The 288,358-nt window shown below is 39.0% G+C and overlaps 1 protein-coding gene across 2 annotated transcripts; it reads right to left on the reverse strand.

Moving 5' to 3' along the window:
* Positions 1 to 1,692: 1,692 nt before the first annotated feature.
* Positions 1,693 to 217,378, reverse strand: PLCL2 (phospholipase C like 2). 2 transcript variants are annotated; one of them, XM_010377148.2, is made up of 6 exons: positions 216,973 to 217,378; positions 100,662 to 103,148; positions 97,935 to 98,138; positions 63,172 to 63,247; positions 24,078 to 24,187; positions 1,693 to 2,566 (listed from the first exon to the last, which is right to left on the reverse strand). In XM_010377148.2, exons 1-6 carry the CDS (start codon positions 217,297 to 217,299, stop codon positions 2,387 to 2,389), a joined length of 3,384 nt encoding a protein of 1,127 aa, XP_010375450.1. In that variant the 5' UTR covers positions 217,300 to 217,378; the 3' UTR covers positions 1,693 to 2,386. The 2 variants fall into 2 exon arrangements, with proteins under 2 accessions (XP_010375450.1, XP_030789304.1); XM_030933444.1 differs by lacking the exon at positions 1,693 to 2,566 and adding an exon at positions 7,010 to 10,989 and having other exon boundaries at positions 216,973 to 217,349.
* Between the last annotated feature and the right edge of the window lie 70,980 nt (positions 217,379 to 288,358).

Here is a 288,358-nt window from a genome sequence, read left to right on the forward strand (position 1 = left end):
GCCTCCTCAGGTTCAATCCAGAGTGGACCAGTCCTTTGTAAGAAAAAGCTGTTTATAGAGGTCCAGAAATCATTACCTTGGCCCTTGCCAGTTTAATGAATGTTTTCTGTTTCCATATGAATGGGAAAAAAAGAACAGAATAGCTCAACTGGCCATGAATTTGTGCTCTGCTGATAGGAGTCATCATCCTCAGGAAGGATGGTGCAGTTACCAGATAAACAGGAGGAGCGCTGCAGCTTTGGGAACAACTCCCAGCAGACATGCCTGCCATTCCCATCACCTGCCTTATTTCTCTGATGAAATGGGTCAAAAGACGGTTGACATTTTATCATGGAAAGGTGGAGTAAACCCTGGGCTGGGTTCAGCACCAACACTACCCCTAACAGACTTTTTGACATCAGGCAATGCATTTTATTTTTATCTGCAACTTTGGCATCTGAAAAAGAAAGTGTAAGACTGAATGTTCTCTCACACTCCTTCAATTTTAAAATCGATTCTAAGCCTGTATAAACTACAATATATTACATGTATTTTGCTATCAAAGTTATTCAAGTCACATATTAGATAATGCTTGTCATTACTAGACATGTAAAATTTTTTTTTCAATTTCATTATTCTTTAAAAGACATTTTTCATGATTTCTGGATTTTTCACTTTAAATTGAATATTGCTATTTACCTACCAGCTAAGTTTAAGTATTTGTAACAATAATCTAGGTTACACATTATTTCATTTCTCATTCTATAAGTTTACTTTTAATTCTCTGTTATTTTCTATTCCTTTTTACCCCGTGTAGAGTTCATTTCTGGGCTAAGAGCCTAAGCTACTGGCTGGTGGTTAGCTGGGTGTGCAGGGAACAGCACCATTATCCAAGTAACAGGCTTATTTTCTAACAAATTATATCCAGAGAAGGGCAGTGGAGATGGGCACCTTAACTTAAGCACGTTATTAGAATGCAAATGACAAGAACCGAGCAAAGCATTATTTAAGAGGATACTAAGGAGCCTGGGCAGAAACAAATGAGCAGCATCAGCGCCTGAGCATCTCTTGAACTGTGAGGAAATCACTAATAAGATACTCAGCTGAAGATCACATACACTTATCTGGCTCACATACCTGAGTCGCTGAACAGAAAAGAAGGGATTGTTGAAGATTTAGAGTAAACATTGACCCTTCCAAAATTTGAAAGCAATTTTGGTTTGGGAGAAGCAGTAATCAGGCGGCAGTGTTCAGTATCTTGAAAGCACGAAGTTTCACTGATTTGGAAAATAAAAGCTTGGATTAAAAACTCGGCTGGCTCAAAATTACCTTTCAAAAGGGAAGGAAAAATAGATACTTTCTTAGACAGACATAAATTGAAGGAATCTGTTGCCAGTAGAACTGGAGGAAAGCTATACCTGCTCCTGCCCTGTAACTGCTTTTGACTTACTATTTGCCAGATTCTGAGGCGCACATCACTACAGACCTGATTCAGAAGCATCAGGAGGGCAGCTGTGGGTATCTCGGTTCACTTTACAGTCAGCTGCTATTGCTTAAAGCTGTTGAAACCTTACCAAAAGCAAAATAAGGTCAGCCCAGACAAGCAACTTATTTTTGACAAAGCTGTTCAACAAGTAAGTGGCCACGCTTCAGAGTAGAATATTTTGAACCAGAAATCTTAAAAGTTAAGGCTTCATTAAACACATGTACTGCTATTGGAGAAATATCATAAAACATCTTTTTAATGTGAACACTACTTCATACAATGAAAAACTATTTACAATGTATTGTTTCCAGATTTGTTGCTTTTACATCATCTCTACCCATGTGCTGACTCGGCATGTATCTTCAGCCAGGGAGCTTCAGTCCAATTGCACATTCTCCTCGATGGCTCTCCAAGGACCCCGAGGATTCAGGGAACCTGTCCACTTACATTCTCCTTAATAATTATGGCTCAGCAAGCATGCCACCAAAATCATCTAGAACCCAGATACTCTGGCAACCCCACATAAGTAAAAATGCGTAGATCAGGTTTTTTCTCCAATAAATAATAATTTGACAATCCAATCCATTTCCATCTTAAGAAATTGTTTTCACTTAGGAAAATGTTTCTCAATGGAGCTAGAGTGAATAATCTGTTCTTCATACTGGAGCTGAGTTAGAATGTCTTTGTATACAAATATAGCATATTTTGGCCAGCAATATAATTGCTTGCTATAGAGTTTATTTGCCTTCACACGCAGGATTGCTACATACATTCACAGTTTTAATAGACTGTAATTAGCTATTCCAGTTGTGCTTTAAAATCCCGAATATTATTCTCATTAGCGAGTGCAAAGCAAATGTCCCATCTGACTACAATTGGTCCTAGAGTTATAAACTCCATAATGATTTATTGTAAATTTCCTCATTCTCCAGTTTCATCATTTGCTTTTTCAGGTATGACTTCCAAGCTCCGGCGTGGCTTCTGGACATCAGCATTTTCAGTGCCTGGTTTATTCAGTCCACATGAAACAGCAGCAAAATGGATTTGTTTCAGGTTCTCCAAAGTCTCATTCTTAGCATATTTCAAAAGATCTGCTTGTCCCTATAACAAAACATGCAATTAAACAGTATTAGATATGACATAACTTAGTGTTAGACTTCAATAATACATACCTTTCACTGAAATATAAGTATTTTGATTCCACAAGAGGGCATAATTATTTCTTATTGGCACTGCATCTGAATAGGTCAATTTTAATAAAAAGTGAGTTTGTTTTCCCAATTTCAATACCACACTCCAAGAGTATGCTGCTTTTCTGGCCCTTTCTATTTATAGATCTGCATGGGGTTCTGTGTGCATGGACTATTCCTGTCTATCCTGGTTACAATTACATCTTTCATTAGTTGTTTGGCCAATCTTGTCTTTTCCCTTTTAAGGTTTGAATTAAAAAAAAAACTTTTTATTTTGAAATAAGTTTAAATTCACAGAAGGATACAAGTGTAGTACAGAGAGGTCTTGTGTGCCCTTTCCCAAATTTCCCGCAGTGGTTATGTCTCACATAACTATAGCACAATATCGAAACCAAGATGCTGACAGGGGTACAAAGTGTGCCTATGCTTCTGTGTGACTTCATCACGTGTGGGTTCACGTAACCACCATGGCAACCAAGGCACAGTACTGCGCCATCACCACTGGGAAGTCACACCCACCCCCTCCTCTCCACCATCCCTAAACCCTGGCAACCACTGATCTGTTCTCCATCTCTGAAGCCCACACAGCCTTTGGTAAGTGCTGACAGCCGTGGGCACACAGCAGGTCCTCACTGAGCAGTTGCTGAAAGAAAGAGTGAAGCAAAGGATTCTCTACTCAGGATATATTTATCAGCCAAATTTTAATTTCTTTGCTGAGGTCTGACCATCGACTTGATCTGTATGCAGTACAACACGATATAGGTCAGAAAACAGTGGGTGAATTGAAGCACAGTCACCTGGAGTTTGGAACTGGTGCTGACAATGGGCCAATGCAGTTTGTCACCCTCTCTGTTCTTGACATTTTGGACCAGAGAATTCCTTGGAGGTGGGGAGCTGTCTTGTGTATTTTCAGATATCGAGCAGCACCCTTAGCACACCCTAATGTTTGCAGACATTGATAACTGTCTCTTGAGTGGGAGGGTGAGATACCCCCAGTTGAGAACCACCGGGCTAATGCATCAGCCAACAATTCCAAAATTATTGAGCAGAAGAGATGATGTGGTGCTCTACTGTTGTAAATTCCAACACTCCTACTTTGTTTTTTTGTTCATTTTTTCTTCCAAGTTTAACCTGCCTTCCACTAACAGTTTTTTCTACTTACACTATTACCTTTTCTTCTTTTTCTCCTTGCTTGCTATTTTTTTCCATCCCCTTGGGTTCTCAATTTATTCTATTCTTTTCTTTTTTTTTTTTTTTTGAGGCGGAGTCTTGCTCTGTCGCCCGGCCTGGAGTGCAGTGGCCAGATCTCAGCTCACTGCAAGCTCCGCCTCCCGGGTTTACGCCATTCTCCGGCCTCAGCCTCCCGAGTAGCTGGGACTACAGGCGCCTGCCACCTCGCCCGGCTAGTTTTTTGTATTTTTTTAGTAGAGATGGGGTTTCACCGTGTTAGCCAGGATGGTCTCAATCTCCTGACCTCGTGATCCGCCCGTCTCGGCCTCGCAAAGTGCTGGGATTACAGGCGTGAGCCACCGCGCCCGGCCTATTCTATTATTTTCTTTATGATTCCTCTGTAGTTTGACTTTTCTTTGTCCTACTTACACCTCCTCCCCATTTCCCTCTTTCTGAACTGCCTCCCAGTGTGTGTCCCCTTTAAGGCATTCCTGTCCAGCAAGAGCTTGGGGCCAGCTGCAGACAGCAATGGGTAGGGACTTACCTTGGCTGGCAAATGGACTGTAGTCAAATGTCAGCCACTTGTGAGATCAAATTGCAAGGCAATTTTAAACCATCATGAGGCCCAAATCCACAGAAGTTTGCTGCTTACCACTTACCATACATGGTTTTCCTGCTTTACAGAGTCCTTTAATTAGTAACTATAAATAGATGTTCCCTTGCTTAGATTAACTAAAGGAGCTTCATTTTTATTCATTCTTATTAGTCACTGGACTCACATGTTGAAAATTTACTAGTTATGAGGTCCCTGTATATATAGCATTATTGTGTCAGGAGTATAATTTCATGTTAAATACTGTATTTCCCTTCACAAGCAGAATTGCTACATACATTCACAGTCTTAATAGACTGTAACTAGTCTTTGATTTGTGTTTTAAAACTCCAAATATTATTTTTTTTTAAATTAACAAACTTTAATTTTTAGGACAGTTTTAGGTTCACAGCAAAACAGAGCAGAAACTACAGAGAGTTCCCTTACGCTCCCTCCCTATGCAAACCTTCTCCAGTAGCCACAACCTGCACCACGGTGGTATACTTGTTACAATCAATGAACCTATGTTGCCACATCCCCTCAAGTCTATTACTTAAATTAGGGTTCACCCTTGGTTTTGTATATTCCATGGGTTTTGAAAAATGTATAACAACATCTATCTACCCTTATAGGATCATGCAGAATAGTTCCACCACCCTAAAATTCCTCTGTGCTTTGCTAGTCATCCCTCCCCACTCCCAACCCCTGGCAACCACTGACCTTTTTATTGTCTCCAAAGTTCTGCCTTTTCGACAATGTCATATAGTTGGAATCACAGTGTGTAGCCTTTTTGGATTGGCTTCTTTTGCTCAGTAATATGCATTTAAATTTCCTCTATGTCATCTTATGGCTTGATAGCTCGTATCTTTTTAGTGCTGAATAATATTCCATTGTCTGGATGCACTGCAGTTTATTTATCCATTCATTTACTGCAGGACATCTTTGCTGCTTCCAAATTTTGGCAATTAAAAATAACTCTGCTATAAGCATCTGTATGCAGATTTTTGTGTGGACATAAGTTTTCAATTCATTTAGGTACATTCCAAGGGGTATGATCACTGGATCATATGATAAGAGTATGTTTAGTTCTCTGTAAGAACTACAGACAGTTTGACAGTTTCTGACAAATTGTCTGCACCTTTTTGCATTCCCACCAGCATAAATGAAAATTCCTGTTGTTCCACATCCTCACCAGCATTTGGTGATGTTAGTTTTGTGTTTTGGCTACTGTAATAGATGTGTATTGGTATCTCATTGTTGTTTTAATATACAATTCCCTAGTGACATGTGGTGCTAATATATTTTCCATTTGTATATCCTCTTTGGTGAGGTGACTGTTCAGACTTTTGCCCAGGTTTTAATCAGGTTGTTTCCTTACTGTTGAGTTTTAAAAGTTCATTGCATATTTTGGAAAACAGTACTTTATCAGCTTGTCCTTTGCAAATATTTTCTCACAGACTGTAGCTTCTCTTCTCATTCTCTTGACATTGTCTTTTACAGAGCAGAAGTTTTAAATTTTAAGGAAGTCCAACTTACCCATTCTTTAATGGATTGTCTATGGTGGTGTATCTGAAAAATTACTGCCATATCCAAGGTCACCTAGATTTTATCCTGTGTTATCTTCTAGGAATTCTATAGTTTTGTGTTTTGTATTTATGTCTATGATCTATTTTGAGTTAATTCTTGTGAAGGGTGTAAGATTTGTGCCTAGACTGAATTTTTCATGTGGATGTCCAGTTTTTCCAGCACGATTTATTGAAAAGATGAAGTCTCTATTCCACTGTATTGCCTTTGCCCCTTTGCCAAAGATCGATTAACTATTTTATGTGGGTCTATTTCTGGGCTCTTCTATCCTGTTCTGCTGATCTATTTGTCTATTCTTTTCACACTGTTTTATTTCCTGTAGCTCTGCAGTAAGTCTTAAAGTCAGATAAAGTCAGTCCTCTGACTTTATTCTCTCCTTTAATATTGTGTTGGCTATTCTGGGTCTTTTGCTTCTCTCTTTAAACTTTAGAATCCGTTTGTCAATATCCACAAAATAACTTGGTGGATTTATTTAATTTTATGCTTGCTGGAATTTTGATTGAGATTATGTTGAATCTATATATCAAGTTGGGAAGAACTGATACCTTGACAATATTAAGTCTTCCTATCCATGAATATGGAGTATCTCTCCATTAACTTAATTCTTTGATATCTTTCACAAGAGTTTTATAGTTTTCCTCATATAAGTCATATATATGTTGTTAGATTAATACCTAAGTATTTTATTTCTGGGGTTCTAATGTAAATGGTCATGTGTTTTTAATTTCGATTCCACCTGTTCTTTGCTGGTATATAAGAAATCAATTAGCTGGGTGTGGTGGCTCATGCCTGTAATCCCAGCACTTTGGGAGGCTAAGACTTGAGCCTCAGGAGTTCAAGACTAGCCTGGGCGACATGGCAAAACCCCATCTCTATATAAAAATACAAAAATTAGCTGGGTATGTTAGTGTGCACCTGAAGTATCAGCTACTTGAGAGGCTGAGGTGTGAGGATCACTTGAGCCCAGGGAGGTCAAAGCTGCAGTGAGCCATGATCATGCCAGTACACTCCAGCCTGGGTGACAGAGTGAGACCCTGTCTCAAAATTTTTTTTCTTAAAAAAAAATTCAATTGATTTTTGTATATTAACCTTGTATCCTGCAACCCTGCCATAATTGCTTATTATATTGTTCCAGGAGATTTTTTTGTCAATTCTTTTGGATTTTCTACATAGATGATTATATCATCTGTGAACAAAGACAGTTTTATTTCTTCCTTCTCAAGACATATACCTTTTATTTTATTTTCTTGTCTTACTGCATTAGTTAGGACTGGACTTCCAGGTCAATGTTGAAAGCACTGGTGTCAGAGAACATCCTTGCTTTGTCCCTAATCTTATCAGGATTGCTTTGAGTTTCTTACCTTTAAATATGATATAAGCAGTATGATTTTTGTAGATGTTCCTTATCAAGTTGAGTAAGGTCCTCTCTATTCCTAGTTCACTGAGAATTTTTATCATGAATGGGTGTTGAATTTTGTTAAATGTTTTTTCTGCATCTACTGATATAACCATGAACTTTTTCTTTTTTAGCCTGTTGATATGATGAATGACATTAGTTGATTTTTCAAAAGTTAAATCAGCCTTGTATACCCAGTATAAATTCCTTTTGATCATGGTGAATAATTCTTTTTATTCATTTTTGGATTTTAATTGTTAATAGTGTGTTAAGGATTTTTGCTTCTGTGTTGATGAGAGATACTGGTCTATTGTTTTCTTTTCTTCTAATGTCTTTGGTTTGGTATTAGGATAAAACTGGCCTGCTAGAATGAGTTAGGAAGTATTCACTCTGCTTCTATTTTCTGGAAGAGACTGTAGAGTATTGGTATCATTTCTTCTTTAAATGTTTAGTAGAAGCCAGTAAACCTATCTGGGTTGGTGCTTTCTGTTTTGGAGGCTTATTAATTATTGATTTGATTTCTTTAATAGATATAGAATTATTCAGATTGCCTATTTCTTCTTATGTGAGTTTTGGCAGATTTTACCTTTCAAGGAATTGGCCTATGTCATCTAGGTTTTCAAGTTTGTGGGTATAGAATTGTTCATCATATTCCTTCATTGTCCTTTTAGTGTCCATAAAATCTGTGGTGATGTCCTTTATTTCATTTCTGACATTAGTAATTTGTATCATCTTTTTTCTTAGCTTGACTAAAGACTTATTGATTTTAATAAGGTTTTCAAAGGAGTGGCTTTTGGTTTTATTGATTTTTCTCTATGCACTTTCTGTTTTTAATTTCATTGATGTATGCTCTTATTATTTTTATTAATAAAAATTAGTACCTACCAAAATGCCTATCTAGGCATCATTCTTTGGACATCACACGTCCAGTTGAGTTTCTGATATCCTGCTACTACTCCTACTACCAGCTACTCTTCAGTCAAAGCAACCCCATTCTTGACCTGGACCAAGGACCCTGGTGTCATTATTTACTCTTCCCTTTTTCTTCCATCTATCATCCCACCTGTCAGTAGGTCCTACTGTCACAATCTTCAAAACATATATATAAAGTTTCTCACCATTTCTTACCATCTTCACTGCCACCATTGTGGTTTAAGCCACCATAATCTTTCTTGAAGTTTATTCTGACTGGTCTTCCCTCTCGATTTTCAACATGACAGCCAGAGAGCTCAAATTAAAACACAGGACATCCCAGTCCTCTCTGTTTAAAACTCTTCAGCAGCTCCCCTAAATAACTCAGAGTGAGAGTCAAAGTCCTTGCCCACAGCCTCATCTGACTTCTTTCACCCACCCACCCAACCTGTAGTGTTCACCCAGCCTCTGATATGGTACGCTCCTAAATGTTCCTCAAACCCATCAGGTCCTCTTTAGTCCAGCCTCAATGTCTATGCACTCATTGTTCCCTCTACAGGGAATGCCCTTGCCACAGAAATGCACCTGGCTAGCTCCCTCCCCTCCCCTTGATGCCATCTTGACTCTGATGTCCTCTTCACAGCAGCGCCCTCTCTGACAGCCCCATCTTGTCTAATTAGAACTCTCACTTCCTGTCCGTAATTCTCCTTACTGCTTCCCGGCCTTGCTTTTTCCATAATACTTATTGCCTTACTCTACTGCTTGGTTTATTGTCTGTCTCTTCCACTAAATGTAAACTTCATGAGGGCAGGAATTTTTGTCTTCTGATCAATGCTGAATCCTCAGAGCCTAGAACAGTGCCAGGTACAGAGTCAGGGCTCCATAACCATCTGTTGAATGCATTTAAAGTAACGTAATTAAAGTAAAATGTGAAAGTCTCCCCTTTAATCTCACAGCTGCCCCCTAAACAATGAGTTTTGTCTTTTTCTCGGCATTATATGTATATTACAAACAGTTATCTTATTTTACTTTTAATGTAAATACAATCAAGCAATCTATATTGTTCTTTGGTTTCCCTTTTTCTTTAAGAAAAGTTATGTCTTAGCGATCTTTCCATGTCAGCATATATAGATCTACTACATGATGACAGGGTATTTAACAACAAAAATCCCCAGATGGCATATGGTAATTAATGTGGTAATAGCAGAATCCTTCATCTCGTTGAATCTTACATTTCTCAACTTCAGAGAAGTCATCATGGTATCTTGAACAGAATAGGCCTTTGGACGTTACCAAGGCAAGACACAATGGACTCCCAAAGGCAATAAATCTGGGCTTCAGAAGCTGCTGAACTTTGTCCACATCACTTTTAGTTTGTTCTATGTGTCTAAAAATACATGTTTAAGACATCTTGGAGGTAAGGCATGCAGCGTGAGTGAAGAACAATTCTGGCCAGGCATGGTGGCTCATGTCTGTAATCCCAGCACTTTGGAAGGCCAAGGCAGACAGATCACCTCAGGTCAGGAGTACATGGTGAAACCTCGTCTCTACTACAAATACAAAAAAATTGGCTGGGCATGGTGGTGGGCACCTGTAAACCCAGCTACTTGGGAGGCTGAGGCATAAGAATTGCTTGAACCCGGGAGGCGGAAGTTGCAGTGAGCCAAGACTGTGGCATTACACTGCAGCCTGGGCAACAAGAACAAAACTGTCTCAAAAAAAAAAATAAAAAAATCTGAAAGAGGTGGGGGTGTTTGTTGTAGCAGTGTTCATATTTCATAGATTCAAAAGACTTGAAAAGAGCAAAGGTTACTTAAAACACTGCCACCCACTGACACAGGGTGTCTGGTTTTGAAGACTCCTTCCACAAAGCTGGCTTTGCAATGTTTTCAGCTGAACAACTCAAATGTCATTTGATTTCACACATTCTGGTTTGAATTTTTTTTAACTTATTCTATTTGGTTTTCATCTTGAAAGAGTTTTTAACAACCTTAGGTCAAAATATTTAAGGTTCTTACTTAGTAATCTTTAAAAGATGTAACTGAGGGCAGTGGCTGGATCCCAGCAGCTCTTGCTGCGAGTCTGGCATGACCGTGCTTTTTCTGGCTGGGCCTGTGGCTTACCTGGGATTGGATCAGAGGCCGCAGCAGCCAGGAAAAGAATGATGGCAGCTCCAAATGCCAGAACCGCACCCCAGCTGTGCTCAACCCTTGGGCTAATCACCATACTTTCCGTATGACCACAAAAGATGTTCTAGTTTTTAATATATTAAAAATATTTCAAGACACATCTGTTAGTGCTACATTTTAGGAGCCAAAATTAACAAGTACAAGTCATTGCTTTTATTTAGACGTAGGGACAAAACAACAGGGATTCTACAACTGGCTAATGTTTTCAAAGTCCTTTTGTCCAACTATCTATTAGAGAAAAACAGTTGTCTTACTTCTGAGGTGAGGGATCCAGTGTGGCAGCTAAGACTTCCCCTGCCCTCTGCCATCTGTGTAATGGCCACATGCTTGGGTGTTGAAGAGAGCAAAGATTAGCACTTGCCATTTCCTGGGGGCCAGCAGGCACTTTTCTTCCAAATCACATGCAGTGTGAGGGAGGAGAAGAAGGAGGGTACTCATACCATTATGGGAGTCTGAGGCACGAAAATACTCTTCCTTCCTGGCTTTCTTACCTATTTGGGAACACAGACAGGAACCCAGCAGAATTTAGGTACCTTCACTGATACCACCTGCTCCACAAAGACAGGATGCAGGGGAAGAGCTATTACCATTCCTCTTTCATAAAAAGGACACTGAGTCAGGTAGAGTCTGAACAGCAAATCACACTGAAACACACACACCTTTCTCTCTGGTGTGTTTGTTTTATTTTCCTGTTGGATAAACTAAACTGTGAGGCCAAAACTATAGAGAGTTGAACCCCACAGACCACATACAATATTTTAAAGCAAGCAAGTTGAAATGTCCACTACATTTTTCATGTACCCAGCACATCAAAAACTGTGTAGACAATTCACTCTTCCTGTAATTAAAAGCAGAAACAGAAATATGGATTTCCAATGTGTGTTTGTTGAATGAGGAATGAGTGAACAAAAGAATGAAACAGGTGTGGTGGCTCACACCTGTAATCCCAGCACTTTCGGAGGCTGAAGTGGGTAGATCACCTGAAGTCAGGAGTTCGAGACCAGCCTGGCCAACATGACAAAACCCGTCTCTACTAAAAATACAAAAATTAGCCGGGCACGGTGGCGGGCGACTGTAATCCCAGCTACTCGGGCGGCTGAGACAGGAGAATCACTTGAACCCGGGAGGTGAAGGTTGCAGTGAGCCAAGATCACACACTGCACTCCAGCCTGGGGGACAGAGCAAAACTCTGGGGGGCGGGGGGGAGAAAAAAAGAATGAATGGATTGTAGGAGTCTTGGCTACGGATTCTAAATCGCCTCTTATGATTATACGTTGACAGTTCTCCTTTCAAGAGCTCTTTTGAGGCTGGCTGAGATTGTGGCACATTCATTGGAATTAAGGAAGGCCTCCTAGCTTGGTCAGGCTCACTTCCCACTGAAGTCTCAACAAACCTTATGGTTGAAAAAAGACTCCCTGATCATCAGAGTCACCTAAACCTAGAGCAACAGGACACAGGCTGTTGTACCGGATGTTAGGCTCATTCCAAGAGTGAGTGATGTTTTTTGTCCTTTTGGCTTCCTGTATGTGCACTCACATGTTTGATGGGCACGGAACATGAACTGCAAATCAGTTTGTCTCCCCACAGCGGGAAGACCGCTTTCCCTCCACCCTGACTTCCACCCCAAAGGGTGCAAAGAAGCTGCCAGAGGGGGATGAGGGGTTCTGTGCAGGAGCAGAAAGGAGAGCCCTCTAAGCACAGCTCCTGCCCTTGGTTTTTCCTGGATCCAAAGAGATGTTTCTGTGGTTCGAGGCAGTGTCTTGATGATGCAAGGACAGTGGGCTGCACAGATCTGACTATCCGTGCGGCTTCCTTTGCCTGCCACACCTTTTGTCTATATTTGGGCTGTCATCACATTTACAGTTAGTCTCCAATTTTCCCAAGGTTGTGCTCAGAGGTTTGTACAAAAGTTAATAATTTTACATATAATATTCAATTTATTAAATTCAGAATGAATGCCTTCCTCCTTATAAACAATTTTACATTTCCTTCACCAAAGACAGAGGGTTGGGGGCTCCTCAGCAGCACCATGGAGGAGACAGTGTCTGAGTTGGGGAAACTCAGGGCAGGAAAGGATGGTGGCAGGCCCAGGGGCTGATGCTGCCTGCCACAGAGGAGTGACCATGACTCCAACACATGGCACCTCTGGAGCCCAACCATTTAGCAGAATGATTTCTATGCTACAAAGCGTTCTAGGTTCTGACTTTGACTGCATGTCCCTCTGCTACAGACCTGGCCATGGGAAGGGCTAAAGTCCACCATGCAGTACGACAGTGGCCTCATCTGGCACAGAGCTGGCAACTCTGGTGGCAGAGGCAGGGTGAGCGTTCAGGAGCAGCCTTTGGAGTCTCCAGACAGTGGAGGTGAGCCATGACCTAAGCACAGAAGGTTGGGTGTCAACAGAGGGTTCCAGGCAGGGACCAGGCCCAGAGGGCAGGGGAGGGTGGCCCAGCTGTGTAGAGAGAGGACGCAGAGAGCGAGGGGACACTGAGAGGCAAGTGGGGCTGGCCCATGGGCGTAAGAGCCCTTGGAAACACCAGGGAAAATAGCGCGCACGTAAGCACCTCCTTCGCACTATTAATCTTCCAAGTACACCATTTACACAGTCAAACATTAGCTGAGTAATCACAAACTCCACATGAGTGGGGTCCCAATATTGGAGGTTTTACTGTGTTTCAAATGGACCAGAAAGAACAGCCTGCCTAATGACAAATGCTCCTGTAGTTTGATTTTCTGAGCCATTCTGAGGCATTTTCACACACTAAATAGAGAAATGGCTTTCAGTCAATTATAGCTTTTCAGGAAAAGAGACAACATAATATTCTACCTATAATAAATAAAAACAACTAAAAGATATGAGCCTCAATAAAAGGAGTCATACATCAACTATCATGGCAACTTCAAAAAGGAAACAAATGCCAGTCTTTTAAGTCTTCAAGACAAGCACTGTACCTCAGGTGAAAATGAAGAAAATCAAGACAAACGTCTTACCAGGTACAAAAACCATCTGTTTCATTGATTTATTTTTTGGCAGAAGTCTTAGGTTCCTAAAGAGAATGAATCTCGAATTACTTTCAGGGTTTATTGATAGTCTTGTTTCTGATGGTAGAGGGACACAGGTCAGGAGAGCTAGCCTGGCAGCCATTCATCTGGAAAACATCTTGGGCTGTAACAAGCTTAATTTAAGTCCAAGATATGATATAGATGCTATAAAAAAAAGTCCAGCCATTCCAGCCACCCCAGATGAGATCCAGCCATGTGAGTGCCTTCTTGGATGTTCCAGGCCAAGCTGAGTTCCCAGCAGAAGAAAATCTCTTAAGTGATCCCAGCTAACACTGTATGGAGCAGGAAAACCATCTGGCTGAGCCCAGCTAACCCACAGAATCACAAGAAATAAGAAATCATTGTTTTAAGCCACTAGTTTTGTAGTGGTTTGTTATACAGCAATAGACAACTGAAACAGTCACCAAAGGGAGCCATATGTTGTGCTATCTGACAATACCTTCCTGGACAAAGTGGATTAAAGCAGAGAGAGAACCTGATCAAAGGACACTTAATACAAGAGGAGGTTTATCAGGACCACTGGTCTGGAGCTAAAAGCCTAGGCTGAGGTAGGAAATACAAATAGATTGAGTACTTGAAATAAATGCTGAGAAGGTATGGTAAAGAACAGACCAAGGCCAGAAAAAGTTATAAAGCAGTAGAAACTCTGAGTGAATAGAATGAGCCAGCCAGCAGAAGCAGCAGAATGGAGAAGAGGCGGAAAGATAAGCAGAAAGACCCCTGTTCCACAGAAAAGGTCAGCTACCTCGGGGGCCACCAGGTTTTTGGACAGCTTGCTATTGTCATGAGGCTGGACTGCAGTTTCTAGTCTCCAAGTTCCCTGAGGTCCCTGTCCCTCTCATGATCCCTTGTGTGAGCCAGCATCTGTGGCCACTCCTCTGTGAGCTGGCCAGAGAGAGTTTCTACTCTTGGTAACCAAAACAGACCAATGAAAACAGGACTCTTCTAGTATGAGATTCTACCATTTTAGGAGTGGCAATCAATCGACACAGTGAAAATTACCACCAGTACAGTGAATATTTTGGCAACTGGAAAATAAAGGTAGAGGAAGTCTTGATTAAGCTGGTGGATTGAAAATGCATTACAGAATTTCCATTCCACATTCCTGATGAAATGAGCAAAAATAAAGCCAAGCAAAAAGCCACAAACAGCAACCAAACTAAAAAAAGGGTATAACATCATTCTATAAACTAAAACTCATAGAAGTCATGTTGGCAAGTCATAAAAGTTCTGAAAGTTCTATCTCAAACACAACCAAACCAGAGAGATGAAAACTGAGCGAACATCCTCTCTGTTTCATGGAATAACAGATGGGGCAGAGGGTGGGAAGAAAGAAATGACCCAGGAAAAGTTGGAAATGTGGCTGGCATACAATTAGAAAACCAGATAGAATGCAGAAAACAATGACTTTCATATAGTACAACACAGTGATCCTGAGAGAAGAAATACAAATAATCGTGTCCAGCTTACTGCTTGCAGTTTCCAGGTGCAGTGCAGGAAAGGGGAACTCAAACAGAGCCCAGCAGTCCCACTGGGGTGAGAAGACAGAGCGTGGAGTTCAGGGAGCCGACAGTGGCTAGAATATGAGGGGCCGAGAAGCAGAGAGGAAGGAGTTGGAAAACAGCTATTGTGAATATATGACATGTCTTCAAGAAGGTAGAGGATATGACTACCATGAACAGAAACATGAGAAATTTGAAATTAATAATAAAACTGAATAGGATTAATGGCAGATTAGATATTACAGAAGACAGAAGTATTGCTTGAAAATATAGCAATATTGCTTGAAGACATAGAAATAAAAATATCAAGAATTAAAAAGGAAAACAAAAAGGAAACGGCTGAGTAAGTTAATTCCAACACGTTGGGAGGCTGAGGTGGGAGGATTGTTTGAGGCCAGGAGTTTGAAACCAACCTGGGGAACATGGCAAAACTAGTCTCAACAAAAAATGTACAAGTTATACAGGCACGGTAGCATGTGCCTGTGGTCCCAGCTACTCAGGAGGCTGAGATGAGAGGATCATTTCAGCTCAGAAGGTTGAGGCTGCAATGAGTACTGTTCATGCTACTGCACTCCAGCCTGGGCAAGAGTGAGATCCTCTCTCAAAAAAAAAAATTTTTTTTAAACCACAGAAAATATTTAAAAACTAATGAATAAGCATCTGTGATTGTGGGATAATAATATCAAGCAGTATATTTATACATATAATTGGAGTTACAGAAAGATGGTAGAAAGGGTAAGAGAGAAAAACATTTCAGGAAAGAATCACCAAAAAGTTTCCAAATTTGTTAAAAACTATAAATTCACATATCTAAAAATCTCAACAAACCCCAAGCAGAACATAAAGAAAACCACATCAGAGCCTGTCATATATTTTTTAAAACTCATATATACACAAAGATGCTCAACCCCCATCCACTTACTAGAATGACAAAACTGACAATTCCAAGTGTTGACAAGGATGTGGTGCAACTGAAACCCTTGTAACACTGCTGAGGAAATGCAAAATGGAACATCAGTTTTATTTTAAAGCACTGTGGCAGTTTCTTATCAAGTCTCACATACATTTACCATGTGACCCAGCAATCGCACTCATATTTACCCAAGAAGAATAAAAACATGTCCATACAAAGATTGATATGTCAATGTTCATTGAAGGTTTATTTATAATAGCTAAAAATTGGAAACAACACAAATGTCCATAAATCGGTGCATGTATAAACAAAATGTGTTATATCCATAAAACAGAATAATATTTAGCAATAAAAAGGACTGGAGTACTGAAACCTACATTAACTTGTATGACTCAAAGCACTATGCTACATGAAAGAAGCCAGGCAGAAAAGACTGGATGCCATGGAATTCCATTTATATGACATTCTGGAACAGGTGAAACTATAGAGACAGAAATAAGATTAAGTGGTTGCCAACATAAAGGATTTTACTACAAAGGGGCACAATGCAATTTGGGGGAGCAGGGTGACACCTATCATCATTGTGCTGGGGGTTGCATGACTCCAGATATAGTTTATTTTATCACACTTCACAAATACTGCATTTTTTTTTTTTAACAAACTGAAGGTTTGTGGCAACCTTGCGTCAAGCAAGTTTACAGTGTCATTTTTCCAACAGCATGTGTTCACTTTGTGTCTCTGTGTCACATTTTGGTAATTCTTGCAATATTTCAAACTTTTTCATTATTATTATATCAGTTATGGTGATTTGTGATTGATGGTCTTTGATGCTACTATTGTAATTGTTTTGGGGCACTATAAGGTGTGCCCTTCCTTATAAGACAGCAAACTTAATTGGTAAATGTTGTGTGTGTTCTGACTGTTCCACTGGCCACTCTCCATCTCTCTCTGTCTCTTTAGGCCTCCCTAACGACATGAAAAGTCCCTGAGACATAACGATATGAAAATTAGGCCAAAAAATAACCCTACAAAGGCCTCCAAGTGTTCAAGTGAAAAGAAGAGTTGCACTTGAAATAAAAAACTAGAAATAATGAAGCTTACTGAGAGTTCAAGTCAAAAGCCAAGATGAGCAAAAAGCTAGGCCTCTTGCACCAAACATTTATCCAAGTTGTTAATGCAAAGGAAAAGCTTGTGAAGGAAAGTTAAAGTGCTGTTCTACTGAACTCACGAATGATGAGAAAGCAAAGCTGCCTTATTGCTGATATGTAGAAAGTCTGAGTGGTCTCAATAGGAGATCAAACCAGCCACAACATTCTCTTAAGCCAAAGCCTATTCCAGAGCAAGGCCCTAACTCTCTTCAATTCTATGAAGGCTAAGAGAGGTAAGAAAGTTGCAGAAGAAAAGCTAGAGGCTAGCAGTGGTTGGGTCATAGGTTTAAGGAAATAAGCCATCTCCATCACATCAAAGTGCAATGCAAAGCAGCAAGTGCTGATGTAGAAGGTGCAGTGAGTTACCCAGAAGACTTAGCCAAGATCACTGATGAAGGTGGCTATACTAAACAACAGATTTTCAGTATAGATGAAACAGCCTTCTATTGAAAGAAGATGCCATCTAGGGCTTTCATGGCTCAAAAGGAGAAGTCAATGCTTGGCTTCAAGGGTTCAAAGGACAGTTTGATAAACTTGTTAGGGAATAATGCAGTTGGTGGCTGTAAGTAGCAGCCGATGCTCATTGGCCATTCTGAAAATCCTAGGATCCTTAAGAATTATGCTAAATTTACTCTGCCTGTGCTCTATAAATGGATCAATAAAGCCTAGATGACAACATACGTGTTTACAGCATGGTTTCCTGAATATTTTAAGCCCACAGTTGGGACTCAGTAAAAAAGGTCCCTTTCACAATATTACTGCCTATCAACAATGTACCTGGTCACACAAGTGCTCTGATAGGGATGCACAAGGAGATTAACATTGTTTTCATGCCTGCTAATACAATATCCATTCTGCAGTCCATGGATCAAAGAATAATTTTGACTTTCAAGAAATACATTTAATAAGGCTATAGCTGCCATAGATAGTGATTCCTCTGATGAATCTGGGTAAAGTAAATTGAAGACCTTCTGGAAAGGATTCACCATTCTAAGATGCCATTAATAACATTCATGATTCATGGGAGAAGTCAGAATGTCAACATTAACAGGAGTTTGGAAGAAGCTGATTTTGGAGGAAGTTGATCCCAGCCCTCATGGTTGACTTGGAGGGGTTCGCGATGACAGTGGGGAAAGTACATGCAGATGGGATGAAAATAGCTAGATAACTAGAATTAGAAATAGAGCCTGAAGAGGTGACTAAACTGCTGCAATCTCATCATAAAACTGTAATGCATGAGGAGTTGCTTCTTATGAATGAGCAGAGAAAGCGGTTTCTTGAGATGGAATCTACTCCGGTGAAGATGCTGTGAACACTGCTGTAATTACAGCAAAGGAGTTGGAATATTACATACACTTAATTGATAAAGGAATGGCAGGGTTGGAGAAGACTAATTTTCAAAGTTCTACTGTGGGTAAAATGCTACTGAACAGCATTGCATGTTACAGAGAAATCTGTGGTGAAAGAAAGAGTCCATCGGTGCAGCAAGCTCCATTGTTGTCTTATTTTAAGAAATTGCCACGAGCCACCCTAGCCTTCAGCAACCACCACCCTCATCAGTCATCACCCATTAACATGGAGACAAAATCCTTCTCCAGCAAAAGGATTACAACTAGCTGAGGGCTTAGATGATTATTAGCATTTTTTAGCAATAAAGTATTTTTAAATTAAGCTATGTACATTTTTTTAGACATAAATGCTACTGTACACTTAATAGACCATATTATAGTGTAAATATAACTTTTATATATACTGGGAAACCAAAAAAATCATGTGACTCACTTTATTGTGATGTTTGCTTTATTGCCATGGTCTGGAACTGAAAAAGCAGTCTCCAAGGTATGCCTTTATATACATTTGTCAAAACTCATAGGATTTTGTGCTCAAAATTGGTGAATTTTATTTTACAAACATTATGTCTCAAAGTTGACACACAAAAAAGAATGATGCAGACTATCTAATGGAGGGAGGTTTGAAAGTTGGTTTCTAAATCAAAGAAGCAACTGGAGGCCTGTGGGAATGGATTACACCCTCTCCTCAGTTTGCAGCAGAAACCCTAGAACAGGACATTTTACAAACTCTGAGAAGAGAAAGCTGGGTCCAAGTATCATAAGAAGCCTGGCAATGACACCGGCTGGCTTTCTTTCTTTTCCCTGCTATTCATGTAGGCTGCAGGAAAGCATGGGTGCCTTCTCAGATTGATGGTGACATATCATCTTTCTTTTTTTGGAGACAGAGTCTCACTCTGTCGCCCAGGCTGGAGTGCAGTGGCACGATCTTGGCTCACTACAACCTCTGCCTCCTGGGTTCAAGTGATTCTCCTGCCTCAGCCTCCCAAGTAGCTGGGATTACAGGCACCCGCCACCATGCCCAACTAATTTTTGTATTTTCAGTTGAGACGGGGTTTCATCATGTTGGCCAGGCTGGTCTTGAACTCCTGACCTCAGATGATCCACCCGGCTTGGCCTTCCAAAGTGCTGGGATTACAGGCATGAGCTACCATGCCCGGCCCATATTGTCATCTTTCATAGCAGGTCAATCAATAATACGTATAACTAAAACATGTAGCTTTAAAAATACCCGACAAAATGACTTCTATTAACATTTTTCATAATCCCTTTTCTTAACCTCAAAGGGATCTTTTGGGAAATGGAAATAAATCTTTGTTATGGTAGAAATTGCTCACCAATTCATTTAGCATCTTTATGGTTAAGTAAAATGAAATTTAGTACTTAAAAAATATTAAAGAACAATTATATTAGAATTCTATCAGTCAGGCGCGATGGTTCATGACTGTAATCCCAGCACTTTGGGAGGCTGAAGTGGGCAGATTACCTGAGGTCAGGAATTCGAAACTAGCCTGGCCAAGATGGTGAAACCTTGTCTCTACTAAACATACAAAAATTAGCTGGGCATGGTGGCACATGCATATGGTTCCAGCTATTTGGAAGGCTGAGGCAGGAGAATCACTTGAACCCAGGAGACAGAGGTTGCAGTGAGCTGAGATTGTGCCACTGCACTCCAGCCTGGGTGACAGAGTGAGACTCCAACTCAAAAAAGAAAAAGAAAAAGAAAAAAAAGAATTTTATCTACTGACATAACTTATTTCATAATATCTGAGACATTAGTGCTTGTGAGATGTGCCAGTATTTTATGTAGCACTAACAAAGAAAAATCATTGCCAATTTAAACAGGATATAATGCAAAGATGCCATGGACTATAAGATGTACGCTAATTTCAAAGATACCGAAAGTGTGAAAAAATAGTATGACTTAGAATCAATAAAATATGTACTGATCCATCCAGACATATTCATACAGAAAGGTTCCTGGAATAAGGTCACCTACATCTAATAATGGTTATTTCTCAGAGGGATAACCTTGGGTCATTTAAAAACATTTTTCTTTTTTTAAAAAAAGATAGATTTACAATAACAAATGAATGCTTTTTTTTTCAAGAAAAAAAAAGACTGGAAGTAAGTATGCCAAGATGTTAATAGTAGATAATTTTGGGCGTGGCAGTTATAGATGACTTTATTTCTTCTTTGTTCATTTCTGAATTTTAAAAGAACCTTCAAAATTAAAAAACTAAACACAGCAAGTAAAGATTCATAAAAACTGGGACAGACATCCTTTAATGAAAGGATATTTTTAGTGGCAAGAACTCCTCTCAGGGTGATCAATGGTCCCAGTTTGCCCAGATTGTCCTGGTTTTAGCACTGAATGTCTTGTTCCTGGGATGGCTGGTCACCCTACCTCCTTATGGTTCAAATGACAATGGTGATGCATCAGGAAAGCTTTGGTTCTAGGACAATAATAATAAGGTTTGTTTTTAGTGTGCCTCAGAATCCCCCAAGAAACTTGTTAAATAAGCAGATTCCTTGGTTCCAAGCCTGGAGATTCTGGTCTGGGAAGGCTGCTGGGGTTAGGCTTAGGGGACGGCATTTTTAAGCATCCCAGGTAATTCTCAAGCCTTGGACTATTTCAGAGCTCCTTCAGCAGTCTTCCTGGCTTCCTCCTTCACTTCCTCTTCTCGGCATTTCTGGGGTCATCTGAAACCCTCCCTAAGCATTTGTGCCACTGGGAGCCTCCTGCTGTGTGTTTACTGCTGGCCATCTGCCTGGAGCACTGCCACCTCTCCAAGTTCACTGCAAAGAAAAAGTGATGGGAGGAACTCAACAGATCCCATGCCCTCCTGCCAGGAAAATACTGGTAGCTCAACTCAGACCTAAATTCACGTTCAAGATTCCCTGTCAGCACTCATTCTTCTAAAGAAAGTTTAAATCAGTGACATACAGGAATGAAAAAAGCCCCCCATTCTACAGAAATGACACACAGATCTTTCCAATTCTTCCTCATCCCTCACTTACGTTCTACCATCCTCAAACACCATCTGTAGCAAATATTATCCTGGAAATTAAAAAAAGACCTATTACCCCATCCTATACATTTTCTTCCATATGAACATAAGTCTGAGGTGTTAATTCTCTCTCCTGGACACAATTCAAAAGAAAGTAGGTTTCTTCAGTGTATCTATTTGGTCCAATTACTTCTAAAATATGGCACACTGCTTTGTGTCAGCTGTTTTTCATTAATATGTGCATCAGGCTCCCATTTTTGGTGGCTCTCGGCCCAGTGCTTCTCAAACTTTAATGTGCCTAAGAATCACCTGGGGATCTTGTAAAAATGCAGGCTCTGAATCAGCAGGACCGGGGTGGGGCTTGAGATTCTGAATTTCTAACAAGTTCCCCCCTGAGGCCTAGGCTGCTGGTTCCCGGACCACACAGGAGTAGCAAGGGTACTTGACAGGCCAAAGTTTGGTTCCTACGTCTTTATTTGCCTCTAATAAAATTAAAACAAAGTGAGCATTTGTTCCTACCACAGGGCTTAATCTGCTGTGCTATATTTTCTGAGTTTACAGGAAATTTGTAGTGTGCCCCCCACCTCTGACCAGGAGTGAATCAGCAAATTGTAAAGCCAAATCCTTTTTCGTTGTAAATTCTTATGTCTGCTGTTTACTGATCTGCAAACAATCACGGTTACATTCTAAGCAAAATAGGTATATAAGAAAAGTACATATGTAAAGAGGGAAATGTCTGAAGAAGTCAAGAAAATGATCTTAATTAGAAAAATAAGTAGAAGTTTAACGTGAGAAAAATGCAAATGGTGACTAGCTTTGGAAGAGACCTTTTATTACATCAAATCTGAAAATTATTGTCAGCTCCAGGGATGGAGCTTTTAACTTGAGGGAGAATGAGGAAATTTAAAATGGCAGCTGTGATAATGTCTTTACGGTCTTGAATCTGTTGGGGCTCAGAAAACAATACCCCAAAAGATGACACTGACATGCTGACCTAAAGAAGCAGGCTCAAGGTTTCTCTGACCCCCCACCACGTATCTCTCAGTCCCCTCTCCCCCAGAGATGAGGCCACCACGTATCTCTCAGTCCCCTCTCCCCCAGAGATGAGGCCACCACGTATCTCTCAGTCCCCTCTCCCCCAGAGATGAGGCCACCACGTATCTCTCAGTCCCCTCTCCCCCAGAGATGAGGCTGTTCAAATTCCCTTATCTAACTAGAAACTGAACCCACCAAGGAGGAGCACAAATGCTTCTGATCTCCTCTCTGACATTTCATTAACCAGAGAAGATTAAAATTTGTATTACAGAAGAAGAGACTGAAAATTTAACACCACAACTACAGCACAAAGAACTTCCTCCCAAACTATTTTTCCTTCTCAGACCATTCGATTCCCAAAGAGAATCATTTACTATCCCATTTCTGAGCACTGGGCCCATTCATTTCCCCTAAAATTCATTTACTACCCCTCAAAAACGGCCACATTTCCCCCATGTCCCTCCACTATGAAGAAGGGTTTGTAAGCATCAAGATCACACTGGGTTGTTAGGTAATCATCCTCCTGTCATTCCCCATGCTTCTGCACCTTAAATAAATATAATATGTAGGTCTTTTCATGCCTGCTAATCTGTCACTTGTCGGTTCATTTTCAAGGCAGCTTCAGAGGGTGAAAGGGAAGCCTTCCTTTCTTCCCTACAAATTCAGCTAAGCAGAAAGTTTGGAAGGCAAACACCAGAGAGTAATTTTACATTTATTAATTGTCCAAGATCTGGAATGAAATAACCTCTGTGTTATTATTATTTATGCTCTGTGAATAACACTGAGAAGAACTATTGAGGTAAAACTCAAAAGTTTCGAGGTACATACACCGTATTATTTTTAAAATTATGTCATATTACATATAAAGTAGAAAATCAGCCTGAGAGAATGCACAGCAAAAGGCCAACAGTAATTGTCTCTGGATGATGGGATTGTGTTTACCTTTGATTATTGCTCTTTTGACATTTTTGACAATGAAAATATATTATTTTATAATAAAAATAAAAAAGTTAATTTTTAAAAACTGTTATGCCAAAATAGATATGCATAGAGATGGCATTTCCCTTCAAGAAATATTTCTTTCAATAACAATTCTTTTATGTGTTTCCTTTGATTATGCTCCATACAATTCTTTTCTATTTATTTCTGGGATTATATGAACATTATAGCTATAATTATAAAGTGTTATATGAAATTTGAGTAACTAGAATCTTTAAATTCCCAATCATTCCTCTGTAATCAATATTTTCTATTTTACATATAGCAACTGGCATTTATAAACTTTAAAATGTCTTAAGGATAAAATGACAAAGTCCTTTATCTATCAGAACCTACAATGTGCCAGTCATAGAAGTTCCCCTGTTCTTCATCTGATCTACAATGCCAAACTGTTGTGCCTACAGACTCTAGGAGGGCAGAGTTCTTCATGTGCTTTCTGTATCCATTCTACAATCTCAGTGGCTGACCATGTACCATGCAGGAAATGTTATACTAAGAAAGGGAAGCATGCTGTAAAAGACTGCAAAATCACCAGCATCAGAAACAACTCTGTAGATACCTTTAAGATGGTAATATTCCAGGTAAAGCTCTCCACTGCTTTTTGTAGCTTTCTTTCCTTCAAACCTTCCTTGGTGCCTATGCTGTGCAAGTGTTCATGGAATTCCATGGCTGAAAGAAATAAAAAAGACAAAGTATATTACCTCCCATCCAATCTGTGGTAATGAACTGGAAATATTTCTTTTTCTAGGTAAAGTTAAAATGATTCCAACCTCCAGTGGAATTTCATAAATGTGTCCATTCAAGAATGTAATAATGGGGACAAAACACTGAAAAATTATGGCAACAACAAGGCAGAAGGCATCTTCGAAGTCAGCAATTGTTCCTCATTGTTTAGAAGGGAAACAGGGCACCTGTGATCACTGTTATTCTTATTTTAGAGAAGGGAAGCTCAGCAAGCTTCAGAGATGGGAGACTGCAAGGGAGCAGAAAGAAGGGCTGGGACCAGCATCTGGACCTGGACTCTCAGAAGGCGGATTTCAGCTCCACTGAGAACACAGTGGAGACCAGGGATAGAAAGAATGCAAAGTGATGTATTTTCTGTCACAGAAAGGGTCAATCTGAGGTCAAAGACCAAGCCCACAGTACAAGGAGGGGAGTGGAGAAAGACCCTGAACTCTAACTCTGCATTTATGCTACAACTCTACACCAGAATTTATATAATAAATAAATATTCCCTACTGCTGTTCAAAATAATTTCTGCAAGATCTATAGATCCTCTAATTCAAATTTAGTTTACAGGGTTTCCACATAAATTTAAAAATTTTATGCTTTTTTTCCATTAGATGGAAAAATCTTAATTCCTAATCACACCAATATAACTGCTAATAGTAAGACTACTGAATCCAATTTAAACATTCTTAGCATTTTTTTTGTCCTTAGAGTATAAGTAATTGAGAATGTTCAGTGAAAAATATGATGTTCTAGGGTCAGCTGGAATAATTCTTTTCTCTCTGTGGTTATGTTACTGACAATGTACAATTAGGTCATGTGTTTCTTTTTTCTCATTTTACATATATGTGGTGGGGGGAGTACTTTTTTTGATGTAATTTGTTTTATGAATTATGTCAAAACATTACATAATTCCAAAGTTAAACTACATATTGAGGTGAATTCAGGTAAGTCTTGCCTCATTTATGGTCTTCTCTACCTTGATCCTTCTTCCCTTTATATGTTCTTATTAGTTTTTTATTGTATTGTTTCTCTTTGTAAATGTAATCAAATGTGCATATATTATTCATAATCTTCCTTTCTTACAGGAAAGTAGCATGCTATGTACAGTGTCCTGCATGTTGGTTATTTTCTTTCTTTTTCTCACACAATTGCATAGTGGAGTTCACTCCATGTCAATGTAGAGCTCTTCCTCACTCTTTTCTGTAACAGCTACAGACTCCATTGTGTAGATGAACCAGTATTTATTTAACCAGTTCCCTACTGAAGGACGTTGCATGGTTTAAAAACTTTTGCTATTACAAATAATTTAGCACTGTTGTAAATTTTACAAGACCTTTTGTACATTCTTTTGCGCACTTTTACTCTTCAGTTGGGCATTTCGATTTCTAATTCCCTTTCTATGCAACACCATTTCAAAGCAACTCTTCATATGGTGATTGACAACTTTATTCCTTAGTGTGTTTAAATATCAAGCAAAAGCTGACACACATATCATAAATACAATAAATGGCCAATTTAGTCTTTTTACTTCTGTGTTTCTTTCTCTCACCTAACCAGGAGCTGTGGTCCTACTTCCTGTTATGCTAATAAGATATGGTAGCCTCACTGGTTTTGGGAAAGAACAGTAACTAGTAAGATTCATTCCACTCTCCAGGGAACTAACCCATGGACCATTCCCCTTTTCTCCAACTTCTCTTTTGCTGATGATGGTACTTGAGAACATTCCAACTTGGTTAACTGAATAAGCCCCCTCCACCCCAATGCCACACACACACTTTCCCCACTCTTCACCTCTAGGAGACTCCCTGGAGTGTGCTGCATGACTCAGATCCACCCATTGGGGCCCTAATGATAAGACTGATGTGCTTGGCTTTTCTAAGTTTTAATATTGGACTCCAAGAGTTCTGGATTTCCAAACAGGAATAATTAATACTCATTATGTTTCTGGCAGTCAGAAGCTGCCATATTCTCATAAGTATCACTGAGGCTTGCAGAATGGAATCCATGACTGGAATTACAGGAAAGGAGACACAAGAGTGGGAGGGAGGGGGTAGCTCTCTACAAACAAGAAATCTGACTCCATGGACTGTAAGATGAATGGGAAAAGAAACTAGGAGGAAAAATGGAAGTGATACTAACTAAAGCAGGACCACATATTACAATTGCTTGACCGGATGTGGGCTCTTCACAATGGTTTTTTATGGCATTTCAAAACTGGCACGAGGTGTAACAATAATAGTGAGGGATTTTTCTAACACCAAGGTATCTGCATGGAAGCCTCATTCTGCTAGGGGCAGACTGTTTATGGTGCCTTGCTGAGCATTTGATCACCTGTAAGGTAATGAGGCAATGACAGGAACTGGTATGCTGGGCTTAATTCCAGCTCACATAATGTAAATATGGAACAGCAGAAGAAGGGAATGCTGAGCTTAGACAAACAGCTACTCTTAGGAAAACAGCTTTCAGGCCAGGCGCGGTGGCTCACGCCTGTAATCCCAGCACTTTGGGAGGCCGAGGTGGGAGGATCACGAGGTCAGGAGATTGAGACCATCCTGGCTAACAAGGTGAAACTCCGTCTCTACTAAAATACAAAAATTAGCCAGGCGTAGTGGCAGGCGCCTGTAATCCCAGCTACACGGGAGGCTGAGGCAGGAGAATGGTGTGAACCTGGGAGGCGGAGCTTCCAATGAGCTGAGATAGTGCCATGGCACTCCAGCATGGGCAACAGAGCGAGACTCCTGTCTCAAAAAAAAAAAAAAAAAAAAAAAATACCTTTCAGAAACTTCAGAAAGTATGAACCTAGGGAACAGTCTGCCTTGAGAAGGACTGGGGACTTGAAGATGAAACAGAGTTGAAAGGATAAAAAATGATATAGATAAGGAAGAAATGGGGAAACATTTAAAGAAACAAGTGTAGCTGCATACATGGCTGCTATCGAAAAAGCTCATATTTTACAAGTCGATTTAAAAAATGAGACGAGACCATTCTCCCTTATCTTACTCCTCTTAAAATACCTCTAGCCCAATAAAAGTTCACAGGGACATGCAAAATGTTTTATTAGTGAAGCTCTTTTAAAAAACAGGCAAAAAGGTAATAAATTGAACACTGGAAATACTAAGTTAAAAATAAAAAACTCAGACTATTAATCCCATTGTCATTTATTTAATTATTTGAGTTGCTGCATAATACATCTGTTTCTTTTAAACACGTCTTTTTTTATTTTTATTTTTTATTTTGAAACAAAGTCTCACTCTGTTGCCCAGGTAAGGGTGCAGTGGTGTGATCTCGGCTCACTGCCACCTCTGCCTCCTGGGTTCAAGCAATTCTCCTGCCTCAGCCTCCCAAGTAACTGGGATTACAGGTGCCTGCCACCACACGAGGCTAATTTTTGTATTTTTAGTAGAAATGGGGTTTTACCATGTTCGTCAGGCTGGTCTTTTAAACATTTCTGTGTTATTAACTTAGAAATGACTGATCTTTGCTAATCCACCAGAGTGGATTTTGCTAATCAACTAATTTGAAGCATACATTGATTTTATTTTTTTAAGAAAAGGGTTCTCACCTTGACCTTTCACTGTCTCCCTGTGACATGCGAGGACCAGGGCAAGGACTAAGGATACACAACCAAGGGAATTACAAGGCAACTTGCCAGGCACTTCACATATGCTATAAAAGAAATGCAGACAGAGGCTACAGCACTTTCCTAAGGAAGTGGCAAAGAAAGATTTTAATCTTGGTTTGTCTGATATAGTCATATGTGTAAAATAATTATTCTGTGGGCAGAACACTGTAAGGGCTATTGCATAGCTACCAGTTAGAAGGGAAGAGAGAGAGAGAGAGAGAGAGAGAGAATGAGATTATACATTTGAACTGGATCAGTCTATATATATAAAACAAAAGAAATCCATTAAGATATCTAAGATGCAAATTGCATTATTCTCTCAGTACTAAATTACTAGGAAATCCATTCCTAGCATGTCACAGGAGGTCTTCAGAGTTCTTTACAACAACAGTGCTGTATAAAGAACTTCTCTGGGTTAGAAGTTAAGTAACCACTTCATTTTTCAAATTATTTTCAGCAAAGAAACATTAGCCCAACGAAAAAGTCCTTCTCTTACTAAAAAGCTGAAGAGTAGTATCTCTTCTCCTTCTGTAAGTCATACTATTCTGTCTAAAGACTAGATAGAGTGAGTTTTAAAGTAGCTGGTGAAAATCAGGTGAGAAATAAAAAGCTTAAGACTAAGTCACACTCCCTCTCCCCCCCACAAGAAGTCAAGTTCGTTTTATTTTAAAACTCCTTGCACTTTAATTACAGGAAGAGAAAAGATGAGGGACTCCCACTGTGGGGATGCGAATGGAGCATGATCCAGTGTTGGTAAAAGCTGTGGTGAGCAAGGAGCTGTGTGAACCTGTGACTGCAGTTGAACAGGCAAAAGTGGATTACAGTAATCCAGAGAATTTAAAGAGCATGTGAGGAGGGTCTGGGGGAACTTGTCAGAGAATAGTGGGCACAGGCAGCGCACAGAAGTCACATGGAGACTAGAGAATGTATCTCAAACCTCAACGAGTAACAGAATCGCTAGAGGTGTGTTTAAAGTGCAGGTTCCTGCGTCTCCCTGGAGGTTCTGATTCAGGAGGTTTGCGGTGGGCCCAGCCAGACATTTTCAGATTTCCATGCAAGAGGACTAGGGATCATTTTGAAGAAAACCCGATTAGGTAGATGGGTAGATGGGACTGAGAGGTGCAAAGTCCATGTCCAGTAGGTATCAGAGGGTCATTATTAGAGGGGTATTTCAGAAAATCTAAGAACTGTAAGACTGTCTATCCTAAAAGACAAGAAGGAAGGAGGGAAGGAAGAAGGAAGGAAGGAAGGAAGGAAGGAAGGAAGGAAGGAAGGAAGGAAGGAAGGAAGGAAGGAAGGAAACGAGGAAGGGAGGGAGGGAAGGAAGGAATGAAGGAAGGGAGAGAAAGAGACACAAGTGTTTTTCATTGATGAATTATAGGTAAGAAAAACCTACATACTTAATAAAAATAATTTGAATTTTATTGATCCTGAGAAAATTTCTTTTGTGATGATCATCTGCATATTTAGAAGGTCATATTTAGAAGTTTTTAAATTGTTGATTTAAGCCAAAAGAGTCCTAATATTCTTACAGAGTGTGGCTGTGAGCTTATGTGGCCAGAGCATTGCCTGCTGGATGTATGAAAAGCCACCAGGCAGACACTGGGGAGAATACACAGAAAGGCAGATTCGGGACGGTGTCAAGGTTGCTGCTGCTGCCTCTGCTTAGTGACGGTAACAAGAATTCCCACTGTGAAAACAATCTTCAGGTTCACAAATAGAAACCAGGCCAATAATAATGAGGGGATAAAAAGTAGGATTTTTTTTTCAAACACAAGTTCCATTTACCTGCAGTGTTTCCAATATCTTCCAAATACTATAGCAACACATTTGCATCCTAAATTTGTATACTTTAGAGTCTTGTATAGCTGTTCATATTACCTTGAAGTTAACTGTTTAACAAAATAATTGTGTTTTTTCTATTAGCCAATGTCCCATATACTAGTCTAATTTAAACTAAATGGCACTATAAAAGTCTCAAATAGTATGGCCTTGTCCATGTTTCCTTTAAAGGTGAAACATAACATTTTGGGGCAGCTATTAAAGAGGGAGGGAAAGGAACTAGGATTCCTTGATTCTACAACCAGTTGCCACCCAAGTGAGAAGAGGTAACAGTTAATTCTAGCCAAAGAAATGGAAAAAACTTCATTTGAAAACCAACTCTAACTAGGTAAACAGTCCTTTGGAAGTGTGACACAATTGCTATATGTTATATATTTAACAGTCAGAATATACAGTGTGTTTAAAGACATCAAAGTTTGAAGGCTGTGAGTATATTACATGAATCCAATAAAACATGCAGGAATACAGATTAATGCTTAGGGGTAAATTATGTTCAGAGATTAACAAATGATCAGTGTCTCATACACAGACCTGGCTGGCCTGGTGTGGCTGCTCTTTCAACAAAATGATTGTCTTTGAGCCTCAGTTGCTCTGTGCCAAAGACCCAACCATTAGGTTCCTTTGACTCCATGACCCTAAGTTTCTGTTCCTAGGGAAAAGCAGTGGGTTATTTTTCTTCTGAAATGTTAACCATTAGGAAACCTGCTGCAATTTCTTTGTGATAATGAACTTGGGAACTAAGGGTATAAATAGTAGGTCATCAAGCAGCAGAGAAAGGACACATGGAAAATCCTTAGGTGAGAGTTTAATTCAGTTTTTGTCAAAAGGGAATGGAGATATAAGATGATTTACGGCGGAGCAAGATGGCCGAATAGGAACAGCTCCAGTCTTCAGCTCCCAGCGTGAGCGACACAGAAGACAGGTGATTTCTGAATTTTCTTTTTTTTTTTTTTTTTTTTTGAGGCGGAGTCTTGCTCTGTCGCCCAGGCTGGAGTGCAGTGGCCGGATCTCGGCTCACTGCAAACTCCATCTCCTGGGTTCACGCCATTCTCCTGCCTCAGCCTCCCGAGTAGCTGGGACTACAGGAGCCCGCCACCTCATCTGGCTAGTTTTTTGTATTTTTTAGTAGAGACGGGGTTTCACTGTGTTAGCCAGGATGGTTTCGATCTCCTGACCTCGTGATCCGCCCGTCTCGGCCTCCCAAAGTGCTGGGATTACAGGCTTGAGCCACCGCGCCCGGCCAATTTCTGCATTTTCAACTGAGGAACGCAGCTCATCGCCAGCAACAGATCAAAGCTGGACGGAGAATGACTTTGATGAGATGAGAGAAGGCTTCAGTCCATTAAACTTCTCAGAGCTAAAGGAGGAATTACATACTCGGTGCAAAAAAACTAAAAATCTTGAAAAAAGAGTGGAAGAATTGATAACTAGAATAATTAATGCAGAGAAGGCCATAAACGAACTGAGAGAGATGAAAACCATGACACGAGAAATACGTGACAAATGTACAAGCTTCAGTAACCGACTCGATCAACTGGAAGAAAGAGTATCAGCGATTGAGGATCAAATAAATGAAATGAAGTGAGAAGAGAAATCTAAAGAAAAAAGAAGAAAAAGAAATGAACAAAGCCTGCAAGAAGTATGGGATTATGTAAAAAGACCAAATCTACATCTGATTGGGGTGCCTGAAAGTGAGGGGGAAAATGAACCAAGTTGGAAAACACTCTTCAGGATATCATCCAGGAGAACTTCCCCAACCTAGTAGGGCAGGCCAACATTCAAATTCAGGAAATACAGAGAACGCCACAAAGATACTCCTCCAGAAGAGCAACTCCAAGACACATAATTGCCAGATTCACCAAAGTTGAAATGAAGGAAAAAATCTTAAGGGCAGCCAGAGAGAAAGGTCGGGTTACCCACAAAGGGAAGCCCATCAGACTAACAGCAGATCTCTCGGCAGAAACTCTCCAAGCCAGAAGAGAGTGGGGGCCAATATTCAACATTCTTTTTTTTTTGAGATGGAGTCTCGCTCTGTCGCCCAGGCTGGAGTGCAGTGGCTGGATCTCAGCTCACTGCAAGCTCTGCCTCCCGGGTTTACACCATTTTCCTGCCTCAGCCTCCCGAGTAGCTGGGACTACAGGCACCTGCCACCTCGCCCGGCTAGTTTTTTGTATTTTTTAGTAGAGACGGGGTTTCACCGTATTAGCCAGGATGGTCTCAATCTCCTGACCTCGTGATCCGCCCGTCTCGGCCTCCCAAAGTGCTGGGATTACAGGCTTGAGCCACCGCGCCCTGGCCCCAACATTCTTAAAGAAAAGAATTTTCAACCCAGAATTTCATATCCAGCCAAACTAAGTTTCCTAAGTGAAGGAGAATTAAAATCCTTTACAGATAAGCAAATGCTTAGAGATTTTGTCACCACCAGGCCTGCCTTACAAGAGACACTGAAGGAAGCCCTAAACATGGAAAGGAACAACCGGTATCAGCCATTGCAAAAGCATGCCAAAATGTAAAGACCATCGAGGCTAGGAAGAAACTGCATCAACTATCGAGCAAAATAACCAGTTAATATCATAATGGCAGGATCAAGTTCACACATAACAATATTAACCTTAAATGTAAATGGACTAAATGGTCCCCAATTAAAAGACACAGACTGGCAAACTGGATAAAGAGTCAAGACCCATCAGTTTGCTGTATTCAGGAGACCCATCTCACATGCAGAGACTTACATAGGCTCAAAATAAAGGGATGGAGGAAGATCTACCAAGCAAATGGAGAACAAAAAAAAGCAGGGGTTGCTATACTAGTCTCTGATAAAACAGACTTTAAACCATCAAAGATCAAAAGAGACAAAGAAGGCCATTATATAATGGTAAAGGGATCAATTCAACAGGAAGAGCTAACTATCCTAAATATATATGCATCCAATACAGGAGCACCCAGATTCATAAAGCAAGTCCTTAGAGACTTACAAAGAGACTTAGACTCCCATACAATAATAATGGGAGACTTCAACACCCCACTGTCAACATTAGACAGATCAACGAGACAGAAAGTTAACAAGGATATCCAGGAATTGAACTCATCTCTGCAGCAAGCAGACCTAATAGACATCTACAGAACTCTCCACCCCAAATGAACAGAATATACATTCTTCTCAGCACCACATCACACTTATTCCAAAATTGACCACATAATTGGAAGTAAAGCACTCCTCACCAAATGTAAAAGAATAGAAATTATAACAAATTGTCTCTCAGACCACAGTGCAATCAAACTAGAACTCAGGACTGAGAAACTCAATCAAAACCGCTCAACTACATGGAAACTGAATAACCTGCTCCTGAATGACTACTGGGTGCGTAACCAAATGAAGGCAGAAATAAAGATGTTCTTTGAAACCAATGAGAACAAAGATACAACATACCAGAATCTCTGGGACACATTTAAAGCAGTGTGTAGAGGGAAATTTATAGCACTAAATGCCCATAAGAGAAAGCTGGAAAGATATAAATTGACACCCTAACATCACAATTTAAAGAACTAGAGAAGCAAGAGCAAACACATTCAAAAGCTAGCAGAAGGCAAGAAATAACTTAAGATCAGAGCAGAACTGAAGGAGATAGAGACACAAAAAACCCTCCAAAAAATCAATGAATCCAGGAGTTGGTTTTTTGAAAAGATCAACAAAATTGAGAGACCACTAGCAAGACTAATAAAGAAGAAAAGAGAGAAGAATCAAATAGATGCAATAAAAAATGATAAAGGGGATATCACCACCGACCCCACAGAAATACAAACTACCATCAGAGAATACTATAAACACCTCTATGCAAATAAACTAGAAAATCTAGAAGAAATGTATAATTTCCTGGACACACTCTCCCAAGACTAAACCAGGAAGAAGCTGAATCCCTGAATAGACCAATAGCAGGCTCTGAAATTGAGAGAATAATTAATAGCCTACCAACCAAAAAAAGTCCAGGACCAGATGGATTCAGAGCCGAATTCTACCAAAGGTACAAGGGGAGCTGGTACCATTCCTTCTGAAATTATTCCAATCAATAGAAAAAGAGGGAATCCTCTCTAACTCATTTTATGAGGCCAACATCATCCTCATACCAAAGCCTGGCAGAGACACAACAACAAAAAAAGAGAATTTTAGACCAATATCCCTGATGAACATCGATCCAAAAATTCTCAATAAAATACTGGCAAACCGGATCCAGCAGCACATCAAAAAGCTTATCCACCATGATCAAATGGGCTTCATCCCTGGGATACAAGGCTGGTTCAACATACGCAAATCAATAACGTAATCCAGCATATAAACAGAACCAAAGACAAAAGCCACATGATTATCTCAATAGATGCAGAAAAGGCCTTTGACAAAATTCAACAGCCCTTCATGCTAAAAACGCTCAAGAAATTCGGTATTGATGGAACGTATCTCAAAATAATAAGAGCTATTTATGACAAACCCACAGCCAATATCATACTGAATGGGCAAAAACTGGAAAAATTCCCTTTGAAAACTGGCACAAGACAGGGATGCCCTCTCTCACCACTCCTATTCAACATAGTGTTGGAAGTTCTGGCTAGGGCAATCAGGCAAGAGAAAGAAATCCAGGGTATTCAGTTAGGAAAAGAAGAAGTCAAATTGTCCCTGTTTGCAGATGACATGATTGTATATTTAGAAAACCCCGAAGATGGCCAAATAGGAACAACTCCAGTCTCCAACTCCCAGCGCGAGCGACACAGAAGACCGGTGATTTCTGCATTTTCAACTGAGGTACTGGGGTCATCTCACTAGGGAGTGCCGGACAATCGGTGCTGGTCAGCTGCTGCAGCCTGACCAGCGAGAGCTGAAGCAGGGCGAGGCATCGCCTCACCTGGAAGCGCAAGGGGGAAGGGGATCCGTTTTCCTAGCCAGGGGAACTGAGACACACAACACCTGGAAAATCGGGTAACTCCCACCCCAATACTGCGCTGTAAGCATACAGGCATTCCAGGAGAATATATCCCACACCTGGCCGGGAGGGTCCCACGCCCACGAAGCCTCCCTCACTGCTAACACAGCAGTCTGCTGCGATCTATCCGCAAGGCAGCAGCGAGGCTGGGGGAGGGGCGCCCGCCATTGCTGAGGCTTAAGTAGGTAAACAAAGCCGCTGGGAAGCTCGAACTGGGTGGAGCTCACAGCAGCTCAAGGAAGCCTGCCTGTCTCTGTAGTCTCCACCTCTGGGGACAGCGCACAGCTGAAGACCAACAGGGGAAGTAGCGGGAGCCGGTGCAGACGCGAACGACTCTGTCTGACAGCTTTGGGGAGAGCCGCGGATCTCCCAACGCGGAGGTTGAGATCTGAGAACGGACAGACTGCCTGCTCAGGTGTGTCCCTGACCCCTGAGTAGCCTAGCTGGGAGAAATCCCCCACTAGGGGCAGTCTGACACCCCACACCTCACAGGGTGGAGTACACCCCTGAGAGGACACTTCCAAAGGAAGAATCAGACAGGTACACTCGCTGTTCAGCAATATTCTATCTTCGGCAACCTCTGCTGCTGATACCCAGGCAAACAGGGTCTGGAGTGGACCTCAAGCAATCTCCAACAGACCAACAGAGAGTCCTTCTGACTGTCAGAAGGAAAACTATCAAACAGGAAGGACACCTATACCAAAACCCCATCAGTTCGTCACCACCATCAAAGACCAGAGACAGATAAAACCACAAAGATGGGGAAGAAGCAGGGCAGAAAAGCTGGAAATTCAAAAAATAAGAGCGCATCTCCCCCTGCAAAGGAGCGCAGCCCATCACCAGCAACGGATCAAAGCTGGTCAGAGAATGACTTTGACGAGAGGAGAGAAGAAGGCTTCAGTCCATCAAACTTATCAGAGCTAAAGGAGGAATTACGTACCCAGCGCAAAGAAACTAAAAATCTTGAAAAAAGAGTGGAAGAATTGACAGCTAGACTCATTAATGCAGAGAAGATCATAAACGAAATGACAGAGATGAAAACCATGACACGAGAAATACGTGACAAATGCACAAGCTTCAGTAACCGACTCGATCAACTGGAAGAAAGAGTATCAGCGATTGAAGATCAAATGAATGAAATGAAGCGAGAAGAGAAACCAAAAGAAAAAAGAAGAAAAAGAAATGAGCAAAGCCTGCAAGAAGTATGGGATTACGTAAAAAGACCAAATCTACGTCTGATTGGGGTGCCTGAAAGTGAGGGGGAAAATGGAACCAAGTTGGAAAACACTCTTCAGGATATCATCCAGGAGAACTTCCCCAACCTAGTAGGGCAGGCCAACATTCAAATTCAGGAAATACAGAGAACGCCACAAAGATACTCCTCCAGAAGAGCAACTCCAAGACACATAATTGCCAGATTCACCAAAGTTGAAATGAAGGAAAAAATCTTAAGGGCAGCCAGAGAGAAAGGTCGGGTCACCCACAAAGGGAAGCCCATCAGACTAACAGCAGATCTCTCGGCAGAAACTCTACAAGCCAGAAGAGAGTGGGGGCCAATATTCAACGTTCTTAAAGAAAAGAATTTTAAACCCAGAATTTCATATCCAGCCAAACTAAGTTTCATAAGTGAAGGAGAAATAAAATCCTTTACAGATAAGCAAATGCTTAGAGATTTTGTCACCACCAGGCCTGCCTTACAAGAGACCCTGAAGGAAGCCCTAAACATGGAAAGGAACAACCGGTACCAGCCATCGCAAAAACTTGGCAAAATGTAAAGACCATCGAGGCTAGGAAGAAACTGCATCAACTAACGAGCAAAATAACCAGTTAATATCATAATGGCAGGATCAAGTTCACACATAACAATATTAACCTTAAATGTTAATGGACTAAATGCTCCAATTAAAAGACACAGACTGGCAAACTGGATAAAGAGTCAAGACCCATCAGTCTGCTGTATTCAGGAGACCCATCTCACAGGCAGAGACATACATAGGCTCAAAATAAAGGGATGGAGGAAGATCTACCAAGCAAATGGAGAACAAAAAAAAGCAGGGGTTGCAATCCTAGTCTCTGATAAAACAGACTTTAAACCATCAAAGATCAAAAGAGACAAAGAAGGCCATTACATAATGGTAAAGGGATCAATTCAACAGGAAGAGCTAACTCTCCTAAATATATATGCACCCAATACAGGAGCACCCAGATTCATAAAGCAAGTCCTTAGAGACTTACAAAGAGACTTAGACTCCCATACAATAATAATGGGGGACTTCAACACTCCGCTGTCAACATTAGACAGATCAACGAGACAGAAAGTTAACAAGGATATCCAGGAATTGAACTCATCTCTGCACCAAGCGGACCTAATAGACATCTATAGAACTCTCCACCCCAAATCAACAGAATATACATTCTTCTCAGCACCACATCGCACTTATTCCAAAATTGACCACATAATTGGAAGTAAAGTACTCCTCAGCAAATGTAAAAGAACAGAAATTATAACAAACTGTCTCTCAGACCACAGTGCAATCAAACTAGAACTCAGGACTAAGAAACTCAATCAAAACCGCTCAACTACATGGAAACTGAACAACCTGCTCCTGAATGACTACTGGGTACATAACGAAATGAAAGCGGAAATAAAGATGTTCTTTGAAACCAATGAGAACAAAGATACAACATACCAGAATCTCTGGGACACATTTAAAGCAGTGTGTAGAGGGAAATTTATAGCACTAAATGCCCACAAGAGAAAGCAGGAAAGATCTAAAATTGACACTCTAACATCACAATTAAAAGAACTAGAGAGGCAAGAGCAAACACATTCAAAAGCTAGCAGAAGGCAAGAAATAACTAAGATCAGAGCAGAACTGAAGGAGATAGAGACACAAAAAACCCTCCAAAAAATCAATGAATCCAGGAGTTGGTTTTTTGAAAAGATCAACAAAATTGACAGACCGCTAGCAAGGCTAATAAAGAAAAAAAGAGAGAGGAATCAAATAGATGCAATAAAAAATGATAAAGGGGATATCACCACTGACCCCACAGAAATACAAACTACCATCAGAGAATACTATAAACGCCTCTACGCAAATCAACTAGAAAATCTAGAAGAAATGGATAATTTCCTGGACACTTACACTCTCCCAAGGCTAAACCAGGAAGAAGTTGAATCCCTGAATAGACCAATAGCAGGCTCTGAAATTGAGGCAACAATTAATAGCCTACCCACCAAAAAAAGTCCAGGACCAGATGGATTCACAGCTGAATTCTACCAGAGGTACAAGGAGGAGCTGGTACCATTCCTTCTGAAACTATTCCAATCAATAGAAAAAGAGGGAATCCTCCCTAACTCATTTTATGAGGCCAACATCATCCTGATACCAAAGCCTGGCAGAGACACAACAAAAAAAGAGAATTTTAGACCAATATCCCTGATGAACATTGATGCAAAAATCCTCAATAAAATACTGGCAAACCGGATTCAGCAGCACATCAAAAAGCTTATCCACCATGATCAAGTGGGCTTCATCCCTGGGATGCAAGGCTGGTTCAACATTCGCAAATCAATAAACGTAATCCAGCATATAAACAGAACCAAAGACAAGAACCACATGATTGTCTCAATAGATGCAGAAAAGGCTTTTGACAAAATTCAACAGCCCTTCATGCTAAAAACGCTCAATAAATTCGGTATTGATGGAACGTACCTCAAAATAATAAGAGCTATTTATGACAAACCCACAGCTAATATCATACTGAATGGGCAAAAACTGGAAAAATTCCCTTTGAAAACTGGCACAAGACAGGGATGCCCTCTCTCACCACTCCTATTCAACATAGTGTTGGAAGTTCTGGCTAGGGCAATCAGGCAAGAGAAAGAAATCAAGGTTATCCAGTTAGGAAAAGAAGAAGTCAAATTGTCCCTGTTTGCAGATGACATGATTGTATATTTAGAAAACCCCATCGTCTCAGCCCAAAATCTCCTTAAGCTGATAAGCAACTTCAGCAAAGTCTCAGGATACAAAATTAATGTGCAAAAATCACAAGCATTCTTATACACCAGCAACAGACAAGCAGAGAGCCAAATCAGGAATGAACTTCCATTCACAATTGCTTCAAAGAGAATCAAATACCTAGGAATCCAGCTTACAAGGGATGTAAAGGACCTCTTCAAGGAGAACTACAAACCACTGCTCAGTGAAATCAAAGAGGACACAAACAAATGGAAGAACATACCATGCTCATGGATAGGAAGAATCAATATCGTGAAAATGGCCATACTCCCCAAGGTTATTTATAGATTCAATGCCATCCCCATCAAGCTACCAATGACTTTCTTCACAGAATTGGAAAAAACTGCTTTAAAGTTCATATGGAACCAAAAAAGAGCCCGCATTGCCAAGACAATCCTAAGTCAAAAGGACAAAGCTGGAGGCATCACGCTACCTGACTTCAAACTATACTACAAGGCTACAGTAACCAAAACAGCATGGTACTGGTACCAAAACAGAGATATAGACCAATGGAACAGAACAGAGTCCTCAGAAATAATACCGCACATCTACAGCCATCTGATCTTTGACAAACCTGAGAGAAACAAGAAATGGGGAAAGGATTCCCTATTTAATAAATGGTGCTGGGAAAATTGGCTAGCCATAAGTAGAAAGCTGAAACTGGATCCTTTCCTTACCCCTTATACGAAGATTAATTCAAGATGGATTAGAGACTTAAATGTTAGACCTAATACCATAAAAACCCTAGAAGAAAATCTAGGTAGTACCATTCAGGACATAGGCATGGGCAAGGACTTCATGTCTAAAACACCAAAAGCAACGGCAGCAAAAGCCATAATTGACAAATGGGATCTCATTAAACTAAAGAGCTTTTGCACAGCAAAAGAAACTACCATCAGAGTGAACAGGCAACCTACAGAATGGGAGAAAATTTTTGCAACCTACTCATCTGACAAAGGGCTAATATCCAGAATCTACAAAGAACTCAAACAAATATACGAGAAAAAAACAAACAACCCCATCAAAAAGTGGGGAAAGGATATGAACAGACATTTCTCAAAAGAAGATATTCATACAGCCAACAGACACATGAAAAAATGCTCATCATCACTGGCCATCAGAGAAATGCAAATCAAAACCACAATGAGATACCATCTCACACCAGTTAGAATGGCAATCATTAAGAAGTCAGGAAACAACAGGTGCTGGAGAGGATGTGGAGAAATAGGAACACTTTTACACTGTTGGTGGGATTGTAAACTAGTTCAACCATTATGGAAAACAGTATGGCAATTCCTCAAGGATCTAGAACTAGATGTACCATATGACCCAGCCATCCCACTACTGGGTATATACCCAAAGGATTATAAATTAGTCTACTACAAAGACACATGTACACGTATGTTTATTGCGGCACTATTCACAATAGCAAAGACTTGGAATCAACCCAAATGTCCATCTGTGACAGACTGGATTAAGAAAATGTGGCACATATACACCATGGAATACTATGCAGCCATAAAAAAGGATGAGTTTGCGTCCTTTGTAGGGACATGGATGCAGCTGGAAACCATCATTCTTAGCAAACTATCACAAGAAGAGAAAACCAAACACCGCATGTTCTCACTCATAGGTGGGAACTGAACAATGAGATCACTTGGACTCGGGAAGGGGAACATCACACACTGGGGTCTATCATGGGGAGGGGGGAGGGGGGAGGAGGGAGGGATTGCATTGGGGAGTTATACATGATATAAATGATGAATTGATGGGTGCTGACGAGTTGATGGGTGCAGCACACCAACATGGCATAAGTATACATATGTAACAAACCTGCACGTTATGCACATGTACCCTAGAACTTAAAGTATAATAAAAAAAAAAAAATAAAAAATAAAAAATAAAAACAAAAAAAAAAAAAAAAAAAAAAAGAAAACCCCATTGTCTCAGCCCAAAATCTCCTTAAGCTGATAAGCAACTTCAGCAAAGTCTCCAGATACAAAATCAATGTGCAAAAATCACAAGCATTCTTATACACCAGTAACAGACAGAGAGCCAAATCATGAATGAACTTCCATTCACAATTGCTTCAGAGAGAATAAAATATCTAGGAATCCAACTTATAAGGGATGTAAAGGACCTCTTCAAGGAGAACTACAAACCACTGCTCAGTGAAATAAAAGAGAACACAAACAAATGGAAGAACATACCATGCTCATGGATAGGAAGAATCCATATCGTGAAAATGGCCATACTGCCTAAGGTAATTTATAGATTCAATGCCATCCCCATCAAGCTACCAATGAGTTTCTTCACAGAATTGGAAAAAACTGCTTTAAAGTTCATATGGAACCAAAAAAGACCCCACATTGCCAAGACAATCCTAAGCCAAAAGAACAAACCTGGAGGCATCACGCTACCTGACTTCAAACTATACTACAAGGCTACAGTAACCAAAACAGCATGGTACTGGTACCAAAACAGAGATATAGACCAATGGAACAGAACAGAGTCCTCAGAAATAATACCACACAACTACAGCCATCCGATCTTTGACAAACCTGACAAAAACAAGAAATGGGGAAAGGATTCCCTATTTAATAAATGGTGCTGGGAAAATTGGCTAGCCACAAGTAGAAAGCTGAAACTGGATCCTTTCCTTACTCCTTATACAAAAATTAATTCAAGATGGATTAGAGACTTAAATGTTAGACCTAATACCATAAAAACCCTAGAAGAAAACCTAAGTAATACCATTCAGGACATAGGCATGGGCAAGGACTTCACATCTAAAACACCAAAAGCAACGGCAACAAAAGCCAAATTTGACAAATGGGATCAAATTAAACTAAAGAGCTTCTGCATAGCAAAAGAAACTACCATCAGAGTGAACAGACAACCTACAGAATGGGAGAACATTTTTGCAATCTATTCATCTGACAAAGGGCTAATATCCAGAACCTACAAAGAACTCAAACAAATTTACAAGAAAAAAAACAAACAATCCCATCAAAAAGTGGGCAAAGGATATGAACAGACAGTTCTCAAAAGAAGACATGCATACAGCCAATAGACACATGAAAAAATGCTCATCATCACTGGCCATCAGAGAAATGCAAATCAAAACCACAATGAGATACCATCTCACACCAGTTAGAATGGCAATCATTAAAAAGTCAGGAAACAACAGGTGCTGGAGAGGACGTGGAGAAATAGGAACACTTTTACACTGTTGGTGGGATTGTAAACTAGTTCAACCATTATGGAAAACAGTATGGTGATTCCTCAAGGATCTAGAACTAGAAGTACCATACGACCCAGCCATCCCATTACTGGGTATATACCCAAAGGATTATAAATCATGCTGCTCTAAAGATACATGCATATGTATGTTTATTGCAGCACTATTCACAATAGCAAAGACTTGGAATCAACCCAAATGTCCATCAGTGACAGACTGGATTAAGAAAATGTGGCACATATTCACCATGGAATACTATACAGCCACAAAAAAGGATGAGTTTGCGTCCTTTGTAGGGACATGGATGCAGCTGGAAACCATCATTCTCAGCAAACTATCGCAAGAACAGAAAACCAAACACCGCATGTTCTCACTCATAGGTGGGAACTGAACAATGAGATCACTTGGACTCGGGAAGGGGAACATCACACACTGGGGCCTATCATGGGGAGGCGGGAGAGGGGAGGGATTGCATTGGGAGTTATACCTGATGTAAATGATGAGTTGACGGGTGCTGATGAGTTGATGGGTGCAGCACACCAACATGGCACAAGTATACATATGTAACAAACTTGCAAGTTATGCACATGTACCCTAGAACTTAAAGTATAATAATAATAATTAAAAAAAAAAAAGATGATTTACAGGGCTTAGCGGAGGAAGAATCCAGTGGTTTCACATATTTGTATCTGGTTATATTTTGGTTGCATGACTTGGCACATCATAAATACTTAATCTTTTAAAAAATTTATTACCTTTTTCCCCCTCCTTGCTTCTTACCTTTTTTTCTTTCCTTTCTAGATAATTCCCTGGTATATTCTTTCCATCCAGGATCTGAAGGTCTACCCCGAGACAAAGTCCCCTGCCTGGCTCTTTTTTTATTCTGATAGCTCTTCTAGCTGCTGCCTGCTTGCCTGCCTTCCTGCCTACTTCTGCAACTAATTGCTGTTCCTTCCTTTGCTGCCTCTTTTTGCTATGACAATGTAGTAAGAAGCCTTCTTGAGGCAAGTTTCAGGTGGGCATTACAAAACCATCTTGTTAACTTCCATCTCCGCCCCCCACTTTGTCCTGCTCAGCAGCTGAGTTTCTTCCTAGCTGGAGCTATGGCCCAGAAGGAACTCAATGTAAGCCTACCCGGCCCTGAGTCTGTCCCACAATGGGCCTTATATTTCACAATTCCTTCTGGTCTTGCCCTACCCTACCCTCAGCCATTCTGTACTCCAAATTCTTTTTTATCTGCCACTCTGTAGGCCTGCCCTGCCTCATAGCCTGTAGCCACACATGAGTACTGAGTACTAGAAATGTAATGAGTTCAAATGGAGATGTGCTGTCAGTTCAAAAGATGTACTGGATTTCGAAGATTTACAACAAATAAAATAATGTAAAATGCCTCATTAAAAAAAAAAAAAAGGAATGGAAGATACAGGCTGTGTGAACAAAGAACAGAATGAAGCCATCATTTCATGGTGAGGACTGCACAAATCATGTAACCTTTGCTTTATAGCTATAATGTTAAATTTTAACAATTGGTATGGGCACACAAAATTATATTGTTGCATTTTTATATAAAGAAACGTTTTAGAAATTTATTGCTTCTTTCAGCGTTATCTCTAAAATCTAAACAGCTCAGATTTTTTATATGTGTAGGTGTTGATTACACATAATTTTCCAATTATTATTTCAAAATATTTTATAATTTAAATAGTTTAAAGAGTTTTTTCCTGAAGGGCTTAAAAGCTTAATGACAAAAAATGAATTATAATGCTGATAAAATGTCAGGTTTTGTAAAAATTAATAAATGGGTGCAAAAATTTCAAGATGGCATAGTTAACTCAGAACATTTAGTACAACTGCATACAACTATACTGGGAAATAGTGAAGAGAAATTTCCACTTCTATCAAGTTTTCTGCTTCCCATCACAGATAACAAACTTAGATGAAAACCAAACAGCCCTAAAAATAGAAATATGATATATACAATAAAAATATATCAAAAAGAGGTTTTTGCTTTGAAAGGAAGTGAGGGCCAAGTCAGAAACATGGCATCATCTCCTTTTTCGATGAAATGAATGCCATTTATTCTTGCCAAACGTAAAGCAGACGACCTTTCAAACATTCTGGTTGGGATTTTCTCTACCAATCTAAATGATATGAAAATAAAATACAGCATGTAGCACATGGCTAAAATTTTAGAAGCAAATATAATTTTAAAAATTCTTCATGAGGAGACATATTGATCTTAAATGGATACACTTGAAGATTAGGTTTTCAACTGAAAATTTAGTTTGCTGTCCCAAAAAGCTCTTTTATCACAAACACAACCAGTACAAAAATTTTTGTGTGTAGATTAAAAAACAGAAATTAAGAGCAAAAGCTAAAATCTTTTAAATGGTGACAAAATATATATTTATATTTTTAATTTATTTCAAATTCCCCAAATTAGGTGTAGTGGATTATTTCCTGAAAGATCGAATACCATATGACACAGGTGTGTTTGGGACCTCATTCAAGAGGTGGATGTCAACAATATTAAACATACCTTAACGTAACATGGTTTGTACGTGACTTACGGTATGATATCACACTACTTAGAGAACAAAATATGGATATCTGATAATTTTATGAGAATACGTATAATTTATATACACTACCTGTTTAAATGTACAGCCTTTGTAAACTATACGCTCTGCCTCAAAACTCCAGAGGTCTGAAGTTTGGGTGTGTGGCCGACCTGTGGGTGTTTACATCCTAATCCTTGTGGAGATGTGGAAATGCCTAATTGCTTTTCAGATAGTTTCAGTTGGTAGCCTCCTTTTCTTGGCCTTCTTCCCAAACAATCTGGGCATTAACAAAAGCCAAATTATTTTAAGATGGATTTTGAACTGTTAAATCCCGTTCCACATGAGATGGAAAAGATAAACCAGGTCTCTTAAATATATTCCTGAAACCCAGATGGATGACAAGATCCTTGCAATGCCAAATCCACAGCAGTACAATTTGTGAATGAATTATATGAAGGAGGTTTTCTTCTTCTGCCAGCACTTTCCATCTGGGTAGAGCTAGGTGAGATGAAGTTGCATAACTTTCAGCCCTTTGTGGAATCTAATTACCACGCCACCATTCTAAACACACGACCACGTGACTCACCCGAGTGGGATAATAAGAAGAATAATGTGCTTAGCAAGACCCTCCTCACTTTATTTCACTGAGAAATAAAGAGGCCTTCACTACAATTATGCACAGAGGAGTTCTGTTAGACCTACAACATTTTTGTTTGGATCGCCACACAAGTTCTGTTAGACCTAGAACATTTTTGTTTGGATCGCCACTTTCACATCAATGCTTTCCTGCGCTCCCACAGTTTGGCATGATTACCATAACATACAAGGTCCTCGTGACTGCAGCCTGTCCATGTTTCTCCTTCCTTTTGACACCTCTTTCAATTTTAATTTTCAACAGATAATGTAGTCATACGGTTCAACAATTTTAAAGGTATAAACTGATATACAGGCAACTGTCTTTCCTTTCCTGATCTCCCAGCCTCCTTGTTTCCCTCCCCATCTCAGGCAACCGCTGTTATTCCTTCTTAGGTACCCTTCCTGAGAGATGCACACACAGCACACATGGCATATTCTCCCTGCCTCTTTAAAGCAAATGTTAGCAAATAACACACACGGTTTCTCTTGCTTTTACAACTATCTGTATCTCTATATATGTATATAAGATCTTTCTTATATATGTACGCATATGTCTGGAGGCAAGTATATATATGTATATATGTGTATATATACATACAAATATATATACACACATACAGAAATGCATATACACATATATACACAAGTGTATATATATACACACACACACATACACACACATATACTTCTTTATTATTATTTTTTTTGTTTTGAGACAGATTCTCGCTCTGTCGCCTAGGCTGGAGTGCAGTGGTGCAATCTCAGCTCACTGCAACCTCTGCCTCCCAGGTTCCAGCGATTCTTGTGCCTCAGTCTCCCTAGTAGCTGGGACTAAAGGCATGTGCTGCCATAGCTGGCTAATGTTTGAATTCTTTATTCTTTATACAGGGGCATAATGTTCCATTATAAGAATGTATCATAATGTATGTCCCAGGGCCCTCCTAGTAAGCATTTAAGTTGTCCTCAATATTACAACAAAGACCTTTGCATATATGACTTTCCCTAAGTATTTGATCATATTTATAGAATAATCTCTGAAACAATGGAATTATTGGTTGAAAGTATATAGACTTTGAAATTCTGAAATTTACTCCCATATGGGCTTCCCTAGATATGGACATGCACACAATTTACATGCCCTTCCTCCCCCAAATCTGAGTTATCAGTTTCCCCAATATCCTTACCAATCCATCGTGATTTATATGTGATGGAATTCTGGGGTCTCTAATACAAACATCTGAAAAATGGTATCTTCTTGAAATACTTCATTCAGTAGACTTCCAGAAGATCAGTGTTCTCCTCCCCGCTCTCTAGCTGTCACACCTTAACCTGAAACCCAGATGGATGCCCAAATGTTTTGAACACCTTAACCTCCTGTTTGTTCTTCTGCATCTTGCTGACATATAAACATTGGGGGCCAGGGATCTCTCTTCTATGTCTATGGTCATCTCTTAGATGAGCTCAGTCTCCCGGCTTCAAAGATTACCTTTGCAATGATAGCTCCCAAGTTTATTAATTCCAGTCTTGACTTCTCTAAACTTTAGACTTGGAGGTCAACTAGGCATATCAAACTTAACTTGTCCAAAACCATACCCCTGATCTTCCCTTTCAAGACCAGGCCTGCCCCAGTCTTCAGCATCCTGGTAAAAAGCAGCTCCATCCTTCCAAGATGAAGCCAAAAATCATCTCTTTCTCTCCTCCTATGCCACATTCAATCCATCAATAAGTACTGTTAGCACAATCTTCAGAATGTTGGTTTTTGCCATACAAAATTCTTTTACATGCAGTCTAACACTAAGTTTGTTTGCTTAATATTATGTTAAAACTTCCGGGATTGTATTAGTTCCTGGCCTCCATCTCCAGCCTCATTTGCTGCTCCTGTCTTTCCCATGTGATATTCCATGTTACTCACTGCTGCTGCTGGCATGGGCTGTATTGCCCTGCATACGTTCTTCTGTCTGTCTGGAATGTCTGTGCCCACTTGCTTTGGCTCTTAGACAAACAACCTTCTTAACTCATGCCCTAAAGTCTGGTTCAACTATCCCCACAGACAGACCTCCCCACTCCTCCTCTGTGTGATCAGGGCTCTAGGGCAGTGTGCACTCACTCCTGCACTTACACCCTAGGCTGCACTTACACTTATGAGTGGCTTAGATGCCTGTCTCCAATACTTGACCTGGAGCCCTCTTAGAGGAGGGTCCGTATCCTGTTTTTCTGTGGAATCTCCAGCTTCTGGTCAGATGGAGAGAAAGAACTTGTTCGTTGAACAAATAAATACACAGCATTCTGTATTCAATTCAGCTCAACAGATATTTATTGAGTGCTGGCTTTGTGCCAGACACTGTTCTTGGCGTTTGGGAAACATTATGAACAAACAAAGGTCCCTTCCCCTCAAGGAGTTTCCACTCCAGTAGGAGGAACACAGACAACAAGTGATGGGCGTAACAGATAACTCATTCACTCAAGTGGCCCTTCTATTTGGATGACAGCCAATTCTATCTGTAGGCCTGATCTCCATCCGAAACTTCACTCTAATTGTTTTGACAACTTACTAGCTATTTCTACTTGACCATCCTACTGTGATCTCATATGTGTCACACTTGAAACAGACCTTCACAACCAACTTCTTTCTAAACAAATACTTCAGGCATCCACATTCTGTTGCTGGGAGTAGTATATGAACATGAAGGGCACAGGAGACAGAATCAATCACTGAGTTCCTGAGTGAGTCCTAAACTATCTAGTGACCTCACTGCTTGTAACAGTTTCCCGAAGTATTTAAGACATTGACAGATAGAACTTGAGACAAGGGCTTTATCACCAAATAAGTTTGAGAAATGCTGAGTTAAACTGGAGGACATTTAGCATGATAATGTGTACTGAGAATCTCCAAAGGGGATAAGGTGCATTATAAAAATGTGATGATGAAGTCCTTTGCCCAAGGAACATGACTAGTGTTGCATGAATTAGGCTTTAGTAAATGTTGGCTTAAAAAAAATCAATCCCAAATGTTTTAGACTTGAATTAAAAGGCTTCCTTCGTTGAGTCCAGCCTGTATTTCCAACCCTAATTTTTACTGTTTCCTGAAGCAAATATTTCCCTTCATCCAGGACAATATATTTCATGTGCACTGAAAGTACACCTTGATGATAAAGTCTGCTAAGCTTTGGCCCATCTAAAATGCCCTGTTCCTTCTGCTTAACTTATACAAATCCTGCATTCCCTCAAGCCCCTAGTCCAAGCTTGGCCTCCTTTCCTAACAACAAAAGACTCTGAGACTGCTCCTTTCTTCAAATTTCATTTATACCTGTTATCTATACCACTCACTTGGCTGTGTTTTATTATAACTTTCCATGATGGTAGAAACATTATCATCCTTTTTTTTGCATCTCCAATAAGTAATTAGTATAATAACTTGTCATGAAACAAATTCCACAAATGCATGACTGTGTTTTTTCGTTAATATGTTAACATGTTATGGACATGGCACTGGCCTATAATAAGAATACAGTGACGTATAATAAAAGAACACAGGTTAATTAAAGTTGCTTTATATTCCTTATTCTTATAAGAAAGTTTACCTCTAAATACTGTTAAAACATTCTTAGAATGCATTTGTTCACTTTTATTCAATTATTTATATATTCCCTTTTACAATCCCTTATATATTTATAATATACTATAGGATTTGTAGACCACAGAATTTGAGAGCTGGAAAAGCCTTAGAGATAATTTGGGCCAAATTACTTTATATTAAACGTAAGGATACCTAATATACACACATACGTGTGTATATACATCACCTTCTGGTATTTGTATGAGAAAGGTGATTCACTTTGTGGACTTTACTTGAATTGTAGTTCTTCTCAGCTTTAATAAGCAATTATAATGGGAATTCTCATAACCAAGTGGTTTATTTATGCGAGTGCCAGAGTTAAAAACAGCCTGAGAGTTACTCCTGACCCCTCTTCAGCAGAACACCTGCTGAGATGACCCTGAGAGTTGCTATTGAAATACAAGGGGATGCTTTCAGAGACTCTACGGGTTTACAAAGGAAGGAGGGAGGAAGATGTGACAAGAGAGCACAGTGTTGGGATTTAATCACAGAACAGGTACCCCAGGAAGGGTAAGTATCCCCCCAAACTTCCCTCCCCTTCATTTGTGGCACAGGGGAAATGTCACTGGTGAAAGCCATGTTCTATGCTGCTCTAGAAAGATAATTTGGCTGTCCCTCAATCACACAGCTGGTGCATGTCTGAGTCAGAGCAGTCACTCACACTGTCCCTGTGCGAGACAGAGGAGAGATGCTTAGGGAAAGAGCATGAACTCAGAAGAGGGCCTGCTCTGCTCCACCCTCAAAAGAGAAGTTCTCAAAACCTGAATGTGCTCACCACAATGCAAATTCCCGAGTCCCACTCCCAAATGGCCAATATTTTGGGAATGATATAAAGAGACTGCACTTTCAACAAGCATTCCCAGGAGATTCTGACCACACGTATGAAAAATACCATTAGTGTGAAAGTTGATGTGGGAATCTTTCTTTTCTTTGCATGACTGTGAATATATGATGTGGGAATCTTACAGCAGAATTAGGGTGAAGGTTACAGGGACCGTTGGGGTGTGGTGAGACAGGGGTTTCTAGAGACCAGTTGCTTATTGTGAAGTTTTTGCTCTGAATGAGTTGGCCTAGTTGTTGTCTTTGTGGTCATTTCCTCTGCCATCCCTTATCAGTGATGAAGGTCCCTTGTGAGGGAATTAAAATGAGAAAGAGGCCACTGAGGACGCTGTTACTTCTTTTCTTCCCCTGACTTCACTAATTATTAGTTAATTAATTAGTAAATGTCTAGAAGAAGATGTGGTGGTTCAATACCCAGTCTTGAAGAGAAAAGATGCTGCGGATTTCAAATGGGGTATGGGAGACTGATGCAGGTGTCCTGTGTCTCATCTTCAGAAAGGTTGGCTTTTCACCTTCAGAGTTAAGTGTTAACTTTACTCCTTGAAACTAATGATGATGGGCTACAATTTATGTGTCCTGTAACATTGCATGGGATGACTTGTTTAATCTTTTTCAGTAACTGTAATCCAGCCATTCTCAAATTGCTGCTTATGTAACTGATCTTAGTTCACTGCAATTTAGAAGGCATAGGGCCATCAGGGAATCACATAATCCACTGCTACTTAGAAGAAGGAAAATGGGGTAGAGAGGCGTCAAGTGACTAAACTAAAGTCACACAGCAAGACATGGTACAGAGGGCACCAGAACATGGGTCTCTGAATTCCCAGGAAAGAACCTTTCACTTTTGTAAAACAGAGCTGAGAAACATTCTGACATAAATGAGAACTGATAGGATTTGGATCTGTGTCCCCATCCAAATCTCATGTTGAAATATAATCCCCAATGCTGGAGGTGGGTCCTGGTGGGAGGTAATTGGATCATGGGGGTAGCATTCTCATAAATGGTTTAGCACCATCCCACCTTGGTAGTATACAGTGAGTAAGTTCTCACGAGATCTGGTTGTTTAAAAATGTGTGGCACCTCTCCACTCTCTTTCTCCTGCTCGGGCCATGTGAAGATGCCTGCTCCCGCTTTGCTTTTCACCATGATTGTAAGTTTCCTGAACCCTCATAAAACAGAAACTGATACTGAGAAGCAGGGCATTGCTGGAAAGACACTTGAAGATGTGGAAGCAGCTTTGGAACTGGTAATGGGCAAACGTTGGAACAGTTTGGAGAGTTCAGAAAAAGAAAGGAAGATGAGGGAAAGTTTGGAACTTCCTAGAGTCTTGTTAAATTGTTATGACCAAAATACTGATAGTGATGTGGACAATGAAGTCCAGGCTTAGGAGGTCTCAGATGGAGATGAGGAACTTATTGGGAACTGGAGTAGAGGTCACTTTTGCTATGCTTTAGCAGAGTCTGGCTGCATTGTGTCCCTGCTCTAGGGATCCGTGGAACCCTGAACTTGAGAGTGATGATTTAGGATATCTGGAAGAAGAAATTTCTAAGCAGCAAAGTGTTCAAGATGTAGCCTGGCTGCTTCTAACAACCTATGCTCACGTGCACAAGCAGAGCAATGACCTGAAACTGGAACTGGGAAACAGAGCATAAAAGTTGGAAAAATGTGCAGCCTGGCCATGTGGCAGAAAAGAAAAGCCCATTTCAGAAGAGGAATTCAAGCCAGCTGCAGAAATTTGATAACTAAAAGGCAAATGCTAATAGCCAGGACAATGGGGAAAAGGCCTGAAAGGTACTTCAGAGACCTTCCTGGCAGCCTCTCCTATCACAGACCCGAGGCCTAGGCAAGAAGAATGGTTTCATGGACCAAGTCCAGGGCCCAGCTGCTCTGTACAGCCCCTGGACACTGTTCCCTGTAGCCCCTTTCTTTTGGCTGATTTCTCCCTTTTGAAACGGGATTATTTACTCAATCCCTATATCCCCATTGTAACTTGGAAGTAAGTAACTTGTTTTGATTTTACAGGTTTATAGGTGGAAGGGACTTGCCTTGTTCAGATGAAACTTTGGACTTTTGAATTAATGCTGGAATGAGTTAAGACTTTGGGGGATTATTGGGAAGGGATGATTGTAGTCTGAAATGTGAGAAGGACATGGGATCTGGGAGGGGCCAGAGTAGAAGAAATGGTTTTAATCTGTGTCCCCACCCAAATCTAATGTTGAAACATAATCCCCAGTGCTAGAGGTGGAGCCTGGTGGGAGGTGACTGAATCATGGGGGCAGAGTTCTCATGAATGGTTCAACACCATCCCCTCTTTTGAGTTCTCATGAGATCTGGTTGTTTAAAAGAGTGCATCACCTCCTCAACCCTCCTGATCCAGCCATGTAAGATGGGCCTGCCTCTCCTTCACCTTCCGCTATGACTGTTAAGTTTCCTGAGACCTACACAGAAGCTGAGAAGACGCCAGCATCATGCTTCCTGTACAGCCTGTGGAACCATAAGCCAATTAACCATGAGCCCATTTCTTTCTAAATTACCCAGTCTCAGCTATTTCTTTACAGCAGTACGAGAACATACTAATACAAAACAAAAAGTTACAAGGCTCTCGAGTTTCCTTTTGCAAATATAATTGACCTTTCAACAACAGGGGTGTTAGGGGCATTGACCCTGCATGCAGTCAAAAATCTGCATGTAACTTTTGACTCCCCAAAAAGTTTACTAATAATAGCCTACTGTGGACCTGATGGATGCTTTACTGGTAACATAAACAGTTGATTAACACATGTTTTGTATATGTATTATATACTATATTCTTACAATAAAGTAAGTTAAAGAAAAGAAAACATTAAGAAAATCATGAGGAAGAGAAAACATATTTACTATTTATCAAGTGGAAGTGGATCATCATAAAGGTCTTCATCCTCATCATCTTCTAGCTGAATATACTGAGGATAACAAAGGAGAGAAGGGGTTGGTCTTCCTGTCTCAGAGGTGGCAGAGGCAGAAGAGGTGGAGGAGGCAGAAGGAAAGGCAGGAGAGGCAGGCACACTCAGTGTAACTTTACAGGAATGCACTGCAATTTCTGTCTTTTTTGCTTTTTCACTTCTCTAAAAATGCTTCCATAGGCCGGGCGTGGTGGCTCAAGCCTGTAATCCCAGCACTTTGGGAGGCCAAGACGGGCGGATCACGAGGTCAGGAGATCGAGACCATCCTGGCTAACACGGTGAAACCCCGTCTCTACTAAAAATACAAAAAAACTAGCCGGGCGAGGTGGCGGGTGCCTGTAGTCCCAGCTACTCGGGAGGCTGAGGCAGGAGAATGGCATAAACCCGGGAGGCGGAGTTTGCAGTGAGCTGAGATCTGGCCACTGCACTCCAGTCCGGGCGACAGAGCGAGACTCTGCCTCAAAAAAAAAAAAAAAAAAAAAAAAAAAAAAGCTTCCATACAGTACCAGTCCTTCTTCTACTTTTTGCTTTAGTTTCAGTGCCAGTATCATAGGAGGATCTTTGTCATAAAAGAAGTCAAAAGCACTCTTGAATAATAGGAATGCTTCTGCCAGATTGTCTGATGTCAATTTATTTGCTGGCACTGCTTCTTCTACATCTTCCTCATTGTCTGGCACTGGTTTGGAAACACTCATCTCTGTCAAGTTATCTTCTGCTAATTCCTCTGGTGTGGTGTTCATGAGCTCTTCATTTTCTCCAAAACCCATAACCTGAAACCCTTCACCCCCCAACATTTTTTTTTTTTTTTTTTTTTTTTTTTTTTTTTTTTTTGCCATATCCACAATCTCTTTCATGATTTCTTTCAGCAGTTCTGTTATTAAATCCTGTGAACATCTGGACAGTTTTCTCCAGTAGGAATTTACTGTTTTGGACTTGACGACTTTCATGGATTTTTCTGTAACAATAATGGTATCTTCAACAGTATTTCAAATCCTTCTTGGCATGTATGATGTCCTCTCTATCAGGGGTTCTCTTCCACAGCATTAACAATCCTTTCCATACAGCATCCTCTGTAATGAGCTTTAAAGGTACTTATGACCCTTTAACCTATAAGCTGACTTGGAGACATTGTGCTTGGGGGAAAATAGACCATATTTCATCGCCTTCAGTGTTGAACTCATGGGGTTCTGGGTGGCCAAGGGCATTGTCCAATATCAAAAGAACATTAAAAGGCATTCTCTTACTGGCAAGGTACTTCCTGACTTTACGAACAAAGCATCAATGAAACTAATACAGAAGAAGCTCTTGTTGTTCAGGCCTCCGTGTTGTACAACCAAAAGACTGGCAGCTGGTGTTTATCTTTCCCCTTTAAGGCTTGGGCATTAGCAGCTTTATAGATGGGGGTAGTCCTGATCATAAACCTGACCGTATCTGCACAAAACAGTAGTTAGCCTATCCTTTTCTGCCCTAAATCCTGGTGCTTGCTTCTCTTCCTTACTAACAAATGTCCTCTGTGACTTTTTTTTCCCCCAGAATAGGGTATAGCTGCATTAAACACCTGTTCAGGCAGATATCCTTTCTCCTCAATGGTTTTTTAAATTTTATTTTTATTTTAAATTTTTACAGGAGCATAGTAGGTATATATACTTATGGGGTACATGACATGTTTTGATACAGGCATGTAAAGCATAATAATGGAAAATGGGATATCTATCCACTTAATAAGCATTTATCATTTGTGTTACAAACAATTCCATAATACTCTTTTCATTGCTTTAAAATGTACAATAAAATTAGTATTGACTACAGCACCCCTGTTGTGCTATCAAATACTAGGTCTTACTCATTCTTTTTAACTTCTTTTTTTTTTTTTTTGGTATGCATTAACCATCCCCACCTCCCCAACCCTGACCTCCCATTGCCTTTCCCAGCCTCGGGTAACCATCTTTCCATTCTCTATCCCCATAAATTCAATTGTTTTGATTTTTAGATCCCACAAGTAATTGGGAACATGTGATGTTTGTCTTTCTGTGCTTGGCTATTTCACTTAACATAATAACTTTCCAGTTCCATCCATGTTGCAAATGATAGGATCTCATTCTTTTTTATGGCTGAATAGCACTCCATTGTGTATAAGTATCACATTTTCTTTATCCACTCAACTGTTGGTAGATGCTTAGGTTGCTTCCACATCTTGGCTAGTGTGAACAGTGCTGCAATAAACATGGGAGTGCAGGTATCTATTTGATATACTGATTTCCTTTCTTTTGGGTATACACGCAGCAGTGGGATTGCTTCATCGTATGGTAGCTCTATTTTTAGCTTTTTGAGGAACCTTCAAACTGTTCTCCATAATGGTTGTACTAATTTACATTCTCACCAACAATGTATGCGGGTTCCCTTTTCTTCACAGCCTCGCCAGAATTTGTTATTGACTGACTTTTGGATAAAAGCCATTTTAACTGCAGTGAGATGGTATCTCATTTAGTTTTGATTTGCATTTCTCTGAGGATCAGCGAAATTGAGCACCTTTTCATATGCCTGTTTGTCATTTGTATGTCGTCTTTTGAGAAATTCCTATTAAACTTTTTGCCCATTTTAAAATTGGATTATTAGACATTTTTTTCCTACAGAGTTGTTTGAGCTCCTTACATAATCTGGTTTTTAATTCCTTGTCCCATTCATTCAGTGGGTTGTCTCTCCATTTTGTTGTTTCCTTTACTGTGTGGAAGCCTTTTAACTTGATGTGATCCCATTTGTTCATTTTTGCTTTGGTTACCTGTGCATGTGGGGTATTACTCAAGAAATCATTGCCTAATCCAATGCTTGGAAAGCTTCCCCAATGTTTTCTTGTAGTAGTTTCACAGTTTGATGTCACAGATTTAAATTTTGATTTGATTTTTGTATAAGGAGAGAGATAGGAGTCTAGTTTCATTCTCCTGCATATGGATATCCAGTTTTCCCTGCACCATTTACCGAAGACACCCTGTTTTCCTCACTGTATAATCTTGACACCCTTGTGGAAAATAAGTTCATTGTAGATGTGTGGATTTGTTTCTGGGTTCTCTATTCTGTTCCATTGGTCTATGTGTCTGCTTTTATACCAGTACCATGCAATTTTGATTACTATAGCTCTGCAGTATTATTTGAAGGCAGGTAATATGATTCCTCCAGTATTGTTCTTTTTGCTCCAGATAGCTTTGAATATTCTGGGTCTTCAGGGGTTCCATATAAACGTTAGGATTTGTTTTTCAATTTCCACGAAGAATGCCACTGGTATTTTGATAGCGACTGTATTGAATCTGTATAGCTTTCCGTAGTATGGACATTTTAACAATATTGATTCTTCCAATCCATGAACATGGAATATCTTTCCAGTTTTTTATGTGTACCCTCTTTAATTTCTTTCATTAGTGTTTTATAGTTTTCATTGTAGAGATGTTTCACTTCTTTAAGTTAATTCCTAGGTATTTAATTTTATTTGGGGCTAATTTAAGTGGGATTACTTTTTAAATTTCCTTTTCAAATTGTTCACTGTTGGCATATAGAAATGCTACTGATTTTTGCATGCTGATTTTGTATCCTACAGCTTTACTGCATTTGTTTATCAGTTCTAACAGATTTATGGTGGAGTCTTTAGGCTTTTCCAAACGTAAGATCATACCATCTGCTAACAAGGATAATTTGACTCAATGACTTTCTTAATGGCATCTGGGAACTTGCCTGCTGCCTGTTGGTTGACAGAAGCTGCTTCACCTCTTACCTTGACATTTTTTAAGCCAAACCTCTTTCTAAAATTATCAAACTATCCTTTGCTGGCATTAAATTCTCCAGCTTTGGATCCTTTACTTTCAATTGTCATATAATGACTTCACTGTTTCTTGAATCATATTAGTCTATAGGTGTGTCTTTTGTATAGCAATCCTGTACCCATCTAAAAGCTGTATTTTCAATGTGAGATAAAAAAATTTTGCAAAAGAAGTGCAAGGTTTTCATACCTGCTGGTATGGCTGCAACAATAGCTTCATGAATTTTCTTTTCTAAGAACAGTCCTTATGCTGGATTCACTTATCCTGAAATGGCAGTCAACTGCACACCTCAATCTATGGTATATACTAAGCAATTCAACTTTTTCTTGAAATATCATGACTTTTCTCTGCTTGTTGGGAGCACTTACAGTATCACCAGTGGCACTTCATATAGGTCCATGGTGTTACTCGAAGTTTATGGTATTACACTAAACATGATGAATAATATGCCATAACTGTGAGAGATCACTTTTTACTGGGAATGCAATTTACTGGAATGATAAACTGCTCAGTCAGAAATGATTAGCATCACACAGCGTTTTAAGCAGATACTCCCAACACTTGAGCTCACCACAACAGCAACAGGAGGTGGCTATGAAATTATTACAGTAGCAAATTATGTTTTGCAGTTAATTTTAGCAGTTATGAGTTAACAGTGTATCTTATAATTGTTTACATTTTTCTTAACTGTGAACGATGTCATGTATGGGCTTTAAGTGTGTGCATAAGTTTTGATAAATTTTAACTTTTTATAACAGATTTGTGCATTATCTTATGGCAGTAAATGATAAAATAGACTAGTACCTACATATATTTTATGAATTTTTGGCCTATCTTCTTCTTAAATTTTTTGATATTTCCATGCTACATGGTTCATCTGTCTTTTTTCAAATTGTTGTCAACCTCCAAAAAACGTCTCAGTATATTTATTGAAAAAACTCACATATATGTGGACCCAGTGCTGTTCAAACTTGTGTTGTCCAAGGGTCAACCGTATTTTCAAACAGAACACCTGTGAAGTGCTTTCAGAATGAATCTCACAGATGATTTTCTTTACTATGTTGGGCAAGATGATGTGCATGAACCAAGTGACAGATGGTGATGGCTTACTTATCTGATAACCTCAGCTCTTAGGAGCACACTGAGATCTGAGGAGTTTGGAAAAAAAAAAAAAAGTCTCTGAGCAATTAAATCCAGGTAATGTAGGTCTGGCCTGACATTCTGCCGGTTTTCCCCATGCAGGAGTGTGTTGGGGCCTCATCCTCTTTTATGTAAGATAAATTGCTTGGTCACAGGGGAGACATCAACAGCTCAGCAGACTGGAAGCAGCAAATATAAGAGCAAAAAAAAAAGAGCGGTATACAAACAGACAGTTAGAAATACAGTACAAAGTAGTAGGAAGTGAGAGTTTAATGAAAGGAGATGGAATTAAACTATTAACACGACGTCCAGATCTGAACAGTCACAGCAGGCAGGCTGCTGTGTGTGCAGGTGAAGGGGCCTCCAAACTTAAAGCCTTCAAGAAATCACTGCATTAAACTGCAGCATCTCAAGATGACCCTGGGTCTTCAAAACAAATGTTCAAATTATTTTTGGCAAATCAAATTTAAGAAAGCAGGGATGTATAAGATCCACTGAAAATTTCTCATTAAATTGATTAAAATGAAGGGTAATTAAAGCTTTTATTATTAGGAAAGTTATCTTCTTCGATCCCACTTTACTCAGTGATGATGCAACCCTGGCCATGCATGAAAATACGTTGGAGCTTTTAGCAAAGAAGCTTCCATTTAAAGAGGTCTGGGGAGGGCTGGGTCATCTTTCATTTAGTTTGATCCTCCCTCCTAACAGTCATTCTGAAAGTGCACAGAACAGATTCTCCTGTCAAAAGAGGAACCAGGCTCTCATCCTCCCAGGCATGCAGGCATCACCTCTGCCTGGGGCATGCCCATGAACACAGGGAAGCCAGCAGGGGTCCTTTGCAGGCTCTCTGCCCCTCTGCAACCTAACACTGTCCCAGGTCTTGTGGGTGTGGGATCACATTTTTGGGAACATCCTCAGTTCCTGCGGCAGCTTTTGTCCCTTGATTCCTTCCTTTTTTTTCCCTTCAAATTTAGTTTTTATTTTTACTAGAATTATGCATGTATATAAAGAACCAAATAATTGTCCACAATTCTCCCTCCCTAGAAGCAGTCACATTCAACATCTTCAGCTGATTATTTCCCTTCTTTAGTATTTATGTTCATATTTCTAAGTAACATGCTTATATTGTTTACTTAGAATTGTTTTTCAAGCATCATCTATTAAATTCCCCTATATGAAGGATGAGAATTTTGCTATTTTTAACCTCCCTACTGTCAGGACACAGAGATCTAAGCGTTAATTAATCCAACTTCCAGACAGTTTCTCTCTTTTATCACTAGCTTTATCCCAGTTCCCAGAGGTACCCAGTCACCAGGTTAGATCTGAGCTGGTGGCTGGCCTGTGAGTCACATCAGGCCCCTCAAAACCAGCTTTAGATTCAGGATCCTGCGTGGGCAGCTAAGCCAATTATCACTTGTTCAGCTGTTACTCAGTTTCTAGAATTTTGTTGCTCCCATTTTCTTTGTCCTTATGGATTTGTGGTTTAAAAAAAAAAACAAAAAACAAAAAAAAAAAAACCCTTTACTATCATTTTAATGAGGTTTTAGAGTAGAGATTAAAAGCATTTGTTAATTCATCATCTTTAACAGGATGTCATTGATTTCTTTTTTTCCTCCTCCAGAGAACAATTTATTTTCCATTTAAAATCACCTGACAGAAACACCTAGCTCATTGAGGGAAAGCAGTTTGGGTTTCCTTCTTGATCATCTTCCTATCCTTTATTAAGCATACCAATTCAGTGACTAGAAAGGAAATTATAATCCAAAAATGGGCTACAGTTTTGGCACTGAAAGAGACAAAGACATAGGTATTAGAAAGTGGAAAAGACTTTTGCTCTGAAAGAATTTGACACATCTTTTCCCAACTTTTATACATTTCTAACAAATGAACTTTCATGATGTTTCTCCCTCTGCAGATTCCTGTTCAGCTCTCCTGCTGGTGTTCCTTACCAATCCCCTACTTGAGAACATGTATGCATGTGTTTGAATTATAGAGACCCACTCTTGTACGGCCACATCACTTCTCACTCCCATGGCGGCCCAGACTCACGCATCCCATCACCCCAGCAGGATCTGATATTTAATCAGTCCCTTTGGCTGGCACTGCTGATCTCTGACTCTGAGCAAAGTCCCCATACTCTTGCCCCTGTCTTGAATCCCCGCTTTCACTTCCTTACCCCCAAAGTTGGTGTTCTCCTATGACACTACTTCCTTGTTTACCTCATCAATGGAAAACACTCCTCTCTTTTTCAGAATTTTTCTAAATGTCACGGCTTTCTGTATTACCTCAGACGAGGAGCCTTTCTCCCTTTCTAAGGTCAAGTGTTTCATGACTGTACTTCATTCCTGACCTCACATCTTTCATCCTGAATCTCTGTCTCATCTATTAATGTCTTCCTCTTCACTGGGTCATTTATAATCTTAGCAACATGGTTTTATTACTAAAATTTCTCTTTTACCCCAACTCTCTGTGCTACCGCATTCTCTTCTTAACAGAGAGGACTATGCAGGCAGGCTGCCTCCAACTGCGCATCTCTGAGTTGTTCCACTGCTCTTCCCGCAGTCCCTTTAGGTCCTCCACTACTGGGATGCATAGGTTCCTAGCCTACCTTGGTTGGAGGTCTTCACTTCTCAGCACTCCTCTCCTGCCACGCTTCCTCTTCCCAGTACTAACATCAGCATACGCATGTCCCTATGTAAAAAATAGATTACACACTTTGGGAGGCCGAGATGGGTGGATCACGAGGTCAGGAGATTGAGACCATCCTGGCTAACACGGTGAAACCCCATCTCTACTAAAAAATACAAAAAACTAGCCAGGCGAGGTGGTGGGCGCCTGTAGTCCCAGCTACGCGGGAGGCTGAGGCAGGAGAATGGCGTGAACCTGGGGAGGTGGAGCTTGCAGTGAGCTGAGATCCGGCCACTGCACTCCAGCCTGGGCGACAGAGCGAGACTCCGTCTCAAAAAAAAAAAAAAAATAGATTACACAGCCAGAAGCCTGAACCCTTCTGAACTGGGGACACTTTTTAACATGTGTTTGGTGGTGGAGGTCTGACTCTTTATTTCCATTCAATTATTTAAATGAGGTTTTAACTAATAAAAATATATGTTTGTGCTTTAACATTTGAAATACATCGAAAATAATCCTCTCTTGCAGCACTTTGGTGACCTATATCTGTTGGCAAGCAGAGTAACAATTACTTATCAAAAGTAAGATCTTACGCAAATGTCTTTTGAGCCCAATATAAATTAGCAATTCTTCATATGACTAATGACTATATGTCCTTACCATAATTGTAAACATGAGAAACAAAAGATCAAGGGACTCTAAAATAAGTACTTGGTATAACAGAAGTGCTGTGTAGGCGTTCAGCAGTAACTGTGAAACCAAAAGATAATCTTTACATGCTTCTAAAGATCTTTAAACCCAGAGCAACTTGAACCATTACACAGTGGTTATTCTTCCCCCATCCTAATCAAAATCCCTAATAGATAAGATTCTTCAGCTTTTTAAGTACAAACACATGTATCCCTTACTGAAATCAAACATAAACAGAAAGCCACATTATACTCAAAATTATCAAATTTCATAAACCAGTGAATTGACAATAACTCAAATTGTTGAATGATTTTTTTTTCTGATAAACAGTTCTTTTTTCAAATTCCACAAAGGTCACAATTTTCATAGCAATACATGCATTGAATGGAATCAAATAATTAAAATCAAATCATATTTAGTCAGTTAATATTTGGGCAACTACTCTGCGCAGAATGTTAGAACAGATGTCATGTGTAAGATACAGAGAGCAACTTGATATACAATCTTAGTGCTTTAGGAGGTTATTATCCTGTTTACAAGATGGAATGCATTAATAAAATACACAATAACTGAAGAAGCCCTACCAACTGAAGCAAATTAAAGGTTTAAAGGGCTCAATAGAATGCTTTAGGTAACATAAATCCTGGAATCTTGAAAGGTCTCCTAGAAGACTGTTGAGATAATTGAAAAAGAAGAAAGTACAGATTGGCAGAGAGGACAGAGAAAGAAGTCTCAGCAGATGAGTGGTATGCGAAAATCTGATTAAGTAAAAACACAGGGAATGGGGACAGGCAGCCCGAAGCAGAGGGTGGATGGTTCACCATCCCTTCCCTTCCTTCCTCACTCTCCAGAAGCACCTTCCTTATCTATTGTCAACTGCCTCCCATCAAGTCTGCCCACGGACATGCTCTGCACACAGCTATTATGGTCAGTACCTGAAAGCTCAGGCCCTCTCCTGTTCTACACAAACACCAATGTCTCCCCAGTGCCTCACACACCAACTTGAGAATCCTGAGTAACACACAGTAAGTATTCAATATATTTACTGTGTTTACTTCCATATCTCCTGTTCAATTTGAAGGCTCCAGAAGGTAACCAATCATTGTTTTTTCATGTTTTGGTATGCAAGGGCTACCATGTACCTTTCACATACAGAAGTTCAAAACACACCTATTAAATGAATGAACAGATGATTTAATAAACTGTATATAATATTGGCAAAATGGTGGGCTTGTTGGTAGATGACCTCACTCCTCCTGGTGAGGTTAGGAGTTTAGATTTGTTATCAGAGACCCTGCTAAGCAACTGGATGGTTTTGTACAGGACAGTGACATGATAAAAATTGTGTTTGAAGAACTTGTTTTAAATGTAGATTGTAGGGAGAGTTAGCCTGGAAAGGACTAGAAATTGGAAGATCATTCTGCTAACAACATTTGCTGATAAGATTAGTAAAACAAGATGGGGATTGTGGAGTTTGTTGATTAGTCACTAATATGAATACTCTTTCAATAGATACTGGGAAAAAATATCACACATATCCTTATCTTCGATCTATTTTAAACAAGTTCATTTCTGAGATACGGGATTTTTTTTTTCAGAGTAGGCGATTTAGTTTTTTAGTTTTAAAGAATAGCAACTAAAAAGCCTTAGAAAGTCAGGACAGTTTTTTTTTTTTTTTTAAATGACTTGAAAATATTCTCTATATTAGAATCTCCCAAATCAACACTCAAAACATTAGAAAATTAAAAGAACTCCATTTTGTGTATTTTTATTACAATGCAGAATACTGAATTTTTTGGTTTTACCACAGCTAAAATTAACTGGATGATTGTTTACATAAGAAGAATTTTATAATCTGGTATAACATTTGGATGTTAAATTAATGAATTTATCAGCACTTGAAAATGCCAGTGTCTTAAAAAGTGTCAGGAGGTTGTAACTGGTACCCATCTCCTTTACAAGAAGCCATTCTCCCTCTGCTCAAGCCTTACCTATCCTACTGTGTACTAGAGTCACAGGTGACCAGCAGGAGCTTTGGCAACACAGTTAACACTGAAGAAGAGATTAGTGCAGAGTTTCTCAATCTTGGCTGTACATTAGAAACACCTGGGAATTTAAAATAGTTATTAATTCCCAGCTCCACACCTCAGACCAATGTTGATGTATTCTGAATGGTCCCCTCAGGTGAGTTTGTTACCTAATGCTGAGAACCACTGAATTGGTATTTTCTTTAGCTGTAGAAAAACAATTTTCTTATTTGATTTTCTTGATATAGCATCCAAAAAATGAGATAGTTTTGGGGCAAAGTATATGATGCTATTAATTTTATTTTAAAGAGAGGAAACAAACTTTCACTTACCTGCCTTCTGACAATGTACAATCTTTTCATATACAGCATCTGCATTTTCAATCAACGCCTTGAGGGACTGAATCATCTGCAAAGGGAACATTCAGACATGAGATTACACCTGACAACTAGACACCCTCCTGCATTCATGCACAAGACTCTTCTCCTAAAACAGGCTGATACGATGATATCAAACGCTTTTTTATCTGACTTTCCACTACTCAACTTCAAATGTGCATGTGAAAAATGATAAAATCACGCATCCCCACATAGTGATTAAAACAAGATGTGAATAGTATTACTTTCCAAGTACAGTGAGGCTATTACAACACTGAACTTGAACCCTGAGCTAATAGTGAACTGAGTTCATTTCAGCGTGAAAAGCTACAAATATGCATGCAAATCTGATCTGAGTTTTAAACTGTATTTTTGGTTATCCATTTTAACAAAATTTTCAACTTCATCTTATAGAAAACTTCAACACCTACACACTTCACTCATTTTAGCCAAAATGTCTTCATTTGAAATTCAGTTTAAAACATAGAATGAGAATTAAAAAATAGCATTTGTTTGATACCATCCATCACTAATAGTACCTCTAAAACTAGTAGTTTTATGTTCCTATTAGTGGTTTTTAAAATGTTCAAATTTGAATTCTTATTCCAAATTGCATGTGCTTGTTTTAAGAGCTCAAGCTTGAAGAAGAGAAAGAATGAGTGAACAGCTGATCCATTATTTTACTCACCAAAAAGCTAGGAAAAGATCCCTCTGAAGTAATCTTGTTGGCTCTAAAATGATTATGAAAAGGAAATGGGATAGCCAGAAACAACCCTCATGGCTCAAATGGGTACAATTATGATAACTGCCTTAGTATAAATTCTACATATTTTTATTTAAATGTCCAAATATTTTGCATTATAATATTACTCATCTATTTGACATGACCATCATATTTTAAGTAATAAACACCCATCCATTCCTTTCATTTCTGTCTCATTTCTTATTTATTTATTTTTTAAAGAGACACGGTCTGTTCTGTCAGCCAGGCTGGAGTGCAGTGGTGCATTCATACCTCAGTGCACTCTCCAACTCCTAGGCACAAGTAATCCTCCAGCCTCCATCTCCCAGGCAGCTGGGACTACAGGTGTGTGCCACCATGCCTGGCTAATTTTTAACATTTTCTATAGAGATGGGATCTTGCTATGTTGCCCAGGCTGGTCTTATACTCCTAGGCTCAAGTGATCTTCCCACCTCGGCCTCCCAAGTACTGGGATTACAGGCATAAGCCACCGCACCTGGCCTGCCTTATTTTTCTTTATAGCATTTATCACTAACTGCCCTAGCAATTATTTTATAGTAACTAAATATATGTATGTTGGATTATTTGTATAACTCAAAAACCACCATATTTTGGTAAGTTATACTTATTTAAAATATAACCAACATGTCTCTTAAAAAGTGTACTGGCTTCTTAAGGTTAGTCAAACAGTATTTATCAACTTGTACAGTTCTAAAAAAATGGTAAACATCAAAAGTTTAAAGGCCAAGGTAGGCATTTATTTACACCTTCATAATGTATCTTTAATCATCACTGGGGTCTACTGCAGGCAGCCCCTGTGTGGAAACCAGGGATACCTGACCTACAGGATACAACCCCTGTCCTCAAGAAGTCCACATCCTAGGGCAGAGTTTGCACTTTGGAATTCAGTATTTTCAAATTCATTCTTCAAGATCTGAGTCATTCCTGTAAATTAAAATATTCTATTTTACAGCTTGACATATTGAACAGGCAGCGATACAAATGAACCGTTAAGAACTTTATTATACTGATATAAAGTCGTTTGTGCCATTACATAATTTGCATACTGAAAAGGTTCATACCGTCATCAGTAACCTTTTTCAGCTTTGATGTCAAGCCAAATGAGAGATATAAAGAAGCAAGGACTTCTTCAACCAAGGATGGTGATTGTCACAGCTTAGTATCAAAGAACTGGCCAACTGTGTCCCCATCATTCAAACAGGAAAAGGAAAAAAAATATGATCAATGAAATGAACCTAGTTATGAAACAAATGAGAACAGGAGCAAAAGCATAAGGAGTGGAGAAGAACAAAACAGCAGCATTAAGCAGAGGCTCACACAAGCAGACAAGAAACTCATCTGGGGAACGGTGTGGCAACAGAAAGAGCACAGATTTACATGGGTTCCAATCCTGGTTCTATTACTCATTAGCTTTGTCATCTAGGACAAGATATTTAACCTCACAAGCCTAATTTCCTACCCATAAAATGAGCTTACTAAAGACATTACACCTCATAATGTGAGGATTAAATGAAAGGATGCGTGAGGAGCGACTGGCGCAATGAAGACACTTTCAAGTGGCAGCTGTCACGGTTGACTCCCCATTTATCCAGGAGGCCTGGCAGAGCATTTTCTGGTAGCCCCAAATTAGCTGAATGCCTTCCTTTCATATGTTCACTGGCAATGTTTCCAATACTCATTACTAATTTTAGTTCCACTTGAAAAGCTGGGTGTGATGAAGCTCAGAGAAACAAGTTGCATTATTATTCTTAGAATCATCTTCCAGTTTAAGTATCACCAAAGGATAAATAATTATGTACCTTCCAGCTATAAAATATATGCAAGGCTGAATAAATGCACATTCATCTCAAGGGTCCAGATACAGAAGCTCATCTGCCTCCTAAATTCTATAACACTTGGAGAATTATTTGTTTATTCTTGGGACAATTGTTTACTGAGGCCCTCTATGTGTGGGACCCTGAGCTAAGGGCTGAGTATGAAGCACATGTACCCTAGAACTTAAAGTATACACATAAAAAAGAACAATTGCTGCACTAGGACTATGGTACAGAAATAAAACAGATGCATAAACAATAACTAAAAAGGTGGGATTGCTATTGTAGCCTGTGAGCTATGGGATGTGATAAAATTAAATACTCTGAAGCTACAGCCCTTTGGTGGGATATTTAATGGTGAAGTACTTGCGGTGTAATGGTATCCATGTTGACACCCACAGAATGATCCACTTGTGGCTTAGATTTCAATACAGGAAGTTCCTCTGCTGATAATGAGAGTGAATATCACCGCTGCCCCCCATTCATGAGTAGTATATAAAATATGAAGATGACTAATACATCAGGGTGGAGAACACTAATAGTGAGAAGCCATTCCTCCTAGGTTTGAAAGTAAACAGCAGGAGGCATTTGCAGACTGTATTAGAGGGAATTCCAGAGGGAACCAGCCTAGGAGAAGGCAGGCCCATAGTAAACAATCAGCAAAGCGTAGACAAGGCAGCAGAAAACACATGCAGACCTCAGCAGAGATGATTCATATTGTCACACCTGTTATGAAATATTTGTACTACTTGCTTCAGAAGGAAGAACTGCCAGTTAGGATCTTTTTATAGTTTTGGGGTACATATTTATTATTAAATTAATGTATGGTTAACAGTTTATAGTTCTTGTTCTTAACAGGCATATATTAATCTTCAACTTTAGCAGTATTGCATAAATTCTCCTTGAGTCTAAGAGCTCCTCTAGGTGCTCTTAAGGAAGCTCTCAGGACTGTAGGCTCCATAGGAACACAGGTGCAGAGTCCAGCAGGCTTAGAGGACAGGTGAGGCGATGGGCCTTCAGGCCCCTGCTCAGCGGACTGATGCTTCCCTTTCATTCTGTCATCAATTATTATTGAACGTAGTGCAATAATACTGAGGATGCAGCAGAGACGACATGGGGCCGCCAGCTGATCTAGCAGGGGCCACTTTCTGTCTGGGTCTACTGCTTTATAACAAGCTGTGATTATAAATAGTACAAGTGTTGGTTGAATGAATCAAGATGAAAGTAATTCAACATCTCTGCATCAAGTATGTACTTGGTGCTTTCTATTGTATTTACTGATCACATTATCCATGTGAGGTGAGTAATTATGAGGTTAGTTTTACAGATGTGAACACTGAAGACCTACCTGAAACGTAAGCAACCTTTCAAGGTCATCTGGTACTATAGGTAAAATAACTCTAATTAGTAAGTCATGAAACTGGTATTCTGTATGGTCTTGAAGCCTCTGCTTTTTCCACAAAACCACGATAGCGGAGGAAATTTTGTAACTCCTAAAAGGTGCTACACACAATATAGTAATCTCATCTCAGCTACTAACATTGACCCAAAGTTTTTTTTCAGAATATTTCTATAAAGCAGTTTGAGAAAACATTTTAAAATGACAGCAATAAATTACTTGTCTCTATTTTACAATTCATTATTATAAATAATAAATAATTTATATTTAATGTGAAACTACTAGGATAGGCATCTGAGTAGACAAAAGCAGATGTGTGGGTAGTAATACCAATGCATGAGCCAAAGGAAAAAACTACTTTATCTTGTTTTCTCTGTGTATATTACATTGATATGTCACTAATGAATGCAAAGCCAAGTAGAGTGGTTAATTATATAAGCATTATCTGCATTAATGCAAATGCATGAATTTCATCTAGCCCCTATAAACACACAGGTGTAAGTCTTGGCACAGCAATCAGACACCCTGCTGCCAGCCTGAGTAACTCGCCACATGGATGCTTATATTGTTTTTTCCAGGGCAAGATGCTTTTATATAGTTGTTGCTAATGGATTTTCTATTAGTGGCCTGTTACCAGTACCTCCTACATTTCTGGAACTAAAGTGTTTGGAAAATCTATGGATTTAACATAGCCTAGAAATCTATTTCATAAATTTGATCACCTCTAATATAAGATTTTAAAACAGAATTTGAGCAGATGAAAAGCAGGAAATTTCAACTAAAGGCAAAGTAAAAATTAAAATTTATATTTTATTAAGCTGGAAAGAAACCAGAAATGCCTTCCATCAGAGTGCTACGTTTTGAAAGTAACTCCCACGTCAGTGTAAAGTAAACTTCTCTGCTTATAGACACAGCTATGAGAAGGGTTATTATAATAGAAGTAGATTATATATTACTAGATTTCCATAGACTGCTCTTCATATTCTGTTTTGAAACTTGCTTATCAACTAGGAAAATTCCGTTTTCAGAATAAGCAAGTCTGTGATTTTATATAAGGATCTTATATCTGATTTCAGACAATTCACTGAATTGCTCTTCATCTTAAGAATACAGATTTTGTTAATAATTATAAAAGAAGTTTGTCAATAATTTTAAATACTTGGGTGAAAGAAGTTTTAGTAATAACATCTTCTGAATTATAGATTATTTCCCCTTTATCTTGTTTCGAATCTCAGTTTCAGACAGAAAATCCCAACCTCAAAACTCCTTTCTTTGCCTGTCCTACTCAACACAGATGTGACTACTGCATCTTCTCTTGTAGCTGTTTCTAACGAAGTTACAAAGTCTTAGATGTCCTAAAGTTGCTATAAAAGAAAAATGCTAGAGAGTAAAAAACTTTGTTCTTTCACACGGATTCTATGATTACTTGACACATAACAGGGAAGTATCTTTCCAAACTCAAAAAATGTAAAGATTACCATTCTCAAACATGCCAATGGACTTACAACAGTGATGGACTATACACCTGCCCCTAACCACTGAATGCCCCCAAACTGCCATGACCACCTTGGAGATCCATGATAGGCCTCAGTGGACCAGTAACACCCAGGTAGCAAGATGTGGCTTCAGGCACCACCAGGCTCAGGATGACCTTGGGAGGATTGGACCAAAGCAGGACTTGCTTCTCTGGACTCCAGGGGTGAATACAAAACAGCAAATGTGATCGTGGATAAGGTTTTCAGAAAATAGGAACTAATTCAATCCAAAGTAATTTTTTCCCATCTAGTCAGAATTTTCTGAATGGCAGCCTCTGTTATGGTTTAAATGTGTCCCCTTCAAAATTCAAGTGTTGCCAATGTGATTGTATTAACAGGCAGGGCCTTTAAAAGGTGATGAAGCCATGAGGGCTCCTCCCTAGTCAATGGGATTAAGGTCCTTATAAAAGAGGTTTCACACAGCGTTCAGCTAGTGTGCCCTTTTGTCTCGCGCCACATGAGGAGCCAGTCAGAAGACCCTCACCAGATACCGAGCCTTGATTTTGGACTTCCCAGCCTCCAGAATTATGAGAAAATAAATTTCAGTTTTTATAAATTGCCCAGGCTGTGATATTCTGTTTTAAAAGCACAAAATAGACTAAAACAGCCTCTTAAAGCTCAGCGTCCCTGGTAGATGGTCAGCCTTGTACTGTGTGGCCCTGCAAAGCCAGTCAGTTCACTAATGCCATGAATAGGACAGAAAGTAAGATCAAGATGCCCTCAGGAATTTGTAAGCTTTGGTGCTTTTTTCTGAACTCTTGAAAGAAACAGCTCCTGAGTTAGCAATATAATCTGTCTTTTTAACACTTTAAAATAATTATTACTGTGTGGGTGAAGAATTTTGTTTGATTCTAAAACATCAGGATTTAAAACTTCTCAACTGAAATCCAGAGGTAAGTTTTTCCTTTACTAAAGCTGCCAAGTACAGAAAAATCTTACAAAGTTGAACTAATGGAAGAGGCACCATTTATAAAGTTATTGTTGGAAAATACAGCGTACTTTTAAATACTTGAACATAATATAAAAGTCACATATTTAAATTGAAATACTAAAAGATTATTGCTGTAGAGGTCTTTTGCCACCTATGCACTACAATTAAACCCAGCTCCCCTTTTCATCTCACATGGCAGGAGCATTGTGGCTGCAGTCCACCGTGGGAAGGACAGAGAGCTGGTGCCTATCCAGGGGCCGAGGTCTGCCATATCATTAAGAGCTGTGGTCATCCTCTCTTCCAGCAAGGTCACTATGAAAACACTTTCTAAATAACAAACCGTTTCCAGAGTAACTTGTCCTGGGTTTCTTATGAAACTTCATTTCCACTACCACATCTTTCACTACACAATTTATACGGGGGAAAAAACCTATATAAAAGAAAGTTACAGAGAGAACCTGAGATGTGCTTGATAAAAAGTACTACTCAATTGTTAACAAATATATAGAGGAGCATATTTTTGGGTGCTGCCACACACAGAACCCCGCTGCAGGCATGATGCGGAAGGGCAGGACTTGAAATTATGTAAAATATTGTTAAGCTTTCTAGGCATCTCAACTTGTGTTAAAGAATGTAAGGAAACATGGATAGAAAAGGAGTAAGGGCCAGATTGGATTAGATATGAACTTCTACACTGTAGAGTTTGAATTTAATCACAAACCCTTGACAATTTTAAGCAGAGGTGTTGTGATCAAAGTAAAATTTCAGAACTATGAACAAGCATCAGTGTGAAGGAAGAAATGGCAGATGGGGGCACAAAAGTGGGAACATGAAGCAGGTGGGGGCCACCGCTATATGACAGACATGAGAGGCAGCAGAAGGGCTGGAAAGAAAGGATGACATGAAGAGATTACGTGGGGGAGGACTCCAAGGCTGATTTGCTGTGGGCACAGAAGGAAGAGCCAAGATAAGAGAGGAAAACTAGTCAGGATAAGAAAAATTGTAACACACCTTACAGTTATAGAGTGCTTTACAGTTTACAACTAGACATGTTACACACCCCACAGTTACAGAGTGCTTTACAGTTTACAACTAAACATGTTACACACCCCACAGTTGTACAGTGCTTTACAGTTCCTTTAAGTATGTTAACGCTTTTGGGATGTGAACTTCCACCCTAGCTGAATTGAGCTGGTGGTTACAGTAGGGAAGTCTAAGAATCTTGAGTAGCAACCAGAAATTATGTGACAGCTTGGTTCTGGCATTGGATAATCGAAAATTTTCTGCACAGAGGTAGTAGCTGAGATGAAAGAATGTCTACATCTCTGAGGAAGGAATTTTAAAGATGAATGAACATTGCATGATGCTCCAAAATCACTGGAATAAGCAGAGAGAATAATAACTAGTATGACAGGTGCAAGAGTGGTCAGAGGGCAGGAAAAGAACAAGAATGCTAAACATTTACAGATGTGTACAGAGAGAGGGTCTGGAAGGAGGGTGAGTCCACAGTATTGGAAGCTGTGGACCTGGTCATTTGGTGATCTTGAGTAACTGTGAAGAAATATACAGCAAGTCTTCTCTTAACATGAATAGGTTCTTGGAAACTGTGACTTTAAGTGAACAAGGTACAACAAAACCAATTTTACCATAGGCTGACTGATACAAACAAGGGTTAAGTTTCCACAGCGTATTTCTGGTCACAAAAATGTCATCAAACTTCTCGATAAAGATCAAATCACTTCTAATTTTAAATGCTGAAATAAATGCAAACTATACATACATTTAAGAAAGATTAATGAAAACAAGTAAGATCATTATTTACTCAATTTGTGGTGAATTCGTGACAGGAGTCATAGTGGTGGTGTATTAAATCAACAAATGTTTGCAAAATGAAAATTTTCAGAGGAACCTCCTACTACCACACAGCTCAAAAACAGTTAACAAATATTGCTGTGCATTTGGATGATTGCCAAATACCTGATAAATTTTTATTTCCCAATAACTTATATGCATTCATTCATTCATTTATTCATTTTCCAACCCACTTATTCCAGATCAAAGGTGGCCAGAGCCTATCCCAGCAGCTCAGGGTACAAGGCGGAACCCACCCTGGACAGGATGCCATCCCATCTCAGGGCACATCCACACTCACTCACACTGAGACCCTGAAGATTGTCCAGTTCATCTGAAGTTCACATCTTTGGTATGTGGGAGGAAACTGGAGTACCTAGAGAAAACCTACACAGACTTGGGGAGAACATGCAAACTCCATACAAGTGGCCCCAGCTGGGAATCAATTATTTTTTCCCCTTCGATGTTATCACGAAATGATGCTGAACAAAACGACATTATTCAAGGACCTGCTGTAACTGCAGTACGACAGTTCTGCAATCCTAAAACTCACCTCACTATACAAAATTGTGCAATAAAAACCACAGGGCTTATAAGGAAATTGGGTTAGGGGCACAACACTAAAAAATTTGCAGTGACACATAAAAAAAAAAAAAGACATCGAATAAAAACAGTATGACAGTTCTGCATATGTTAAATGGTTAAAGAATGAAAAAATACTACAATCAACGTGGCACTTAACCTTGAAAAAGACCTGAAGGTTGCTGGTGGAAGTGGGTGTTGGAAGAGTTGCAGCTTGTGAGTCACTGTGAAGTGGTGGAAGGAGGGTTATCTGAAATCTAACAGAAAATTGTAACACAAGATGTAGAGGGTGTAGCTCATAACACATTTTGCGAATTGAAGAGTATGGTGGACGTCTGAGGGGTATGTGTGTCATTTCAGTTCACCCAGGTGCAGTTCTGTGCACACAAAATTGTGCATACGCAAATGCAAAATTTTTGGTATGCTCAAATCGTTACTTAACATATAAACTGCATTCAAGCAAGTTTGAATGTTCAAAACAAGTATTTGTAGTATAACTTACTATAGAAGGGAGAATACTTCAAAATATTTCCAAAAAATTTGTTTACAAAATTCTTCTATGCAATTTTATTTGAAGTCTAAGTTAAACTCTCAGTTTCTGCCACATTCAAAGCATGGTTTTGGCATCATACAAGTCTGCCTAAACACTGTATTCAACTATTTTAACGATCATTTCTTGCCAGAGAACAGATGCCAAATGCTATATAAATCTGGAACGAATTATGAATTAAGAGTGACCCAGGGTCCACATGTGGGAAGCTAACTATTCTCTAACTTTTTCCAATATACTCTAACTTTTCATAAAGCTCACTTCAGAGCTAGGGTAGTACCTAAGGGATCAATGTGTCTTTCCTGTTACATAACTTTTACCTAACCCTGATACAGTCTGAACCTCTCATGTACTACATTTCAGATAAAATCCTATATAATAACATCCCGTCTTGTCTGTAGGTATCTAGTTGAATTTTCATATTATAAAAAGCCTCCTCTAACACAATCAATGTCTCTATCACTTCTCACCCTAAATTAATATATAATCATATTCACACACTTAGAAAGGAGCCACATTTCACAGGTTAAACTTTAAGTGCAGTTTCTGAATGTAATCACCATACAAACATAAGATACAGGCATATGCTTACCATATACAAGTGTAACATAGGTGTCTCCTGCATTCACTCAATAACCATTTGGATTCAGCATAACACTCATGAAATAAATAGTATCACGTAGTCAAAAGAACCAGTTTATTGCCTTTGGTTCCTACTTTCTACAGGTGCTGTGTGTCCAATGCGCACTGCACCATTTACAGTTGTGGGTATTTTGAGAGGCACTTCCCACATTAGCCACTAGAAGTCCTTAGTAATACACATTTGTTAGGCTGGGAGGAGAGGAAAAAGGAGCAAAGATAAGGAAAAACAGCACAAAGAGGATAGTGGGCAAAAAACAAAAAAGCACATTTAGAGGATTAAAAGAAAAACAATCGACAAAATCATAGAGGCAGAGCTTAGAGGGATCAAAACAATGAACGCACTAGGGTGATTTATGTCACCAAAAACTGTGCTTTTAAATTAGGTAAGAAATTTTTATTTTTATGCAGACAACTGAATGAGCCATAACGTCACAACCAAACTTAGATTTAAAAGGTATTCACCACTATTTCTAGATTAATTGAGATTTAGCATTACCAGAAGTCTCCATGTATTCCCCAACATATTTAAATAGACCGGAGGCAATAGCTTGGGGAAAATTGAAAAGGGTGCTGGAGGGGTTCCAGTTGTACCAAAAGATTGGTTATGAAGTCAATGAATATACTTTAAATACTTATCCTACTCTACATTTTTGGAAAGTATTTAAAATTTTTAAATTTCAAATTTTAGCTTTTAACCAAAACTTAGTTAAGAAATGTAAGTTATTTAATCTTATTTCAGGAAATAAACAGAATTTCAAAAAACGGAAGGAGTTTTGAATTTGATTTTGTAGTTTCTTGTCCTGAACAATATAATATTCATAGGAAAAGCAAAAAAAAAAAAAAAAAAAAGTTGAAAATTGAGCAACAAAACAGAAGCTAAACTACCCTGCAAAGGAACTCTGCTGCAATTATGAAACTATCCAGAAAAGCTATGTAATAATTTCTACCAGTTTATGTGGTAATTTATTATACTATGCTTTTTTATATGAAGAGACCATGCGCATTTAAATGATAATAATCCTCTTACTTCTCTATTTTATTATCAACCTTACATGACCAGAAGTCTTGTTAGGGGAGAACTTGGTATGCTATATATCATTTTGTACATGATTACTGTGGGAAGCCTTATACAATAGTCTCACATTAAACAATCTACTTTATAGCACGTGATAAATTGCTTTGCACCATACCATGATCACCTCAAGGATGTACACACACAAACCCCATCCTTTCCCAGGTCTTTGGTCATGTCAGCCTCTTAACACTGTAAAACACTTCTCAGCTTTTCTAAGCTACAATAATGATGTGCTTACACGACATCCTCATCCCATCCTAGACAGCACGAAATTTATGTGTGCCTTGTGCTCAAGTATTCTCTACAGTCATGAAAGGAGGAAGGGATGTGGGTAGGTGAAGGGATTTAGCAACTGAGAAGGAACTTTCGATAGGCGCTGTGAGCAGCCAGGTGCAGTCCAGTGAGGATGGAGTCCACAGCCACCTTGCTGGCTTACTCTCCAGTAAGTGCCTGGAAAGAGGGCCCAGGGTCTCAGTGTCCCTCCCTTGGTCTTGGAAATGTTAAAGATAGTGAGTTCAGAGGCTATATCTTGAATAGAGGGTAGTGTCTCCAAAAAAACTGATGAGAATGGTTCAAAACCTGCTCTGAATCATTCCCGTGGGAGGAAAAGGGAACTTGAGCTGGTTAAACCCAATTATTCAGTGAGCAAGCTACTTCTGAAGAGTACATTAGGAACTTCTGGATGCTACATTAACTCTTTCAAGTCACTAAGGACCCTTTAGTTCTGACATGCTCATTTAAAACTATTACTACTAAATTAATTAAATTTCAAAAGATACAATTTGAATTAAACATAGTACCACTTTTATTACTGCCTATTTATATCAAGTCTTTTCTCCAAGGAGATAAAGGTGATTTAGAAACTCCTAATTAACAGAAGGTAATTTAATCATAGTCTTACTGTAAGGTATCATTAGTTTCTCTCAAGTCTGTGATAACTAAGTACAGATGTTAGTTAAAAGAGGAAAGCAACTGAAGACTTCTCTGTAATGAAAAGCAATACTTTTTTTTCAAACACAGCAGAGTGTCCACAGTTCTCCAGGAATAGCGGAGCTGGAAGAATGCATCTGAGCAGCTACTAGAGTATTTACTGTATAAACCCAGCCGTGGTGTTCTTCCTGATGTTGACCACATAACTCACATGTTCTAGTATCTTCCCTTTTCAGAGCAGAGAGACAACTTGCCTAGCAACATGATGGGAAAACTTACCTTTTGCTTTTCATTTTGAACTTTAAACCTGACTTTATGAAATGGTATAACCATGCTCTGTATAAATAACAAAGTGGGTCATCACAAATGTGGCTCTGGAATTTGTAGTGATGTTAAAATAAACTCACACATAGGTCTTCAAGCTTCAGAAGCTATATGCATCCAGCCTTTGAAAACTAATAATGACAATCATAATGACTACGATTTATTCAATATTTATTATGTTCTAGTCTATTTACAGGTATGTAGTCTTATTTATAATCCTTTGAGGTTGTGATCTAATGTCTATTGTAGAGTTTTAAAAATGGGCTTGGGCTGGGCACAGTGACTCACACCTGTAATCCCAGCATTTTAGGAGGTTGAGGCTGGAGGATCGCTTGAGGCCAGGAGTTCAAGACCAGCCTGGGTAACACAGTGAGACCCTATTTCTTAAAAACAAGAAACAGCCTTGTCCCCGGTCACACAAGTAAGCACTAGTGCAGGAGCTAGCTCATTAGCAGGGGCTCATCTATTTCCTAGGGTGCAGTCTTGTGCGTATGTGTTCACACCCCACGCACACCTACCTGGGTGGTCTGTGAATACATCACTGTTCTTATTAAGATGTGCCCTTTGCAAAACATGCCAGGGAATATCTTCTGTTGCCCTGGGAGCCAGTTCATGGTGGCAGGTGAGATAAAGAGGAAGACAAGGATTTCCCAAGGCGGAGCTGGAGCTGGTGGATGCTGTGTGTGGTTGAGGGAAAGGGGAGCCAAGGCTTTCTTCCCTGGGAGATGTGGTTTGGCTCACTCACCAGGGTCAGTAGGTGTTGGGGAGTGGGGGCCTGTAGCAGCTGGGGGAAAGTGGCTATCTGGCTTTCAAGAATTTCTCTGCTCAGCTCAAATGGAGCCTATCCCCACCTAAGGCTTCCCTTTTCTCGTGTGACCCCAGTCCATGTGCTAACATCATTGCACACCACAGCCTCTGACTATCAGCTCACGCAACAACTGATTTATGAGCATGCTTGGGAAAAATCATAAAACACTGTACACATATGAGGGATGTTCCCACCTCAGGTGGCTTAACTGCACCAGGTTGCTCTCCTGTCATAGCCAGGTGAATAACTAGGGGCTCTCACATTTTCCTCCTCCTCTCTTCTGCACTAAGCTCTTCTATACAGTTTTTTGTGTTTTTTTTTTTTTGTTTGTTTGTTTGTTTGTTTTTTTTTAAGGACATATGAATCTTTAAGGAGGGAATTTCAGATAGGATAAAGGATCCTCTGGTAAAAGGTGGGGAGACATCTAGGGTCTGAAAAAGAGGTAAAAGATCCAGGAGCTGGAATGCTCAGATCTTCCTTCTCAGGACTGGTGTCTCCAGCCTCTGGTCCCTCTCTCCCTACAAGCATCTGGAGCTGCCCAGCACCTCAGGCATCCTCCTCTTCTTGGACTAGCAAAGCCAGCCCTCACTGTCTTAGAATGTGAGTGCTTCCATACAGACCTAAGACTACAAGAGCGGCCACTCCACCCTCTGCTCCCCCTGCTCCCAGGCTTTTTGTGTGCATGGAAATAAAAATCAAGTTCGGGGAATACAGGGACATATGGGAAAGACATGTATGGTAAGAAGGGCACCTGATATCTGTGTCCTGGAGATCAAGGTTATTTTCATTCATTCACCAAAAATGGATTTTGAGTACCTGCTGTGTGCCAGGCTCTGCTGTCGGTGCTGAGAACGCATTGTTGAATAGGATACATGGGCCCTGTTACCCTGGAGCTCAGATTTCAGGGAGAGGAAGAGAGGTACTTTTAAAAAAGGAATCCCCAGCACTTTGGGAGGCCAAGGCAAGAAGACTGTTTGAGCTCAGAATTTCAAGGCCAGCCTGAGCAACATGGCAAAACCCCATCTCTGCAAAAAAACAAAACAAAAAAATGAGCCGGGCATGCTGGTGCATGTCTGTAGTCCCAGCCAATCAGGAGGCTGAGGCAGGAGAATTGTTTGAGCCCAGGAAGCAGAGGCTGCAGTGAGTCAAGAGCTCATCACTGCAATCCAGCCTGGGTAACAGGAGTGAAACCCTGTCTTAAAAAGAAAAAAAAAAGGATCAAGCTAATGAATGTATAATTATAAGTTGTGAAAAGTGTAAGAAGGAGGTGAAGAGCATAAACAACAGTAAGGTGTGGGAATCCACACAGGCTTCAGAGCATCTTTCCCATTCCTCAGGTGGGAGAGGGTTTCATGGGAGGGTTTCATAGTCTCCACCTCCAGCACTTTTATAATCCCTTCCTTTAAATTGACTGTGGTTAGCACAGCCTGGATTTTACAGTTTGAGAGAAAGTCCTCCTCCTTGCCTTAGGAAAGGGTGAGAGGAAACGAGAGGTTTTCAGAGACAATGCAGAACTGCTCACTAACTCTACCCTCCCTTCTCTCCACCCAGTCCTTCAGCTCCTTAGCAAGAAAAGGTTGATTTTCGCTGAGAGAAGGGTACTATTTAAACTCAATTCTTGGACTGGCTCATTTTTAATGCCTCATTACCAAGCAGCACAACCATGGTTATACATAAACACTAAATATGTGTGAAGTTAAATTAGTCACAAATGTTATTGAGTCGTACCACACAGCTCAGGTGGATTGTCACCACTTCCCACTGACATAGCATGCTTGCCTCACAGGCACTATAAAAATCAAAGCAAACATTAATTTCCACTGGCTTTTTCCTCTTTTAGTTTCCACCTCTTGTTTCTTCAGGTTTCTGACCGTAACAGTTAGTAGGACCACATTCGGGCTCATTGCTTTTTCCAGCAGAGGAGTGCTCAGGGAATGATAACTGTCTCCTCCTTCCTACCAGGTTAACAATTTGAATCCCATTCTTATGGATCAAAATTCAAAATGCAGTGAGTACATTTTAAAGGAAAGGAAGGAAGAAAGGAAAGAAAGGAAAAAGAAAAAGAAAAAAGAGAGAAAGAGAAAGTCATAATTTAGGTTGGCAAAGGTGACTTTGAAAATCACTGTATCGGCCGGGTGCGGTGGCTCAAGCCTGTAATCCCAGCACTTTGGGAGGCCGAGACGGGCGGATCACAAGGTCAGGAGATCGAGACCCTCCTGGCTAATACAGTGAAACCCCGTCTCTACTAAAAAATACAAAAAAACTAGCCGGGCGAGGTGGCGGGCGCCTGTAGTCCCAGCTACTCGGAGGCTGAGGCAGGAGAATGGCATAAACCTGGGAGGCGGAGCTTGCAGTAAGCTGAGATCCGGCCACTGCACTCCAGCCCCGGCGACAGAGCAAGACTCCGTCTCAAAAAAAAAAAAAAAAAAAAAAAAAAAAAAAGGAAAGAAAATCACTGTATTAAAAGACCCTAAGGACTTTTATCCAATCCACTTTTGGAAGTGTTGGCAAATTTGTTCTGTATAGAGCCAGACAGTAAACACTGTAGGCTGCTAGGCTTAGGCTTAGTTTCTGTCGCAACTACTCTACTCAACTCTGCCACTGTAGTGAGAAGGCAGTCATTGACAGTATTTAATGGAGGTGGTTGAGCTCCAAAAACACTTCATTTATGGAGAGCAAAATTTGAAGTTCATATGACTTTCATATCACAAGATATTATTTTTTATTTTTCTAATCAATTAAAAACGTAAGAAACATTCTCAGCTTTCAGACTATACAAAAACAGGTGTTTCCCAGCTCCTGTTCTAAAATGTTACATGATGCCATCACTTGGTAAAACTGGACTGAAAGTACTTGAGATAATATAGTTTGATATGCTACATGCACTTTTTAGGAAAGAACATGAAAAATCAAGTGTAGTTGGTATTTTAAAAGAATAAACATATATCATGATATATTTGGCCAAAAAATTTTGGCTATGGAGAATTCTAACATTTAACAATAAAGACAGGGCTTAGTTTTAGGAAAACAGCTTAAAATTCATACCATCCCAGTTATATTTAGCTAAATAATGAAATAGCTATTTCTATTTACAAAGAATTTATTTTGTTTTTTCTAATACAAGATAAATTATCGATTTATTTATTTATTTATTTATTTATTGAGACAGGGTCTCAGTCTGTCACCCAGGCTGGAGTGTAGTGGTGTGATCTCAGCTCACTGCAACCTCTGTCTCCTGGGTTTAAGCGATCCTCCCACCTCAGCCTCCTGAGTAGCTGGGACTACAGGCATACACCATCATGCCTGGCTAATTTGTGTAATTTTAGTAGAGATGGAGTTTCACCATGTTGGCCAGGCTGGTCTCAAACTCCTGGAGTAAGTCTGCCTCGGCCTCCCAAAGTGTTGGGATTACAGCATGAGTAATCTGTCCCAGATAAGTGATTTAAAAGCTAACGTTATTTCATGCCACAGAAGTACATAAATGATGGTATGCTTCCATCTGATGTCTCTCCAGTGTCAGAATATAATTACAAAGAAAACTAGAATGATCAACATTGATTTCAAAGAAAATATCTGAATTAAATATTTCTGTAGGTAGGTGAATAATCTCATATAAAATCTCCATATAAAAATCCCTAACATTTAGCCCTAAAGATCTGACTAACACTAATGTGGTAGGGACACAAATGTTTTAAACTACTTAACATGTTAGTTTTAAGCTAATTGGTAATTAAATTTGTTGAGTTAAACTTAACTCTGAGCACATCATATTGTCCACCCACTGTGTGAGAGTAATTTTCTTATGGCTCAGAATTTTAAATGCCCTAATTAAGTTAGAAAAGGCTTAAAAACATTATTAAATGCTATTTTTTATTCCTGATAAATTCATCTGGTAGTAAAATCAGCTTATTGGTATTAAAAGAGGTTATTTTGGTGGGGTGCGTGGCATTAATTATCTCACAGCAATCTGGGGGAACAGAAGTGAAGATAATGAAAAACAGGAGCTGTTAAATAAACTAACAAGTGACAATTCCCATAGTCCCCACTGACAGAGCAGTTACTGTGCAGGAGGGACTCACCCTCTAGACAAGTGTGCTGCTCTGAGAGGTTTGGTGAGGGCGATGGTGAGTCTTCCCACTCATGTGAAAATGAGAGGCAGTGCTGAATTGTATCTCCTATGAACATGAGGTCAAATGTAACATAACAACAAAATATGAGCTTCAAAGCTTATGAAGTATCAAATGTTATTTATAGAAATATCAGCTGTGGAGAAAAATCACTACCTCATTATTCAAAAGGTTGTGAAGAAACACCTTAGAATTTTTTTCCAGGTCATGACTATGGACATGACAGACAGGAAAAAGGGTCAGAAATGAGCATACCTTACTGCCAGAAGGTGGCCCAAGTAGTTGTCAACAATCACATTTACAAAACAATTCTGAAATATCTGATTTCTCATATAAACTGGTTATTTCAATAGCTTCATTTTATAAAGTATATTCCATCCAAATAATTCATTTTTAGAGAGTTTTCTTATAAAATGTGATTGCACATTCCAAAAGCTCATGTCCACAAATACAGAGCAGCTCATCATGGCACTTACAAACAAACCCACGTCTCATCACTAACAATTTGGTATAAGTCTCTGATATAACTTCAATCTTCCCAACTCAACTCCACTGGACATGTGACCCTGACAAATTTCTAAATAAAAAAGCATATACCTCTCTAAACTACGTAAGAATGGGTGGCAATAGATTGAGTAAATCCCTGATGAATGGATCTTGCATTTATAGAGCCAAGGAATGATATCAAGAACATCAAGATTCTAAACAATAAAATTGTATTATCACTGCAACTTACACACTTGACTCTACCCTGAATATGTTCCACCTTCATTCTCAGGTGCAATGAAGAACCACGATAGTCTTCACATCATCCTACCTGGTCAGAAGTTGCCACCATTAGGACAACTAATTAAATTCAACAGTAAAGGTGTGTGTCCCATGCCCTCCAATAGGGTGTGGCTCAGGGAGTAGTTGGGGTTTCAAATGGAGCCCACACTCAGGAAGCTCCCCAGGTTTCTATCACTAGTCTCCGTAACTTATATTGATGAAGATGAACACATCTGTTCTGTTTTTCTTTCAAAGTAGCCAGCACAAGCTGGCACAGACACCTCTGTGCCCACAGAACAGGTTGAAGGACCAAGGAGCAACATGGCTCTCCTCTGGGTCCCAAGTAATAGGGAGCAGGAGGCTCCCAACTCAAAGGGAGAAGCAGGCTGAATGCATTAATGAGCTATGAGTCACATGTTTTAGGTCAGCTAGTCTTCATTTTCGTCAATCTGAAAAGATTTGGCACTCACAAACTGCATAAAGACATACAAATTACCACACATGGAAAGCCAATTAAGTTCTTTGTTTCTTTGATCATTGCTTTTCTGTTTGAATTTCCACAAAGAGGACAATCATAATCCACAAAACTGAATGTAGAGACAATACTATTCTGTGAATACTACAAAAATAATTACACAGTTTAAGATATCGCACAGATTCTAGATGCTATAAAAACGTTTTTTAAAAAAGGTTTTATACTATTGCCAGTAGTGTTTGATGCATATTTCAACAGTAAATAAAAAATCTGGATGCTGGAAAGATTCAATTGCTAGAAGAAAACAGGCATGAGGTGTATATTCTTAAAGTTATTCCTCTCACAGTCCACTCTCCTTTTTTTCTCTCTTGGCAATTATTAGGCTAAACTCAAATTCTTCATCAATCTCAACACACCAAACAGATGCCACTTTTCCAGGATGCTCTAAGAAAAAATGTTGTTCACCTAACAAAAATAGTCAAGGTAACAGAGCAATTTGGCTCCATTGTTCTTGATGACCATAATATAATCCTTCTAGCTGGCTTAGTTCTTAAAGTTGTCACACCATACTTCTAACTCTACCTCTTGGACCCTCCCAGAAATACCCAGGCCCTTCTCTGGGTGATATTTCAGGAAGAATGTCTTTAAGGCAAACCAGAGGATGAACGGCAGCAGAGAGGGAAAGGCTGCAGGCTGGGTGGCTTCAGCAGTCTCGGAAGTGTGATGAGGATAGTGTCAATAAGTTACTTCTTTTCACAGATGCTGCCATAGTTTATGAATCATCTTTTCCCTGGGGCTTTCCACCTATTCAAAGGACAAGTTTCAGAGCTCGGATGAAGAGCAACTATCTTATGAACACAGAGACATTTCTCAGTTTTAAAGGTCAAATTAGATTTTTGCTTGGGTTCTCACCAAAATGATAGACTTGAAAATCAGGATTTATCAAGGGGAAACTATTTTCTAAATTATTTTGACATATTGAGTGTATTAGTTTGTTTTCACGCTGCTGATAAAGACATACCCGAGACTCGGAAGAAAAGGGAGATTAATTTGACTTACAGTTCCATATGGCTGGGGAGGTGCCACAACCATGGCAGAGCATGAAAGGCATTTCTTACATGGTGGTGGCAAGAGAGAATAAGAAAGAAGCAAAGTGGAAATCCCTGATAAACCCGTCAGATCTCGTGAGACTTATTCGCTATCACAAGAATAGCACAGGAAAGACTGGCCCCATGATTCAACTACCTTCCACAACACGTAGGAATTCTGCGAGATATAATTCAAGTTGAGATTTGGGTGGGGACACAGCCAAACCATATCATGGAGAAACAACCTGTAGATCACAGCGTGTTATCCCTAAGGTAGAGGAGACTTCCTTCCAACTACAAAGGCTGAGCCAAGGGAATTGCAGCTCTGAGGCAGGAGGAAAGGAGCTGGAAGCCCACCTCTTGCAGTACTGAGTGACTCATGTTGGAGCTGGGAAATCCCCGCACTATGTACCCATCTCAAGGCGAACAGAAAGTGGAGGAGAGGATGGTGGCTTTAGATGTTTGGACATTCTTTGCCAAGAACACAAAAAGAAGGCTTTGCAACCACAGGCTTTGCAACCACACCCTCTCCAGGCAACTAGTGGCCACTTTGTGAAGGAAGACGGGGAAGGAGAGACTGAGCATTTTTACCTAAAGAGCTGAGCATTTACAGTCCAAAATGAATAATGTAATGAATGCAATAGATGAAGTTTACCAACAGAATTAAAATCCAGGGACATCTACCTCCCTCATAAGAGAGGTAAGACAGTTACATTTTCTTTTTCATCTGGACTAAGCATGAAGTTTGAACTCAAACTCTGTCGCATAGCCTAAGGTGATGAAAGGCTCAACTAGAATTAGGGCCACAGAAATGGAAAGTCAGCCAGCATGGCCTCCTCCACTCAATTAAAGTTTATTTGTCTAGTAAAGACAAAAAGTTTACTGAATAAATGGGGTAAGGAAGCTAAGTACTTCCTCACAGCTTTGGAAACTGCCAGTTGACCAAAAGAACTGTGTATATTATCTCCAGAGCACCAACAGAATTTTAAAGATGTATAAAATCCTTTTCTTTCTTTTTTTTTTAAATTTCCTGTAAGGGTCCTTGACAGAGAGAAGAACTTAGCAAAGAACTTAGGAGGCACCTTCAGCCACTGCAGAAACACAGAGAAACTATCAAAGAAGAAAAAGTATCAAAAAATAAGCCTTGAAGAAATTATATAGGAGCAAAATCCAATATTCAATGTGGAATTTGATGGGAACATAGGAAGTAACTCCTCTACTCTACTTTTGCACAGGAAGAAAAAAGGCTACAGTACTTTGAACATCTTAGTTTTATAAAAAATGTAGTAGTATTGTTTTCCATAAAGCATAGGTTTAGAAAGAAGTTCCCTAACTTTTCTTGAGCTTTGGGTTTCAGATAAATTCATATTTTCTACCAGATTCGGGGAAATAAAGTGTTTGAAAAATAAGCAATCTGTATTTGCCCCTTTAAAAAGCAATAAAAATGCTCTAAACAGAAAAGTAAAACCATGGAGACCCTATCAAATACATGGCCCTAAACCACTGTCCCCTAACAGTTCTCCAGGTGGCACTGGCTCAAGTGAAATCTACCCAGGAACTGAAGTGATGCTAACAGCCGGGTCCCATTTCTCATTTACCAATAGGGCTGGACGGCACTGCAGCTCTTGTTTCCTAGCTTACTTGGCAATTTTAAATCAGACTGTTAGTATGTCAGATGACATAGTGGCTTGCTTAATACCATTTATCATTTCTTGTCTGAGGACACCAGCTGACAACATGTTGAACTCTATTAAAGTCGTCCTCCCAGAGAATTTAGACCTGGATATCAAACTTAATTGATAAAAGCTGCTCTGTGGTGCTATGTGATGACGCCTCTTTCAAGGGGACTGTCATCCCCTGAAGTGCTACTCTTTCCTCACCTGTTCCTTGCTTAGTATCTGGTGTGTGTGTGTGTGTGTGTGTGTGTGTGTGTGTAAAAATATTTTAAAATATGTGTTCCTCTGTGTTTTCTGTGAAGACATGTTAAGCTAGAAAACTGGATTGGAAGGAAAATCTTACAATTACCACTACTTACATACTTGAAGCACAATCTCCCAAAGGTTTCCCAATCTTCCAGCTTCTGATTACTCTGTGGTGGCCTGGTACTTCTCATCTGATGATACATGTGACGCTACCAGCACACTGTGTCTTTTAAACATTTATTTTCACTTCCATTGGTTTGGTAACTTGAACCATTACAAAATGGCTCGTCAATGGTTTTGATGATTTCAGAGAAACTGATTTTGGAAACATCGGCTGGACCTCTCCAGTCATCAAATTAAACAATAGCCTTTGGGTTTCAAATTATCAGGTCTGTAGGATGCATCTACCTTTCCCAAATCTCCCACCGCCCCCTTCCTTCTTTCATTCATTTTTAGTTTATTCTTATCCTGAAGCACAATATTCCATCTGGTCTTTTTTCTACAGTTATAAAAGTTGGTAAAGTTAACACCTTTAATTAAAAGGTTTTAATGTCAAGTTCTGAGGCAGGAGAGTGATAAAAGAAGCCACAAAGGCGATGGGGATCAATAGTAACCTTATTACAGATCATCTCTGGCTTGGTCCAAACCAGCATACTCCATTAATTATGAAGTATGATTTATCTCTTCACTGAATAAAGAAGTAACAAGAAAAAGTATATGAAACCATACCAACAACTTGACACAGAATGTTCATGATGCTGCATGTCAACTGCCAACATTTCTGTGTGAGGAAAAAAATCTTCATTTCACATATTTTATTTAAAGAACCTTGTTTTATTTAAGAAATATTTAAAGTCATGTGTTAGAAGAGACTACTCAGCAACTTATATACAAACACTCACAGAGAGCAAATAATATCCTCCCAGACAAAGCATCTTGTTCTGCCCTTTAAAAAATACTATTCTCTGCTGGGTAAATGGATTCCTCAAGAGTATGCTTTCTTAATTAAATCAAGGCAATTAAAATCAAGACTTTTGTGAAGTTGCAAAAAAAATGACTGAAAAAATTTAATTTCAAATGGAAAGTACAGAGAATGGAACTACAATGACAAGAATGAATTCATGTATAATCTCTGAACAGGTGGAGACTGTCCATTTGCTGCGTATAAGACCACTGTACTGCCTGTAAGAGAGGGGTGGGCTTCATTTTCTTTATTTTTTTCCTCTTCTCTCCTTTTTCCTCTCTACGACTTCAATTTAATTACAATGACTAAAGCATAGCCCATGACAGAAAAACTGCAGCAAAATTAACAAAAAAACTTTAGAAAACAACTTTCTTTTTATGTAATACATCACAAAATATTTAAATTTTCAATGTTTTCTCTCTATAGAGGAAGAATGTTGACTCCTTGATCTCTATAGGTTAGTATAGATCTCATAACAATTTTAAAAATTCAAGTTTAAAACAGTTGGTAGGGGCGGAGCAAAATGGCCGAATAGGAACAGCTTCAGTCTCCAACTCCCAGCGTGAGCGACACAGAAGACCGGTGATTTCTGCATTTTCAACTGAGGTACTGGGGTCATCTCACTAGGGAGTGCCGGACAATCGGTGCTGGTCAGCTGCTGCAGCCTGACCAGCGAGAGCTGAAGCAGGGCGAGGCATCGCCTCACCTGGAAGCCAAGGGGGAAGGGAATCCGTTTTCCTAGCCAGGGGAACTGAGACACACAACACCTGGAAAATCGGGTAACTCCCACCCCAATACTGCGCTTTAAGCAGACAGGCACACCAGGAGAATATATCCCACACCTGGCCGGGAGGGTCCCACGGCCACTGGAGCCTGCCTCACTGCTAACACAGCAGTCTGCCGCGATCTATCCGCAAGGCAGCAGCGAGGCTGGGGGAGGGGCGCCCGGCATTGCTGAGGCTTAAGTAGGTAAACAAAGCCGCTGGGAAGCTCGAACTGGGTGGAGCTCACAGCAGCTCAAGGAAGCCTGCCTGTCTCTGTAGTCTCCACCTCTGGGGACAGCGCACAGCTGAAGACCAACAGGGGAAGCAGCGGGGGCCGGTGCAGACGCGAACGACTCTGTCTGACAGCTTTGGGGAGAGCCGTGGATCTCCCAACGCGGAGGCTGAGATCTGAGAACGGACAGACTGCCTGCTCAGGTGGGTCCCTGACCCCTGAGTAGCCTAGCTGGGAGAAATCCCCCACTAGGGGCAGTCTGACACCCCACACCTCACAGGGTGGAGGACACCCCTGAGAGGAAACTTCCAAAGGAAGAATCAGACAGGTACACTCGCTGTTCAGCAATATTCTATCTTCGGCAACCTCTGCTGCTGATACCCAGGCAAACAGGGTCTGGAGTGGAGCTCAAGCAATCTCCAACAGACCAACAGACAGTCCTGCTGACTGTCAGAAGGAAAACTATCAAACAGGAAGGACACCTATACCAAAACCCCATCAGTACGTCACCATCATCAAAGATCAGAGACAGATAAAACCACAAAGATGGGGAAGAAGCAGGGCAGAAAAGCTGGAAATTCAAAAAATAAGAGCGCATCTCCCCCTGCAAAGGAGCGCAGCCCATCGCCAGCAACGGATCAAAGCTGGTCAGAGAATGACTTTGACGAGATGAGAGAAGAAGGCTTCAGTCCATCAAACTTCTCAGAGCTAAAGGAGGAATTACGTACCCAGCGCAAAGAAACTAAAAATCTTGAAAAAGAGTGGAAGAATTGACAGCTAGACTAATTAATGCAGAGAAGATCATAAACGAAATGACAGAGATGAAAACCATGACACGAGAAATACGTGACAAATGCACAAGCTTCAGTAACCGACTCGATCAACTGGAAGAAAGAGTATCAGCGATTGAGGATCAAATGAATGAAATGAAGCGAGAAGAGAAACCAAAAGAAAAAAGAAGAAAAAGAAATGAACAAAGCCTGCAAGAAGTATGGGATTATGTAAAAAGACCAAATCTACGTCTGACTGGGGTGCCTGAAAGTGAGGGGGAAAATGGAACCAAGTTGGAAAACACTCTTCAGGATATCATCCAGGAGAACTTCCCCAACCTAGTAGGGCAGGCCAACATTCAAATTCAGGAAATACAGAGAACGCCACAAAGATACTCCTCCAGAAGAGCAACTCCAAGACACATAATTGCCAGATTCACCAAAGTTGAAATGAAGGAAAAAATCTTAAGGGCAGCCAGAGAGAAAGGTCGGGTTACCCACAAAGGGAAGCCCATCAGACTAACAGCAGATCTCTCGGCAGAAACTCTACAAGCCAGAAGAGAGTGGGGGCCAATATTCAACGTTCTTAAAGAAAAGAATTTTCAACCCAGAATTTCATATCCAGCCAAACTAAGTTTCATAAGTGAAGGAGAAATAAAATCCTTTACAGATAAGCAAATGCTTAGAGATTTTGTCACCACCAGGCCTGCCTTACAAGAGACCCTGAAGGAAGCCCTAAACATGGAAAGGAACAACCGGTACCAGCCATTGCAAAAACATGCCAAAATGTAAAGACCATCGAGGCTAGGAAGAAACTGCATCAACTAACGAGCAAAATAACCAGTTAATATCATAATGACAGGATCAAGTTCACACATAACAATATTAACCTTAAATGTAAATGGACTGAATGCTCCAATTAAAAGACACAGACTAGCAAACTGGATAAAGAGTCAAGACCCATCAGTCTGCTGTATTCAGGAGACCCATCTCACATGCAGAAACATACATAGGCTCAAAATAAAGGGATGGAGGAAGATCTACCAAGCAAATGGAGAACAAAAAAAAGCAGGGGTTGCAATCCTAGTCTCTGATAAAACAGACTTTAAACCATCAAAGATCAAAAGAGACAAAGAAGGCCATTACATAATGGTAAAGGGATCAATTCAACAGGAAGAGCTAACCCTCCTAAATATATATGCACCCAATACAGGAGCACCCAGATTCATAAAGCAAGTCCTTAGAGACTTACAAAGAGACTTAGACTCCCATACAATAATAATGGGAGACTTCAACACTCCACTGTCAACATTAGACAGATCAACGAGACAGAAAGTTAACAAGGATATCCAGGAATTGAACTCATCTCTGCACCAAGCGGACCTAATAGACATCTATAGAACTCTCCACCCCAAATCAACAGAATATACATTCTTCTCAGCACCACATCGCACTTATTCCAAAATTGACCACATAATTGGAAGTAAAGCACTCCTCAGCAAATGTACAAGAACAGAAATTATAACAAACTGTCTCTCAGACCACAGTGCAATCAAACTAGAACTCAGGACTAAGAAAATCAATCAAAACCGCTCAACTACATGGAAACTGAACAACCTGCTCCTGAATGACTACTGGGTACATAACGAAATGAAAGCAGAAATAAAGATGTTCTTTGAAACCAATGAGAACAAAGATACAACATATCAGAATCTCTGGGACACATTTAAAGCAGTGTGTAGAGGGAAATTTATAGCACTAAATGCCCACAAGAGAAAGCAGGAAAGATCTAAAACTGACACTCTAACATCACAATTAAAAGAACTAGAGAGGCAAGAGCAAACACATTCAAAAGCTAGCAGAAGGCAAGAAATAACTAAGATCAGAGCAGAACTGAAGGAGATAGAGACACAAAAAACCCTCCAAAAAATCAATGAATCCAGGAGTTGGTTTTTTGAAAAGATCAACAAAATTGACAGACCGCTAGCAAGACTAATAAAGAAGAAAAGAGAGAGGAATCAAATAGACGCAATAAAAAATGATAAAGCGTATATCACCACCGACCCCACAGAAATACAAACAACCATCAGAGAATACTATAAACGCCTTTACGCAAATCAACTAGAAAATCTAGAAGAAATGGATAATTTCCTGGACACTTACACTCTCCCAAGACTAAACCAGGAAGAAGTTGAATCCCTGAATAGACCAATAGCAGGCTATGAAATTGAGGCAACAATTAATAGCCTACCCACCAAAAAAAGTCCAGGACCAGATGGATTCACAGCTGAATTCTACCAGAAGTACAAGGAGGAACTGGTACCATTCCTTCTGAAACTATTCCAATCAATAGAAAAAGAGGGAATCCTCCCTAACTCATTTTATGAGGCCAACATCATCCTGATACCAAAGCCTGGCAGAGACACAACAAAAAAAGAGAATTTTAGACCAATATCCCTGATGAACATCGATGCAAAAATTCTCAATAAAATACTGGCAAACCGGATTCAGCAGCACATCAAAAAGCTTATCCACCATGATCAAGTGGGCTTCATCCCTGGGATGCAAGGCTGGTTCAACATTTGCAAATCAATAAACGTAATCCAGCATATAAACAGAACCAAAGACAAGAACCACATGATTATCTCAATAGATGCAGAAAAGGCTTTTGACAAAATTCAACAGCCCTTCATGCTAAAAACGCTCAATAAATTCGGTATTGATGGAACGTACCTCAAAATAATAAGAGCTATTTATGACAAACCCACAGCTAATATCATTCTGAATGGGCAAAAACTGGAAAAATTCCCTTTGAAAACTGGCACAAGACAGGGATGCCCTCTCTCACCACTCCTATTCAACATAGTGCTTGGAAGTTCTGGCTAGGGCAATCAGGCAAGAGAAAGAAATCAAGGGTATCCAGTTAGGAAAAGAAGAAGTCAAATTGTCCCTGTTTGCAGATGACATGATTGTATATTTAGAAAACCCCATTGTCTCAGCCCAAAATCTCCTTAAGCTGATAAGCAACTTCAGCAAAGTCTCAGGATACAAAATTAATGTGCAAAAATCACAAGCATTCTTATACACCAGTAACAGACAAGCAGAGAGCCAAATCAGGAATGAACTTCCATTCACAATTGCTTCAAAGAGAATAAAATACCTAGGAATCCAGCTTACAAGGGATGTAAAGGACCTCTTCAAGGAGAACTACAAACCACTGCTCAGTGAAATCAAAGAGGACACAAACAAATGGAAGAACATACCATGCTCATGGATAGGAAAAATCAATATCGTGAAAATGGCCATACTGCCCAAGGTTATTTATAGATTCAATGCCATCCCCATCAAGCTACCAATGACTTTCTTCACAGAATTGGAAAAAACTGCTTTAAAGTTCATATGGAACCAAAAAAGAGCCTGCATTGCCAAGACAATCCTAAGTCAAAAGGACAAAGCTGGAGGCGTCACGCTACCTGACTTCAAACTATACTACAAGGCTACAGTAACCAAAACAGCATGGTACTGGTACCAAAACAGAGATATAGACCAATGGAACAGAACAGAGTCCTCAGAAATAATACCACACATCTACAACCATCTGATCTTTGACAAACCTGAGAGAAACAAGAAATGGGGAAAGGATTCCCTATTTAATAAATGGTGCCGGGAAAATTGGCTAGCCATAAGTAGAAAGCTGAAACTGGATCCTTTCCTTACCCCTCATACGAAGATTAATTCAAGATGGATTAGAGACTTAAATGTTAGACCTAATACCATAAAAACCCTAGAAGAAAATCTAGGTAGTACCATTCAGGACATAGGCATGGGCAAGGACTTCATGTCTAAAACACCAAAAGCAACGGCAGCAAAAGCCAAAATTGACAAATGGGATCTAATTAAACTAAAGAGCTTTTGCACAGCAAAAGAAACTACCATCAGAGTGAACAGGCAACCTACAGAATGGGAGAAAATTTTTGCAACCTACTCATCTGACAAAGGGCTAATATCCAGAATCTACAAAGAACTCAAACAAATATACAAGAAAAAAACAAACAACCCCATCAAAAAGTGGGCAAAGGATATGAACAGACATTTCTCAAAAGAAGACATTCATACAGCCAATAGACACATGAAAAAATGCTCATCATCACTGGCCATCAGAGAAATGCAAATCAAAACCACAATGAGATACCATCTCACACCAGTTAGAATGGCAATCATTAAGAAGTCAGGAAACAACAGTTGTTGGAGAGGATGTGGAGAAATAGGAACACTTTTACACTGTTGGTGGGATTGTAAACTAGTTCAACCATTATGGAAAACAGTATGGCAATTCCTCAAGGATCTAGAACTAGATGTACCATATGACCCAGCCATCCCACTACTGGGTATATACCCAAAGGATTATAAATTAGTCTACTACAAAGACACATGCACACGTATGTTTATTGCGGCACTATTCACAATAGCAAAGACTTGGAATCAACCCAAATGTCCATCTGTGACAGACTGGATTAAGAAAATGTGGCACATATACACCATGGAATACTATGCAGCCATAAAAAAGGATGAGTTTGCGTCCTTTGTAGGGACATGGATGCAGCTGGAAACCATCATTCTTAGCAAACTATCACAAGAACAGAAAACCAAACACCGCATGTTCTCACTCATAGGTGGGAACTGAACAATGAGATCACTTGGACTCGGGAAGGGGAACATCACACACTGGGGCCTATCATGGGGAGGGGGGAGGGTGGAGGGATTGCAGTGGGGAGTTATACATGATATAAATGATGAATTGATGGGTGCTGACAAGTTGATGGGGGTAGCACACCAACATGGCACAAATATACATATGTAACAAACCTGCATGTTATGCACATGTACCCTAGAACTTAAAGTATAATTAAAAAAAAAAAAAAAAACAGTTGGTAAACCTGCATCTAATAAAGATAGGCAGAGAATGCAATTATCACTCTCAACATTAAAAGGATAGTAAAAGTCACTTCAGTTTTAAAAGATTATGAATTAAATCACTTATATGATGGGGGAGGGTAGATACACCGAAATGCCAGTGCAGATCCATTCTTAAGAACACTGTGTTCTATGAAGAGTATCCAGATAGTCACTGGACTCTCTTAAACTCAGGTTACATATTCCTTATTTTCTCTTACCAGCCCCTAATTACATGAGCGAACAAGCTCAATCTTGATCTTGATTGTCAATAGTGGGTGTATTCAAGTTCATTTAAAGATATTTTAAGTAAAATATTTACATTTTTGTTTTCTGAAATTATAAACAATATGTTCAGACATTTTTTTTTTCTTTTTTTTTTGAGATGGAGTCTCGCTCTATCGCCCAGGCTGGAGTGCAGTGGCCGGATCTCAGCTCACTGTAAGCTCCGCCTCCCGGGTTTACGCCATTCTCCTGCCTCAGCCTCCCCAGTAGCTGGGACTACAGGCGCCCGGCACCTCGCCGGGCTAGTTTTTTGTATTTTTTTTTTTTAGTAGAGACGGGGTTTCACGGTGTTAGCCAGGATGGTCTCGATCTCCTGACCTCGTGATCCACCTGTCTCGGCCTCCCAAAGTGCTGGGATTACAGGCTTGAGCCACCGCGCCCGGCCCGTTCAGACATTTATCATCAAATTTCTTTGAGTGGAATTTGATCTATTGATTACAGTTTTCTTTAAGTGCATTAAATCTGCCTTTTAATATATGTTAAGTAATGCAAAATGAAGAATTTTCTACATTTTTCAGGCACAAGAACAAAAAATAAGGTGCCTGTAACTTCAAGAGTCCCACATGAATAACTGCAGATTATTATTATTAAAGTTACTTGGGTTTTATTGCTATATTGATCATTCATCTGCACATTCTACACGGTTAATTTTTCTGATCCGGATTGCAGAAAAAAATTGGACAGAGATACCACTTGGGCACCAACCCCGGGTCTGTCGTTAATTTGACATGCTACAGGGTTTCCATTTTCTCATGTGCAAAATAAAGGTGCTCAACAGGTGGTCTCTGAGTTCTGTTTCACTCCAAGTCTCCCAAATTCCATAATGCCTAATTCTGAGCATAGTCCTTTGCTCAAAAATCTACTATTTGTTACAGTCCAAACCTGGATTTCCCAGAATATGTGCTTGAGCATATTTCACCTATGAGCATGTTTCACCCGGTGAACTCATCTTGCAATAGCCTCCTCTTTACCAGTTGAATTCCAACTCATTCTTACAGCTCTAGTTCAAGGCCAGTGTTTCACTGAAGTCTTCCTAATCCCTGAACCTGAAACTAACCATTCTCTCCTTTGAAGATTCAAATAATTCATTTATATATTTTAAAATATCTATTTACTATCTGTTGTCTATCACCTTACCAGTTATCTATAAACATACTGCAGCATCTCTTCAACTAAATTATAAGCTCCTCAAGGGAAAAAAAAAAGTCTTTTTCATCTTTATATTACTTCATGTTGCCTAGAATAGTCACTGGTACACAGTAGGCACTCAATAAATACTTGTTGTTGATGAATGAGCAGTGCACATGGTAAGAGCTTATAAATGGGCATTGAATTCATCACCAAAAATGCAGTAACTTATTCTGTATCTGTTTTATTGAAATAAACCAATTAAATTTCTATTATACGCCACTTCAAAACAACCAAACACGACATCTTTAAAGCAAATCAATCATTTGGTACAAAAGTTCGACCCTCTGACTTTATGGTCATGATGTATGATATAATAAAATATACTGTTCAATGCAATAAATATGGAGTTGTGGGCAAAAGCCCAACCACATGCCTTAATAATGGAGCCCAGCCCCCATCTGTTGAAAAAAAGTAGATAGGTATGAAAAAAGGGACTCAAGGGTCACTTCCATTGAGAGAGGTAGAGAGAACAAGTTGACCAGAGGAAGACGAGCCCTCACAAGTTGAGTCCCTAAATCATGGGATGAAGTACTTAAGGACACTGAGCTTAAGTGGACAAAGATGCCTCATTTAAAGGCCCAGCAAGCCTCCATTTGCATGAGGCCCCTTCCAGCCCTGCTACAATTTCCCTACCTAGGGTTGCTATGTGCAGCTTTCTTGCTCTAGGTTCTAGCGGGAGAGGACTCTAGGGCCCTTGTTCACCACTGGGAGGAAGAAGGGTCATCTATGTGCCCCAGGCCTCCAGGCACAAGTTCAGCAGGTGCCTTCTATCCCACACTCATGTCTCTGACTCCAGCACTGCTAACAGGGTCATTCCCACTTTCCATCCCAGTCCTGTTCCTACTAAAACTCCCTTAATCTGCCTAGTCTAAGGATGTGTGTGAAAGTCTCCTCTTCTCCACTCCTGAATGGCTCTGATACCTGCCTTCTTGAGGTAAGTCCCAGGCTCACCCCACCACAGGAGCCACAAGAGCACCACAAGTCCTGTAAAAGCACAATTTCAGCAGTGTTCAAGGCCTGTTTGTTGGTGGTAATCACAGGAGCCATTAGGACAATGATCTGCATTCTCTGTTTTCACAAAGAAACTGGCACACTTCTGAAATACTATTTTACTAATAGAGTCTAGAAATTGAAAAGTAATCACAATCTTGATAGCATAAATACACATCTGTACATTTTAGGAGGTACCATGGCACTGTCCTCACAGGAGGACACACTTTAGGCATGCAGACTGGCCACAGCACAGGAGTTCTGGAGGAGTTTCTCAACTTGACTTTACTTCTCATTCGCCTCCACACATGATATATGGGAAGTCAACAGAATGAAATAAGATCTTATTTCTAAGGTTAATTTTGGGTCAAGCTCAACATAACATTACAAAAATAAAGAGCTATATTTAGAGTTATGGGCTGTCCGAGACCTTTAGTACATTTCCAATCAATATTTAATCTATTCTGGCTAGCTTTAATAAATTGTCACAAGGTAAGAAACCATTAAGTCACTAAAAGAACTGTAAAATATTACAAGAGTTATAATATTGCTGCAGCTATAATTTGAATTTAATTTTAAATTTTATCAGCTTATTTTATCAGATGGAATTAACAGAACATATCGATAATAAGGCAGTATAAGGCTGCACAGCTATTTCAATTATACATTATAAAAGAGTAATTTTATAATTTAAAAATTTTAAGCAAGCTAGCATATTCTGTCTTGTCAATTCTACAACAATATAATGATACAGTTAGATGCAGATAAGAGTTACATATTCAGTGCTAGCAACTACCAGTCCAAGAGGAAGGAGCAGGGAACCAAGGAGCAATGAGCCATTCCTGAGCTGAATATTGCTGTGAGTCCCGTAAAGGTTGCTGGTGGCCATAAGGATTTTTAACACAGACCATGAGAATCCAGCTATGATCACACTCCTGATGGAGCAGAAATCAGCCCCTGAACTTGGCCTGCCCTGTTATGCTGTTATCACCTACACGGGGGACTACCACCCTACTCTCAGGAAGTCCCTGTTAAAAAGCTTGCCATGAAGAAACGTCACTGTATGACTATCACAGAAATCAAAGAAATGTCTTAGGGGGTAAATCATATTAGATTTTGGTCAATGAAACAGGTCTGTGATTTTATTAGTGGCTTATGCTTAAAAAAGTCTATAAATATCAGTTACTTTTTTTGGCTTTGCCTCATAAAATTTAAGAAGTCAAGAACTATCTAGGCAGTCTGGGTCACAGCATGTAAAAGTTCTTCAAACTTTTCCATTTTTACCCCTTTTTCCATTTCCCCACCAAAGGAATCTCAGCATAAGTTTGCTGTGTTGATGTTGGTCCCCAGCCTCGCTTTCTCTCCTGGTGGACTCCATGGCTCCCCGAGGATGGGGCTGTTCATATGAGTTTTTGTGGCCCCCTTTGGCACTTAGCACAGTGGCACTCAGCACCCAAGCATAATCAGACACCTGACCCTGGCCTCCCTCTTCTCTGCAGGAGGGTGCCACTCTATGTAATTTGCTTGCAGTGTCCAGTATTCAGTTCCTGGTGTCTCTTAAGGTTACTATGAATGCTAAGAAGGAAACAGCCCCCACTACAATGTGTGACTACTTCATAGGAATCTATGAAATGTGCAAATATCACTTTTTTAAAGGTAATAAACTCACAAGCTGTTTAAAACATTGCATTCTTCTGACTTGTACTTCTAGACTTATTCAACCAAAGACTACAGAAGTATTTTCCAAAATATATTATTCAGAACCTTTGTTTTTAGAAATAGAATTCCAATGGTCAAGTCAATTTGTGAAACTGGAAACTGATTACTTTTGCTTCAAACTAGTATTTCCCAAAATTATTTAATCAAGGAAAATAATAAAAAATTATTTTCCCCCCATGTGATATTTACTAATAATCCTATGAAACCCTTCCCGTACGTGGTATTTACTAACATCCTAAGAAACCTATGAAGTAGTCACAATTTGAGAAGTGCTGGCCTAACATCTTTTTTCTTTCCCTTGAATTGCATAAATCCCTCTAAATTACAGCTTTCAGACAACTTACAAAACCGTCAAAAATATTTCTGATTAGGTTTATGATGCTGATCCTGTTTTGTCCTTGATCATGGCAAGCTACATCAGAAGAAACCCAGAGTTTAGTGGTCTTAGCTTGTGCTTTTGGAGTGGAGGAGGTAGCAGATGAGGTACTAACCCCCAGGCACTCTAAATAGTACTAGAAGACAACCTGGCCCATCTGGGAGGGGAGTGTCCAACATCACCCTTAACCCTGATAGGCTGAAGAGTCACTGACAGCTTCAACTACATCATACACTTTAAATGGGTGTCCTTCACCCACTAAAATCTCTCTTAGAGTTACAGTAAATAAAAAATTACAATAAGAGCAGGATGTGATTAAGAAAATTCAAGGTAAATCTTAAGTACAAATATGTAATATTCTAGGTATCCTGAGGATACCCCATTAGTGTTAAGCTGATTACAAGTACAGGTGTCACAGAGCAGCTGCCGTAAGAAGGGAAACCACTGCCTGGTGCAGAGTCATGTGATACAGGCACCTGCCCCTCATGGCATTACATTTTTAGGTTAAATTGCTTGCCTTTACCAGTTGAAAAAATGAAAATAAAATGAAAACAAATAAATCAATGACTGGTTGCAGGAGAAGATTTTTAAAAACTCTTTCCTACAGCTGTGTGGAAAATAGTGCATCCTTTAGAAATCAATTCAGATATAGTTGAGAAGCTAAGTAATATTTAATCCAACTGAGCTGTCTCTGAATTCTGCTTTCGAAAACAGCAACACGCTAATCTCTTTCAAATACAGCAAGGTCAGGGGAATTATTTCTCCAGCATAGGTGAATGAAGCATGAAATAGGAAAGTGCACTTCAGCAAAAGCTCCAAAGCATGTCTGATGTGTTGTCTTAGGACATCTCTCTCACCCAGGCTATGTAAAAGGACAAAGGACAACTCACCATGTCATAAGTTGTTACGATCTTCTTCAGAACCTCCGGCACAATTCCCTGCAGCTCCATTGTGGGGTACTGCTCGCTGAGATTCAGGACCACTAGGGGTGTGTTGTCAGGCCCCAGAAAGCGGGGGGACACCGCCAACATGCACTGCATGAGATTGGCCACAGAGGACAGACCACACAGCTCCTTGAATGACACCACCGCATTCTGTTAAATGGAATGAAAGGAGCATTTGTAACTAACTGGGGGTTTCAATTTCTCATGGATATTATATTTGATATATCTGTTTACGTTTGAACCACCTGGTACAACAGTTATTACCAGTGTTATAACAGAATTGGCTAATGATTATTTTATCCTGGGAAAAATGGCTACTATCCAAAGTAAATGCTGTCATGGGCATTCGTAACACCAATTTATCAAAAGTACTGAAAATGCAAATAAGTCAAATTTCTTCTGAAGGGCAAGGCCTCTTTTCAGCCCAAAGTTCATAGTAGTGCTGATGCGGATAAGCAACTACGAGCAAATAGAGAGAATGGCTTCTGCATTCAAAGAGGGTAAAGATTTAGGGGGAAAAAATCCAATCTGGTTTAAAATAAGTATCAAATATACCAGCCATACAAAAGGGAAAGAAATATTTGCAAGGTGGAAACCTGAATCTCTAAATTCAAAATCTAAAGAACCTTTGAGGATGCTACTGTTCTCTGGTGAGTCTGCCCAGCAGGGACCTTGGTTACCTGTGACCTTCCCCTATTAGAGTCACTGCTGATCTCAATGCCTCTCTCTTTTTTCTAATCACCAGAGGTATGCCATTTAAATATCCACGAAAGAAAAACCTTCAACACTGTAAAATGCCATGAGCTGGCCTTCTTTGAACACTTATTAAGTGCTAAGCCATACTAGGCATATTTATTACACATTACTTCCATTTAATCCACACAGCAAACCATGTTATGGATAAGAAGACTGAGCCTTGGCTATAATCCCTCTCTGTTTGTCTAGAGTCACACAGTTAGTAAGTGAAGGAGTCAAGATTTTACCTGAAGGCTGTTGATATTAAGGCCCAGGCTTTGAGTCACCGTGAGTAATAACAGGCCAATTATAATCATAATAAGAGTCAGGTGGGCTATTTCAGGCACACTTGGGTCCTGGACTGGACTGGGCATGCGGGCAGAGGGGGTGGATCTAGGCCCTGCAGGCCTGTCCTTCTGCTCTCAAATAGCCCAGGTTCTTGGGAATGAACAACACTTTATTTTTAAATTTAAACATTTCATTTTTATTAATATTGCTTTAAATACGGACATCAAACTATATATCATTGGCTCAAATCACTTTGATATATTCAGTTACAGAAATCAATCATGACTGTGATATTTAAAGTGTGGTTCCCCAGTCACTCTTATCACACCACTTACTCATATCTGCAGTTGTTCTATTTGTTTATCTGCCTGCCTCCTGTCTGTTTCCCCTTCCCACTGCCTGCCCCCAACTAGCATGCAAGCCCCTTGATGGCAGGCAGTCAATCTGTTTGTTCACCACTGCATCTTCATGGCCTAGATTGCTTGTGCATGGCAGCTGCTCATTCAGTATCACTACCAACTGCTTTGTTAGGTTCAGTGCAGACAAGGCTTTGGAAAAGACAATGCTTGAGCTCTGACAAATCCTCAAAGGAATTCTGTGTCACACACACCCCAGCAGCCACTGGGCAGTGGACAATGCACTTCCTCAGAGCTGAGGGTTTACCAAACCACTTTCACCCTCAGGAATAGGGAAAAGCCCTTCATATGTCTGTTACGCTTTTACTTTAACAGAAAAGAAACAAATTTCCTTATTGTGGGAAGGTCTTTTTATTCATGAAGTATACATAGAATTAGTAGATAGGGAAAATACGTTGAATTTTCTCAGTCAGATTTTATTTGTTGGCATCATTCTCATTGGTCATTTTAAAATATAATTTTTTAAAATACAAAATAAACAGACATGGAGCACTTATCACACACACACCACTTCTCACACACTATGACAGGTTAAGGCTGCTGTCTCCATGAGGCAGGCCCTTGCTGTCTAGCTCTGTGTCACTCAGGGGTCCTGGTGTATGGCTAGATGTGTGGGTGATCCTTAATTAAAAATGTAATTCCTAACTGATTGCTTTTAGCCATTATATATTTCAGGTGTAATTATTATCTTAAACTTCTAATAAATACAGACACCTCTTTTACTCACAGAATTAGCTATCCTCTCAAATCAGGAGGAGGCTCACTATGCATACACATAGATTTACAGTTCATTTAAAGGCTTCCCATCTCCTCAGCATTACAGCTTCATAAGAAAGGACTGGATCACATCCATTTTACTTTGACTTATATCCTTTTTATTTTGATAGATCATCAATTTGTGTTCCAGGTAAGGAATATTCAGAAATCCCAGAGATTCCCATGTATACGATTAGAAAAAACAAGGAACTGTTCAACAGTCATTAACGGAGACTGGGACGAAGGTGTGTAACACAGCAACGACACTCACTTATCCTAATATGTAATCAATATTTTCAACACCAACTGTACATTTAGGAATTTAAATGATAAAAAAGAGACTAGTGGTAAACATTCTAATAACTAATTGGAATTTAAAAACTATATAAATACACTATTATAAAAAATATATTTATAAACTATGGAGATGTACTAAGTAGGAAAACCATTTAGTAAATAATTAAACACAAGCACGCACCTGCATGTTTTCCCTCAGATCTGTGGCATCCCGTATAGGGGGCTGGGCATTCTTGAATACCTCATCCACAGTTTTAATCCACAACGTTCTCAAAGATGCATATTCCCTGGATTTCTTCCCTTTTCTCACAGAAAGGCCCCTTTTATGAGGCTTCCCTCCTCCTCTTCGGTTAGTAATAGCCACGTGGACAAATAAAGAAGCATGTGCAAGGACCTCTCCAGTTAAGGACTGCAGGGGGACATGGCGGTAGCCCGTCTGTAAACATTCAAAGGGAATTGTATACTGGCCGATGAATTCATCCCCGATGTAGTCATCATCCAGCACTACAAAGCGCACCATGGCCAGTTCAGGCAGGTTGATTTGAAATTCAAAGCTTTCATCAAAAATGGGAGCATCTCCATTCTGGTGCACAGTTTTTGTCCTTTGTTCTGCACAATCAGCAGGGATTCCATGGATTTCAACATAGACATAAGGATCCACCACATCACCTTTGGCACCTGATCCTTTGGGCTTGGGAAAGTTCTGCCCACTGATGATTTTAATGTGAAGAAGTTGAGGTGAGACCCCTGGGACAGAGTCTTTTGTATTGGCACTGAAGAAGGAGACCTCCTCCCTCATGATGGCTGGCCGGAGGACATAGCCACAGTTTCCGTTCTGCCTAAACCAGCCAATATTCAGGTCCATCATCAGTCCTGGTGTCTGAAAGTTCATGGCTACAATTTGGCAACCACATTTCCAAAAATCTTGAGGGTTCATGTTACTGGAGTCAATTCTCATTGGACTGGGAAAAACCCTAGCAAGAAAACGCTTGTTGTAATTTACAAAGTCCCCTGGATTTTCATTGGCGTACTTGCTGGCAAGCACTTCATTAAACGAACAGACTTCCCAATACTTCTGAACCTGAAATGACACCTGAAATTCTTTGAACTGAACTGATTTGCAGATGCTGACCAGTTCAGATAGTTCTTTACAAAGCTGAAATCGCTTCACAGGCACATTGTTGGGTTGCTCCACGTTTTCTTTTCCCATCCTCTGAGACATTTCCGCTCCTTCATCTTCATCAGTAACATCTCCTTCTACCCCAGAGCAATTTAAGGACAGCTTCTTTGCTTTAATTAGTATTTTCCCTTTCAGGACATCTGGGGATGGTAGATAAGATTCCTCAACATTGGGTGATGTTGTATAGAGCTTGTCTCCTAAAAGTTTCTTCATGTGCTGAACCATTACCTTCTGTTGTTTAATGGAACAGTGGTTTTCTAAACACAAGATAAGAGGATACTCTGAAGCAAAGAATGCATACTTGTTAATAATATCGATGACACTGCGGAAAACTATCTGAGAGGTCATGGTGTGGCCTGTGTAAATTACAGGTTCATTGTCTGGCCCATCCCATACATCTAATTCAACACTCCGGCAACCCATTTTAAGAGCTCGAATATATCCTGTGATGTCGGAGGGACCTCGGAACTGATCCTCTATTAAGTATGTATTATGAGATGAATTTATAAAGTAATGAGACAGAGGTTGCTTCATATCCTGACAGACCTTCTTATGTTCTGGATCAAATATATAACAGTCAGGTGACATAAGGTAATTAGTGAACCCATCTATGGACAGCCAGCCCTTTTCCTGACCCTCTTTGGATGGCTCATATTTGTGAATAATTTCAAGGCTTATTTCCTCATTTATATGTGCCACACCCTGTTCTGCCTCAAGAAACATCATAAGGTCCTTGGTATCAAGGAATTCTTTATTGCTTGAAAACTGAACTAAAAGGAAATAAATTTCAGGTCTAGTACAAAGCTCATGAAAAACCTCAATAAATTCTTCCTTTGTGACCTCTGTACCAGCTTTGTCCTTTGATTTATGCAATTCTTTGAACTTAAGCTCAATTTTGCTTGTTTTTAAACCGGGATTGAGGTTTCTGATACATTGCACAGCATTACACAGAGTTATATGTCCAAGGTTATCTACATCGATTTCACTAAACATTTGTGAAACCCAAGAAGTCCTCATGTTATCTTGGCTACTTTCTAACATATCAAGTGTATGTTTTCCATAAGAAATTAGGTACCGCAGTCCTGTAACCCAGATGTTTGCAACATCTGCAGAGTTGGCAACCAAATCCAGTGACTCATAATTCTCTCCATATATGACAGAAAATGCACAATCTTCAGATATCTGGTCAGAAATGCCATTGCTGCGGAATATGTCTGTGTTTTTTCCTGTTCTTACTTCCTTGATGGATTTAATGTCAATCTTGGCTTTCTCAGAATCCTTCTTAGATGGCTCCCACCTTAGGCTCTGCATGTCGGCATCCAGTAAAAAGTACCTATGATAAATTCTAGAGTTGGAGCGAACCTTTTTGAGTTCTGAACCCTCAACCATTGAATTAATACAATCACTTGCACTGCTAATCTTCTTCTCTGTTGGCATGCTGCTGAATGAGACTGTCTTTTTCCGTTCCCTCTTCTGTTTTGTACCATCCTGAGAGAAAAAAAGACAGTATATTAGAATAACATAAATATAGGTTTCCATGTTCAAGATTATGAATAGAAATTTAATTTCCTTGAAAAAAAATCATACTATTAAGATTTCCTATTCTAGGTCCTGTGATGAATGATACTCATTCATCTCCAAAGCTCAGAATTGGCCTTGGAGTTGACAGCCTAATACCAACAGGTATGCAATCATTATTGGATAATTGCAATTCATATTTATCAAGAAGAACAATTTCAGGCCAGCCACAGAGGTTCACACCTATAAACTCAGCACTTTGGGAGGCTAAGGCAGGAGGATTGCTTGAGGCAAGGAGTTTGAGACCAACCTGGGTAACACAGTGAGATCCCATCTCTACAAAAAAAAAAAATTTTGGTGGGGCGTGGCGGCTCATGCCTGTAAACCCAGCACTTTGGGAGGCCAAGGCGGGCAGATCACCTGAGTTCAGGAGTTTGAGACCAGCCTGGCCAACATGGTGAATCCTTGTCTCTACTAAAAATACAAAAATTAGCCGGGCATGGTGGCAGGTGCCTATAATCCCACCTACTCGGGAGGCTGAGGCAGGAGAATCGCTTGAATCTGGGAGGCAAAGGTTGCAGTGAGCCGAGATTGCGTCGCTGCACTCTAGCCTGGGCAACAGAGTGAGAATCCATCTCAAAAAAAAAAAAAATTAATTAGCCAGATATGGTGGCTCATGCCTGTAGTCCTAGCTATTCAGGGGACTGAGATGGGAAGATTGCTTGAGCCCAGGAGATTGAGGCTCCAATGAGCTATGATCTTGCCACAGCACTCCAATCTGGACATCAGTACAAGATTCTGTCTCAAAAAATAGAAAGAAAGAAACAATTTTCAGAGCCCAGAGAAAAGTGAAAATGCAGGATTCCTTGATTAAAAATTATTAAGAATTTCAAGGTGACAGAAGAGCTAAGTGAAGCCCAGGGCTCTTCTGAGTCAGTGTGAAACCTGTGTAACTGTACAGGTCATATACCATGAAACAGGCCCTGTTTCTATGTACAACTCCTACACCAATGCTTCTCAAAGGCTTGTCACCAGACCACCCACCTCAGAATCATCTGGGTTACACCTGGTTACAATGCAGATTCCTAGGCCCATGGAACCAGCTCCCTGGGGCTGGTGCCCAGGAATTTACATTCAAGGTAGCATTCCACGTGATGGGGGATGTACACTAAAGTGTAAAAACCATTTCCTGACTACTTGGGCTAAGACATCTAGACTATTTCTGGAAACTATTTGCACCAAATGATAAGAAACAGCTAAGTACCAACCAATTAAGTATCTGTTAAATGGGAATTCCAGCAGAAATTCCTCTCTCCAAAGTCTCATATGAGATCAGTCATCAATATACATCAGATAGATGTGTAAGTCTGAGATGAAGGGCTAGATTACAGTTGTTGGAGCTTCTAAAATTGTAGAGTTGGATTTATTAAAACCTATTACTATATACCGATGCTTAGAACAGTGTCACTTTGTATCTTAACAGATTATTAAAAGGACTAAGTTTAAAACTTCAGGCAGCACTTATTTCTAAAGAAGTTAGCATCACCAATAAGGCACTGTTCAACTTTCCTGCTTAAGGTAACATGTTCTCATCTTAAGGGGCTGACATCCATATCTGTGTGTGTATTTAAGTCCTTCCTTGTATAGAGATCTTTACTATTTGAAAAAAAAAATGCTCAAATTACCTCAAAAGATCTTTCACAATTTTAAACCCAAAAGATGATACTGCCTTTCAGTATGTGCATAAAATCTATGACAGATTTTCAGTATTCATTGTATTCATAAATAAGAAATAGGGATGTGAGTTGGAATTATATCACTTTCATGACAAAGAAAAGAACATTGTTAAATATTATCCAAAGGCAATTCCAATTTTCCTGCTCTGGATAGAAAATCTCTATATTTTAAAAAGCTATTATGCTATACTCTATCTCTGAAATTTAAAACCACTTTTACTTTCTAACTACCTATACTTCCAAAAGCAATTTGCCGAAGGTAATTAAACTTAAACTTTAAATCATATGGGTATCATTTTCCTCAAAGTTTCAAAATGAACCATAGAAGCTTTTGTGATCTGAGTGCCAAGACAAAACATAAAAGCCACAAGGTAGAATATTTCTTTACAACTATACCCTCAGAACAATAAAGTACAAAATACATAAAAACTGTGGTAATTGTGTCTGTAAGATACATTATATTATAGCCATTCCAAATCCCTAAAGCATAGATTGTACTATATCAGTTCGAGTGAGTTAGCATGAAATTAGTTTTGTAATCAGCCATGTATAAGGACATGAAACAAATGTATAAATTTTCTATTTTTCAGAATGACGTCTTTAGTTTTTTTTTTTTTTTTTTTTTTTTTTTAGTAGAGACAGGGTTTCACCATGTTAGCCAGATGGTCTCAATCTCATGACCTTGTGATTCACATGCCTCAGCCTCCCAAAGTGCTGGGATTACAGGCATGAGCCACCACGCCCAACCGATGTCTTTAGTTTTTAAAAGACACATTTACCTTTGATAAAGGCAATATACTGACTCAGTAAGGTAATTTTATAATCTTTATATATTGTGTCTCAAAGACGACACTAGTAGAACAATTACAAAAATATATGGAGGTATTTATCCACTGATCCATTAAGAAATACATAGTATTTTCTCAACATTGCAATCTTTTATTCTTTCATTTTTATAGGCTGATTAATATTTGGTTATACTTTCTAATTTGTTATAAATAATACATTTCAGATAAACAGGTTTCTTTTTTATTAAGAGGGAAAAGGCCTAATAGCAAAGTAAGTTAATAACACACACATGCTCACATACCCATGTATGGGTGCATACCATAAATATGTTTGGTATATGTTTAAGCTTAAACACCATACTGTGGCTTTAAAAACATTGCCATGCTTTTCACAAAGCAGCCCAGGCTTTGAATGGAGACTTCTGGTCATCAATTGCAGACACATGAACATGGTGACCACCCAAGCACGGGCAGATATAATGACATCAAGGACACCCCTTAGCAGAGACTTCCCATCTCTTCCTCTCCCTCCATCTGCTGTCGCCTAGAACCGTCTGTCCTCTCCATAGCACACTAAGGCCTGAATCTGCTTCTCCTTCCTCACTAGCAGATAAAGTGATCAGAAAACACCGACAGAGGAGTATGCTTGTTTAGAGGCCAAAAAGGAAGAGAACAGATGTGAGCTTGCACTCATCAATGGGTGGACCAGAATCTCTGGCTGGGAGCAACAAGTGGATGTGACTAAAGGAGAAGCTGGTGAACTGGTCTTACACAGCCAGGAGAAAAGGAAGGGGAGGACAGAAGCACTTGTGTGGGAGGGAAGGAGAACTGGAGTTTGATGGCAGGAGATTGAGCCCCAAATTGCCTAATTCCTAGAATCCTTATCCCACTTTTACTCATTTCAACTTGGTTTTCATTGCTCAGCCTGGCAGTGATCAAATACTTGCATAAGCTGAGTAGCTGGTCAGAAGCAGAGAGCTGGGATCTATTGTCTCTGCTGCCTTGTAATGCAAGTTAGTTTAAACTAAATAATGGAAATTATTCAAACTACATGTGCTATACATATAGCTTTCTAACTGGAAGAACATTAAATGCATAATACTCACATGCATTAACCATCTAAAACCAGAGGAAAAAATGCAGGTTTCTGCTGAGACAATTGTGCCTCAAAATACTTTTTAAAAATAGTATAAATGATTTCTCAGAGTTGGCTGTTATATTGTGAACGAGTACTCATCACCCAAAGCTTCTGAATGGTGAATACAACAAAAGTTGGAAACTTGGTGCAATTCTCCTACTCTATTAGCACTTAGTAACCTCAAGAGAAAGAACACACAAAAAATGTCCGGACTGGAAGAAAACTGCTTCCGAAGAACCTACCTCCATATCAACCCTGAAATTTTGTATTTGTTGACAATCATAAAATTTAGAACTAGAAAGAAACAAAGGTTCATTTGTACATTAGCCAACATTTATTTACAGGATAACAATTTCATACCAGGAATGATTTTAGGTAAAGCAATGAACTAGGAAGAGGCTAGGGAAACATTCTACACCACAGCAAATTCAGGGAAAATAAAAATGTTTATAGAACTCATACTTAGCATTAAAAATACAAAATAGCCATATTGAGTCCTATGGAAAAACATACATCTTTCTAACATAACTGCCTACTTTATTTAATAGAAGGCTGTCACTAAAAATAGGAGGCCACTAAAATTACCATCTGGGATACTTAAGTAGTGGCAATTTCATAAATGGGCATGGGTAATTTCATAAATTCTCATCCTGAAATGGGATAAGGAATAGGTGAACCTCATTTCTTCTGCTGGCAACAAAGTGTCTGGCACTGATTCAATTGATTTAGCTTGCTCTGGAGAAGAGGAATGAGAAATCGAGTTGTGGAGTTGCAGTCTTGTCTAAGGGCACACAGATAGTTAACGCCCTGCTGGAAGAAAATTACCTCGTTTCCTATTCCATTTGAAAGACCTGAAAGACTTCCACTTGAAAGCCTCCTGTCTTTCAAGACTCATCTGTTCCCATTTTCTGTTTGATTATTCCTCAAAAAAATCATGAGCAAATGATGTTTCAATATCCAGATTCAACACCCTGGCCAAACAGTGACCAAGTCTAAGCAGTCATTCTGGTGTGGGGCTGGGGTGTGAGCACAGGGTGGCTTAGAATGGGGAGAGGGTGTAGTATGAAAACAAAGCAGCCGTTTATCTCTCTGGTTTGCTTGAATCAAGTTATTTAATTTGAAATAAGAAAGGTAGGGGATCTTCATGTTTATCAAGGGGATCCAGAATTAAGACGGTTGAGAAACTGGGGGTTAAAAAAATTTCTCTTTTACAAAACAATACAAAACAAAACAAAAACCCCAAGAAAGAACTTGAGGTCCATTAAACGAGCACAGCAAGTCCTGACCTTTCTTCAGCTCAATAACAATAACTCTGAATTGAAAGAGTAAGTCATGCCAGGCACATAAGGCAAGGTTTTTCACACATCTTTAAAACTTTGATGTGCTCTCCAAGATGAGAAAAAGTAAGAAAAGGGGGAATTTGGAGTAAGACAGTCAATCTGAAGGTCATTTTATAAAATAAAATGAAATGAAAAAGAATAAAATAACATAAAGGAAAGCTAGGTACAGTTAAATGCTGCTTCTTGCTCATGTGGAAGGGCCCTTTATTTCAAGTAACATAAACTCCTTGGCCTGTGGATGCCTCTCCTCCGTGGGCCCTCCTCTTCTGTCATGCCCTCTACTGTATTCTGTTTTCCAAAAGCTCACCCCTGCCCCAGTTTGGCAGAGTCTATGAGGGCTCAGATCTGCTAATGGCATAAGAGCCTATGGGTGACTTAAAAAGTCATGAAGCGGGGGCAAGGAAGGTTCAAATGGTGGTTTACAATACAGAAAGCCAAAACAGAGTATCACTTCTACTCTAACAAGAAAAAGCCCAATAATCTATAAAATCATAACTGTTCTTGTATCTATCAGAGAGCCATGGTCACACAGGAACCAAGGGAACTGAATTTCAACAAGTGACACGCCCCTCCAAGGAGAAATAGGACACAAGAAACTGTTTTGGGTTTGGTGGAGCATGGAAAGAAGATGTGGCCACCATGGAGGCAGGTAAGAGGAAATCAGATAAAATTTTAAGGAATTCCTAAAAGCCAAATGTGGCCTAGTATATCCATCTAGGGTAACTGGGAGTGCCAGACACAGGAAGAGTGCACTCATTTGTAAATCTTCTCCATGGGTAAACCTGAGAAAAACTGGGGGTAGAACAGGAACACTGGGAAAAGGGTAGAAGCAGAATCCATCCACTTCTGGAACCAGACAAAGATCCATTGCCCCAGAGGGTAGCAGAACCTCTTGTAATCAGGAGCCTGCACCAACAAAAGCACAGCTTTGCTATGACAAGGAGAGTGGCAGAAAACTATCACCTGCCCAAATTCAAAACAGATACAGGCAGAGTTTGGCTTCCACAGGGGGCAGGGCAGGTTAGGACAGGTGAGAAGGCCCATTCCTGAGGCCCAGGTGCACAGGGCTGCCTAAGACTGAAACTGGACCAGCAGGACCAAAAATTCTCCCTGACCCCACCAGAAGCCTAGTACCAAAATGCAAGTAGTCTACCATTATAGGAGGGACAAGAACATGGGAAGAGATCCCTTTCTGATGTAGGCATTCCCAGTTGAAAGCTGAGGGCAGAGCAGGAACTCCAAGTAAACCCTCTAGTACACTACCTGCCTCCTTAACACACTAAACACAAGGCGACAGTGGCCCACCAGTGGAGAAATTTGAAGGCAGTGGTACAATGAAGGCAACAATGGCAACACAAATCCCAAACCTGGTTCAATTACTGACTCAATCTTCCCTACATGAATTACCTGGAAGAAGAGACATGCCCATTTCTGAGCACATTATTTATTTCAATCTCTCTTAACCATGATTATTGTATCCAATAAAAATTGCAGGTCATACCAAAAAAGTAAAAAGAAAAACAAAATGAAACAAAAACAAAAACAAAAAACATTGTTAAGAGATAAAGCAATCAATAGAGCTAGACTCTAGAAGTGACTCAGAAGATGCTGAAACTATTAAATGGGAAGATTAGAACAACTATGATTAATATGTTAAAAGATCTAGTGGAAAAAGTGGACAATGTGCATGATCAGATGGTTATATTTCCACAGAAAGATGGGAATTACAAAATATGGTCCAAAGGAAATACAGTTGAAAAAACCCCCACATCAGAGATGATGAATTCCTTGATAGGGTAATAAGCAGACTAAATACAGTCAAGAAAAGAATCTGTAAGCTTGCAGATAGGTCAATAGAAATTATCCAAACGAAAATACAAGGAAACAAAAGAATATATACATATTTTTTTTAAAAAAAACAGAGCATCTAAGAGCTGCTGTCTAACATATGTGAAAAAAAAAAAAAAGTCCCTGTAGGAAAAAAAGGAGAAATAGGGCAACAAAATATATGAAGAGATAATGTCCTAGAATTTTCCAAATTAAGTAGCTCAAGAGTAAGAAGCTCAAGCAGGATCAAACACACAAACACACACACACACACACACACACAGACACACACATCTGGATATATCATAGTTACACTGCTGAAAACCAATTAAAGAGAAAAGTTTTGAGGCAGCCAAAGAAAAAAGAAAGTCACATATAGAAAAACATCAATAAGAATTCTAGTTCAGATGATGGGGAAAAATTGAAAGTCTTTCCTCTAAGATCTGGAATAAGACAAGGATGTCCATTTTTTTAACACTTTTATTCAATATAGTATTTGTAGTCCTAGCCAGAGTAATTAGGCAACAGAAAGAGAGAAAGGGAATCCGAATTGGAAAGAAATAAGTCAAACTGTCCTTGTTTGTATATGACATCTCACATTTTAAAAAGTCGAAAGATTCCATCAACAAACTCTTAGAATTGATAAACAAATTCAGTAAAGTTGCAAGATACAAAATTAGTATCATTACTAATTAGTATCATTACTATATGTCAACAGTGAAATCAAAATTAGTATCATTACTATATGCCAACAGTGAGATCAAGAAATCAAGAAAGCAATCACATTTATGATAGCTATAAAAATAACTGGGAATAAATGTAACCAAAGAAGTGAAATATGTCCACAATGAAAATGATAGAGCACTAATGAAACTGAAGAAGATACACCAAAATAATGGAAAGCCATCCTGTGTTCACCCATTAGAAGAATTAATATTGTTAAGATGTCCATACTACCCAAAATGATCTACAGATTTAATGCAATCCTTATCAATGACATTCTGCACAGAAGTAAAAAAAAAATTCCTCAAATTCTTATGGAACCCCAAAATACCCCAAATAGCCAAAGCAATACTGAGCAAAAAGAACAAAGCTGGAGGTATCATCACACTACCTGACTTCAAAATATACTACAAAGCTATAGTAACCAAAACAGCATGGTACTGACATCAAAACAGACACATAGACCAATGGAACAGAATAGAGAATCCAGAAATAAATCAATGTATTTACAGCCAACTCATTTTCAACAAAGGCACCAAAAACATACATTAAGGAAAGGACAGTCTCTTCAATAAAAAGTGCTGGAAAAACCAGATATCCATATGCAAAGAATAAAACTAGTTCCCTATCTCTCACCATATACAAAAATCAAATCAAAATGGATTAAAGACTTAAATGTAAGACCTGAAACTATGAAACTACTAGAAGAAAACACTGGAGAAACAATTCATACTTCAAGACATTCATCTGGGCAAGATTTTTTTTTTTTACGGTAAGATTTCAAAAGCACAAGTCACAAAAACAAAAATAAGTAAACGGGATTACATTTGTAAAAACAGCAAAAGAAACAATGAACAGAGTGAAAAGAGAGAGCCTATAGAATGGGAGAAAATATGCGCAAACTATTCGTCCAATGAAGCATTAATAACAGCAAAGAAAAGCAATTAAAAAATGGGCAAATTATCTAAATAGACATTTTCAAAAAAAAAATACAAATGGCCAGCAAGTATATGAACAAATGCTCAGCATCATTAATCATCAGGGAAATGCTTATCAAAACCACAATGAGGATATCATTGCATCCCAGTTAAAATGGCTATTATTAAAAAGACAAAACCAAAAAACAAAAAACAGAAGCTGGTATAGACGTGAAGAAAGGTATACTGTTAGTGGAAATGTAAATTAGTACAGCCATTATGGAAAACAGTATGAAGGTTTCTCAAAAAAGCTAAAAATAGAACTACCATATAATCCAGTAATCCTTCTGCTGGGTATATATCCAAAAGAAAGGAAATCAGTACATTGAAGAAATACCCACACACCCATGTTTATCACAGGGCTATTCACAATAGCCAAAATATGGAATCAATTTAAGAGTCCATTAATGGATGAAGAGATTTTAAAAATGTGGTAAGTATACATAATGGAATATTATTCACCCATAAAAAGAACAAAATATTGTCATTTGCAACAACATGGATGGAACTGGAGGACATCATGAAATAAATCAGGCACAGAAAGATAAATGTCACATGTACTTACATGCGAGAGCTGAAAAAGTTAAACTCATGAAGGTAGAGAGTAGAATGGAGGCCGAGACGGGCAGATCACGAGGTCAGGAGATCGAGACCATCCTGGCTAACACGGTTGAAACCCCGTCTCTACTAAAAAATACAAAAATCTAGCTGGGCGAGGTGGCGGACACCTGTAGTCCCAGCTACTCGGGAGGCTGAGGCAGGAGAATGGCCTAAACCTGGGAGGCGGAGCTTGCAGTGAGCTGAGATCCAGCCATTGCACTCCAGCCTGGGCGACAGAGCGAGACTCCGTCTCAAAAAAAAAGAATGGTAGTTATCAGAAGCTAGGGAAACGTAGGAAGGAGGAGAATAAAGAGAAGATGGTTAGTGGGTACAAAACGACAGAAGAAATAAGTTCTAGAGTTTGACAGCACAGTAGGTTGACTATAGTTATTAATAATTTATTGTGTATTTCAAAAGAGGAGATTTGGAATATTCTCAACACAGAAATTACAAATGTTTGACATGACTGATGTCCCAATTACCCTGATTTGATCATTTTAGATTGTATGCATATATCAAAATATCACATGTACTCCCACAAATACATACAATCATAATGTATCAATTGAAAAAAATAAAAGATAATTCTAGTTCAGATGGATTACAGGTGATCCACTTACATCTACAAGTTGTTTACTTGGCCACCATCCTGCAAATGTACTACGTATAATGGATAGTTTTATGGGAAAAGTTATTTTCTTGTAAAGGACTATAGTCCCTAAATTCACCTGTGCTTTCAAAGACAAAGGCGTCTCTAACTTAGATGTTAGTCTTTGAGAGGTCACAGCTGAGTTTCAGAGGCTCCACAAGACTGTGATTGCATTCTGAAAGGGATCTGCAAACTCATCTCCCTTCCTCTAAGAAGTTTAGAATCATGGCCTTATTAAAATAAACTTTAGAAGACAAAGAGGAAGATTATCACTTCCTAAGAAAAAACGTCAACCTTAAATGCCAGAGTAAAGGCAGAGGATAAATGTTTTACAGAGTTCTGAAGGAAATTTTAAGGCTATCAAAAAGAGAAATGACAAACTGGGAGACAAGGAAGAAATGAAAACTACATAATTTATAGATATAGGTAATACAATTTTATTTTAAAAAACAGCAAAATCAAGCACACAAAGAACTTTTATTGATAGCTGTGAAATGGTTTTCTTCATACCAGAGTATAACAAAATAATTCAATAGTTTATCAATTTTCTAGTTTAGGAATCACCCACACAAAATAATTCAGTAGTTTATCAACTTTCTAGTTTAGGAATCACCCACAGAAATACTATGCGCCACAAGATGTGAGCTGGCACTGAATGTCTTCTGTGCCTCGGTTTCCTCACCTGTAAAATAGCCATCAAAATAATACCTATTCCCCAAATGTTATTTATGGTACCTACATCACAGAGTTGTTACAATTGTAAGATGAGTTCATATTTGAAAACTGCTCTAAACACTGCCTGGAATTTTGTACACTTTACATTAGATCCTGTTCAATAAATACATTTCAGGCTGAAATTATTTCTTCATGAAAGAACAACAAAGAGAAATACCATCAAAATGTGTCACTGCAATACTCTGAACACTTAGGATTTGTGGAAAGATAATCCTATCACAGAAGAAACAGAATGAACGTCACTCCCTCTGAGTCTTGTTTAACTGATGCACAACCAAACGTATGTGATGCCCAAGATATACTGGGAAACTGTCAAAGATAGACAGCTGTCCTCTCAAAAAGCTTCAGAAGGCTGCATCCCCACACCCATAGGGAAAAAACCATTTCTCAAAGTCTTGTATTAATTTTAAAGCCCACCAATTTAATTAAAATGATAATTTAAGTATTGTATATGCATTCACATAAGAGTACAAATTTGAAGCAATGATCCCCATAATCTCCAGAATATTTTTATCTAAGAAAAAGATCAAATGACCTCACTCAAAGCACGTTATGACTGGAATTATTCAGTTGATTCCTTCTATTTCACACTCTCCTGTTATTTGCCATGTGGGTAAACCTACAGCACCCAAAACAGCTACATGTAAAGAAAACAAATTTCCAATTTCTGTAAAATGAAGCTTTCAAAGATCAGGTTAAAGGTTCCAAATATTTCAATGTAATGGGTTACATCTGCCTTTAAAACAATGGCATCTCTAATTGTGAAATCATAAGACCATAATGACATACAATACTGCTTTCACAACAACACTCTTTTGGCAAAGCCTTTTCACTACTACCAAAATATTTCCTCAAAGTAAATATATAAAACCACAATCAACATCTGTGTCCAATGCAAACAGCAATAAAATTCATCAGTTTTCTCTAGTAGTGAAAAACTTAACGGTAAACACTGAGCTCCTATAAATTACACTAGTGATCCTTTAGATTCTAGTGAAAATAATGATGCTAATAAATTTTAATTTATGATCTATTATAATGGTACCTAAGTGGCAAAATTTGGCATGAAAACTGTTTCTCAACTGTGGATATGGTAGTTTCATATTCAGCACATTACAGAGCCTGCTGACTTCCTATACTACAGACCTATTTAAAAATGTACTTATATAACTTTAATTGGTAATAACTGTCTAGTAAATTGCATTGAATGTTAAAAGATATGCAAGCTTGAATCACATAATGTGAAAAATGTGATCAATTCTAAGAGTAACTTCTTTTTTTTAAGAGTAACTTCTCAATCAATTTTCTTTCCCCTACACTGTGTGCTGGTTCTTCACTATTTCAGGATAACTTAGAAGAAAAAAATTATTTTCCTGTTTTTTAATCCTTAACTCTGGCACTGCTTGGGGTTGAGGGAAAAAAAATGCAATCCAGGGATTGATGCAGGAGTTAGAAGGAAAGCTTCTTAGAGATCCATCAGCATGCAGGGGCAAAGCTATTGCTCTGGGACACATCACATCCACCAGAGCAAACAAAGAATAGTACAATTTCTTCTAGTTGTACTAGAACAGTACAATTTCTTCTAGTTGTACTAGAACAGTACAATTTCTTCTACTTGTACTAGAATAGTACAATTTCTTCTACTTGTACTAGAACAGTACAATTTCTTCTACTTGTACTAGAACAGTACAATTTCTTCTACTTGTACTAGTACAATTTCTTCTAGTTGTACTAGAATAGTACAATTTCTTCTAGTTGTATTAGAATAGTACAATTTCTTCTAGTCAGAAATTGTAATAATTCCATAATTATTTTAAAATTAAATTTTTAAGGAGAATTGCCCCACTGACAATTTATTATGTGATCACTTTGTTTATTATTTCCTATCTTGTCTTATAGGAAAATAACTTCTTCCTGGGGTCTTTTTTTAATCGAATGGTTTGTCTGCATATGAAATTAATGTGTGTGGCTGGACATGGTGGCGCATGCTTGTAATCCCAGCACTTTGGGAGGCTGAGGCAGGTGGATCATGCAGTCAGGAGATCGAGACCATCCTGGCTAATATGGTGAAACCCCATCTCTACTAAAAATACAAAAAATTAGCCAGGCCTGGTGGCAGGCGCCTGTAATCCCAGCTACTTGGGAGGCTGAGGCAGGGGAATCGCTTGAACCCGGGAGGTGGAGGTTGCAGTGAGCTGAGATTGTGCCACTGCATCACTGCACTCCAGCCTGGGCAACAGAGTGAGACTCCGTCTCAAAAAAAAAAAAAAAGAAATTAATGTGTGTGTGGAGGGGGACAATTAGATCAGAAAAATAAGAAAATAAACTAAATAATGAATTACATAAAAGAGAAACTCAGCTTTCTACAAAACACTCATAAGTTCCAAACCATTCATGAGCCACATAGTTCACCCCTCAGTGTTCTCTCTACTCTAAACTCTTACAGTATTTATAGTGTCTACCCTATAATTTAGCATAATTAATTACAGTCTTATTCAGTTATCTAATTGTTTTATGTGGGTTAGTCTTATCTCCTCAAGTAGAAGGTAAACTTTTAAAGGGAATGGGCCTTATCTTCTATAGCCTCTGGCCAGACCAATTTTGACAGTCAGAATAGAAATTCTTTTCAATGAACTGGTCATCTTAATAAAGCCAATGATGGCCTTGGAACTAACAGAAAGACAAAATAAGCTAATTCTTTAACTTAATCAAAATGACTGTTTATGTAAGGTACATGTGTTTTTAAAAGAAACATAAGTCATTTTGTTGTTTTTTCAATTGAGGGGTGACAGATCATATAGCTTTTATACCAAGCATCTTCAAAAGAATTTTTCGAAAAATCTCAGTACAAGAGGTCTTTTGGATGTAAAATAGTATAAAGACAAAGTTGATAGTATATGAACAGATAGGTAAATGATTAAATTTTAAGATTTTTCAACTGGCTGTTTTTATCTATAATATTTATTTAAAAATCAAATAATTACAATTTTATAGCAATACCAGTCAATGTTCAAATGACTATTTCCGTAACAAAATGTTCACTACCTACCAAAGGGCCACATGGAGATAAATCTGGTAACAAAACTTTTTTTTTTTTTCTATAACAGCATCCTCTGTGTTCTGATTTATAAATTGGGCCTCTACCATATCTCTTTTTCAGCTCTTTCCTCAAATTCCTGTAAAACCAAATTCATCCTGGCTCCCTGACCAGTTTCCTTACGTCACTGGCCCAGTTCCTTTATGGTCCCACTGTCTGAATCTTCTGGCCTAGGAATTTGGAATCATATACAGCTCAAATGTATTAATTACACAGTTACTATGTATTCAACAGTCCTGTAACACGAGTATTATTAAGATCTTCAGTTCTAGAGAGATAAGGTAACTTGCCTACAGGTGTCCAGCTGAAGGCTGGGAGGGAAGAGAGTGGTCTACCCAGAAGGCCCCGAGTCCAGAGCAGGACGTGGTGTCAGTCTCTCCCATGGGAAGGCCTAAGTCTCCTCACACCCTGAGTCTCAGCCCACTCCTCTCACTGTAACTATTCCTGTAACAATGGCTACTTCTGTCTGTTCTTGCGTGCTCTCCATGTGCTAAGCCTGGGACTCAGTGTTTTGTTTCTTTCTATGCCTCAGAACAGCTCAGCAGCTGTGCTCACCTTCACTTTCCAGGTTAGATCGCGGCTTCCCAGAGTAGGATATCTACGTTCCTCAGCCACTTCTGGGGCCAGTGCTGATTTCCCTGCCCATATTATTCTCTGTCCTATCCTTTCATCTCCAAATGTGTCCCCATCCTAGAGGTCTTGCTGAAACCCTAGGCCTCCAGTGAAAGGGTTTACTTTACTTGAGTGTGGCTAACCTCTCTTCTCTTGAATCCTTTTGTGCTTGAAGTCAGTACCATAGAGACAACACGTGTTTGTAAAATCTGTAAACCTTCCCAACCAGAGCATACGCTTTAAGAAGCAGAATTCACGTAAAAAAAATTTTTTTGGCTTATTGAATCCTCCACTGAGCCTAAGGCCACACTACACACAGAGTTGTCTAACACATCATAAAAAAGAGCAGAATTATACTTGTTGATGGAAAAAAGCCCAATTTTAGTAATGCAATCCAAAGTCTACAGCTAAAATACTAAAATCAAAATGGTTTAAAATATACAACTTCAAATATTAGATTTTAATATATTATGTGGAAAAGAGAAAGCCAATCAGAGAACAACAATTACATGGATTTGAGGTAGTAAAGAGACTGCAATGTCGGAAGCAGCTCAGGAGCCTGAGGGAAGGATCAGGAAAAAGGAGGCTGGATGTGAGTTCTGGGCAAGACTGCGAAGCACAGCTAGCATGCCTCTGTTGTGAGGGGAGTCAGCACCTCCTTAGAGAAGGCCTCTGCGGCCTGAGAGTGCGTGTTCCTGGCTGCAGACAGAACAAATACAAATATGTACAAAACTGATAATCATCTGCATTTCCCCTTTGTGTGCAAATACAACTCACCACCTATTTTAAAAGGTCAACAAATGGAAGAAATCTCTTTTGTTTTACCACACTAAGAATCATCAGCTTATACATGTAGGCATTTATTTTGCTTCTGCCTTTACACCCTAAATAAACTACACTAAAGGACATATGATGTTTAAATAGCCTCTGGCTGGAACAATTCACGCAGGGGATCAAGTTCCCAAGAACTGAGTCCTTGCCCAGCCCTTGGCTGGAATTTCCTTCTGATGGGCATGGATCTTGTGGGGAGGACAGTGTGGCCACCTGCTTAGCTGTGCAGGGTCCTGCTCTTGCTTGGCTCCCAGGAAGGGGAGCCCTGCAGGCACTGGCCTGTGCTCACCACACACCTTTGGACATTCTAATTCGGATTCTCCAATCTCAGCTCTTGCCTCTCCCACACTCTGGCCTTCTCACCTATCTCACCAGGATGTCTGTGTAGCCCACAAATTGGGAAGAGATGCAAATGGGGGTTATTTGCTGGACGTGATAACGGAGGTGTGGTGAGCACTGTGGAGGGCGGGTAGTGGTTCCCTTTACAAAGGGAACACCGTGGTAGAAGGGGGATATTAGAAGCTAAATATCAAGTCTCTTGATCCCATGAATGAATGAATGAATGAATGGATGAATGAATGAATGAACTCAAAGAGTACCACTTGTAGGATCACCATTTCAAACACCAGGTAGAAATCTACATATTCTAAAAACAGCTTTAAAATAATTACGATTATTTCGAAATGTTACAATACACATTGCTGTAAATCCACTTTGCAAAATTAATGAGTAATTTAAAAATTGCAGCAAATCTCAAACCCACTGCTTTTCTACTTAGGGGTATTATATGCAAATGAAAGATTTCCTAACACAAACATCTGCTGAAGTGGCACAGACATGCCTCACAGTCTCTGTATCTACTTGGCAGACAGCAACAATATACATTTATTTACTTTACGCCATACCCATAGTAAGCTCCTTTTTTTTTTAAAATTAAAAGCCACGCTTGAGTTAAGAAATCAATAAAACTGTCAATATCTGCATGGCCTGAATCCAGAAGACTCAAGTGATTAGAGCATTTGCAAAATAGAGTAATGCCAATTTGGACTGCAGAAGGTCCAGTTCTGCCATTTTCCTGAATTACTGTGTACCTTTCTAAAACCACAAGTCCCTTCCAAATTAATTAGCTCATCAAACTAAAATAAAAAGCGGTTTTAAAAACCAGCAAAATTTCATCATTAATGTATTTTAAATGGCATATGCTGCCAGTGACTAAAGCAATTTAACTGCTTCAATGAATCTTGTGTCACCATTACCAGGCCTCACTGCTGTTAAGTCCCAACTACTGAGAGAAAATTACCAGTGGTAAATGTACAATTAATTTCACACAGGCATCAAATTCATTCTAAATACAGCTTCCTGAACCTAGCTCATGTTTTAAATAATATGGCACAGAACATATGATTAAGAGGGTCTCTATACCATTTTGTAAAGACTATAAAACCAAGAAGCTCAGGCAATCCTACAAAGTACACACTGCGTAGTAGTTTTGAGAGTTGGAACTGGAAGGGCCTTGCATTAATATGGATGCTGGTGTGAGGATAAAATATAGGCATTTATAAGGCATGCTTAGATTTTACATAAAAGTATTATAATGCAAGTTTAAAATGCCACATCTAATTATACTGTATTTTATTTCATTAAAGTTATCCAGAAGTTAAAAACATGGACAAATTCTACCTGCAAACTAATTACCAAATCCCCTTATTAATAAGCAGGATGCTATCCTTATTCCAAGAGTCAGGCTGCCGTACCAATTACCAATTCTAACAAGGCTGTAATTCTAGAGATTTGAAGCTGACCCTTCAGTCCATTACACAACTCTATACTGACTCACTAAAGTTTAAGTTACTTAGAGAGGAGACCTTTGGAGAGAGAGCACTGGGAATGAAATGGTGTCCCAACAGAAGGTTCTGACAGGAGGGAACATACGAGGTCCCCAGCACCTGCAAACCACAGGAATGGTTGGAACCACCAGCAACTGGTGAACTATATTCCCCAAGGTAGAATGACATCGAAAGTGGGACAGTTACAAAGAGTGAAAGTGGGTATCAATTAACATACCACATCAACAGGGGCTGTCCTGGGCAAACTGAAATGTATGGTCATTATACCTGAAAGTGGCCTTATTAATAAAGTGTTAAGTTCTAAGTCCCAGGCACTGGGAATGCAAGTACAATCAAAGTATAATCTCAGTTACAGGGGTATTCTCATTCCGACTGGCAGTCAGGCAGGTTCCTAGTTCTAGTCTGTCTGGACACTTTCAACCGGTAGGCTTCACCAAAGGTCTCCTCACCTTTCAACCTGTACCCTTGTCCAGTCTGGGAGTCCACGCTACCCAGGCTAGGAACCTACTTCTACCTGCTTGTGAAGTCTGGTTTAGTCTTGCTGCCTTGAACCCAGGAGATGAATAGCCATGTGTATCACTGGGCATGGTGGCTGAATCCTTATGACTACTTTGTGTTTGTTTCCTGAGGCTGGCTACAGTTCTCCCTACCCACTGCCCCTTCATGGGCATGGATCCTTAATCCAATCCTTAGCCTGCCTGGCTAGAACTACTGAGTCCTTGCCCAGCCCTTGGCTGGAGTTTCCTTCTGATGGGCATGGATCTTGTCCGGAGGACAATGTGGTCACCTGTTTAGCTGTGCAGGGTCCTGCTCTTGCTTGGCTCCCAGGAAGGGGAGCCCTGCAGGCACAGGCCTGTGCTCACCACACACCTTTGGACATTCTAATTCAGATTCTCCAATCTCAGCTCTCGCCTCTCCCACACTCTGGCCTTCTCACCTATCGCACCAGGATGCCTGTGTAGCCCACAAATTGGGAAGAGATGCAAATGGGGGTTATTTGCTGGATGTGATAACAGGGGTGTGGTGAGCACTGTGGAGTGCAGGTAGTGGTTCCTTTCACAAAGGGAACACCGTAGTAGAAGGGGGATGTTAGAAGCTAAACGTGAGTCTTCAGAGCTGAAGAAAGGAGGTGAGGTGCCAGGAAGGGTGAAGGTGCTGATGGTTGGGCTGTTCCAGGTGACCTTCTTAAGAGATCACTGGTCAGTTTTTCTAGTGATTGAATCAGGGCCATCACCACCCCACCCCGATCACCACCCAATCTCTCTGCCCTATTCATATACATGTATATTGTATCTCTCATTTTAAGTCAAAACATTAATGTATTACACACATATGACATCACTACTATCACATATGTCACCACTGACAATCTTGGATTCTCTAATATCCCTCAGTCATCTGAAAATTCAACTCTTCAAGTTCAGAAATTCTTTGCAGGGCTGCTGAGTTGAGTCTGTGGCTCATGGCACTTAAGAAATGCATCTAAAAATTAGATTATCTTTTAATCTAATTTGAATCATCTCCCCTCCTCCCTCAATCTAAATATGATAGTAACATTCACTTGGGTTTACGGAAAATTATAATGGCAACACAGAAATCACATTTTGTCCTCTGGAAAGAGCTGGAGTTTTAGCTAAACCATGTTTGATTCCAATTATAAATTTATTTTTAAAGTAATTTAGTTGTGCTTTTGAAAACATTACTGTAGAACAGCTTTTAATTTAATAAGACTAAAACTTGAAAACACACGCTTTAAAAAATAAGATACAACTAGGAATATGGGAAAACCAACCCTCTCCATGGCCTGTATCCATTCTCCAGGGGCAGTCATGTCTTGTGGCCCACTACCCCATACTTCCAGATAAAATTGGAAGGTTCCTTGAGTTAGAAGATATAACGGATTTTCTTTATGAAATTAGTTTTTCTTTAAGAATTAAAAAGAACATTTCAAAAAGAATGAAGAGAATAAAGTATGGAGAATAAAACCCATGATTCAGAAAAATCCATAGTAGCTCACAGCACTCAGAGAGGTGATCAGAATCCTAATAATCCTTACCACCACATACCTCAGCTTTTCAAGCCACGTGGTAACTACTGTCTGCCGTTAAGTGCAGTTGTGCCCAGGGAAAGGGGAGGTGAGCTAACCTTCACTGAGCTACTATTATGAATCCTCAACTTTGTGAAGCAGGACCTATCATCCCATTTCAGAGGTTAAATAGTGCCCAGGGAGGTCAGTTCCTCCTCCTCCTCCCCTGCTCTGTTCGGTAGCCACAGGGATAGCCCTCAGGGAAGACTTCTTCAGATCCCAACTCAGCTGGATGCCCACTGGGTTATGCACATGAGGCTCTGGCAGCAGACTGAAGGCTGGGTAGAAAAAAGGGCAAAGCTAGGGAATGGGCGGTTCCCTCCTCCTCTCTCTGCAGGGCAAGGTGAGTGTCTCTTGAGGCTGCATCCCCTCTGAGTTCCCAAAGCCCCACCACCTGCCCCCTGTCTCTCTATCCTGTGGGTGGGGATAGTTATCTGCTATTGACAACCTCTGGGTAGCGTCACCAATCTCAATCTCATTTGGCCTCCTGGTTCTTCCACTACCTGTAATAATTCCTTAGATTAAATTATCTCTATTTTAAATATTCTTTTTCCAGTTGGACTCCAAGTGACTCAATGCTCAAACTGTACAGCCTTGGGAAGTCAATAAACCTCTCAAAATCTCAGCTGCTATTTTATAAAATGAAGAAAATAACTACTTGTTCTTAATTACTTTACAGGATTTGATAAGGCACAAAGGAGATAATAAATGTGAAAGCACTGTAGAGGCTGACCTAACTAAGAATTTTACAGTATAAGTCCTCGAGTCTTATTTACTGGAATTACTGGACAGGCAAAAAGGAGTTCACCGAAATTAACTTCCAAGTTAATCTCTTGGATCTAAATAGTAAAAACTATACAAAGCTGCCTTTTAAGAGCTCATTACAAGCTTACAAACACTTTGCTCTCTCATAAAAGGAAAGTTGGTTGGCTGATGCCTCTAATGCTTCCGCAGGGCCTCTGACCACCAATGCAGAAGGGAGTTAAAATGCATGAACTCAGGCAGCCCTTTATAGAGCATCTAAGTGAAAAAGACTGGGTGTTGGGCTCTGGTCTGTCTTCTGCACCAGCCCTTCCTGTGTAGCTAACCCTGAAACAGGGACTACAATAATAGTACTGTTTCCTAGGGTTGTTGTTATTAAACAAGATAACGTACAAATTCCCACTAAAGATTTTGATGCTTCCAATAAATGTCAAGTGTAATTAATGTGGTTGACATTATTACTGCTATCATCATCATCATCATTCTCTCCTATAATGCATTTTGTGAGGATCTGATCAGAGCTATCTCCTCTGCCTATATCATTCCCAGTCGAGTGACAATCTCAGATAGGCTTCCTTGACATCTTTACATGCTTCAGGCAATCATTATTACACGAGAATGGCCATCCTTTCCCGACTCTTTCCTTTCTTATTATTCCTATCCTGTCTGAGCACCTATGAACCTTGGTTTCAGCATTACTACTATTTTTTATCATACAGTGAAAAAACAACTATGCTATCTAGCTACGAATTTACATACTAATGGGCCAATTAAAGGGCTAACAAAAAAACATTATGCTTCTATTACTTTTGTTTGTTGTGGTTATAAACATTTGTATTTATGGGTTAGACACTGAATTATCTTCGGGTAGATGAATACTTTCCCTTAGTGACAGTTTTGGGAGGAAGCAGAGACAATATGTACATCAATGGTGTCCAAAAATGTATGAGAGCCACATATGTAACTGAAAATTTTCTACTAGTCGCATTAACAAATCTAAAAAGAAATAGGTAAAATAAACTTCAATAGTTTATTTTATTTAACTCAAAATATCCAAAATACTATCATTTCCACATGTAATCAATATAAAAGTTATTGAGATACTTGGATTCTTTTCAAGTCTTTGAAACCCAGCATAGTTTACATTTACAGCACAGCTCAATTTGGACTAAGCACATTTTTTAGTGCTCCATAATCAGAAGGGGGGCTAGTAGCTAGTGTATCTGACAGTGCAGGTCTAGATGATAAGCTTTTTAAGGGCAGGCACTTGTCATATTTTAATTCCAAATTCACCCTGATTTTTCTAGTGTGGTGCTTTGCCCAAAGAAAGCACTTGCCAAATATTCATTGAACACAGAAATGAGTATCTGGAAAGAGGGACTATCATTCATATAGGTAAGTGAGGTCAATATAAATTTTTTTTGAAGAATAACATTTTGTGGGTCTTACACCTTTAAAAATTACAAATGAACAAATTGCTAAAAATCCCAGTGTTCACTCACCTCAAATTACCCCAAATGCCATAAAGAGAAAGCAACTATCCTCAAAAAAGTCAGAGAGAGAAAACAAAAACAGCTCCAACTTGCTATCTTTAATAATTGACCAAATAAATCATCAAATACTATTTAAATGACCTCATATGTCTGATATTATCTAAGAAGCTATAATGTATGCTAGGACACAAACATAACTTGAAAAGGAATTAAAAACTAATATTACAACCAGGTTAATTTATGAACATGATGAATACCTTTTTCTCCCTCCGTGTTATGAAAAGCGTATTTTGCTTGAAAGTTTAAAGGCTTAATAAATGCAAATTACATTTCGCTTTCAGCTACCGAGTTGATATAAATCAGCTTGCTCAGTCAGGATAACCACTTAAAAATAATTTGTAGTTCCTGAAGGCCACAAAATTATACCATTTATAGAACTGCAGTACAGATACGGCCAAAGAAAAGACGGTAGCTTCTTTCAACCTGTGGTACAAACATCATAAATGTCAAGTTCCTTTTGACAACTGATGCCACCACTGTCTGCTGAAAGGCTACCCAGACCGCAGCCACCGTCAGCAATGGCTTCATAAAACTCAAGAGGGATTCCATTTCCCTCAAGAAAAGGAAATGGTCAATCTCAACAAAAGTTGTATGAAACTGCAAAATACTTGGTGTATCTTTACTAAGATTGTGAAATGAATTTCTAAGGAAAAGTCAATTAGCACTAAAGGCACTTACACGGAAGGGTGCTTTCTCTGGGGGGAAAGAAAGCACTTTTTCCTTCACCATGACAGAACTGGTTGGTTTCTGTTGGTTCTAAACATACCCTGACCAAATTAAAAGAAAAAGATGTATTTTGCTTTTAAATGTATCTGGTTCTTGTGTTGATGCCCCTATATACTGGGGAAGGAGGAACTGAGTTATTTAACTAATTCCAATACAGTTGTGCAGAACGGAGACACTCCATGATCTTTTTACTTTTAGCAAAAAAAATCTTCATTTGACTAAAACTTGGTTTCTTTAGCCTAGCAGAATTTCCATCAGATCCCGGGCTTGACAAATCCATGGTTATATGGTTACTAATGAAATACCAACGTTCAGCTTGCTTGTCCACCAAAATCCTTACAAAGCACACAGCTAATAGCTTCATTCATCTGGCCAAGAACTGGCATAGTATGTTTACTTTTTAAATCATTGCATTTACTTTAATTTTCCATCTATTGAAAGTTGTTTGTGCTGTCCTTTACATTTATTAAAAGATAAATAGTGCTTTTGAATCTCCATAATGGTAACTTTCAAACATTTTAAATTTTGAGAGAAAAGAAGTAAGAGAATACATGAATCAAAATTTGTATCACATTACTTTTTAAAATACACTTTTAGGCTTGTAATCAGTTTACTTTTCTCCAAAGGCAGCATTTGTCTCTTTAGTCATTAGAAAACTTACTGGCATATTTTGAATCTTATTTAGTGTCAGTTTTTCACGTATTGTCCAATTCTAAACACAGATCTTTGAACTGACAGAGAGCCACTTGAGTAGAGCCTGCATTAATAAATGTCACATATTTTTCAGTAAATCAGTAATATTGTAAAGATGATAAATTTCATACTGCTGATAATCTATCACTTTCTGAAATAGTTTTCTACCTTAACTTGTGACTTTCATTCAGTAAATATTTACTGAAAAGACTGCCACGTGCCAGACGTTCCTGGGCTCTGGGGTCACCAAGCAGAACACAGCCCTGGCCTTCCAAGCACTCAGTGCAGAGGGGCTGCTGTGCCTGCTCTTCAAACCTCTCCTGCTAGGAAGCCTTTCTGAATTTCAGCAAATGTGGGCCAATAGAGAGCACTGTCATTAACATCTGACAGACCTGGGTCCACGTCTGGCTCCACCTGCTAGGAGCTGATGACCTTAGGCTATGTATTTGTTCTCTCTTGGCCTCGATTTCCTCTTCCATTACATAGGATAATAATTTATTCTACAAGGTTGCTGTGAAAGTCAAATGACATAATGAAGGTACAGGAAAAAAAAAAAATCTGACACTTAGACCCCATAAATGTCAGACTTCTTCCTCTAGTTCCTCTTAAAAATACACAGCTTTCTATATCAAATGGCTTCTCTATAAAGCAAAGAGATAGATGAACTGTAAAAAGTAAACACGGATTAGGTATACTGAATATTTAGGAGCTGTATGTAACAAGGGCTCCTGATAAACTTGATGGGCTATTATCAGCTTGATCCCCATCCCACGTTTCTCTAATAGGTCACTGTTTTTGGTCAATTGTTAGGTTATCATTTGCTTTTCCTCCATTAGAGTTTCAAAAGCAGTTCTACCATCCCTAACGCAGGAGCTAAAGAACTCCTAGGGGGCCGGGTGAGGTGCCTCATGCCTGTAATCAAAGCACTTTGGGAAGCTGAGGTGGGCAGATCATTTGAGGTCAGGAGTTCAAGACCAGCCTGGCCAACATGGTGAAACCCCGTCCCTACTAAAAATACAAAAAAATAGCTGGGTGTGGTGGCACACACCTGTAATCCCAGCTACTCAGGAAGCGGAGGCAGGAGAATTGCTTGAACTCGGGAGGTGGAGGTTGCAGTGAGCCGAGATCATGCCACTGCACTCCAGCCTGGATGACAGAACTAGCTTGTTATTTTGTTCTCTTCCTCCTGGTATCTCCAAGGGACTGCCAGGAATATTGAGAACTGTCCCATTTCCCTCAATGTTGATGACCAGGTCTGTTTCTTTTGCCTAGCCCTCAGCAGCTGCCACTGGAAACGACTGTACACTATCCCATGCTTAATTTCCATGTGCTCTTACTAAAGGTGAACATAGCACACCTATGCCTTCTTACTAAGAATAAGTTAATATAAAGTGAAATGTGATCTCTTGGGTACTGCACAGTTTTTACTTCTCTTGGCAGTGCCTGGGCACAGGTAATATAGAGGCAATAACACTATGTCCTCCTCATAAAGTCCCTTTTGGAGACAAAAGCATAGGGAGTATACAAATTAAGCATAGACAAGGGACACAGGCCTCTCAACTCCCTAAGGAAATAAACTAAAATGATACCAGATAAGCATAACACGCTAAAAATGTCCCTCTCTTTTACCCTTTGATGTTTCTATGTGTGCAATATCGAATATCACACTGATCAAGTATATTGTTAACTTTAGAGATAAGAGACCCTATTTTATGTTTTCTATTTTGGCCTTTAGTTTACTTCAATTAAATAAAAAATGATTAAGCATTGTGGGCCACATACTATGGAAGTACTAGAAGAGCATGTAGTGGAGATGAAAGAAATAAATAATTTCAAAACTATGTAATTAGAAGCTAATATAGAGGTATGCCTAAATATAATATACAGGCACCCAGAGTGAAGTCACCATTCCCAGCCTTAAAATTCCGAGAATGCTTCCCAGAGCCTCCTGAGCCTTAAAATAACTAAAACGTACAGGTCAAGCTACTACATACTAGAACAAAGAGAAGTAAAGAATTCCACAAACAGTTCTCTTTGCAGATGATAACAATCCTATGCCCAGAAATCAGGGAATGAAACTTCTTGTGCTTATACTTCATGAAAATAGTTATCTTAGCTTCTTTCAAGTAATCTATTTATTCCTGAAATTGTTAGCGTTAGGGATAGGTCTGATTCTTTTATTTTTATTTATTTATTTTTGAGAAGGAGTCTCACTCTGTCTCCCAGGCTGGAGTGCAGTGGTGCGATCGTGGCTTGCTGCAAGCTCCACCTCCCACGTTCACGTCATTCTCCTGCCTCAGCCTCCCGAGTAGCTGGGACTACTGGCGCCCGCCACCACGCCAGGCTAACTTTTTGTATTTTTAGTAGACAGGTTTCACCGTGTTAGCCAGGATGGTCTCCATCTCCTGACCTCATGATCTGCCTGCCTGGGCTTCCCAAAGTGCTGGGATTACAGGCATGAGCCAGTGCACCTGACCAGGTCTGATTCTTAAATAATAACCCTTAAGTCATAATCCTTTTTCTATTGGTGACATCCTCTTCTTTCTGACTTTCCATGTCAATTATGATTTATCATCAGCTCATTTTCTAATTTATAGAGATTAGAAGCCATGCAGATTAATACAAAGAGGTAAATCCTGAAAAGAATCATATAAAAACAACAAACTAACAATTCTGCCTACACTGAAAGTCTTTTAATCAAAGTAACACAGAAATGATTTATTACTTAATAAAACCTTATTTCTCTGAAATTCCAGAAGTTTACAACCAATTACAAGTCTACTAAGCAGAATCAATAAATGAAGTGGAAAGGAAGAACCAATGAAAATAGCGAGTGGCAAGTTATTCTTATTCTTAGAATTGTCAGAGCCTTATTTCTTCTCTAAAAACATCAGAATTTTAAAAACCAAATTAGCTCTGTTCAGGCTCCTCATTTCTACTAAAAACAAGTAATAATACCTGTCATTGGGGCTATATTATTTAAGCTTTGCATATTAGTAAAGAAATACCCTCCACGCATTCATGAACCAAGAGTCATAAAAACATAGCTTCTGTCAGAACCATAGAATCATCCCATTTCCTGTCTTGAGTGAAAAGAACAACTTACCTAAATGGTTGAAAATAAATATCTTTCATATTTTGATTGTCTTCATAATATATAGTAAAATACAATTTGCTGCCGACCCACTTTGACATACAAAATCATTACTTTTGAAAATGTGACTGCAAAATGCAATGAAAGCGTTAGCCATATTCCACACTAATTAAGGAATCAGAATGTGCTCAAATGATAACTTATAAATGTTTCAGGATACTTTTCTAGATAAACTAGAAAGGATCTTTACAATGAGAATTTCTCTGTCCCAATTAAACTTCTGAGTTTAAATTGGTCATTATTAGCATTACAAAATTACTTAGTAGTGGACATTTCTCGCCACCTCATTTGGTTAAGAGTTACAGCAGAGCTCGTTTTTTGGTTTTTTGAGACGGAGTTTTCCTCTTGGCTCACTGCAACCTCCACCTCCTGGGTTCAAGTGATTCTCCTGCCTCAGCCTCCTTAGTAGCTGGGATTATAGGCGCCTGCCACCATGCCTAACTAATTTTTTATATTTTTAGTACAGATGGGGTTTCACCATGCTGGCCAGGCTGGTCTTGAACTCCTGACCTCAGGTGGTCCACCCACCTCGGCCTCCCGAAGTGCTGAGATTACAGGCATGAGCCACCATGCCTGGCCCAAGTTCAAGCAAAGTTCTAAAGACACCAAAGGTCATATCCCATATGGGTGACTTTATTCCCACAAGAGTCACTTAGCTCTGCTTTGAACCATGGCCATAAACTATAGACATTTAAACTTGGTTAGGCATTGTAAATCCAAAGGAGAAATAGATTGGGGACTGCTGAATCATGACAAGTCAAACCCTAAAGAAAACAAAACACATCCTTTAGTAACAACTGTGCTCAATATGTGTACAAGTAATATGCACTAATGAAAATAGCAGTGTGGGAGAAATTAGACCTAGTGGAATTTTTTCTTCAAAATGTTATGTAGTATATACTTTATATCATCTTTAAATTAATAAAAAAACTTAAAGACAAAAATATACTATTGCCATGGAAAAACAATTCAAAACAAAAGCCCACTAACGGTAGATAAACAGATTAGTATTTACATAAAACACAGAAATGTAGATATGGGTGAGGCCACAGTTACAAAGAAATAAAAATATACTCATGAATTAAATTTATTTTTGCCATCAAAGAAGGAAGAAGGGATTTAATTTTTAGAAACAACCAAGAATATAGCTTTTTTTGTCCTTTATTTTTTAAATAAGAAAATATGTAGCTGTAGAACAGCTTCTCTCTTTTCAGTAAGGGAAAGAGAAGAAAATTTGGCTATGACGCAGAAGTGGTCAATGCTGTTAAGAAAGGAAGTCATATCCCACTACGTTAAGGGGTGCTTAAGGAAGAGGAAAAAGAGGAGATATAATCATTAGACACTACGTACTATATCAAATCAGTACGGGCCCAGGAAACACCCCATCCCAGCTCTATTTACTTCTGACACTTGCTTCTCAATTCAAAAATCTTGGAGAATCCCTTACACAGAAGTGTGCATTTCTGTCTTGGCTTTGGGTTGTATTAATGGGATCTGATAAATGTGCTGCACTGATGATGACAGATACCATCCCCTCCACCTGAAAACACATACACCCCCAAACAGGGAAAGAAAAAAGTGGCAAGTCACTTGAACACTGTGGCTCAGAAGTGCTCACAGAATTCTCTGGGGAATAAACAACAGTTCCTAAAAACCTGCTGTAAAATTGGTAAGATGAAAAAGAGGGCAGAGGCTATACGAAGCAAAGAGGCACCAATACAGGACAGGTCTTAATTTTAAAATCTGAAGAAAGATTTATGTGGTATATTCACTTCAACTGGACAGATATTTACAAAGTGTCTCCCAGGTGCCATACATTTTTCTAACGGACTCTAGGTTTTTGGACATAAAGCAAATGCATTCTCTGCTTCAGATATTTCTCCCTTGCACCACTTTCACAGAAATCAAACTATTAACCAGAAAACGTATTTTTAGAAATATGTACCCAGCCTACTTACAAAGAATCTGGAGAGGCCTATGGTCACAGCATAATATAAAAGAGGATAATTTAAGATGAAGGGAATAGAACATCTAAAAGGAGATTTGGGATAAGATATCACCATACTCCTGAGGTGAATATACAGCAATAGTCAGATACTAAATTTTTGTGACAGAAAAGTCACAAATGGCAATACACAGGGTTACACATCTTTAACTGCCCAGCAAAATTAAACAAGCAAAGGTCCTTGCAGAGACTTTCAGGAACTAAATTCAAGATGCAATTCACCACATGGTTCTTGTATAAACGGCACTGTGAAATAAAGTGGACCACAACTACTTTTGTACTCAGGAAAGGGAACCCAACTATGTGAAAGTTAGCAATTAAATTAACCTTCAAATACAGTTTTTGCCCATGCTGCAAACGAAATAAGAATTTTTCAGAAGATGCTCCTATAGACACGTACACAAAGATAGAACAATTACAACTGAACCAAATAACCAAACTCACAGAAAACCTGATTACTATTTTAAATTCCATATGATGCCCCATTAACACTGACGTTACACATTTCTCCTAGTCAGTGAAAATGAAGATGGATTTTCAATTTTAGTCATTAGATTACTGTAGACTCTTTTTCTAGATCATCAATATAAACCTTTGACGTTTGTTGTGCTTTTAAAAGAGAAACAAAAAAAACTAACTGATATAAAATCCACTTAAATTAAAATGGAAAGTAACCTGGGGGAAAATGTACTTGTTTCCACTTTTGCTAATTGATCAATATATTACTGATTAATGAACATATTTCCAGTAAATATAAATTAGGATAATCACGGTTGAAAGTGATTTGATAAACTTTACTTTTCAAAGAGGTAGTTCACATTAAACCACATTTTAAATAGGGTTCATATATGCAAAATACCCTGGGGGATGAGGGGAACATAGCCATGAGAATTAAAAGAAACTGACAGTTCATGCTGTAGATTTAATTCAGGCTTTTAACCACAAAATACATGTGGCCTATAATGCGTAAGTCACATCATGAGGTGATTTTGAAATAGTAATCAAATTTAGAGATCCCTACTTGGGCTTAGAATGGTCCAGCACTACCATCCAAAAGTCAGTAAGGCAACAACAATAACAAAAACAAATTGCTGGTACTGTGAATGAGTAAACATTCCAAAAACAAGGCATAATTCCTTAGAATTACCTTTTCTTGACAATTATTCTCTTTGGGCAAGTATCTCCATATCTACTGAAGATTCTAAAAGAATAAAAAGGGCTGACTAAAAGAAAATTACGCACAAGTTTTCCTATGCTTTGGCAAAGTCTGCTTCATTCTCTGCCAACAAAACTTCCTAATGCGAAAAGAGTCATTTTCAATAAGGTTCCGACATTTAAAATGGTTGCCAGGATTTTGGGCTTGTTGCACTGACACAATTTCCTCTGGCATCTGAGCATGCCAATGCCTCTATGGTAAGAAAACTAATGAGCTTGTAAGAATGTCCTTACATCACTACATCGCCAAGAACATTGTGGACGCCAGAACTTCCCCACCGTTAGAACAGTTGTCTCCCTTTCAGTGGTGATATCCAGTCTAGACGCAAACCCACTGAATTGCAAAAAAAATGAAGGCAGACTTCAGTCTACCCCTTTGCTACTTCCCATTACATGCCTTTCTCTTTCTCTCCTCTCATCTCACCAGACAATGAGTTCCTAAGTGGCAGCTAACTGAAACACTTTATTTATAAGAAAAATAAAGTTTCGGATTGCTGTTATCAGCCTCCAGAGCAAAGCATCTTAACCAATTTGTGAGTGTTGATGAAATTGAGGACAACAGATAAATAAGTCAAAATATCTTTTAATCTGTCTTGCCATCATTTGTTTTAAATCTTTGATTAATTTTTCTAAGTTGTCCACTTCTCAACAATAAAAAGGGTAGGGTATTCATTTCTTCTCCTGTCCTCTTACTATATTTTAAATACACAAAGAAAAGCAAACTTTGAAATAGTCCAGAAACTGGCAATCAGTCCAAAATTATATGTATTGACTGAACAGATTCCTAACTTACATATTGCTATGCTCTGAATGTCTATGTCTCACTAAAATTCAGATGTTGTAACCTAATCCCCAATGTGATAATATTAAGGGGTGGAGCCTGTAGGAGGCGATTAGGTCATGAGGGCAGAGCCCTAATAAATGGGATTAGTGCCCTTATAAAAGAGGCAAGAAGGAATTTGTTTGTCCCTTCCACCATGTGAGGATGCAGCAAGATTAGGTGCCATCTATGAAGCAGAGGGCAGTCCTGACCTCTGCTAAATCTATTGGCACCTAGATCTTGGACTTTCCAGCCTCTAGAACTGTGAAAAATAAATTTTCATTGTTTATAAGCTACTCAGTGAAGGATATTTTGTAATGGTGGCCTAAGCAAACTAAGCATGTATCAAACATAATACAAGGACTACTGCAGGCTCCAGTGAGTTTTACTTCATTAACACCTGCCAAGTACAAAGTACTAAGCAAGGCTACAATCTGGAATGAGACACAGACCTTGTCTTCCAGAAGCTTACAGAGGCTATAAGAAATATCTAAGTGGTCTAACATAAGTAAGAGAGGTTTCTGAAAGGGCTGTGATGTTCAGAATTCAGAAAGAGTAGGGTATCTGAGCTCCTCTATGGAATAAATGATCCGAATGGATTAAAAAAGGAAGGAACTGGCAAGAAATGGCATTTCAGGTAAAAGGAATGTCATGAGAGCGAAAATGCTTCCAGAGTGACTATGAAGGGAAGCTAGTGTGGTGTGGTCTGAGTTCAGGCTGTGGGAGGGAAACAGTGAGGGCTGAAAAGTAACCTGAGGCAAATCACAGGAACTATGAATGCCAGCCAGGGTTTAAGTACTTACAGGACTATGTTCTAGGATATACTAGCTTGAAATCATTCCCCACTACTCAGGAGAAAAGGAAAATATAAATCATAACACAAAGTGGTATGAAATAATTCACTCGATAAATAAATATATAAGTATGTGTGTGTATATATGTGTGTATATGTGTATATATACGTATATGTATTGTGTGTGTGTATGTGTGTATTCAATGGTTACTCCAACACTTATCAGAATGCCTTGTGTGAACTTGGAAGACTTCGATTTTTTTAATGAATAATGTCCATTATATATGAGACTCAGTACTAAGGTCCTAGGCAACACGGACTACCAAGACGAACAGATGTGGATTCTATCCTTAAGGTGTTTTCATGTATATAGATGGGCCCCAACCAAGGACCAGGAGTTTGGGACTCTGGCTAATACCAATGATAGCAGCCTTTAAGAAGGGAATGATCTATGATAGGCCAGCCACCAAAATGCCACCCTAGTGTGAGCCAATGGAAGACTCAAAGTTCAAAAAGTAACTAAAGATTGAAATAAATAAGCCCCACAAATAAGGACAACACTGTCCCTTCCTCCATCTCCCCACTCTCTCAAGGGTAAAATGATTACCTAATGACCCTTCTTCCTTTAAGAGATGGCAATGTCCCACGGGCATTGTTGTGATGGTTAATTTTACATGTCACCTTGGCTAGGCTATGGTGTGCAGTTTTTTTGGTCAAACATTAGTCTAGATGCTGCTGTGAAGGTATTTTTTTAGATGGGATTAACATTTACAGTAAATAAACTGACTTTAAGTAAAGCAGATTAACCTCCATAAATGTGGATGGGACCTCATCCAATTGGTTGAAGGTCTTAAGAGCAAAAACAGGTTTCTCCTAAAAAGTAAGAATTCTGCCTCCAGATGAAATACAGGAAATCTGCCTGAGTTTCCACCCTTTGGATTTAAGAGAACATCAACTCCTACCTGAATCTCTAGCCTGTTGCTAACTTTCCCTACAGATTTTGGAGATGCCAGACCCTACAACTGCATGAGCCAATTTCTTAAAAATTTCTCCATGTTCCCCAACCCCTCTCCACACACACATACACAGACACACATACATATATACATGTGCAAATATCATATTGGTTCTGTTTTTCTGTAGAACTGTGACTAATACAATTGTGATCTGGACTGTGACTTCATTTAGAGCCATCCCTCCTTTTCTCAATAGCTGTTTGAGATGTTCATTTTGTTTCCTTGCCCACTTCTTTCTCAGAAGCAATCACCTGGATGGGCAAAGTTGAACTCTTCCCTCCCTGTCCTACCAGTTCTTTCTAAAATGGGAATTAAGGCACTGCAGGCACTGTCTGCTTCAGCCAACCTAATACAGAGTACCATCAGCAGCCTCACCATACCAGACCTGAGCCAAGGAGAGCTAGGCCTCCACAGAGATTGGCAGAAGCCTCCCTTCTGGCAAATGGGGCCTAGCAGAGTCCTGCTGTCTCAGGCAGGGCATGATGGCACTCAGGATGAACTCTGCCCCATGCACTCAGAGGAGTTCAGTCCAGTGACTTCCTTTTCCCAATGCAGTCATCCTGGACTTCCGTCCAACCAGTCTTCCAGCCTTTCAGCTAAGGGCACACCTCCTCACACACACACCCCCCTGCCACTCCATCCCCCAACCACTTGGAATAACCTCCATGGTATAATTCCAGTATGGGCCTGTGTCTGAGCATCACCATGACCTAGAAGCCCCACCAACAAGTCTTATCCCATCTGGGCCTCTCAGACCCTTCTGCCAGTTTGAACAGTCAAGAAAGCTACATCCTCTGGATTCTGTAATTAGGAATTCTGATCCCTCACAAGGGTCCCAAACTATGATAATAAAAGTACCGAATAAGCTGCTATTATGCTCTAAACTAGATATTTCAAAGCAGCTGAACCTACTAATTAAAAGAGCAATGGCCTGAAATCTGAGTGATTCTGGGCTTCACTGAGCTATGCCATGAACAAGCGAATAAGGAACCAAATCATAGATTCAATCTCTCTTATTACTTGGAAAGGTCACCAAGACTTCCCTGGGGAGCTGGCCCCAAACAAACCCTATGACAAGTCTGTATGTCAAGGGTCCATCTTTCTATCTCTGCCTTAGTTTAATCTGAGGCTCAAGGGAAGAACTGTTTTTTGTTCTTTGAGACATTTTAGAGGAAGGCAATAGTCTTGGAGCTCAGATTGGAATTCTCTATGCCTTACTGCCCCTTCTAGAAAGGCCAGACCTGAAGTAAGCAACCTTTCCTCTACTTGAGCAGACCTGCTCACCTTAGAAGCCTGTAACTGGGAAAAAGTGCCAGTACCAGAACTGAAACTAAATGGAAGCAGGAGACTCCAGAGGAATTCCAAGTGCCTGGGCCATGGATTTAAGCCCTTCCCCTCTACAAATATTCAATTTTGTAAGGTCAATTTCAAGACAACCCAATATTCATCTATAATGTAAAGTGAGACATAACTGTATTTTCAAAGGTACTAAATCTTAGTGCTACTGGGAAAACACTTTTGGACTTAGACTTCACTTGGTAAATAATAGATGGCACAGAAAGATAATCATGATCCAAAACAGAAATCGTTAATGGTGGCAGCAAGAGACATACAAAGTGCTGTGAAGACTGAGGTAGGAGAGATCATGTCCCTTTGGGAAACATAAGTCTGGAGCTCTTAAGAACATCTGACTTGTACGTTATGGTGCCGCCTGGACATTTCTTTTTGTCAGTCTCAAAGGCACCTCAATTTCAGGATGCAGTAAACTAGACATAGCTGGTCTTTGTTGGAGTTCTCCATCTCAGCATGAGTTCCACTATCCATTTTTCTAAAGCCTAGGCGCATTTTTGACTAACCCACTCTTCCTTCTGTTCCTTCCATTGACATTACCTCCTAAATCCCACTGAAATCCATCCACTTCTATCGTTTCCACTACGACATTAAGTCTCTGAGGTCCTTCAATGGCCCCCTAGCCTGCTACTATCACCCAGTCCTGCCCTCTAGTCCACTTTCCACTGCAGCTGTGAGATCTGATCTTGATTCCTGCCTGCTTAAAACTCTTTAACATTTTCCTCCCCTCTCATCATAGAGATAACCCTCATTAAGATGGCCCACAAGCCCCTGCAAGGACTGGTCCCTACCTGCCAAGTCCTGGCTCATGCCCTGCCTCACTCTCCCCACCACTCTCCCTGATATTTCCCAAGGCCCATCATCTACTGAGCCTTTGCCTGTGCTGTTCTAGTTGCCTAGAATGCCCTTTCCTTATTCTCCTCTCTTTGCTTAGTTCAACTCCTACTCAATCTTCAGATTTCAGAACAATTGTCAATACCTGGATCTCCGTAATAAGGTCTAACTCTCCTACTACATGTTCTCACAATACCATATACCTCTTCTGTGTAATACTTATCATCATTGCAATTTTATATCTATTTCTCTCATTACATAATGAATGTCTGTCTCTCCCACTAGACTATAAGCTCCTTGAGAGCAAAATCATGACAATTTCTATTTACCAGTATAGACCTAAATGAAAACTGGCAAACCTAAATAAAGATTTGCTGAATGAATGCGTATATGAAAGTAAATAGTCCAAGGTCACAACAGAATACTGACAGCAGCAGCAGAGGTATTTAAGTTAGCAGTCTTCTCACTCCCCTGGTGATTCTTCCTGATCACCCTGTAAGGTTCTCAGTGTTTTCATGAGCAATATTCTTTAAAACTCATTTTTTCCACTTTACTATCTTAAAGCATAATTTTAAAGTATTTAAGGAATACAGAGATTCCTAGCAATTTATGTAGTTTAAAGAGATCATTCACTGGAGAGGCCAACATTCAAATTCTGGAAATGCAGAGAACCCCTGTGAAATGCTATACAAGATGACCATCCCCAAGACACAGTCATCAGATTCTCCAAGGTAGAAATGAGAAAATTAAAAAAAAAAAAAAAGTTAAAGGCATCTAGAGAGAAGGGGCAGGACAGCAGAAACCCTACCAGCCAGAAGAAATTGGGGGCCTATATTCAGCATTCCTAAATAAAAGAAATTCCAACCAATAATTTCATATCAGAGCCAAACTAAGCTTCATAAGTAAGGGAGAAATAAGGTTATTTTCAGACAAATGTTAAGGAAATCTATTACCACCTGACCTTCCTTACAAGAGGTCCTTAAGGGAGTGCTTAAGATGGAGAGGAAAGACTTATTGGTCACCACAAAAACACACTTAAATACATAGACCATTGATACTATAAAGCAAACACACAATCAAGTCTGCATAATAATCAGCTAATAACATGATGAGAGGATCAAATCTACACATATCAATATTAATCTTGAATGTAAATGGGATCAGTGCCCCAATTAAAAGGCACAGAGTAGCAAGCTGGATAGAGTCAAGAACTAATTGTATGCTGTCTTTAAGAGACCCATTTCATATGCAATGACATCCATAGGCTCAAAGTAAACAGATGGAGAAAAATCTACCAAGCAAATGGAAAACAGAAAAAAAACAGGAGTTGTTATTATAATTTCAGATAAAACAGATTTTAAACCAATAATGATCCAAGAAAAGACAAATCAGGGCAATACATAATGGTAAAGGATTCAATTCAACAAGAAGACCTAAATATATATGCACCCAACTCAGGAGCATCCAGATTCATAAAGCAATTTCTTAGAGACCTACGAAGAGACTTAGATAATCACACAATAATAGTGGGAGACTCCAGCACTGAAACTTCAACACCCCCCTGACAATGTTAGATCATCAAGGCAGAGAACTAACAAGAATATTCGGAACTTGAACTTGACACTTAACCAAATGGACCTAACAGACATCTACAGAACTCTCCACCCCAAAACAACAGAATACACATTCTTCTTATTTGCACAAGGCATGTACTTTAAAACTGACCACACAACAAAAATCAGCCATGAAACAAACCTCAGCAAATTCAGAAAAGCCAAAATCATACCAACCACACTCTCAAGACCACAGCACAATAAAAATACAAGTCAAAGCCAAGACAATCATTCAAAGCCATATAATTACATGGAAATTAAACAACTGTTCCTGAATGACTTTTGAGTAAACAATGAAATGAAGGTGGTAATCAAGAAATTATTGGCAAGTAATAAGAACAAAGAACATACCAGAATCTCTGGGTCACAGATAAACACCCACATTAAAAAGTTAGAAGGATCTCAAATGAACAACCTAATATCACACCTTGAAGAACTAGAAAAACAAGAGCAAATCAACACCAAAGCTAGCAGAAGAACAGAACCAAAATCAGAGCTGAACTGGATGAAACTGAGACATGAAAAACCATACAAAAGATCAGTGAATCCAGGAGTTGGTTATTTGAAGGAATAAATGAGACTGATCGACTGCTAGCCAGACTAATAAAGAAGAAAAAAGAGAACACCCAAATAAATACAATCAGAAATGACAAAGGGGATATCATCACTGACACCACAGAAATACAAAAAACCCCTCAGAGACTACTATGAAAACCTCTATGCACACAAACTAGAAAACTTAGAAGAAATGGATAAATTCCTGGACATATACAACCTCCTAAGATTGAACCAGAAAGAAATCAAATCCCCGAACAGACCAAAGAAGTTCCAAAACTGAATTAGTAATAAAAAGCCTATGAACTAGAAAAAGCCCAGGACCAGATAGATTCACAGCTAAATTCTACCACATGCAAAAGGAAGAGCTGTTATCATTTCTACTGAAACTATTCCAAAAAAACTGAAGAGGAGTGACTCCCTCCTAACTCATTCTATGAGGCCAGTCTCGTCCTGACACCAAAACCTGGAAGAGACACAACAAAAAAAGAAAACTTCAGGCCAATATCCTTGATGAACATAGATGCAAAAATTCTCAACAAAATACTAGCAAACTGAATCCAGCAACACATAAAAAGCTAATCCATCATGATCAAGTAGGCTTTATCCCTGAGATGCAAGGCTGGTTCAACATATACAAATCAGTAAATGCAATTCATTACATAAACAGAACTTAAATCAAAAACCACATGAATATCTCATTAGATGTAGAAAAGGCTTTCAATAAAACCCAACATCCTTCACGTTAAAAACCCTCAATAAACTAGGCTTTGAAAGAATATACCTCAAAATAATAAGAGTCATCTATGACAAACCCACAGCCAACATCATATTAAATGGGCAAAAGCTGGAAGCATTCCCTCCTTGAGAACTGGAATAAGACAAGAACACTCATTCCCACCACTCCTATTTAACATAGCAGTGTAAGTCCTAGCCAGAGCAATCAGGCAAGAGAAAGAAATAAAAGGCATCCAAATTTTGCAGACATACAATTCTATACCTGGAACACCCCATAGCTTCTGCCCCAAATCTCCCAGATCTGATAAACAATTTGAGCAAAATTTCAGGATATAAAATCAATGTACAAAAATCAGTAGCATTTACATACACCAACAACAACCAAGCTGACAGCCAAATCAAGAATACAATCCTATTCACAATAGCCACAAAAAGAATAAAATATCTACAAATATAGCTAACCAGGGAGGTGAAAGATCTCTACAATGAGAATTCCAAAACACTGCTCAAAGGAAATCAGAGATGACACAAACAAATGAAAAAACATTCCATGCTCATGGATAGGAAGAATCAATATCATTCAAATGGGCATACTGACCAAAGCAATTTACAGATTCAATGCTATCCCTATCAAACTACAAATGTTCTTCTTCTCAGAATTAAAAAAAAAAAAACTATTTTAAAATTCGTATGGAACCAAAAAAGATCCTGAATAGCCAAGGTGATTGTTGAACCGAAGCAAACAGAATATAAAGCTGGAGACACCAAATTACCCAACTTCAAACTATACTGCAAGGCTACAGTAACCAAAACAGCATGGTACTGGCTGTCTTGAGACACATGTATCGATGGAACGGAACGGAGCCCAGAAATGATGCTGCATACCTAAAACCATCTGATCTCCAACAAAGTAGACAAAAACAAGCAATAGGGAAAGGGCTCCCTATTCAATAAGCGGTTCTGGGATAACTGGCTAGCCAGATGCAGAAGATTGAAGCGGGATCCCTTCCTTATAACATATGCAAAAATCAACTCAAGATGGACTAAAGACTTAAATGTAAAACCTAAAACTATAAAAATTCTGGAAGATAACCTAAGAAATGCTATTTGAGACACAGGTCTTGGCAAAAATTTTATGATGAAGACACCAAAAGTAATTGCAACAAAAAATAAAATTGACAAATGGGATTTAATTAAACTAAAGATCTTTTGCACAGCAAAAGAAACTATCAACAGAATAAACACACAACTTACAGAATGAGAGAAAATATTTGCACATCATGCATCTCACAAAGGTCTAGTATCAAGAATCTATAAGCAACTTAAACAAATTAACAAACAAAAAACAACCCCATTAAAAAGTAGGCAGAGGACACAAACAGACACTTTTCAAAAGAAGGCATACATAAGTGGTCGACAAGCATATGAAAAAAATGCTCAACGACAATCATTAGAGAAATGCAAATCAAAACTACAATGAGATACCATCTCATACCAGTCAGAATGGCTATTACTAAAAAATCAAAAAATAACAGATGCTGTTGAGGTTACAGAGAAAAGGGAATGCTTATACATTGCTAGTGGAAATGTAAAATAGTTCAACCATTGTGGAAAACAGTTTGGCATTTTCTCAAAGAATTTAAACAGAATTCCATTCAACCTAGCAATCCCATTATTGGATACATACCTGAAGGAATACAAATTGTCCTACCATAGAGACACATGCATGTGTTTGTTCACTGGAGCACTATTCACAATAGCAAAGACACAGAAGCAACCTAAATACCTATCAACAGTAGAATGAATAAAGAAAATGTGGTACATATACACCATGGAATACTATACAGCCATAAAAAAGAACAAGATCACGTCCTTTGCAGCAACATAAATGGAGCCAGAGGCCATTATCCTAAGCAAACTAATTCAGGAAAACCAAATACTGAATGTTCTCACTTATAAGTGGGAGCTAAACATTGAGTACAGAGGGATACACAGAAGGGAACAACAGACACTAGGGCCTTATTCAGGGTGGAGGGTGGGAGGAGAGTGAGGATCAAAACACTACCTAACAGGTACTATGCTTATTACCTGAGTAATGAAATAATTTGCACATCAAACTCCCATGACACTCAATTCACCTATATAACAAACCTGCATATGCACCTCTGAACTTAAAAGTTAAAAAAAATCATTTGCTAATCCTGGGTAACTTTAATTATTATAACTTTTACATTATTTCAAACATTCTCACTGACTGATTACAATGTCTGAGCACAGTGCCAGGTATTAGAAAATAAGCCAACACATTTCCTGCCTGTGCTCAGTAGTTAACAGTGTGGGCTTTGGAGTTCCAGCATTTAGGTTTCAATTCCTGACCAGCCACTTAGGAGCAGTGTGACTTGGAAAAAAAAAAAAAAAACGTTGCTTAACCTTCTCAAGCCTCAATTAACTCATTTGTAGAATGGTGATAATAATTAAAGTATGGTCATAGGTTATTCTAAGACTTGATATTTTAAGTGTAAGCATTATAATCACAGGGCCTTTTGAGTACTTTTGTGAGTATATGCTGGGGGTTAAATAAGATTGCTCTTCTATTCTTCTTTCAAAGAATTCAGTCACAAGGACAAGAAAATGATTAGTAAACATAATTTTAATCTAAAGTCATAAATGCTACCCTCAGGTATGTACATCTGCTGGCGTAGGATCAGAACATGCAATTTTATTATTTGATTTTATAATATCTATTCATGAATTACTAACATAATTCATGAATTACTAATACACATTTTCTCTCAAGCTATTAAATATCTCAATAGCTTCTCAAGCTACTTTTTCATCTTCATGATTATGATGGCTTGCTACATTTTTCAAAGTTTAATATATATTGCTTAAAATACTAACGTGTGTATATATATGTACATAGATGTGTGATCCATTTTAAATTAATGTAATTAATTCAAAGAAAAATAGAAATCTTTTAGGATTACCTATGTATTAGGTCACTATACCCTTTCATTAGCACTAAATAATCAAAACTTTTTAATATTTCAAATTAATAGTATTTAAAATTTGTGATAATGAAAATCTTTACATAAATATGTAAAACAATCTAAATCAATGATTTTCCAAACTATTCCTTACTGCTTCTCATGGTTGAAAAAATATCTTAGCTACATCTACCCAATATACTATTAATTCAAGAGAAGCTATTTTTATTTAATCTTGATTGTAATTTCTCATTAGTTTTTTTAAGTTTGAAAAGATATATTGGTTCAAATACTTGCAAGTGTTTATGTATATGTATGTGTGTATATACATATGTATGTATGTGTATATACAAACACATATATATTCTTTGCTTTTTACTACTAGCTCCAATTATCTTTAGGAGTAAGAAGGAGATTTTAATACTTTGAGGGATTTTTTTCCAAATCTTTTATTCATGAATTTTTCTTTTTGGTTTAGAAAGGCCCTAGTAATTCCTTTTTGTGCTCTTCATTTTATTTTTCAAAGTAGTTGTAATCCTTTTCCCCCCTTCTCATTTGAATTTCATCATATAACATTTTTACAATATCAAGTTTTATCAGTAACAGACAATGCCTACAGGGCAGGGTAAGGATTATGAAAATATCAATGAGTATATCCATTCCTTTAATTATCTTCACTAATTATTTATAGTTAGGTTATTAAAAACAACTGACTCTGAATTATTAATACTGAGAACTATAATAGCATAAGAATCAAACATGAAAGGTCCTTGAGAATAAAAAAGAAAGCTCCTGGGTGGGGCTCCTGATTGCAGTGAGAATCCAGAGAACCTAACAGGTGGGTCATGGGGCAGGTTGAGCAGCAAAGGTTGGTCATCACTCAAGGAGAGAGGCATCTTGCACTGACCAGAACTTACCAGGATATCTCTGCTAGCTCAGCTCTCCATTTCAATACTAAATCAACTGACCATGCCCTTTCAAAATAAATCTCTTTTAAAATAACATGTTCTCTAATATCCCTTTCTCTTTATTCCTTCAACTGTCTATTCCTTACACACCTACTGCCATAAGAGGAAAATGTCTATTTATCCCTGCAGTTGGTGCTATCCTGACCTACTCCTGGGCTTGCATGCTCCCTGAGCTTCCTCATAACCCCTGCAGATATTGGATCTTTCAACTGCCATTCAGCTTGCTCATCAGTCCCAGATTCCTCCTGGCAGAAGCTGAGATGCTGGGCACCCTTCAGCGCTCCGAACATGAGAGGGTTCACCTCTTACCAAGGAAACCCCTTATCCACCTGGTGTTACTCCTCTGCCAGGTATCCACTAGAGCTGTCTCAGGCCCTTTCCCCTCCATGCCTTTGCCCCTCTTGGGTCCTGGGAAGGTCAGACTCTTCTAATTCCTACACGGGGGTTTCACACACTCTACCTTCCTCCCTATCCCACCACTCTCATTCCCATTCAATAAGCCTGTCTCTTATTTCACCTATAATAGAAGGCATCAAATGAGAATGCTTCTTCCGCTTCTGGTGCTGCTTTCTGAATTTCATTCTGGTTGGAAATGCTATTCCTCTCTGGTGGGAAGCTAATGTCCCTACCTGCGCCCTGGGCCCTATTCCCTTCACACAGCCTTCAAAGGGACACCACTCTGCCAGCTACTCTTCACCTGAATCTTTATCATCTCCCTTATTAGCATTTCCCCTCAGCATTAAACTTCCTTCAACCCTTGTCTGAAAACAAAACATTAAGATAAAGGTTTCCTCCACTTCATATCCCACTGCATTTCAACTTTATGTTGACTTCTCAGTCTCTATCGGTAGACTAAGCTCTTTGAAGGCTCTATCTCATTGCCCAGCATGTCCTGACACATAGTAGGTGCTCACTAAGTATGTGCTGAATAAATAAATGAGTGAATAGAATATATGGAAATGTGCAGTGGAAAGGTCTTTGGATTTGATGTAAGAACTTCAACTTCTAGTCCCAGTCTCAACATTTGCTAGTGGTATAAACTAAATACGAGTATACAATGAAATCATCTTATGTTTTAAATGTTAGGTTATCCTAAGGAAAGTGTGGAGTCTCCATCTCCACTGAAACACGAGGACACATACCTCAACAGCATATATTTCATTTAGAAAACATTGTTTTCATTCCATGAACACTAGGCCCTGTCATATCTCACAGAGACTGTTTGTGTTTTGCTGAATACAAATGATTGGATTGTTTGAAATCTTATTTTCTTTATATTTTCTCAACTTGCTAAGTATTTAAACTGATACTCAACAATTAATAACCATGAAGCAGTTACTGAAATTATTCTTTGTACATTATTGGTCACAAGAGGAGACAGAGAAGGGGATGAAATATAATCTCACCCTTAAGCTTAAAGCGCAGTAAGGAAAATGGAGACTATAATATTTTTTAGGAAGTGGTAGTATACGGAAAGGCCTCTGAGGGAAGGTGAGGGGACCATTTATTTATCCACATACAAGACATAAATGGAAAATACTCAATTACAGGACTGGCTTTAGATGTTGTCGATTCAGAGATATTTTGGTGGTCCCTGAAAGGTGGGTAGGACTAAGAATGGAGTGAAGCAGGCAATACAAACAAGAAGGACTTTTGTAACTAAAATTACCAAAAGAAAAAATGCAGCTCACCAAATGGCAAGTGGTGCTGAGTAGGTGGGAGACAGAGGGAGGGAAAAACTCCCAAGGGCCCTGAGAGTCAGGTCCAGGAGCTAAGCAAATGTCAAAGCAAATAAGGAACAGCTAGATGATTAGTGCTTCTCGATAGTGTTTAGAAATTGTCACTAGGCAGTGATGACCCTGAGGGACGGGGACAGGAGTTAACAGGCAGAAGGCCGGGTGAGGTAAGATGGACCAGTGTGGCGACACTGTGCTGGGGCAGCTGACATAAATCAGCAAGAGACTCCATAGAGGACAATGGAGTGGGTTGATTTATGTGAGACTTCTAGATTTGCAGCTAAATCACTAATAAAGGTTGTCCTCTTTACAGAGATCTGAATGATGGTGGTGATATGCTGAAGGAAAGAATTTTGATGAATGAACTAGTTTTATGGAGAAGATGAACTTCTTTATTTTTTTTTTTTTTTGAGACGGAGTCTCGCTCTGTCGCCCACGCCGGAGTGCAGTGGCGCAATCTCCGCTCACCGCAAGCTCCGCCTCCCGGGTTCACACGCCATTCTCCTGTCTCAGTCTCCCGAGTAGCTGGGACTACAGGCACCCGCCACCACGCCCAGCTAATTTTTTGTATTTTTAGGAGAGACGGGGTTTCACCGTGTTAGCCAGGATGGTCTCGATCTCCTGACCTCGTGATCCACCCAACTCGGCCTCCCAGGTCTCGATCTCCTGACCTCGTGATCCACCCACCTCAGCCTCCCGAAGTGCTGGAATTACAGGCTTGAGCCACAGCACCCGGCCAATCTTCTCATATCTAAAGAATAACAGGTTCTCAAGTTGGAAGAGACATTGTAGTGGGACATCTGGTTGATAAGTTCTGAATACAGATGGGATATGGTATTGATGTCCAAGTAGGTGCTCGAGGATACTACTACAATGGGGAAGCCATCAGTGTGGAGGTGATATCTGCTGCTTGTGAGAACTCTCCAAGGGGGAACACATTGATAGAAAAGAGCACGGACAGGAGGGAAGGTCTGTGATGCATGCACAGTTAGAGAGAAGAAAAAGTAACCAGCAAGGAAGGCTAGGAAGACTATGAAAGGTGGAAGAGAACTGAGACAGACAATGCGAGAAAAGCCACAAGGAATAAAAATTCTCATAAAGGGCATAGTCAGCAACATTAGTGCTGTGGAAAGGCCAGTGCAAAAAATAATGAACAAGAGACCTTTGAATTTCATAAAATAAAGATCAAGGGTAACAGTGAAGAAAGTTGTTCAGTAAATTGGTGGAAATGAAAATTGGTTTGGAGAGATGCAGAGATAGGGGCGTGGACCACCTGTTCAACATATTTTGTAGTAAAAAGGAGCAAAAGAGACTAAGAGGCAAGAGGCACAAGATATTACAATAGGGAAGCCTGGGTGTATGGTAGAATTCAGAGAGAATGGGCCAGAGATCTTTGAGGGTGAGGATAAATGTGGAAGCAGGAGCTGCAGTGGAAAAGGGCGACACTGTCAAACACAGGTGAAGGGGTTAGCACTGGAGCAGAGTTGGGGCACCCTTTGCACCGCGACTGGTTGGGAAGCTGGAAGGATAATATAAAGCCAAAGATGGTCTGAGGTGTTGATGAGCAAAGTGTAGAAATGTAGCTTTGGTAGTGGAAAACAGAGTGCAAAGATAACTAATCTTAAAAGAGGGACACAAGTTAACGGGAAAGGTCTACAACAGTCATAGGATCCAGCTCCACAGAGGGCAAAGCCAAAGGGAACCAGCAGCCTGATCTGGCAATTCTACAAACCCAGCCTTCAGCATTGCTCCTGACACAGCTGTGCGTTCTCAACAGTTCATTAAACAAATACTTATAGAAAACAAATACCAATGCAGAGCTTCCAGGTGTGGAAAAGAGAGTCAGATAAAATCTAATGCATGAATTGAAAAGGGAGTAAAAGTGGAAGGTCTGCAGTTACCCACAGTGACTTTATTTTTTATATGTAAGAGTTTGACACATTAAATTGGTCCATTAGTTTTTTTTTCTTTCTAATATTTGTATCATCATTCAAAATGTCACTAATTTCAATTACATGCCAATGATCCTAAACAACCGTTTTAACCTATCTACTAAGTTAAATAGCAGATGGAATTCTTTTGCTTGCACTTTTAATTTGCTTTATTACAGTCTTATTTTGAATGTTGTACCCACCCACATTTACTGTATTCAAAACGCATTTTCAGATACCAGAAATAAAATGAGGAAACATGCAAATGCTGGGTATATAAGCTGAATTGATAGGACATTTTTACAAACATTGTTTTAAAAATCTAGTTTCATAATTATCTACAATTAATGGTTCATTGTTCATCCTTTTCTAAGCTTGGCTTTCACTTAAAGTTTTACGGTAAACGTTAAAGAAAGGATAACAGTACTGCTCAAAAAATGTGTATGTCACTGAGTAAAAATTGTATCTTAATATTGTGTGAAATACTGTGGGAAATAGCAGGTATTTTAAAATTAATCAGTTACATTACATCAAATCAACTCGAAATTGAAATATTTACACTGGATCTTTTTAACTTTATATGATACTTACGACCCATCATAAATAACAAATTCTCCTAAAACTTATTTCTGTGTCTACTATAAAAGATACAATGGTGCAAACAAGTTCTATTATGTTTGATAAAAAAAAAAAAATGGAGTTTTTTAAAGTCTGGATTAATGGTACTAATTTTAACCCATCAAATTCCTTTCTCAGACAAGTAACACCCACTTTGGGATTATCCAACTTGTACACGATAAATTTCAGTGAAATCAGCATTTGTTTACTGAAGTCAGAAATGACAAATTCCAACCATTTGACTTCTAGCAAATTATCATGTTACCATCACAAAAATAATAACATTAATATCTTATATCCACGAAAAAGAGATTTTTAGAGGACAAGCTCTTCAAGGGCAGTGATCCTATCTATTTTACATGCTCATTACACAGGTGGGCCTACTAGCATACAAAGAAAGAAAATACATAAATAGTATTACAGTGATATAATTTTCTACCTTTTAAATTTAAATTTTATTAAAATTTGTTTGAAGTAATTCATGTTTTCTGTACAAATTCAAAATGATAGAAATACATGAAGTGAAATCATACATATTCAGCCCTTTGCTCACAGGTAGGTATTGCTATTTCCTATGTATTACTCCAGAAAATTATAATGCATGACATGTGATGTGTGCATACACAACCACCCCATTTTTACACAAATGGATCATACTATGCATGGTGTTTTGCACCTTGCTTCATTCACATAATATGTCTTGGTCAGTTTTTCATGTTATTACCCATAAAGCTCCAATTTATTTTTAAGACTTGTTTATTATTTCCTTTTTTATATATAATACAATTTATTTGACTAGGTTTATACTGAGTATTAGAATTACATTTTTTTTTCAATTTTTCACTATTACAAACAAGATAGTAAAATCATTCTGTACTTTTATAGGAACTTCTGATTAATTCATAGCAGTGAACTTCCTGGGTCAAAGAATATAAATACTCAAAATTTAACACATCCTGTAAAGCTGCCCTCCGCAAGTTGCAATTTTGCATTATATACAAGATACACAAAAGAAATTGTTTCGCAAAAGATGCTTCCAACTACATGTATTTTATTATAACGTAAATAATCATTGTAAAAATTCAGAAACACAAATATAAAGAATAAAATTACATTATATCATCACTCAAGAAATAACTCAAATATAACCTTTTATTGTATGCATATACTTAATGTACATGTATTGTTTTTATCAACATGTGATCATACCATATGCAAATTTGTATCCTGCTTTATTAAATAAAGATGCCAGGAACAATTTCCCCCATAATCTTAAATGTTCTTTTTAAAATATGATTTTTAAAGCCCACATATTTATTCATTTATTTAACCACTAGACATTTACTTCTGATTTCTCACTATTACAAATAATGCATAAAAGCATCTTTGATTATATTTGTATTTCCTTGAGTTAAACAGGTATACATGTGCCATGGTGGTTTGCTGCACCTATCAACCCGTCATCTAGGTTTTAAGTCCTGCATGTATTAGGTATTTGTCCTAATGCTCTCCCTCCCTTTGTCTCCCACCCCCGACAGGTCCTGGTGTGTGATGTTCCCCTCCCTCTGTCCATGTGTTCTTACTGTTCAACTCCCACTTATGAGTGAGAACATGTGGTGTTTGGTTCTTTACTGTAAATGAATGGATGATATATTCATAAGTCCTCAGGTTTCTATCATCTGTCACATAGAACCCCATCTACATAGATGGCTTCTCACTTAGGCCATGGCAGGCACCAGGGTCTCATCAGATGATGAGAAACATCTGAATAATAATTTGCCAAGCTTTAATTTTTTGTATATTCACAAAAAAATGATACTGTACTGGCCACAGAGTAACACTCAAAAACATTCCCAAACAGAAAACATACAAGCCAAAGTACCTGACAGATCTAAACAACTCAAAGAATTCTATACATGTGGAAATTTAACAATACTTCAAAAATTTTTAGGTCAAAGTAAAAAAGTGAAAATGAAAATCACCAGCAGTTTAAAAATGAATGATATATGTGCACTATACACTAAATCCTATGTGTTACTAGAAAAGTAGCACTTAAGAAAATTTATAGCCTTAAATGCCTGTTTAGAAAATGAGAACAATAAAAAGTGGCCAAAATTTTCAATTCAAAAAGTTAAAAACAAGAGAAAGAAACATATAGAAAAGAGAAATTAATATGGCTATAAAAAAATGAATGAGAAATCAAGAAACAGAAAACAGTAGAGTTGAATAAAACCTAAACCTGGTGATTTCAAAGACACATACGCCAGTCAAATCTTTGGCAAAATGAATTTCAAAAAGAAAAAGGATAGAATTATTACTTTCAAAATTCAGATAATATGTTAAAATTTAATATAAATGAATTTAAAAAATAAAAAGATGACCAATTTTCCAGGAAAATATAATTACCAAAATTAAGAAGCAAACCATTGAGATGGATATCCAAGAAAAAATAGAAAAGGTGCTCAAAGATCTGCCTCTTAAAAAGGCACAATGCTCCGGTCATTTTAGGTGAATTATACCATATTCTGAAAGAGTAGGTAAATTCCATGTTACATAAACTACTCAGGAAAAAAACAGAAACACACTCAGTTTATTTTGAGTCTAGCACAGGGTTTCTCAAACTTAGCACTTTTGACATTTTAGACAGAATCATTATTTGGGGTGGAGGAGAGGCTATCATGTATATTGTTTGGTTCATCATAGCCCTCATACCCAAACCAGACAATGACAAAACAAAAAAAAGAAAACCATAGATCACTCAAACTTATGAACAGAGATTCAGAAGGCCTAAATAAAATCCTGGCTAATCAATATATCAAGAACAAGCAGAAATACAATGGTGGTTTTAGAAGAGAAAAATTCTAGGAAGGTCATGACTACATTAACAAATTGAAAGATAAAAACCATATGATTGTATTAATTATTGCAGAGAAAAGGATTTGATAAAATGCAAAACACATTCATTGTAAGACTCCAACGTGCTAGAAATAGAAGTTTTCTTTAATCTGAAAAAGAGAATCTAGGAGAAACCAATAGTAAACTTTTTATTTAATGATGAGATGATAGAAGCTTCCCAGTTGAAGAATAAGACTTATTCTAGCCAAAGCAGTATCGGAAAAAAAGCAAAATAAAACAAATATTAGCAACAAAGACACAACACTGTCAGTATTTTAAAATCTCTACATGAAGAGCTAAGAGAATCAACAGGCTAAGAGATCCACATTAGATCTACAAGGATGTCAGCAAGGAGATCAAATACAAGACCAAAACCAGAAATCATAAGCTCTTAAATACATCAACAACCACCAATTTAAAAAACTTAGAAATAAATTCCATTCAAAATAACAATTTAAAATGCTTGGTATGCAAGCCTATTAAGAAAAAATAGATAAAACTTTAGCGAAGGACAAAAGGTAATTAAAGAAGAGACATATCTTGTTCCTGTAAGGGAAGACTCGGTATTATGAAGATGTTATTTTCCCCAAAATTAATTTATAAACTTCATGTAATCCCTAACAAAATCCCAAATGGAATTTGCAAGGAATTGAGAGGTTGATACCAAAAAGGAAAGCAAATAAATATAAGATAGTTGAAGTAATCTTAGAAAAGAAGAACAAAGGTCTTGTCCTACCAGATATCGAAAAACATTGTGAAGATACAGTAATTAAAACATCATGATACTGGTACAGGAATAGATGACCAGATTAATAGAACAAAATGCATATTCCAGAGACAGTCCAATGAATACAAGGGAATTCAAAATATAAGAAAGGTGGCATTCCAAATGATGGGAAAGGGATAAACTATGAAACAAATGGTATTGAAATAACTGGCTGTCCATTTGCAAAAAAAACAAAATAATTGTATCTGTTTTCCACACAAGTCAACACACAGCCAAAATATTCCAGAGGAATTAAAGACCTAAGCCTAAAATAACATAGAAGCAGAAATGACTACATTACTTGTGTGCCCAGTGAAAAATGAAAATGCAAGACTTTCAAGACAGCAACAGCAGAGAATTAAACAAGTGGGAGGAGGATGGAGGGGCTTCTGAGCACAAGGAAAGATAAAGTTGACTACATCTACATTTAAAACTTCTGCCTGAGAAAAGATACCATAAACAAAGTTAAAAGGCAAGCCACAGAGGAAGAACATTTATAATTCCTATGAGACAGAAGATTAATATCCAAATTATATGAAGAATGCCCACTAATCAATAAGAAAAAGATAAACCCATATTTAAAAATGGATATAGGATCAAGGATAATTTGTAGAAGACGAAATTAAAGTACCATTAAACAACCTCATGAATACTCATGCAAAGGCAATTGCAAATCAAAACAAGATTTTTTTTTTATACCACAGATAAAGTTTGATGATATCAAGCGTTGGCAAGTGTGTAAGGAAGCTGCCAGAGGGAGAGCACATTGGCACCTGTGAGAGGGTAACCTGGCAGTATCGAAGTGGAAATGGACATACCTTCTACCTAGCAATTCTTTCATTTTCTGTTATAGAGAAGAGCTTTACACATGCATGTTCACAAGGAGTCGTGTACTAGGATTCTACTACTGAACCACTCATAACAGCCCAAATTAAGTAAAAACCTAAATGACCATCAATAGGGGCATGGTTAAAAAATTAAGATATATACATATTATTTGTCATACATGCATATATAATAAACGCTATGTAGCAGTCCAAAATGCACCCAACAGTTATGTTGTCTGAACTGCCTTTTACGGCTTATGGCAAACTATGATATTACAGTTGGCCGGGAGACAATGCATAGCAAGGTCATCTCTAAATCAGATGCAGAAATAGTTTATGTACCTTCATTAAATATATTGGATTTTTTCAAACATTTCATTCAGGTTTTACATAAAAATTCTCAGTACATTTGAACTCTGGGATTTTCTCTCTGGTAGATAAGTACAATGATATTTTCAAATTCATAGAATAGGGAATTTGTTCTCTATTCCTTCCCACCTAAATAGAGTTTCAAAGAGATGCTGAGAACTTTCCTCAGATTAGTAAATTCATCTACTCACTGTATATTTTCTTCTCTCACTGACCATGCTATGTACCTCTAAAGTCTCTTCCATTTCATTAAATGAAAGTAGGGAATGAATACTAAGAAACGCTTTTTAAAAACAATAGCTTTATTGAGATATAATTCACATACCACACAATTCATCTATTTAAAGTGTACAATTCAATGACTTTTAGTATATTCACAGAGTTCTGCAATCACCACCATAATCAATTTTAGTACATTTTTATCACCCTAAAAATAAACTCCACACCCATTAGCAGTCACTCCCCTTGTCCCCCCAAACCCCGAACCCAGCCATAGGCAACCAGTAATCTACCTTCTGCCCCACAGATTTGTCCTATTGTAGACATTTCATATAAACGGATTTATAAATATACGGCCTTTTGTGTCTGGCTTCTTTTACTCAGTACAATGTTTTCAAGGTTTAACCACTGTGTACCATGCATCAGTACTTCATTTCTTCTTATGGCCAAATATTCCATGGTATGGATGTATCACATTTTATTTATCCATTAATAAATTGATGAATATTTGGGCTGCGTTTACTTTTGAGATATTAACAATCATGCTGCTACAAACACTCCTGCATAATTCAAATGCTTTTTAAGGAAAACAACTCAATGTAAATATCTGCTGGATGATTTAGAAAGGAGGACAATTAAAATACATGTTTTTCTTTATTCATCCCTAACAATCCTTAATGAATCAAATGAGCTATTTTACCGAACTAATGAAAAGACAATAATTATTGATATCATATTAACCATAATTAACTTCCAAATTAGCCTTCTCTTAAATGCTAAATTTTAAGAAATGAGTTTTTGTAACTGGAGAAATACTCTCAACCAGCAATTAATTTTTTGATTAGAATTTCTCAAGAGAAAGAATGAAAGGGCTTTCTGGAAAGTAGGGTGGGTAGAGCATTAAAATATTGCCAGTCACTGAGGTAATCCAGAACATTTTGGTGGCAAAGGTAGTTTCTTCTCTGACTTGGGGTAAATTTTATAATTATTTGGAATACTAAAATAAATGGAGACAAAACTGTTGAAAAGCAGAGGATATTCTGTTTCTAAAACACTCCTACCCCATGGATGTGACGGAATACTCCCCAAAAGGGCAAAACACCAAACAGACAGGAAGTGTCAACCCAAAGGCTTTGCAGATGGGCCTTTCTTTCTGACAGTCACAGTAGGAATCGTTATTCCTCCAGCCCCATTTTCTGAGTGTGGTTTTAGGAACAACCGCACCATCACTTCTCTTGAGGAGTTCAAATCTTCTGTCATCCAATCTCACAACTGTGAGAGTTTAAGAAAATCTTTATTTACTGCTCTTTTAGCAGTTTAGGTTGAGCTCCCACACAAAATAATGATGACTCATAAGAATAAAACTTTAGCTGGATGCAGTGGCTCACGCCTATAATCCCAGCACTTTGGGAGGCTGAGTAGGAGCATCACTTGAAGCCAGGAGTTTGAGGGCAGCCTGAGACCCTGTCTCTAAAAAAATAAAATTAGCCAGTTGTGGTGGCATGTGCCTGTGGTTCCAGCTACTTGGGAGGCTGAGGTGGGAAGATCACCTGAGCCCAGGGTGTCGAGGCTGCAGTGAGCCATGGCCGTGCCACTGCACTCCAGTCTGGGCAACAGAGAAAAATCCAGTCTCAAAAAAAAAAAAAAAAAAAAAGAATAAAACTTTAATTTTATATTCATTCATTTACTCTTATGTGGGAAAACTAATAGAAAAGCTCTCCCTGATTATCTGATTAAAAGGCGAAAAGAAAGTATTAATTATTGTAAAATATTACAATATAAGAAATTTGAAGTAAAATGACTTATGACAGGACTTATAACTTCTATAAACTTTCTAATTAGCTGCACAGAGTAACAATGAATCAAAGGAAAGAAGACACACCATATTCCATTTATAGACTAGAAAAGCAAAATGAAAAAACAAAACCAAATTTAAAACAGATATAAGAAAACAGTCTGCCATTAAGTTGTATTCCAAAAGTTTATACATAGGTCGGTTGTTTGCAACCCTGAATTCATTCTCCCATAAAAACTGTAATATAAATAGTCCTTATAATCTCAGACCAACCCAGAAAAGCCTATTTAATCCACAATGTAGCTGAAATAATGTAGGCAGACAACTTAAAAGCAAGGGAAAATTACTGTTGAAATACTAGTAGTTAAACCAACAGAAAACAATTTAAATTCAATTAAAAATAAATTTTAAAGCTTTCATTTTGATCCTCCTACTCCATCTAGTATATGAAGAAAAACAATAGTAACTGAAGGAGAACGAAGACTGGAACTCCTCTCCTGTGGAATTCTGAAGGGTCCGCTAGGCCCCCTGAAGCACTGGGAAAGCTGGTGAACAAGGTGCGCTCTCCGCTGCCTCCTTCTTGCTTCTCATTTCCAGCTATTTAAACCACCTTTCCCCTTCTTCTCTTCTATCCAAATCCTTCCCATTTCCAACATTCAATTTCAGTCTTTCTATTTCCACAAAGGCTACCTCAGTCTGGAAGGTTCTTGACTTGGACTCAAAGCCTGCTGCTCTCAAAAGTTTACACTGTTTCTCTGGTGATCAATGTTTATGGACCACCACTGTTCTTGTTCTTTTTAGTAACAGGCATCTGTTGGCTAACAAAGGGATCTGATGTGAGGGCGGAAAAAAGAAAAGTAGTGAAACGTATGACATAACTAGAGAAGAGTTCTAAGAGAAAGCAAAAGGAGGGAAAGGTAGAGAGGATGTGAATAAACCTGTAGAAGATAAAACAAAGTGATGGGTAAATGTGTGCTGGGTCAGAAAGGTCTCTACTTCATTCATAAAGTGGAACCATGACCCCAGGGTCTACAAATTTGCTGTGTGGGGGAAAGAAATGGAAACGGAGTGACTGTATTCCTGCTGACTGCTGATGTTAATATATTCATTAGACTGTTTATTGAGCACCTCCTATATAGAGTGTGCCACTGGACAGTAGAAGGAATATGAGGAATTGTTTCTGATCAAGGACTTCGCAGTCTGGGGTTGGGGCAGACAACACACTATAGTAAAGCCAGAATATATGAAAAGCCACAAGAGAGGTGGCGCTATAGGAACACAAAGTGAGAGTAGGAGACTGGAAGGGAGCCAAAAAACAAGTCCATTCATTCCAAACATGTTTATGGAGTGCTGAACATGTGCCAGGCAATGTTCTAGATCCTGTGGATATACAAGGAACAAAGCAGAAAAAAACTTTACCCCTCAGGGCACTTAAAATAAAAAAAAAACACAATATTTAAAAATACAAGTAAAATACATGGCATGTAAGATATATAATATAAATACTATGGAGGAAAGCAAGAAAGAGAAGACAAGTGCTGTGTGTGTGTGTGTGTGTGTGTCTGTGTGTGTGTGTGTGTGTGTCTGTAATTTTAAACAGGGTGATAGGGTAAAGTCTTGCTGAGAAGATGATTTTTGAGTCAAGACCTGAAACAGGTGAGGTTGAGCACCACAGCTATCTGCAGAAAGAGTGTTCCAGGCAGAGGGAACTAGGAAGCACACAGCAATGTGTGCTTTTAAAAAATCCGGAACAGGCTGGGCACGGTGGCTCACACCTGTAATCCCAGCACTTTGGGAGGCCCAGGCAGGCGGATCACCTGAGGTCAGAAGTTCAAGACCAGCCTGGCCAACATGGTGAAACTCTGTCTCTACTAAAAGTACAAAAATTAGCCAGGTGTGGTGGCGGGCGGCTGTAATCCCAGCTACTCAGGAGGCTGAGGTAGGAGAATTGCTTGAACCCAGGAGGTGGACGTTCCAGTGACCCAAGATCACGCCACTGCACTCCAGCTTGGGTGACAGAGCGAGACTCTGTCAAAAAACAAAACAAAACAAAAACCAGAATACATTATTATTAACTAAAGTCCTCAAAAAATAAAAACATGAATTTATTTTCTTATGGTTCTGGTACTGTAAGTCCAAGATTCAGGTGCTCCAGGTTTCTTCCCAGGCCTCTCTCCTTGGCTTGCCAATGGCCATCTCCTCTCTGTGTCTTCACATGTCTGTTTATCTCTGTGTGCCTGTGCTAATCTCCCTTATGAGGACACATACTAGATTAGAGCCCACCCCAATGACGTCATTTAACTTTAGTTACCTCTTTAAAGGCCCTATCTCCAAGTACAGTTACAATCTGAGGCACTAAGGGTTAAAACTTCAACAGATGAATTTTGAGGGGGCACAGTTCAGCTCATTAACAGGTGTCAATGATGACTCCAATGTTCTTGGCCTGACCACCTAGAAAGATGGAGAGTCATCTGGCTCCCCACTGAAAAATGGGTAGGCTTCTGACACATTAGAAGTGGAAATCCTGATAATAAAAAGATTGACTAACCTGTATTGAGTGTTTAGTATGTATATAAGGCACCATGCTAAGCACTTTATGTGCATTACACTTCATTGAATCCTTACAACATCATTATAATGTTAGTACTATCATCTCCATATACAGATCAGGAAGCTGAGGCTCAACAAGGTTATACAATTTTCCCAAGGTCACACAGCTAGTAAGTGCAACAAAAAGAATTTGGATCCAAGCACTGTGATTACAACAGTCATGCCCTTAGCCACGGCTTATTCCACTTCTGCCAAGGAAAGCTATGAATTGAAGGCATGAAACCATATGTAATAAAAAGTGACCTTAAACATAATACCTAAGAGATCATCAAGCTCAAGCTCAACTCCACCTTTCACAGAAGTAAGCAAGGATCCAAATGCTGATTAAGTTATTTGCACAAATCAAGCTACCTAGAACAGACCTTAATTAGAAAATTATTTTATAATGCTAAAAAAATAGAAACAACCTAAACATAGTTTAAAAATTATGGAATAACCTTACAATAAAACACCTTACAACCATTAAAACAACGATATAGAGCTACACTGATTACATGGATTGATATCTGTGTGTGTGTGTGTTTTTTTTTTTTTTTTGAGACGGAGTCTGGCTCTGTCTCCCAGGCTGGAGTGCAGTGGCTGGATCTCAGCTCACTGCAAGCTCCGCCTCCCGGGTTTACACCATTCTCCTGCCTCAGCCTCCAGGGTAGCTGGGACTACAGGCGCCCGCCACCTCTCCCGGCTAGTTTTTTTTTTTTGTATTTTTAGTAGAGACGGGGTTTCACCGTGTTAGCCAGGATGGTCTCGATCTCCTGACCTCGTGATCCGCCCGTCTCGGCCTCCCAAAGTGCTGGGATTACAGGCTTGGGCCACCGCGCCCGGCCCAATCTGTGTTATTTTTTAAGCAGATAATAACATTTTAGAACAATGTTTTTTAAAAAATATATTATGTATATATGCAAAAACAGAGATGAGTATACACTAAAAAGGACAGATCATAGAAAGTGGGAAATTTTCACTTTCTTTTATATGCCTTTCTGCAGTATGATTTTTATAGTAAATATGCATTGTTTGTAAAATCTGAAAATAATGCTATTGCCAATCAAGAAAGTTCTTTGAAAACTGTTTCCTTTATAATTTGCTACTCAAACTTCTCCCAGCTTGGGGCCTCAGGATAGGCTGGCAGTCAAGTCTTCTTGGGGCAATTCCTGTTAGGTGGCTTTGACGATACCTAAAGCAACACTCAGGAGGCCATTTGTCAATGGAAGGGTTTTAGAGTTAGTACAGAGGATAATTGTTCTCACAGTTAATAGAGAATCAACTTTTCACAAATGAAGTGTCTGACTTCAAGAAGCACAAGCATATTATTCAGTAGTGATTTTAATAATATCAAATCTGTCAAGACTGTCATTTATGTCAACGTGTCAGGAGTAGAAAATAAAGTACTCACAATGTTTAAAAGAAGGAGGCAGATAAGGACATGAAAGAGAGAGCAAGGAAACTGCTTCAGGGCAAGTCAAACAGAATGTAGCTGTAGCATCACACTTAATCTTTATTAATTCAATCTAGCTGGACAACAAACAATTATTGAGCTAATTTTTCTATGCACAGCACCATACTATGCCTACAGGGATAAAAATAAGTTAGGCATGACCCCATAAGGAACACTATCATTTTTAGATACGTGGTCTATGACACTAAAACTTGTTTCCCTGTATTAAGTGGAGGTCCCCAAATTAAGTGGAAGTCATTTGACAACTAATTTCTCTTTTACAAGTGTTGTTTACAGTTGTTTATTTTATTCTTTGCTTTTAGGGAGGTGGAAGGGAGGAATGGGATGAAATGAGGAAGAAAAAGGCATAGTAGCAGTGAAAACATGAGAGAAAGCAATAAAAGTATTAAGAACAAATAAAAATTTGAAAAAGAGAATAGAACAATGAGAAGAATGGAAAAGTGGCAAGCGTGATAGAGTCATGTCTGGCTCCCTGCTAGGACAGAAGAAATGTGGTGACCTCTTAAAGGAGCATCCTGCATCTCCTGCCACATGCTTCGGTGCTGCAAATGCATCAGAGAGCCCCCGAGAGGGAATGATGCACTCCTTCTCCTTCAGAGCTTGTTTTCTAGCCTGCCCGCAGGAAAAGGTAAGGGGAAGTTGATATGAAACCTTTCACCTGCCACCCTTTCCTTTCTCCACCATCCTGGTTGCAGGAAAAGCCATTCACACAGTCTAATGTGGTAGGAGCTCGGTCTCCCTAAACAAATAAAAAACAGCTGATTTTCCCCTATGTAACTGCAGAATCTGCATATACACATTTGACAAAAGAGAACGAGGCACTCTCCTCAGCAGATTCTCACTCCAGATTTCCTATATAGGGTTCTAGTGGTCCACTGGACAAGGAGGCTCAGTCTGGGGGCCCACAGTTATTAACCCATTTAGACTCAGAGAAGTAACTTTTCACAAATCATTTATTTCATCCTAGGTATTCACATACTTCACGATTTCTCCTCATCTTTGCTTATTCAAGAATTAGCAGATTCCATTAAACAAGTTTTTACTGACTAAAGCTTTGCTTAACACTAGGGCTAAAAAGATAAGAATGGTTCTGCTTCTTAAGGAATTTACAAATCATGGAGTAACATGAACAGATAATCTCAGTATAGCACCACAAATCTGTTTTCCAAGACCCCCCTTTTTTTTTTTACTGTGACCTTGAAAAAACTTATACCACAATCCTATATACAAGTACAGACAAACGTACAAAACAGCATTTTCTCTTCTAGTCCATTCTCTTCGGTTTTATTTAACTGAAAAAAAAAAAAATGGGTCACAATTATAGGCTGAGAGATAGTTGAGGTGTTGTGGGAGAATAGAGAAGAGGCCCTCAGCCCAACTAAGATTAGAAAGGGCCTTATGAAGATGAAGTTTGTGCTGAGAAGAATCACAGTGAGCTAAGTAGAGAGGAGGAAAGATATTCCAGGCAGAGCCAACATCATGAGGCTTCGAGGCAAAAAGCGTGCAGTATACTCAGTTGTCCTACTGGCATGGATATTTCCACAGCACATACTGTGACAGGTGATGCATGGGGTGCTAAGTAGACAGGGGCATCGTGACTATCACGGAGAGACTCTGGAGCTGTTACTGCTGAGGCTGGGGCTAGAGTGGGGTGCTTGGCTGAACGGTTTTTAAAAGAGAATCATCTGATTGGCCTTTTCCAGAAATCACTCTGGCTATGGGGCAACTTAGTTTAAAAAGGGCCAAAAATGGAAGAAAAAAGAATAGTCAAGAGGCTAATGCAACAGTGGAATTGAGAAGTGATGGGGGTTTTTAACATGTGATGAGTGAAGGAGACATGAGATATCCCAGTAATTATGTCAGCAGGCAATAGAGATAAACATGAGAGTCATGAGCATACAGAAGGGAGTTAAAGCTGTAAGTATGGATGGCAAAGTGGTGAGAACAGGGGGCCAAGAACTGAATTCATGGGAGCCCCCTTCTCTCAGTAGTGGGAAAAGGCCAAGGAGGTCAGAAGGAGAGGAAAGCTGCAGGCAGGGTTAGAATAAGCAAGTCTACAGAGTACAGACGTGGAAGCCAAGGGCTCATAGCATAAAGAGGACTACAGGCCTACAAAATTAAAAGCAGCAGCAGGCCCACTAGTAGTAACTACAACAGCACTGTTTAGTAGAAGTAGGAGCAGCAGCCATTCCTCATGAAGCACTTCCTGTGGGCTGGCACAATGCTAAGTGCATTGGACAATTTATGATATATCACATACTCACCACATTTGATCTTTATAATAAAAGAAGCTATTATCATATCTTATGATGTGAGGTTTAGACAGGTTAAATAACTTGCCTGATATCACTCAGTTTGTAGCAGAGCCAAGATTCGAATCTCTATCCTATCTGATGCCAAGACCTATTTTATTTCATTTCATTTTATTTTATTTTACTTTTATTTTTCCAACTTCTATTTTAGGTTTAGGAAGTACATTTTGTGACATGAGTAAATTGCATGTTGTTGAGGTCTGCTGCACGATTGATCCTGTCACCCAAGTAGTGAGCACAGTATCTGATAGGTAGGTTTTCAACCCACGCCCCTCTTCCACCCAGTAGCCCCCAGTGCCTACTGTTGCAAGGTCTATTTTAAAATAACTCAGTTTACAACATGGAACTTAGCTGTGGCCTTTGCAAAAGCAAACGCAAGATTACACAGTTGTGGGAACACAGGAAAAGAGACAGTAAGGAGAGAGAGAGTTGACCTTTTTTGATTAAAAAGGACACGAGGGAAACTAGACAGAGGAAGAAAGGGCTGGTTTCGGATGTGAGAAGTGAACAGATTCAGAGGCTGCAAGGAAAGTCATTCTAGTGAAAGTTTTTTGGAGAAGAGGCAAGAAGGACAATGGGGAAGGGCAGGAGCCAGAACTCAATGGAGGTGCTGGCCCGCCGGGAGGGCCATCTGGACGAGGGAGGGTGCTGCCTAGGAACTTCACACAAGATGGTAATCCAGACATCCCATGACTTCCTGTCATTTTGTGTGTCCTTTTCTTACTTTCCATGGTCTCCTCCAAACCCCACTCGTTTAGGGCTTTGAATGTCACTGTCTCAAACATGGATGTTTTTTAATAGTATGACTCTTCTTCTTTAGACCCTAAGCCCTCAGGTACCACCCACCACTCAAGTGCCTGGGTCTTCCCTCTGTTCCCCCAATGCCCCACAAGGAAAATAGACTGTTTCTTCCCCTTCTGTGCTGTCTTAGAAACAAACGTTTTTCTGAGGTTTTCTAAATATGTTACTTTGTAGGAAAACATGGAGTGGAAATAATGAAAAGGATCTCCCCAAGAAAAGCTGTCCCCAATATTTTGTGCAGTGTAAACAGAATGAGACCTGGATTTGTGTATATTCAGAGGCTCTATAACTGTATCCTCATTTTTGTTTCACTGAAGCTTAATCCATCTTTATAAATTTTATTATAGAAATAACTACTTTTTAATTGTTTCACCCAATTTTAATACTCTGCACGCACATATCTGATAGTTTTCACATTTATTTATGTGTTTGTGGTCTGCTTTGTCTACAGGTGTCTGTCCAGCACAACATTCACAAATAACTGTGGAATGAAAGATTCTCTCTTTAAACCTGCTCCCTTGAAGACCACCTCTTTCAAGGCAGTCTGTATAATCACAGAATCTGGCAAAGCTAAGTGCTAGCAGCAGAGCTCATACCCATGACTTTGACCTCATTAGTTCCATGTCCCAATAAACTCAACCAGCAGATTTTTCTAAAATAGGCATTTAAAGATAATAATGCACAGACTAAAGATTTATATTTGTTTCTATATCGATAGACCTATTAAACTCTAGAAGACTAAACACTAGTAATTTGGACTACTAGTCCAAATTCCAGTGGCTACTAGACTCTCACCCTAAAGAAAATATGACAAGAAAGAGTGTGTGATTACCCGCTTACCCTTTGTTATCTACAGGGAGAATTGTACTTTCAGCATCTGCACAGCATGTATGGCCTTAGTTGATTTTCAGGAAGCCAAAACATATAGCATGGATTCACAATACTTCTAGGAATCTCTATACTTAGATGGAGACAAGGTCAGATGATTCAAGGAAACTATACAGCTAGCTGTTAAGTTTTTAAAGTTGAATAAAAGTCAGAAACAAAACTAATATTCTCCCTCAAACACTTACATAAATTTTCTTCATATTTCTGAATTCTTTTGCTCTAGTTTTGGAGTAACAGTGCTATCTCTCTCTCTGTTTCAGGTACAAATATGAAAACAGTAAACTGAATAGAAATCCTTGATTTAAAGAACTCATGCCTGGGTGGGGCACAAAACAAAGGGAGAAAAGGTACAGGGAAAAGAAGCTCAAAAGACATTCTTGCTCCCTGCCCTTCCAAGAAGGCTTCCAGCTATGACATCCTGGTGTCCATCCTATCATACTGCTTCTCAAGCTACCTTTGCACTATACATGCAACAAAAAAAGATTACTATTTCTTGGTTTCACATAGAAATGTATTCAAATAAGGGACAATCAAAATCTGTTAGGGAAAGAAAATGGTTAATACACAATCTTCCATAAGTGTACTGTCTTCCCTTAGCCTATTAAAGCCCCTTAGCTTTCCCCTTCTACCATCCAGTCAACTCCCACTGCAGATACAACATAGTAAGGTTGAACAGAAAGAAAATGAGGATGGCTGAGGCTTCTTGTATTTCTTTCCAAACGCTTTCTTGTTCTGTATAATACCTCTTCTTTCCTCTGTCAGCAATGATTATTGAAATGATCATTGGAAGCTGGTAATTCTAAGTTTTAATTATTATTTTATAGCCCTTTAAAACTGCATTACAAGGTATTTTACACAGTGTGGAAGTAGTTCATCTTAATTTAATTATCCAAAAGCTTTATAAAATCATCAAAAATTTTAAAGAAGAGATCCAAACATGATTAATTGCTTGCCCAGTATAACCAAGGCAATGTTTTTGGCAGAGGTTTATAATTCACTCCAGTTCAGTAATTAGTAAAAATACATGTAACAATGAATTAATATGATTGCATTATATGGGTAGTTATGCTTGAAAGCAGTACTAAAAATTATGTAAGACATGTATATTTTAATATGGAACATCAAATTACACATAAATTGCCACCTTTCAAACCAACTTTTCATGAAGTAATTTCTGTTGCATTATTTAAAAAATCCAATTTAAAACTGTAACCTGTTATCCAAAATTAATGCAAGTACAACATTTGCTGCTAGAGACTGAGCCTGTGATGTGGCTCCTTTGGCTTTTGTTTGATTTGTACTCTCAGTGTTCATAAAAAAGAAACATCTTTTAAAGTCAGCAACAGGGAGGGGAAAATTCAACCATATGCAAGGAAAACACACCACTAATTTCTAGTCAAGTGTATAACGTGGAGTCATTAAAATATGTAGTCAAGTAAGGTTTTTGAAACAAACTTTGGCTGATTTTCCAGATTTTCCACAGCAGGGGGGTGCTTCATCTGAAATGGTCAACCATCCATAGAAGGCCACAACAGCAAATCTGATGCGGCCAGCACAACCTAGAAGGGCAGGCAGATATTTTAGGAAGGAAGTTTCCTGTTCTTTGATTTATGCTATTAGCACAGCAAATAACTAAATTTAATGACCACAACTGACTCACCATAGAAATACCACATGATTCCTGCCCTTTGCTTGAAATCAACTGAGATCAGTCTTTCTAGAAAATAACCTCCCAGGTTCTCAACCTGTCCTCAGGTCTCAGTTCACTGATTTCATTTCAATATAACAAATTTAGTTAGTGCCTTGGAATGCTACGAAATTTAATAATATTTCCATGAACTTTAGTCAGAGGTTTCCTCCTGGTAGCCTATTCTTGCTCTGAAGACAAATTACTTGAAAATAGACCATATAAAAGTCAAATACAAACTTCAATCTGACCAATCCTGCTTCCTCTGCATTGGCTATGCCAGTGGTTCTCAACCAGGGATAATCTGCTCCTGAGGGGACATTTGGTAATACCTGGGGACATTTGGCAATGCCTGGGGACACTTTTTTATTGTCATGGCTGATGGGGGTATCACTGGCATTTAGTGGGTAGAGACCAGCTAGTGGGTAGAAACCACAGATATTGCTAAACATCCTATAATACAAAGGACAGCCCCCGCTCCCCCCGCCAAAAATTATCCAGCTCAAAATGTTCACAGTACTGAGGTTGAAAAATCCTGGACTATAAAGATAAGACTGAAGGGTTAATACATACACCTGGACAACATCAGAAAGCCTGTGCTGTTATGAAGAAAAAAAAGAATGGCTTCCAATACCCATTTTTCCTGATCTCTGATATGCCAAAAGTAGTTGATTCCAGCCTTGCTTTTTTGAAAAAATATGGCTTACCCTACTGAAAAAAAGTATTGACAAAGTCATATATTCATTTTCATAGTTAGTACCTACAGCCTTAAAAATATCTATGCACCCCAAAATTATCTCCCCAGGGAAATAACTTTTTGTTCTTTCAGGAATAAAATTACACTTAGATTTTCCAAAAATAAAAGATAAACTTTTAACATATGATGCCTGCTTGTTTGCTTTTTCTTTCTTTTTTTTAAACAATCTGGCAAAAACACATAGAACAGACAAACCACAGAGTTTATCAAACAGATACACATGGCACTCTGGGTGGCCTGAAAGCCACCAAACTCCACCTCACTCTTGCAAACAGCCCTTACTGGGAACCGGAACCAGGGCTTCAATAAAGAGCCCATGGTCATGCTAATGTGGACAACACAGCCACTCTCAGTCAAGCACATACAAACAGTCCCATCACCAGACTCCAGCTAAATTTCTCCTAAACAGTTTAAGCAACTCCAGAATTTGAAAATAGAAAATTTCCATTAGGCACCTAAATTACTTCTAAAAGTTTTAGGAAATGTTTAGCTTGCTGCCAAATGATAAATGTCCAGGACTGTGGCATTTTATTTCCTAAGATTCCTTAAGTCATTTTGAGGCTTTGCTTTAGTACTGTGGTCAAGGCCCTACAACCTTTGGTCTTGTTCTGACGGCCTCAAGAGAATGAGTTGTCTTTGGATGTTCTGCATAGAAAGGAACCTGCGAACATACAAAGATTAGAGCCACCATGGACCTGAAAAGTCATTTTGATGTGAACTAGTGTTTCAGATAGGAAGGATAACATGAGCTATCAGTGAAATGCAGGTTGCACTACACAAACCATTGGCAATATTTTGCGATCTGGATCCTGAACTTTCTCATGCACTCTGGATTTCAAACATTCTATTCTGAATGGGTGTTGGGAGCCATTCTTTCTTTTTCAATTTTTTAATAATGGCACAGGTTCCCTGATGTTGCCCAGGTGTAAGTATTAGTCCTTAAATCTTATCTCTCTATAATCTATCAACATATATAACATCAAATGTCCCAGAAATTCCAATATTATTGCATCTACTCTCTAAGACTGTTTCTGCCACACAAATGCATAAACATTCTTTGTTACATAGACTAGGTTGTCCCAATTTTTGGTTCAGAAAAGAAAATTTACTATTTCGAACAAAAAGAGATAGATTCCTATAACACATCTTATAGGCGAAAATTCCTGATGAATTAAAGACCTGAAGGTAAAAAATGAAAATAAATGTGAATATTTATAAAAATCCCAATATTTATACCTCAACCTGGGGTTGAGGAAGAATTTTCTTGACACTGGACTACAGGCATAGAGCATGAACAAAGTATTTTATTACATTAAAAAAAATCTTTCCGATCCACAAAACATAAACAAAAGCATAAATAAATAAGAGCAATCCTACAACAAATAAAAAAGACACAGGGTTAAGCAAAATAGCAATAGAGCTCTTAGAAATAAAAAAGACAAAGATAAACAGCTCAGGGGGAAAATAAGCAAAAATATGAATATGTAATTTGTGGAAATATAATTAGTTAATAAGCATGAAAAAAACTTCAACTTTGCCAGTACTCACAGAAATGCAAATTAAAACAAAGAAAAGATATGTATTTTCTGCCTATCAGATTGGTGTCAATTCAAAGCGATAATACCCAGTGAGGCTGAAGTTAGTGCCCTAATTGGTAATGGACATGTAAATTGGTATATTAGCCTTTCTGGAGGCAATTTGACCACATTATTGAAAGATTTCAAAATCTTTCCTTTGACTCAGCAAGTCTATTTCCAGGTTTGACCAGAAGAAATAGCGAGGATGATTTCATAAAGACGCATGAATATTAAATGCATTGCACATAATCTTTCTGTTAAAAGTGAACAACCAGAGGGCTGAGGGTCTCTGCCTCCATGCCTATGTCTCAAAATTACTAACTCCTGGTGATTCCACTGTCTGAAGAGCTCTTTTACGTCTACTTCTTCCTACTTGCACTGCCATTTCCTAATTCAGGCCACCATCACCTTTCACTTGGATTACTGCAACAGCTTCCTACATAGCATCCCACCCCTTTCTGGTTCATTCTCCACCTGGCAGGCAGGATGAGATTTTTAAACACAAATCAAATAACCTCCCACTCCAGATAAAGGTCTTCACTGGCCTCCCATAGCCTTACGTCCAACCTCCTTGACACTTGTTGAGAACTATGGTGATTCCAATGCCTGATTACCTTGCCAGTCTCCTCTCTGGACCCCCAACAGACACACTTCTGAAGCTCAAATGGGCCATGATGATCTCTGGGCATGCTGCTGTTCCCTCTACTAGAACACAGTCCCTCACACTATCCTACCCTTTCCTAACTTATACTGCTCACATTCTCCAGGGCTCAGCTTAGCAGGCACTTCCTGAGGGTCAACTTCTCCTGCTTCTCCAGCACTTGAGTGAAATGTAGCTCTTAGGCACCCACTGTCCACAGCATCCTGCATTTACCCAAAACCACAGCACTGGCCACACTACGTGGATTTAACTGTGGGTCATTAGTTTACAGGTGTCTCAGGTCACTTCTATCATTGTATGACCTTTTCAGAGAACACAAAAGCCTTTGCATGCCCAATATCTAGGGCTCCTTTCCTTATTCATACACCAAACCTTTTTTGCTTGTTTGTTTGTTTAACAGTCTCACTCTGTCGTTCAGCCTGGAGTGCAGTGGTACAATCTCAGCTCACTGCAACCTCCGCCTCCTGGGTTCAAGCGATTCTCCTGCCTCAGCCTCCTGAGTAGTTGGGGTTACAGGCACCCACCATCACGACTGGCTAATTTTTGTATTTTTAGTAGAGACAGGTTTCACCATGTTGGCCAGGCTAGTCTCGAACTTCTGACCTCAGGTGATCTGCCTGCCTCGGCCTCCCAGAGTGCTGCGATTATAGGCGTGAGCCACCACACCGGCCACACCAAGTCTTTTGAGGTCCACAACACCAAGAACATTTCTTTTAAACATGTTCAACTATTCTGTAAGACATATCCTTGGGGTCAGTTGTCTGAAAGGGCAAGACACCAGGCAGCAATGTACTGAAGCTGCATATTTTATAGACAATTTGTGTGGTTCTTGTGTCCTTGTTCAGTCTCCTTTATGCCTCATCAGATGTAATTTTTACTTGTTTTGGAAACAGAGCTCCTGCATAGTTCTCTTTATTCTTCTATCTAGGACAAATTATTAATCCTGTCAACAGAGCACATTAAAGGGCAGCTTTCACCAAGAAGATTATTTTATTTTATTTTATTTAGTTTTAACCTTCCAAACCTTTATTTCTGATGCAAAGAAAAGAAGATAATTTTATAACAGCTCCTTCATTCCAGGAACTTTGGTAATAATCAAAGATGAAAACCAACCTAAATATTCCTCAAGAAAATGGCTAAATTATACATCTATACAATGGATTACTACACAACCATAAGAAAAGAATAAAATATTTACTTGGAAAACATCAGGAAATAGTGTAAGGTTAAAAAAAAAAGAAAAAATGCTGAACAATATTCTAATATGCTGCTACAGTGTATGAAAAAGCAGGCACATGAATATATGCGGTGGTTCTTGAGTCAAATATCTCTGGAAGGACACACTTGTGGGAAGGAAAACTGAGTGGCTGAAGTCAAAATGGGGAGAAAGGCCTTTCCCTGTATAATCTTTCACTGTTTGGCTTTGTTAGTATATTTCATATTTCAATGATAGCTTACTTTGGATTTTTGTTGAACTAAGTAGTCGTTAAGTGTTTGACAAAACTCTTTAGAGGAGAAGCACAAAGGCTAATCTTCCACCACTCCCAAAATGAAACAAAACGAACACCTTACAATGTCCAGCGCTCTTGAACGAAGCTGTGGAGAGGTAGCAGCAGCGTCTTCCCTGCCCGGTGACGGAGCATGTCTGTCGCAGGGGAGCACTGCTGCCTTCTCTCTCAGGTCTGCTTTGCTCCTCTTTTGCAGTCCTTCATTCAAATTTCCTGAGCAGCAACCACTGTAAAATACTCTTGCCGTCCAATAATACTTAGGTACGTTTCATTTTCTTAGAGGCAATGTGAAACTATGACAGTTTCTTCTCATAAAGTGGTGCTGGAATCAGCCTTAAAGGAAAAGCAAAACTATGAATTTCTACAGCCAAGAATACTAACTACAAATTCTGCTTTTGTGTACCATAATATTAGAAAAAAAAGAATGGATGAACTAAAGAAAACAAGAAGAAGGAAAAAGAGAAAGAAAATCTTCTCCAACAGACTTCTCCTTTTCCTTTGACTTGGAATAGCCATCATGGCAGGACAGAGTGGGGCTGTTTCTTCCTAAGCAGTACTGGGCTACAGATTCCATCTACAACTAATAAGTTGTAATTCATGCCTTAGATTTGTTCCCTGCAGCTAAAAGATACGTTCAAGGGAGTAATATGCTCTGGATCTCCTGTATTTTCTAGCACCGATCAGCTACCATGCATTATCTACCAGCATATGACTATAGAGAGAAGGTCCTCTCCCAAAAGAGAACTATAATGGAGAGAGAGAAAATTCACTAGAAATCCCAAACAAAATATGATAATTATGAAACATCTTATTTCTTGTCTTATTACTAAGATGAAAATAAATACCTCCAAACAAAACTGCTAAATTTAATTACCAAGATTTTTAAAAGTACACCCTGAATTCAATATTATCTGAAACATGGAAGTGGACTGATAGTACTCCAAAATGTTTAAGTGAGAAGAAAAAAATTCAATCTAATTGTCTTAGGAAAACATCAGGTGAAATAATATGCATGTTATTACCAAACAAAGGAAGTTACTAACCTGAAATAAAGATAGATATTGAAAAGTCAGTCCTTGAGACAATGCATATGCTAACAGCTGATACTACCTAAACCATATAGCAGAATGGTTTTCAAATCCAGGCCTAAGAAATACATATAAATTCAGATTCAACTAAAAATTAAGAGCTATCCTAATTCTGGCAGCCATAACAAATTACCATAGACTGGTAGCTTAAAACAACATAAATTTGTTTCTCACAGTTCTGAAGGTTGGAAGTGTGAGATCAGGATGCCAGTGTGGTCGGGTTCTGGTGAGGGCCCTCTCCAGGCTGCAGATGACCACCTTTTCCTTATATCTTCACATGGCAGAAAGACAGTGAGCTAGCTCTCTGGCCTCTTCTTATAAGGGCACTAATCCCATCCATGAGAGCTCCTCCCTCATGACCTAATTACCTCAAATCATCACACTGGGGATTATATTTCAATGTATGAATTTTGGGGGGAAACAAATATGCAATCATAAGTTTATTCTATGTCAGAACTTAGTGTTTTACACTATACAAGATGCTTTCATATCCAATATCTCATTAAGTTCTTAAAATAATCTTGTCAGGGAGGTATTATTCTCATTTGCAAGGGAGAAAACTGAACCTTAAAAAAAGAGACTTGCCTGGGGTCATTCACGTAATAAATGGCAGCAACCAAACTGGAACCTGGACCCTCAGACTCCAAGACCAATGCCTGTTCCCTATAAATAATATTTGTTGGCTAAATATTTTTAACTGTTTAACAGTTGTTAGTTAAACTTCATTTAGACAGAACATCGACAATGTAACCTGGTTATTCTGTCTGCTGATAAAGAAAGTCTCTAAATTGTTTTTATAGGAACAGAACATTTACATGCTTTTTTCTAAGAGAGAGGAGAGAATGAAATGGGAAGAGAAAAATACTAAAATTAGATCAAATACAAATAAGCATTTAATTGTTCCTCTTCTATTTCATACATCTTTTTCTAATTCAAGTCAATTAAATATAGTCAATAGCTTTGGTGCTTACATATGTGCCAGACACAGATCTAAGTACAATCTGGGTTCCTACTCTCAAAGATCTCAGAATGTAGCAGAAGAGCCAGACCTTCAAATAAAAATTTACCACAAAGTTTCATGAGCATTAGAGCTAAAAAAAAATAAAATAAATGGCAATCCAGAGGAAGAAGTGAATGCATCTCCCTGGGAAGGAGATTCAGAGAGGAATGGCTTGCCAAGGATGTAGTATTTGGGCTGTGGAATGGGAACTGGCCAGCAGGAAGCATTATCTTCCAAGCAGAAGGCACTGGAGGTAAAGATATGGATCCTACCCTACTACCTGCCTTTACAGAGGAAAAAACAGAAGACTGACGTGCCTAGAATATCATCTTGGAAAATGGAGTAGTCAAATGTACACTGGAGTAAGCAAAAAGGGAGATAAAGATGGTGCCAAGATTTCTTGCTCGTGTCATAAAGAATGCCATTAATGGACATAGGAACTCAGGAAGGAGCAGCAGACTTAAGGAGAAAATCATGAATAACATTTGGGACATGCTGGAGTTCAGGTGCTGATAGGAGAACTCCACAAAGCATAAGAAAATAAGTGACTTGAGATTAGGAGGGATGATGGGGTTCACAGATCTGAGGAGTCATCCCTTAGGGAGTTTACAGAAGTATCACTTGTTTACTACTCTAGGTTCAATTTCTTAGAGACGAACAGAGGTTGAAGAAGGCTGAATCACAAGAAACAACTCTGATTTGTGGTAAAACCCTAGGACTTTAAGAAAACAGTATACTACAAGTCTTTCATTTATAGCAGTTCTGATCAAAACAGAGATATAATCAGCACAGGTCCTATTCATACATTGGTTGGACTATAGATCTACAGATAGAATAAATAACAATTAGGAGACTTTCAAACACAGCTGCTCCCAATACTGGTTCTTCCCTGCAGTATTTGAGGGAGGGCCATTGTTTTCTCTCAGCCACAAGTATTTATGTACTTGGAACACTCCCTCAAATTTGGGTGTTTTTTCATCTACTCGTGAAATCTCGCCTGCCTTTAAAACGAGGGAAACAAAAATATGAACCCATGAGGTTGCTTTCTCAAGTTAAATGGAGAAATAATAAAAAACTCTAACCCACATTAAATTTTTTATACTAAGAGAAAAGGGAATAAACTAGGAGTCTTTACTGCAGAAGAGCACTGTTCTAGGTTCTGAGACAGAAGTCACACCAGGCAAATTCTGGCTGCATAATGCCACTCTAACTTGAAAGTCACAGGAGTCTTGTGTGTCCTTGGGCAAGTCACCTCCCACAATACTTCTCTGTGTCTAAAAGAGAGGCCTCTGTCTTCCTAAGACTCTCTGAGAGCCTGTGAGAAGTAACATGCAGGCCTTACTTGGAGGGTCTTGGGAGAAGTCTATAAACAAAGCCCAAAGACCTCAGGGCTACCAATTAGCGCAGTATCAAAATGCATGCCAGCTATTCACTAGTTCCTTTGAATGTATGCATGCAGCATCTTCTTTATACTCAAATAGTTCCTATGTCAGGATGCAGAGAGCATTCTCCTCTCTTCAAGTTTCAGAAGGACTCAACTTCCCCAGTCCTCCAAGATTTGGAGATGGCGAGAATTCCTCCTGCCCAGCACAGGAGACTGGGAAAGAGGAAAGCTTGCTATTCCTGGTCAGAAAAACAGCACATCAAGGGTCAGCAGAAAAGGAGGAGATGCTGGAAGTTCTATCTGTGCACAGAGAAATCAGGAAAACAGTCAATGGCTGCTGTTCAATAAAGTTAAATTTGGGAGGCTTTCTCTAAAAGTTAAGAATGATTACAAAGTGAGTTGAGTATGCATTCCAAGCTAACTCCCAGAGTGTCTGATAACTTCACCAGGAGGCTCTGATTCTTGCCCGCCTTCTCAGAAGTCTTTTCGGGAAATTTCTCTTTTCTTGCCTTTCAGGATTTAAAAATATGTTATCATTAAGGACAGAAGGTCAAAATGGTCCACTAAATCCTCATTTTCAGGAACCTACAAATCTTAACTCTGGTAGCCTCCATAGGCTCTGAGGCAAGTCCTAGTGCAGGGCAGTTTCTTTCCTCCTCCCTGAGCCCCATTCCCTCCTCCCCTCCCTCCCAAGCTCCTTGCTTTCCTAGTTGTCTCTCACTCCTTGCTTAGCATCACCATTTTCATCTCTCCTGGCGTCTTACCCTCAGATTTAAACTTCCCAAGCCTCCCCTGTGGCATTCTTTTAACCCAGCACTCAAATTCCAAGTCTGTCGTGCAGCAATCACCACCACCCCCACCCCCCCGCCCAATCCCATTCACAACTAACCTTGAGAAAATTTCTAAACTCACAGCCTCTACTGTTTCACCTCCCACTCACTCTCAAACCATCTGTCTCTCCACAGAAATGGATTTTTGCCAAGGTCACCCACAACCTCCATGATAGCAAATTCAATGTTTCTGAGTCCTCATGTCATTTGATAATAATAAGGATAGCATCACCCAATATTTACTAAGCATTTCTTATATGCCAAGCATGGTACGCCATACTTCTCATACTTTAGCTAGGCTTCACAACAAGTAGATGAAGTAGGCTTTACAATTAGACCCCTTTTATAAATTGAGCCTTTGCGAAGTAATGCAACAGGTGACAAACATCACACACCCTGTGAGCTAGGCAGTTAGGATTCAAACACCAGCTCAGCTCCAGAGCCCAGGCCCTCAACCCTGCAGGTTGCAGCTTCCTCTCTGCAACATCAGACTGCACCCTTTGCATGGCTTAGTACTTTGTCCTACGTCCTTTGTGGTCTCTATCTGGGGCTGCTCTTCCTTGGTGCACCCTTAAACATGGATTTCCCCAAGGTTCTACCCTCAGCTTCTCATCCCTAGAGGGCTCTCTTATGGTCCCGTGCCTCAATTATTACACACAGAAATGCAAAATCGGCCTCTGTAGGCAGTCTACTGCCTGGTCTCCCAAACTGGTCTATCTCCACAGATGCCTCAGCTAAAACATGTACAACATGGACTCAGCTCATCTACTCAATTTGAATGAAGTGCCCATTTCGAGGTGCTCTCTCGGCCTCCTGGAGGGCCTCCCTCCTAGCACTAACCACATTGTGTTGTAGTTTCTGGGTCTGTCTGCCTATCCCGTGTATCACCGTTGCCTCCCCAGTGCCTAACACAGGAGCTAGCGTGGAGTAAATGCTCACACAGCAATTATGAAATGAGGTAATGCAGAGCCTTTGGCTGGTCATATAACCTCCCTAGACCTCAATTTCCTCACCTGGAAAATGACAGTTGGAGCACAGGAATGGGAGTATGTTCCATCCTGCAAGCTGCCTTTGAAAAACGGGCTGCTGTCAAATAAGCTGAGACATGCTGCATGTTCGCCTCTTGGCAATTCACTTTAGATATCACATTGAGAGCTCTGACAATTTTTTGTTGTTGTCTAAATAAGGGTTTCCCAAACTTAGTTGACAACAGAATCTTTTCCTGGAGTATCCCAGCCCCTCCAACACGAGTGGTGCTGCATGGAGTGTACAATTTGACAAACTCCAGATCGGTGGTTCTCATTGTGTGTGGTGGGAGCAGGGGAAATGGGCAGGCAGGGGGAACCCTGCACCACTGACATCTAGTGGGTAGAGCCTACATCTTACAATGCACAGAACAGCCCCCAAAACAAATAATTATCAAGGCAAAATTGTCAGTGGTGCCCAAGTTGAGAAACCCTGTGCTAGACCAACCTTTACGACCAAAGTCCCTTTTAGCTCTTAAACTTCTGATGCCACGAAGCCATAAAAACTTGTTGATGCTCCAGATACAGACAATGAGACATCTCATTTAGAACAAAGACTAAGCAATGATGCATTCCTTTTAAACTAACAAAAAAGGTTTGATCAGAATGTTTGCTAACCATTCTTGATTATTTTCATATTTGTCTTCTATTGTTTATTTCATGCTTTTTGTATTTTATTATCAATCTTTTATTTACAACATATTTTTAGCATAATATTACGGAGCAATCACTGGAAAAAAATTCACTTTGGTCACTACTAAAAAATTAAAGAGAAATGTGACAGTTTACACCATATTGTGCAATCAGATGTTTTGCAAACATTCTGTGAAGGGTTTACCCAGTTCTTCCTTAAAGAATAACTTAAAAGTAGTGCTAAAAGGGATGACGATTTTGTTTAACATTTCACTTCAGCTAATAAGAAAATAAGTCTGTGTTCAAATTACATTTGCTTCAGGGAAGAAAGAAAAGAAAAATAAATTGCTTTAAATTAAATACTCAGGACAAAATGAATAACTAGCAAAGAAATATTTTAAATTGATTTTTTTCAGCCACTCACATCCCGTTCTTCCTTCACCTTAAAAAAGGGTGGCCAGGCGCAGTGACTTACATCTGTAATATCAGCACTTTGGGAGGCCGAGGCAGGTGGATCACGAGGTCAGGAAATCAAGACCATCCTGGCTAACACAGTGAAACTCTGTCCCTACTAAAAATACAAAATTTAGCCAGGTGTGGTGGCGGGTGCCTGCAGTCCCAGCTACTGGGGAGGCTGAGGCAGGAGAATGGCGTGAACCCGGGAGGCGGAGCTTACACTGAGCCGAGATTGCACCACTGCACTCCAGCGTGAGTAACAGAGTGAGACTCTGTCTCAAAAAAAAAAAAAAAAGGTTTTGATTATAAATGATTTTGTTTGCTAGATTAAAAATCTGATCACTACATTAAAATAGGCTTTATCTCTAAGTAGTTTCAGAGAGTATTTTAAGACATTATTTATCTTTCAAAAATTACATTTAAATAATGACAAAACATTAATAATAATAACAATAGTTAACATTTATTTAGCACTTAGTTGCTTTGCATACATGACCTCATTCTAACACAGGAACACCTAGAGGTAGATACTGTTAATCCCACTTTACAGAGGAGGAAAATGACGTTTTTCTTCAAGAAAAGGCATTATTCCTCAAAGTGACAGTGCTAGGAAGTAGTAAAGCCAGCCCTTGCATCTGTCTGATTCTGGAGCATTTGATTATGAATAATGGGCTTTTTCTGTTTGAGAGCAACTTAAAGTTGATTAAATAGAAATATCAATTATCATGAAGAATCAGCAAAAGACTTAATTCTGATGAGCATGGCAGTAACACTCAGAAGCCCTGGGGAGGCTGATCAAAAAAAATAATTTTAGCTGTTTTCATGCAGACATTCTTCTTGCAAATTGTCAGCATTTGGAACACTTCATTTATAGAAGTATAAGTCAATATGGCCCACTCCTTTTCTTTGTGAACTTGAACTTGTCACCTAAAAGCAAGTTAGAAAACAATCTCACAGTTTTTCAAAAAATTAAATATAGAGTTACCATCAATTCCACTTCTAGATATATACCCAAAGAGAAATTAAAATATACATCCACACAAAAACTTGTATATTAATGATCACAGCAGCATAGTCCATAATAGCCAAAAGGTAGAAGTAACCCACATGTCCTTTAACTGATGAATAGATAAACTGTGGCATATTCACACAATGGAATATTACTCAGCCATGAAAAGGAACAAAGTACTGATACATGCTGCAACATGGATGAACCTTTAAAAATATTTTGCTAAATGAAAGAAGCCAGTTGGAAAGGGCCATGTATTGTATGATTCCATTTATATAAAATGTTTAGGGAGGGCAAATTCAGAGATACAGTAATTTACTGGTTGCCAGGGACTGGGGGTAACTGTTATTGGGCAAGGTATGAAAAGAGACGTGAAAATGTTCTGCAGTTAGTGGTAATGGTTGCATAACTATAAATACAATAAAACTAATGGATTGTATGCTCTTAAAAAACAGACTGTACGGTATGAGAATTGCATCTCAAGAAATTAAAAATATCACTGTAGATAGCAGCAATAAAGCAAATGAGCAATAGAGCTCACGTTTATAACTCGAACTAAGATAAATATATGTGCAAACAGAATTTTGGAATTCTAAGTGTACATGCTGGTTAACCATACTGGCCTAAATCATTTTACATTAAAAAAAAAAAAAAAAAACCCTATATTCTGTAGGTTTAAATTCCATATACATGAAATCAACCTGAATAAATTCTAAAATCCTGACCTAGAGGTATACTCTAATACCTAGTAAAAATAATTGCTTTAAGAATATCATGGTTATTTGCAATCACTGACTTATACTGAACAATGCTAGTAAACTACCCTTCATGCTGCTGCTGGAAACAGGGCAGTGGCCCTTATAGAGTAAAAGGAGAAATCTACCACTCTGCATTTTCTCTTCCAATAACCTTTAACTGGTCTAGTCCAACAGAGAGTGACCGTAAGTTGTAGAAAAGGTTAACTTGCTAGGGCCAAGCGCATGCTCAGGAAAGACCTGAGACACCCCTAAACTCTCACCTCTGGCTGACCTTCAGGCTCTGTGCAAATAGGAAGTGAAGGCTAAGGCAGAGTAGTAAACTGCCTGGTTTGTATTAAAACATGTTTTGACATATACACAGAAGCCAAGTACAAAGACTAGGAGTTGTTTGTGGTATGTTGTCCCAGGTGTTTAAGGAAATTTCTGTCAATCACTAACTGATTGCTAAGCTAATGGAACAGAAGCTTCAATGGACATATATGACAAAGAATATAGACTTTATAAAATGAGTATAAAAATGTCACTAACCAAATCAAAAACAATAACTACAATAAGCAGCAACAAACCCTGGGGGAAATCTCATTTCCAGAGTTGCCACATTATAATATTAAAAATTACAGTTTTCAATAAAACTACATGATATGCAAAGGAACAAAGTATTGCCCATACACAGGAAAAAAGGCAACTAGTAAAAACTGCCTAAGGAAACCCACACATTGCATGTACTAATCAAAGATTTTTAATCAACTATGTTAAATACACTCAAAGAAATAAACGGAATCATGCACAAAGAACTAAAGGAAATCATGAGAATGATGTCTCACCAAATAGAGAAGATCAATAAATAGATCAAAACGACTTTTTAAATGGAGCCAAACAGAAATTCTAGAGATGAGAAGTATAATAACTTAATAGAAAATTTCACCAGAAGGACTCAACAGCAGAAGGAATCAGCAAACATGTATAATAGGTCAATTAGATAGGTCAAATAGATAGGTCAATTAAGATTATCCAATCTGAGCAGCAAAAAGAAAAAGAAATGAAGGAAAATGAGTAGTCTAAGAAAGTTGTAGGACACCATTAATTAGAGCAATATATGTATAATAGGAGTTCCATAATGAGAGGAGAGAAAGGCACAGAAAGAATATTTGAAGAAACCATGGCTGAAAACTCCCCGAATCTGATGACAAATGAAAAAAATATTTCATTAAGGGTGGTACTAACAGAAGTGGTTATGTGAGTGTATGAGGGCAAATGAACCAAACCCCATGCCACCAGGTATTTCTGACACAAGAAGAGTGAAAGTTTGAAAGAACAGAATTCCTTGTCAATAAAAGTCCACTGAGAGGTGGGTGCTGTGCTAAAGACCCTGAAGAGGGCAAGAGGAAATGGCCGGTAGAAATCCAAGCCTCTACCTGTGCAACCCTGGCCACTTTCACCGGCCTTCAGCCTTCTGCTGTCATTGCTCTCTTGCTCCTTCTGCAGTTGTGCTGCTACCTCCCTGGTCTTCCCCTCTCCTCACTGCTAGATCACCTAATGTGATATCTGCCCTCCAGCTGACCAGCTGACTGCCCCCACCTCCACTCTCCAATCACCAGGGTGGTGAACAGTCACTGTTATGGACTGAGCTCTCCCTTATCCCTCCAACAGGAGACAAAAGACTGAGACCCCTACCCTAGATGTTGTAGAGTCTAAGTCACTCTGATTGGTCAGCGATTCTAACACAAATCACATTTTAATGGCTGGTTGGTGGTTGTGGGGGAGCCAAGCTTATTTTGACACTCAAAAATATTTTATTATACTTAGTGATATTTTAAATTCATTCTTAGAAAGAGGTTGCTATATTTTAAATATGTATTATAGAGGGGTTATTGTTTTCTCTAATGAATCCTTTTTTTCACCTTTACAGTAAGTATTGACAGGGAAATCAAGGTTTGATATGCAATATTTTGCCTCCAGAAGCTTTTCTGTTTGTCCAAGGTATTAATGGATGCCTTGATGGAGGGTAGGGTAAGGGAAGGGTTGTCTTTTATTAAACCCTGTACTATGATTACCCTCTTGAGGTGGTATATTTAGCTGTCTCTAACCTTTTTTTCTTAAGACATAATATTTCTATTTTAATTACTATGGGCTAGGAAAATATTCTATGCCCATTCACAGGTAGAGTTTCATTTGCCCATTCCCAATTATGATATTTGGTACAATACTGACAGAAATATCCCGTACAGGATTATCTTCAACAGCACCTAATATTGTTTCTAAGCCCTGTATTAAACAATATTAGAGTATAAACGCATACATGCATAGGAAGACGTATTTCCCTAATTTGGCCTCCTCCATAGCTATATATGGTGGAATTATGAGATCTTAGGAATGATTTCTTTTGAGAAAGGAAATAATCTTTCATGAGAGTTGATACACAATGTATCAAAGAAAGTTCCATCCAGTTAGAAAAGCATGAAGTGATTTTAAATCTTTAAAGTTACCAATTTTAGAACTCTATAAAATTTCAGAATTGTTTTAAAGCTTTGAGGGAGGTTATATGCTTAAAATACGTTTGACTTTGCGTTCCTATTAAAACTGTAAATCAGAGTGCTGAATTCTGAATACTGAAATTCTTCCTGAATAAGTTTTAACATAACAAAAACTGCAGAGCCAAATTGTTCTAGCAGTAAAGATTCTGCTTCATAGGAATTTTAAAAGTTCATAACTATTAAAAAGTATAAATTTTCCTCCTACCCTGACACAGATTAAAAATAGTTGTATCACATTCTTTTTAAATAGTTGCATGCAACTATTTTCTCTCTCTCTCTCTTTTTTTTTTTTTTTTGCTCTGCTAAAAATATGTATAACTCAACCAACCTACTAAAATCAAAGAATCTTTAATTTTCTTTTTCCCATAGCTTCCAGTTTCTTGGATGAGATTTTTCCATAGTTATCTTAATATTTCTTGTGTCCTTACTTAAAGAACAGTTCAACCTGGACCCTTCACAATCAAATTCTTTCTTGATGATTGCCTGATTAATAGAAAGGTGGTGGTTATAAAGATCATACTAAAATGATTTACACCTGTCTTTAGAAAAAAAATTTGCACTTGCATATGAAAATAAGTTAGTCATATTCTGGGAATTTAGAATCTTGTTCCCTCAAAGTCAGCCATACTTTTATTTCACATTGTTGTATTATACAGGGAGCAGTACATCTCCTGTTTTTCTCATCCACATCCTCACCCAGCCTTTGAAGAATGCTGAAAGTCTGCCGAAATAAGATCCCCTTTTAGGAAAATCTAGATACTGTTTCCTTCAAAAGATTATTCTCAGCTCATGTGTTCAATAATCTTACCCTTTCCTAGATATTCTATCAGCTTGCCAAGAATGGATGTGAAATTCACCAACTCACACTTTCTCAAAGTGTCTGGAGCAAGTAAGTCACATTTCCAATACATCAGACCGCCCCAATCCCTTGGTCACGATATTGAAAGCTTTCTTATATGATGAAACAGATGATTAAATTAAAACTAAAATAATGTACTTGACACTAATTATTTGAAAGACTCTTTTCAAAGGCAACCTTATTCTGGAATTGTCCATTTAAAAAATATATGACTAAAACATCTGACTAGCTCTCTCCCTACCATGTAACATATATTTGTTGCTATAAACACACTTAAGAAGCTGAGAGCTCTGCTCCATGCTCTTAGGAAAACTTATCATATGAGCTGGGCCCACAAATAAAATAAAACTTGTAATGTTTAAAGATGCTTTTCAGTCAAAATGTTAAGCACCTTTTTAAGAAATGGCCTTAATCTATTTTGTTCATCTGCATAAAACTCCTAATTCAAACTTTCACTGAAATGAGAAATAGTTTTAATGGCCATTACCACGCCAAACTTCCTTTAAAGGACAAAAATAATGAAAAGCTATAAATGTGGAATTACCAAAACACGTTTATAGATTATGATTTGGTGCGAGAAATTAGTATTCAAACTGTTTTACTGTATTCTCATGTCGTAGTGGTTGTAATACAGCGCTTATCAATCCAATAAAATCCTATTTATTCATAGTATTTGAGGAACTGAACAGCCTATGGTTAAATGAGAAGAAAATATAGTTTTCAAATGAATTAAAACACCATACAAGCATTTTCATTCCTGCATTCTTCAAGCATGCCCTCCCTAAAGGCCCTCTCCACCCTCATCAATAGCCTTGCTAGTGTGTAATAGCCACTCACAGGGCTCAAAGCACTTGCTCTTGTTATCTCTCACCCTAATTTATATATCTGCTTTTAAATTTTTGGTTGACCTTTCCAGTTCAGATTCTCAATAAGCAAGAATTTATCATATAATCATAGTAAGCAATAAAATTAACTTTTATAAATTACCTTTTAATGTTTAGGTGGAATATCCTTGATAATTATATAATACTAATAATGCCTTATTATTATCTCATTTATAAAAGAAAAACATGTAAAGATTAAGATCACATCTAATAAATACAATTTTAAAAAGTTAAATGATATTCTAAAGCCCCTCAAATCGGTAAATAATATCCTCAGTTGCCTTCTAAAGAGGCTGTTCCAGAATCTGGAATCCATGATCAAGTGACTCAAGTACCTATTGTTCCATTCACATGCTACAGTGTGGAAGATGCTTTAGAGGTGACAAAGTAACTCAACTACAAACACGAACAGTACCATTAACAAAATATTACGGAAAAATAATTTCAATTTGTGTAAAAACGCACAGGATATTTGCCTCACTGATTTCTACTCTCAGAGGCAGTCAGGAAAATAAAATTGGGGTTGACAAGATTATACTCTAATTCTGACCCCACAGCTTAAAGAAAATACCATTTCAGAAGTCCATGTTCAGAGAATCTTCACAATGAGGATTCCCAAGAAGAACACTTATTCATGTGCCAATACCTCAGGTGACTCTTCCTCACTTGGAGGGAAGCACCTCCAAGAAAACAGGTGTCCTCTTAACCAGACTCCAAAAAAAGGCCAGTCATAATGAGTATACTTTTTCTGTAAGCCAACTATATAGGCTGCAGAATTCATAAGCTAGTGGAAGGCTAAATATTAAAGAGCTAAGCATACAACTTTAAAAGTCAAAAAATAGCAAAAAGAATAAACCCAAAGAAAGAAAAAGTAAAGAAATAAGGATAATGGAAATAATAAAGATAAAACCAGAAATTAATGAAACAGAAAAGGAATACATAGAACAATACATAAAATCAACAAAGCCACAAACTGATGCTTAAAAGGATTATGAAACTGATAAATCCCTGGCATACCTGATCAGTAAAAAAGGACAAACAATTCTAGTAAGGAAAAGAGGAACAAAACTACATATGCAGTGGGTTGTAAAAAGGCGAGATAATTTGATGAACATTATGCTAATAAATCTGAAAATGCAGGCGAAATGGACAAATGCCTAACATCTTATAACCAAATAGTACAAAAATAATGCAGCCCCTAGACTTCAAACTAGCTAGTATATAAAGACACTTTAAACTCAGAAGAACAAGTTTCAGAAATTCAACTGTACAACATCCTATTAAATTATTATTTAGTAATTTAAATTTTGGCTCCAAATGGGTGAATTCAGTTTTTTGGTTCAAATGAATAAAACTAAAAATTTTAATCACAATATTTCACAGCTAAGTATTATGGTTAACAACTGCTCTAAGTTTAAGAATGATGTCCATATATTTTTAAATAATTTATTTAATCCAGAGTTTTCCTGAAGTACTTCTGTTTAACTTTCGGGATTAATGGATACAAGTTTATATATGCTGTCAAGTGTACAGTGATTAGGATTTGTTAACTTTCTGAAACTTAGCTGAATGACCTTTGTACTCCTATATTTAACATTAACTTTGACTGCTTTATTCCAGTGAGTGAGTGCAAAGAGCAACAAAGTCAAAGAATTATATAACTAGGTGAGGTTTCAGCCCTTTATAGATGAAGAAACTGAGACCCAGCAAAGTGAAATCCTTGCCCAGGTCATTATACTGGCTTAGCCTTTTTCCTTCAACATACAAAGTTATGATAATTCTACATCCTATGGAACACAATTCTGTCCCATTACCTTAACTATTACAGTAATATGAAGCTAATGTTCAAACCCCAAAATGCTTCTCTCTGTGGCTATTTAGAGTCAGTACAGCCATTAGCATTAGGGGACTTTCTATCCATTGTAAAAAGAGACTATTTTCCTATTTAGTTACCAGACTCACCTATTATTCTTTGAAATTAATTGCATTTTCATACATAAAAATCTATCATAAATAGGAGAAGAGGAGGAAACTGTTTTATCGCTGAGACACAAATTGAATTTTGTGATTAACAGGTAAAAGTCTTCTCTGTCACAAATATGTAATTTTTCAATAACCAGCTACTTAAAAGATGAGATTTTCATATAAAGCACAAAATCTATCTATTGTTTTAACATTCTCCTTTTATCTTCCTGGTTTAAATGCCTTGCTGACTGTAAAGCTCACAGTGATAATCTGTTCTTCCTTATAATAACCTGGCACAATCTTACAGTCTTATTTTAGTTTCTCAGATTAAGGGTATGAACCAAGACTGTGTTGAACACTGCTCCTTTAATTCATGCAGTAATACAAAAGTTATCTGTCAGATGGTAATACACATAGGTAAAAAGGAGAATATTCAGATACTCATCCAAATTTTTTCTACATAATACCAAATTTTCAAATAATGAGACATTTGAATGATTCGCATAAGAAAATAGAAGACTGGCATTATGGAATCAAAACATCAAGATGACTGAGTTTCCCTTTTGCATAAGTTCCCAAGATGACCACCACAATATTGCATCCTACATGATCTTCTTCAGTGTGCACCCGCCACTCCCCCATCAAGGAGTGGGGTCTCACTTCCATCTCTCTGAATCAGTGCTGGTCTATGATTCATTTGTAGCTAAAAGAATGCAGTCGAAGTGACTCAGTGTAACTTCTAAGCTTAGGTCAGAAGACGCCATGCAGCTTTTATCTAGTTCTCCTGGGAGGCTTACTTTGGGGAACATCCAACTATCTGGGACCATCAAGTGGAGAGGCTACACATAGACACTCTGGCTGACATTCTCAGCTGAGCCCAACATTCCTGCTGTCCCTGCAAAAGTGCCCAACATATGAGTATGGAAGCCATCCTGGAAGTGAACCCTCCAGTTTCTAGTCATCAGAATATATCAGAGAGCAGAGACAAGACATTTCTGATGTGTCCTGTTCAAACTGTCAATCCACAGAATCCATGATCATAATAAAATGGTCATTGTTCTATGCCACTAAGTTTGAGGTGGTTTGTTATATAGTTTGTAGATAACCAAATGAGCAAGTTTTGACCTAAAACAAAAGCTATTAAGACTCCTCATTACTGTTGAGCCTAGTAATAGGACTAATTATTCTAATTTATTGATTAGGTAACCAGATAGTCCAGAAAGCTAAAAAGATCCTTCAGACGTGACTCTAATTGAAAGGAAGGGGAATCCACTGCTACACAGAGGATGTGTGTCCTTAACAAAATGGGACCGTGTCCTATGTACATCCGGATGTGAAGGACAGAAAGGGGCTAAGTACCAGGAAAAGGATAGGCCAAGGAAGGAAGAGCCTTTTATAGCATAGCTATCTCATTCTCTGGTTACTGCCGGGCAACCTACTGAGGAAACTATGAGTCTCCCAGGGGCTTGTAAGACAAAGAACACAGGCTAGGGGAGGGGGGACATAAAGAACACACAAGCTGTTCCTCTACCCTCTGAGGTACAGGATGACACATGGATAATGTGCGACCACAAAAGAGAAAATGAAGCCAAAGATACAAGTTACCACACAGCCTTGAATATCAAAGAGGAAAAATCAGGATTTTAACTATCTTTATCTTTTATCTTTCAAAATCCTGTGGATAATATATTTATGGTTTAAGTCTCTTTAAGTAATTGATATCAAAATAATTGCAAATGTTCATCATCAATTATTTAGACTTTTCCTCTTAATTAAAAAGATGATACCATTATATGAAGCACATTCATTTGAGGCCACAACACCACTGATTCTTTACATGGATGGTACTAATTTACTTATTTTAGAATATTTTCTTTAACATACTGGGTGCTCTTGACAGTAAGTTATTCCTGGAGTTTTGGCAATAAGTAACTCAAATGCCAAGCTCCAGAATATATTTTTCCATCAGAAATAATTTAAGGAGAAGCTACTTCCCACCTGATCCTTCCTCTATGCTATGGGCCATTTTCTTATTTCCCTTCTTCAATGCTGGAGGGAAGATACTCTCAGTAGATGTAGGGACTAATTCTCTACAGAAACCCATCTGCCTCAGTGAAACCTATAACCCAACAAAGGATATTTTTTTTAACCAAAATAAGTGAGAAACTACTAGCTCAAAAGCAAAATATATGGATAGTCATTGTTTTAAGAGGTTGAATAAGCTTAGATTTCACATTCCACATTCTTCCCCAAACCTCTGTTCCATAGTGTGGCAGGTTTACTGAGTCAATTGTACTGTGCTGGTGCTATAATATTAAAGTAGGCTGTCATCTGCAACAAGCAAAGGAAAAACTTTTAGTCAGATGAAAACACAGAATGCTTTTTAAGATTATGGGCCCTTACTAAGCATGCTTTGATTTGATTATTTATGAATAATGGAAACCATAGCAGGCTGCGTTACATGCTCGTGAATCACCTCCTGAGGTGTGAGCGAGTTAAGCCTGGACTTTCTTCATGTTATTTATTGCATTCCCTGCATCTGAAATGTAAGCTCAACGAGGTGATCCTCCTTCTCTCTCTATCCTTTCCCTCTACTTCTTTCTCCTTTCATTAGTGGTGGATGGGAAGGCAAAGGAGCAGCACTGTCCTTTTCCCTATGTCAAACCCGGCCTGACCCAAATAATGTCAAAATAACCTTTTAAGAAACAATGTTTTCATAGTTCAGTTGATAAATTTGGAAGGAAAAAAACGCATAAACAGAATAAATCTATGAGAAGTAGTTTCCTAATGACAGAGATGAAACACTATCTGAATAAGAAGAGGAAAAAAATAATAAAATTAAAAGGAAAAATGTTAGAGCAGCAAAGAAACCTACCCATACTACAAAATATATCTAAACCACAAGGAAGTAACTGTTTCCAGTGCCAAAAAATCATGGAGCATGAATAACTATAACAGGAAATACTGAAAAATTTCAAAGATTCTAACAGTAAATATATGCCAGCTTTTTCTATTTCATGTTTTGGCTAAATATCAGTGTACAGTGAATGTGTGGATATTAGCACCCAGAATCTCTCACCTTAAAAATAAAAAAGGCTGCAAGGAAAATAAATAAATAAATAAGCAAGGTGAGAGTAAATACACAAATTTCAATGACGTCTGAAGCAACTTCCAGACCTTTATCAAAAGCATGAACCTCATAGTGAGAAGAATGTTCACTAATGTTATGCATTGTTCAGCTTACGTTAATTTTTCTTTACCACATTATAAAAGATATGTTTTAATTGATTTGTTCCAACATCCATCTACTAAGACAGCTTTTATAAGCAGATCAAATCTTCATTTCCTTAAACTCAAAAGTATTGTCTTTCAATTTATACAAATATTTTAGGCGAGCGGCAGTGGCTCATAATTCCAGCACTTTGGGTAGCTGAGGTGGGAGGATCACTTGAGGACAGGTGCTCACCAGCCTGGGCATCACTGCAAGATCTCCTCTCTACAGAAAAATTTAAAAATTAGCTGGACATTGTGGCATTTGCCTGTAGTCTCAGCAACTCAGGAGGCTGAGGAGGGAGGGTCACTTGAGTCCAGGAGGTTGAGGCTGCTATGTTCATGCCACTGCACTCCATCCTGGGTGACAGAGTGAGACCCTGTTTCTAAAAACAATAAAAAATACATAAAATAAATAAAGGAATATTTTAGGAATCTTTAAATCACACATACCCCCTAAATCCTGTAAAAACAAGACTCTAACAAGTTCTATACAAATTTTTAATCATTCATTTTAACTTCATGAAAACCAAAGTTCACCAAATCTATTCAAAAAGACAGATACCTACATATTTTAACACAATGAAATTGGACCACCAAGGAAAAAAAAAAAAAAAAAACCTTGAAATTTAAATCCAATTTATCATGTAAGTACACTTACATTTTAATTCATAAGCTGAGAATCCAATTCAACATACTAATTTTAATGACAGATGAATTTAAGAAATACATCTTTTGAAAACTCACCTTTCTCTTGGATCATATTAGTGCTTAAGACAATTAAACTGAATATGTTGCTCCCTAATTCCTCCACTCACTATTCTATATATTTCTCCACATATAAAACTCACTATATTATCCTCATGAAAACTTTATAGACTATATTAAGATCTATGTTAGAGTTACCTTAATTTTATCTCCAACTACTTTCTCTCTCCACAACTCATAATTAAAGCATTTCTCATAAATAATGGCATACACTGAAAGTCCCAAATTAAACAAGAAGAAAGAAAAAGATCAACACTGGCTAAACACAATTGAATTGCATTTTAGAGGCACAAATTTAAAACACAACAACACAGGGCATGGTTGCTAAAGGTCCCCAGGATCAGAGAATCTGCAAGTCACATATCACAGGGTGTTGAAGAAACCATTTTTAAACAAAACACATTATAGTGGGTGTTACATTAATGCTACAGTCCCTTGTATTTCAATAATCTGAAATAAGGGTCTCCCTTTTTTTCATAACAGGAGCAAAATTTACAGGCAGATCTTTCTTCCATAAAATCATTGATTTCTAAATCTAGCACCCCTAGTGTTCTCTTCAAAATTATTATGAAGATTTTTACCAACACACTGTCACAAAAATAGTGACTACATGACAGCTATTTTTTACATATATACACATACATAAATATATTTATATATTCATATTCCATTCAGTAATTGCACTTCATTTCTCTTTCTCAAAACAAGGTCACTACATTTCACAAAATCTTTGACTAAATGTAAATATTTGTTTTTCTTAAAATTTAAATCTATAATTTAAAATGATATAATTTGAGGTAAACATATCAGAAGGCAGTCAACCATTAAAATATTAATTCATTTGCTTACTAATCATAAAAGAATTCCAGCAATAATCTGAAAATATAATTGAGAAAAATTTTACACCACACCTTACATCATTAGGTAGTGATCCTATTTTCTAAATGAAAATATTAGTAAACACACAGAAGACTCTTACCAGATAAAAGGCACACCTACAACACCTACAACCAAAATTCTAGCAAATGGGTAAGAAAAGTCCCTAGAGAAGAGCTGGGCTTGCTAACCAAAAGGAGAGGGAGAGTAATTCTGGAATAGGGTACAGATTACAAGACTACAAGGGAGGTGAAGTAATGTCAGCTTGCAAGGCCCAGTCTGGCCAAGACAGAGGTTGGTGGGAAGTGGAAGAGGATGCTACAGGAGCACTGATGATACATGGGAGGTCCTGGAAACCAAGAGGAAGGTTAAGGATTCAGCCTCAGAGCAAAGGGTATCATAGAACATGTTGAGAGAATTTCACAAAGTAGTGCTGTAGGAGAACTATTCTGGAAACTGTGAAAAAGGATCGGGGGAAAGGGAGAAGAACAGAAGGAAGGGAGGTTAATTCTTGTAATTATCTAAGCATGTGTTGGAGACAGGAGCCTGGTACTAGCATCAGAAACAATGGGACAGATGTGGGGATGATGAGAATACAGTCAGCTGGTGGGAGGAGGCCATCTTTCAACACCAATGTCTCAAAAAGGTTTTTGTTCCATTGGCTGGTTTGGTTGGAAAGTGCATTATTTATAGATCTAACATGAATTTATCTCACAGTCAACAGTAATTCAGAATTGTGCATTAATATTTTTTAAAGCAAAGAAAACAGTCAAAGAAAGCAGAATAACTCAGTGGAGAGAGCACCTGGTCTCACAGTCAGGAGCCCACAAATCTATTTCTGGCTTTTTGAGCAATGTTGCTCATCACCTTGCACAACTGAATCAGTCTCAGTTCCCTTCAAAGAAAAATGGTAAAGCAAACTAATATGACTGTTGAAGAGTTATGAGAGGAGAAACAAACTCAAATCTTTGAAAGTGCTTGAAGTAAAACCACTATACACATGTTAAACCACTAACAAGTAATATTTTCTAAATATACCATATGGACCTTCAATTTTGTCCAACTATATACATTCTTTATTTTGATGAGGATGCAGATGTCCAAACACATCAATACCAAAATTCACCATTTTACCTACCTTTTTCATCCTTCCATGTCAGTTCTGCTTCTAAAGTTAAACACCAATCACAATCTTGATACAATTTTGAAACACTATTTGGCTATTTAAAAAAAAAAAAAAAAAAAACTGACGTGAACTATTTCCATAAATTCTAACCCAGATCAAATATTTTAAAACAAAAATAATTTAACGGTTGCATTAAACCACTGGGGAGGCTGACTATGAGGCAAGGCATCCATATCCTGCTACATATTAAGTATACCTTCTCTGGAATACTTGGAACCAGAAGTGTTTCAGATTTTTCTGGATTTTGGAATATTTGCATGTACCTAATGAGACATCTTGGGGATGGAATCGAAGTCTATACAAGAAATTCATTTATGTTTCATATACATCTTATACATATAGCCTGAAGGTAATTTTACACAATATTGTTAATAATTTCATGTATGAAACAAAGTTTATGTACACTGAAAGCAAAGGTGCTATAAGGTAAGGAATTTTCCACTTGTGGCATCATGTTGGTGCTCAAAAAGTTTCAGATTTTGGAACATTTTGGATATTTGGATTACAGATGCTTAACCTGCATTCATGAAAACAAAGGGACAAATAAATGATAATTTGCATTTTGCATGAAAATTGATTATCAGGAACACCTAAAAATAACTAGAGACAGTTCAGGTTTCCTCTTCACCATCTGAGTTGTGACTGCATGAACTCTGGGAGTCCAGCACCTTTGTATGACAAAAGTAAAGCTTATAGATGATTAGTTAATTGAGAAAGGAGGCTCTGAACTCCTCTTTCTTAAAGATCTGGGTTTGTTCCAAAGAAAATACAATCTAATATATGAGTTAGATTCAGATTTCCTAGAACTAGGGAGACTAAGTAAATTCTAAAGATACTCTGGAGTATTCTGTTTCTGCTCCTTGGTTTTAAATAGTGTCCCTACTCTCCCACTAAGCTATGATATTAAAATAAAAATAACTTTGCAAATATAAAATTAAAAATATATTAATGCAAAACCATGGAGAAAACTTTGGAGCCTGACAGACTTGTATTCAAATCAGAGCTGTGCCCATTACTAATTCTTTTTTTTTTTTTTTTTTGAGACAGAGTCTTGCTCTGTGGCCCAGGCAGGAATACAGGGATGCTATCTCGGCTCTCTGCAACCTCCGCCCCTCAGGTTCAAGTGATTCTCTTGCCTCAGCCTCCGGAGTAGCTAGGATTGTAGGTACATACCACCATGCCCAGCTAATTTTTGTATTCTGGGTTGAGATGGGGTTTCACCATGTTGTCCAGGCTGGTCTTGAACTTCTGGCCTCAAGTGATCCACCCACCTTAGCCTCCCAAAGTCCTGGGATTACAGGGTGAGCCACCATGCCTGGCCCCATTACAAATTCTATATTGGGAATAATACCTACAGCATGCTATCAGTAGGTAAATCTTGAAGATAAAACCAAAAGTGTTTGTTGATAGACTTGATGTAGTACATGAGATAAGAAAGGAGTCACGGATGACTCCAAGGCCTGAGCAACTGAAAGGATATCATCAAACTAAGAAAGAAGGCTACAGATGGAGCAGGCTGGGTGGGGAAAAGAGGGGGGCTGTGTTTCAGGTATGAAAAGTGGAAAGATCTAGTAGGATATAGTGGAAAATCTAGTAGGACATATGTGCTTGGATCATAGAAGAGAGTCGGGGTAGAGATGTAAATTTGGGAGTGGTTGGCATATAAATGGCACTTAAAGCCACAAGACAGGATGAGAATATCAGGGCAGTGTGAACAGATAGAAAAGAACAGATAGAAAGAAGGCTGGGATCACTCCAATGCTGCAAGCAAAGAGAAGGAGTCAACAAAGGGGACTGAAAAGACTGATGAGTGAGACAGGAGGAGAACTGGGAGAGTAGGGAGCCCTGGCAGCCAAGTAAAGTAAGTGTACCAAGATGGGGAATGATCAGCCATGCCAAACACTACTGATGGGTGAAGTAAGGGGAGGACTGCAAACTGATTTGAGGGATTTAGGAACTTGGAGGTTATTGGTGACCTTGACAAGAGTGGCTTTGGAGAATAGTGACAGTGAGGACCTGAAGGGAGTGGCTTTGAGAAAAACAGGAGCAAGGAATTGAAGACAGTGAGCATTGACAACTCTTCAAATTGTTTTTGCTGCAAAGGGGGCAAAGAAATTGTGCAGTAGCCAGCAGGAGAAGTTGCATCAAGAAACTATGAAAGAAATATTAGCATGTTTGATGCTGATGGGAATAATCCAGTGGAGAGTGGAAACTGTGCTACAGGAGAGGTGGGGAGAGCTGCTTATGAATTAGCTGCTAATTCATCTTGGTAAGGTGACAGAAAGTAGAATCTGTGGGTGTGACGTGATAATGGTGGGCCATAGCCAAATAACAATAATGGTAATCAGTCAGACCAATTATATTGTTTCCTAAGGATGAGAGGGGAAGAGCCTTTAAAGTAGGAAGAAACCATCCTGATCTTTAAATTTTTGAATTATTCAAAAAAGATGGCATTTAAGCTAATGGAGGTTGTTTTAAACCAAAAAAGACAGAATTATTTTTAACATCTCCCTGGCTTTTGCTGAACAGAAATGGGACTCCAGAGAAATATTATATCAGTTATAGAATAGAAAGGAAGTTACAGAATATATTAATAAATGAATATCTGGGTTGTGGTGTGCAAATTTCAATCCCAGGACACATACAAGTTAATATTTTTGTTCCTAATCCTCTTGATACCTTAGACATTATCTGTTTAGTGTACCTTAAATCAATGATCCTGAAATATATTTCATAAGAAAACACTAATAGTAAAAACAGCAATATCTAAAACCATTGGGTGCTTTGGTGTGCCAAACCCTTTGCTAAATGTAATAGATTCACTCTCATTTAATCAGCACAGCAGTCCTCTGTAGGAACACTATTATTATTCCCTTTTCCTAGATGAGGAAGCTATGTAACTTGCTCAACAAACAGTAAGTGGCAGAGCTAAAATTTGAACACAGGTCCTTGCTATTAAGAAGCAGCAAAAACCTGTATATTGAGAGTGTACATTTTAAGGTACCACACCAAGAACTGAAACCTAAAACAAGGATAACAATTTCAAGTATTTTAAATGTACTGGAAAAAAAACATTAAAATACTGCTCTCTTGAGTAAGCAAAATATTTATTTTACATAAGTGCAGCAGGCAGATAACATAAGCTCTTTTATACTACTCCTGAGATACACTGATAACCATGGTCTGCCCTCTGGGATATCATCATATACTAACACTACTTTTATAATACAGGAAAAAATAGAAAGAAGGCTGAAGCATACTTTGCTCCAAATATCTAGTTAACTTAAGATGTCACGATGCTTCTCAAGTACTACCATAATTTTCCAAATTATACATCATCAGAAAATAAATGTATGTTGATACATTATATATTTCTAATAGTCTCTACTCATATCACACTTTTATTATTTCATCTTCATCTGAACAAACAAGCTATTTTTAAGCCCAGCATCAAAAATGTATAATAAAACACCTGGAACATAGCCTCAATCCCCAACACCCCAATCTGAGCTGCCCACCTCCCAGACTGCCAACCTTTGTCACTCCACCAAACATGCTGTGCCGTGCATTCACGGGTCTCTGATTATGCTGTTCCCTGTGCCTGAAAATTATCCACCCCCCCTCAAGCAGTGCATGTGGTGGGTGCCCTGTCCAAATCCCTGCAACTGCCCTGAGTGTTAGCTACTAACAGCCCTCAGCTAATCCAGGGATGTTAATATCCTCCTGCCCACAGGCAATGAGGAACTGACTAGGGTACATTAAAAGAAAAAAGAGACACGTCAACCAATTGTAATGTATGGGATCTTAACTGGACCCTAAATTAAGCAAACTAATTTTTTTAAGCTATGTCTCTTAAAAATAATTGGAACACTATTGATAGTTGATGATATTGAGGAATTATTACTATTTTACAGGTATAATAATAATATTGTGGATGGTAAAAAATATATTTATGGATAATATGGTGTCTGGAATTTGCTTTAAAATAACACAGGACGGGGATAAGTGGATAGGAACACAGAGGAAACGATATTAGCCATGAGCTGATAACTGCTGAAGGTGGGAGATGGGTACATAAGAGTTTACTATACTATTCTCTCTATTTGTGTCCATTTGTGATAATAAAAAGTTTAAACAGAGAGACAGAAAACCCATGAAATGGAGGTCAGGAGTCAAACATACAATAGGAATGACAAACAGTGTCAAATCAGCTCACACAGTATTTTCACTTATATTTGCTTAAACATCATCTGGAATAAAATATTGACATGAATAGATATCATTGGAATAAAAAAACTGAATATTCATTTAACTTGTTTTGAAACAAAACAAATTGAATACAATGAAATGAACTGATATTTATTTCTTTTGTGCAGTCATTATGAAGGCAGTAAAACAAACAACCAAATTCTACTTCAAGGGCAGAACTCCTGAAGTAAATCTAGACTTTTGCTATGCTGTAAGTTAATACCAAAAAAAAGTAAAAACAAAAAAGAAAACGCTACTAATTATTGAAAGCTGTGCTTTACTTGCATGACTTCAATTAATTCTCTCAAAACCCCAATGAGGCTAATCTCATCATTATATACATTTTAGAGATAAGGAAACTAAGGCCTATAGGTAACTCCCCCAGTCTGATTCACACCAGCCCCTAATGGAGTGCTCTGGGGAACTGCGCATCACAGTGCCCTAACACCTTGGCACAGAGTCAACAAAGCAGCAGCATTTGGGCAAGGAGTCCTGAAGAGTGGTAGGTGCTCTAAGCATCTGACTAATAAAATGTGTGGCTGACCCAACACTGATATCACTGGGCTGCCTTTCTGGTGGTTATGGTTTGTGTTTTCTGTGCACATAAATCACAGGCTTGTCTGGTTAACATTCAGTCCGATAAAGTTGTGTTGTTCCTAGGTGATATGCCTACCCAAGAACTAAATTCATAATCTAGCCCCTTTTGTAACAAAATGAACAAATAAGTGGCTATTTTTTTAGACTATAATGAAAAATATCGGAAAGTTTAAATTATAAACTGACAAATTTTGAGAGTATAAGTTATTGGTAAAACCTCCAATCTCAAAATTTCCTTTCACGAAACAGGGCTTAAATTAAATATATAAGAAGAAAGGAGGATGATAAGAAACTAAAAACTGAATGAACATGGTCAAACTCATTTTCACATAACAGCTTGCAAAAGTAATTTATCTGAGTTGCTAAACAAAGGAAACAGGATTCAGAAGTTATAAGAATGATCTCTTAAACTCTGCAACTCGGTGGGGGAAAAACACCTTCCAAGTTACCACAGGGCCTTCCCCAAGTCTGCAACCACAGGGCTGTGTTTTAGACTGGGTGGAGCAGAGTAAATAAACAGTTTCTATTTTTAGCATGCTTTTCCTGGCCACTCTGAAATTTCCTAGTCACAAATTATTGCCTGTTATCTTTTAAAATAGATTTTTACTCAAAGAATTCATGAAAACTTCTCAGAATCAGGAAAAGACATATAAGTTATTATATAAAACTAATTTATGAACCTTTATTTTAGAAAATAATGTATTCTATTAAAAGTATTACATATATTCACAAAATAAATAAACTGGAAAACGCTTAAAATATTTTTCATTGCAAATACACTCAGAAGAGTAAATCTTTTCAAACTGTAGAATATTCATTACTGATACTAATACAGTAAAATTTTAGTTTTAAAACTCAAATTTGATTAAAATTTTGAAATGATTATCTTTGCAAAAATTAACAATATAAGAAATCTATATCAAAGATATAAGTTCCATATTAACTAACTCAAAATTCTTTCTTTGAAATGCAAATTAATAATATGCTAATGATTTATCTCAACTTTATTCAAAAATAATAGACTGAGAGTAAAAAGAACATATTCGCTTATATATTCCACATCTTCCTTATACATTTTAGAAAAAAATCAAGGCATGATCTGCATACCTCAGGGCCAACTTATTCACTGGGTACAACAGGCACAATGCTTACGGCCCCACAATATTTTTAGGGGCTCACATGAACGTTTTAATTTCTTTTAAAATCAGAAGGGAAAAAAGGACCTTTATCTCAGATAAAACATTTTAATACATAATATTAACAGATTTGACTAACACAGTCATAATTTTCAATTTTTTTTTTAATGGAGGAAGGAGCCTACAAAGGAAAAGGGCCTGAAAGTCATTAATGCAGTCCTGCTGCATATAAAGTCCTCCCTACCCCAAAAGCCTCTCCAGGTGGATCTGGATTTCTTGCCAAAGCAGAAGATGGTTAGTGGTGCCCTGGCCAGGCCTGGAGAGTTATGGGCACTCAACAACACCTACTCCATTTTCAGCGCCTCTGCCACCCTCTCAATTACCTCCCTCCAGGCTCACCAAAGATTGGGGTACACAACTAATAGGTTCCCTGTATGCTGTTGCTTTTCTGAGGAGGTCTAAACTGTGAGTTAGAGCTGCTGCAACAGCAGAAGCTTACTCTGAATCAGCTGTTTGGCTGCTTGTTTAATTTCAGATCCCTTTGAAAATTTGATGAAAACCTCTCAGAAACATATGCACATAACTACAAAATTTTGCAATTAATTTTTTGGTACACAATTTCATCATTGGAAATTTATTTCCTTTACATAGAAAATTTTAAATTTTTGTAAATAATTATACTTCTCTCATTTAAATGCAAAAATCAACTGGCTGCTTTCAAAAAAATTAAAATGAATGTAAATAGCACAGATAAAAAAGAAAGTACATTTTATACTAAAAGAAAATTTCCATCAGAAGGCTGCTATTTTGGTTTGATACAGAGGTTGAAACTGGAGCCTGGTGTTTGACAGCCAATTAGCTTTGACTTCTAGTTTTTCTTTTAATGATAAAAGACAGAGATGTAGTACTCAGTGGGGGAATCACAGACCACTTTGCCAGGCTAGGATAGCATGTGTAAAGAAGTGTGAAAATCCCCCAAAACCTCTTCTGGTTACATCACTTGCATCACTCGCTGTGCCCACACACTCTGGGGCCTTCTGTGGCAAGGACAGCACCACTGATGCTGTCTGTGTCATGAAGGAGAGGATTCAGTCCACATTTCAATGGTACTCTCAGAACCAAAATAACCCTCAAAAGCATTCTCTAGTTTCTCCTGGAGTATACAGGCTTCTGCTTGCAAAAAGACTGCCAGAGTTGTACCATTCCTGTAGTAGTCTTTTCTCATGCTGCTATGAAGAAATACCTGAGACTAGTTAATTCATAAAAGAAAGAGGTTTAATTGACTCACAGTTCTGCAGGGCTGGGGAGGCCGCAGGAAACTTACAATCATGGCAGAAGGGGAAGCAAACACATTCTCCTTAACATGGCGTCAGCAAGGAGAAGTACAGAGCTAAGGCGAGGGAAAGCCCATTATAAAGCCATCAGATTCGTGAGAACTCACTCACTATCATGAGAAAAGCAAGGAGGTAACCGCCACCATGATTCAATGACCTCCCACCGGGTCCCTCCCATGACATGTGGTGATTATGGGAACTACAATTGAAGATGAAATTTGGGTGGGGACACAGCCAAACCATATCAATTTCCGACTGGCCAGCAGATGCACTTGGTTGTCTGCTTCCAGGCTGTGCTTCCAGGATGGCAGCTGGGCAAAAGCATTCCTACTTTCTCAGCAGCATACATCATGTTGATGGCAAAGCCTTGAATTGAAAGACAGGCCTCATTCAAAGGGCAGAGAGGCACCAAATAAGCCAACCCACCGGTAAACTCCTCCCTGTGAAAACAGTTTTCCCTTTTTTAAAACACAAGCACATTCTCTCCCCACCCCCGCCACACACACATACTTAAACCGGTTCTCTAGAAAACCAGTAAACCTAAGTGTGAACAAAATGAACTCCAAAGTTTGCTTTTTTTTTTTTTTTTGTCAAGATCTCTTGAAAAGGTTAAGGAGTGAAATTCATGTTTCTGACTCTGGCCAAATTGACAACTGTGTGGGCAGTCAACGCATCAAATGTTTTTCAGGATTACTGGCCAGCAGGCTTAACAAAACTAAGCAGGGATGTAGAAAGCTCCAAGCTCCCACAACACATGGGACTTTTTTCACCAAAACAGCAAAGCCAGATTAGCTGCCCAACATCTAGGTGCTCCTCCTTCACAGGACCAAAGTTTTCTTACCATCACAATCTTAGAGTTCAAAGATATCCATTGCCACTGTACTTCCCAAAAAAGATCACAAACGCTTAATTTTTTTGATAGTCTCCACATGCACATAATCAACAAAAACTACCATGTGGTTGTAATGAAGAATGCCAGTGGGCTCACCCAGGTGCAGGCTGAAGGGACCTGTCCTGCCAAAATCTGCTTAAGAATATTAGAAGAAATGCCAGCAACCTTGAGTGTGTATGATACCATGTGCCAGAAACTGCTTCAAATCTTTCCTTCTACACTCTGCCACAAAACCAACCTGACCATTTCCCACAAATAAAGCTTCACGGGGTCTCTCTAACTAGGTGTGACTTCTCCCACTTGACCATATAACACATGACTTTGCTGAACCTTTGGGGCTCTGTCCTCTCATACATCTGAGCACTCACTGCTGGACACATCAGAACTCCTACCGATTCCACACTTTCATTGGCAAGAACCCTGCTGTAAAACCAGCAACGGGGCTATTGTGCCTCATCATATTCAGCAATGAAAGTAAAATTTAAGGGCAGGAGCTCCAGTGTACTTTGCTTTCTTAGCATTTTTCCAATATAAGAGACAGATGTCTGTGACCATATGGTAGGACAGGCCTGTTTCAGTGCCTATCGAAGAGGAACTAAACTAGTTCCATAAGATGAAAGTCACCCCCATGACAACTTACAGACCACGCATAGTGTCATTGCATCCTACCCAATACTCATCTGCAGCAAAATACCTTAGTAACATCTTTGGCATAAAAAATAATTTTTTTCAAATAAACTTCAAAATAACAAGAAAGAAGTCAACAGGAAAAAACTGTTACTCATGGGTACCAGGATAAGAACTGATATCCCAGTCTAAAGATGATCACAGTTGAAACTGAAACCTTAAAAGAAAATAATTGCTTCACTTGAATACTCCTTTTCAAAATACTTAAAAATCGTCCCTCTCTGGCATGCAAATATGCCCGATTCCTAACTTATAACACCTTTCCTATGAGAAACAAATGCTTCTGAGCCAGATCCCAATTACATTTGCTTTGTATTTCAAATTAACCAGTGCATGGCAAATGATGGTAAGAGAGACTCAAAGATTAATGAAGGTTGAGGGTAGAGGCAGGCTAACCCCTACATACTTGTATGATTCCTTCCAAAGCATGCATGCACACACACACACACACACACACACACACACACACACACACAGCCTTCTTTTTTCTTTTTTCTTTTTGAGATGGAGTCTAGCTCTGTGTTCCAGACTGGAGTGCAGTGGCATGATCTCAGCTCACTATAACCTCTGCCTCCCGAGTTCAAGCGATTCTCCTGCCTCAGCCTCCTGAGTAGCTGGGATTATAGGCATGCATCACCATGCCCAGCTAACTTTTGTATTTTTAATAGAGACAGGGTTTCACCATGTTGGCCAGGCTGGTCTCAAACCCCTGACCTTCAGTGATCCACCCACCTTGGCATCCCAAAGTGCTGGAATTACAGGCGTGAGCCACCGTGCCTGGCCCCAAAGCATTTTAGAGAGAAAGTTACACTTAAGAGTTAAATCACTTTAATTCAGTTCAGCCCATGTTCTTGCTATAGAAATCGTGCACTTGTTTAATTTTAATAGCAGCATGTATCAGAACTGATCATTTCTCTTAGAAAAAGGTAAATACATAGAAATCATGCAACTGTTTAATAGCAGCCCCTATCAGAACTGATCATTTCTCTTCAAAAAGGTAAATGCACTTCTCCTATGAAAGAAGAGCTTGCTGTAATTTCTTAACCTTGCTAATTCCTTAAAAAAAATACTCTCTCTTTCATCCAGTCCGATTCAATGGCCACAAAGAAAGGAGAATGGATGGTGGTGTCATTTGCCAAACTAAATAACTTCAGAAAAGGACCAGACAGGAGGAGAGGGCAGGATAAGACAGGGAAGGTTGGATGTGAATATATTGTAGTGAGATGGCTGGGTGCATGCTAGAGGGGATGCTGGGCAGACAGCAGTGTCTGGGCTCAGAGGGCAAATCTGAGCTGGAAACATCAATGTGAGAGTCACCAGTGAATCCATGGGTAACTGCAGCTATGGCTATGGAAGAGCTATCCAGAATAAGGCAAGGCATGAGAGAAGGAGGCCTATTCACTGTGTGGCACGGAGAGCCCTGATGACCTTCACAAGCAGGGCAGAGTGGAGGGGTGAATGGAAGGAAAGCAAATGAAGAAGGAGATCACAGATACTACTCTTCAGATACAGCTGAAAATAGGGAGAAGAGAGTTTAGGAGGTAGCTGAACAGAGAGCTCAGGAGGGTGGAGGGAGGCTACCGCTACCTTTCTTGTTTTTTAGAACCTGAGAATGCTTACAGGCTGATGGGGGAAACACAGCACAGACAGAGAAGTTAAAGACTCAGGAGGGAGACGATGCGATCCACTGTGCAGGGACAACTGGGAGGAGAGGCAGCTCCCTGCCTGTTAATTAACAGAGGAAGACCAGTGTACAGGTCTCAAGACAAAGGCTAAAGGGCTTCTCTAAGACACAAGTGGTAAGACTATATACTAAGGACGGTAAGGGATTGGTGACAGGTTGGACATACATAGATGCCCTTGCCAACAGTTGCCCATTTGTGTGGATACTGCCCAAGTCGAGGATGCAGACTTGGACTATGGAGTGGAGTCTTGCTCTCTGCAAAGTTCCCTGCACAGAGGAGGACAGCCTGGGACCTTGACCTCATCAGCACCAGCTCCCCACTGGGTCACATGGCCCCAGTATGTGGCCCCGACATTCTGAAGAGTCTTCAGTATCCCAGGAGCAGCCCCTTCCATGTAACTCTTGAAAGCAACAGGTGGCTTCCAGAATGGCCAGGGGAGATACTGTTGCTTTACTGGAACAAACAGGTCTGACTTGCCAAATAAATTTAGTGCATAAATATAATTTTTTGAAACTTCAAGGACAAACAGATGCTCTGCCTTATCAAAATAAGCAGTGGAGCAGTTAATTTTTCTAAGTAACAGTGGGCCAGCAACACATGATCAAGGCGTTAAACTTCAGCTCCTTTCATAGAAGAAAAACAACTCTTTGGTTTCTCAACTAGCAAACAATTTACCACCTCAAACAGTGCCACCCCAAGATTATCTTTTGATGATACTGAGTTTCTATTTTTGAAGTGACAGAGAAATGAATTGCCACCTTCCCAATTTACACATATAAAATTTGAGAAGGTACCCAAGTGGCATGGAGAGTAACCAGGAGATCTGAGTTCAAAGCCCAACCTTGCCAAAGTCTAGTGTGACCACGTGTATTTTATATGGGCCTCAACTTTTTCACCTGTAAAATAGAGGCCACTAATGATGTCCACTGAACAGGAGCATTGTGAGAGCCCACTGAGTTGATGTTAAAAGTGGCCTGTAGGGATAAAAGAGCTATACAAATATGAGCTGTTATTAGCATACAAATGAACTTTCCCAGACTTTTTTGGTTATGAAGTTTTTTGCATTTTTATAACATCTTGCTTCAGGTGCTTTAAAAACCTTTTAAAACATTAGGATAATAATCCTAATGAAATGAGCAAATCAACATATAGCTTTATTTCAATATACTGTAGAAAGAATACAGTGAGATAGAGTTTAACTGATTTTCTTAAAAATCAAAATACATGCTAGATGTAAAGTTTATATATTCTTTCATCTGAATTTGATATGCTCTATGAAGAAAACAAAGATAATGTGTAATTTTATCAGTTAAAATTTTTATTGTCTTTTTAAGTCTAGTGACAGTAATAAACATACGAAATAACTGTTTAAATTAATCTTATTGCCCTAACTCCTTGAATTCTTCTCTAAATTTTTACCTCTGTCAAGAAGAAAAAATGAAGGCTATTTTCTTTAGTATCACAGTCGCTGCTACCTCAGTAACAGAATCCTTCAAGACTCTGAGGTTAAGATCTCAACAGTTTTATTCTGGTAGCAACTAAAACAATCATGACCAACCCACCCAAGTTCAGAGTGCTGAAAACTAATATAAATGATGGACTGGGCCTGCAGTTACATGTTTCCATTTAAAAGGGTAATTAAACCAAAGCCAGAGTGAACCAAAATAAAAATAAAAAACTAAAACATGATATTTAAAAAAGCAAAGCAGGGAACATTGAAAACAACATTTCAAATAAGAGATGGGAAAAAGTAAACGTGCCTTCTAAAATAGGATAGAGTTTCTTGTTAGGGTGTTTTGACGGGGGGATATTTTAATGGATTTATAAGTGAATTTTCAGGAACAGCACAGATCTTTCTCACACAAAGATCAAATCAATAGTAAAATAGCAAAAACTGATTCATTCAGAGCAAGAGTTCTTCCCAAGATCCATACAGGTTTTACTTACCATGTCAGTCATGCAAAAAGTACTTGCCCTGGTCCCAAAAAGACATACAAGAAATCAGGCAGACAAGATTTCATACACTTTTTACAGAAAAAAGAGGAGAAATCACAGTCTTCTTGACACATTTAACACTTCAACCAAGCAGAGGTGCAGACCCGAATCAGAACTCATGACTCTCATCTAGCAGCTCTTGGTCTCCATAGGCCAGCTCTCCAACTAGTGTCCAGGTCTCTCGTGTGACCTTCTGCACAAAAATTCAGGGAATTCAGCCTCTGTACCTACTTGATACTCTGTTGTTGCTGTTTTCAAACATGACCCCAATGGTCTGCTCTGTTTAGAAACAGCAGAAAAGCCCAAGGCTGGACTAACAGTCCTCTCTATATAGGAAAGCAGTCCTCTTGTGAAGGTAGATGCTCAACTGTTCCTCTCCCTGTTGAGATGCTCCATCCATATACAGGCTAACCTGTTCGCTGGTGGTGTTTCCACAGTGGCCACAGCTCCATGACATGCCTTGAGGCCAAGCTTCAACTCACCACTAAAGTGAGCTAGCCTCTGAAATCATGGTGCCAAGGGCATCCCCTCGACAGTGACAGATACATAGCCCTCTGCAGCTTAATGTACCTTTCACTTTTTCCTCCGTTCTTCACTCTACCACCTTTAAAGCACAACCTCCTGACAAGCACGCCCCAGCACAGCACTAGCGGTTACTGCCAAGTGGCCTGCCAAGGTATGGGTCTCCGCAACCCCCTCCCCCTCCACCCTCCAACCACTGCCACAGCTGGTTGGGGCCTCTGGCCCCAAGCAATCTCCTCATGTTATCTAGACAATTGTATCATTTTCCATGTGTGACCTGGTGTGGAAAGGTTTTAAGTGTCATTTTGGAACATAATAGATCCTGTGGCCCCTGTTGTTCCCAGGAATGATGGCCCTGAGAGTTGCCAAACTATATCTGGGGACAGGAGCTTTATCAAGCCCTGTTATTTTGGTGATATCTTCTAAACTATCCTCCACCTTGTCTTACTTTACTGTCTGGCAAGCAGTAATGATGAGGACAGGTCAGGGCCACTGCCACAGAGGCCACACGTCTCACCAACTTCCCAGTAAGGAGCCCAGCAGAATGCTCGCTAGGTGGCTATGTGCCTGTTTCTCTTGCACTGTTTCACTCTCTTGCTTCCAGACCCCTCTGGGTAGCATTCATACCCGGCAGCTATTCTTTAGGACAAAAGGGCTATTTAACTATTTTAAAATCTTTTTCAACCATACTTTTTTTCCTAACAATGAAGATGGGTAAGAAGATCTGGCTAATTATGCTGTAGGAAAGGAAACTTCTCTGATTCTTCACTTGGTAAATATTACTGAATACTGAATATTCCAAAAAAAAAAAAAAAGGGCCGGGTGTGGTGGCTCAAGCCTGTAAGCCCAGCACTTTGGGAGGCCGAGACGGGTGGATCACGAGGTCAGGAGATCAAGACCATCCTGGCTAACATGGTGAAACCCCGTCTCTACTAAAAAATACAAAAAACTAGCCGGGCGAGGTGGCGGGCGCCTGTAGTCCCAGCTACTCAGGAGGCTGAGGCAGGAAAATGGTGTAAACCCGGGAGGTGGAGCTTGCAGTGAGCTGAGATCCGGCCACTGCACTCCAGCCTGGGTGACAGAGCAAGACTCCGTCTCAAAAAAATAAAATAAAATAAAAAATAAAAAAAGGTTGTAGATTTTCTCTCCCCAAAGAATGTTAAAGTTCATTTCTACTATGCCTCCCATTTAGAATATGTAAATAAAACTGCCTGTCAAAGGTATATATGTTAACAACTGGGTCACAATCAAGAGCGGGACAGCTTCAGAAAACTTCGCTGCTGCCAAACTGTTGGTGCCTCTCTAGCCTCTAAACAGGAGTCTCCAAGGACTTGGCCTTCCCCGCAAGTCACTACTCTTCCTTGGTGCCTACTCAAGACAAGTGAGGGGCACAAGCTTCTTGGCTAGAAGACTCATCCTTGTCAATGTGGAAGAGAAAAAAAACCGACCTAAAAAAATAAATGGGAATGATAACCTCTAATAACTTGTGCAGTCCAGTTGAGGAGAAAATGAGCACACATTGTATAACTAAGGTTACAAACAAGTAATGACTGAAATCTTCATGTTACTGCTTTGCAGCCAATAAAATGTGTTTTATAGATGCTTCAGGAGTTCAGTGTTCATTCCTCCTTACCGCAAAGGTCGGCATGGCAAGAGGAAAATGCTCTAGCATTCAGAAAGTACACGTTCACGCAAAGGTCATGACGTGCCAACCCAGGCTGTCAGCCCACCCTCAGGAGGGGCACTGGAGCATCACCAGACTGGTTCACATCCTCCCCGCATAAATCACCCTTACAAACAGATACTTGTCTGGCAAGTGCCGATTTATAATCTTCTGTGAGTAAACAGCGTTTTTACTACACTCTTTTAGCAAAGTGAAACATCCAATCACCTCTCTCTAGAAATAGTGCTCGTGCCTCTGTCAACCTATTCTTTCTAAAGACAATCTCTCCTGGGGAAGCTCCTCCTACATGCTGCAGAATGACATGGGTACACCGATATATTTTCTCTTGTGAGGGATGGACAAGAGCCCAGGGACTCACCAGGAACTACAGGCACTAGGAGCTGCACAGTGATGATTAATCCAGGGGGATTAAGGCTCCAAATAACCAACCCAGGGCTTTTTTTTTTTTTTTTTTTTTTTTTTTTTTGGAATTTTAACATAATTTTTACCTTTACCTAGATCAAAAATACATTCATATGACACACAGGGCAGATTGTTATTTTCACATATAAAATCTATTTCTCCAAATTTGACTAAGGAATTGTTCCCCTTCATTGACATTTTATATCCCCTCCAAAAAAGGGCAGCTCAACTCCCTTAAAGAAAAACTCCACTGAGGCAAGTTAAGGTTTAATCCTGCCCCCTACACCCCAGGATTCCGGGAGCTGCTTGTTCTCTCATATCTAAGAGAGCTACACAGGGAAGTCGAGAACTCAACGGATAAGAAAGGTTTCACAGTTGTTGTTAACCCTGGCTATACTTTAAAATCTCCCAGGGCACTTTAGGAAACCCCCAGAGGTTCTGATTCAATTGCAGCCAGGTGGGGTCTTCACATTACTATGTTTTAGAATCCAGGTAATTCCAGTGTCTTGACCCATCTGAAGATTTATTATTTTCCCTTCCTCCTTTCCTACCCAAAAGAATATTTAGATTGGAAAGCATAAGTGTTCAGTAAAGCTAAAACTCTCTGTTGACCAACAACCTGAGATCCTAGGTATGCTATTACTTAGTGGTGATCAAACAACTCTCCATTTTGTCCATATATCTGGATAACTGGTTTTGGTCTGTTAACTGCTTTTGAGACCAAAAAGCTCTATCTAGAAAATTGTTATGTGAAGAGCAGGTGCTCCACAAATGAGTGGTTCTCAAAGTTTTATTATGAGCAGCACATTTTCAAATATTAAAACTTTCGAATGCACCTGAAGCTCAAAACTACACTAAACAAATCATAAAAACTCCAAGCAATCACACCTGCAGTATAAGACGACTGCAGTGACCAACACACTCTTCACTACTGTGCCAACTTTCCACCCAGGCCCAGCTACTTTGGTGATTTCAATATATTCCAAGGAAGATCCAGTCCTCAGGTTCTTCCAGCAAGTTGCCCCTCTCTCCACCCACCCCCTCTCCAGGCCATCAACCAGCGCAGGGCTTTAGCAGGTCTCACCATGTACAAGTGTCTACAGCAGCAGAAACGTTTCACATGCTGATCCACAGACAGCAGAAAACTGTAAAAGGCACGGCCCTAAATAGTGCAGGAGGAGGAAGTAACCAATTGGTATCTGAGTTTGATTAATGCTCACAATTTAATTGTTTGAATAAACTTAATTTGTTGCAGTATGACAGACTTCCAGAAAAAAATCCTAAGTGTAAAACTTAATGGATTTTTCCAAAGTGAACCTACATTTGGAATCACCAACCAGATGCAGAAACCAGACATCACCGGTACCCAGTAGGTCCCTTGCTTCCCCATTAATTATTATTCCCAAGTGTAACCACTATTATAACTTCTACCACTCCAAATTAGTTCAGCTGCTTTTGAACTTTATATAAGTATAATCAAAAACATATATTCTTTTGTGGCTGGTTTCTTTCCCTTAACATTATGCTTGGGAGACTCAATCAGTGCACGGGGCAGTCATCTGCTGTTTGTGTTCTTCTTTATTCCTTTTCCTCATAGGATGCCACTGTATGATACGCTATTTTATAAGATACGCATTTGAGTTGTTGCTTCCAATTTGGGACTGTTAGAATTAATGCTGCTTTAAGGACTCTTGGAAATGTCTTTCAATATACATATGGAGTAACTTCTGTTAGGTATATACCTAGCCAGAAAGACAGTGTGGTAAGTACATAAGGACTTTATGTGTATATAACAAAATAGACTCCAAAAACAGACCCACACATAAATGGCCACTTTATCTAGGACCAAGGACCAATGCAGTGCAGTGGGAAAGAGATTCTATTTTCAAATAAATGGTACTGAATTAATTGGGTATTTATATGGAAAGAAAATCTTTAACCCTACCTCATACCACACACACAAAATAAAATCCAGATCTAAACATGAAAAATAGAACAATAAGACTCTAGTGGTTAAATAAATGACTATCTTCATAGAATTAGGCTAAGTAAACATTTCTGAAAAAGGACACAAAAACAATAACCATAAAGAAAAATATCGATAAACTGAACTTCTCTGAAATTAAGAATTGTTATTCATTAAAATATACCCTTTAAGACAGTGAAAAGGCAACTCACATACTAGGAGAAGGCATTTTCAACATATCTATACATGTTGAAAATGTCTTTTGCGATATATATATCACAAAACATATATATCATCTGAATAATTATATAAGCATTTAATATAAGTTATTAGCATGGATAGAAATAAAAATTTAAGCAATATGCTTTATTTTCTTCAATAATAAACATTAAACCATATAAACAACTTGAATATACATATATCACAAAACACACACTCAGAAAATGTAAATTAAGTCCTACCCACCATTTTTTTTTTTTTAATAACAACAATCTGACTTTTTAAATGGGCAAAAGACTTGGAACAGGCATTTTCATAAAAAAGAATATCCAAATGGCCAAGAAACATATAAAAAGGTACTCAACATCATTAGCCATGAGAGAAATTCAGCCAAAAAGCCACAGTAAAGTACCATTACATAACCATCACAATAGTTACAATCAAAAAGCAAAAAGACAAAGAAACACTGATAATACCAAATATGTGCATTCAGAGCACCTAGCATTCATATAACCTGATAGGTGTGTAAATTGGCTGGACCAGTTAGGAAAATCACTTAATAGTATCTACTAAAGCTGAATATACACATGTCCTATGATACAATAATTCTACCGCTAATAATATTTTTAATGTATAGAAAATTATTTCTGGAAATATACATAAACCAGGGAAAGCTTTGAAAGAGCATACAGATCTCTTTCAACAAATCATCAAATACTCCACAGATGAAGACATTCTCAAAACCAGTATTTCAACAGGAATTCTATAGGCTTCAATATGAAAACATCTGAATAACCATATTGGCATTTAATATAATATATTAGCATGGATTGACAGAAATAAAAATCTAAGCAATATCCTTTATTTTCTTCAATAATAAACATTAAACCATATAAATGACTTGAAAAAATACATTTACTATGCCTACAGAATATCAGAGTTTAGAATAAAAAATAAAAGGCAGCAAGAAACCATATGGAGAGAGTCACATGGCTTGTAATTCTGATGGTAGCTGCAAATGAGGTCACTTAACCCTCTATGACCACACTAATTGGTCAAAAGCAACAGAGCCTTCATCAGCAATGCTCATAGGAAACAGCCTACCCACTCCTGGGCATTTTCAATTTAAAGAGCATACGCCTGCTACCCATCAGTCCATCAGTCTCTGAGAGAGACACAGGATTTGTGTCAACCTACCACTACATTATTTGGTTTGCTCTTAATCTGTACTATTTATAAACAGTCTTCAGGGTATATGCATACACAAGTATAGCATGTGTACACATGCAGCTATCTATAGCAAAAAACAAATTCACAAAAAATAGCTGTCTATTTTTTTTTGTCTAGAAGACCACATCTTGTTCTATTAATACTCACATACTGCAGTATTACATAACAAATTTTTCCAATTCTGTTATGCTGATATGCAAATAAATGAATTCAACCATAGCCAGGAGCTAAATGTACTAATCAGTATGGCCTTGTGTATCTCTAACTACAAAAGAATTTTACATGATCTCTTTCCGCTGTGAAAATCTCATGAATCTCCATTATTAATCACTTTAAAACCCAGCTGCTTGGTTTCTGGGATGTTAATATCTGCAATATCCAAATCAGTACATTTAGCACACTCCAAAAATATACTGAGTATTGACTACACAGTAATATGTTGTATCACTGTATTCTAAAATTCTATAATTAGTTGACAATTCCAAAACAATAATTGGAATAGATACTATAAGAAGCCCACCTAAAAAACAAACTGTTCCTAATTGTTACCTGCATTACCTTCCAGGACCCTAAAATGCATAGAACTATAAATCAACTTTTTGTTAAAAAAGAAACAAAAATGGAAACTGACCCTCCTAAAAGAATTTCTAATCCATCAAAGGAGAGTAGAGAGGAAAAGGACAAGGTCTTGGTTTGTGGATCCGACAGAAACTTGAGGTATGATGGACAGGACTATGGCTATGGCTTCATGTTGGTTAGGTACACACTGGTTTCATCGCAAGATTCGGCCACAAAAAGCCAAACTTTTCTCATTAAATATTAGTTGTCTATTTTAGTACTGGTAGAAACTGCTAAGATCAAGAAGTCAAAATGGCTTGGGCAAGTAGAAGAAAGAAAAAATCAAAGTAATCCAGAGGATGGAGTGGGAGAGGGTGATGGAGCAGTTCAAAACATGGACAGTCAAACCTGGTCTGCAGCTGGCTTTGCCTCTAACCTTGCTTGGAAATTCCCAAACCTTGTAGAATGGGTTTCCTTGTCTGTAAGGAGAATGATAATGTCTCCTTGCAGGTTCTGGTGAGACTTGCATGAGATAATGCATACAAAGCATCTCCTAGCATCTCTTCTTCACCCAATCCTTGCACTGCAACAAAGGGCAGAATTTCTACCATTACATGACAAAACATACTGAGGGATTAGAGATCACACTCCTACAACTCTATCAGTACTCCAGATTCCTTATGTATTTTCTTTCTAATTATTAATTTCATAGCACTTCCAATGAATACCATGTGACTAGCCAATATTAATGACAATTAAGTTTAAGTAATTTAGTTCCTCAAAAATAAACAAAAACTGAGCAAAAACTACAGGTATCACTTAAAGAAACCAAATACCAGAAAAGAGATTAAATCCCTTAGCAGACAATAATGCTCTCTTGCCATCCTTTGTAAACTCTGACAGCAGAATATAAATCAAAAGAAAATTTCAAAGGCCTATTCTTGTTTCAGGGCACAAAAGGGAGAGATCATTTATATTAACATCTTACAGAACAGTTACAGAATCAACTAAATTCCTAGATTCAACTTTAAATGAAGGTATTTCCTTTGTTTTCAAAATTATGTACATGAATACACTTCTCCTTTGAAGCACACATCCCACTGACTTTTATATTCTAATCAAAACCAGTTGGAGTTAAGTCTAAGTAACATCTTCGTCCAACTCCTAAGACTCATTCTTGTCCCTTATTTATCCATTCACACATTTATTCAACAAATATATACTTAAACACATACTTTTCACAAGACATTAAACTAGGTGTTTTCATAAATTCAGGATGAATAAGATGTAGTTGCCTAAGAGGCAGAAGGACTGTACCTCTGAGATACAGGGAGAGTGGTGGCTAGAAGGCAGAGAAATAATTCATTCTAACTGGGAAGTGGTTAACTGAGGAAAACCTTAAAGATGACTAACAGAGAAGGAAACCTGAGGAAAGAGAGGCGTCACCATAAAGGCTAAGTTTAGGCACAGAGGGGAACCTCATGGCGCTCCAGCATAGGTTGTAAGGCAGTTTGTGAAAAGATTACAAGTATGACCATATTATTTATCGCCCAAGATGAGATGTCTTTGAGAATTAAAGGAGGCACTATTAATAATCTTGTCACAGCAAAAGATGTAAATCTGGATTGTCCTGGGCAAAGCAAGACAGTTGGTGCTTGGCACAATGAAACTGTATGTTCAATACCCTCTGATTTCATCGTTGGGGCTATTTACATGTGTGCGCAGCTGTACTGAGGTATCAGATTTAGAAAGGCACCAAAACAATTCTTGAGAGCATCTATGGAACATGTCTGAGAAATTTCCCTAGGCACATTCTGCATATTTCAAAAGACAAAACTTCCAAAACAAGCATGGCCATGTTAGTCTGCTCATCTCTCTAAAGGAGTCTGCTCATCTCAGGATAACTCTAAATAACAGAAACTAAAAATCAGAAAAACACACTAATGCTTATTAAGTGTCACACACTGCTCACACATCATCTTTTTTAATCTTCACAACAATACTATGAGAGGAGGTTTTATTCTACCTGTTTTAGAGATGGAGTAACTAGACATACAGACTTCAGTATCTTGCCCAAGGCCATAAAGAAAGAAATCGGGGAAGCCAGGATCTAATCCAAGCCCCTAACTACAGACTTTCTATCGTTCCCACCACTATTCTGCCTCCTGAATAATCCAGATATGCAACACATGGCCTGGGGGCAGCCCCCGACCCCAGGATGCAGTCCAGCTGAGATTACTAGCTAAAACACATTTTACCTAATTACCCCAGTAATGGGACCAAGTGCTAGTGGTAAGAGGGCCTAAAAACCTGCCCTGGTTTGCCATTCTGGAATTGGTGGGTACAAGTGTCCTGCCAGAAGTCTGGACCATTCACGTAATTGTTGCTGAAGCTCAATGCAATGAGTTATACACTTTGGGCACCCTAAAGCTACGGAATTATTCTGATACCAAGAATAGTGGCTGGCTCTAGTGGCTCTGACTTCAGTTTGAGTCACAAATGACACTCATGCTAAGCACAACCCTCTCGATTTACCATTCTTACCAGTAGAAAAAAGCTGGACAGGCAGTTTATAAACATAACAGTCGCAGATCCTGTGGACCACTGGTAAAAATATTTGAATCCCACCAATACAGAACAGAAAAGAAGTTAAACTAATCCAGAAGTCTGGTAGATAAGTAAATAACTGGCATCCAAAACTTAGTATTAAGAAGGAAGAAAGCATCTATTCTTGAACACATAAGCATAAAGTATGAAGAAAAACTATAAATGCTCACACTTCATTTATATCTGCATTTAGGCTGTAAATAATGTTGCCCTATTTTGTTGAATATTGAAGCCTGGGTAACTTAAGCATTAAAGAAGAAAGTAAGTGACATACTAGTTTAGGCTCCTTGCAGAGCACAAAGAACTATAAAAGGAAGTGAACAGATTCTGGGATGGAGCATTCTAAGAAAATAACTTAAGTGGCCGAAATCAGCAATTAACAAAACAAACAATTTCCTGTTAGTTGCCTATTTGGATTTGGTGAAAAACAATGCAAATTAAATACAACCATTTGGGGGAGGCTGGAAAATGGAGAAGGAGGAAAGCCATAGGGAGCAAGTAGATTTTAGGGTATGAAAATTAACATATTGTGCTTTTGAAAACCTAAACTGAATTGTGACAGAAGCTCTTTGAGCAGGCTAAAACAAGCAACTATGCTTTGGTCTTTCAACAGTTATCTTGTGTGGTCTAAAATGTATTAGCACAAAGTAAACTAGGGAGTTGCTGATTGGCCATTAGATGTTTCTGACCTAAATGATCCAGGCTATCTATCCAGACAAATTCACTTTGCTATCCAGCTACTGCCTGTTTAATTACTTATGATGTGCCCACAGATTTGCTGGGCATGTGGTATCTTTGTTTCCCCCCATTCAAAAAAAAAAAAATGTGTAAAGTCAAATGCATATATTATTTTTAAGATCCAATTAAAAAATGGTTACTGAGTGTTTGTTATCTGTGAAGAACTGGTAAATACAGCCCAACTTCTGTCTGCAAGGAGCCTAGTTTATTTAAACCATGGGCCAAGACACATATAAAACTTTTATTTCATTTAAATGTCTATAAAGATGTGAAAAGGCTGCTTGTTGTCCATGTTGGAGAGCTCAGTGTCAAGACATAGGTAAACATATTAGTATAAAGATAGTAAAAGTGTTTCTTCTACGCAACAAGATACCATGATAATGGCAATAATCACATTAAGAAAAATAAGGGCTGCCACCTTGGGCAAGGTCAGACTGTTGGTCCCTGTGAAGCTGCAAGCCCTGGTCAAGCAGCCACAACAGGTGACTAAACAGCTGCCTGGCTATATTATCTGCCAACTTCTTCCACCAGCAGAAACAGAGATTCTTTTCCTTCTTCCAATATCTCCTACATTTAAAGAGGACAATCAAATCTGATGTCCCAAGTCACTGATGCTGCCTTGACTACACAGAAAATTCAAACTGCCACTGCAATGTAAGGAAGCAATGGAGTACAGCCATACCCAAGCAGGATACAACAAGTAGCTCCAGCACCTGGGGCACGGGGTTAACCTCTCTGAACTCTGATTTCCTCCTGTCTCTGTGGTTAGCACAGCACCAAGTCAGAGAATTACGGTAAGCACTTTTCACATGTTTTGTATGTAGTGAGTGTTTAACAAATGTTGGCTACTGTTATTGCTTCTAAATACCAAAATAATGCAATGGCTGAATTTCCTACTGATTAAAAAAGAACCAAAGATCAATGGTTGCCATTGTCTGGGGATGAGGGCCACAAAGAGACCTGGAGGAGATTTCTGAGGTGATGTTAGTGCCCTATATCTTCATGATGGTGGTGATTATATGACTGAATGTATTGGTCAAAGTTCACAGAACTGGACACAAACCAGTGTGAATTTTACTGTATGTAAATCATACCTCATTTTTTACAGTATCAACCAAAGTATTTAACTAGTTCTGACTAAAATAAATCATCCACAGCAATAGACATTTTAACTTCATTTCTTTCTAAACTTAAACAGAAATCTAAGGCCTAAAATGCTACTTTATATTTTTAGACCAAGCTCTTGAATTCAAGGATTGAGCTATTTGCAAATAATGGATGCCATCTGAACAATTAACCAAATTAACTGTTTCAAAATAAAGCATAGATTATATTGAATAGAGTGATGAAATAAATTATGGAAAGAGAAAATGAAAGTGATGTTTTCATTTACTAGATTACTTAAGATGACAAACATAATGACTTCTTCTCTAAAATCCAGTAATGGGCCTTTGTAAATAATCTCAAAAGTCTACCGTTATTTTCAATAAGCTAAAGAAAAGTAGAAAAGTCTGGTGATGATTTCCATGATTTATTTATCATCTCAAGGTATTTGTAAAAGGTTCTATAAGGCTGCTCACTCTGAATTTTAATCAACACTGTTAACATAACCAAGGAGCTCTTTTAGTATAGATCTGTGCATCTATTTTGGCAGAAAATATGGTTTTACAACAATTTCTTACTCAACACCACATTTACAAAACAGATGCAGTACCAAATCAATTATTTTAAAGGAGGAATAAGATTTGGGTCAGCCTACAGTGTATTCCTGCATATGCCCTGCACTTTAGCAACAGTCCCCTTTCTTTGCCCACCTTATATCACATATAGGCCATTATTTCTCCCTCTGATTTAAGGATCTCCATCAAAGAGGGCTGTCAAGACTGTAATGAAGATGGAAGCTAGGAGAGAAGCACAGTTCAGAAGCCCAACATTTCAACTAATACGACCCCATATATACTGGCCTTAGTTCCCCAGGTAGCATTCACTCCCTGCTATTCCCTCCAGTCCCCAATTACCACCTTGCTTACTAATCTACTCCTGCCTCTACTCAGAGACCACCTGACTGCATTCATCCCTTATATTAAAAAAAAAAAAAAGAAGGAAACCATGGAAAGATGTCACTACCGCTTTTCCACGTGGGCTTTAGCTTTTTATTCTCTTTCTTTAAAAAAAACAAAAGTGAAAGGTAATTTCTGCCATTCACATGACAAAACTATCTGTGCAGTTTTCATTGTTTTATGAAATTTGATGTTAAAGACTTTGTTTTCTATTAGGATACTGTCCTGATGCTGGCAGTTATCTTCAGAAAATACCACAATACAGTCCAAAAATCTTGATGCTCCAAGGCACCAATTCAAGGCGAAATATACCAAGTAGTTACCTATTTAAATATAGCATCCTCTCTTTCCTATAACCCAGTCTTGATCAACTTTCAACACTACTTCCATAATTTTCAAAAGTTTAAGAAAATGCAAAGTGAAAATAGAGGCAAGAAAAAGGAGTATGTCAAGCCTTCTTTGAAGGTACAATACAATGAACAAACTATGACACTGGTAAATCCAAAAACAATTATTTTATAAATTAACAGAACTCAGAGAAAATATGTACTTTCTCCATTCATTCAATAAGCAATTTACTGAGCTGCTACTACGTTCCTGGCACTTTGTATCTAGGGGTACACTGGTGAATAAGAAGCCAAATGCCTTCTTTACAAAGAAGAAAAATGACAAAATATTTTCGAAAGTTTCAGAATTCAACATAAGTATCAATATCATTTCTAAAATCAGTGATTTTTGAACAATTAATCATTTCCCCCATGTGCTTCTAGAGCCTTCAATGAAGAAATGATTATCTACTGACAAGTTCCCAATTCCATATATCAGAAATACTAACAAATCATCCTTCTTGCTTATCGCCCATTAATGTAAAATTAAAACAAACGTTTTTGTAATTCAGTAAGTTACACTATGAATCTCACTAACAAAGTTTGATTTTTTTTTAATGCAAAAAGTTCTCAAAACAATTAAAAGAAAGGGGTTAAAATTAGGTAGGCTGGTATCTTCTCTGGAATTTTCACCTCAAATTTTACTAACACCAAAATGCAAAATCACCACAAATATTTTATGACAAATAAAAACAGAAATGTCACATAACTCTGTCAATAGGATTAACATGCACAGTTGAAAGCAACTTCCATGGAAACATAAGCCACAGAGTAAAAGAAAACGTAAGTCACTAAAAGCTATGTATGCAGCAAAAAAACACTTTACTTTCCTTAGTTTATCTCTAAGTGTGTGCTGCAGGTAGTTAATACACTTGATCTCCAAGCCCTTCAAATTGTGTCCTTGCCCAGACATAAACTGTGCAAACAGATGACAAAGCGAAATGCAGTTTCACAACTGCCTCTTACATAGAGCAGCAAGATGGTATATTTCACTAGATGACTGCATAAGTTGATAACACCATCAGACATTTTCACAGTACTTGGACGATTTCTCTAGGTCCAATAAAATTTCAGATACTACCACCGCCAGCTCTCTTCACTGTGGCACGTTCTGCCCTCTCTCCCACCAGTTATCAGCCACAGGAAGGGTGGGTGCAGCCTGTCAATTTGCTTTGCTGCTCCCTGTCCTGATAACTCGTTGATTTTCAGAAAGCAATGTTTTCATTTGCTCCAAACTTGAGAATGAGTTGGCCTTGCCTAAGGCTCTGCTCTTCTTAGCTCATCAACTTTTTGTTTTTTTTGCACTTCACGTCACAAGAAATATTTTTACATAGCGGACCAAAATGTAACATTAGAATGAAACCAACACAAACTCGGGAGTTCCTAATATTACTTCTTGAGTTTAACATGCTCAAAACAATCGCTGGCTTTCTTCCGCTAACACTGTGCAAGCAAAACCAAGCAAACTGCCCAAAAGAACTTCCACAGAACTTGAGGCCTGCCTACTGCAGCAAGGAAAAAGATTAAATCATGTGGAACTGTAATCTCTCAGAGCTTTCGAGCCTAAGAAAGCGGAAATCTGCATTTATGTTCAGAAGTCGTCTATTTTTCTTTGTGACAGTGACCGGAGATTGGGAGATTTTGCACCCTCGAAGTGTAAACATTTGTAAGAGGCAACTAACTATATACAGATCAGAAGAAACCTATTAAATAATCTCTGTTCACCTTCTGTTCGCCGCCTGGGATTTTTAAGAAAATATTCTCACATTTCACATAATCCCTATCTGTGTTTAAGATACCATAGAAATCTTACAGGGAGTCTGTTAACCAGACTAGGCTACACCTAAGAGTATGCCCTACCCAGGCAGGTACAAGGCCCTAATGCCAGACCAATCCTGGAAGAAGTGACAGCCCCAAGTTCAATTGAGGATGTCTGAGCACAGCTCCCCCTGCACATTAGGGATCACCTCTCCATTCTTTCCACATACCATTTGCATCCAATCCCTGCTCAATCACCCCAAGCACCCATGCTCCAGTGGTTCCTGTTAGCAGTGGGCTTCCTCCTTCCACCACCACTCCCCCAGAGGGGAAAACAGACCCCAAGGACGGCTGACGGTGGGCGATGAGCGCCCTTCTCCCACCTACCTTGATGATGCTGCTCCGGCGGGGCAGGCCGCCCGGCTTGCTCTCCCGGGGGACGGGACAGACAACCGCGCTGGGGGTCGGGGCGAGCGCAACGCCGCGGGGTCCCCTGGCAGGGCTGGCCCGGGCTTCGTCGCCGGACACGCCGAGGCTGCAGTCTCCGTTGGAAACCCCGCCGCTGTCATAGCGCGCCCGCCCGTGGCCGAGGCGACCTCCCCCGCCACCGCCTTCCCCTACTCCGGCTTTCAGGGCGCCCTTGGCGCCGAGGGCCGGGCCCGGGGAGGTGGGCAGGGCCCCGCCGGCGGCGCCCCCCCGGCCGCACTCCGCCATGGGCGCCCCGCGACCCGCCTGCACAAAGCCGCGTCCTCGCGTCCCCGCGTCCCCGCCGCCGCCTCGGGCCGCCGCGCGCGGCCCCTCCTCCTCTCCTCCTCCCGCCGCCGCCGCCTCGGCCGCTTCTTCCGCTTTTTTTTTTTTTTTTTTTAATTTAGATGTGATGTTTGTTTCGAGCTCTCGCCTTGCGCACGGTTAAAGTCGCGGCGGCAGAATTATCGGAATATTCCTGCAGGCGAGAGAAGAGAGAGACGAGTCAGCTCGGGCGCCGGCGGAGCCCCGGCTCCCCGCACCTGGGGAAGGAAAACACGCCCCAACACACGCGCCTCTGCGGGCGCCAAAAATAACCCGCGCGGGCCGGGCGCCCACCCCGGGGCAACCCGCGCCCACCTCAGGGGCCCCAGGCACCCAGCTCGAAGAAACGGGGCGCCCACGTCAGGGGCTCGGGGCGCGCTCCCCCGGGGCTCAGAGCAACTGGGGGCTGAGCACCCGCCACGCAGGAAAAGGCGCCCACCTCCGGCGAAGGACGAGGGGAAGTAGCTGCCGCCCCGACGCTCTCTGGACACGCGGAGGCGGCTCCCGAGGGTCTCCCGGCCCCGGGCCGGCGGGGGGCGACGCGCGGGTCTCTCCGGACCCTAACTCCCCAGAGGCCGCCGCGTGCCGAGCTCTGTCACGTCCCTCAGAGCCCCGGTTGAGGCCCGCGGCGCCGAGAGGAAGCGCACGGTGGACAGGGGCGGCCGGGTGTGACAATCGCCGTGCGGCCCCAGGGCAGCTCCCGGAGGGGGCAGCCCAGACCCACCCCACCCGCCGGCTGCTGTCTCCTCCTGAGCTCGGCGCTGCCCCCTACAGGCCGCGTGGTCCCTCCTCGGTCGCCCCCTGACCCACCGCGAGCCGCCCAGCTCCCGCTCGAGATTGCCGCCGTCGCGGCTGCTGTCACCGAGGCCGGGTCATCGGGCCGCGGGTACCTCAAAGCCGAGTGGACTGGAGACTCAATTCCTTGCCTATCCTTCGCCTCCCCCGAGCTGCTGCAACTGTCAGTCACCCGCCCGGAACCCCAAGGGGCAACTACCGCGCAGGCCTCAGAGCCCGGAACCAGGGTCCTGAGGCTCAGGATCTCGGCCGCTGCACCTCATTCCTGCCCCAGCCCCGCGCACTGAACTCGTTTCCTTCCCACCCAGCTCGGGACGCTCCTCTCTGACTTACCCAGTGGGTCAGACCCATTTCATACACTGAGAGCAATTCCGTTCCCTTGGGCTCCTGATTGATTCAACTAGCTGGAAGGATGCTGAGGCAGGGGTGAAGGCTGGGGTGGCTGGCAGGCTGTGAGGGGCAGAGGACATCAGCAGAGGCTATTTCGTGCCCTCTGAGTCTCCACACAGAAATTTATCACTGAGACCTTCCCGATTCCCCTACCAGGGATGTCGGCTGGCCCTGCCTGCCTGCCGGGCCCAGCCTAGGTCAGGCTCATCTTTTGGTACAGGATCCCACTTGCAGCGTTACAGTCAGCCCCTCCTCTGGTTCTCCCGCACCCACTTAAGGCAGAGTGACTGGCCTGAAAGTCCACACTGGTCGTGTGGCTTCCGCTCGCAAATATCTCCCCTGGATCTCCCTCCCTGGAGCCAGACAAGACCCAAAACTCCGAAGCGTGAGACCCCAGCCCTTCCACCACCACCCCCGCGCCACCCCAGGCCCCAGGCCTGGGCCCACCCACCTCTCCATCCCAGGTTCCGTGGGCTCCAGCCTCCTACCCTCTCTAGCACCCCAGCCCTTCCCCAACTCGTGTGCTTTCTTTTCTAGGAATGCAGTCCCCCCAGGGCGCGAAGGAGAAACTGATAGTCCGCAGTGGGGTGAACTTAAAGACCTGACTTTCATTAGCGTGGTGTTGTAACAGACTGGCCTCTGAGGAAATGGGCTTTACGTACGTATACATACTCGCCCTTGCCCCTGAAGCGACATAAAATACTTTCATATTATTCTTGGGGGCGTTTTAATTCTTCAGTTCCTCTGGATTCGTGTTTTTGTAACCCATCAGACGAGCTTTTGTACATCACTTTCCAACCTGGGCCTACACACTAACAGAAATAGTTTTACATCGAAGGACAATGCTTTAGTGTTTTATTAGGTCTCATCTCTTTTCTTTTTTTTTTCTAGTTGTGTTTCAAAAAAATTTTTTTTTCCTGTCTTGTGATAGTTTTGGAGGAAAAAATATTGAAATAATTCGAATCAGGCTCTTAACTCTGCTTTATTAAATTTATAGTCATAGTAGCCTGTGAGTATGCTTCGGGGGAGGGAAAAAAAGAATGCTGGCGTCTTTATTCTTCAAGTTCCCTAATTTTGATATTTTTGATAAACACCCAGAGGTGTCTCTGCCTTTTCTGTGTTAGTATCTAATCTTTCCTGCATTTACGAGTCACTAGTAAAATGCTATGACAGCCATAGATCCCGTGGCTCTCACTGTGAGTTTCCTGGGCTGAGTAGGGACTTACTGAGGTTTCACCCCCAGGATGCTTTTTTATTGAAGCACCAGCTGATTCACCAGTGCCTTCCAAAATGAGCACCTATCCATCTCACTCTGGACTCCTAACAGGTCAAACCAGGCAGCTTCGTTGAAATAGACTTGGCATTTAAATTAAAATGTTTCCCAAAGCATCTTGGCAGACCTGTAACTAATGATGCCAGAGGCCCAAGGCCTGTGCCAGGTTCCTTTTTATCCCCATAAGTACTTGTCTCCCACAAGCCACTGGTCACACGCCTGCTGATGTTATAGCAGCACTTCTTTATCCCACAAACAGCCCAACTGTAGGTACCATATCTCAGACATGGTGAAGGGAAGCAGCATGTTCTTCTGACATGTGCAATGCTTGGCTCACAACAGGCTTTTTGTTTGTTTGTTTGTTTTGTTTTGTTTATTTATTTTTTTATTATACTTTAAGTTCTAAGGTACATGTGCATAACGTGCAGGTTTGTTACATATGTATACTTGTGCCATGTTGGTGTGCTGCACCCATCAACTCGTCAGCACCCATCAGTTCATCATTTATATCATGTATAACTCCCAATGCAATCCCTCCCCCCTCCCCCCTCCCCATGATAGGCCCCAGTATGTGATGTTCCCCTTCCCGAGTCCAAGTGATCTCATTGTTCAGTTCCCACCTATGACACACGTATGTTTATTGCGGCACTATTCACAATAGCAAAGACTTGGAATCAACCCAAATGTCCATCTGTGACAGACTGGATTAAGAAAATGTGGCACATATACACCATGGAATACTATGCAGCCATAAAAAAGGATGAGTTTGCGTCCTTTGTAGGGACATGGATGCAGCTGGAAACCATCATTCTTAGCAAACTGTCACAAGAACAACAGGCTTTTTAATAAGCTAAACTCAGATTTTTCATCACAAATAGTGTAGTAAGTAATTGTTTTTCCTCCTTCCTGCTTGTCTCTCTGCAGTCACTAAGTGGTTGCCGTCCATTCCTCATATTACACAAGCAATATTATTGAAGAAATTGTAAATATTTTGCCAAAATTCTTGCTGAAGTGTTTTCATGGCATTGTGAAATTCATAGAAGTTGGAGTTAGAAAAAGAGCCAAAATATAATAGTCACTCCTCAGCAAATATTGTCTAATGGTTCCCTCAGACATTTCAGAGCAGGGCAATAAAAGATAGGCAAGACATTAATAAAATGCCCATTCTAAATAGCTCCATGATGCTTATGCCAATTTATTTTATCTATTTGCTAATGGTTGGATTCTGGTGAGCAACCTGCTCATAATATTTAAAGTAGATACCTTTAAAATCTCATTGTATCATGCCAACAGTACATGGCTTTGTCGCTTTTAAATTTTCTTTGTATTTCAATCCATCTCAGATTTTAATCATTGTCACTCTTCACCAAACTGTCCTCTATTTGCATCATCAATTTAATGCCCTGAACTTGAACTATTCAGACTCCTTGTTCCATAAGAACCTTCCTTCAGTCTCTCAAAATAACACTGACTCAGTTTACTGACTTCTTGCCATCATTTATACCCTTGTAGGTTATGAATTCATATCTAGTTTCCAGTTCACAGGCTCCAATATTAGGACTCTCCAACTTTTTTTCTGATTCAGTGAGTACTTGGCTTTCAGATTATTTTCTTCCTTAATGTATTATGACAATTTTCATTTCCCAAACCTCAATCACGTGTTATTTCCTCTATTTCTCCAAAGATGCAGTACAACCTCTGAGCCTTCATATTCAACTGCTGTTCATATGCTTAACATAAATGCTAATCAGAGCAGAAAGTAGATGACCAAAATGCTTTAAGGAAATAGCAGATTATATCAATGTACTAGTCCACACTGTGTACTCATTTGCTTCCTGAGTCAATCCAAGGGGCTGACTTTAATCTATTATGCTCCTACAGCTTAAATTATATTTATTTTATCATGATCCTCAACAATGAGAAATATGTAGCGATTGATTGCCTTTTTTCCTGAGCAGTAATGTGGCAAGTTAGGACTGCCAAAAGTTTTCATTTCCATATTTTCCTCTCTTCTGACACTAAAGATCCTTCACCCATTTTCCTTGGATCCATCTTCCACAAGTGTATATGGCTGCCAAGAAGTTAGGCACTCAGGGAATTACAGGTATGCTTTTCAGCCACTGAGAAACTACTTTGCGAGTTCATGAAGTTTTTTCAGTGGCTATTGGTAGCATTTTGAGGGAATCTGTTAATCAACGGGAATTTGAAAAGATCATTCTATCAGCAAAAGGATACAATATGAGAGACTATATGAATGAGTCCCTCAAAAATAACTGTTACTTATTACACTCGTTTTATAAATTCTCTCTCATGTATTTGATTGTATGTCTACCATTATTTTATTACAGAAGTCATTGCAAACTCAAATGTGAATGGGGGCCAGGTAGGTAATGTAATAAATGAAGTTGGAGGGATTTGTTTCATAATAGCATCATAATTCATGTTTTTTCAACAACGATATACTTTGCATATCAGAGTAATACTCTTCCTGATTCACTTCTGGCTTTCTAATTTTGATAGGGCCTTGATACAAGAAATATTTCACTTTCCTCTTAACTCTAAAAAAGATGTGTGAACGTACTGATAAATAGCAACTGACACCCAGCCAGGTGTAGTATGGCAACATGGAATGTTAGATTCAGGTACTCTGGTGAGGAATCTTATTGCTACCTTGAGGGAATCTTGGCTAAGTGCTGCCAAGACCATCTTATTTTTCTAGAGAAACCAGATATCTGGAACATAAAACGTGTTATTTAGTTAGTTAGTTCATTCTCTTAAGGGAAGGACATCCACAAATTGAGGTCTTCACATATTGTTCTTTATAAAGTCTATAGAGAGACCTATTTTTTTTCCTGTCCCACCTCCAAATGGCATGATAAGCAAAGCTTAGCAAATGCCTTCCAAATTATGTGTTTGTTTGGGTCTTGTCAATCTGTTTTTTATTGACAGGTTTATTTTCATGAGTTTTAAGAAGTCAGAATATCTGATGACCACATCATTTTACACATCCCATTATGTGATGTGTTGCTCCCAAACTACTTCCCTTCATCTACCCACTCCCAAATCCCAACCCCAGGAATATTTCATCTCTGAAATCTGAAATTCAAGGACTTATTGTCTAGCCAGAAACTCTGCCCTTTTATCAGTCCCATTCTCTTGCTTCCCTCAAACCCACCTGTCAGTCTTAGCAAGACCTGTACTTTCTCCACACCTTCCCAATCCCTTAGTCTATCAGCACCCCTTTTTATGCTTTTTCCCCCGACCTAGCCTGGGCCTCATGACCAAGACCTTCAATTAAACCACATTCTCACTAGCATCATAGATCCCTCACATTCTTGTCCTTCTGCTGTGCCCATCTTGACAATATACAGCTTTGAATAAATCTAACTATGGCTTTCTCCATGCATGCCCCCAGCTGCCACTCTGCTTTGGAAAAAAAATCATATAGCTAGGCTGTGTTACATCTGTATGATTTCTGTCTTCAGCAGAGCCTCTGGTATATTGAACAATATTTTACCCTTTGCTAATTGGCATAAATCTTTATTCTCCAAACTGTTACTCTTCAAATCCCAACTAACCCACTGGCTCTCAATCTCATCAGTTGTCCTAGGATTCCACTTCACAAAATGCAGCAAAAAATAAACTGCTTTAACTTTTTTCCATTCCACTTATCCTTACTTCACCCACCACCCCCTGCTGTCTAAGGTTAACCCTAAATCAGAAACCATCTATGTATGTTTTCTATGATTACTGGACTCTTCTGCTCTGATGTGATTGATCTTTTGGGAACAAGGGGTTTTGTTACCCTCTAGTGGGCAGAAGCTGGAATGGGGTCTACCCTGAGTGAGTGGCCAATCCCAGCTTCAATCATACAAGGGCAGGAAGGAGTCAGGGATTTGGAAGACAGCCTTAGACCACTTTCTCTTGGGTCTGGTGCCTCGAGTCTTCATGGGTGCTCCAAGGGACTGAGGAGAAGACTAGGACCTCCAGGAGCCAGGAGGGGAAGAAGTTGCCTTCATCAGAAACCCCATGAAGCTGAGCCTGTGGGCTTTGAGGATAGGGACTTTGTGTTTAAATGTGCTTTTATGGTCTAATTCCCCCAAGTTGTTAATAAAGAGGGGTTAGGTATTAATAGCTTCTCTCAGCTGTACCATCATGTGCCATCATGGATAAAGTGACGGCCTCTGAAAGACAGAGGAACTCGTTCTCCCACCCCCACAGCCAGTGTGATGGCTGCAGCAGTGTGAGATTCCAGGGGAAAGTAAGTCTCTGAGTTAAAGAGGCAAGTGGTAAGCAGAGTAGACCAACCCCTCAGGGAGCTTCTCTTTCCTTTGTAAACCTTGAAGCACCGAGGCAGTTCTTCCAGCTCTTCTGCCTTGCTTTGTCACCTCTCTTGGTCCCTTCTCTATGCTTTTTGCTTCCTTCCACATATAAATACATTCTAGACATCCCTTCGTAAAAATTTTTCCTCAACTGTCTTTCCTTCTCAAGCTACACCTTCTCACTCTTCTTGCTCCTCACACTGAAATTTCTGTCCAAAAAAAAAAAAAAGAAATGCTTTTCTCTCTGATGTTCACTATTCTTTTTGTTACCAGCCTATTGTAACTGGCTTCCATCCCCTTCTATGGAAACTGTCCTCCCAAAGATCATGGTTAAAATCCTAATCAACAAACTCAATGGCTACTTTTTAGTCATTACCTGTCTTGGCATTTACGGAACATTTAGTATTGCTAACTCTCCTTTTATTGTTGAAACTCTCTCTTTCCCTGATGAGATTCTTGGCCTGACTGTGCCCCAGGAATCTTAAACTCAACATACCTTCATTTTAATTTGTTGAATCTGCCCTTTAAACATCTGTTTTCCTGATATGCTATCCATGCTGTAGACTGAATGAAGAACTCAGCATCGTCTTCCACTCCCAGGGCCTCTTATTCCAGTTAACCATCGAGGCATTGTAAATCAACTGAGAAGTATCTTTCAAACCCATTCCCACGAGAATGGCCTGCTTTACTGTTTCATTGCACTATTGTCTATTGAATTTCTGAAATAACCTCCCAACCCTGCCTGCCTCTACTCCCTCCCAGCTTCAATCTATTTCTCAAACCACCATCAGCATTGTCCTGGAGGATCACTACTCAACCCCAAAGTCTCCAACAGTTCACTTTAAAACAAACTTGATTCCCTTTAGGAGATGCACAAGTTACATCATAACCTGGCCCAATGTTCCTTTCTAGCATGGTCTCCTACCTAGATATGCTCCATAAATGCTAGTCATGTCGATCTACTTCTCTGAAAAGGCCATGCAGTCTCAACCTCAGTGTGTTTGCTTATGGTGTTTGCTAGGTTTAGAATTCCTGTTTCCCTCTCTCCATCGGAAGAACTCAGAGGCATCCTTCAAAAAACACAAATGCTTCCTCCTTTGATAAGATGTTTCTGACTCCAGAAAATTAATTGCTCCTCTAGGCTCTTAAAGCACTTAGTACATACCTCAACAATGGCCCTCATTATAATATATTGCAATTATTTATGTATGAGTCTTTTTCCCCACATGAGCTTGAGATCAATAGAGTATAACTTACAAATCTTTTCTCCATACTAAATGAGCTCATCAGAGTTTGACACTACATAGGATTAATCCTCAAACTCTCTACACCAGCCTAGGACCTGACATATCATATATCCTCCATACATTTGTTGATTTTAATTAATAAACCTGTTTTAAAATCCATCTTTGCCCTTCGTATGCTTATAAAACCCTTTTTTATTTCATAAGGCCTCTTTCCTTGGTTCAGCTGAATATGTTTTATTCTGTCCCTTCCAACTTTTCTTCCTATTTTTCCTTATTAACTAATACAAATAAGTATATCATGTTGCTAGTATTTATGAATTATATATGTATTGTGTGAAAAGGACTGTATTTGATGCTGTGGGGGGAAGGTGACTGGGAGTTTGGGGTAGGAGAAGGGAGGCTTATTTCTCATTATGTATGCATTACAGTTCTAGTTTTTAAAGTAGTTAAAAATAATAAAGGGAACAGTCCCGGCCCTGCTATGTGTTAGTAAAAACTGTGACCTATCTCTGAGAGGTAAGATTAACAAAGCCTTACCAGACCAAAAACATCACACCTTCAGCTTGGCATACTGCCCGACTCCTTTCTTAATTAGTTGGAAATTCTAACCATCAACAATACACAACACAAGAGAGGACACAATCTCCAGAAGGTTGCTGTTAAAATGTACAAATTACCTGGCAAAAGGAAGCTTCCCTAGACAGCTCCCACTTACGCTCATTAGCAAAAAATGAGCTAAATGTCACCCTGTTCTTTTTGGCAGAGACATATGGCACTCACATGAGAGAGAAAAGACAGGTTAATTTTGTTACCCAGAAGGTGGCAGGACAAGGTTCGGGGGGCTACCTCCGAACCCTTATTCCAAAAAACCTTAGAGGGGAGCTTGGGTAAGTGAGGAGAGGTTGCGAGCCACATTTTGCGATTTTATAATCTGGCTCAATGTCTGCCCTGAGACAGAGAAATACCTAAGAGAAGGGTTGGGAGGGCAATGAGACTTGAGAGAACCTAGGCCTTGGAGAAAGTGATGGAGATGGCTTGCTGGACAGGGGTCAGAAGGTCATTCCAGGGAAGCTGGGTAGCCCAAGCGAAGACACATCCAAGTTCCTCTTCTACTCACTAGTCCCTATGCAAATGTTTCTTGCACTATTAAACCTTAGTTAAGATAAGATGAAGAAGAAGAGGCCTTAAATGTTCTTTTAAAATCGTGTGATCCTGTAAATAGAGGATCTTGAACCCTATTAAACTGGGACAAGGACAAGAACTAGAGGAAGTGGATAAGCTGTAGCCACAGGGATTTTGGGCGCCACATAAAGGAAATTGTCCCTGCTCTGACATCAGACACTGATATGCATTACCAACAAGGCTTTGGAATTTCCTTTTCACAAGAACCTTAAGAAGGTAGACAATTATCTACAGGGATGGTATAAAAAGTTCCAGCCTGAAGGCAAAGGTCATAATGAATGGCTCCCTTTGACCTGCTGATTCTGGGTGTTTAATCACAGATTTTTAAAAACTGTTTTTGAAGTCAAATTAGATGTTAGAATTTTTTTTTCAGTTTTCCTACTCTTCATTTTCGTGGAATTACTATGTGGTGTGGTGTAATGAAACGTTTCAGCCCTCTTCCAAACACGTGTTTCTCACGGGAGTGTTCAATTGCCTATTTACTGTTTTGAAATGGAATACCTTTGTAATCATATATTCCTGCAGTTTGAGTTCACATGTTTCTCATCTAGCTGGTCTAATCTTCTGCCTTTTAAATTAGGTTCACTAGTTTATTTTTATCATTGAGCCAAAGATCTCAGGATGTTCTCTACTTGGGGTAATTTTCCACTTGAAGAATTATAGAATGACCCTCTTCCTAACATGGTAACTTCTTTGATGCTGTACACTTGCTGCGTTTGTAATAGTTAGAGGCAAGTAAAATGTCTGGTAGAGTACAATATTAATGCTATTAGAGTACATGGAGAAATTTTAAATCACCCTCAATTTCCAATTCTGATGATGGGTACCTGGGATTTTAACTCTATGTTGTATCCAAAATAGTGTTTTGGTTTTTTTTTTTTTTTTTTTTTTTATCATCGTATTCTCCATTGTCAAACTCAGCAACTCAGCATTATTGCTTCCACAAACACTTTGTACACCGAACCATCTCTATGTTATTTTATTCATCTGTTCCTCTAAGAAGACCTTGTTAATCTACAGTGACATTTCAGCCATAAAAATGATCTCAACTATCTCTGTTCTGTCTCTCTTTTCCTTTTAAACACTCAGCTTAAATCTTAAGTCTTTCATAAGCTCTCTTCTCTGCAGTGGTGAGTAAACATTTCATTCCAACAGTCTACTCTTCTCACTCTTACTCGTAGAGAAATTCAAACCTTCTGTCTAATTTTGGGTATTAGGAAGCAGCCTGGCTATGTGACTTAGCCCCCAGACCTGAGATACTCTAGCTGAGAGTATGAATCAGAACCCTTGCCAGTTGGTCATTGCTTGGCATAAGACAAATCCTTTAAACCCTTGCGATTTCATTTTCCTCCTTGGCCACACAGACATAAAAATGGTGACCTGTCTCCTGACCTGCCGCCTGATCTGCCTGCTGGGGTGGATGCAGACCAACATTTGCAAACCTTAATGGACAGTGTGAATGCTGATTGGAAAGACAGCAACTGGAGCTCACAAATAATTTCCCCAAAGGTCAATTAGACAGACCCACAAGATATCTCTGGCACACATAGGAAGTTATCGGCCTCATCTATATTTATTGTAATTCCCTTCTCCCTGGTCCCATTAAAGGAAAGTTTGGGGTGCAATAAATATTTTATGATAAAAATGTCCATGCACCCACTTTCCAGAGCCCCAGCCAGTGACCCCCTTATTTCCATTTCGAATATAATAAAATGTCTGTTCAATCACAGAATATGGATATTTGTTAGTACATTCTCCATGTTAGAACTACATTCTCTTTGCAGTGCTATTGGCAACTGATTCCTATGTATTATGTTGGCTTGGGGGATTGTTTGTATACCCACTTACGCCTCAGCACACAGCATATTATAAAAACGTCTTAGTTTTAAATACAAGCTGATAATTCTGAAGACAATGAAACGTAAAACATCGAGAATACAAAACCTAAATCATAATCTCATCAACAAAGAGCTGGGGTAGCTCAACAACCGGAGACTGTAATGGGGAAAACCATTTCCAAATCCAGAAAGGTGGGCAAGTAATAGGGCTCATGGGCTGGAAATAAGATTATTCATAAGCATCAAAATGAAAGAAAGTGTCAGGAGAATTAGGACTTTCCTTGTGTGACTGGCTTGGGAGCCCTACTTGTTTCTGGCATGCATGGAATACGGGGCAGAGATGAAATAACAAAAACTTATTTTGTTTCCCCTGTGTGAGTCAATTTATAGTAATCCAGCCCTCAGGATGGGACATGCAGGCATCATGAGCTAAGCAGGGTATCAGAGAGGTAGCCTCACATCCCTGAACACAGACCCTTCAGAGGGAGTACACAGAGACTCTGGGGTGGGCCTGCTTTGAGATTTAGGTTTCACAGACTTATTTCATCAAAATTGTGTTTCCAGGATTTGGAGGTGAGATTCCTATGAGTGTAATGTAAGCCTTCAGCAGCAGCTATACTAAAAAAGAGAAGTTTGAAGATAGAAAAGTGAAGCAAAGGGTATCTAGTCTATCAGTGGTAACAAATCACGCTCACCTTCTTCTGAGCCAGATTGTCTCCCTCAGTGAGCGAGAGGGAAGGAGGAATGCCATGCTGAGATGAGAAAGAGGAGCAGGTTGAGCATATTTATTCCCATTGTACAGATGAGGCACTGAGGCATAATCAAAGTTATATCACTTGCTCAGGGCCAAGTATGGCTCCGAAGTCCATTAACTTTACCACTGTGGAATACTGAGGAGAAAAAAATGCCAGGACACCCTCCTGGAAAGTCCAGTCCAAAAGGAATGGTAGCTATGTGAACACCTCTACATCTCTATTATCTTCAGCAGATTGAGACCCAGTTCAGTCATCCTGGTCAGCTATTCCCTTGCTCGGGGCACCTGGGCTTGGAGAATTATACTCCACGAATCCCATCCTTTCTGCTTCCCTTCCTGAGGTCTCTGTACAAAAAGACAAAAAAACACATCGGTGTTCAAATAGTACTGCCATCTTGGGGTAGCCTTGAGGGTTAACCATGTATCACAGTGAAGAATCAGTGAACATTCAATATGCACCAGGCACTATTTCAAGAGCTTCTCATGCTTCACCTCACTTAGCCCTGACAGAAACTCTGATAAACAGCTAATTTTATTTTCTCCATTTTACAGATGGGAAGGCTAAGGAGGCACAGAAAGGTGAAGTGACTTGCCCAAGATCTAACCACAGTGAAGACAAGCTAAGGCAGAGAGGAGTATGGGAGAAAAGGTCGTAAGCCTTAAATGCAGTGCACAGGAGCAAACCCAGTCCTCTGTGTTATGAGGCTGAGGGGGATGAGGATTCTTGGCTATGGGAGAGAGGTTGGGGCAGAGTTGACTTTTGCTCCTGCTGCTGCTGCTCCAGGCAAAAGCCCTAGTGGAGCCTGAGGTGAGTCTCATGGGTTTAGCACCTGACCTTAAGCTCCCTTGGAAGAACAGTAGTACTCCCTTATTTGCAGGGGATATGTTCCAAGTCACCAGTGGATGCCTGAGCTGCAGATAGTACTGAACCCTATATATAACACAATTTTTTTCAATCTTATAACTGAGAAGGCTACTAAGTGACTAATGGGAAGGTAGCATATACAGTGTGAATACGCTTGACAAAGGGATGATTCATGTCTCCCGTGGGATGGATGGAGGGGGATGTTGAGAGATTTAATCAAGCTACTCAGAATGTTGTGCAATTTAAAACGTATGAATTGTTTATTTCTGAAACTTTCGGTTTAATATTTTTGGATTGCAGTTGACCATGGATAACTGAAACTGAGAAAAGCGAAACTTCAGGTAAGGGAGGACTACTGTAGTAAAGGAACAATTGACATGAAGCGAAGGAGACACAGGAAGAGAACTTTTAGCAGCGATTTCACCCTGGGGATGAGGAAATGGGAAGAGCTCACCAGGGGACTTTCTCAAAGCTGCCTGGCTAGAAGAGGATTGCGTTTTAGATGATAGAATGATTTATCCAGAAAACCCAACAAATCCTCCCCAGTCAGCCTGTGATAAAAATGAGTTCAGCATAGTCACAGAACGTAAGGAATGAGCAGGACCAGCTAAGTAGTTTGCAGGAGCCCTTTGCAAAATGAAAATTCAGGGCCTTTTGTTCAGAAATTACTGAGAATTTCAAGAAGGTAACAATAGAGCATTAAACCGAGTTCTGAGAGCAGGACCCTGTGCGACCACATGGGTCACCCTTGAAGCCAGTCCTTGTTCAAGACATGTCTGGGAGAAGCTGGCCAAGTATAAAAAGAAACTCATAGAATTGTAATTGCAGCTCTCAGTACTAACGCTATAATGGCAGAATCTGTGCTCAAATGAGAGAGAAACTATAGCAGATAAATATTAGGAATAAAGTAGAAAAATAGGCATATGGAAACTATGGAATCATAGGGCAAGGGATTGTAAAGATTCTTTCTACTTATACAAATTAATCATATACTGGGAGAGAAAAAATGCACTTGAATTAATGCAAGAAACAATAGCATGAAACCTACAAAACCGTATTCTCATATGACAACATAACAAGATAATTATACTTAAATAGGAAAAATGGAATTGCACAGAAACAAATCACACAGATAAACATTAAAAATTTCATATTAATTTGTGTAAAGCTATAGTAACAACAAATTTAAATAGCCTGAGATGCTAGCAAAAATGTACTAAAAAGGAAATTTATCTCTTAGATATACATTAATAAGAAAGTGAGAATAAGAATATCATTCATTAATTCTGTATTAAAGAATTCTAAAATGGAACAATGTAATGAACCAAAACAAAGTAGGAATATATAAAAATACAATAGATATTTTAAATATAAAGGAGGAACAATAGGAATAAACCAACAAAACAATAGTTTGCATATTGACAAAATGGACAAAATTGATAAACTATTGACCCAATGAAAAAGAAATTACAAGTTAGTGAAATCAGGGAAAAGACAATTAAAACAGCATAGATTTTATTAGGTGTTAAAGAGCATTGTTCTTAGCTATAAGTGTATAGCTAATTGAGCAATCATGTTCATATGATTTCTCACAAACAGGTAATAAAACATATGCAATTAAAAAACATGATCAATTCCTGAAACATAGATAGGAAAAGTTAGATATTATGACCCTGATGCAGTAACTGGAGAATTTTTCTAAGCTTTGAAAGAATAAATAATGCTTTATGCTGCTTAAATTGCTCTCCAAAAATATTTTTAAGGTGTTATGTTTCCTTAGGGAACAATGTTTCTAAAGTAAATCTGTTGAGCCTCAAGCTTGTCAGGGCTAGACAATCATTAATGAAACAAAGGTGCAAAACCTTAAGCAAAATTTTAGCAAACGAAATGTAATAGGTTAAAAAATTGTCCAATATGGAAAAAGCAGAATTTACTCCAAGAATGTATCATTAGTATATTAGAATAAAATATTTAATAAAATTAATCACCAAAAATAAGCAAAACAAATACAGCAAAATAAATAAGGAGTACTGCCTTAATAGAGCATAAATGCGTTAACAGTAAAAGCCAAATGTAAATACTAGCATAATGTACTTTAAAAGGAAACAATGATATGTAAATACAATGAATAACATTTTGTTATAAATTCTGTTTTAGCAAGTTAATGCAGCTATGTCTAAAAACTAGAAATAAACAACAAACCACAAAAGTATTAAGGAATTCAGAAAAATATCAGACGATTTAACAGAGTCACAAAATTCAATGCCATTTTTGTTTGTTTTTTTTTTTTTACTTTTTAATTTTTAGTGACAGGATCTCACTCTGTTGCTCAGGCTGGAGGGCAGCGGTGCAATCATAGCTCACTGCCACTTCAAATTCCTGGGCTCAAGCGATCCTCCCACCTCAGCCTGCCAAGTAGCTGGGAGTCCAGGCATACACCACCATGCCTGGCTAATTTTTTCAAAAAATTTTTGTAGAGATGGATTCTTGATACGCGGCCCAGGCTAGTCTTGAACTCCTGGTTCAAGATCCACCTGCCTTGGCCTCCCAAAATTGCTGGATTACAAGTGTGAGCCATCACACCCAACCCCAAGGGTATTTCTTTATACTAATGACACACCAGTAGAAAATACAGTTTTGATTAAAACTATGAAAAAAGTTAACAAAATCAACTCAGAATAGATTGATTTAAAAAAATGTAAAACCCAGATGAAAAAATAAAGGAATATATAATAAATAAGCAGAAATCAGGCATTTGGAAGGCACAAAATTAGAAAAGATGACAAAGAAAACACCTGAATTTTAAAGAATGCAATACTGATATTGCCATAATGGTATAATGTGGGATACTGTTACATACTATATTAAGTGATAGTATACTGTACTATTACAGTATGTACGTACAGTAGTGTACTATTACACCAAATACTATTACGTGAATTAAATGTTTCAAAGTAGTTTTACATTAACCATGTTTGAATGGATTTAAAGTCTCATTTTTTATAAAGATACTTCTGTTTATGAAGAAAGAAAAGGAAATGCTATGCTGTATTGCAACATGACCACAACAGTTACCAAAGTTTGGTTATACAGTGCAATTGCACCACAGCTATCACTTAGGAAAATTCAGCTGTACTTACTCTCATCTCTATTTGATGTAAGTTTAAATGCTGCCAAATTGTGTTTTGTCTTTCTCACCTAAGAGTCCAGGAGAAATTAAGTCCCAATTCACTAAGACATCCATTCATACTATGTAATATATTAATATTAACTTATTTCCTTGGGATCTAGGATTGTGTTAGCTATCACATTTTTTTTTCTTAATTTTGGGAGAATTGGGCAAACAGTCACCACAATCATGTTCTGTGTTCTGTGGTTCAGAAGAAGATTCCTACTAAATTTACTAAAAATTGACTCATGCACCTAGAATGGGTGAATTTTAGGTTGTATAAATTATACCTCAATGAAATTGCTTTAAAAAAAATTATTTATCTGTTAAAAGAGCAAGTGGTTTCCTCTGAAAGAAAACCAGACACCAAGACTGTAGAACAGTGTTGTCCAATAGAACTTTCTGCAGTGTTGGAAATGATCTGTATCTGCATTCTTTAATATTGTAGACACTGGTTGGTGTGGCTTATCACCATGTGAAATCTGCCTAGGTAGTCTAACTGAGGAGCTGAATTTTTTATTTTATTTAATTTTAATTAAATTTAACTAGCCACATGTGGCTAGTGGCTAGCATATCAGATAGTGTGGCCACAGAGATTTTAGGGTCTCACCTAAGGAGACTCATCAAGGGGTGTGAGTTGACCTCCCAGAATTTTTTTCAGGAAAACATTAGCTATACTAGAGTCCTAGAGACACTGACTTCACCAAAGTCAAATTCTCTACCTTACACTTCTTCAGAAGCTGTAATGCCAACTCAACTCATTCCCACCTCCACTGACCCCTCATCAAGAGCCCACGGTAGAGAGTCTACATGCTAACAGCTGCTTTATATTTCAGTTTGAGAAACACTCCCTTCACAGATGAGGAAACCATGATCCAGAAACCTTCATAACTGGGCTGTTTTATTCCTTAGACACCATAGATGCAATGCCCAAACCCTAGCGGCTTCTCACAGGCTATAGAAAATGTTTCAGATCTTAAATAAATAAATAAAATATTGGTTCAAAAATATAAAAAGTGAAAAACAAAATCAATGAATTTTTTATTGGAAATTTGTTAGAAACTCACTTAATTTTCAGTAGAAGTGAAGTTATTATCACTGACTGGGAGTATGATTAATATAGTTAACATGATGATGGGTGAGTTCCCACTATTAGTGTTTAGGGCATTTGAAGGTTTCAAAGGATGTTAAGAGGTCTCCCAGCTTGTCGTTATTCTTTTTAGAACACTTTCCACATTTTATTTACATTTTAATACTAACTTTAATCTTAAAGTCATATGTTCATTCATCTATTTCTTTTGTATTGGTTTTACTTAAACTTGAATCCATAAAAAACAAAGACTGTAAACAAATATTTAATATACGTGCAACTTATAACACAAAAGAGCTGCTTTTATCAGAAACCCAACTCCCTGCCACCATTTGTTTTATAAATACAGATGTCAAAACAATTCTGAGCATATTTTTAATTCCACCAGTGGCCAGCACCTGCATCTCTTCAAAGATTAACAGTCAGTAGGAGTATTCATCACACCTGCTATTTTTAAAATAATTTAAACTGCAGCTCTTTCACCAAGCAAGGGAAGACAAAAACAAGAAGTCCGTTTTTCTTGGGATTAGTTTTTGGAAATGATTATTATCTGACACTTCTCACCATACTTATGTTTTCTTTTTTTTTCCTTTTTTTAAATTAATGTATTTATTATACTTTAAGTTCTAGGGTACAGGTGCACAATGTGGAGGTTTGTTACATATGTATACATGTGCCATGTTGGTGTGCTGCACCCATTAACTCGTCATTTACATTAGGTATATCTCCTAATGCTATCCCTCCCCCGTGCCCCCCACCCTACAACAGGCCCTGGTGTGTAATGTTCTCCTTCCTGTGTCCAAGTGTTCTCATTGTTCAATTCCTACCTATAAGTGAGAACATGCAGTGTTTGTTTTTTTTGTCCTTGCGATAGTTTGCTGAGAATGATGCTGTCCAGCTTCCTCCATGTCCCTACAAAGGACATGAACTCATCCTTTTTTATGGCTGCATAGTATTTCATGGTGTTTATGTGCCACATTTTCTTAATCCAGTCTATCATTGATGGACATTTGGGTTGGTTCCAAGTCTTTGCTATTATGAATAGTGCCGCAGTAAACATACGTATGCATGTGTCTTTATAGCAGCATGATTTATAATCCTTTGGGTATATACCCAGTAATGGGATGGCTGGGTCAAATGGTATTTCTAGTTCTAGATCCTTGAGGAATCGCCACACTGTCTTCCGCAATGGTTGAACTAGTTTACAGTCCCACCAACAGTGTAAAAGTGTTCCTATTTCTCCACATCCTCTCCAGCACGTCTTGTTTCCTGACTTTTTAATGATTGCCATTCTAACTGGTGTGAGATGGTATCTCATTGTGGTTTTGATTTGCATTTCTCTGATGGCCAGTGATGATGAGCATTTTTTCATGTGTCTGTTGGCTGCATAAATGTCTCCTTTTGAGAAGTGTCTGTTCATATCCTTCACCCACTTTTTGATGGAGTTTGTTTTTTTCTTGTAAATTTGTTTGAGTTTTTTGTAGGTTCTGGATATTAGCCCTTTGTCAGATGAGTAGATTGCAAAATTTTTCTCGCATTCTGTAGGCTGCCTGTTCACTCTGATGGTAGTTTCTTTTGCTGTGTGGAAGCTCTTTAATTAGATCCCATTTGTCAACTTAGGCTTTTGTTGCTTTTGCTTTTGGTATTTTAGACATGAAGTCCTTGCCCATGCCTGTGTCCTGAATGGTATTGCCTAGGTTTTCTTCTAGTGTTTTTATGGTTTTAGGTCTAACGTTTAAGTCTTTACTCCATCTTGAATTAATTTTTGTATAAGTTGTAAGGAAGGGATCCAGTTTCAACTTTCTACATATGGCTAGCCAGTTTTCCCAGCACTATTTATTAAATAGGGAATCCTTTCCCCATTTCTTGTTTTGGTCAGGTTTGTCAAGTATCTGGTGGTTGTAGATGTGTGGTATTATTTCTTAGGGCTCTGTTCTGTTCCATTGGTCTATATCTCTGTTTTGGTACCAGTACCATGCTGTTTTGGTTACTGTAGCCTTGTAGTATAGTTTGAAGTCAGGTAGCGTGATGCCTCCAGCTTTGTTCTTTTGGCTTAGGATTGACTTGGCGATGTGGGCTCTTTTTTGGTTCCATATGAACTTTAAAGTAGTTTCTTCCAATTCTCTGAAGAAATTCATTGGTAGCTTGATGAGGATGGCATTGAATCTATAAATTACCTTGGGCAGTATGGCCATTTTCACGATATTGATTCTTCCTATCCATGAGCATGGAATGTTCTTCCATTTGTTTGTGTCCTCTTTTATTTCGTTGAGCAGGGGTTTGGAGTTCTCCTTGAAGAGGTTCTTCACATCCCTTGTAAGTTGGATTCCTAGGTATTTTATTCTCTTTGAATCAATTGTGAATGGGAGTTCACTCGTGATTTGGCTTCTGTTTGCGTGTTATTGGTGTATAAGAATGCTTGTGTTTTTTGCACATTGATTTTGTATCTGGAGACTTTGCTGAAGTTGCTTATCAGCTTAAGGAGATTTTCTGCTGAGATGATGGGGTTTTCTAAATATACAATCATGTCATCTGCAAACAGGGACAATTTGACTTCCTTTTTTCCTAATTGAATACTCTTATTTCTTTCTCCTGCCTGATTGTCCTGGCCAGAACTTCCAACACTATGTTGAATAGGAGTGGTGAGAGAGGGCATCCCTGTCTTGTGCCAGTTTTCAAAGGGAATGCTTCCAGTTTTTGCCCATTCAGTATGATATTGGCTGTGGGTTTGTCATAAAAGGCTCTTATTGTTTTGAGATACGTCCCACTAATACCCAATTTATTGAGAGTTTTTAGCATGAAAGACTGTGGAATTTTGTCAAAGGCCTTTTCTGCATCTATTGAGATAATCATGTGGTTTTTGTCTTTGGTTCCATTTATATGATAGACTACGTTGATTGATTTGCATATGTTGAACCAGCCTTGCATCCCAGGGATGAAGCCCACTTGATCATGGTGGATAAACTTTTTGATGTGCTGCTGGATTTGGCTTGCCAATATTTTATTGAGGATTTCTGCATCGATGTTCATCAAGGATATTTGTCTAAAATTCTCTTTTTTTGTTGTGTCTCTGCCAGGCTTTGGTATCAGGATGATGTTGGCCTCATAAAATGAGTTAGGGAGGATTCCCTCTTTTTCTATTCATTGGAATAGTTTCAGAAGGAATAATACCAGCTCTTCCTTGTACCTCTGATAGAATTTGGCTGTTAATCTGTCTGGTCCTGGACTTTTTTTGGTTGGTAGGCTATTAATTATTGCCTCAATTTCAGAGACTCTTCAGAGACTTTAACACCCCACTGTCAACATTAGACAGATCAACAAGACAAAGTTAACAAGGATATCCAGGAAATGAACTCACCTCTGCACCAAGCAGACCTAATAGACATCTACAGAACTCTCCACCCCAAATCAACAGAATATACATTCTTCTTAGCACCACATCGCACTAATTCCAAAATTGAACACATAGTTGGAAGTAAAGCACTCCTCAGCAAATGTAAAAGAACAGAAATTATAGCAAATTGTCTCTCAGACCACAGTGCAATCAAACTAGAACTCAGGATTAAGAAACTCACTCAAAACCATTAAACTACATGGCAAATGAACAACCTACTCCTGAATGACTACTGGGTACATAATGAAATGAAGGCAGAAATAAAGATACTCTTTGAAACCAATGAGAACAAAGACACAACATACCAGAACGTCTGGGACACATTTAAAGCAGTGTGTAGAGGGAAATTTATAGCACTAAATGCCCACAAGAGAAAGCAGGAAAGATCTAAAATTGACACCCTGACAGCCCAATTAAAAGAACTAGAGAAGCAAGAGCAAACACATTCAAAAGCTAGCAGAAGGCAAGAAATAACTAAGATCAGAGCAGAACCGAAGGAGATAGAGACACAAAAAACCCTTCAAAAAATCAATGAATCCAGGAGCTGGTTTTTTTGAAAAGATCAGCAAAATTGATAGACCACTAGCAAGACTAATAAAGAAGAGAGAAGAATCAAATAGACACCAAAAAAAAAATGATAAAGGGGATATCACCACCGATCCCACAGAAATACAAACTACCATCGGAGAATATTATAAACACCTCTATGCAAATAAACTAGAAAATCTAGAAGAAATGGATAAATTCCTGGACACTTACACCCTCCCAAGACATACTTATGTTTTCTAAGCCTGAACATCTTGAATATTCTAGTTTATGCTTAAATGATGCCTTGCTAAGAAGAAAAATTTGTGCTTCATTTTCCTCCCTTTGTCTGAAAACATAATGGGTATATGTATACTAAACAAATTATTATGACTGTCCAGCTCATTGTCACCAGCTGGGATTCATTTGCTTCATGGGTAAGTGGTTTGCATCATGATATTTAATCATACCATTAACAGGAGTAGAAGATATGTTGATTTAAGCAAGTTTGAGATACACCAAAATTAATCATTCTATATTTGTGTTTCTGGTGGCTATGAAAAACTGTATTTTCTTTGGATGTCATTATATTTCTTAGCTCTTAAAGTCCAACTTTAATACTACATAAATGTGGCCATTTTGCCAACATTAGAATGCTCCATGTATCCACCATTCCCCTAGCATTATTTTTCTGATTTATATTTTGTTACAAATGCAATTACTAGAGGAGCTTCAGAGTACTGGGGTCCACATTCTACTTTATGTCTGTATTTTCTGTTTAGAATTTATCAGTGGAGACTTCTGGGCTTGTTGATAGAGCTAGTTCTATGATTATATTTCCACATCAAATGTTCCTCTTGCTGCATTATTTTATCACTTATACAGATTTTTACTTATATTTCGAAAAGCACATTCAGTGCTGAATATGTACTAGGTGCTTTTCTAAGTACTAGACATATATTAACTTATATAATCCTGACAACAACCTTGTAAATTAGACAGTTATCATCTTCATTTTGCAGACAAGAAAATTGAGGCACAAAGAGGTTACATAACTTGTCTAAGATCACACAGCTAGGAGCAGAGCCAAGATTGGAACAAGGCTCTAGTGTATGTCCACTTAACCATTGTGCTATGCTCTTCCCCACAACTCAGTGTATAGGGTCCCACTAATCTGGTTCAGATTCCCAGAACTGAGGTCATGTGGAGGTGTAAGAGCATCCACAGGGGAGAAACCTGGAGAGGGCAGAGGCACCTATAAGGTTCTAGAGCCGGCATATCAGCAGACTGGTGGGTCCACGGGCTGTGAGAGATTCGCTGCATGATGAGCAATTCCAGTGCCCTGTGAAGTGACTTTCTCCCGCCTTGGGTCAATAGCTGCCAGTGAGCCAGAGCTCAGCGCCCTTTGTCATCTCACCAACAAACCAGTGGTAGCCCCAGTTACATCCTTGTGGTAAACCTCAAACAATTATGCCTTTGCCCTCTAGCGTTATTTTTCTCCTTTTAAATATTGCCACATTTGGAGACAAGATAAAGATTGTCAGAAGAGGGGAAGATACATGAGCATCTGAATAATTCTGCTTACATCAATGAATGGCCAGGGCACCATCCACCCCTGGAGGCTTTCCCAGGAAGATGAATGATCCTCCAAAATCAAACGGAAACAAACCAAGGCCAAAGAGCAGTAAATCAAGCCCCAAATCATCACATACTCTGAAAGTTTAGCCTTGAATCTTACATCAAACAGTATTCAGCATTTTGAAAATCATAAGAAAACTGGAGGTGGGGAGGTGGGGGAGGTTGTCAGTACCACATCATGAAAAGGGTTTTATTCACATCAAACTCGAATAAAATGGAAATGTCCACTGTGAAGAAGTTGAATGAAGAAATATGTATCAAAGCTGTTGATAGCCAAGGATCCTTCATTTTGTGTTTTACAAAATTCTGTCAAAAATTGAACGAATTCTCATTCACACAGTCATTGTCTGAGAATGATTCTCCAGGAAACTGACTCTGAGATGGAAATTAATGTGTAGGAGGTTTACCAGGAGTGTTCTTGGGATAAACAACTATAAAAGGGGAAGAAAAAAAACAGCAGGATTGGGCAGAAGGAGAGGTTGAGTTCTCCTCGGGGAGTTCAGGAGCTGAACTCCCCGTCAGAGTTCCTTCAGAGTTGGCCCTTCAGAGTTGTCCCAAGTTGGAGCAGGCAATGGTGCCAGGTTTTATACCTTTCCATTGGCCTATTATTAGTTATGGTTTGCCCTGGAAAGATAGCCTGACCTGGGGGAGGTGACTCTCTCCAACCAAGGTCAACTCTAAATAGGGCTGAGGGCCATCTGCTGACAGTGCTCTCAACAGCAGAAGGAATAGGTTCTTCAGTTCTATGACAGCCCTGTCCCGCTTCAGCTTTCAAAGGCTGTGTATTTGAAGGGAAAACATTTTGTTTTTAACATAACTCTAAAGGGATAGGTCTTTGTGTTATTTAGCTCCTCCCAACAACAAAATGGCATGATGAAGTTATAGATTAAAATCTAGTACCCACTATGCAATTTAGGAGATGCCTCTTACTCTAACATGAAAACCCTTGTTCTGCTTCAGCACCTTAAAATTAAGGTTTCCCTGAAAAGATTGTGTTCATTCTTGCCATTGCTATTAGCAAGCCAGGATCACTGTCCTAAAGCCTGGGTGTGTCAAATGGGAAAATGAGGTCCACTTGTAAGCTCTAAGAGTGAAAAGGGAAAAAAACAGATGATTTGTTTTCTTTTCCAATTCCAATGCTGGAACCACAGTTGATGCCCAGTAATAAGTGGTTAACTAGGAATTAAAATAGCATGGCCCTACTGGCTTAAAATATGGACTCTCGGCCGGGCGCGGTGGCTCAAGCCTGTAATCCCAGCACTTTGGGAGGCCGAGACGGGCGGATCACAAGGTCAGGAGATGGAGACCATCCTGGCTAACATGGTGAAACCCCGTCTCTACTAAAAAATACAAAAAACTAGCCGGGCGAGGTGGCGGCGCCTGTAGTCCCAACTACTCGGGAGGCTGAGGCAGGAGAATGGCGTAAACCCGGGAGGCGGAGCTTGCAGTGAGCTGAGATCAGGCCACTGCACTCCAGCCCGGGCGACAGAGGGAGACTCCGTCTCAAAAAAAAAAAAAAAAAAATATATGGACTCTCAAAGTGGGTCTTTGAAAAAATTCCTTGACTCATTTATAAGAAGAGCCAAAAATGCTATACTTATGGGGGAAATATGAGGATGGGGATAAATAATATACAGAAGAATGAGATTTAGAGACTTTTAAATCCCATTAGAATGTACAAATTATAAGACCTAAAATTCATTCCCATCATGGGCCTCATGAATAGTTTTCGTTGACCTTTTCATCATGATGGATTTCTTAAAATCCACCAAAAAAGTTGAAATGTCAACAAACTAATATATTTTTATGCATATTCTGACTTTGAATGAGTCAACCTAACCTTGTTTTCTACTTGCTAAAGAACATTGTTGACCTATTATGTTCTAAGGTTATTGTAACCCTCAGCCCCTAGTAGTCATTTCTGCCCAGGAAAAAATTAATCAAATAATTGTTCACTTAATTAGAACATATCAAGAAAACTCAGTGCTAAATTCAGAGGATAACAGTAACTCAGTTGTTCAAATTATCTTCAAGTTTTTAAAGAATCCAGAGGAATCTGAGGATGAAGCAGTCACTTAGCACTTTACTGAAAAAACTGGATGATATCTCTTCAGCGGTAAAACATTAATAAAGTCCAAAGCACAGAATTACTCATTCCCCACTTCTGACTCATGAACATTTTCAGAAATAATCTTTCTTTAAATGTTTCTGCAATGGGAAATGTGAAGAGCAAAGATGTTTTGGCACAGTCTCACTTTTGTTTTGTTGAGTTATGAACCATGTTTAGTTTCGCACTTATGATATTGTACATTCCAGATGATATATTTGCACACATAACATTACTATATACATTAGAAAGAGACCTGCTATGACAGCTCCTGTGATTTAAAAAGTCTCTACATGGCTCTTCAAAGAAAATGTTTGATAGTAATCTATTACTTTTCCCCAGGAAAATAGTTAATGCCATCAGAGTAACATAAATTTCATATAATATGTATTGTAATACCTTTGATTTGGGAGCATGTAATTGCAGTTATACATAAGGAGAAGCTGATGTGAAGAAAATGTTTACATAGAGTTAATTTTACTTCTGGAAACGAAAAGGGAAAATGGATATCTAAATGTCAGTGATTTCAGGCCATAAGTTCCTAATAACAGTAAAAGAGAGAAAACCATCTGTGTCAGTTCAGCTTAAGGTATTCCTTTCTGGAAAACATTTCTAAACCACTGTGGAATCTGAGGATGAAGCAGTAACAATGCTTCACGGAGGTCTGCCATGATTGCTCCCTGCTCTGAAGTTCAATGGAAACTTAGTGTCAATTCACTCACTAAGGCCTCAACTATATTCTGCCTTGTTTTTTTAAGCAGGGACTTAGGAGTCAGTCAGGGATCAGCTTGATTCTCATCTTGGTCTTCATCAATAAAATGGACATCAATCAGATCGTCCTCAAGGGACTATTATGAAGATTAATTAGCTAATATATGCAAAGTATTTATTACAGGGTCAGGAACACATTAAGAGGCGTAAAACCAATAGATAGTATTACTATTTGACAGTTATATGTGTTATATATATGAGGAAATATTTAGGGGTGAAATGCCATGATGTCTGCAATCTATTTTCAAATGTTTTTGGGAAAAATGTATATCAATAGACATAGAGGGCACAAAATATTAACAACTGCTGTGACTAACAATTAGGCAACTGCATTTAGTGCAATTAGATGAAGAGTATATAGATGTTCGCTGTACCTTTTTTTTCAAATTTCCTATATGTTTAAAATATTTTTAAATACAGAGGTTATAGGAAAACGTAAATCAGATTGTACTTTTCCATGCTTAAGCATTTGAAATAGATTAATTTGTGCACATTCCCATTTTCAGCCCTATTCTGACCATTTAAGCACATAAGCACACCACACTTCATGATGCACATAAAAGCTCATTGTCATAGTTTTGTCACAGATAGATGGTCCCCAGTCACCCTTTCCATTTTAGTGATAATTTTCTGCTCTCGCCCTACCAGCTCTCCACTCTTTGACTCCATCCGCCAGCCCTTAAAATCTGCTTCTGGCTGGGTGCGGTGGCTCACGCCTGTAATCCCAGCATTTTGGGAGGCCAAGGCAGGTGGATCACGAGGTCAGGAGATTGAGATCATCCTGGCTAACACAGTGAAACCCCGTCTCTACTAAAAAATAAAAAAATTAGCCAGGTGTGGTGGTGAAAGCCTGTAGTCCTAGCTACTCAGGAAGCTGAGGCAGGAGAACGGTGTGAACCCAGGAGGCAGAGCTTGCAGTGAGCCAAGATCGCACCACTGCACTCTAGCCTGGGCAACAGAGCGAGACTCTGTCTCAAAAAAAATAAAAAAATCTGCTTCTTGCTTGTCTTCAGTTTTTATGACCCACTTACTTTCTCTTTCTGGCTTACCATTTCATGCTTATGTTAATTCCTTGATTTTTTAACTCAAAAATGCAATCAATTATACATATTTGTGGTAGAACATAAAATTCAGACTTTACTGAAGCGAAGGGAGAGAACAAGTAAAAGTCAACTTCCTTTTAACTTCACAGCCCCACTTATTAAAACAACCACTTTTAATCATCTAGTTTATTCTCTCAGATAGTTTTCTATCCATACTCAAAGATACATGTTTATTTCTATTTTTTTAATTGTATTATATAATATTTTTTCTTATCTTATTACATTGGTTTGGATCTCTATAACAATGTAAATTAGCAAAAATAGCAAATATCTTTATTCTTGATTCTCCCTTTAAAATTATATTCTAAGACTTAAATTATACTTCTTTTGGTAGTCTTTGCCAAAATAAACTCTCATTAATGGGGCTACCTTAGCTTCTCAATAGGTAGGAGAAATCAACCAATTAGAATTTAATTCCTGAAAGGCAGGAACTGTTTCTTGTACTTTGTATCTCCTTTTGGACTTAGCCATGCATGTGTGCCATTTGTACTGGTTGAGTGGAAGGACCAAATAAAATAAGTAGATTAATTTTACTACAGATTAGTTTTGGTATACTAGAAATGCATCATGATTATTCTACCAACATTACTGTTGGAGGCTGACAATTGAAATTGAACAGCTTCTAGACAAACATATCTCAAGCAGGTTTTGTAGTTTTAGGCCTGCTGTGACTAACAATTAGGCAACTGCATATAATAATTTGCCTAAATAAGGATGCCAAATGGAAAGCTGGAAAGCTTGCTCTCTAAGTGTTTAACATCTCTTGTAAAATCCAATAAAACCTACTGTGAACTGCCCATTTCTGGGGCTTGACCTTAGGAGAGAGGAATATTAGCAGACTGATGAAAGTAGCATATCTTAAGAATAAGCCAGAATGCATTCATAATAATATCTACCCCTTGCAAAATTAGGAAAAGAGTGGGTTGACCAAATGAGCATAATATTCAGTCTGTCAAACAATGGATATCTGCTCTTCATCAAGAGAACACCAAACACACAGTCATTAAATCCCCTCTATTTTGCAATAGGAGGATGACTGGATGAGGCTATTGAGTTTTTTTCCCTTTAATCAGTCAACTCTCCAATATGTCTACAGATGAGTTCTCACTACCTCATAACAGGTCTCCAGTTTTCATCAGATTGAATTTTAATCTGGCCTCTGAGCTAAGAGTGTATACAGTTTCATAGTTGAAAGCCAGAGTTTATATCAACCCATCACCTTATTAAAAACTAATTATTAGGGCCAATGCTGGATCAGAATAAATATTCCTCAGCCAATGACTCCAATCAATTGATTAATTTATTCATTAATTTATTATTAATTTATGATTTAATAAAACCAATTTATTAATTTATTCATAAAAATGTTTAATGCCTATTATGTACCAGTTCCTATGCTACCAGTGACAATAAGTAATAGGTAAATTAGAGTCCCTTCTATCAAGAACTTTATAATCTCCACCTTCTCCCATGAGAAATTAACAAATTGTATTTCAGCGTAATTTTGTGGTTTAGTTCATATTATTTATAGCAACTGTCACAATTAAAAGATATCAAGCAGCAACAAGTCTCTATATAGCTACTCATAGAAAAGCTTTGATACTAATATATTACTTTTCAGTAATCTATTACTTTAACAGATTTGTCTGTTAAAATCCATTTTATCAAACTATGACAACACAAATCAGCCTTTCTAAAGGGCTTCTATCATATGCAGTTTGTTTTTCTGTCCTCCCAAAGGATAAATACTAAAAATTATTAAGAAGAATGCACTTAACGATATAACCTAACTAACCAGTAACCTCTTAGCTAATGATAGTACACACCACTCAGTGATTTATATGATGTTTAATGTAAAAAGTAAAATTTTCAAGAAAAGTAAAGACCCCAGATAACTATGAATTATATCCATTAACATATAATCCCAGCAAATTAACAGAGGCTTTCTTCAAATTTTAAAATCAGTTGGAGATCTATATACACATTATTACCATAGTCTTCCCTGACAAATACTCTACTCGCATGCTGAGAACCAAGTATGACACAATAATATCTAAGACATCAAAAAGGTTGAAAGTCACTAGACTCAAAAAAATTCAGATTTCATGCTTATATAAGATGTTCATGGAGTTCTTCTGGAACAAAACTCCACGACCAGACACTCAGGCAGTTTCACCGGTTTATTAACTACATTTTTTTTAGTAGCCAGTAAACCTGATGCTCATCAACAAAGCTGAAGTTTTTCAAAGCCAGCATAGCCCTAGGATGCAATCAATAGAGTGTAACAGGACTTAAATTATAGCTAGACAGTATTTAATCAAATTATGTCAACATATGCCAGCTTGTCTGTAGACTACTGTATCCAGTTCTGCACAAAAGTAAGCCAAATCCTTTCTTTTTTCCCTTACAGCATGCACTTTAGAATGTAAATTTACGCTTGTAATGTGTAGTTAGAAGACTGTATCATTTTGTGGACTTAGGAAAGTAAAATCCTTACTTCTCTGGCATTATCAGTACTTCCTTACGTTTTATAAAGAACATACTTCCTTGACTTTATCCAATGAACTTCTAATTATGTTGTTCCATGATTAATTATGATTCCATGATAGCCATGATTCCATGCCTAGTATACAAGTTACAATTTTTAGTTTTTGTTTTTATGATTTTCCCCCTGATGATTATTTTGTGACTTTTTAAATGATGTCTGCCAACATGTAAAAAGGGGGAATTTATAAGGAAAATGTTATGGAGCCTGATTGATCATTTCTTGCTACTAAGCGTGCAATCCAAGTAGTTGGCACTCAGTGAAAGAGAGAAACTTTTTTTTTTTTTTTTTTTTTTTTTGAGACGGAGTCTCGCTCTGTCGTCCAGGCTGGAGTACAGTGGCCGGATCTCAGCTCACTGCAAGCTCCACCTCCCGGGTTTATGCCATTCTCCTGCCTCAGCCTCCCGAGTAGCTGGGACTACAGGCGCCTGCCACCTTGCCCGGCTAGTTTTTTGTATTGTTTAGTAGAGACGGGGTTTCACGGTGTTAGCCAGGATGGTCTCAATCTCCTGACCTCGTGATCCGCCCGTCTCGGCCTCCCAAAGTGCTGGGATTACAGGCTTGAGCCACCGCGCCCGGCCGAGAGAAACTTTTAATGGGAGTCCAGATCCTAAAATTATACCGTGAGATCATAAAGTTAAACTACTGCATGCATATTTACAGAAAAGAAGGGAGATAAATGTAAAAAAAGTTAGTTCTATTAAAAAAAAACTTTATTAAATATAACCAAAGGGTTCTATTGTGGAGTGTCTAAATACAATACTTTGTTACATTCAACTAGTTGAAACCCCTTCACTCTCCCAAATACCCAAAATGCTTTACTTGCTGCCCTCTGGTCTCCTCTTTATTTTCCTGGCAAACATTTCTCTCTCTCTCTGTCTCGATAGATAGATAGATAGATAGATAGATAGATAGATAGATAGATAGATAGAGATAGAGATATATAATATCTATAGATAAATATATAAAATCAGATATATTTTATAGATATATAAAATCAGTGTGTATATATGTGTGTATGGAATATATCATAATATATAATTATATATTACATACAATTATGTTTACATATTAGGTATATTATATTATATAATAGCATTTATGTGTGTATGTACATTCATATATATGTATTTGCATACAAAGAGAGAGATTTCAAGAAATTAGCTTATGCAGTTGTAGAATCTGACAAGCTTGAAATCTGTAGGGCAGACCAACAGCCTGGATTTCTTCTTCTTCAGAGAAACCTCAGCTTTGCTCTTAAGATTGGATGAGGACCACCCAGATTATCAAAAAAATTTTCCTTTACTTAAAGTCAACTGATTGTACATTTATGAAATACCTTCAGAGCAACAATTAGATTAGGTGGGCACTACTGGGAACTACAGTCTAGCCAGGTTGACACATAAAATTACTCATTTCACCCACCAATTATTGAGATTTCCCTCAAAGGTCACCAATGATGTCCTTGCTGCTAAATCCAGAGCTCCTTTATTGGAGATTATTCTCTGTTGCACCTGATAGGTTTCACTGTCTCTCCCTTAAAAACCCTCCCTCACCATCACCAGAATCCTATTTTTTTTTCAAGTTTAAATTTAGTCCTTTTGAAGAAACATTATATCACTTGATAGCAATTTTAATGCTATAGGATTTTATAACATGTTAATTATTTTTAAAGTGACAATATGTGGATGAGATGTATGCTAAATTCATATTAATCAGGGTATCAGTGAGCTCAAAAATCTAGGTCCAAGCCCTGAATTTTGTAGGTGAGGAAATAACCAGCCAGAACACTTCACTTTCCCATATTTGGTAATAATAGTCTTCAGTAAAAGATATGACTTCCAAATATTATTACAATAAATGGCATTTTACACATAAGGAAAGGAAGAAAAAAGGGTGATAGAAATGAAAAAAAGAAAGGTTGTTTCAGACAAGGATCTTAACCTGTTAATCGACCATTATCATATCTTGATTCAAAACCTAAGTTATTCAGCAAATGGCACTGCAATAATTGGATATCCACATGAAAAACAGTGATGTTGGACTCTCACCTTATTTATGCCACATTTCACAAAATGTCACCTAAAATGGATCAAAGACCTACATGTAAAAGCAAAACTATAAAACTACTAAAATAAAACAGAAGTAAGTGTTTGTGATATTAGATTAAATAATGTTCTCTTAAGTATAACACCAAAAGCACAAGTGACAATAGAAAATATAGATAAATTTGACATTATCAAAATTTAAAACTTTTGTGTTTCAAAGGACATCATCAAAAAAGTAAAAAGATAATCCAAGGAATGAGAGAAAATATTTCCAAATCATATAGCTTATAAGGGACTTATATCCAGAATATATAAAGAACTCTTATAACTCAACAATAAAAAGACAAATTACCCAATTTAAAAATGGGAAAAGGATTTGAATAGACATTTTTCCAAAGAAGACATCTGAAATGCCAATAAGCACATGAAAAGACAGTCAATATTATTGCTCATTGGGGAAATGCAAATTAAAACCACTTCAGCCCCACAAAGATAATTAAAATTAAAAAGACAATAATAAATGTTGATAAAGATGTGAAGAAATTGGAACCCTCACACATTGCCGATGGGATTGTAAGATGTTACAGCTGCTTCGGAAAACAGTTTCATAGTTTCTCAAAATAAACATAATTACCATATGACCTGACAATTCACTTCTAGGTATATACCTGGAAACTTGAAAACATATGTTCACACCAAACTTAATACATAAATGTTCATGGCAGCATTATTTATAACAGCCAAAAAGTAGAAACAGCCCAAATGTCCAACAAAGGAATGGATAAACAAAACGTGGTATAACTATACAGTGGAATATTATTCAGAGCAAAAAAAAGCATGAAGTACTGGTGGATGCTACAACATGGATGAACTTTGAAAGCATTGTGCTAAGTGAAAGAAGCCAGTCACAAAGGGTCATATTTTGTATGATTCCAAATCTATGAATGGTCCAGAACAGGCAAATTGATAGAGATAGGAAGTAGATTAATGGTTTCAAGGGCTGTAGGGAAAGGGAAATGGGGAGTGACTGTTAATAGTTGTGGGCTTTCTTTTTAGGGTGATGAAAAGGTTCTGAAATTAGATAGTGCTGATGATTATACAACTATGTAAATATACTAAAAACCACTGAATAGTTCATTCTAAAAGGTGGAATTTTATAGATGTGAATTATGTCTCAATAAAGCTATTATTAAAAGACACCCTAAGTCATTTGCTACCATTTTTGTTCTTGTGGTGATTGTGTCTTTCCCATTATTAGATTTGCATATAAAACTACAACTGATACTCTTGGAAAACCACTGAAGTTTGTCAAATTAAAATACAAATAAAATAACCACGATACTTTGTTTTAAGAGGCAAATGATGGATTCTGGGTTTTAAGGTAAGAAAGCAAGTTTTCCATTTGACAATGAATAGTGTTAAAATGTAGTGCTATTATTTAAATGGAATTACAACATGTGAAATTTCAACCTAATTTAACTTGAATATTTTCTTCTTTCTGCATCCTGTACTCAAAAAGAAATGACCACCTGATACAGGATAGAACATCAGAAGTTTCTGTATGTTAGAGAGGAAACTTATTTCCTTGAAATGAGCATAAGTGTAAAGCAATTGCATTGCCCTACAGGATTTTAATTCTACAAGATTATCTCAGTGTTTCTCAGTCTGTCTTTCATTATCACATCCTAAGAAATCTTTTTAGACTTTGTTTTCCTAATCATCTCTCTCCTCCACGAAATTTTAATACTACTGATATATTGCATATCTGTTTATATGCTCTACGTACATTATATCTATACTTTATCCATGAAAACAAGAAAGATCTTTTTACTCAAAACCAATTTTTTACTTCCTTTTAGTTGATATTGTCCCTGCTAAGAATGCATGATCTACTTTTAAAATTAGTGTGTGTATTTGAGTGGACATATTTTATTTTTCTTATTGTAAACAGACTTCTTTCAGCAACTGAAATTCAACAGTTACAAATTTAAGTAGATAAAATGTAATTTTGATAAATTTAACAATAATTAGAAAAAACAATATTTAAATAATTTTAGAAATTCTAAGTATAGATAAAATATTTGGCAGCTTTCAAAATTATTTTTCTGAACATATTAATTGACATTGAAATCTGCTTATAATGAGAAAAAAAGCAATGTGCAAAACTATATCAAAAATATGAATTTTCTAAAAATGCATATATATGTGAGTACAAATGGCTACAAAAATACTCATTAAAATGTTAGTAATGGTTACCTCTCAGTGTGAAGATGCTAGGCAATTTTCAATTTCAACTTTATACATGTCTATAGTTTCCTAGTTTTCTATAATGAGTTTGCATCACTATTATAGTTAGGGAAAAATGTTTACCAACAAAATATTTACTGAAATTAATTAATATCAGGGGAAAATATAGTGATACATATTTTATAATACATGAAGTAAGGTATTATGTAGCCTTTTGGGGAAAAGTTTTGTTTTTGTTTATATGCCATAAAGAAAGCACTCTATGTCCAGCCCATGGTCTTGCCAATATTTTTGATACTTTTTCAGCAAAAGCATTAATCCTTAACAAATGACAAGTTGACTATGACCTAGGCTTGCAGCAGTTATCCTCTGTAGAATCATTTCTCATGTATTTCAAGGTTTCAGGGGAATCACTCAGGAAGCAAATGTTCGCTGAGTTTTTAAAGAGAGTGGATCCACTCAAAGTCATTATGCACTTTATTTCAACAAAGCCTATTTAAGTAATGACTCAGATTGGAATATAGCAACTTTTGGGGCTACTGAAGGAAAGATGCTTAAAATGCCATTTGAATACACAGTTTGCAGAGTGCTCTTATTTGATGTTCACAACAATCCTGTGTGTCACTAACAGCACTCCTATTATTTATGATGAGTACACACTAGGAAAGTAAGAGAACTGGAAGTCCAATCCAAGTCTTGGAATCTAACTCCAAGTGTCAGTTTCTTTCTTTAGATCATTCTTCCTTGCTGAATGAAATTAGTGAGTATTTTAACACAAACAAAGCAACTGAAGCAATGAACCACAATTTACAACCTCATCAAGTAGGACTTACTAGAGAGCAGGATTTAAATGTACCCCAACTGTCTCCTACAACCTGTGGCCCCCTTAAGCTCAACAGAAAGGGCCAGTTGGTGGTTCAGAGAGAAGTCTCCAGGTCCATGAGGAAGGCTCCAATCAGACCATTGCCACCGATGTGCTGGGTTCTGCCTCAAAGCCTGAGAGGTCCTCTCCTCCAGTACTCTCAGGACTTGAAGGAGGGGTAGGATGAGGTGATGGGTGAGGGAATGGGACTGCAGAGTTTTAAGAGGCCACTCTCAGACTGAACTCAGGGTTTTGCCTGTTGTAGACTCTCCATGTGGAAGCATTGAGAAGCATCAGAAAATGAGGAGCTTGGTAGGAACTGTCCTGCAGTGCACACTGCTTGACTGTTCTCGTCTAGGTCAGTTCCAGTCATCACCCCAGGCTTGAATACATTCAAGATTTTAAGATTGAAAAAAAATATAAAAATATACTAGTGCTTAAATATACCAGTGCTTAACTATACCTATCATGCCACACATATACAATCAATTGATTTTTAACGAAAGTGCCAAGATAATTCAATGGAAAAGGATAAGGATAGTCTTTTAAACAAATGATGCTGGAACAACTAGATATCTATGTGGAACGAACTGAATCTCAACCCTTATCTCACACCATCCACTAAAATTAACTCAAAGTGGATCATAGTCCTAAATGTAAAAGCTAAAACTGTAAAACATCTAGGAGAACTCCAGGAAAATATCTTTGCAATTTGGGGTAGGCAAAGATTTCTTAAGGAATAAGAAGTTTTAGCCATAAAAGAAAAAAGAGATAATTATATTCCATCAAAATCAGGAAGCTTCTGCTTCTCAAAAGTCACCATTAAGAAAATGCAATGATAAACCAGTTGCTGAGAGAAAGCATTAGCAATACACATATCTCACCCTGGCCTTGTATCCAGAATATAAAAAGAACTCTTACAATCCATTACTAAGAAACAAACCAATGAGCAAAACACTGGAATAGCCATTTCAGAAAGAAATTATACAAATGCTAAAGAGCTCAAAAATAAAAGACACTCAACATTATTGGTTATCAAGGGAATGAAAATTGCAACCACAATGAGAAACTTACTAGAACTGGTAAAAATTAAAATGACTGACAACACCAAATGTTGACGAGGATGTAGAGAAATGAACACTGGTACATTACCAATGGGTATGTAAAGTGGTACAACCACTTTGGAAAGTAATTTGGTAACTTCTTCTAAAGGTAGATGTTTATCTACTCTATGACTCAGCTACTTCTAGATGTTTAAGAGATGTAAAACACATATCTACAAAAAGTAATGCACCTTGATGTATATAGCAGTTTTATCCAGAATAGCCTCACACTGGAAGCAAGCCAAATGTTCATCACAGTTGAGTAATAAACAAATTGTAATACCTTCATATCATGAAATACCACTCAGTAATAAAAAGGAGCAAAGTACCAACACCACAACAACACTATGACTCTCAGAACCATTATGCTGAATGACAAAAAAAGAGTACACACTGTAATATGATTCCATTTATGAAAAGTTCTAAAACCTGCAAAACTTAACTATAATGATAGAAATCAGAACAGTGGTTTCCTAGGGCAGGGAGGGGGAGTAGGAGTGGAAGTTGTGCTGAGTGCAAAGAGGCAGAAGGGAACTATACTGGGTGACAAAAATATTCAACATCAGGATAGTGCAGAATATACACAAGGGTATATATTTGTTAAAGTTCATCATATGATATACCTTTAATCTGTGCATTTTATTGTAAGTAAATTATGCCTCAATAAGTTGATTAATAACAAATTTTAAAAATTCTTAAGTGCTTTCTAAAAAGAAAACCTGCATTACTCTATAAGTCAAAAGCAACAAGAATATTCTTTCCATAAAAGCAACTGATTAAAGTGAATGAAGACTTTTTTTGGCCTGGGCACAAATCAGGGTTCAGGAATTCATCCAGTTAAGATCACTTGGGTTTAAATCATATCCATCCTTGTAAGACTACAGGATCTTATTCTATGAGTGTGTCAGTTTCTTAAACAGAGGATAGCCAGTTATGGGTAAAAGATAGTTTGTGGGTAGTTTTACTGATACGGAGATAGGCTACAAATTTTGAGCTCTCAATTTATCATTGAAAATAATTTGATGTCAAGGTCTGTGTTTTGTCTAGATGATCATAGTAGATACTCAACAACTGTCATTGAATGAATGAATAACTGAATACATGATAAAAAGATAATCATCCTTCCCTCACTATAAATATTTCATTAGATATGCACCAAAAATCATGTGTGATCTCAATATTTTTTTAAATACTGTATGTAAACATATAATAAAAATAAAATTTAAAAATCATTTGGGGGAGATTAGAAGGTAATATATATGACTTAACAAGAAAAAGAAGAGGCAGCTTGTAAAAGAATACTTTCTCTCCTTTTTAAGTAATTTAAATTTAAATTTAAATAGTCATATGTGGTGATTAGTTACTGTATAGGACAGTGCAACAGTCTAGCCCCTTGTTACTCAAAGCGTGATCCCTGGACCAGTAGCATCAGCATCACCTGAGAGCTCGTTAGAAATGTAGGGTGTCAGGGCCCACCCCAGACCTGCTGAGTTAGAACCCGTATTTAACGAGATCCCAGGTGACTTGTGTGCACATTAAAATGTTCATAGCATTTGTCTCTATCTAGAGGGATACAGGCCAAAAGGATATTGAAGTGAGACATGAAACAGGGGGCTATGCATGTGTGTGTGGTGGGGGAGTGGTGATGTAGTGAGAAGAGGATTTTTTGAGTTTTTCCTTTACATGTCTGTATTGTTTGACTTTGATTCAACAAATATATATATATTTTTATATATTTACATATATAAATATATATATATTTATAAATATATATAAATATATATATTTATATATTTACATATCTAAATATATATATATTTATATATTTACATATATAAATATATACAACATTTGTTATATATATAACAATTTGTTATATATAACAAATATATATATATCACTTTTATAATTTACAAAACAGAAAAAATTTTAAATGATGGTGAAATTACTATACAGGTGTATGTTATTAAAATGTTTAGTGAAAAGGTTCATATCAAGTAAACTAGAAGTAAAATATAGATTTGTGGTCAAGGAGGAAAGTTTCTTGAAGGTAGGGTTGGTTACTCTCCACTTATCTCTCCTAGTTCCAGGCCATGCCTGTCATATTTTACAAAAAATTAACTGATTGCATGTCTCAACATTCTGTTGCCTGCCATAACTGCATCCAAGAGTGTTAATAAAACTCACCTTCTCTGAGCCAACAACCCACCCATTGCAGTTAATTTGTATCCAGCAAATGGAGATTGCCTACAGGTTTAACTGAAGTCCATATTCTGTGTAAATTCTGAGTGTTAGGACGTTTTTCAGCTACAAAACATATTTTCTTTCCAGGGGTGCTAATACACAAGAAAAAAAAATTCAGGGAAAAGTAATTTAAAAATTCAAGATTATTTTTGTTTGGGGCAGAAGTTGAGAGAAAGAAATATTAAAACATTATCAACATGACCCTCTTAAAAGTTCTCATCGAAAACATTACTAATGACACCAAAAAATAAAGAAATCTCCTCAGTTGTAAATTATATCATTGCCTTCAAACTTTTCTTGACTGATTGAAATAATTTTACACACACGTAACTGAAACAAATTTACCCTGACCCTAAGTTGCACACAAATATTTTCTATTTTATTGTCTTTTATTCTCTATATTCTGTTCTATTTCTTTTTTTTTTTCTTAAGAGGGAGTCTTATTCTGCCGCCCAGGCTGGAGTACAGTGGTGCCATCTCGACTCACTGCAACCTCCACCTCCTGGGTTCAAGTGATTCTCCTGCCTCAGCCTCCTGAGTAGCTGGGATTAGAGGTGCACACCACCACACCTGGCTAATTTTTGTATTTTAATAGAGACAGGGTTTTACCATGTTGGCCAGGCTGGTCTCGAACTCCTGACCTCAGGTGATCCGCCCACCTCAGCCTCCCAAAGTGCTGGGATTACAGGCGTGAGCCACCACACCTAGCCTACTATTCTATTCTATTTCAATGTTTAGAAAATGCTTCAAAACTGATTTCATCACCTGTTAATAGGTCAAGACCTACAGTTCACAAAAACACGTTTAAGAGAGAAGGGAGGATGATTGATTAATTGATTCATTCACAGAAGAGAAAAGAAATGTAAGATACCCCAAAGAGAAGAAAAAAGAATGGAAAATGTCAGAAGTGGAAGAAAGGATGAGAGGAAGAGAGATTCCAGTTGCTGTGATCTGTCTTGCCCCAGTCAATGCCTGCTAATTCTAATATGCACTCCCCTCTCCCCAAAAGGCTTATGCAAATCCGTATGCTCAGGGCCTTCGCCTCTTCTCAGCATTCCTGATTCTCTTATTCTGCCATCTATTTCTCTTTAATCATCTGAAAGCATGGTTTTTGCTCTAAGATCACTAAGTCCTTACAGTGGCCCTAATTGGCTTCTTCCATCTTGTTTCCTCTTTATTCTGCTTATGGTTCCGTTTGTTCTCTTTCCTTGCATGCCTAACTTCTAAAAATCTAGCTCTGATTTCTTCTTCTCTCTTTCTCCTATTTGTGCCTCTCCCCTCTGACTGCCCATTATAAGATCAGTGTAAACCACAAGCTTGAGTTCAAAAATTCAATAATACAAGCACTATAGAGGGTGAGCTGCTCAAGTGAAAAACTGCAAGGGCACAGTGACTCAAACTTTGAGAGCTCCCAGCCCCTGGAGAAAATCTCTGAAGACCACCAAGGTGACTTGGCTTCCATTTTAAGGCACACTGACCTGGGAGTTCTGCTGTCTGTGGTTTTGAAAAGAACTGATATGATCCTATGAAACAACAGTGGATGCACGTAGTATCAAGAGAAAAGACAAATGATTGGAGAAGATTCTACCAATGACCTCATATGGAAGGAAGAAGGTTGTGAGGACACAGTGGGTAGACTGGAAGAGGAGTGTCCCAGGAGGAAGCCTAGTTAGCAGGCTGGATTGAGCTAGCCCTAAGACAGTAAGGCTCTAAATTACCTACAGCAACAGAAAGGAAGAAAGGAGAGAAGACACATTTCCAAAGAACCTTAAGATAGTGTCTTCATATCCCTAGCCTGGACCAGGTTTTTAAATCTTGCAAAGGCATAGGGATCCTGTTAAATCTGTTCTGAAGGTAACCCTGACCCATTCTCAATAGCTCTTGCAAACTCAGAGCAGGCAGATGAAAATTAATTTACTCAAAAGGGGTAAAGCATAGGAGGGTTTTTGGTGATGCAGAACTGGAGCCTGGTTCACATTCAACCAGGAACAGCTTGCCAGCCTTGGCTGTTAGTCCATTTTTTTTCATCCCGAGACAGGAAATTACATAAGGCCTAAAACATGCTCCCCAACAATGCCATGACTGACTGCAGCTGTTCTGATAGAACTTCCTGTATCCAGGCTCATTCCATTAGGATTTGTGTGTTGACAACACATGTTTCTTGAGCACTTACTCTGTGCAAGGTGTTATGTTCTGCTTTATGTGTGGACGGGGGTCAAGTAGAGGATATGCTGGACCTGAGCTGACATAGAAATGTGGTCCGCTTTGACCTCTGGCCAAGTTCCCCAGGCACTCTCTATGCCTAGGTGAATTCTATCTCCTCAGACCCTAGGAGGACTCCTTATACCCAACCCTACCTACACCTCAGAAATAAAGGGCTGTCCTGATCTCTTTTTCCTGAGCTCTGCTACCTCTTGCCTTGATCTTGGGCTAAAAGACTGTTAACAGATGCATTTTCTTAACAAAGAGAGAGAGAGAGAGGGAAAAGGAAAAGAAAGGGGGGAAAGAAAACCTGATAAAACATGAAGAAAGACACAGAACTTTCTTATTTCCCAAAGTGGGAAACTTTTTTAATGCCTGGCAGAGAAAGTATTGTTGCAAATGTTACCCGGCACTAAACCAGATTAATTTTCCATTCAAGAAGAAAAGTAAGCAACTTGGGCTGACGGAGGCAAATTGCAGGGCCCTATTATTTAGCACGTTTGAAATGAAAGCCAATACTGCTATTGAATTGCTGGCGGAGGAGCTTTCTCTTCCTCTTGCTAACGCCCGCCCACAGGTTGCCTAGCAACCAAATTACATTGCGGAGAACACTCCCCAGCAATAACTGACCCTGAATTTTAATTTTTGTGCTGATGCATAAGTGGGATAAATAAATAAATAAGTGCAATTACCCTGAAAGAGTATTGATTTTGACTCATCAGCAGCACGTGTGGATTATAGTATGGCAAACAGAGCAATGCAAAAAATTGGTAAAACCTCTATTTTGGAAGATTTTCTTTAAAAAATATTTAAAAATCTAGGTAGTCTGGTTGAAAAAATTAATAAAATGGTTGTATGAAGGTAAGAATGGAAAGTAAAAAATCCTAAATCCTACAATAAATCCTAAATCCCAAAAAATCCTAAATTCTACAATAATATGAAGAATAAAATGGTAATTTTTATCATCCCTTAATTGAAATAGCTTTTCAAAAATGACACTAATTGCGATGCGCATAAATGGCTCTTGGACAGCCACATAGAAGCCCTAGCATTACCCTTCCTGCTTACATGTAGTAGAAATAATAATTTACGCACAAAGTAGAGAAAAAAAAGGGCAGGCTGAGCTTGAGGTTTCACATTGACATGCAGTTGCTGCTTTGTGTTTTGAATAACTCAGTTTAAATCAAAGGTGATGTAAGTAAACCCTTACAGTTCTTATTGTCATTTATTCACAACTTTTGAAAGTATGCCCTCATGTAGTTATTTAAGTTTTCTAATTCACCTTGGACTAGCAATGATCATTTTTATCATTTCTGAAAATCATCTTTCTAGTCTGTTCTGAAGATGAAAGGGAAATGCAGTACAATATGCATCTTTTCATTTAATATGCAGTAACGTTTTTGCATAGAAACCGAAATTCTTACCTAGAAACATTCTTTTAGGTACTTACTAAAACAAATAAAGCTAGGGCTTAGGGTTCAAGTCCTGGCTTCCCGCACTTATTAGCTGAGGGGCCCACTTAGTGTCTGGTCTTATTTCCACATCAGTCAAAGGGGATACCATTAACAATCATCTCAATGGGCAGTTCTGGGGTCTAAGTGAGATCACCCAGCACAACGCTGCTGTATAATAAGTCCTCAATTTCAGCCATTATGGAAAGCACAGTAAACTACACTATGCACTACGGTGCATAGCGTTATGAGTGTTATGTTACGGGTAGTGTTATGAGTGCGGTGGAGGCTGCGACATGCTGCTCTGATCCCCCTTCAGGAATGAAGGGACTATTCTCCCAGATGATGGGACTGCTGCCCCAAATGGACTTCAGCTGTGAACTCTCTTTGGAGACTGCCTCACCCAAGAGCATGTGTTCTTTTGGGGCAGCCTGAAACCAATGAGAAGTCCATCTGGAGCTATAAAGGTCTGGCCCCTTTGCTCCAATTTAGGACAGCTGAGAGGGCCATCCCAATTCCAGAGTTCCCCTATGCGGTTGGGTAAGGCCTACATCACAGTTCAGCCTCTCCCTCCGTCTAACCCTTCTTCCTCTCTTCCTTTTGGCAGATGTTGATTTCAAGGGTGGTCCCTCATAAACATCCTCCATGCCAGTCTGCATCTCAGAGTCTGCCTCCTGGTGAACCAATCTGCAACAATGAGCCATCACAAATATGTTTAAGAGGAATTTTAGTGATCATGGTATAATTGTATGTGAAAAGAGGAGGACACCAAATTCAATATGTGGGATGATCCCAACTGGGACAAATTATATTGATGTGAAATGTGTGTGACTGAAAAACCAAAAAGTACACCAAGATTAAGTGTTCCTTTTGGGTAGGAAGATTCGAGATTATTTTTATTTTCTTTATACTTTTTTCTGCTTTCCAACTTTACTACAAGCAACAAATTACTTTTTCTATGTGTGAGGTTACATCTCCCAAGGGCTGAGCCCCATTCTCTACTTTACTTCCCTGAAGTAGTTCAGCTTTTAGATACACATGAGGCAGAATGGGTCAATCTAGAATACTCCTCACCACCATAACTAGTCAACAAACTCTCAAGTTTCCAATGGCTGGGACCTGTGTAGTTCTCAAGCTTTAGCTAAGGAAGCCTTTCTTCAGACAAAAGTTTACTCAATATGTAAAGCATCGAAAATCAGGACTTGAGAGAAGCCAAGATCGGGAATAGGTGGAGGAAGGAGAGAAAAGATGGAAGCCTCTGCCCCGTGGCCAAGTCTCTGAGAGGTCGCTTTGAAAGCCCTGAAAGAGAATTAAGATTTTTTAAATGCCACAGGGCCCTCACCTTCAATTTTGATAATGTGAATCGAAGGGCAAGACATAAACCCTGACTTCAATCTAGTTGGAAAAAACAGCAGTAAGAAACAAGAGACAATTAGAGAGTAGTAAATTTTTGTCACTGTAAATAAGTACAGTAGGAATCCAGAAAAAGGTGACATGCTTACTGGCTGGAATAATTTCAAAAGGCATCTTGAAAGAAGTGGGTCTTAGCTCTGTAGAAGGATGAGTGAAATGCAGCAAAGCAGAAGGCAAAAGAGAAGTCATCCGGGGTGAGGGCTGTGGCCAAAGCCAGAAGGGAAGTGGGTATTGGATCTTTCGGTACATGAAATAGTGCACTTCTTCCTTATTGAAGATAGGGATGGACTTGTAAAATGAGAAAGTAAGATTGAGTCTACATGGTGGATGAGGTTTTTGGAGAGAAACAAAGCTGTGGAGTTCAGGCCTCCTGTTTAGGCAAAAGGGGGCCCCTGAGAGTTCTCGACAAGCTGAAGATAGTTTATGACATAGCTTTGTCTGACCTCAATATATAAGGTAAGGGAGAATAGTTGGAAGACACCCAACTTCCAGTGATTGGAAGAAACTGTGGCCCTTCTCACAGTGGCATGGCCCTACCTGGGGTAGGTTCTGGCAGAAGTTGACATTGAACTTGAGGGCAATGACACTGTTTTTCTGATGCTTATGAAAACCAGCCACATCACATACAAAAACTGCATCCTTTCCTCCTGGAAAGTTTTCTTTATTACTGTTATGTTTCTTATCCTGTGGTGCTCCACTGACAACCATCCCACTCCAGAAGAGTAACAAAAGCAGGAACAAGCGAAGGGAAAGCCAGACACCAGAGTGAGCAATTATCTCTGGGGCCCCCTCCCTGGCTTCTGCAGCACTGAGCAAAGAAGGTGTTTAACAATTCTGCCTGGAGTGATCTGGAAGAACCCCAGAACATCCCTCATTTTATGGCACCCAACAGATGAGTGAGTAGGGAGATAATAGGTATAAAATTACATGTGGATCTTTCGATCCCATGCAGAATTCAGTTCATTAGATTAGAATCAACCAACACTTACTGATGGCTCACCACGTGCTAGTTTGAATGCATCTCATGTAATTCTCAGCACTCTATGAGGTAGGTATTTGTACCCCCATTTTTCAGAAAACTGGCATTTCATAGACAATCATCTCTATTTACCAAAATAATGGAATATTTTATCAGAATTTTTATTTTAAAATGAGTAATTCCTTCTCTTTATCCCAGTATATTTAAAGGATAAGTTTAGACAATAGGGTTTGACTATAGTTAATTGTAGAACAGCTGTTCAATAACTGGGCACTTTTTCCACACATGGCACTAAACCATGAGCTCCGGGGCAGAAAGCAAAGCCTGGCAAACATAATCACTGGCCCCAAATTGCTTACTCTGGAGTTAGGTAGACACCAAATGCACACAACAACATTAGATAGCAGTCTAAGAAGGTATAATAGGACTCAGTGAAATTACATTGAGAAGCAGCCTGTCAAGTTCCAAACCATCAGGTATTTCTTGAACCCTAAACATCCAAAATAGGTAAGGCATTTTGGCTACATTTCTGCCAGTTATCTTTCCAATCAGTCAAAACCTTTTGAATTTTCCTTTTTATTTCTTCCCTTTTCATTTCCCCTTCCATCGACCTTGGTCAGGCCTTTCTTACCTCTTGCCTGGATTTGCTCTACAACCTCTGGGCTGGTATCCCAGCAAAGATGACTGGTTCTTCCAGTCCAACTCTTTTTTTTTTTTTTTTTTTTTTTTTTTTTTTGAGACGGAGTCTCGCTGTCGCCCAGGCTGGAGTGCAGTGGCCGGATCACAGCTTACTGCAAGCTCCGCCTCCCAGGTTCACGCCGTTCTCCTGCCTCAGCCTCCCGAGTAGCTGGGACTACAGGCGCCCGCTACCTCGCCCGGCTAGGTTTTGTATTTTTTTAGTAGAGACGGGGTTTCACCATTTTGGCCAGGATGGTCTCGATCTCCTGACCTCGTGATCCGCCCGTCTCGGCCTCCCAAAGTGCTGGGATTACAGGCTTGAGCCACCGCGCCCAGCCCCAGTCCAACTCTTTAGCCCTGCCAGACTCACCTTGGTGAAATACTACCTGCATGATGGCACTCCTGTGCTCCCAATCCTTCTATGGCTCCCACCTTGTGTAGAGTGATATCTAATCATCTTAGATTGACATTCAAGTCCTATTAATATTTTTAATTCACCTGGAGTTACCTATTCTCTGTTTCCCCAGCATGCTGTACTCATTACTGTCTCCTTGACTCAGTCCCACTTGTGCCTCCTATCATGTTAAAGTTAAGCATCACCTCCTGTATTGAACTCACTCCAGTCTCAGTATTTCATCAGCTTTTCCTCACATACCTCCTTGGACTATGTTCTATGCACTTAGTATCTATCCAACTCACCAGCAAGCAGTTTAGGGCCCGTGATTGCCTCTGACAGGCTTTGCTTTCTTTCCCAGAGCCCTTTGTTTAGTTTACATAAAGTCCCTGGTTATTTAATAGCTATTGAACAAAACTCTGTAGAGTCGAACTTCATTGTCTAAAGGTAACACAAACTTGCCCTTTACATTTCCTAATTTTCGTATTTGATTCTGCAACATCCTTATTGCATGAGTTCTGGGATTTTGCCATCTCTGGGTAACTCAATTACAACCTGCAACTCTTAAAGTCTACAGCTCACACTCTGACAGTAATGTCCAATGGAATGTCCTATATTTCTATCTGTGCTGTCTAGTTTAGTGACACCTGGCCACATGTGGCCATTGGGCACTTGAATTGTGTCTAGTGCAACTGAATTTTTAATTTTATTTAATTGTCATTAATTTAAATAGCCACATGTGGCTAGTGACAATTGTACCTGACAGTGCAGGTCTAAGTATTTATGAATTAAAAAAGAAAAGAAGATAAGACAGTATCAATCCTAGAGTCTTTCAACAGCCACTCTAAACTGTAAATAATCCACAAAAGTATTGAGCTGTGAAGTCACAAGTTTCCATGGCCTTCTCATCCGTACGACATACAATTTCAGCCAGGTGTATATCTACTGGCTGCCTGTTGACCAAACATTCCTATTTTTATTACATCATCTAAAATTCCAAAAGCCCAGCTCAGGTGATTACACAGGCAGACAGAATAAAATTCTCCCACACAGCACCCCCTAATAACTAGAGGTGGTCTCATGAAACCAGCTCATACTTGAGGGTCCCATTTGAAGAATCCTGCCAAGACCTCTGTTTTTATCTTTATGTATGTGATTTCCTATTTTAGCTTCAAATAAGTAATTTATGAAAAATAATACATAATACGTGTTAATGAAGGGCAGCCATGGCAAAGATTCATAAGTTCACCCATAATCCCTGCCTCAGACAAACATTCCTATCCTCACCAAGCTATCCCAGTCAATATGTGGACAGGTTGGCTAATGTCAACTTCAGCCCTTAACAAAAATAACAGAAAACAATTATTGAATGTTTATAATTGTTGGAAGCAATCAATATGTATTATGCTATTTATTGCGTTCAACAATCCTTTGAGGTAGCTTTTACTATCAATCTCATTTTGCACATGAGGAATTGAGGCACAGAGGGTTTATAGGATGTGCCCAGGTTAATGAAGCTAGCACTTGCAGAGCCAGGATTGCAGTCAGGCGTTGTAACTCCAGTGCTTGTACTCTCAACCACTCCGCTATTTTCTTACTGAACCCCGCCTGAGGTATTTATATTAATTCATTCATTCATTTTAAACTCAGTACGTAATGAGCACTAGCTTCTTGTGTGTAGCAGGCACGGTGCTAGCTACGGTGTGAACAGGCAATGAGTTCCCTTGTGCAGCTATAGCCTAGGACCCTGAGAACTCAATCATGTTGACTGATCATCACCACTGGGTTTGCTCCGAGGATCTTATCATCTACATGATAGGAAAAGATCACTAAGGAAAAAAGATCTTTAGGCACCAATAAGGACACATGTCAGGTGAGTGTTAGGAATATATTTATCAGAATATCAGATTTAGGGCTGAGCCTTAAAGACTCGAATGAATGATTCAAACTTTAAATGAGTTAATCCCCTAATAGAATAAAGAGGCAAGCCCAGGGCAATTTCAAGCCTATCCAGCAAAACCCCAGCTTCCCTCAAGGGGCAACCCTTCCTGCTTCCTAAGTGGAGTGCATGGGATATGCCTTCTCTTAGGAATATCCTTTCCGACTTCTCCACCTGGCTAACTCCTTCTTAGACACCATTTAGGACTTTGCTACTTGAAGTGTGGACCTTGGACCAGCAGCATTGGCATTACTTGGGAGCTTGTTAAAAATGCAGAATCTCAGACTCCACCCCAACCCTGCTGAATCAGAACCTGCATTTTAACAAGATCTGCAAGTGCTTTTTGCATCCATTACAGTCTGAGATGCATCAAAGTAAGACGTAGCTCAGATATTATCACTTCTTTGAACCCCTGGCTTCGGTGAGGTTCTTCTCCAGGGAGTGCCCACTGTGCCCTGGTCTTGGGCCCACCACAGCACTCACCACACTGAAATGTGTTTGTTGGTTCTCTGTCTCCTACCTGGATGGGCAGCAAAGGTGTCTTATTTCTCTTGGCTTCTGCACTGCCTATCACAATACTGAGTAAACATCAGTTGAAGGAATGAAGGAGTGGCTCTGAAGAAAGGTGAAAGCACTCTGGAAAGTTAACATCATGTTGCTAGGAGCCCATCTGGAACCTAATTCTTGGCATTTCTGTCTCCCAGTTGCTCCAGCTGCCCCCTGCATACATGAACGATTTCTCTAAATATACCTAACTTCAGCCTTCAGGCCTGAGCCAGGGTTTAGGGCTCTCTGACTCTTCTGCTTTTAAACCACCTCATTACGGAACCCAGTAGGAAAACCCCAGCAAACAAGGGCGGGCCCTCTGCTGCTTGGCACAGCCACCTCAACAAAAGCTGGGCACTTCCTGTCAGGCCCGGCCCTGGGCCTGGCATCCCATCCTGCAGGGGGATCGCCCCTCTCCCTGCTTCTGCTCACCACCTCCGGCACTTTCCCCTGGTTGCTTGGGTTTCTGCAGGAGCTGGGAGCACGCCTTGCAGCGGGGGCAGCTGCAGAACCTCAGATTTAACAAATGCTGGGCCGGCCTCAAAGTTAACTTCAGTTCAGTTCTCAAAGATCCTGCAGACAGCAGAAGGAGATCAGCCTGCTTCTTGTTTCTTGTCAAAGAGCGCTGTTCCCTAATTAGCCTCTCATGCTGACTTGGGGGAGCATCTCTATTCGTAGAGAATACAGAAAACTAGTTTTACCCCTTAATAGTGTCTGTCTTTCTTTTGTAAATAGTTTTTTAATAAGCATTTTGGTAGCTACATGAGGTTGGGTAATGCCCAAGGCTTTACCAACCGCATTGTGATATTTTTTTCACTTGTAACATATGTGACCACAGATGCTGCCACAGGCGTCACGTGCCCCGTCACTCGCTGGAAAGGGACACGCCTCCCATCTCCCTCTGACCACTGGGCTTTGCCTTTTCCCTCTCCTGTCTAAATTACTGAGCTGTCAGATCTAAAAGGACTGTAAAGAATAGAGATGCCATTGCCCCCTTATTTTAAAAAATTAGTAAAACAAATTGCTTTAAGTTTTCTAAACTTTTCAAAGCATTTTTAATGAATGCTTTAAAAATTTGGAAAAGCCAGAAAAGCATAAATTACCCATAATGCTACAATACAGAGAAAAAAATAACTCAACATCTCGGTAAATTTCTCACTAAACTTCATGTATCCACAGCTGTAGAAAAATGCATTTGGACGAAACATGACTAGCGGTGGGGCTGTCCTCTACCTTCCAGCCCCCACTGATACTTCAGGAACTTGGTAATAATACAAACCTACACTTTATGCAGTTTGGAGTTTTATCCCTACTTATAAGATTATGAGTGGGTTTATTGTACTTCTATAGTTGAGCTGAAACTACGGTAGTCCCGTCTCACCTGCACTTCACTTTCCAAGGTTTCAGTTATTCACAGTCAACTGCAGTCTGAAAATAGTAAATGAAAAATTCTAAAAATAAACAAGTCATGAGTTTAAAATCGTGCATTATTCTAAGGAGCTTGATGAACTCCCATGCTGTCCCACTAAGTCCTCCTGAGATGTGAACTATCCTTTTGTCCAGAGTATCCATGATGTATATCACTTAGTAGTTGTTGTGGTTGTCAGTTTGAAAAAACAGAGAATATATAGGATTCAGTACTATTTGAGGTTTCAGGCATCCAGTGGGGGGTCTTGGAAGGCATCCCCTGCAGATAAGAGGGGACTACTGTACATGCAACTTTGTATACTTTCTTCTTTTTTTTGCTTAAAGGAATATCAAGAGAATTCACTCATGTTAACACTTTTTTCCCCATTTTCTAATTTGTCAATGAGTTTAAATGAGGTGATAAATAAAATTGTTGGAAGTTGGGAGGTAACTAATCTGTTGTAATAAGATTCAAATAAAATAATATATATTCGAAGTGCTTAGCTTGGGACCTGGCATATAGTAAACCCTTCATAAATGGTAGCTATGACCATAGATTATCACTAAAATCTCATTTTAATGCCAGCATAATATTTCATTCTAAGTAGCATATTTAACCACCCACCCTTTTATTATTCTGAGCTTGTTTCCAATTCTCACTATTAAAAATTGTAGCACTGCAATGGATACATTTGAGTATAACTTTTTGTTTCCTTTATAAAATTCTTATTTCTTTAAAATAGATGACACCGTTGAAGGATATAAACATTTTAAAGGTTTTTGTTATATATTGACAAATAACTTCCCAGTGTTAATAGCACTCAGTATTAATAACTGGAAGAAAATTTGGTACTATTTTTGTTCTGGTACTATTTTGTTCTGTATATTCTGGAGGATAACTTCCTAGTTATTTGTCAATGTATAATAAAAATTGTATCAGATTTCTGGCCAACCATGAACGGGATTGCCCATCTTTCTGCATCCTCACCAGTAGTCAATTTTCTTTTTAAATCTACAAACATAACCGGTGAAAATTTGATTTTGTAGTTCTTTGAATTTGTATTTCTTGAAATTACCAATAAAGTAAAAATATCTTCATTAACCATCTGTATTGAATTATCTCTTCATGATCCTTACAGTATGATATTTTATCAATCAAATACCCTAATGGTTGGGATTTTCTTTTGTGTGTGGTATTTCTCATATCAAAACCAGTCAAAAACACAATCACTTCCTACACACAACTGGAAAGGCTAGTGGTAAGACTATTTGGGATTTTGTCAGAGATGCCTTTAAATTTAATTATACAGCTACAAAATATTATATTTGACAAAGATTCACTCTATGTGTCCACACAGTGGTTTTTAACCACAGATTCTGTCCAGGATGGGTGAGAAAGAAAGGGGTGGGAACAACCAGAGCCCAGGTTGCAGATGTAATCCACAGCCCATCTGACCTGTGCTCTGCCCTAAGTGAGCCTCTGAGCCCAGGCCGTGTGAACAGAAACTCAGGACTCAGAGGGACACCCACCTCTCCCAGCTAGCATCTGGTCACAAAGTGAGTAGCAGAGCTAGGATTCAACCTTGGACCTCGTAGGCCCCAAAGTGGATGCTCTTGGCCACCAAACCACACAAGGTCCCTAAAAACAGGGTCTCTGAACATGAGAATATCAAAGTTTATATTCTGAGAGCCTCAATAAGATTTTTATGAGGGAGACATCTTACTGATTTTTATCCTCAAAGTAAAATCACTGTCTCCAGGAAGGAAATGCATTTCCTTGTGAACACTTGCCTGGGTGCTTTACTTCTAAGACAGAAACTGAGGTCAGGTGTCATCCTGGCTCCCAGAGAGGCATTTATTCTTACTGTGACTCAATTTCCTCTCCTAAAAAAGGGAAAACATTCCAACCTCACTCAGAAAGATAGCGAAGATGCTAGGCTTTGTTGGTCCTTGCATGGGGAAAATGACTATGGAATATCAGATCCTGAGGACTGTTTTGTAGAGATTATATAGCATCTGTCATTCACACAATGCCTGCTGATTAATAATGATTGAAATTATTGTGAAAGTAATTTGCAAGTACAAAGAAGGATCTGCATAAATCTTGCCAAGAGTTCTGAATACTAATCCCAGTAAAGTTTAAACCAAGAGAGCAGGCATTTTTCCCACCAGTCCATCAACCCTCACAAGTGGCAAGTCACTCACTAACAGAAACGACACTCCACCATTTAACAATGACTTGATTTCTTCTAGGGGTTGATCTAATTTCTGGAGGATGTTGCTCCGCGATGCCACGTTAATTCATTTGATTGATTTAATGCATCTCTTCCTTTCCAGTATGGAAAGCCATAAAAATACTCATCTTTCTGAGCTACAGAAATTGGTTTTCTAGTTTATGTTCTGCAAAAGTATTCAATGCTGTTTGTCAGAAAGAAATTGAGACTACATGCTTCTGTCTCTGAATCCTAACCAAGGGGTATATAAAGTGTGTCATGATAGACCCCAATGACTCATATAGTGCTGCTTTAAATTTTCAAGTTGGATTTAAGCTTGGGAACCACTTTTACTGGTTGAGATGTCCAAAACAGGTTTGCTTCGGCAGAGCAAGCTGAAGTTAGCTGCTTTGCCTGAATTAAACAAATGCTGGCAGTGCTATCAGGACCCTGGCATGGCCAGATGGCAATTGCCACACCTTGCCAGTTACCAATCAGCGTTCAACAGCTGGGCTCAACCAAACAACAACTGTCCTTGACCCTGGCTTCCGATCATCTGTTGGCTATAAATAGAAGTGGGGTGTCATGAAAAGAGAGCAAAGTACTTGATGCTAGCAATTCAGGAAATCCATCTGAAAAACAACATAGCCAGCTCAATGTATTGAGCTGGTTTCAGGATGACTTAAGAATGGAAAGACATAAAGTCTAAGAACAAGAGATTATTCCAACATTGAGATGCTACAGCAAAAAAACAATGTGTGCTTTTACGAAATGAAGGCTAGACTATTTCCAGATTATGTACGTAGTCATATTGAAGCCACAAAGTATCAACATTTGAAGTCCCCTGGGTTAGACAGATAACAACTGTTAAGAGTTTGTTTAAGAAAATAGGAAAGCATATCCAAAATCTAGTGTCTTACTTTTCCTGTACCAAAAAATATGCAGGCAAAAAAAAATGCAGTAGCCCACAATTCTGCTTCATGTAATGTCACTTAACCTATTTATTAGACATCATATTAGAGCTAAAAACTGAAAGATGAGTGTTTTATTGACTACATCTGATCCGGGTAGTCCTAAAATAAAGCACTGGGAAGAGAATCTCTGTGTGTTATGCGGCTAAATATTCACATAGTCCAAAGACAAAAGACAGAGGGTGGGAAAGAAGCAGACAATGACAGTTTTAGAAACAAAACTGAAATTACCTTAGATCTGCTGGATGAGATGGAAACCACACATTCAGGAGAAAACGCAAACGCAACCCAGCAAGAAAGGGAAGAGCAACAAGGTGGAATCCGAAAAACAAAAGAAAAGAGCTGAGTTTAAGCTCCAGAAAGATTTAAATTAAACTGCCCTTGTCCTTTTGCAAGGCCCTGCTTTTAGAGGTTAAGGCACAAACACAGGCAGGCCTTGCAGCCTCCTCTCTGTGTCCCCTCTCGCCCTAGACAGCTGGAGATGTCTTTCATGTCTGACAACTGGGGTGGGAGAGTGTGTGGACAGAACCAGCAACTGTGGGCTTGGCGGGACTCCACGAAGCCAAGGGCCGGCCAGCAGGGCAAGCCTGATAGTGCATAGCTTCTTCTTCTTCCTCATCTATAATACAATGGATCCAACTTTTTTTTAACTGCCCAACAGTTCACCTTGCCTAGAGAGAGCCGATTTATCAAGACAGGGAAACTGCAATGGAGAAAGAGTAATTCACGCATGGCTCGCTGTGCAGGAGACTGAAGTTTTATTATTATTCAAATCAGTCTCTCAGAGCATTTGGGGATCAGAGTTTTTAAGGATAATTTGGGGGGCAGGGGCTCAGGAAGTGGGGAGTGCTGACTGGTCGGGTTGGAGATGGAATCATAGGGGGTTGAAGTGAGTATTTCCTGCTGTCTTCAGTTCCTGGGTGGGATCAAAGAACTGATTGAGCCAGATTATAGGTCTGGGTGGTATCAGCTGGTGCATGAAGTACAGAGTCTGCAAAATATCTCGGGCACTAATCTTAACTTTTACAATAGTGATGGTATTCCCAGGAACAATTTGAGGAGGTTCAGACTCTTGCAGTCAGAGTTTGCATCGTCCCTAAACCATAATTTCTCATCTTGTAGCTAATCTGTTAGTCCTACAAAGGCAGACTGGTTCCAGGCAAAGGGCTATTATTAAGTTTGTTTCAGAGTTAAACTATAAACAACTAAATTTCGTTCTAAGGTTAGTTTTCCCTATGCCCAGGAATGAACAAGGACAGTTTAAAGGTTAGAAGCAAGATGGAATCGGTTAGGTCTGATCTCTTTCACTGTCATAATCTCCTCAGTTATAATTTTTACAAAGGCAGTTTCACTTTGTGCTCAGAGGACCTTCTTTCAAAGTCAAAAACGGTTCTTGGTGTACAAGCAGTTAGACTTTCAGTGACCTGAGTGGTCAAAAGACTGAAAGCTACTAGGGATCAGTAGGGATTTTAAATATAATTTATATTTGGTTCCTTATCACACCATCTATGTAGATTTGGGAACAAGTCATATAAAGTCTGTTAAATTTTTGAAATAACTGAAACAAGTTATTTTTTCAGCCTACAGATGGATTGGAGATCATGTGATCTGGCTTTGGTGCTGCCCGCTGGAGGATGTTTGTGGTGATGGAAATTTGAAATTCCTGTGGTGGCCCTTTCCCCGATTTCAGGAGCATTGATGTCTTTTTTTGAAATGTGCCTCTGTGGTGGGATTTGACAAAGAATTAGTTTGGTTTTGTTTGTTTTCCATTACTCATCAAACTAATGTCAATCCAAATTTAGAGGACCCCCTTTTCCTTCCCCTCACAAAATCTTTCTTTTCTACAAAGTCCTATACATATTGGCCCCAGGTCTTGGGTCATTGTTCACTCACTGAGAATCTAAGGAAACAAATATTGTCTTAGCAATGAAGGTAATTCTCTCACAATCTCGTACTTGAAAAGCAAACTGAGAAACTGTGATAAACAGCAACTGGCAGAGTTCTCCGTTTCAGAAGAATTCCCGTAACTGTGCAAATGTCTCTCAGAAGATAGGCTTGTAACTTTCTAGGGGACTGTGGCTGGCTGTCCCACTCTGGGATAGGCCTCCTGATAAGGCTGATTTTCCACAATTCAGGTTCTCTGAGGAATGCCCACCCAAATCCATTGCCAAACATTTTTTACTTTGTAGACTATTCTAATTGGTAATAAAAACTGACAGGTTTATCAAAGAGAAACATAAGTATGTTGGCATTGGAAAGAAACTTGGGAAGTCCACTCCTCAAATTTTATACACCAGGAGATAGAAATCCGAGTTTTTAGAGCCCATGACAGATTTTGACAATACTATTCCTCAGTTGTTTTCCTCAAAGACATTAACAATGCATGAGCCAGGCACCAACTAAAGTCTTAAGTAGAGACACCTTGGTTACTTAAAAGCAACTAAGATGGGCCTTTCAGGGAGTAATCCACACTTTGTGTCACATACTTTTGCTTTGTTGATGGGAAAGGACTTCCCTGGAACAGCCTTGTGAGGCCCGGTGGCCTCTTGGTGGCTAATCAAACCAGGGCCAGCAATGGCATGGCATTTGATTTTCCCATTCTGAGCTCCCGTCCCATTTTCCATCCTATCCCAGAAACTTTGAAGTCACCTAAAATGGTGACCTGCCTCAGAGTTTACTGAGGTGAGATCACCATCGAAGGCAACCACGTTACTTTGCCAACTTTAACATTTTGCTTATCTTTCTCTGCAAGCCAAAGACTGACAAAGTGAGTATGATCGAAATGGATAACTTCATAGGTGTCAAGCAAGGTGTATTGGTGGGGATTACCCAGAGAAACAGAACCAATAGGAGACATATATTAAGACATTTATAGCAAAGAACTGCTTTATGTGATTCTGGAGGCTGGGTAGGCAAGTCTAAAATCCACAGGTCCAGGAGGACTGGCAGGCTGAACTCTTGGGCGGGAGCTGGAGCTACAGCTTTAGGCAGAATTTTTTCTCCTTCAAAGAAACCTCAGCTTTGCTCTTAAGGCTTTTCAACTGATTGAATCAGGCCACTCAGGTTATTGAGGAAAATTTCCTTACTTACAGTCAACTGATTTTGGACTTCAACTACCATCCGTAAAATACCTTTGTTGGGGCACCTAGATTAATATTTGATTGAGTAACTGGGGACTGGGCCTAAGTTAACACATAAAACAAACCATCACAGAGCCGGGTGACGTGGTATGCATCTGTAGGTCCAGCTACTTGGGAGGCTGATGCAGGAGGATTGCTTGAGCCCAGGAGTTTGGAGCTGTAGCGTGTTACGATTGCACCTGTGAATAGCAACAGCACTCCAGCCTGGCAACATAGAGACACCCTGTCTCTAAAACAAACAAGCAAACATACGCATACAAACCTGACGATCACAGAGGAGGGTGAAATATTTCCACATTGAAGAAGTGTCATGGTGTTCCCAGCTATTCTTATTATAGTGCCAGGCACAAAGTTGACAGCCAGTAAATATTTTTGAATAAATGAATGAATGAGTGAATAAGATCATGACAGGGATGTAGGGTACAGGGCCTAAACCCATTGCTGAGTGAGGGGGTGGGAGGCATTGGGCCAAATCACATTGGCTGAAGGACCCAGGGGAGCCCCAGGAGTGCGGGTGATTGTTGGGTTTGCAGTTGGGGCATGTCATCCTTACCAATTTTACAGGAGCAAAGGAAGTAAACTTTTCACAAAGGACCTCATCAGAAGGAAAAAATTCATAAAGCACAAACAAATATGCATGTGGAGAAGGGGAGACACTCTTTAGCTGATGGGAAGTCAGGGCAGGAGGAAGGCTGCGAGCAGGAACTTCCAAGGTTCTCTATCACCTCCCTTGTCAAAGCTTCTCCTCTGCTCTCTCACATCCTCTCCTGGCCAGAAAGACCAACAATTGATCTAGGGACTGCGAACCTCAGCGTGTGCAAAGGGCGAGGCTGGTGGGAATCTCGGCACTCCTACCCACTGCCTGGCTGTGGGTTTTGGGAAAAGATACCTCTCTCTATGATCCTTAGTTTCCTGACCTGTAAGTGTCGGCAATAATATGAACTGTCTGGGCCATGGAAGGATTACAGGAACAAATATTTTGCTCCTGTGGGTCAAAGTCTTCAGTTGAACAATTTGTCCCTGCCTTATAGGATCAACGGATCCTTGTGTGTTAAGAGCAGTGGTGAATTTACCTGGAAACTAATAAGCTTAAGCTTAAGCTTCAGGGCATGCTTCACTTGCATAGGCTCCTTCCATGGTTCACAGTATCCTGCAGGGATATAAAAAAGCCAGCAGCCAGCGGAGTGCTGCAGCACGGAGTGCCACGGCAGCCTGGGTTACCCTCTCTGTGCCTTGGGGTAGTCCTGAGGCTACCAGCACTACTTCCACTTTCAGCTGCTTCCAGAAACCACTTGTCTCTTAGGAACTATTTGAGTGAACTGCTCTGTGCGGAGGAGGAGGTATGCAAGTTTTAAAAAATGGTAACTGCTATTACTATTGAAAAGCTGTTTACAGTACTTGGGTCAGTACATGGCAACTAGTAGATGAAAAGATTAACGTAGAACTCTAAATACTCTCGGGGGTGAATTCTATCCTGTCTGGCTGTTCCTTCTCTTACTAAAATAAACTATTTTTATTGAACTTCTAATTGTGTTCTTTTATTCCAGATATAATAGGTAAAAAGAGTGGATTTGCTGGGTTAGTGTTAAAAATAAAACACAAAACATTAGTTATCCTAATCACTAGATCCCACAGACTACTTTCTGGGTAACAAGAAACTGAGAAAGGAGTTGAGTGGGCAGAATAAAGAGATGAAGAGAACAAATCAAGCCAAGAACATTTACAATGGAGCTCAGCCAAAGGTCATCTCTCCCAAACATCTGCCAACCTCTTTTCCCAGCTGAATGAAGACTTCACACTTTCACCTCCAATTGCTGGAAAAATTGTGAAGATGTCCATCCCTATTTATTAGAACTCGACTAGGTGGCCTCCATTATTATCACCAGGGCCTTGGGTCCAGCTCCACTGAGTGCCTTACAGAAATTATGAAATATGCCACTCTGCTACTATTGTGATTCCAAATGTGATGAGAATATTTGAAAAGCATTAACATCTTGCCCTGTAAGAAGGAGACAGTGGCAAGGAAAATTAAACTTGAGAGGCAGCAGGCAATTTCCGACTGTCATTATCCAAAATAATCCAGCAGTTTGGCGTATACTACAAAGGTTGTACTCGGAAAAAGGGTGGGGGGAACAATATGTTAAAGCAATATTTACCGCCACAAAAGAAAAATCTAATTGGACAAACTGAAAAAAAGTTTGTTTCTAACGCTTGTTAAATCTTACATAGGTCAGGTTGTCCTACTCCATCTTGTGGCTCTGCTATCTAGAATCCGTAGCCTGCAAGACCGTCTCCTAAGAGAATAGAATGATGCGGAATACACTCAGGCTACCATCTTAGTACTTGTTGTTTCTGCTCACTTTTTGCTGGCCATCAACAGTCACATGGCCACAACTAACTGCAAGGAAGGCTGGGAAATATAGAGGAGGACACAGACGCTTGGTGGTCACCTACCGCCTTTAGAACACACTGAAATAACTAGGGACAAGATGATTGACAACTGCTCATTTATTGATTCATTCAATGAGTTTTGTTTTTTGTTTTTGTTTTCGTTTTGCTGTTGTTGTTGTTTTTTGAGTATGTATTTTGTGTCAGACCCTCTCCTAGTCACCAGGGACTTAGCACAATGTCCCAGAACACAATGGACATGGTTCTGACCATTGTGAAGCTTTCAGCCTAACGGGGGAGAAAGACATCAAACACATACTTATGCCATTAATTGACATCATGCAGAGTGTTAAATTGGAAGCAAACTTTTTTATGCACTGTGGATGATGGCCATTTGTCCACACTCTTCCAGGAAATTTTGCTTTTAAGTGGTGTGTGCTATTTTCAGACTGTAGGTTCTGTTCCTACTAAATTTCTGTTTCTATTGTCTCCTTAATTATAAGAGAGAAACTAAAGCACAGCATAGAAACAGAAAGCCATCTCACCTGAACTGTGCCAATGGCATCCTCGCTGGCTTTGCCACTTCCCTCACACTCCATCCCTTACAGCCTATTCGCCACACTGCAGTGAAAATTATCTTTGTAAACGGGAAATCGGGGCATGTTATCTGCTCAAATCCCTGCAATTACTCTCTGTTTTACTCAGTAAAAATCCAAAGTCATCGCAATGGGGCTCTGCCAGCCCCACATTATCCGGCCCCCACTGCTCCTTAGACCTCATCATGCTCCCTGCCTCGCTCACTCATTCTGCCTCTGCCACCTACATCTCCATGCTGCTCTTCAAATGCACCAGTCACATGCCTGCCAAGGGGCCTTTGTACTTGCTAATCGCTCGCCCAGACCTCTTTTTCTCCAGATATCCATATGGTTCATTTCTTCCCTTCCTGAAAGTCTCAACCGAAATAAATGTCGCCCTGTTAAAGAGGTTTTTAAGATGCTTATTCTCCCTTTGAAAGAGTCCCCTCTTCTCTACCCTTGTCACTCCCTTAGTTTTTTCTTTCAAGCTGCTGGTACTTCCCTCAAATTCTGATTCTGACATGTTTCCTCCCTCTTTCCCTCCCTTTTTTCTTTCTTTCTTCCTTTTCTCTCTCTCTGTTTATAATAGCTTTATATTTATATAATTCATCTACCATAAAAGTCACCCATTTTAAAAGTTCAATGGTATTTTATTATATTCACAGTTGTGCAGACATCACCACAATCAATTATAGAACATTTTTGTCCTCTCAGAAAGAAACCCTGTCCCCTATAGCTATTACTCTCAAATTCACTCCAGCCTTAAGCTCAGGCCTAAGCTACCACTGATCTACACTATGTCTCTATATATGTCTCCATATATTTGTTTATTCTGTACATCTCATATACATGAAATCATATAATATATGGCCTTTTGTGACTGGTTCCTTTCACTTAGCATAATGTTTTCAAGGTTCATCCACATAGTAGTGTGTATCAGTACTTCATTCTTTTTCATGCATGAATGATACTCCATGGTATGGATATATCACATTTTGTTTATTCATCAATTGATGGACATTTGGGTTGTTTCTGTCTTTTGGCTATTATGGATAATATTGCTATAAATATTTATGTACAAGTTTTTGTGTGGACATGTTTTCATTTCTCTTGGATATATACCTAGGAGAACTGCTGTGCCAAATGTAACTAGGTTTAATCACTTGAGGAACTGCCAAACTGTTTTCCAAAGTGGCTTCACCAGTTTGTATTCACACTAGTAATGTCTGATTACTAATATCTGTTTAACATTTTTTCCAGCTTTTTCACATCCTAGTCAACCCTTGTTATCTGACTTTTAAATTATAAATATCCTGGTGGGAGTGAAGCGGCATATCATTGTGATTTCAATTTGCATTTCCCTGATGGCTAATGATACTGAACCTCTTTTCGTGTGCTTACTTGTACATCTTTCTTGAAGAAATGCCTATTCAGATCTGTTGCTCATTTTTAATTGGATTTTTCTTAGTTGGGAGAGTTCTTTACGTATTCTAGATTTAAGTTCCTTATCAGATATATGATTTGTAAATATTTCCCTCCATTCTTTGGGGGTGTCTTTTCACTCTCTTGAGGTTTTTGAAGGCCCACAAGTTTTTCACTTTAGTGAAGTACATTTTAAGCGTATTTTCTTTTGCTGCTTGTGCTTTTAATGTTATATCAAGGAATCCATTGCCAAATTCAAGGTCAAGAAGATTTACCCCTGGGTTTTCTTCTAAAAGTTTTATGTTTTGGCTCTCACATGTAAGCCTTTGATCCATTCTGAGTCAATTTTCATATGTAGTGAGAGGTAAAGATCCAAATCCATTCACTTGCAATGGCTATCCAGGTGACCTGTAAGTTTATACTATGCCAGTATCATACTATCTTGATTACTGTTGCTTGGTAGTAAGTTTTAAAATCAGAAAGTGTGGGCTAGGCCTGATGGCTCATACCTGTAATCCCAGCACTTTGGGAGGCTAAGGCAGGTGGATCACTTGAGGTCAGGAGTTCAAGACCAGCCTGGCCAACATGGTGAAACTCTGTCTCTACTAAAAATATAAAAATTAACTGGGTATGGTGGCACATGCCTGTAATCCCAGCTACTTGGGAGGTTAAGGCAGGAAAATCGCTTGATCCCGGGAGGTGGAGGTTGCAGTGAGCCAAGATCGCACCATTGCACCCCAGCCTGGGCGACAGAGAGGGACTCCATCTCAAAATCAAATCAAATCAAATCAGAAAGTCAACTTTGTTCGTGTTTTTCAAGATTATTTTATTTATTTGGGGGTCCCTTGCAATTCCATATATATTTTAGGATTGTCTTGTAAATGGTGACAAGGGAGCCAACTGGGATTCTGATAGAGGTTGAGTCTGTAGATCGGTTTAGGGAGTGTTGCCATCTTGACAATGAATCTTCTGATTCATGAACATGGAACATCTTTTTATTTATCTAGCCCTTTGTTAATTTCTTTCAACAATATTATGCAGTTTTTGGAGTACATGTTTTGTAATTCTTTTGTTAAATTTATTCCTAAGTATTTTATTCTATTTGATGCTATTATAAATATAATTATTTTCTTATTTTTTTATATTGTTCATTGCAAGTATATAAAAATATACTGAGTTTTGTATATTGATCTTGTATCTTGCAAACTTGTTGAACAACTTATTTGTTCAAATGGTGTTTTAGTGGATTCTTTAGAATTTTCTACATACAAAATTATGTCATCTCAAATCTTTCTTTTCAATATGATGTCTTTTACTTCATTTTCTTACTGCTGTCATTCTTGACCTTTCTTATCCCACTTTATTTTTCTTAATCTTTACCATTACCAATTCTATTGGCTATTTATCTGTCTATAACTGCTCTTACCACTAAGTAAGCGCCCCGAACACTGGTGCTTTCTCCACTCTCTTCACTGTCTTCTCAGGCTCTAGAACAAAGTCTGGCACATAATCAGTGCTCAAAAAACATTTAGGTTCTTTGTTAGCTTTCAGCATGAATCCTTCAGCTCTGCCTGGAGTTGAGGCCAGAGCTCAGTCAGAGCAGTTCAGGGCATTACGGCCACTGCCCTAGGATATGTACCTTTTCAGAAATCAGTTCAAAGCATTGTTACTAACAAACAACAAAGGACAGCAACAAAACTTCTTTCCAACTGTAATTACTCACAGCAAGTCAGCTTGCATCTGAGGCTTTAAAATGGAAGTCTACAAAATCCCTTATTGTTTCTTTGACCTTAAAAAGACTGTATGTTTTGCCATCACCTGACAATCTAGGGCAGAGGGACCCCTTGTGGCCACAAAGTAACGGCGGGAGCTAAGAGGTCTTTGAATTTTTTTTTTTTTTTTTTTTTTGAGATAGCGTCTCAATATATTGCCCAGGTTGGCCTTGAACTCCTGAACTGAAGGGATCCTCCTACCTCAGTCTCCCAAGTAGCTGGAATTACAGGTGCACACCACAGCACCCAGCTACGGCCACTACACTGGACAGAATCCATCTGCACAAGACCTGTCCACATGCCATCCCACCATCTTTCCTGCCAACCAACCTCTTCTTGGCCAGTGTTTCTGTTGTTTCACCTGAATCATCCTTGTCACTCTAACAAAAGACTGACCATTAATCAGAGCTATAGAGAGGGACAGGAGAGGCTTTCTGTAAGGCTAAAAATAAGCAAGGAAGAACTAGTCTGGAACAAAGAGTGAGTGGTTTGGGCTCTGTGACGCAAAGTAAGACCTTCAGAATCCAGGCAGGTAGCCAGTGGCACCCAGCAGATGAGCTATTGGTAAATCTGCAGGCTTCTTCTGTCACCCACCCAACTCAGGGAAACTGAGGAGAAGGACATCACAGGTATTCTTTTGGCTGTATCCTCATGAAAAGAAATGAGTCATTATAAGTAACAAAACAAAGTCAAAATTATTATGCAAAGTATGGAGGAGATTATCAGACATTTAGGGTGTGGTAAAGAATTGTTCTCACAAAAAGTCATCCTGGGTTTTCATTTGACCCAGAGTAAGTTCAGGAAAATTAAGTGCAATTTCTGTGCCAAATATAAGAAAAAAGAAAGATAAATCCAAAGTACTCCTAAAGAAACATAAGAAAACAAGAATTGATTGAGTACAGGTAAGGCCTTTTAGCTTTTGCATGTTGTGAGGTTTTATCTATTTTACAGATGCCTTGGGAATAGAATTATAGAATAAAATGCTGGGATCCTGAAAACTTTTAATTGAAAATATCTGATGAGCTATCACGTCTAAAATATCAAGCTCAAATTTTATGATTAAGAGACCTAAAATAATAGCTAATGCATATAATGCTTACTATGTACCTGGTATTGTTCATTCAGCAATTCTTCCATCAACCCTCAGAGGCAGGTAGTATTATTAACCCCATTTTTCAGATGAGGAAGTTGAAGCAAGTGATGTTATAAGTGAGTTTTCCAAGGCCCCACAGCTAGTCTGTGAAAGCCTAGATTTGCAGGCAGGTCATCTAATCCCAGGGTCCAAGCTACCACTGAAATTTATCACCTATGTCGTTATAGTTTATGATGAGTATTCTACCCAATCTAAAAAGTGTTATGCAACTATATCCATGTTCAGATAGAAAAGTTTCAACCAAACAAATATTTCAGTTTAGGGCTGCTGAGAATTTATCCACAAGACATACTTGTACATAGGTCAAGATGTACGGACCAAATACATTTACTATAGGATTTTTTTTTCTTTTCAGTAGTAGCCAAGATCTCAAGATGGCCTAAGTATCCACTAATAAAGAATTGGTTAAGTAAATTGTGGTCTATTTATAAAAATGGAGTATTCTGTAGTCATTGCAAAGAACAAGCAAGATTGGTCTATGGTGATGTCAAAGCTTTGGAAGATTCAAGGAAATTTATTTGTATGAATAATTAAAATGTGCATGTATTTTTCTGAAATAATATAGAAAAATATAACTGGGGTTAATATTAAGGGTTAAGATAAGAGAGAAAACATGACAATGTGAATATACTTAATTCTACTGAACGGTACACTTAAAAATGGTCCAGATGGTAAATTTTATATGTATTTTACTACAATAAATAATAAAAGATAAAGGAGAAGAGACATTTACTTCTCATTTCTCACCTTTCCACTGTATTTTATATATGTATATATTACTTTTGTTTTCACAAATATTTGATAAAAATAAACAAAATACATAAAACAAAGTTGTGAGTGGTCAGGCTACATTACAGCAATTTATTTGCATCTAGCTGTATTTTTATTATTGTCCATCTGAAGAGCTTTAAGAGTCAACAAAATTAAATTTATGTGTGATTTCTAGTGACTTTTGGTCAAACGAAAGCTTCTAAATAAATAGCCTAGCTCCCTAAAAACTTCACATCCTATCAGAGAATAGAATTTCATTTAATGTGAACTGTGTATAAACATCAGATTTAGCACTCACCTGGCATATTTTCTTGGAATTTATTTCAGGTTATTTTGTTTTAAAGAACGGGTAGTTCCTCTGTAATTTCAGACTGTCCTTCTGTGAACACATTATCCTGGTGTCCTCTCTCTTCTTGACCACGCAATTTCTTTATAACCTTTTATGGCTTTTGTTTTGTCTCTGCTTACGCCTTCCAAAAGTAAGCCAGAATATAAAAATACACAGAAAGTATGCCAAACATTATGAATTATATGTTTTGAGGTTAAAGATAAAGCATAGGCAAGTAACTAAGAGAGAACATTACCATTTATTAGTTTTCCTTTGATCATCCTTATCTTTATATGAAAATTTTGACTAAGCCCGAATCTATAAGACTTCATCCCACAGATAAAGATATTTCGACTTCTGGAAGGGACTATGATCAGATTTCCCTATAGTCTATAGGGGCCAGGCAGGTAAGTAAACAATGACATTGGCTAGGTGAGGAATGGAAACCTGGCGAGAGTATGTCCATCTAAAGAGAATGGATGGCTCTTAACTCCAGTCCATGGTTGCCCTATAGGACCCAATGTGGCAAGAACATCTCTTCCAATTTTTCAAAAGAAGCTGGAAATCTAGATTTTTATGTCAATGATTCCAATTGTTTAATGTTGGCAATTAATTCAAAACATTTGAAAGCACTGTGGGGCCAAGAAAAGCATGTCTCTTGGCTGAACTGAGATGTGCCTTCGAATGGAATCCAACTCTCTTAATTTTACAGAAGAGGTGGCCAAACCCAGAGGGAAGTGAAGTTACTCACTAAGGTCCCAGGGCTGGTTTGGGGGAGGAACTGGGACCAGATACCATTACCCTTGCAGCCCTATCCTCTTTCCTCAGCTCTTTGGTCCATCTAATGAAGCAGCAGATTAATTTAAGACAAGCATATGACGAGCCTCTCATTCCCACACACATGTCAGTAAGGCTTCAACCTGCTGGGCTGGACCTTAACCACAAATAGAAGACCCAGCTGATGAACTACACCCATGCTCCACTTAATTCCGGCTGGATCCCAGCTCTTGACCTTTTTTTGGGTGGATATGGGAAAGGAAAGGAAAAGTTGGAAATTTTACCCTCAGTCTGTGGGAGGAATGGGAAAGTTTGCACTTTCTGGTAGAAATTTTTTAAAACCACTAATTATAAATGTGGCATTGCTTGGTAAGATCTTTTGCTGGGCTTCCCGGAAAACAGATACAGGGCCTCCATCCCTGGCTCCACGGCTACTTTACAGTAAGAGGCTTTGCCAGGAACTTGTGTTTCTCATGTAATGAGAGGAAATGAACCTGTTGGCTAAGAGCATGAACTCTGGAGCCAGATGGCCTGGGTTCAAATCCACACTCTGAAATTTATCAGCCATGTGTTCTTGGGCAAAGCATGAGACTTTGCTGTGCCTCTGTCTCCTCATCTGTAAAATGGGAACAATGTCAGCACCTCTCTTATAAGATTGCTGTGAGAATTAAATGGATTAATACATGCAAAAAAGGACTCAGCACCATGTATGTCAGCTGCACCTTGGAATCCCCTAGCGGGGAGCTTTCCAAAAATATGGATGCTTGGGTCCCACTTCCAGAGATTCTGGTTTAACTGGTCTGAGGTATATCCTGGACATCAGAGGTTTTAAAATATTGGCAGGTGATTCCAATGTGCAGACAAGGCTGAGAGCATTTAATATAAATGCTTATTAAATAAATGATGGTCCTCTGAGTGACTGAATTTTAAAGGAATTCAGATGCTCTCTTCTGCACGTAAGCACTCATTCTGTAACTTCTTTATGACAATTTCTTTGTGGTCATCTTTCAGTGGCATTCAGCATGGAAGGCCAAAAGATCCTGGGCAAATTTTCAAAGAAGATCAAATGCTTCTGGAAACCTCCTCACCTCTTTTCTCACCTCTGCCCCTGGCTTCAGGAAATTCAGGTGGCCCCTAGAGACTCTGATTCAACTGGGTAATGAAAGACAAATGGTGAGAATTCCATAAGGTGTACAGGTATTTGTAAATCCAAATAACTTTTAATTAGTGGAATAAGCCTGTGGAGGTGTGTTTGCATGGGAGTATCTAGTGGAGAATTGAGAGGTACATTTTCTCCACCTGCCCGATTCTTGCCAATTCCAACGACCCAAGTCAATAGGTGAACTGGAGTTGCCAGTGTGGCTCCAAAGCATCAAAAGACAGTACCTCTGAAATTAATCTCATCTGAGATGCTGGCAGATTGAGTACAAAATATTGCTGATACAGTGAGTAGTTATCAATTGAGTGTGTCACATCCTACAGATGTAACACAGTATGCTCTCAAATTAAAATGGAATCCTTTTGACTTCCATCTCTCACAGAAGGCTTGCTGTCTGTAAGCCTTGTAAGTCACCTGTCCCAACACCTTCAGTTTTGTTAGTGATCAGAATCTCTAATGCCCCTGGAGTGAGGGCGGGGAGATGGCAGATGGTAAAGGCAAATAAGATAGAAGATCTGCCCTGAAACAGGAAATTGAGGAGAAGGCTTTTAAACCAACCGAAACCTTGATGAGGGGGTGGTAGCATCTGTGGTTTGAAGCACAGATTACCCAAGTTCCTTTGTTAGTGTATCTGGCATTTTTTCATAAGCCTCCATGTTTCCCCTCAGCTTGGTATCTTATTCGTAAGCATGCTACTGAACACATCAGTTCTCACGACAGGAATTAGAATCAAAAGGCTTCCTTGGTGATTCTGGACTTTGTCACCAGAAAAAGAAGAAAGTGCATTGACCAAAGGTAGTCGTTGCATACCTGCAACCTGAAGCATCATGGAAGCTCTTGTACTCCAGCCACCAGGCTGTGGGTTTCGCCTTGAGAGGCCTGGGCCACCAGCTACAACAATTCCCTTTCTGCCCTGAGCTGTCAGGATTTCTGCCAGTGATTCCACTTGTATGAGCTATCTATAATAAACTCACAGAAGCAAAGAATACAATAGTGGTTTCCAGGGGTTGAGGATGGGGGAAGTGGAGAGTTGTTGTTCAATGGGTGTAAAATTTTAGTTCTGCTCAATGATTAAGTTCTAGGGATCTATTGCACAACATAGTGCCTATAATTTACAATACAGTATGAGACACTTCAAATTTTGATAAGAGGGAAGATCTCATGTTAAATGTTCTTCACACACACACACACACACACACACACAGACACACCAAAAACAAATGGACACAAGGGAACTTTGGGAGGTGACGGATGTGACTATTATTTTGATCACAGTGGTGGCATCACGGGTTTTTGCATATGTCCAAACTCATCAATTGTGCATATTACATATCTGTAGTTCTTTGTATACCACTTATACTTCAGTAAAGCTATTAAAAATATTTCTAGCATTGTAGGAAAAAATAACAATAACCATAATTATAGCTACCACTTGCATAGGGCTAACTATCCTAAGCCCTAAGTGATCTCCATTGACTAGCAGATCCAATCCTCTCAACAACTCTATGAGGTAAGTAGCTTCATTTTCCAAATGAGGAAACTGAGACATGGAGAAGTTAAGTGACACGCCCAAAGTCACACAGCTAGAAAATGACAGAGCTTGGAATTGGGCAGCCAGTTCAGTTCTGGCTGCACTGCCTTCCCAGAAAGTGCCTAGTCTGGCACTACAAACCTTTTGTTAGGTTATATGGTCAGGGGCTCTGTTTCAAAAGCTCCCTTTTTTAAATAAACCCCCAATAAGCACCACCCTTCTGCCACCTCCCTCTCAACTCTTCCTCGAGTTAGAACATCTAAGCTACTTCCCAGGAGGTCCCTCAACTGCCCTCATCCTACACTGCCTTCTTCTACTCATAGTTCCTCTTTCTTCAATGTTTCAGAGAAACAGGGTTCTCCTATATCCCAAGATGAATTTTAAATCACTCTTCCCATCAGTCCTCCTTGGAGAAGCAACATCTCCCAACATCTGTATATTCCCTTTCGCTCGGTCCTTTTCTGGTGCCCACAAAACTGCAGGCATCTCACGGGCTCAGGGCCAGGCTATCTAAGTTTGAATCCTGGACCTAGACTGTCACATTGTGTGATTTTAAGCAAGTCACTTAACCACTCTGTGTCATCTGTAACTTGGAAATAGTAAGAATACTCGTTCAGTGGAATTGCTATGAAGATTTAACAAGTTAATGCAATTAAAGGCTTAGGACAGTGCCAGGCCCACAGTGTGCTCTAAATGCCACTGTTATGATTTGTATCTGCTCTACTTGAATACCTGTCAATTGGCCCCGTCGTCCCATTGCTCTGTGAAGTTACTCCCCCACTTCCTTCTTTGATCTCCATGACCAAGTCACTCTTCAACTCAAAATCCTTCAATGGCTCCCCATTGTTTACCCAATAAGATGAGATCACATTAGCTTGGGCTTCAAGGCCTGCCTCTTTCTATATGTGGATTGCTTCCTCCCTCCTTTCCTACCTGATCAATCCCTACCCACCCTTGAAGGCCCAGGTTCCGTGATATCTCATACAAAAAACCTTCTATGATCACCTCCTCGGAAATCCCTGCTTCCTTTTTGGAGCCCATACTTCTGCCCTGCATGGTTCCACCTCACTGTCCTCTGCGTCTCAAGAACAGCCATCTATTACGTGCTTCTTTCCTTGTCTAGCATCCACTAACTGTCTTCTTTGCCCCCTAGTGCTACTTCTACAGCCAGACTGTATTGAGTGTTCAGTAGGTGCTAAGTGCTGAGGTACATGCATCATCTCAGCCAATTCCCATGAAAACCATGAGAATATCCACATTTTACATATGAACAAACTTCATAATTTACCCAAAGTCACACAGTTAGTAAATGGTAGAGCCCAGACTTGAATCCAGGTCTGGCTGACTGCAGAGCTTGTACCTTAGCCACCACGCTACACAGCTGCTTCACTGACTTTGTATCTTCCTCAGCCCTAATTAAAACGTGTGCTGCTGAGCTCTTCAGCAGGTACTTAGGAACAATAATAATGACAATACTGACAATAATAACAGCTAATTTGAGTGCTTACTATGTGCCAGGTACCTTTCAAAGCACTTTACTTCTATTAACAAATGCAATCCTCACAGCAAGCATCTGAGGTAGGTAAATTATTATTCCCACTTTGTAGATGAGGCACAGAAGGGTTAAGTAACTTGCTCAGGGTCACATGCTACAAGTGGCAGAGCTAGGATGCAAACTCAGGAAGTCTAACCTCAGAGTCCATGCTTGTAACTGTCATGCTGTCTCCCAGCATGTCTATTTTGAATGAATAAATGAATGAATGAATTTAAAGGGAAGGATAAGGAAAAAGAATCACATCATTGGAGATGGGGATTTAATGAATTTGTACTTGGTAGACACCCCCTAAACCAGATAACAGGAACTGAACTGTGACACTCAGCCACATGTCCTCTTCTGCGGATGGGCAGGTCAGAAGATAAGGGCAAGGTACCAGGGAACTTGGAAGGGAGCAAGAGCGATCCAGGCAGGATCTGGAGGCACCTCCCTGCTGCCTCCATCCACAATGCCATGGAGACTCACTGAAGTGACCCTGGGCTCTTGGCTGCTTCAGTGTGAAAATCCAGATGGGCCTGCACACCTGCTGCCCAGCTAGGCTTCTGTGTCAGGAACACCAGCCCTGGGTACCATGGAGAATCTTGTGAGTGTGGGCTAGTGTGCCCACATAGGCAAGTGTCCTTGTAACCTCCAGGAACCTGCCCAAGGCATTTGCAGTCAAAATGACCACTTGGCATGGAGGGGCTAGCTAAACGCTTCTCTCAGGCTTCATTCAGGAATGGAGCAAATCTGCACATGGAGAGATTGAAGGAATAAACAAAAGCCCCTGCTTTCCTATCCCAGTGCTGATTCTGGATTCTTTAACTCAAACAAATACTCTGGTTCTGGTTATCTCCCTGACACCCATGAAAACTGTTTGCTTTCTAATGTTGAAGCATCTTATTCTTTCCTTATCAGAACACTTATATCTTGTCACTGTCATTGTTCTTTTAATGGTCATTTACTGGCAAATAGTAAGTAAGCTCCCTAAGAACAAGAATCACGCCTTCTTGTTCATCGCTATATGCCCAGGACTTACCTGAAGATATTCAAACATCTGTTGAATAAATTCATGAGCAAAAATGAATAAGTGATCATGTCAACTGATATCAACAGACCAGCTCACTAATATCCAGGTTTTCTCTCTGAAATTCTTGGTTCCCCTAGTGGTTAGGTGGGATTATATGACTTGCTCTGGCCAATGAGTTGTGAATGAAAATGACATGCCATTTAATCTGGGGTATCAATTGATGATTCAAGACCCACAGAACTTTCTTTTCCTCTGCTAGAGTGATTGACAATTTTCCAGATGGTGGGTTCTTTCTCAACCTAGGTCCTGCATTGGACATGTAATATGACTGAGAAATAGACCTTTGTTGTTTGAAGCCACCAAGGTTTGGAAGTTGTTATTGCAGCAAAACTTAGCCTATCCTGACTAATAGATATTCAGTCTAGACAAGATTTTCAGGGATCTAAAGAACAGAAGAGCCTGAGGAAACTATCCTCTGGAACAGCTCATAAGACCTTTCTGCAATGTTGGAAATGTTCTCCTAAAGAACTCCATAATGAAAGCTGCTAATCCATTACTTTTTAAAAATATTTTAAGCTTTGACAAACTATGCAATAGTGGTTTGTCTTGCCACATTTCTTTGCCTGCCTCTGTGATAAGTAAGAGTGTTTGGGGCTGGCCATCAAAGGCAGGCCGCAAGATCACTCATAGAATGCACACGCTGCTGTTTGCTTTTAAATACAAATGAAGAATGGAGATTATCCTTATTAATTGCCATCTGAAACACAAGTCTCAGTTTTTTATCAGCTGTGAGGAAAAGAGACAATTCAATATCAAAGTAATATTTAGAGACCAAGCTGAACATTCCAAGGCTTCAAATTATGTTGCTTCCAACCTGTGATTTAAAAAATATATCCTAACAATGATGCATTTAGTCAAACTGCTGTCTCCTAGCCCCCATGCAGGAGGAGGCTATCTCTTGAAACTTATGCACTAATTTGCCATGTAAATCTCCCCACTCACTAGCCTTGATTCTAACAGAGAACACTGTGGTGAGGAGGAAGGCCTGCAGAAGTAGCTGGCTTTATGGAAGATCCCTGGTTAGGAAAAGCTTTGATGAATATAGTTAGTACATAATTCATATGTGCTATTTAAGGGCCCATGGCATCTTGTCACTGCCATTGGTATACAAAGATGTATTTTTATGGAAACCATCAATTATTGAGGGCCCTGCGTGGCCAGGCTCTGTACTAGGTTTTACGTACAGAATGTCACTGAATCCTGAGAGGCAGGGATTATTGGAGTCATTTTTGTAGGTGAGGAAAATAGGCTCAGAGACCAAAAAAGTGCTGGTATTCAGACCCATCTCAACTTAATCTCAAATTTCATTTATTTTTCTCTTTTTTTTAATATAATGTTTATGATATGTGGCACCCCCATCACTCTTTGGATAAAATAGGAGGAAAGCAAAAGCAAGCTTTTGTGTTGAGCAGAAGGGTTCAGGAAGAAGTATGAGGGAGGAGAATGAACCCTGAATTAGGAGGCAGAAAATATGGGTTCAATGTCAGTGTTCACAAAACCCTAGGTGAATGCCTGCCTTCTTTCTGGGCCTCAATTGCTTCGTCTGCAAAATGAAATGGTTCAGTGGAGTCACCTTTATGGTCTCTACCAGCTCAGTATTTTCACTGGTCTGGCCATACAGCCACGCTGACTACTAAGC

The sequence above is a fragment of the Rhinopithecus roxellana genome, chromosome 1, assembly GCF_007565055.1.
Source record: "Rhinopithecus roxellana isolate Shanxi Qingling chromosome 1, ASM756505v1, whole genome shotgun sequence".
Classification (NCBI taxonomy): Eukaryota; Metazoa; Chordata; class Mammalia; order Primates; family Cercopithecidae; genus Rhinopithecus; species Rhinopithecus roxellana.

Coding starts and splice junctions, on each gene's coding strand:
- PLCL2 (XM_010377148.2), bottom strand. CDS start 217,299: ATGGCGGAGTGCGGCCGGGGGGGCGCCGCCGGCGGGGCCCTGCCCACC. Junction 103,149..216,972: donor GCCGGAGCAGCATCATCAAG/GTAGGTGGGAGA, acceptor TTTTTCTCTCAG/GATGGTACAAAACAGAAGAG. Junction 63,248..97,934: donor TCGTAACAACTTATGACATG/GTGAGTTGTCCT, acceptor TTCCCTTTGCAG/ATGATTCAGTCCCTCAAGGC.